Genomic DNA, 258,670 nt, shown 5'->3' on the forward strand with positions numbered 1-258,670 from the left:
GTTTTCTATGTCCTTAAGCCATAAACTGACCAAACCAGTCTTTAAAACCTTTCACACCTATCATGAGCTAAAACCTGTTCTTCTGCCCTCCCTGTAAATGACAAGCTAGTGTCATACCCCCACCCCCTTCCAATTCTGTAACCCTTCACCTTGTTTTCCTTCTTTGCCCCATGTAAGGGAGCATTATTTATCCCAGATATATCAGAAGGGCCATAATGGAGCAGCTTTACTTTGCTTGTAGTGCCGCCCAGTGTGTTTGCTTCATGATCAAGATCTTGGGAGGTCTCCAACACTTCCAGATCCTCAGCTTAACCTGAGGCAGTGTGGGGGTGGGGGTTGGTTCTGCTCCTGTGCTGCTTTACACCAGCTGCAGTCAGACATCAGGCAAGGCTGTTCCATCTGACATTTGACTACAGACACAATGGACTCTTGTCTATTTTCCCCTCATCCAATACTCATTATTATCTGTACAAAGTTTCAGCAAAAGATTCAAAGATATTTGTACGTTGGTGCCAAAAAAAGAACACTGGACTCCTCCTATCTGTTCTAAATAAATAATTGATTCTTTATGCACAGTTTCGGTATCATGGCCTGTATGTTTCCTCTGTTAAACAGAAAACATCGAAGATTCACACCTGTTGGGGTGTGCAGCAGCAGCAGCAGCACACGTGTCAGTAGGACCCTTAAAGCAGCTGCAGCAGTTGGAACAAGGGCCTCCTCTGTTCTGTGCCGTCAGACATGACTTAACTAGAGTTTACTGTCATCAGCACTTCTGTTCACTCATCCAAGTTGCACAATATGGATAGAGATGGGCAAAGGACATAAATCAATTCTGTAGCCGAGGGCGAAAGCTTTGCAGCTCAAGTCAAAGTTAAACTGAAGCTCCACAGGGATACTATGACACCCAAGTGTACAGAGGTCATCAGTGGGGGTCATTCACTAAATATTATGCGTTTCTTAAAAGTAAATTAGTTTCAGTAGCTTTGAAAACAAATTAGTTCATATTACTATTGGAAAAAAAAAAACACTCTTAAGCAATTGTCCTTTAAATTTCCATCATTCATATCTTCGCGTCCCTCGTTACTTTTAGCTGCCTCCTTAAAAGTTGCAATGTGTTCCAGATGGATTCTTGTAATCTGCAGTTAATTACAAAAAGAATCCAACATGAGAAAAACAGCTGCAGTAGCTGACACAGCAACAGACTTGGGTTTGGAGGTGTGTGACTGCAAGGGGAACTCTGTCACTGTGCAGCGCTCAGCATCCCACCATAATCTACTGCAGCCCTTTGATTAGCATTGAGGAGTAAGTGAAGAGGCAAGCAAGAGCCACCCTATTACCCAGGAGGCATTATCAAGATAAAGCATTCAGATGTGCAAGAGGAATATTGATGGGCATGGGTAAAGACCTTGCACTCCTTTGATGTCTTCACTTTAAATATGGACACAGTTTTTTTTTGGAGTCACAGGCATTGCATAACTCAAGACAAGCCAACACTTTCCCCATTTTGACCTGCTCTTTTTATTTTTATTATCATGAGGTTGTTTGGTTTTTATTCAAATGCATAGCTAATTAAACAGTTAAATTATATGGGAGGTTACATTATTCCCAAAATTGAAACAACCAAACCTTCAGAATACATTGGCAGTGACGTGTGTTGAGTTTGCACTTATTCTTTGTTACAAAGCACAGCTTGCATAACTTAAGAATATTAGCAGGGAGGTGGCTGTTTCTGAGACTGATTAAACACACATTTCATACCAAAATTGAAATCTGCAGCTTTGTTGCACACATAGACTGTAAATAGGCTGCACAGGAACAAATTGCATAGCAGAGCTGTGAGGGAGTATTCAGATGCCCTTATCACAACTTCAAAAAGTGCCCCAACAAGTTCTGGGTGGAGTGACAGATACCCTGAGGTAAAAATAAAGCCCTTTTGATTACGAGTTTTCCTTTCTAAACACAGAGGTGAATATGCTGTATCTGATACAAGAGTTAGACGGAGAGATTCTATATTGTGCTAACATCCCAAGAGAAAATTCAAGAGTCTTTGGTAAAAAAAAAAAAAACACCCAAAAAACGTGTGCATGTGTCTGTGCTCCTTTCCGTGTCCAGTCACTCCTTCAGTTTTCCCTCCAGAAAGCTCTGAATCTTTTGAATGTGCTCCTCTTGCTGACCAAGAGCCTCCAGCAAAATGCCCATGGGTGATCTCTTCAGTCCAGCTCCTTCGATCTTGTTCTCCAGTTTGTTTTTCATGTTGCGGAGGCGAAATGAAGCATGTGCAAATATCACTGAAAAGCACATGAGAAAGTGATCGTCAATGTTCGACCAAAAACAAATCTTCTTATTACTATACTTCAAAATCATTGATAAATTGCCATTAAGTCATTAAAGGTTTATAATAAGCAAATTGCTTTTTATTGTACTTTAAGATTTTGCCCTTTGGACTTTATATTCAGTGCAATAAACACTGTTGTCTAAAATCACTTTGAACTTACAAGCCAGAGGTAAAGTGATTGCAGTCATAAACACCATTACACTCCCAAGTATAGAAGTGATGATGTAGCTGGCCACCATCACAGCAATCAGAAATGCTGAGGGATTCTGCCTCTTGAAGTTGTTTATCGCAGCTCTGTTCTCTCCAGCCCACACTGATCCCACGAATATGACTGAAACCACAGTCATGGCTGTGACCATCCCCTTAGGGTTCATGAACCTGCAGGGCAGTAACACAAGAGTTAGGAGGGATCCGTTTAAACCTGCACTGAAACGCTTAAAGCACACAAGGATCTTTTAAGTATGGTCACTGGCTCCACCTAGTGGTTCAACATTTTTTTCTATAACAACATGAGACCTTTATAAGCGTCAAGGACAGGCAGAATTTAAAAAAGAGTTCTTCCCCATTATATTGATATTTAAGAACTACTTTTTAAGGAACAGGTGACACAAAACAGTTTATTCATGTTCAAAAAGATGATGTTTCCATCACTAGAACACCTCCTTACATAAATAAAATAAACCACAAAACAGACAAAGAAAAGAAACCAATATATATTTAAACGATGAGTCAATAATTACACAACAACAAGCATTATTACAATATTATCTAACCCTCCAATGTGAGGATTTGCTAATATTCTGATTTATCCAATAGGAAATTGAACATATTTATTTTTCTTTTGTTGTAATACAGTATTTGTATACATTACAAGACCAAACAATTCATCATTCATTCATTTCTTACAGGAATATAGGTCATTATGATGTATTATTATCCTAAGTAGTATGTTTGTTTGTGTCCCAACAGTTATTCACCCGAAGACATAGATTTTCTCCACATCACACTTCTGTGTCACATCTTTGTTTGACAAATCCACTAATATTGTAACTTCAAGGATGAGCATGGGCCTCTCTCACACGGCAAGTTCAGTTCATTAAGAAATGATTGTGTGTCGATATTCTACAATTTCTGAGTAAAACGTTAACCTCCTACAGTACCCATTGCGTGAATTTAGCATTATATTTGTTATGTTTTTGAAATGAAATAAGCAAACATCAAGCCCCAGGAGAGCGAAATGCCCTCCGGTGGACAAACAATGGATGGCAAAACAGTTTCTTAATTAATCTCTCTTCTTTCTCTACTGCAAATTAATAAATAAGAGACACTTCAAAAAAACATCTACCTGATATTCAAGAATGCTTTATACCTAATGTTGGGCATTAATACCACTGTAAACATTTGTCTGTTTTATTACAATGCGCAGGCTTCTGATTTGTAATGAGGTCATTTTAATCCTGAACAAAAGCTACTTCTACAGAGAACTCTATCTATGTTAACAGACAGTAAGGAAAGTTGGCTGCCTAACCAACCAGTCATGTTCTTTTTTTAAAAAACAGGTCCCTTGTATCCATACTAAAGAAAAAGTACTTTCACTTTGTCATTCCCCACTCTCCCCCTCCCCGATTTCTGACTCAATCCACTGTCCTAAATCTACATAAAAGCATAAAATACCTAAAAATAAACTTTTAACAGAAAAGGCTTGTTTTCTACAAGCTTTGTTTTCACTGATTGGAAAATCAGTCCCTAAGGTGGGAACTCGATCAGTGATTACAGTTGTTAAAAACTAACAAAACAACCTCATTTAAAAGTACATAGTTGAAAGATAAGGCTTTGTTTAGCAACAGAAATTGATTCAGAGACAAGATATCCAATACTGAAATATCTCCTGACTCAGGGGTACAGAGGGCAGTTGATGGAGCTGCTGTTATCTAAAGACGATGTTTTCTCAGTAGTAACAGCTACACATGAGGAGCCGTGATGAACACATCAGCAATAAGTCATCATTGGGCAGCTCAGTGGGCAGTCCATGGCAGGGCAGCACTATTTTTAGTTAACTGGGATTAAGATGAAACAAAGTTCCTGTTCAAGACAAGAGTTTGCCAAGGAGAGATTAAACCTTGTATGGAGTTTTCAGACAGCATGAGATGTCCCTCAAACAGTCTGTAGTAGTCTAGTCTAGATCCAAGGCCTATAGTTCAGGGTAATGGAAAAGTTGATGTTGTTTCTGACACTGTGAGATACAAAGTTCAACACTGATGCAGACGCCTTTTGCCCCCCCCCCCCCCCCCCCCCCCCCCCCTCTCAAATTCAGTCTGTTTATGAAAGTGAGCTGGAGTACAGATGTTCATAATATAAAATCAAACACATAATCTCGGGTAATATACGAAAACTATTTTTTTTTTTTACTTCAGTCATCACGTTTAGAGGGAAGGGGCTACACATTGAGAAAAGTTAACATAGAAACCCATCGCTGATTCGTTGTTAGTACAGGAAGTTTACATTTATTTAAATAATTCAAACTCCACCTGCACGAAAAGGTTCAAGACCCTACATCCTGTCTGTACCCCCTCAAGTCGCTATGTCAATTCTAAGTAGCCTTTACATCCTAATTTAACCTACAACAATGAAAAAACATCCCCAAAGGTGACACACATTTGACGTACGCTTAAAGAAACACAAAAGCACTAACTTAATTTGTTGATGCCCCATGTCAACAAACGGAACTCACCCGACGATGAGGAAAACAACGACGGCCAAAGTCAAGTAATTTGTCTGATAATAGAGCAGGTTACTGACGACTCTGTTGTTCCATCTCGCCAGATCTTTAAAATCTGGTTTAGAGAATCTTTCCGAGCCGGGGAAGAAGTCGTCCCAGGGTCTGAGCGGCGTCAGCTCTACTTTAGCCATTTGTCAACTGCTTCTGCTTTTTCTGACAGTACCGCTCTCAAACATCGGGAGGATAATCTTCTTCTAACCTGAGGTCTCGCGAGAACCTGCTGTCTCTTAATCCCCGCCCAATGACCCTGACGTAATCTCGCGTTATTGGATAGCAAGAGATGTACTTCCTGCAGCGCTTCCAAGCAGTTAAGGGTATCATGAAGCAGTAACTACGTCGTCTGCCCTTAAAATCTTCTACTGGTATTTTAGGTCAGTTCTGTGTGTTATAATGGTACGTTTATTTTGATATAATAATTCCGCGTATGCTATGGCAATGTATGACAACGCGAGAGAGCCGCACACCGCAAAGCATGGTTTCGTTCAGTGACATGTAAATGAGCTGCCTCGAAGAAGTCTGACAGTCAAAGAGGCACATGATGACTGTTTTGTTGTATTAACAGATGTGGAGCAGAATATTGAGTCCTCGTCTAATTGGTAGATCAAGTTTACATTGGAGGAGTCTGTTCACTATGAAGCTGAAGACCAGTGAGTTCCAGTCTCTGTTCAGCGACGGACTGAATGGGTTAGCAGGTGAGGAGAACTAGGTATCATGTCATGCTGTTTCATCTAACGCTACTATTTAGTTTTTGTTGCCCACAGAAATGTCATTGAACGTGGATTGTGCTGTGGAATTGAGACAGCATGATCTGTTTTTTCTTTTGTATTTTGTTTTTGTTTGTTTTTAACGCTTAGTTCAAAGCTTGCAAGTGTTTGTTTTTTTCATGGGAATGAACAATGTTGATGTTTTTATCATTCAAAAATAATCTATAAATAAATAATAATGTATCAGTAAATATCTTATTTAGTGTTTATTTGAATGAAATGAAGGTAAAAAAATAAATAAAATAAATAAGCAGTTGCCTGTGATAAATGAAGTGATTCTGTTTATGGGTTGTACGGAATAGATTTCATAAAATTACACTTTTTACAAAGTCAAAGTTGTTGTTATAGATGCCAAAATATCCTGAGCTTGAAAATGGAGGATAATGGATAAAAAAAAAAAAACTTTTATAATAACCCAGCTTAATCATCTTGTCTAATTATCTTTTACACTCTTTACTCTACATCTCTAGACTTTGACTGATGACTGTGTGAAGCAAAGATAATGACATCATCACTTTTTCAGACTTTGTCAAAGCCCCCTTTAATGGCACAGATAATACACAATCCTTTCAGGCGCAGAAGACCAAGTCAAGTGGTCTTTATATGATACAGTGGTGGAATTTATCTCTGAATATGCCTGAACATGCTCAGGGACCTAACAGCTGTCATTGTAGACATAAAGCACATCTCCTCATCTGAGCTGAAGGCAATTATAAACTATTAAAAAATCAATAGTTGATGTTAACAGACTAGTCGGCTTCTCGTCAAACTGGAAAGTGCAGTCAGAATATAAATCAAAACAAAATGAAATGGTTTGTATTAGATCACAAAAAATGAAATTATTTAGATAAACGTTTCCTATCCATCTAGATGTTTCTATTTTTAGTTTAGTGATTTTTTTTTTTTTGCTTGTTCCAGACACACTTCCTTTTAAAAAGTGACCCACTTTACATTTGTTCTTCCCAGAGGTGTTTGGGAAGCACCAGTATGAGCTAAGGATAGCTGGAGGTGCTGTACGGGACCTGCTGTCTGGGAGGCGACCGGATGATGTGGACTTTGCCACAACAGCCACTCCAGAGGAGATGAAGCAAATGTTCCATAGGGCTGGGATCAGGATGATCAACAACAAAGGAGAGAAGCATGGGACCATTACAGCAAGAGTAAGACACTGAAGTGTTCAAGCTGCCACACATATAGATTTGGCTTTTTCATAGTATTTTGGAATCCTGCTTTGAAGATACATAGATACAAAATATTATGTTCTTTACTTTTGCAGAAGAATAGCTAAACTAAATATCCAGGTGTATATGCCAATGAAGGCTTCTGAGTGAAACTAGCTCATACAGATTTTTGAAGAAATATCAATGCTTATGATTATTGTTTTGTTTCTTCAAATATTTGAATCTCACATTAATCTGGTAAAAACACATAAAGATGTTGATTTAATATGTAACCACATGTACTCAAACACGTACAAGTCATAGGATACGTAGCAGCAGGGATACAAAATGTATTACAACAGTTTTCACACCGAGCAGTTGCATCATGGTAGACTTGCTGTAAGTACTATGTGGACCATTTACTTCTTCGACAGACAATTAATCCTCTATCAGTGGGTCTCTAATCTTAATTTTAGATGTTAATGTATTAGCCTAACAAATGGATTGGTTGAAAGAATGGATTCTCTTGTAGTTTACCTGCCCAGTTACAGAATGTAAGAGTAAGTTGCATCTATTTGACAGACATTATAAGCAGGTACATAACAGCTACATGATGTTGGATTGATAAAAATTGTTGTGAAAAAAATAAAAGTTCCACTGTAAATATTGTGAGAAAGCTATAAACTGTTACAGCACTGAAAAACACTTTTTAAAACACATTTCTTTGCTTTACAGATACACAATGAGAACTTTGAGGTGACCACGTTGCGAGTGGATGTCCAGACAGATGGACGTCATGCAGAGGTGGAATTCACCACTGACTGGCAGAAGGATGCTGAGCGAAGGGACCTCACCATCAATTCCATGTTTTTAGGTATAATTGTGCTATCCTCCACTGGTTGAAGAAAAAGACGTGACTTTGCTCTTTGATTGTGTTGTGAAGTTGCTAAGTATGATGTAAATCTTGGGTTCATTTTGAGGTCGTTGTTACTCTTTTTTGACACTTTAACTTCCCATTTTTTTCCCTTCTCCCCCCCCCCCCCCCCTCCCCACCAGGTCTTGATGGCACATTATATGACTATTTTAAAGGGTATGAGGATCTGCAGAAGCGTAAAGTTAGGTTTGTTGGCAGTGCTGAACAAAGAATGCAGGAGGACTACCTGAGAATATTGCGTTATTTCAGGTGTGCTACCTTCATTTTGTTTTCAACTTGGTTTTAAAAAAAAGTTCCTTTTTTTCTTTATTGGAGATGAATGTTATTGAAACAAAGAATATACATATTTGACAAAATGACATGGCAACCCTTCTATCTCTTCCCAGGTTCTATGGCAGAGTGGCTGTGGAGCCTGATGACCATGAGCCAGAAACACTGGCTGCCATCAGGAAAAATGGCTGTGGCCTGTCGGCCATATCAGGAGAAAGAATTTGGATGGAACTAAAGAAAATGGTGGTTGGTAACCATGTTGATCATCTGTTGGAGCTGATGTACAGTCTGGAACTGGCTCAGTACTTAGGTGAGACAGATAGTGGGAATGGGCAATGACAGGATGTTAATCACAATGTCTGTAATAGTTCTACAGAGAGACTTGCCTTTTGTGGCACCGACTCAAATCATTTGATTAAACCCTACCAGGGTGATAAATGGTGACTTCAAAGCCCACATCCACATTTGTCTTTGTGGCTTTCATAGGCACAGAGCCTCTAACCCAAGCTGTGATAACCCTCATTACATCATTGTGGCACCATTAAAAACAAGTCACTCCTGGCTGAAATATAGATTTTTTTTCTCCCTTATACCTGTGTCAAGAACAAATGTTCCCACATTATGGAACATATTATCCTCCTATTGCGGCTTAGAACACTCCTGAAAGGTTTCTGTGAGGACATCTTTTCAGCAATTATTTGCAAAGTGCAGGCATCATTTAAATGCCTGCATATAATCAATATTGTCAAAGCTCAACAATTCTTGAGAATCACAATCATTTGGATCTGTTTCTGAAGGGGAAACATCTGACACCTTTTCACCTGTGTTGCTCTTTAAGCTCTGCTTTTATTCCCCACAAAACAGATATTATTTATTCAGTTTTAATAACTGACTACAGGGAGTCTACAATTCATTTAGCAGACGCTTTTGTCCAAAGAAACATATAGCAGAGAGTGAGTACAACACAAGCAAGGATCTAGAGAGGAGGAAACAACATCAGTAAGTGCAAACAAACAGCTTTAAGTCAGTTCGGACACAAGGGCTGACCGGCAGTGCACAGAGACAGAGCACTTTTTCCCCCCTTTAAATTAAAGTTAATATATCATAATCAACAACATGGATTACTGCTCCTGAGTTCTAGTCAGCATCAAAACCATCCTCAGTATCACCATCGGTCTTATCGATATCAATTCTCAATATCATGATGTGCACATGTGTTTATGAACGAGATGGTTATTTAGCTTTTTCTTAAAGATGCAGAGAGACTGCAGATCAAATGGCGTTTGGTAATTCATTCCACCACTGGGGGCAACAGAGGAGAAGAGTCTAGCTGGAGACTTAGGGCCCTATTGTGAAGGATTGCCTTTCATTTGCAGGGTGTAGTGGGCAGGAGGGAGTGTAGACCAGGACTAGAGAGTGTAGGTAAGGAGGAGACGTTTTTGTCACTGTTTGGTAATCAAGCGGCAGGGTTTAAATTGGGGAGTATGTCAAGAATAAATATTAAATAGGGAGAACAACAACCTGAACACTTCTACTTTAGTTTTTTTTTTTTTTTTTTTTTAGCATAACCCCAATTACATGGATTGTTAATGTTCGCACTAGTACCTCATTCTTGTAAAGTTTTGGTAGCTGATGTGAAATCTTATAACTGCTTCCTGTCCCTGCTGCTCCTCAGGTTTACCTCCAGATGGCAACGTTAAGGAGATGAAGCGAGTGTGGCAGAATACCAAAGAACACTCTCCTAAACCCATGACCGTCCTGGCTTCTCTCTTCCACCGCCCAGAGGAGGTGGAAAAGATGGACCTCCGACTGAAGGTATCCAGGGAGGAGAAGACTCTGGCTCTGTTCCTGGTCAAACACAGACGAGAGCTCCTCAAAAACCAAGATGAGCCACAAAGCCTCAAGCCCTACACTGACTTTATCATTGACGTGAGTTTCACAGTCCTTCAGATAGTACAATAATAACTCAGTAATAGTAATCGATAAGTTTATCAACAGTTTAAAACACAGACACATTTGTCTTCAGGTTTATCCAACATGGATATTTCTGCGTCTTCGTTAGTTAGTGAAATGAATACAATATGTTTGGGTGTCATCAATTTGCAGACTTAGAGATATGGCAGATAAAAGTGCCGATCATTTTTTCTCGAAAGCCCAAACTATCATGCTTTTCTGGAAGAACAGATTGTGAAAATTCTAATACATTTAGAAACAGCCATACTCTATACACTATGTAGAATTTGCATTTTTTTTCCCAAGTTCTAGCTGAACAGCAGGAGACCTGCATCTGCGGTAAATGGACATGATAGTGCTTTTCTAGTCTTCTCTCTACTCAAAGGGCTATTATACTGCAGGTCACACTTACCCATACACACACATTCACACACTGATGGTAGAGGTTACTATGCAAAGTGGCAATCAGAAGTAACTAATCCATTCACACACATTCATATGACGCCTATGAAGCTGCGGGAACAATTCAGGGTTTAGTGTTTTGCCTAAGGACACGTCGGACATGTAGCTGGGGATCGAACCCCTGACATATTTTAAGCTAAATCATTTAATAAGCAAAAATAACATGCAGAAAATGATGGTAGTAATTTCTTCAGATATGAGGTTTCAGTTATTTTGTCATCTAGAAATGTTTGCTTAGAGATAAGGATAACATCTTTTCTGTGAAAACTTAGTTTAGAAACTTTCTCAACCGTTTAAATGTTAATATAAATATCTCAACTTAAATAGATTGAATAAGTGATTTGAAAGGATTCAGTTGTAATTCACTCATTTACGGTAACTCTAATCTTAGAATACCACACTAAACACACATTCAATATTAACAGAAGACTGCAAGGCAGGGTGAAGGTGTGCAACAAGAAAATACATTTTTGCGACAGATTAAGGAGCATGTTTTAAATGCATTTGCTAAAAAAAAAAGAAAAATCTTTCTTCTTGCTATTACAGGTGGTGTAGTCCTACATGTATGCACCCTAGTCATAAACACAAAGGACACTTTGCTGTACCTGTATTACCAAACAGGATTTGGGGATATTTGATTCAAAATGTGGGAACCAGGCCACTGGCGATCAAATCTAGTCAAACACAGTCCTAATGCAGCACATAAACCGATCTTTCAAATGTAAAAACATTTTTTTCTGACTTTATCTTTGATTGTTGCACGTACTCTTTTCAGAGTCGGGAGCTGGATTCCAAGACCAAAGTGTGTGAGCTACTTAAGTATCAAGGTGAGGAGAAGCTTCTGGAAGAGCTGTGCAGGTGGTCCATCCCTCACTTCCCCGTCAGTGGCCATGACCTCAGAAAGATAGGTGTCACCACAGGCAAAGAGATAGGTGCCACTCTACAGAATCTCCGTGACATCTGGAAGAAAAGTCGTTATCAGATGGACAAAGATGAACTTCTCAGCTACGTGAAGACGTAGCAGAGACAAAAAGAGACTGTCGGTTTTTGCTGAGAAAAGGCCACTTCAAGTGCTGAGACATAAACAAATGAATTTCATTTTAGAATAATGACACTTTAGTTAACCATTCTTTAACTACAAAGACATCAGAAACACTATTTTATTTTAGCATCACAGCTGCTACCAAATGAGAAAATGTATTATGGACAAAAGCAGCTAAAGCCGCTACTTTTGTAATTAGAAATGAGAGCGTGTTGATGTGCAAATTGAAATCTTAACTCTCAATCCGTCAATGTTTATAATATAAAGATACATTGGAAAGCCTAAGTTTGGTTTGGGTTTCTCATCATTTCAAATGCCGCCACCGGTATGTTTTCTTTTCTTTGTGTAAAGACTGTTCAATAAAAAGTGTGGCCACACGATTGAATTGAATTTATTTATTTAATAGGGACAATGCAATTTAACATAATTTCAGTACAAAGCATTAAACTGATGTGCTGCATAAAGAGTATATTGCTAATTTCCAACTCGTGTCCCCAGTTGGGCCTTTGTGTAAACAAACAGATTAGCATGTGGATTCTTGAATGTAAACAGTATAAGCTTAAACCTAATACAGCTGTTATAATGTGATGTCTTGGGCACTGCCAGACAGGGAGTTGCTCCTCCCTCCTGATGAGATGAGATATAAAGCCTGCTGCTCCATCAGTTTCAGTTTGTGCTTGGAGACTGTCACAGGACCTGTTGCCAAGTTGATCAGTTGTCATAAGTCAAAAAGTCATATTTTTAAAGGCACTCACTTGAAATAGTTCTATAACAGCGTTCAGTTGCTCGATGATTGGGGATTTTTTTGTTTGTTTGTTTTAAGCATGGCTTTGTTCGATGTAAATATCAGTAACATTACTTTGGAGCGTACTCAGTCGGAAGACGAGCCGCGAGATGAGCGCTTAGCTTACGTGGAAATAGCTCTCCTTTCCAGTATTTTCATCACTGCAGGAATGCTGAACTTTGGGCTTCTTTTAGTCCTGTGGAAGCGGAGGAAGCAGCTCTCCAGGATGCGCGTCTTCGTTTTCCACCTGTGCGTCGCCGATCTGGTGGTGACATTCTTTCAAGTTTGTCCCCAACTCATGTGGGATATCACTGACAGGTTCGTCGGCCCAGATATATTGTGTCGCTTAGTGAAGTACCTGCAGGTTGTCGGGATGTTTGCTTCTACTTATATGATAGTGGTGATGACGATAGACCGATATCAAGCTATCTGCAACCCCATGGTGACCTTCCAGAGGCGCAGGGCTCACTGGAACGGCCCTGTGAGCGCAGCCTGGTGCGTCTCTCTCATCGGCAGCCTCCCACAGATTTTCATCTTCTCACGGGTCGAGGTGGCTCCCGGCGTGCACGACTGCTGGGCACAGTTCATAAAGCCGTGGGGACCGAGAGCCTACGTGACCTGGACGACTCTGGTGATATTCGTTCTGCCCATTCTAACGGTGGTCGTGTGCCAAGTGCGCATCTGCCGAACCTTACATTTTAACTTTCAGATGAAGACACATCGTGATGGAGAGGCGACCAGTAAGCCGCTGCATTCAAGAGCCAGCAGCGTGGCCGGAGTTTCCAAGGCGAGGGTGAAGACGGTGAGAATGACGGCGGTGATCGTGGTCGCATACATCATCTGCTGGACGCCTTTCTTCACCGTGCAGCTCTGGTCTGTTTGGGACGTCGAGGCTCCCACACAGAGTAAGAGAAGAGGGTATGGGATCTCACATCACAGAATGAATGCATAAGTTAGATTGGCTTTGTCAGAGATAAAAAAAAAAAAACATGTAAAACACATTTGTAGAATTCAAAACATTGCAGAACAGCATTAGAATATCAGAAATTGATCCTGCCTGATTTAACAGATCAAATTCTTTAAAAAGATAAGTATATTTTTTTCCCGCATTTCCTTGTCTATCTTTCCAGCTGCAACCTTCACTATCTTGATGCTGCTTGCCAGTCTGAACAGCTGTGTGAACCCCTGCATCTACCTGCTCTTCAGTGGGAAGCTTCCTAAAAGTCTGGGGGCCCTTATGTGTGCGGGTGAGCCCAATCTGAAGGACTCCATCCAGGATGAGGCCACTATGGTCAGCTCCCTTTACATCAGCCTCAGGAGCAAGACAGACAATCGATAGAATAATATCACTTTCCTAACCTCAGGTTGTTAAAATGATGTGCGAGTCCTGTGGGGCTTAAGGTCTTTGTATTGTTGAGAGACAACACTGTGGCATTACAAGGCTATTTTGACTACTTAAATTCAGAAACCACATCAAAAAATGGATCCTGTTATTTTATCAGATATACAAATGTTAAGGAAAAGCAATGTAAGGTTTGGGTCATTGGTTTATCTCATAACTTAAATTTGTGAAATAAGGGATACTTCTAGTAATGTATGTATTTTACAGTGATTTAAAAGTGGATGTGACTTATTTTGTGTAAATATGTAATACTTCACATATGTCATGTGTCAGCTGAATATGAATCCTCAGGCTAATTTAAAGACAAGTACATGCATGTTGTGTGTTTCTCAAGTATCTCAAAATATGCAGCAAAACTCTCACTTGTAAATGTCACTCGTTTACATGAAGACTTTTCCTCTCATCCCTGAAGACCTCAGATGTGCTGCCCTGCCAAATGAACTGTTGTCTTGTTTTCATACTTCCCAGCAGCAGTATTGGAAAGGGCTCGGCCACATAAATTTCAGTTTTCAGTTCATGCTGTACTTTTGAAGGCCACTCATTTTCAGCGAAGTGATGTGAGGTTGCATTATTTTTTTATTTTTAAGGGGGGAAATGATGATTTTGGTCTAAGTATTTTAAAGATGTTTCCTTTATCACAGCATGTCATCTTAAGGGCAGTTGATCAACATGAGCAAAACCTGGCATATAAGATTCATGTAAAAAATCTGAAAACTTTAAGATGACCCTCCTTTACTTCCCTTTGTTAAAGCTCTGATTATAGAAGGTGGGAAATTGATTTCTCCAAGTAGTACAAACTAATCCAATGCAAATCGTCCTACAAAGAGGGCTTTTGTTGTCATCAGAGACTGTCTGGCAGGTGGCTGGAACTCAACTTTGACCTTTAACGCTAATAGAATGACCAGCAGCCACCTATGCAGCACTTCCAGCAGCTGTACATTCAGAGAGGAAAGGGATGGGGATGTGTTTGAGAAGTCATGGCATCGTTCATCATTTAGACAGTGCACAGCATGCTCCATCTTCTCATTTATTTATTGATTTATTTTTTAAACAAAGGAATTATCAAAGTGTTACAGGTTGACATTCTGCAAAATCCTGTGTGTTAACAAGGCTATAGCACCAGTAACATGTTTACTGTTGGACTATATGACATTTGTAAAAAGTTGATCAGTTTATACACGTCCTAAAATGTTAATAAAATCCTTTTGCTGCTTTGCAGTCACATGCTCAGCGGAGTACCTTCACTTGGAATTCAAGTAACATGAAACAAAAAAATGATGTTTTTGGATTTATTATGCACATGGCACATTGGTTTTCTTGGGGTTGTTATTCATTTTTTTCATTACAATAAAGAGATATCTAAATAATTGGTATCTCTGCCAAAATAAATAAAGCCTTTTTGTAAAGGTTCCGGTTGTGATCCATTGGTGAAATATTTGAGCCTGCTAACACGGTTAACTTCAAATAAAATCACTTTGCTGTAGAAGCCTCAAACCCAAGTGGAAAAAAAGTGAATTATTGAGCCTTCAAGATGATACGTGTTCAAAGTAACAATGCTTCCTCTTGAAAGAAACCAGGCCCTTGACGTCTGAAATTGTTCTTTCCAATGGAGCCACTTGTAGAGATTGCTCACTGCATTTGAATTCACAGCTATTTCATTCCTTACATACATAATTACATAACACATGTTTACTGCTGTGGACTGAAATAAAGATGAAGGTGTTGCTGTTTTCAAAGGTTTAAACATACAGTTGTACATCACTGACAGCTTTATACGCATGAAGAGGTTATTTGTTGCATTTAAATAACCTCTTCACAACACAAGTCCTGTGAAATGGTCAAATTGTGTCACCTGCTAGATAGTTTCTGTCCTTTCGATTGATTGAGAGGATGTCTTGGTGGGTCTTCACATTTAATATAAAAACCTCTAACAGAAAAATATAGGCTATAAACCACAAATTATTATTATTTTAAAGGAATGTTTTCATTGCTCACTGTTTTTGATGTGGTCCAATACATGTATTTACATACATGCTTCCACATGTTCTTGTGTTTTGTGAGTACATGGAAATAAAATGTCTTGAATTCTGTTCTGTATAATATTTTATATTTAACATTCTCCTACTGACTACATCTTTGTAAAAAGAACTACATGTTGTAATGCCTTGGGGTACAAGCTTACTATAATTTATAAGAATAAACATTTTGATTTATCACCACCAAGACTCTGTGATAAGCGACTTCAAAGCACCGGATTCTTTATGCGCGCAGAGCTGATTACTTATAATCATTCATTCTTATTGACAGCTGCCAAATGTCATATATCTGTATTTCTTTAGGAACCTTTTATTTTATTTAATATTTTCATATTGAATCTTCTATGTGATTGTTAATGGTTTGTTTTAGTGATTTAAAAATGTTCAATCGGAATGATTCTTTTTCCCTTTTTCTTGCTGCTTTTGATGTTTAGTGTGAAGCACGTTGAATTGACTTGTTGCTGAAATGTGCTTCATAAAGAAGCTGGTCTTGACCACAATAATTATTAAAAAAAAGAGCAAAGAAAGTTGCATTAATGTCAGATAGGAATGTTTAAAATACTGTAGAGTAAAACCATTCTCATTCTGAACACCAAAATACTGAGCAAGAAGAGCAAATATTACAAACATTAAAAACATTTAATTCCAATGAAGTAATCTGATTGGACAAGAGGCATTCCAAAGTCAATATGATCTATCTCTTCAGTTAAAAATAAGTAGTGTAATCAGGTAGATTTATAAAAACACCCTGAATTTTTGACACATGTGTACAATTATTATGAAAACATGAAGACACTGTTGTAAACCACCGTACATTTACTAGAATTTGTTAAAGTGGTATCAACTGAATTTCATCAATTGATCCATCCATTATCAATACCACTGTTGTAGGCTAGTTAGGCAACACAAAGAAAGAAAATGGCTATAGGCTGTCAGAGCTCTATCTCATAGTCCTTCTCCATAAAGCTAGGCTCTACCCTCAGTCCCAGTTTTTGCCCAAACCAGGAGGCACAGCAGCCATGAACATAACTTTATTGAGCCAACAAACAATAAAAAGCGTTATGCATTGAATGTTTGCATTTAATCAAATAAATGTATTTTTTATCAATAGTGCTAACAAACAAACTCTAAGCTAAACAAATGGAGTATTTTTTAAGTTTAGTTATGTGACCACAAATGTATATAACTTAACATTTGATAATGATGTGAGTGTGGAAGTTTAAAACATGTTATATGTGGCTATAGTCATCAGAAACTCCTATCAAGTTTGATGTTTAAGGGAGGGCTGAGGCTGATCCAAGCTGTCATTGGGTAGACCCTGAGCAGAGAGACGGTCAATCACAGGCCTGACATGTATAGAGACAGACAACTGTGCACACTCACACATACAAGCATCTTCTTAATGGCCTATGATCGAGCATGTCTTTAGGCTGTGGGAGAATACCAGAGAGAACACTCAGGGACAGCGAGAACTCCACATAGAAAATACACTCCATGAACCTTCTTGCTTTGAGGAAACAGTTTCAAACCCCTGCACCACCATGCTCCGTACTAAAAAACAAGTTCAAAACAAATGACAACATGTTTTAATCAGAAGGGAAATTAATTGAACCCTGCAGCAATTTCACTATTGATTCTTTAAGGTGGGATCTTCAGATTTCTTTACAAGGACCTGGCTGGTGGCTTACTGCTGATGCAATTTTACAAATAGATGACATGTTTGAAATTCAATTACTTGACAGACTAATTGAGCCCTGTCAATACAAATTTCAACAAGAGCAATGTCCTTGACCACAATCCTTCTTCGTACATTTGAGACTGCTCCTGCTCTGTTGTGTATAGCTATGCACATGCAGATGGCTTTAGTCATATGCATGTGCCTGGCCATCGCAAAGAGGAGGAGAATGCAGACAAAAAATGGAAAGAATTTTAATTGAAATGGGGTTTGGTGGTCTGCCACGATTTCAAGGCAATGTTAGAAAATGCATAAATAACCAACACCTGTTCAGGGCAAATGCTATTTTTTTTTTTTTTTTTTTTTACACTGATCTATTCACTGGCTGTGCTGTTTTTGAAGGAGTACATTTAGCAGAGGAAAACTGGTGCTCCAACACTCTAACTGTTGGAAGACTAAATTGAAAAAGCAAACTATTACAACTCACATGAAATCAGAACATTCAAGAAAGCCATTGAGATAAATAGTAAAGGCTCTGTGTTGTGTAAACTTTCATTAGTGGAAGTTTGTGAATGGCACAATGACGAGTGAGAAATGCATTACAAACCTGGAGGACTTCCTGCTGCAGTTTTGCTGAGGAGCTTGTGAAAGGATTTTCTTTCACAGCAAGATGTTGACATTAAACAAAAGGTCAACGCCGCAATGCCTTCAATACAAACAATATACAAGTCCTGCTGTGTCCAAGTTGGATCAAGACCTACAATCACACAAAACCTCCTGACAGGACTTCAAAACAGACTTTACCTTCTATTGCCATTTAGATTAAAAAGATAGCTTTAACAAAAGCAATTTTCGAAGTTTCAAAGGAACTGCAGACCTGCACCTGTTCACCTATTACTGAAAAACATACTTCTCTTAATAAATATGATGTACTGTACTGAATAATCATGAAAAGAAAAATATATATAGGTTTACAATTGTGCATATTCAATGTCTATTTTTAGTTCCCTTTACACTGATTTAGCAACGTTTCATTGAAGTTCAGTCAAGAAGATGAAACCCATTTTATAGGCATGAATCAAATATAGTGATGCTAACTGGAGGTGGAATAGAGCTGTTTTGTTACCCCAACAGTCCATGTAACTGAGACAAAACTAGACCATCAGACGGTAAACAGTATTTCCTTGATGTATTGGTTTCTTTTGGAAGACACTCTGGGTTCTGTGTTGTGTCGTGTGCAAACTAATGTGCAAAAGTGGGATAGCAGTAGGAGATATAGGTAAGGAGGTAAACATTGACTGCAGACAAGCTGAGAGCCACATGAGCTGTAGATGAAAACCAACTTCCATCAACCTCAACGCCCTCTTCCTCTTGACTGAATCCACTTCAAGACTGGCATTAGAATACGTTGCCTCATGGCACGTTCTTCTTTCTGAAGGGTTTCATTATGTCAGACATTGCACTGAAGAACCATACATATGATTTAGTAGTTAGGTAAAGGCTCTGATCTTATCTGCACTGACCAAACATTCGCTTCATCTATTATACTATTTGAAGAAACTGACTCCAACTGTCTATTAGCTAGTAGAGTGAGGCAATATTGATGATCTTGGCAGAACACAAGAGAAAATAAATGATCAATACAAGGATGGGTTGAGGGTGTTGATGATGTTAAGAATCAGAGCTTTGGTATGGCATATCAATAAGACCGAAGTCGTGATGAATTCTAAATGAGATTAATATTCTTTCTTTAGCTTAATTTTCTCAGTTTTATCCAACATACAGTATCTGAAAGCTCTCTGGCCATACCGGGAAAAATGACAGAGTATTTTAGCATCAATCACATATGAAGTCCCTACATTCTGTCTCTGTAAATTACACATTGGCTATCGTGCACAGTGGAGAGCTACTTATCATCAAAGTGGTGAAACAGTCAGGAGTCTGCATTAAGTCATTAGTTTAAAAAAAGAACATTTTACTTGGCCTATTTTGGCTTTCTAAAGTGTATTTAGATAGTTGAATAAGGTTTACTATAAAGCCAGGTGAATCTGATAATGTTATTGTTGTTGCTGCCCAGTAACTCTAATTGGAGAAATGGTTTCCAGTTAGCATGTCCCTTCTGGAATAAATTTAAACAAACTGATGGAAGAAAGAAATGTGAGGTGTCCCCTTAATGTTTACTGTCTTAATATTTATTATCTTTTAAGTTAGTGCTGATAGCAGTTTAATTCTGACATGACCTTACATCAATTTGCAACACGCTATACTGTAGTTTACAGCACACTTAGGGGTTGTTTATACCTTTTATTAGTGATGTGGTCTGGCTGATTGGATAAGTGGAAAGCTTTCAGCACAGCTGTTCACACCTTTACAGATCGTACTTTCAAAATGAGTATCCAGTAACCACTTGTGATCGGGTTTCACTTTCCTGCTTCATACGCATATCGACATGGAGTCCAATTCAACCTCATGAGATTTTTACAAACTTTAAATGATGACAACAAACAAAAGAGAATTGAAGATGTAAAACTTTGTTTGATCATTAAGACTGATCTTTTCTCTGCAGATCAGTGGTTTATGTAATATTGACATGACACTGCATTCTGAAGTTTCTGTTTACAGTGAAAAACAAACAAATGATCAGCGCCATTGATACACAGATTCATATTGAGAAACATTGGTCTTTACCCTGCACCAGTGACAGGGCATGGCAGACAGACAGATCTGCAGTCATCTACAGTCATCTGTATCTTCACAACACTTATTTTACTGCTTGAAAACCTGCTTGTGTATCACAGCTTAACTTGTGATAAACAGCGCTCTGATCACAACTTTGACCTGCACTGTCTTGCTTTCCTCTCTCGACAGTTCAGGGAGCTCTCATTCTCTGTATTAAAGAGCCCATATTATGCCCTTTTTGGGGTTTGTATATTTAATCTATGAACCTACTTTTGTACGTTCACAATAGCTAAAGTCTGAAAAAAGTGTCTGTTTTCATGAACTGCTCCTCCTTGCTCCCTCTACGCTCTGAGTCCGTCAGCTGCACTCTGTTGAGCCCACACTGTTAGACCCCACGTGGGCCAAGTCTGCTCTGATTGGTCTGCCGATCCGCTCTGTCGTTATTGGTCAGTTGCTCAGCACACGTCTCAGAAATTTCAACATGAGCTGCTGGGCTTGCCACAACGAGCCAATGGACTTAGATCAGTGATCTCACACTGACAAGACGTCGGACTGACAAATTTTTTTCGAGGGGGGCTAAAACCGAGCGTTACATGCAGCTAATGCTACAGCTAACAGGAGGAGGTAGGAGAAGCCGCGTTTCTGCAGACTTTGAATTTTTGCACATAGATGTACCTAAACATGCACAGGACACTTGGAAAACACACTAAAGAGCAGATAAAACAAGAAAAAGCATAATATGGGACCTTTAAGTTATTATTTCTTACTTTAGGCAAGTTTTAATCAATAACTCTTTTTGAATGAGTCAACAATGATTGACAGTTTTTGTCTGTGTATTTCTTAAAGCAAATGAGAAATCTATGTGTTTGAGAGCTTAAAGGCTTGGTTTTAAAACCGGTCAAGGCTGGAGATCTACTTGCCTTTAACTTAATGTACAGATGCGCATGATGGCTGCCTCGCGTCCCTTTCTTCTGCTTGATGCAATATGTACATGTACAGCAGGGGCAGTGTAGAGTCAGAGGGGATATGGCAGAGTTGACTTAGCTGCAGTGACAAAAACTAAAGTTTTGGAGACAAACAGATAGACCAAGTCTGCAATTATCCACATCTGTACAATGTGTCATTGGTACTACAAAACAACCAACATATCAAAACTGACAACGGATAAGTTCCTTTGAAGAAGTCATAGTGGAAACCTGCAAAACTGAATGGAAACAAGTCCTGGACCAATATGTATGGAGGAAAATGCTGGAGAAACTGAGTGGGACGGTGCATAATGTCCCGGGCTGATTTGATGTTACTATTGATTATTGATGTTACCATTAGTTAGTTCTTATCTGAGAATAAACACAATAGTAATCTCCTTGAGTGTTGCCATATTTGTTGTTTACATTCCGCAAATCAGGTATTTTCTTACAGCCTGAGCTCTCCAGGGTGCCCTGTAGAGGTATCCTCCGGTAACATGTGCAGTGCATAGCCAGGTGGAAACAATTATCTGCATTTCGCACTTTGTATGTGAATGCAATGGCAAAAAGCAGGTAAATATCTGGTCTACTGCTTATCATTATACTTGATTTTAATGTACTTTATGTAATTCCATGGATATTATAGGTGATGTTGCATTGTAAAAGGGTTTTTAAAATTTAGAAGTAATACTGCCACAAGCATTACACTTTTTTTTTTTTTTAAAGACTTTATTTTTGGGCTTTTTGTGCCTCTATTGTAGAGATAGGACAGTGGAAAGAGTTGGAAATCAGGGAAAGAGAGTGGGGAATGAACTGCGGGAAAGGAGCCACAGGTCGGATTCAAACCTGGGCCGCCCACCTGGAGGACTATAGTCTCCACACACGGAGTCCGTGTGCCAACCACTGCACCACCAGCTCCCCCACCAGCATAACACTTTGTCAGGCTGCTGTCAACACTGTAATGCAAAAATGATTAAATCTAGATTTGTAGTCTTTGTCTTTTATCATTTTTGGCCACCAGCTTGTAAAATAAATTTTACATTCATCACTCGTTTAAATAATCACTTTCACTTGTGGATTCCAGTGTTGCACAAAAAGGGACATCATTATCCTCTCCTGGATGTATGTGGTTGGCATGGCTACTAAATAAAATTCTCTCCTTTGCATGTCCTGTGTGGAGAGAAAAGCAGGTTGCTGTTAATCATTACTGGACCTTAATCCATGCATGAGTGTACATCAAGTAGCATTTTGTGAGTTTTATGCACGGAAGGTGTTCTGCTGGGAGTTCATGCTGTGGCATCATATTCACACCAAACTCTGGCTGGTGGAAATGCTTTCACTCGTAAATTGCCTTAAAATAATACAACAAAATCTAAAAAATAATAAAAAAAATAAAAAAAAACATTTTCCTTATTATTTTGATTAGCTCAGAGGTAAGGAAAAATGCAGTCCAATCCAGACAGGAACTAAGATATTTCAAAGGAAAAAAAATCTCATTCATATTTTGACTTGTATTCAGAATACTATTTTGGGGACAATGTATCTGTATTTAGTACAGACTGATGTAGTGTGGATGGACAATGCACTGTGTTAAATCACTGTTAAATCACTGCAAGTTTGTCGTTTCGGTCAAGCCTGAGTAGTAGTAGTAGTAGTAGTAGTAGTTTTCAGTAACACTCTCACAAGTCATTTCTGTGAAGCAGCAGCTAGAAGAGGCAGAAAAAAGCATCTTGGCTCTGCTCTTCATCCTGTGAAAAAGAAGTAAGATGTAATAGTCAGTTCATGGAACAGCTCTCTGAATTGTCTTGTTGAAAGAGAACTACACAAACAAAGTTTTGTTTGGACAAACAAAGGAGATTAGAAATATAACATGTCAAGTTTTATGAAGGACTTACTCCCTCCAGATTTGCTTTATTATGTGGGCCACTGAAAATAGAAGGTCAAAGTAGAAGATCATGAAATTATACATACAATAGATTGTACATATTATGTCATAAGGCGTAAAAATAAACCTGATTTAATAATTTGCAGAAAACCTGCTAAGTCATATTTTTCAAGTTGCAGTCCCTTTCACCTAAAAAAAAACATTGTTCTAGGCCTATTTATCATATTATTTGCTCCTGTCTATTTTTTTTCCTTTGTAGGTGACTATACTTCATTTTATCCTATGACCAGTAGAGATGATGAATGGACTTGAGCCGGTAAAGTGCTTTTCTGGTCTTCTGACTACTAGGGCTTTTACGCTGCAGGTCACACCTACCCATTCAAACACTAATGGCAGAGACTGTTGTAGGCAATACTCTTTTTTTTTTCTTTTTTTTTTTTTTTTTTAAACAATTTTACTTACATTTTAATATGCATGATTTATTAAAATGAAATCTAGACAAAATCCACCACAACAGAATACAAATATAAGTGTATCCAATTATTGCACTTTGACAAAATACTAAGATTGGATAGCTTATCTGGAAGTCTTAAAGCATTCACATTCATTAATATAGTGGTTGGGTTGTTTGGGCATTTGGGTGGCTGGACACTTTATACATTTTTGCCTTACCTTGCTAGTTCCATTCCCAGTTTGAAAGGCATCATGCTTCTTTATGTATTGATTCAAAACCCATTGTTTCAATCTTGTTAAGTTATTGAGTGACTTTTCTCTTCTTAAATTTAGAAGTACAAGCAACCAATTTAATTGTAAAAAAAAAAAAAGGTGATAGGAAACATTGTAATATGTTGCTATCAACATATTGCAACATTCTGTGAGCTTGGTATCTCAGGATCTGCCCTCTAATGGCTTGTGTCCTTCATCTCAGGGAGATCTTTTAGAGTATCTTTGAAGAGAGAAGTGTCAAAAGCGCACAACTTATCTAAAGGGGTGCCTCAAGGGTCAGTTATCAGTCCCTTTCTTTTAATATACACCACCTTAATTGGTGCAATCATCTGTTCCCTTGGTTTCTCATACAACTGCTATGCTGAATACCCAGTTGTCAGCTGAATGAATGAATGAAGGAACGACATCTTCAACTTAACCTATCTAAGACTAAGCTCCTTGTCACTCCTCTGTTCATATCCCTCCCCTGGCTCCCAGTTGCTGCTCAAGTTTTTTTTTTTCTCAAGTGTGAGTGTGAGTGAACATTTGTCTGCTGGTAAAGGAGGATCTTTGAAATAACTGACAGTGACTAACTGAAAAACAGTGACTGACAGCCAAAGGAATTGTGTGTAATACGTCCTTTCAATCATGAAGCATAGTTGTGCTTTTCCTTAAAGTGCCCTTGCATTCCTTTCTTATGTCTATCCCATGATTCTCTGTTAGAAGGTGCAGGGACAAAAGGACAAGATAGAAGTAAGAGGAGTGATTGTAAGAGCAGCAAATTGAACGTTTGCTATGGAAATGGAACTCACCTTAATTTTCAGTCAGAAGGTTTTGTACTTTTTGTGCTGGTTTCATCTCCTGTTGTCTCCATTTTCTACCTTAAATTGTAAGTAATTTGGCTCTGTAGTTCAAAGACTATCATAAAGAGAAGAGCAGAAAATCGAACATGTTCTACTGCCACTTTGAGCCTCAGCCCAATTTAAGTGGCTTCGCTACAAACTTATGTTGTCCAAGTTTAAGACTTTTTTCTCCCCAAGGGTGGAAATCAGTTTTCAATATCGCAATCATTGGCTGTGCATTCTGATTGGAAGGCAAACTATTTCATAATTTTTATATTGTGCAACTCCTTTGAAAAATGAATTGATAAATATAATAGATATATAGATATAGTGAATATATGCAAAGATTCACAGATTAATTTTAAAGAACTAACAAAGCTGACATGTTCAATATCTGCCTGGTTCACAAAAGACTGCTAAAGAATAGAAACCAGTCAAACTCAGTTGAGGAAATCGATGGAGAGATTTTCAAGCGTGCAGTTTGCCTCCATGCCCGCAATTCTCTGCAATTGTGCAGTGAGAACAACCTCTGAAAATCAATAAAAGACACTATAACGTTGGGTGGCTGGAGAATAAAAATCCCCCCTATTCTCATTATTGTAGTAAAACTCCTCAGTTGATGACATCAAAAGATCTGAAAGATGTGAGGGTTTAATTTGCTCATAGTTCAATATTTAACCTAGAAAAGAAAACTCAGAGAAACTAAAGTTGGATATTTGAGGCAGAAGCAGTACACTGAAAATAGCAGTACCTGTTCATTTCTGTCTTAATCTTTCTGAAAGCTCTGAGAGAACATTGAGCCATTTTAAAAAATGTGTCTCCAGACATCCAAATCCAAGCGCATACTATTTCACATGCTCATGAAAGCTACAGTTCCTCAACTTAAGCACAATTTGTCTTGATTTAACAAGGGACCATTTCCACCCTTTTACATCTTAAGATGTCTCATTGTAAGGCTGGGGATAAAGAACAACATAAGTCTTGTCCAAGTTTGTGATGGTTCATAAGGAGGACAACATTTCTAAATTGGCTTTTCTGAAAATTGTTGCAAAAAATACAGTTATGTCCATAATAAAATACCTACCTACCTGTATGATCCATACAATGGATTCAAAAACAAATTGTATTGTAATAGCAGGACATCACTTGCCAGTAATACTAGTTCAAGTCTGTTCCCCTTTAAATATTGTATTCAAGAAATATGACCCGCCAAGAGTTCTCTCTTTTCTGTATTAGTCTGTATTTACTCCAATTAAAATCTTTTGTCAACACTTTGTCTTTTTTTTACCGTAAACTTCACCACATACATGCAGGATCTTGATTTCTGAGGGAAAGTTTTACACTGTACTGCACAATTGAGACCAAGTCCCAAGTCCTCCACATAACATTACACCTCCTGAGCTAGAGACTTTACTACCACTCATAAATCAGGCAATTATGTTACCTCAAAAATATACTTGCTAAACAAAAATCAAACAAACTTGGAAGAATATAGATCTAATTTCTTTTATGTATTTGAGAGATCAGGAGCTTTGCTTGGCATGTTCCACTACCATATGCTTGAAACTGAAATATCTCCACAAAGGATGCCATGACATGCCATGACATTCTATAGTCAGTCATGCCTCCAGAGAAGGATTGTCATCAAAATAACAAATGTTAAGACATTCATGATCCCACAGGATGTTTGTTAAATTAAATTGAAGATTCTCTGACTTACTTTATATCACTAAGGCATTCACATTTGGTTTTGTGAAAGTGTCTCAAACAGCTAAATGGGTTGTCATAGAATTAAGCCTGGTGATTGAAATCTAAGTGAACCCTTACTGTTTCTCATGAAGACAGTCAACAGAATGGTTTCTCCACCCTCCATGTCATTGTTCACTGTTCTCTGTAAAGTGATTAATAATCACAAGAAGGCTTGCTTTGTGCTCCCAACCTTGTACTAAGCATAGGAACTATGAAGGCTCAGGAAGCTGTGTTGTGTTCTTGTTAGAAAATACATTTATTATTTTTTTTAGTCAACATTGACATACAGTAACATTTGTGCTGTCATATTAAACCATGCACAAGTCCCAGATGTAAAGCTCTTAGTGTTGTAGTCATTCTAAATCGCAACATCTGTGTCCACAGCGTCCAGTGACCACCTGTCCAATTTGCTGAATAGCCTCTAATTGCTCAGGGGTTGGCAGACTGCATGAGGTGTACATTGTGTGCAGACACATTCTATTTCTGACCATCCTATTAACTGTTGCCACTTTTGCACATCTTTCATCCATGAAGCAACATTTCCTGAAAACATACCTGAGCGAAGTCGAGCAGTTTGAATTTGTGCTGCTATCAGGCTGCTCTGTGCAATAATGCCAGGCTCAACTCAGATCATTGTGCTTTAATAAAATTACTTAATGCTCACACTGAAAATAAAAAGCACACAGCTATTGTAATAATCCACAAGTGTTACAGGAATACTAGGTGATCAAGGTATAGCATTAACAGTTTTAATTTAAAGTAGTAGTAAAGTTGTCATAAGTAATCTTGATGTTTGGAGAAAGATATAAAAACAGAGAACATAGTATAACTGTGTGGCACCACTACATAAACAAAAAAAATAGGCAGATAATTGAAACAAATACAATCAAAACAAATACAAATATTGCTGTAGACATATAAAAGTGAGAATCTGTGCTAAAAAAATAAACTGCACAAACTTTATAAATTAAAAAAATAAAGCACTTGAAAAAATACTGTGTGATCCTGCAATGTTTAAAATCTGAGTTCATGTTCAATAATAGAACTTTTAAAACTTTATTAAGATATTTTTCTCACTTATTATAAATGCATGAAAACCATGGCATGACTTCATGTTTTTTATTGTTTTGCATTTCTTTTATCTGCAGTGATGAACAGATTGCATCCGGCTGCCTCACAATCAGGTATTGTGCATTGACTGAAGTGACCAGACCCGATAAATTGGCTTCTTCCAGAAGCAAGAGAAGAGTGCCCCCTAGGGGAAATTACTTGCCAACACCACTGCAGCAGCTCTAGTACACAGTCTGCTAAATGAAGAGCATTCATATCAAATAATTACAGTTTTAAAATATCTTTCATAAAGATGGACCTCTCATCACCCATAGTCTATGACAGGGCCAGTATCACATTAGTTGCATATAATTAAATTAATTCAACATTATTGTGTTATATGGTAATTTCCCTCTCGTCCAGAAGATGTCAGCGCTGTCAGCTTGAAATGAATAACACAAAGAACATACTGTTATAAACTTGACTTTTGGTATGGAGTGATGACCATTTAGCTACCTGTGGATAATTGATTGAAACATGGAGCTGTGAGAATGATTATATCTTATTGCTTTTGTCAATATTGTGCCAACAAAAAGGTGACAAATGGACCACTTTATTTTAACCTCAGTTTTCAAAAGTCCTTTATAGTCATACATCTATATTCAATGAATATATAATATCACTGCTCATCTTTTCAGTCAAACTCTCAGTTTTCCACTGTGATTACTGCCTAATAAAAAAGGTAACACGACAGCAATGAGAGACCAGATATCAGACTTCCTCTTTATTTTCATTATGTTTTGGGAGTTTGTCTCAGTGGGGATCAGTTGGGGGCTTGGTGAGTCCAAGCCAGATCGATCCTTCTATAACGTTGTGCTTGTTGACTATCTGTCATCAATCAGGCAGTGGCAGACAACGGCCAAGGTCAGATCCCATTTTGACTGTGCTTGTTTCAGCAATTTGTCACAATGCAGCACAACCACTGTGTCTCTATCAAATGCATATTTTTCTGTAATAAAATACTGTAGTTTATATAATAAGCAAAAATTGCCTGATGACTTGGACACTGGAATAATTCCAGGCAGTAGGTTGGACCAGGATGCAGAGGCCCTCAAAGATGAGTTGCTTGAATGGATGCAGAGGAGGAAGCTCTAGTGCAGCTGGCGGGCCGAGCTGCCACTTAGTGTACATTATTAATCCAGATTATTCACTGGGCTGCTTTCAGCCAGCCACAGATGCGTGTAAGGACACTTGTGCTGATCCTTTGCTGATTAAGTCAAATTCATGAAACAGTACATGTGATGATTCGGTTTGAAGTAGGTGGTGCAGACCATTCCTGCAGTTCTGTGTGTTTTAACCAGATTGTTGCAAAAATCAACAAATAAATACACAAGTTTAAAACACAACACACAAGTAGCAACAAATACATTTATATGAAAATGTCAGGTTTTGATGTGGAAGAGGATAGATAAATTCAAAATCCTTAGCTAAGGTAGCAGGGGCATCAATCAGTCTTTGAATCAATCAATCTTTATTTATAGCGCCAATTCATAAAAAATACTATTTCACTTTACAAAAGAGCAGGTCTAGATCATACTCTATTATTTAAAGAGACCCAACAATAATCCACCATGAGCACTCAGCAACATTTTGCAAATTTTGGCAAGGAACAACTTCCTCTTAATAGACAAAAACTCAACCAGACTCATGTTGAACAGCCAGCTGCCCAAACTGTGTTTGAGGCATTGCAAGATACATATGAGTGTCTGTGCTCCTAAACTCAAGTCTCCTCCAAGCTATCATGCAGCAAAGTGGACGGAAATAGGTGTTATGTTCTGATCAGGTTAAATCAACTAATGTTAAAATATTGGGTTTGCAGTACGATTCAACAGTGAGCTTTTAAACTGGAATACATGAAAGAATGATGAGGTGAGGTGGCTTTTACAGATGCCTAATACACCCAGTCCATTTGTATGCAATCAATTGTCCCCTTTTCCAGTCTATAACTGTAACAGACATATGATTGGCATCTTTTTTTATAATAGAAATAGGGTAAAATAAGTTTAAAATTCCTAAGATGACCAACAGTTAATTTGAATTCAGTCTCCTCTCTCCTGAAACCAACAAGCTCTGCTCTTCAACCATCTTTATTTTTATCTAAACAAATGTTGTACATATAGTTGAAATGTATTGACATCTTCACAGAGACAGAGGAAGAATACTCCAAAGATCAGAACCCAACCGGCATCAAAGTGGACCATTAGATGGCTGGTGTGGATAGAGTTGTGAATGCAGGAGGAGAGGATAGCAGAGTAGCAGAGCAGAAGAAAATGACAGATTCATGCCCCAGTCATCCTGGCAGAGGAAAGACTGATGGGTCTCTTTTACCCAGAAACCACTGCATCTATCCTTCATCTCTTTTTATACTAATTTGCAGAAAGCACATGTCTCTGTCATCAGATACTTGGTGTTTCATCACAACGAAAAGCCGAAGAAAATGTATTGCAGAAGTTTGCCCTCCTTCAGTGAGCATGACAAGCATCCCTTCATGCTGCAAAGCTGCATGAAGAAAATGATTTCCAGGATTTCCAAAGCTGTTGTGTAGCAATCTGCAGCAGAGCTCAGATTAGATTTGTTCATTCATAATCTATGATTCCCTCTCTCATTTACAGTCTCAGAAGCACACCTTTGTGCAAACATAAGCAATTATATTAGATGAGACTCTAGAGCACTTCATTCTCTTTTTATCGACGAGCCATCATAACAGTCAATTACTTGATGAGCTGAAAATCAGGTTTGTTATCTGATTTCTAATTGATAGTAAAATGTCAAAAAGTAATTGATATCTTGGGTATAATAGCACCAGTTTGAGTTAAATGTTTAAACATTTTATACGTAAAATAATTGTAATATTTTAAAAGATCTTTTGAGAAAGCAACTGGATTACTTATTACAGGGTTGCTTCTTTGATTTTCTACACTTTTGCTGTCAAAGATGTTGTCAGAGTATCTCCTTGGGATTTGGTGACTGATCTGTGACACCAACATCACTCATTCGTAACCAAGTAATTGTTTGAAGAGAGCTGCACTGACAGGCTATAGCAGTTTTCAAGCAGCACCCTTGACTTTCAATGAAACATGAGTAGAATTGGACAAAGATTGGAGCTGACAAATTGAGTGGCTGAGGGTGAAAGAACAACATTCTGTTGGGTGCTGCTGATTACATTTGTTACTGGTGCAGATGGCTACTAAATGACTTCACTGCTCCCAGTGAAGCAGTCTGACACTAATAACCGCAGATATTTAAAAGGTGATACAAAATACAAGCTATAGATAAATGATTATGTACTCAAATTGTCACGTTCAGGTAAAAAAATAAACGGGACGCAAGTACAGAAGCTAACAAAAATGATTTATTTAAAATAAAGATCAAAAGTCCACAACAAAAACTTACTATCAAAATCCAACACGAGAAAACAAGGAGCCATGAGGAAGCACAAGGAGACACTAATAAACCGACGACCGCCATAGACTGACAATTGACAATTGACATACAACAATGAACTGACACAGAGAGCAACAAACACAGAGACTAAATAGACACAGGGGTAATCAAACACAGGTGAGACTAATGACACATGTGAAGACAATGAGGGCAATCACACTGGAGGGAAACACAGAGGCAGGAATGAAGACAAGACAAGAAACATTGAGGACAACTACAAAATAAATACATGAAACACTGAAGACACTGTAGAATGAAAAAAATCAAGAAACACTAGAAAATAAAGGGAAACACCAGGGAAGAATGAGACCTAAAAGATAAAATACATCTAAACAAAACTAAAACAGACCAAATCATAACACAAATCCATCTCAGAAAGATTTGGTTTTGGTGAAGGACTTAGGGCTTTAACGCGGAGTGCCCCTACAGGCATTGAGCGCTTATGTTGCTAAGCCTGGATTTTCAGCGTTTATCTATTTGTAGTCATCTTCTGAACATGTGTTTTATGTATTTTTAGCGCGCTTGATATTAATGCAATTGTTTTGTCTATTTGCAGCTTCATTGTTTCATTTGCAGCGTGTTTCATCCGTCGCATTTGTTTGGACATTTGCATTTGTTTGAATTTACAGCGTTTCTGGAGGTGCTGTTTAGTTTTTCTTAATGGAAGTCATTTCAGCCTTCGCCAATTGCTTGCACTTGTCGACCACAAAGACTTTCAAACATACTTTAATTTGGAACAATTATACAAGGATTAAATTGCAGTAGATACAACAGTGATGTGTGGTCAACACATCATCAATGCAGTGACAGATTTGATATATATCACCTTTTCCCTGCTTTAACCTGCCTCATGTGCAAAGACAGGTCTAACCTGTTTTGTTATACTCAAAGATCCTTCTTTGGATGAGTTAAATTGGCACACATTCTGTCCTTTGGTTGATGCATGGGGGGGTTACACGCCAAATGACATGTGGAGTGAGACCACTGTGAATTATTTATGTGCTTTCTGCCCTGTGCCCTGCTCATCTCTCTAAGGTATTATGTGGGTAGCAGAGTCAGGTCAGGACATGCCTTCAAGCTTTTATTACAACCTACTGCTCCTCAAACAGCCATCAATACCAATATGAGCAATATAGGAGGATGAAGAAAATTGAAAAAATGCAAAACATTGAGAGGATTGTTTTACAAAGCTGTATCTCTGTTTTGAGTTCCAAGCAGCTGATAAACTATTTGCTTCACTGCTGTTAATGGCTATCAGTCATATTAGACATTTAGAATGAGAAATTTAATTATTTCCTTCAACAAATCCACTGCATTTCAAAGATCACTGGACAACAGTTTCCTCTGTTTGTGACATTGAAACAGATACATTGTGGAAGTAATTGGATTGTTGGATGTAGCTAAAATGGTTAGGCTGTAAGTCCTGTGGCTACGGAGCAGAGCTGGAGGACAAGTGCTGAGGGATGGAGATAAGGGACAATGACAAGAAATGATTTCTAAGGAGAAAATCATGGGAAAAAAGCACAGCATGTTTTGTTGTTCTTTTGCTGACCACTTCTAATGAATGTTTCTGTGCTAAATGTAGATGGCCCTAGTGCAGCAAGTTGCTTGGAATATTCACACAAAAATTATCATCATTATTATTTATTCACTTTTCATATAGGCTGGAAGCCACTACATATTATATGTGTCCCTTAGGTCTAATCAACCTCACATGAAATACAATTTTAATGAACTATCTATAACTAACGTATATGTCTGATACGACCCTGATGTTGTACAAAAAGTAAAGTTTAATATAGAAAACAATTAGCAAAAAAAAAGCAGGGAAAAGATGAGCTTCTCTGACGTTTTTATCGGGAAAAAGTTCTGAAAGTCAACCCGTCCAGAACCAAACACAGTTAGAAATGTATTTTGCTAAAATAATGACTAAATAAAGCTGCACACAGCTCATTTGGTACAACTCTTCTTTTCAGTGTAAACTTTAGACATGACTGCAATAGTGGCTGTCATAAATGACCTTCATTCAAAGACAGACATCTCACATGGTATTAAAGTACAATCTGTTTTGTTCACTGAATAGTGCAGAGAGCTATCAGGTCTCCTCACAACATATAAGGAATATAAAAAGACTTCATGGCACGAAAGGGTGTTGCGAAGAGTTCTGCACATTATCTTTAGATGATAAGTTTAACATAATGAGTCACACAGCAAACGAACAGAGTGTAACAACATAGCACTTCTAAATATATAGTGGTTGGTGTTTCATTTTCACTTATGTTCACATCTCTGAGAAGAAAAACTGAGTTTCTAATGTCAACGTTTGTTTTTAAAGTGACATTATCATGTTGTTTAGTAAGTTTTATTTAGCATTATTTTTCTGTTTTACTATAGGTTTTGAATTGTAGTTGTTTTTGCATGATCATATATGTCTAAAGATTTTCTTGAGTGTAACGATTTTGAACATATTTCTCTCCCAGCACCTTCCAACGATTGTGAATTCCAACATGGACCACATCCGCAAATCTATAATAATTATAATCAATTCAATGATTTCTGATAAGCTGTGAGCTTTGAAATCAAAAAGACAAAATTATTAATCATATTACCTACTAGTCAAATCAATCACATCAAATAAATCAATAATTGGAATCACTGAAAGATATTGATGAAATCGATCAATCGAGACACTTAACCCCAAGTTGCTGATGATGAGTTGAACTTGTCAGCTGACAATTAACATCATCAGGCAACAAAAATGATGATGAGTTAGCCTCTGAACCCTCGCTTTCTCTGAGTGTGGATGTAGTTTCCTGTTGAACACTGCACATGATGGCCTACTGTTATTGATGTGGAAGATTTGCGAGAAAGACAAAATATACTTTGAACACAGCCAGCGGTTGCCATCTGAAAAGGGCACAATTTTGGATTTGATGTTTGTAAGCCTGGATTTGACCAAGATTTCTGCCTTTAAAAAGGACGTTTTTTTTGCCACTGTAATGTTTGCTAAAATGTAGCTAAAGTGCTCATGATGAATTAACGCTGGCTCTTTGTAATATAGCTAGGAATAAGGTTTTTTTTTACCTGCTCTTTTGTTATATTAAATAGCAAAGAGGTCTTTTTGCCGTCTTTTTGTAACATAACTAAGAGTATGGTCTTTTTACCTGCTCTTTTGTAAAGTGTCTCGAGATAACACTTGTTATGAATTGACGCCTTACAAATAAAGATCGATTGATTTGTTTCAATGTTCGTTCTAAAGGCAAAATGGCAAACCTTGTTGATCATCAGAGGCTGATTCATAAAATGAATTGAACCTTTACCAAATGATTCAATATGACACACTAAAAAGTTACATTTGTAACAATACTTTATTTGAGTTTATATGAAAATCAAAATTGATCAATTGTTTAGGAGCCGTCTGTTTCTTTCTTGAAGGTTTTGCTTCTCCCTGATGGTGAGTGAAGAGCCTCCCAAACAACCAACACAGAAGAAGCAGATGGAAACAAACGTCCTCGGTGCTGGTCAGAGCGCTCCTCATCGCTGGGCTGCAGGCTGAAGAGGGTGGTGCTGGGGGTGGAGGTGGAGGGGCAGGAGCGGGTTCATGTTTACAGTCAGCTGGTCCAGGGACACTGAGGACTCCTGCCCTGTGAGACAGAAAAACAAATAGTGAGTAAAAGTGAACAGAACTTTTAACAGAAGATATAATGTTATATTTGCCTTCAGAGAATGGAATGATTAAGCCTATAATAAACATAATCCACATATTTAGAGTTATCTTGACCTTATCTTTACTTTATGTTGCTACTTCTACTATTGTGGTCTCAGTGAGGGGATTACTTACTTGGACAACTTAAAGAGAGGCGACCACGGCTCTCCAGCTGGTCCTGTAGTCATCCTTCTCATCTGGTCTGGGATGTAAACGTCTTCTCTTGATGTGGAGTCTTCATTCTCCTTGTCGGCATGTTGGTACTACAAAAAACATAAAGATCCAGCAGAGTTAGTCACACAGATAATCATGAAATAAATGTTAAGAAGAGCAAGAAATTCTATCAGAGTTGATTCAAATTACAACTCTTTGTAGATCATAGAGAAAGAGCCATCTGTTCCTTACAAAATAAAACAAAGTAAGCATAATTAACAGAGGCCTTACGATGATCTTTAATCAATTATAAAAAAAAAATTTAAGCTGATAAAATTCAATTCTTCTTAATGTTAAGTAATTATAACCTTACCTTTGTCTTGGACAACCACCTACACCTAGCTTAAAAAAACACGATAGTACAACAGAGTAAGTAAAATGTATAATCTTTTTGAATTATGGACGAGTGGGATGATGATTTACAGGACACATTTGTTGGTGTTTTCAAAAGTATTAACTTAACTTCATCTGCAATAACCATCTTCCCCTTATGGAGACAAACTGTACAAAAGAGTTAGTAGGAGTAATCATCTCTGAACAACTGAGTAAGTTAAATGAATATTTGAAATACACCTTCTTAATGCCATTAAGAATTGTGAACTAACCTCTGGTACAGGCACCTACAGCTTCATTAATCAAAGTAAAAAGTAAAAGTCGTATTAAAATAGCACTTTTCGCAGACATTAGCCACAAAGTGCTTTACAAAGACACAAAATACAGGAGGTAGCAGTAGCAATAATGATGCTATTATAATAAACATAATAGAAATAATAACAACAACAATAGCACATAATAAAAAAAATAAACAAAAAAAGAGTTGCCCAAAATAGAATGAACAGCATGTTCCGAGTGCATTAATTGATTATGGCAATTATCCAAACGCCTGCCTAAACAGGTGTATCTTAAGATGATTTTTAAATCAAAAACAGATTCAGCAGAGCGCAAAGACACAGGCAGATCATTCCAAAGTGTGGGAGCTACTGACTGGTAAGCTCTATCTCCACAGGTCTTTAGGTGAGTATAGGGAACAGAGAGCCGTTGTTTTGAGTTTGACCTGAGGGGCTGAGTCGACTGGTGAGGGTGAATCATTTCCCCTAAATAATCTGGAGCCTGACCGTGTACGGATCTGTAAGTTTCTGTAAGTGGATTCTGAATGTAACCGGGAGCCAGTGGAGGCAGCGAATTACTGGAGAGATGTGAGACCATTTGTTTGACTTTGTTATGAACTCTGGCAGCAGCGTTCTGTACTGATTGAAGGCGGACGTAGTGAGAGAGGTGAAGAGCGAGTTACAGTCGAATCACAAGGCAGCCAGGTGTGACTTCAAACCTGGTGCTAGAGATACCACCTGAGTGATGAGCAAACACCTCACCGTGCATACGCACAAATGTGCTTAAACTGTGCGTACGAACATTTGAAGCACAAATCTGGGATTCATCAATCTCTGCGAACAAAGTATATATATGTATGTAAAAAAATAATATGTTGAAAAGACAAACATTAAAAACGTGAATTAACTAATGCATTGACTAAATATATTAAATAACCATGAAATGTTCGCCTTATCCTTTAATCTAAAATCTTAAATCTAATCGTCGACCACTCCCACCAATAGTACCATGAAATATCACATCTGTTACTAAAACCAGCTGATTAATCTGAGAATATTTAAGAGCATGCAGGGAACATACATGATTGTGATTTATGTCTAAGAAAGTGTAAAGATCCAGCCTTGCTGAAACAAATAGCAGCTCCACCTCACCGCTCTCGTCCTGATATACCAATCAGATGTCCTTTTATGGAGAGACGGGGGGTGTGGTAGTAAGCTGATTGCAGGTTGCAGACACGCGCCTGACCATTTAGAATGATTCTGATTGACTGACATAAGCAAGCTGGTGAGAACAAAATTGGCTGGTACGCACGTGTCATGAATCCGACCGCGATTTTGCGTATGCACTTATTTTAAGCGCAGAGTAAGAACATTTCTACGCACATATTAGTGAATGAGGCCCATTGTCTTCAGAGAAATGCTCGTACAGATGAATTTATGAATGTAATCCCCAATCAGCACATAGAGAAACTCAAAGCTATAGAGACCTGCCATTCTCAGTTGCTTCCGATGATTTAATAAATGATACACCTTTCATCTAACTACTCTGCATCGTTACCTTTTAATAATAATAGCTTTGGAAAAGTTCAATCAAGAGTAAAATGTTAGGCTTATATGAAATGACAGTCCAAGCTTTATAAAATAATCCGGTAACACATCGACTGCAAGCTTCTTTAAAATGGATGCTTTGCTGTTCTTACTGGCCTAAACTCCCTTCTCTTTTAGAAATAAAGAGCGAGTGTGCTTTGCTGTTAAGTTGATGTGCATCAGGTTCAACATACTTGAAGACACTTTTTTGAGCCTCTGACAAAGTTGCATTTGCCATGCAGATTAAACATCACTTTGCCTCACATCTGACACCACTATTGATGTGACTCAAGCTTGCACTGAATTGCTGTGAATATTCTCGTCTCATCTGAAACCCTTAAACTCACAGCCTGAAATCATATTAGCTAAGCTTGGCAGAATCCCTGGTGATGATACCCCATGCAGTTAGTACACCTGCTCTGCACAGGGTAAGAGCTATTCATCACTACACACCCTCAGAAAAGTAATAAGGAAGGCAGTACTTTTGCTGTTATCTGTTTATCCTCTCAAGATTATGAGAGACATTGATGTTTAAGATGATAGGCCATCACATTGGTGGGATTGGCCCCAATGTAAGTTTTTATCAATACATGGACAAAATAGCTTGAAAAAGCTGCAATTTAAAAACAGCCAAAGCATGAAATTGCAGACTAATTTACACAAAGCCCTATGACCCAACAAAAATTATTTAATTCAAAGAAATACAAATGTATGGAATGCAAGTTTTTCTGATTTTCATCAGAAAAAGATGGATAACAAAGTTCCAATAAATGTTCAGACTATAAGACAATCATGCATTGGACTGGTTTAATAATTGTTCAAACAATACAAATACTTTTAGTTCTTCTCTGGTTTAGGAATTGTTATATTCATGGGTACCAGGCTGCCCGTCTTCTTGTAAAGGCTGGAAATATTTAAAACATTTTGATGATTGATAACAACAAGGAAACCAAATGCTGGGGATTACTTAATGAATCAATCAATGTTTATTTGTAAAGCACCAATTCATTACAAATGTTATCTCAAGACACTTTGACACTATGTCATTTTATGTTACAAAAGAAAAGGTAAAAGACTTTACTCTTCGTTATAAAAAGACCCAACATTAATCCACAATGACCACAACAATAAGCAACATGTAGCAAAGTTACAGTGGCAAGGAAAAACTTTTAACCAGCAGAAACCTTGACCAAAACCAGACTCATGATTAACAGCCATCTGCCAACCTGTGATGGGCTTGGAATATGGGATAGATGGAGATGCAGAAAAAAGGAGAAGGGTTACTGAGTTTATTCAATTTCCTGGATGACAGATTGTTGCATAGAGGCAGGTCAACAAGGCTAACGTGACCAGACATGTACCCTGTACATAGGATACATCATATATATTGATCGTCATCATTTTATATAGAAATTTTATGATTCTGTCAGCTTGAGAGATTTTCAGTGGGAAGCTTTGCCACTGTGTTGCAGCTTTGAATTTTAGGATTAACAGAAACTTGAGGATAATGACAGGTTTTTCACCCATGTTTCACTCCCACTTTTCAAAGTCTTAATTTCATGATGACACCTGTTAGACAGTTAACAGAGGTGTTATGACAGATTTCTCACAGGGCCATCAACCCAAATCTTTCTGGTGCTTAAAAAGCTTGTCTATTTTTTTGATTTAAGAGTCACTAAATCAGCTGTGTCACTGCAGTGATTTACTTTACAGAGCCATATTTGTCTATGATGTGTTGCATTTAGGGCTGCGTGGTGCTAAAAACAATGCTGCACACCTTCTGGTCAGCAAGTTGGGTCATATACAGTATCAATCTGCATGGTTTACACTGAGATCCTATCAATTACCTGAACACAAAGGACAAATACATTATTTTAATTTTGAGGGTCTTATTATAGAATGTTAAATTGGGAACAGCACTGCAACACTTTAGCCCTTCTCTTAATAACAGTGAAAAAGGCACAACACACAACTGTTCTGAAATGTCAGTACTAGTACAAAAATAGCAATATTCCTATATACATGTTAAAACCGTAGACATGCTTTAGCTGAGTAGCTCTTTGATTATCTCTTTTCAGTTTGACACTGTCATCTATTTTTGGGACGAAGTTGAATTTGCCTTTCTGCTCTCTTTCGGCTTATGTTGGTTCCATCGCTGTTTCTCCCCTTTTATGAGAACTTTCAAAGCCGTCAGTGGAAAACAAAGTGGAAGACATCATTTGAATTTCAAACACCTCGCAGAACACATTGCCTTTATTACCTGACAAAAAGTCCTCTTGACAAGAAAAGTGCCTTCAGAATGAATCATCCACTCTGAGAGAGACCTACTGGTTGCAGCTTCCTCTGTGAGTAATAAGAACAACCAGTGTTGAGAAGAGAGAGCCAGAAGTCCTACTTGGTGCTTTCACACATGCACAATATTCCTGAAAACTTCTTAAAAATTTTCGGGGTGAGCTGCATGGACGAAAGCAAACAGTCATATTTTTCATTTTAACTTTACATGGATGTTTTCCCCTGCTAGCCCATGTCAGAACACAGCAGGACATATTAAGGAAAATTCACTGTGAGCAAGCTGGGATGGTGTTTTCATCCTGACCGTAGACTAAATGCACTGGCCAGTACATTCTCCATGCAAATAATGAAATTGAATGTTCTTCACCGCTCTTTTGTTGATATTGTGAATGTTTCAAACCACACATAGAACTGATATAAAGTATTTAAATAGCCTATATTTTCAGTGCACCCTTGGGAAATGTAAAATGACCCATGAAAACATGAACTGGAACTTCTCCTGAGCCTTCAAAGGTCCTGTATGAGATATATAATAGAGCACCATTCAGGAGCAGACAGCTTCCGGCCATCATTGCTCAGAACTAATTAGCCATCACTAATGGAAATCAGCTTCCATTTTTACTCACTATGATTTACAGGACGTCCACTTCCACTGATGATGAACACATGGATGAATATTTGTTTAGCAACTACACACTTCTAAAGCAGGTGTGTTCTTTCCTTATTTTATGTTTTCATGCTGTCATAGCTGCCTCTCTTTCTCCCTTTACCATGTGTGGTTTGGGTGTTGAGTGGCAAATATTAAAATTGATAAAAAACACAATTCTAACTTTTCACCTATTGGATGTCTCTTCAAGTTCAAATGACTTTTGTTCAGAGTTTAAACCAAAAGTTCTTGAGACACTTTTTTTTGTAACTCTCTAATCACTCTCTCTTTGTCTGTGTGTGTGTGTGTGGGGAGGGGGGGATCAATCAACAGGACCAGGGGAGGGGAATGGCACAGCAGCCATCGCTCACCAACACATCCGCACTTTGCTCTAGATGTAAACCTGCAATGATGGGAGGAGTGCGTGTGACAAGGAGGAGAAGAGGAGTGATGGGGTCTCTGCATCACATCCAAGGACCTGTCAGCAAGTGTCAACCTTTTTTTCCATACTTAAATGATGTAACACCCTCCACCCTGATAGATACTCATTACACCAAGTACCGATTCTCTTCTCCACCTGCAGACCTATAATCAAAGTAAATTAAGAAGCAGTTACAGTATGATTTGATCGTTGAAATCTGATGAAATCAGACTTCTTGGTGAGATGTGTGGAGAAATGAACAGTTGCTGATAATTGAAACAACCTTATATTACTCACTCGTAGCCTTCATCATCCAGCCCTTAAACTTATAAACTAAGTTGATTCTCATTATTACACTCTCAACACCTACAACCTGGTGAGAGTATTTGAAGAATCACAAAACTGAGGACGTGAGAGAACTCCCTGTTTTACATTTCAACCAAATAGTCTGCAGTTAAGACAACATTTTTCATCCTCCACTTGTCAGCGAACTGTTGAAACAAGGGACCAACAGCTGCATAATTTTTGATACTTAAATCAGACAGCAGTCTTTGTATCATAGTGCCTCTCTGTTTATTGGACCCAGTCCATGAGCCCCAGCTGAATACTAAATGTTTATAAGAACTGGTGGCCGGCCAAAGGCCAGGAAGCAACACAAGTAGCAGCTGTGTTGTGTTCCATCAGGCCACAAAGATCCATAGAGGCACTAACAGCAATCCCAAATCTAGCAATATTACTACAGGGCACTGTGTGTTTCCCTGTACTGCCATTTCTCTTCATAATATCTACCCACAGACAGCAGAGAGTGGAAGACAGCCTGCTGCTGATTGGCTGTTGGCCCAGACAAAGAGCTACCTCTACAGGAATCAAAGACAGATCCTCTCCTCAGATCATGCCTTGCCTAAAAATAGAGTTCTAACACAAATGTAACATGTCTGAAAAAGGGCTTCATGAACTCAAAAAAATAATTCAGCCAGTGTTCACTTCAATAAAAAAACAAATTAAAAAACATTAGAATTTAAAAATACTATTGAAAATGCACCAATTTCAGAAAAGTAAAACAATACTTTTGGTAAATTGTATGGGTTTGCCAAAGATTTGTCATTTATTAAAAATCATAAAAATTCCAACTTAAAATGAGGAATCAATGACAGCTGGGTAACCATAAACCATAAACACAGACATTGGGGCTACAAACATTGTAGCCCCAAGAATAATATTGATTGCAAGCAATACAGCTAGAAGGTGGCTAAAGATAGAGGTTGATCTTCGCCTCCAGATTGGAAACTAAAAAATGTTAAAGACTGTGGAAACACTCGATTGAGTTCATATCGCCAATATAGGAACAATTTCAGATGATTGGAGTGTGCAAGACTTTACCTCTTGATCCCTGCTTCATTTTTTTTATTGGTAATTTACTTAAGAGTAAATATTGGTGTATTTATAATATCTTCATTTTAAATATTCTGGAGGTTCAGTGTATTACCTAAACTGCTAAGAAGGGTAGGGTGAAGATTCATATATGCGTTTAAGAAGGAAAATGAAATAAGGGCTATACATTCACGTGTGAATATGCTCACCATATACTGTCATTTGTTGTGAGTTGAGCATGCTGTGATTTACCTCAGTAATCAGGTATACTTTCAGGGTTAAGATTTTAATTTTGTTCTTTCACTCTTTAGTGTAAAAAAACCAGCTAGATTATGTATGAAGATACTAAACTGATATGCATGTATGTCTCTCAATATAAATAGAATTACAAAAAAAATCACATTAAAATGTTTGCAAGGTACCTTAGGTCATGCTAGGAGGTTGTAAATTTATGTTGTAGATTTTTTCATGATCGATGGCATTGTAGTTCATTCTGTAAAATTAGGCACAACAATTAAGGGTCTTTCACTCTCTGCAGTCTGTGGGCTTCATTCATCTCTGATTACCCATCTGTACTATAGTGACACCATTACTTCATATGCAAATGAATCCCTCTGTGGTGAAGAAAGGCTTGTGTAGTCTTGCATGTTCTATGCATATTTATTAATTTATGCTTATTTAAATTTGGTTGTGAATAGATACACATTGGTGTCCTTTGAAAGTAGATAATGCAAAATCAGCATTTATTTGGTAGAGAATATTCTCTGGTTGTGAGGTTGGTTTAGGTCTCCATGGATATGGAGAAGGCAGTAAATTACAGTATAGGCTGATGAAACTATGCAATACCAGTAAGCATTTTGTTGTTCAAGGTACAGAATGAAATTCTGCTTCTAAAATAAAGCTTTTTTTGCCTTCTTAAGAATATTTTTTAAATTTAAAAACTGTGCATTCTCTCTTCATCATTTCCCCCACCTTAATAGAGTTGTAACAAAACATTGAAAGCATGGTAGGTTCAGGAAAGATCAAAAGTTTCTTGAATTATGGGTGTAAAATTGAGAGATGTGCATCTAGCAGGTGGATAACTTACAGCTTCCCATTTCATTGAAAAGGAAAGCATGTGGGACATTTGCTCATCATGTCTTTCCATTTCACACAGTGTATCTCTACAACGTCTACTAATGGATGTTATTTCTTCTCATACCTTGAAAGGATTTTTGACACCTTTGTCAATCGACTGGTTGTTTCTGAGAATGAAAAATAAAGTAAAATGATAAATAACCAAAAGGTGGATGGGACTTTTGGTCAAATGTATTTTAAATAAACTTTTTGAGTTATCACTTCTGTGCAATGGTGATTTAACAATTGGCTAATCCAGTCTTTAAAAAAACACAAAACATCAGATCTTACTGTATAGGGAAAATATTGTACCACAGAGCTAGTAAAAAGCACAAAAACAGGTGTAACAAAGTTCCCTACCTCATGGTAAGAAGGAGCTACACTGAAATATGGCTTGTCAATGAGCAGAGCTTTATAGCACTTAGTGCTATAATTTATTTTATTTAATTTATTTGTAAGTTAAGTAGACGTAAGCGAGCAAGCGCACACAAACACGCACGCACGCACGCACGCACGCACGCACGCACGCACGCACGCACGCACGCACGCACGCACGCACGCACGCACGCACACACACACACACACACACACACACACACACACACACACACACACACACACACACACACACACACACACACACACACACACACACCCCAACAGTGCTGGGAGAGATTAGCACACTTAAATCAAACTACTGAGATTTTACAGGTTTGTTCATTACTGTGATTAAAGTGATTAAAGTTAAATAAAGCACTTTCCTAATGCATAATCTCTGAGCTGGATTGATCCAACAAGTATTCAAAAGACAATACTATCCTTTATTTATTCATGTATGCACATGCACACAATGCTCAGTGCCATCTCCCAGCCTGTGTTTGCTGTCTTTATAGTGCTTGCCTCAGCATCATGAGTTTTTCAAGGAGACACACTCCCACTCTCCACAGATAACTTTTCTCCTACTCTGGCTGTGAGGAAATAACTTTCTACTGCTCTGCTGCTTCACAATGGCAACACGCCCTTGTTTTTCCTGCCAACTTTGCTTCATGGACTAATAATGTGTGTTTACACATACTGGAGTTTGAGTAGAGATACTCCATCCTTGACAATGGGAATAGTTATGTTTTTTAATCTGATGTAGCTCACATGTCAGTTAATGTAACCTGCTCCACAGTGTACAACTCTAGCCGTACAACAGGATTTCTATGATATCATAGCCTATATGTTGCTGTATATCTTTGGTAAGCCCTTTCTTAGAAGTAGTCAGAGGTAGGTGATGTTGTTTTCTTAACTTCTAAACACACTTTGCTTTGACCTTGTGCAGCTCTCTAGCAGGCTGTTCCCTCAGATACTCCTGCTTTTGTCCTCTCATACAGAAACCTGCTTCATCTTCAGTATCAAATTGTCATCTTTAACAATGTGGATGTTTTAGACAACTTAGATGATTTAGACCAAACCATTTACACAAATTTAGAGAAACAATATTGTTACTGCTTGTGGTGAGCTTTTCTTTTTGGCAGTCTTTGTTTAGTATTGCCATACAACAAAGTTTTACTCTCATCATTTCCTCTTTCTCATATGATCAGCAAAAAACACCAAAACAAGATCACCAGCTCACCTCGACACAAAGACAGTAATATGAATATATGTTTTGGGGATCTCATACTTGGGCTCAGGTGAGAGGATTACAAAATCCTGTGTTACATTTAATGAATAAATGTCAAAAGAAAGTACTCTTTGTAATGTCTCTTGACATGATCTCCTACTTTTCACAGCATTTGCTTCAAAATAGGTTGTTGCTGCGTACCGCAGCTAGCAGTAGTAAATTATTCAACAGGGCTTTGTCAAGGTTCTTTAGTTGCTTTGGCGCCGACCGAAGGTCACTGAGTGCAACTGCACTGTTGAAACACAGTGCTGATATGCCTCCCCCACTACTCCCTATCACACACAACATGTATTTGCTGACAAGCAGAGGAACAGTGTTGAGTGTCAAGGTTGTGGGGAAACAAGGAGGTGTGGACCCAAGTGAAGAATAACAAAAAACTATTTATTTTCTAAACAAAAACTTACTATCAAAATCCAACACGAAAAAACAAGGAGCCACAAGGAAGCACAAGGAGACACTAGTAAACTGACGACTGACATTCGACTGACATTCGACTGACATTCGACTGACATTCGACTGACATTCGACTGACATTCGACACTGGCTACTTACAACATACAATGAACCGACAACATGAGGGAAGGAACACAGAGACTAAATAGACATGGGGTAATCAAACACAGGTGAGACTAACAAGACACAGGTGAGGACAATCAAGGCAATCAAGGCAGGGAGAAACACAAGACCAGAAACACTGAGGACAATACAAAATAAATCATGAAACATTAAAGACACACAGAACTCAAGATTTTAACACACTAGGACACAGAGCTACACGAGGATAAGAAATGACAAAATAAAACAGAAAACACTGAAGACAAAACTAGGAAACATTCACACACAAGGGAAACAAGCAACACTGGGATAAGACAAGAAACTCAAATACAAAATACAAAACCAAATCATGACAGTGAGAAGCCAATGAACCATGTTTACTAACATGGTACAGTTATTTTACAGGTTTTCAAGCAAATATGACTCTCCTAGCGCCTACAGTTTGTTGTACAGACAACATTTGGCTTAAGATGGTAACATTTTTTTATTTGTATACAAACCTGAGAAATAACTTGGATTGGATGACTTTATACAACCGGTAAAGCTGCAACACGAGACAATGATGAAACCGATAACACAACACAGTATGAATAACATCTGCAGGAATGTACACTATATGCTTCTTGCTCGGATACCATCTTTATAGCTTCATCCGTCACCTTCTGCTTGTCTCTTAACCTCGCCTAAGCTCTTAGCATCAGCCATTGTAACAAACACTACCTAGACATGCTCAATGGCTAGTGCTGTAAAGCTGTGCCCAAGAGAACCGTGGCCTGCTCCCAAACTTGTAGTGCTTTAAGCAGGTGACCAGGGTGATCTGTGGACAAGGGAGAGACCAGATTCCACCTGTTTAATGTGTTTGTACAATTAGATTGACTTTGAAACAAATGTTTTAATGTGGACAAATAAGGGAGGCTTTTATACACAAGCGAGAGAATAAATGAGTTAAAAATAGCTTTTACTACCCCAATGTAAGAAGACTATACTTCTAGAAGTGGGCCGCCCGAGTTTGAGTCAACCCTTGGCACTTTCAATCATATTTAATCAATCAATCTTTATTTATTTAGTGCCAATTCTTAACAAATGTTATCTCAAGACACACAAAAAACAGGTTGAGACTGTATCCTTTATTATTTGCTGCATGTCTCCACCCCAATTACCTATTCTAACCACTCACATATCTACAATAAAGGCCTAAAGCCCAAAAAGTAATGTTAATAAAAAAAAAATGGCTTGCTGAGTTGCTGCTGGATGGTATCCTGTAGTATTTGAATAAATGAATGAAGTAACCCAGGGTTTAGTGTTAGTATATCCATTCCTCTGCTGTGAAATCTGTTTCCACCAAAGGATCAAATAAGGGCCTAGACAGAGCCGTTAAAAGTTCATTTAAATATGGATTGCAGTCATCGTTGCAGTTTCTCGAGAACAATGTAAAGGTTAATTGTATAATAAAGTCTCTGTTGCTGCTTTTACTTTTGTCTTCATGTCAGAGCAGAATCCAAATGATCAGAAAGAATTGCAGAAAGTTAATTAGGTAAAGGCTGCTCTAATGAAGAATTATTTAAGAACTCTATTTATTATATTCTTGGTTATAGGAAGATGAATTATGTTCTGTTTAAAATGATTGTCTCCTCTCACCATATTTTTCTTTATCAAGACTCTTTCTCCATGCCTATTAAAATGCTGCCTGTTTCCAAGCCTTAGAAACAAAGGTGTCTTTGTGACATTTTCTCATGTCTCCTCCCCCTCATCCATCATATACTAACACTAATTCCATGAGACCAAGCAGGTGTCTGAGAGCAGAGCAGCATTTCTCAACTGTCTCAATACAGCCTTGAATGCTGGAGTCTCAAGGCTCAGCCAATGTTCTTAACAACAGGATAAAGCCTAAACAGGACAGCTTAGGCTGGTTCCATTCTCTTCCATTGAGTCCAAGGTCCCAGTCCTGAAGCAAGGGGTCAAGGTGATAGGCTGGCGACCCGCCTGCCTTATGCATATGGATGTCAGACGCTCCATCTGCTCCACTGCAGAATGCACAAGCACATACATCTTTCTCTGCCCTCTCTCTGCCTCAAAGGGTCGCCCTGCCAGACCTTACATAGTATGAGTTCCACATGAGTCACAATTTAATGCAAAAACCAGAAACAAAAATGCCTCAACGACCAAACCTGATTCCTACAAATTCCTACCTTGTTATATCTGTCATCTCGGAATATTAAAACAAAGACTACATCATTTGAATGATGTTCTGGTGAGATCAATCTTATCTCATATAATGGAGGCCATGGAAGAAAACAAATGTTTTTGTTTGACTTGACCTAGTCCAAAGCCCCCCTCCACCTCATGCATTTTATTATCATTTTATGTGAGCTGAGTAATCAATGTGCACAAATACTCCTTTTCAGGCTTCACTCTGACAGTAACCAGGTACTCACCCTTGGAACCTGCCTAGCACAACATCAATCAGATTTTCTTTCAACAGAGCTGCTGGATAGAAGTTGTTGGAGGTTAAGTGTCCTGTTTGATGACACCTCAACAGGTCGTTTTCGTATGAGCAGTGCAAGCTTTTACTTTTTAAAAGTACCATTATGTGAATTTCAAGGAAGCTCTTTCCAAGGAAGACCTTTAAGAACATAAACTATATGTAGTTGTTCTGTTTGAGCTCAAATTCTGTGTTAAATATTCTGAACTATGAGGCAAATTTATTTACCCTTTAACAGTGTCCTGTTTAGTGCTGTGAGGTTGTTTGTCATTTACTCTTAAATGACACAACTCAAGCATAAAAATCTAACAGGTATAAAAAACGTAAAAAATAAATAAAAATAGGGTTGAATCACACCCATAAAGAGGAGACAGGATGTTTATTAAGTTGTCAACTGCTCTGTATTAAACCAGTGTTAGCAGATCAGAAAACCGCTGCAGCAGTATAGGGAGTATGACGTTAATAGCAAGGCATTTGTTAAAAGTCTTTTGGAGTAATTTAATCAGTCATTTGTAATGAGGTGAAAAAGCCATCACATGCAAAGAGAAGGGGCTTTTGTGAGCAGTCCATATATAGTGTAAACAAGGAGCAGGTTAATGGCTTATGGGTGAGCCAGCCTCAGTTGCTCTGATCATGGTGAGATCCATGATGTTTCATTTTCAGTGGCGTCCATGCATAATCACTGTGAGCTCTGCCTTTGAACTCCTTTTGTCTCAAGAACCAATCTTGAAAAGTGTCTGTACATAACACATGATTGTTTTTTGCGTTTGCATTTTGCATGGGTTTTGCATGACTGCAAACTTTTATAAAGAAGCTAGTATAGACGAGGCTTTATGTTCTGCAAAATGTCATACATAAAAAAATGTAATTCCACAAAGGACCCTCCAAACAGATACCATAAAGAGGACATGTGAAATTAAAAATCAAATATGTAATATATTTTAAGGAAGAACCTTACAGCTTGGAAGAGTTCTTTGCAGGGAATTCCCACTTTGAAATGAACTCAGCAACACACTTTGTACAGCAACAGCTCTTGGATCGTGATATGAAAATCAAAAGTAATTCCCACCACAACGTCCAAGGAAATGGACCATCCATTCACACAGCAGTCTCACACCTAACTCTTTCCAGCAGGTGCTCAGTGATCACATGGGGATATTCACTGGTGTATCCATCCAGAGATAGGAGCTGAAGCAGACAGGCAATGCCAGCTTATCAGTTAGCTTTTGATCTGTCTTTGGGGCTCCATTTGGGAATATATGAATTTCAATGGTGTTGGATTTCTACATGCTCTACCTCTTGACTTTCCCTCCATAAATCCATCCATTTGAGTGAGCAGCTGACCTCTCTCTCTCAAGCTTTACATGCTCTGTGGGTCACAGTGTTGTGACATCCCTTGGAGAAGCTCATGTTTGGTTACTAGGCAGATGTTATTAATATTTAAAGGCAGTGTTCCTGTGCATGTTGTGGTGTAAATTCACTTCCTCAGGGGTGCAAATGCTGCTCAGTCTCATGGGATACGATAGAAGACTCCTACGGATGCAGGATTGTTCGTCTGCCATTGTCACAGACAGTTGACAGAGTACAGAGAAACCGTCTTACTTCCTGTTTGCTTATTCATATTCCAGCTCACAACCCTATACAGTACGATACTCTGCCCCCTTTGGAGGCATGTCAGGAAGATATTTTTTATATGCAATCTAAAAGTCTGAATTGTTATTTACAGGTGAGTTTGAAAGAGTTCATATGCAGGCCTTATTGCTGGGATGCGTGACTGAAGCCAAAGAGGGAAGTGACTGAGTAATGAAACACCTCGGCTATGTAGGGAGAAGGCTGCTGCACAGGAGGGGAAGGAGGTGAAAAAAAAACAGGATGAAAATAAAACAAGTGTGAAAGTGATCATACTGTCTAAAACATATGAAGCTGCCAAATCTGCCTGGCAACCACAGTTGGTTCAACAACCATTAGCTGACTTACTAATGAGCTTGGTTCCTCCCTTTGACCTTCTCACCCTCAAACTGTTATGCTGACTTCTGTGTTGCTTGTGAATATGAGGTGGTGTATTAGCTCTCTGCATGTACAGTGGGCAAAGTTCAATGTATATTATAGTATGAGCCATATCAGTCTTAAACATGTATAAAAAGAAAAAAGGGCAGAAAAAATGAGATGGGTTCTAATTTCCTGAGCATGCCCATGCCTGCACAGCATGAGTGTTGATAATTAACAGCGAAGAGATGCAAAAAAGGCAGAACAGATCATATGACCTCAAGTATTATCTGCAAATACAACAAAAGCTGGTAAAAGGAAGTTAAACCACTAAACTTTGATCAATTAGGGTTGTGCAACTCGTCCATTCATCATTCAAAAATGTAGATTGCCTGTAATGTTAGGCTTTTTTATTCGATCACTCTCCCTTTTGTTTGAATTGATTTGAAAAATCTGTTTTTTTGTTCCAATTTGGCACATCCACAGTCTACCCAAACAGCTGTTTTCAATTTTTTTGCCTGATTAGGTCTTATCCAAACTGATTGGGTATGTTTCAGTCATCTCGCTCATCCTTTTCTTGGATTTGCTTTGTACAGACATGTCAAAGAAACCTGTTATAACTGTTTGTCAGTACAGATTTCCAATCCTTGCTTCAGATGGAGAGATTTTTAAAGACATTTACTAAATCAACTGAGGTCTTTTTAAATGTAAACTGCAAGAGTTTAAATTATCAGTGCTCAAAGGAACTAAAACATGCTAAAATAAACTAAACATTCCTTTTAAGCAACCTCTGTTATAGTTTGTGAAAGATGTAGGGCCAGTTTTAGCAGTCTGTCTGTGGTTTACAATAGCACAATCTCAGGTAGGTCCATCGTATAAAAAAAAAATGACCCTTGCATCATTATGGGACTTTGCCCTCCATGGACATTTTTACTCATTTGTATTATTTTTAAAAATGAAATGTTATTTGACAAGATGAGTTTTAACATCTGTGTCACTGAGGAGAATTTAAGCAGAAAGGCAGCTACCTGAAAACTCCCTGGGACAATACTTTATTTGCTGGAAGAATAGTAATGAGAGTTTTGAGGCCAACTGCAGATTAAAAAAAAGCAGAAAAGAGAGGAAGGTAAAGAGAGGCAGCCGATAAGGAGATGGTCATCTTTAGGCAGATGTTTTATTAAAGAATGTAGCTTCAGGAACATGGTTTGATGTTCCCTTCCAATGGGGGGAAATACAAACACTTAAGTGAGAGCCAAAAAAAATAAATCTTTACTCAATTTAAAGTTTTATTAATTGGGAGCAAAATTTAGTTGACATGTGCCTTTTTTTTCTTCCGGTCCTGTCTCACACTGAGTCACACTGCCTGAAGTTTGAGAGGGTGGTGTGCTAAGACTCCAGCCTGCCAGTGAGCCAGTGAGTGAGCGAATGTTTCAGTCTGCTCCTGCTTCAATGGGCTCATGCTCAACTTTCTGTCAGTTGTCCTGACAGCCATGAGGCTCATCCGTCAAATGACCAGCATTGGGTTGGCCTTCACCCAGGTCTGGCCCTGAATCATTGTTACACCCACATCCACCTATTACATAATCCTCGCCCCCTACCTGTTCCACACAACCTTTAAAAGACTATTGCTTTTTTGTTTCTCTAAAAATAGCTTACTCTGTTTTTGCAGTGTATGCCAGGGAAACTGTCTAAATATTGGAAGTGTAACTGTATTGAAATTATACAGTCCAATCATTTTGATTTTAACATTGAATCCTCCCGGAGATTGTCTATATTTATCATCAATGTTCAATGAGAACCGTTGTAGTTAGATTTAAGCATTCGTATCACACAGACTAGTTTCCTTGATCTCCCTCCTAACTTCCGCATGAGGTGAAACTATTTTTAGACAGCAGCTGGCAGTCATTTGCACAAAAACTTTTATTCATTCCAGCTCCCGCGTGATACATTTTTTGCTGAAAACTGTGACACACACAGCACACACAAAAAAAAAATGTCTGTTGCTTCACAAAGGTTTTCTTTGAATTTGGTTATTTGATGTGAAGCTGCACATGCACAGTGTCACATCCTTTAAATAGATTACAATCCAGAATGTTTACTGCACACGTTTACAGCTGTCTCGATAGCAGCACTAAACCTGCTTCACCATATCAAACAAATTTGTCTGGCATTAAATCAGGCAGGCCATGAACTATAGAACGATCCACAGAACAATAAGATTGGACAGAAAGGGAGAAGATGGCCAGCATGTGGTTAGGAGTGCACTACCCTGATAATGACCAGTGGTAAAGAGAGATTGTGTTGTTCAATACTGAGCAGATACAGAGAACGTAATCGATAGCAAACAAACCAGACCAGTTACAGTCTTGAACAAAAACCCAACTACAACAGCCTGGATGGTAAACACACGACTACATGATCCATGATGTGGCTCACTTAGTGATAGAATCGTCGTCTCTCAACTGGAAGTATGGGGTTCGATCCCCAGCTCCTGCAGCCACATCTCTGATGTGTCCTTAGGCAAGATACTTAACCCCAAATTGCTCTCGCTGCATTGTTAGTGGTGTATGATTGTGTATGAATGGCATTAGTTAAAACTGATGGTCACTTTAAATAACATCCTTTTCAGTGTGTGAATGGGTAGGTGTAACCTGCAGTGTAAAGATCCTGTGATTCATCAGAAGACTAGAAAAGCACAATACAAGACTATTTATAATTTACATAATCCATGACAGCTGACTGAAAGATGTTCTTTTACACACACCAAAAATAAAATTGTATTGATTTTGTTGTTTTCTTCAAAAGAGACCGAGAAGACTAAGACAAAAATGTAATTGTTTTGTTTCACTTTAATAAAATGTTGTTGATTCTTATCTTATAATCATTTCAGTCTGATGCCCTCTTTCCCAAATATTATTCCTGATGCTGAAGACATATTTCCTGTGAAAAAGAAAAGCTGACGGCTGCGGTTTTAAGCAAATGTTACGCATACATGGGTGCATGGTGATATATTCTGAGTCAATTTGTTAAAGTGTAAAACACATTTGGTGGGCTATGCAGTATGTGGGATATAAAATGTAAAATACATCACATTGTGTTGTGTTCATGGCAGTGGAGAGGAACAAGTCAGCCAATGCCACAGAGTGGCTTTTTAATCTGTTTGTAAATGCTTTTTGGCTAAGCAGTACAATCATTCTTTGAAGGATCAAGTCCTTATTGGAACCAGATTCTGTAACAACAGTAGCCAGATTTTATGTTTGGCTCAACTCTATTATTGAAAAGCACACACACACACTAAAGCTGGCTTAACCGTTGCTTGCTATAAAGGCATGGTTTGGATCTACAATTCTGGCTCGATATTCATCAGTACTCTTGAGACCATTTTATTTGTAATGAAAACTGAATTTGAAGGGTTAAAGTGTGGATAAGTGACCTCTGTTTGGCTGCAGTTTCAAACTGAAAGCTCACAAAAGTAAATAAAAACATGTAGCAGTAATGGACACAAGAATGTTTTAACAGGATACATTTTAAAAACTGTTTTGTGCAGTACCAATGAGAAGAACTAAAGAGTCCTGTGACATGCATAAAAGCTTACGTTTATCTACATCTTTTACTAAAAGAAAATATACCACCATTCACAGCCGCATTCCTCTGACCAGACCAGAGCTATATGTCTTCATGGCTCTCTGTGGATGAAAACCATGAGTACTGAACAGATAAGTGCTTTTCCCCCACTTTCAGCCATCCCACACATCCTCCTCTCCACCTCACTGTGAGTGTCTTTAAAGGTACATTATCATTCATCTGGTGGACAGTCATCACTTTTTTAACATTAACCAAAATGCACTTTTATAGCTCCCTACACTGAACTGGTACATTGTATGAACCTGCATGATAAAGCCATTGGTTACTACCAAAAGCAAGTTGAAATGCTGACAGAAGCCATGAGTATATGCATGGACCCATAGATAAAATATTTGTTTTTCAAATATCTTAGATGCAATATGTGGAAAATTTGTACCTGAAATAAGTAATGCCTTGCCTTCTGCTTTAAAGATGTCTGAACAGCCCGCTCTATCGTGTTAAGGAGTGCACTGTAAGATGTTAGTGCTTGAAAGTGAAGGACACTCATGAAGCAAATTGATTCTGGAGGACAGTGCAAACACCTTAACACCAGGGCTGCTGCAAGCACATGCATGGATTCCCTTAAAATGTTGGGATTTGAGAATGACTGATAAATGTATATCAGAAAATTAAGAGCAGATAAGCTCATGTGTATGACTACACTCATTTTATTTTATTAACGGGAGGTTTGATTGAAATTGGTTCCTAGGTAGTATAAACCTCTCAGGCTGTAGACTGAAAGCCAATTATTTATTCATAGCTCATACTTAGACCCCTTAAGACCTCACTCATGCTTTGCTGCAGTTGCCATGCACTTTGAGACTTGGCAACAGGCAGGAGCAGGTAGCACGTACGACAACACAGGGCTCATATTCTCCTTGTATCGTCACAATTCAAATAATGTAAGATGTTAAAATGAAATACATTATAAACAGAACCAAAATGCTTTGAAGTCTCAGCTCTGGTTAAAGGGGAATTCCATATTCATCTGATTTTCTATTTAATCATGTGATTCCTAATTATTAGCTACTTATTCTGATTCTCAGTGTGTGTATGGGTGTGACTATGCTGCTGTTTTTGATGTCACAAGTCAACTGAATAACTGATTTTAGCATTAGCCTATTGCTGTTGTTATTGTTCCATTTCTCAACATTTTGTGTTCTCCTCTAATCAAGACGTGATATTGATTTCCTGCAAACCCCATCCAAAATGTGCACGTCAGAGCTTCAGATCAATGGATGTGCTACATGTATCTTAAAACATCTGCTTAAAACATCTGTCCAAAATGCTTTTCTTCATGCCCCAAATGTATGGTTCATCTTTTTTCATCATGTCAGCAATTATGGGGGCTTTCATACTTTTGACCATACTTTTGTCATGGTTCTTATAAATTAATTAATTCATTATTTAACAAATAGGGACTAAATACATATATTTGAAAATATTTATAAAGTAACTTCAGTTTCAGCAATTTTTTGCTAAAAAAAAAATGCATTTTGTGTTTTAGTGAATTTAGTCATAGGAGACAAAATAATTATCGTCGGTGATCTTTTAGTGACACAAAGTAACAAGTAGGTTTAAAGGATGATTGTAGAGGATTGTAAGAAGCCAAATCTTTTTTTTTCTTTTTCAACGATAATGCCATGTAGCACCCATCATCCCCCCTCACCCACCCAACCTCCTTCGCCCCATGCCCCCGCCGCCCTCTGCTGTCTTTGTTCTCATCAAAACAAGCCCGGAGCAGATGGTGCTCTGCTTTGCTTGGCCGACAGTGACAGGCAGACGCTCTCAGCCAATAGCCTGCCGGGGAATCAGCTGACTGGTCTGGACATCGCCAGGTGTTTTTTTTTTTTAATAATTTGTCTTCTCCATCCGTAGGAGGAGCAGGCGGCGGCAGCGGCAGACGAGGACTATTGCAGCGACAAAACCGGTAGGTGGTGGATGGCAGCAGGTCGGAGATCTCTCTGCAGACCACACTATGCATCTCTCAGATGAGCCTCAGGACTGATCGGATACGCAAGGGACAAATCGCTGTAAACACCCCACTTTACCCCCCCTCCCCTTGGCACCATAACATTGATCTTATTTCTTGTTGTTTATTGAAGCCGAGTCGGCAAGCTATCTGGATAAAGGACCTGTGCGCTTGGGAACATAGGACTGGAATGCCAACAAGGTGAGTCAGGATATAAATGACTGAATGTTCACTGCTGTAGCCAGTTAGATTGTTTTACGCAGCAAATTTGCTTAGGAAAATTTGTTTTCAGTGATTTGAATATTTCTCCACATTTTCTAAACACTTGTGTTTTGTTGTGTGAAAAAAACAAAACAATACATTGAAATTTGTTTTCATTCATAACATAATCCCTGCAAAGGCCATGCATTAGGATACGTGTGGATGCAGACACACTCAAGGGCATGATCGGTTTTTTTTTTTTTGGTTTTTTTTAAATGCAGTCTGGTTTGAACTATTGATCCGGAATAAGGTTTGACTTCATAAATAATTTCCCCCTTTCGGGTAATATCTGATCTAATAGCACAATCCTTTAATGTGCGCTCAATGTTACTCTTCATAAAAGTTACTTTGATCTCGTTGCGGTAGCCTGCTTGCCATGCCAGAAGGTGCAGCGTGCGCGACGTTTTGTTTGCTAAATGTGATTAGCATATTAATGTCAAAGTATGTCGCCAGATGTCTCTGTGCCTCCGTTCTTAGCAAGAAGTCGCTGTGTCTTTTTCAGGGAAAAAAGACAAGGCCCCCCTGTAGAAGATTGGGTTGGTAAGGATGGGGTTGCGTTGGCAGGGGGTGTATTGTGGTTCTTAAACGCTGCAGCTGTTGCTCTTTTGTTAGGGAGACTGCTGACTTGCATCACTCACTGAACTTTAGGCAGAGGGACACAGGCTACTGTTGAGAGGTTAAAGATGAGAACAGGATGACCCTTTTTTTTCTGTGTCTTTGCTTGTCCTGCAGAGTCCCACCTCAAAGGACTCAGTTATGACCTCTTTTAAGAGCAAAGTGCTGACAATCCTCTTTTTTTTTTTTGTGGAACTTTGGGTTAGATAAAAATGTGTGTCTTTTAGATAGGCCATTTAAGCTGTTCATACAAAAACAGCATGTTTAGTTAATTATTTAACAGCTATGTGTAACTTCTCACACACCATTTTTTTTCGTTGTTAGGAGCTGCTGCCTCAGGAAACACTTTTAGAGTGTGTCAAAGGAAGGTGCATGCGGGTGTACATGTGTTGGTAGGAGGGGGGGGGGGGGGGGGGTAGGAGACAGCAGGGCTCATGGTGGGTGGGGGTGGGGGTGGGGGGTGTCAAACCCCGTCCCACTTCCCCAATCACCACGAACATTAGCTCCCAAGGGTAAAGGCGGGGGTTGGGGAGCTATAGGTTATTGAGCTTAGCTCTATTATTCAGAAGAAGGGCTGAAGCATTAATCCTTTGTCCTTTGTGGGCTTTAGGTCTCAGACACAACAGACACAGTAACAGTCCAGCTCACCCTGCCTTCTATGATATGCAGAGACATCAAAATGTGTGCTGCCACCAGGTGCAGGAAATTTGTATGGCTGGCAGTGTGGACGTGTCAGAGACACCTGGTTTGTCGTCTTCCATGGTGTTTAAAACCAAGTCAGAAAATAAACTTCAGAAACTTCACTTTAATAATGAACAATGGGTCAACACTTTCCTTTACTTTTTTTCTCAAATATTGAGTGCAAAACTGCTGTTTACATTTGTGGTGTATTTTTTTTCAACATACTAAATCAAATCAATCCGCCCTTTTAGAACGCTTCCATCCATCCATCCAATCAGAACCTACTCTTCCTGTTTGAAGGTGAACTAGTTTGAGAGGTACAGTGATCAAGCTGCTGTTAAATCAATACCAGAAGTGTTGTTAATGACCCAGTTATTTCCAAATGTACGGAAGCCCTTACGTGAATCATCAAATGTGAAATGATCACAATCATATTGAATACTGAAATAGAGATCCAATACATCTATTACATCTTAGATGTATTTGTTGGGATATGTGTCATTAGATATGTTGCATAAATACCCAAAATACCTTAATTGTGTCTTATTCTTATCCTTATGTGTTGAAAGCTATCTTTACATTCTAAATAAAACTGGCATATTTTTCAACTTCTGCCTGTTTGAGACTCCTGCGAGGAATTAGAGTGTTACATTAAATCCTTGGAGAATTGTTACAGAGATCTTTAGAGGCAGGTGTGAGCACAAGAAATCATGACAATCAGGGAAAATTAAGGATAACAAACACCGGATTTTTCCATTATCCTTCAAGAAAAAAAAGAAGTTATAATCGCTCCATAAACAGGGTACAGGCGTTTTTAAGAAGCTGCAACATGTTTTTATTTTATTTTTAGGTCTTAAGATAGAGACAAGTGGGAAAGGATAAGGAAAGAGAAGACTCTTTCGTTCACATTAGATGCATGTCGGTTTTCTGCATAATATTCCCAATGCAATGGCCAGCGGAGTTGAATACCCTCAAGACTCTTTCCTGTGATAGAGCTCAATCAACTTGAGATCACATTCCTCTTTTCCCATTTCAGTCGTATTTCTTATTGCATCAACTCGATTCACAAGAAGATTCCCTTGAGTGTCCTCAGTTCGACTTCGACAGGAATTTCAGAATTGAGTTTTGAACTCAAAGGGTGTCAGGTTGATTTAGAAACGGACTTTATCTAGTTTTGCAGATATATGATTTTGTTAAAGGGCGTTCTAATCTACGATCACTCACATATCAAGAAAAATAAGTCTCATGGGAAAAGGAAAATGGACTTAAAAGCATTGGGGAAAAAGGTACTTCTCATCAGAGCTCATTACAGAGAAATGTCATATTCTGAGCATATAGGAGACCTGGGCAGGTGCAGTACTATCCAACTCAATAGATGAAATGGTTATTACTTTACAGCAAAGAGCAGTATTAGGATATTTTAAGTCAATATTGTAATTTTTTTTTTTTTAAATGGCAAATTAACAGAAACTCCCCCAATTATAAAGTTGGTATAACGTGACATTCCCTCAAATGAAATGACAGATATTTACTTTCACAGCATGTAGGACAATACTCAGTTTTTATTGATATTAAAGATGGAGTCAGTACCTTTTTGCTAAAAAAACAATATATAGACAACTGTGTCTCAACATGTACACAAACATTAAAAAGCTCATTCATTAAATTCCAGTTTATACCATATAGTACTGTTTAATGAACTTATTGTATCTGACCCACTTAGGTTAAAAATTGTTCTTATGACCAATATCTGACTTCAACCCTTCATTTAAGTTCAATTGTCATTTGTCTAAGATCCAGGATACCATGACAAGTTATTAGTGGTCTCTCTTCTAGATTCCCTTTGTATTTTTAACTAGCATCAGGATGCTCACCATCTGACACTTCCACCAAGACATATGCTTTAGGTCTGCAGCTGTTGGTATTTATTTGAAGTATACTTTCATAAAGTTCATAAGGGTCCAAACCTGTGGGGTTTTCTGTTTCCTGTCTTCCTGCCTTTGAGGCTGTGTTGAATTGCGTTGAGTGTTACTCTACCTGCTGTGTGTTTAAACTTGTCCTGTGGTTACAGAACTCTGACCACAATGGACCTGCATGTAAACATGTGTCAGAAAGTCCCCTACGGCTTCTAGTAGTTGTAAAAACCAACAACAGGATGTTTACACAGATTTTTAAACTGATTATTAGACAAGTTTAGAAACATCTTTATCTTAGATTCTATAAAGGGGTAGCACAAACAAAGCTGTGAGCAGATAACAAAGTGAATGTAAGATTAACACCAATTTGTGGTACAATGAAGAGCAGAAATGAAGGTTTTTATATATCCTGCTCACACAGTAGTTCCACCGTTAAAGCTTAATTTCAAACATGTCTTTGCTCAGCCTCTCTGAAAGCAGAGCATGCTCTGCCCTAGCTAAAATAATTCTCTTCAAAGCAGTTACAAAAACATTCATGTTTGAGATCCTGCCACCCTCAAGGCCACACATTCATTCACAATATTCTTAAGGATTTATATTCCTTTAACTGATTATCTATTAAACTAGACCTAACTTCATGAAACCATAGTGACATGATCATTTATGAACGGTGAGCGGCAGGAATTCATGACACATACTGCATTAGTCCTTTTTATTAAATCATCATGAGTCATGTGTTGTTTACATTAAATATTGCTATGAGAACAAATTTTAGGTTGTCTCCAAATAACAAATGTTTTGTAATGATTTTGAAATTGAGAGATTAACCCCGCTGTTCTACGCTGCATGTTTAGATTCCACTGAAATCAAGTGTTAGGTGACCTGTTTCCCTCTCAGTTAGAATCAAGTACACTGCTTCTAGCTAATCTCCAGTATAGTCCATCCACTAATCCTGACCACAAATGGACATAATATACAGTGCTATAGCTTAGAGGCTGGATACTGTTGTATCCCTGCTGCACTAGTGCTCCGCCCTGTTCCATAGAGAATACCTTGTGTAGGAGGAGCAGGGACATTCCTTGATGTTGTTGCCAGGCAGTATGCATTCAGATGACTTTGCCACCCTCCTGTTTGAAAGCCTCTTAAGTGCTGTCAATTTAAGCTGGTGTTGACTATGGTGTAAATGGAAAAGGCTGTGGTGGTACTATGGTGCTGCCGTACGTCTCTGCACTGGCTATGTGTCTCCATTAGTAAACCTCCAAGTGTACATGTTGTGTAAGAAGTGCATCAGTGATCATTTTTCTTCACACTCATTGTGAGAAGTGTTAAGTTCAACGCTTAACCCATATATTTAAAGCTAACGTTACCTAGCAACTTTAGCAAGCTAGCAAGCCAATAATTATGATATTATGTGCCATAAGTTCATGGAAGAAAGGTAAAAGCCCAAACAACATGTTGTAAAAACTATTTTCTGACATTCAAATTCTGGAGTTGATGGTGAAGAGGAGGAGGTTCGTAACGTTTGTGTCTGAGCGTTCTGAGGATGCTGGGATTAGCTTTAACATGATTCAACATTGACTAAAACTTGCTTTATTCCAAATTTCTTAAAGTTTTGTTTGTTGTCAGAAAGCAAACTGATCCGATAAATTGTGGGAATTAAAATCAGTTACTTGAGGTTGATTTAATCAGCAAGTTGAAAACTCCTAAACCCACTGTATACTGCCTCTAGTCTCACTGGGAAGAACAACCATGAATAGTCAACAATTAGTGTAAATCATTTTTAGTTTGACCTTTTCTGACTCTCCAAAAATCATATTCCTAATTTCTTATAATGTAGCAAACCTGCTTGCGTTTTGTTTGAACTCATAAGTCAAGTACTGTCGATAATACCCAGTGTCTGTGTATGTATGCAGCGTCTCTTAAAGAAAGCTATATATATATATATATATATATATATATATATAATTGTTCCCTGAGGGAAATTCTAGTTTTACACTGTGTTATTGAGAGACATGCTTCTCACACACATAGCCCTGAAAATACATAGACATGGACAGACAGGACCTGTGGACATAGATTAATGTAGGGATGTCAGAGTGGGGCTGCTACAGTACACACTGCTATGCAAGAAACGCACCAGAGCTGTTAGGGTTCAGTGCCTAGCTCAAGGGAACTTAGGTAGTACTCGGGAAGAGACCTGGCACTTCTCCAGCTACCAGACCAACCTCCATATTATGTTCTAAAAAAGATATACAGCATATCAAAGTGCTCAATGATCTTCTCATGAAGAATCTCATGAGAGAAAGCTTATTGGTGTGTTTGATAGACTAAAGCCCTCAAAGGAATTTGATCTGTTTCAAAGTAGTTCAGAGGTATACTTTGTGCATGCATTCTAATGAGCTGAACTTGCATTTCTTAAAATTGTTGATCCTGCACATAGCTTGAAGTCTCACAAGGATTAACAGCATCAGTTGTTTTTAGTGCATCTGTTGTCTTTGGTAAATGTCAAAGAAACCCTCACAAATTGTGTAATCAATTAGTTAAAGAGAGTCTAAAGTCACACTAACTGATCTTTAAATCTATGCTTTGGTACAAGTACTTTGAGCTTTCACATGTCAATGGTGACAATGCTCAGAATGTAGGGAACGTGTTTACATTGTTCAATTGAACATGATTCTTAGCTCTCCACACGGAAAAATGTGGTGATGTAAAATTTAATGAGAAACAATGAAATACTTTAAATAAATCTAAATGAAATAAATGTGTTTTTCTTGAAATTTCACACCATGCTGGCTCTTAGAACAAATGGACTTTGTAAGTGTTGTAAATCCAGGAAATGTGAGATTTTTCTGTCCTTCCAAATGTATGGACCAAGCAACTCAGTGATGACATGCTCACATTGCCACCCCGATGGCAATTATAGGATTAGATATGTCATAATTTACATGGATTTGTGGAGTGCAGAGACGGTCACTGAACAAAAACTTGAAGATTTGTTTTTTAGTGCAACATGGATAACATAAACAAATTGTATTACTTAAACTTGACCAAAGACTGTAGAATGCCTTTGCTGGAAAACTTGATGCTAGTGGGGGAAAATAATAAAAACAATATTAACAATTGTGTATCCTCTTTATCGTGTTGGGTTGACATGTTTTCTAATTAAATATGTTTGTCTTTTCTTTTTTCTTGCAGAACACTGAGGCTTCAAGATCTTGTTTAAAATTCTGCCGTATGCTTCAACTTCTGACCATTTCAGTGGACTGAAAGACATTTTCTTTGGAAAGCTGGTTGATGACTGTAACACACTCACTCCCAAAGTCCTCTGCCCCTCCTCCTGTCCCGTCTCAGTATGGCTAGATGGAGATTAGACTGCTTTCTTCTAGGCCAGGTGTTTGCTGGCCTGATACTGTTATCTGTGGGACTATCCTTTGTCCAGAGCAATGACTGTCCCCAGCTGTGTGTTTGTGAGATTCGACCATGGTTTACTCCACAGTCCACTTACAGAGAAGCCATAACAGTGGACTGTAATGACCTTCGCTTGACTCGCATCCCGGGGAACCTCTCCAGTGAAACTCAGGTTCTCCTCCTACAGAGTAACTACATTGCCAGAACTAGTGAGGAGCTGGAGCTGCTCTTCAACCTGACTGAGCTGGACTTGTCACAGAACAACTTCAGTAGTATTCGAGATGTTGGCCTTTCCAATATGACCCAGCTCACCACACTTCATCTGGAGGAGAACCAAATAACAGAAATGCCTGATTACTGTTTGCAGGACCTAAGCAACCTGCAGGAGCTTTACATAAACCACAATCAGATAAACACCATCTCCGCCAACGCCTTCTCTGGGCTCCACAACCTGCTCAGGCTTCATCTTAATTCTAACAAACTGAAGGCCATAAGCAGCGAGTGGTTTGAATCTACACCCAATCTTGAAATTCTCATGATCGGAGAGAACCCTGTTGTTGGAGTTTTGGAATTTAATTTCAAACCACTGGGCAACCTCAGAAGCCTGGTTTTGGCTGGGATGGATTTGACTGACATCCCTGGAAATGCCTTTGTAGGACTTGACAATCTTGAGAGCCTTTCTTTTTATGACAATAAGCTGGTGCAAGTTCCTCAGAGAGCCCTCCAGAAGCTGCCAAACCTGAAATTCTTGGATTTAAACAAAAATCCAGTTCACAAGATTCAAGAAGGAGATTTCAAGAACATGCTAAGACTGAAGGAACTGGGCATAAATAATATGGGAGAGCTGGTTTCTATAGACAGGTATGCACTGGACAACCTTCCTGAGCTCACAAAGCTTGAGGCCACTAACAACCCTAAATTCTCCTATATCAACCGTCAGGCTTTTCGAGACGTTCCAGCCTTGGAGAGTCTAATGCTTAACAACAATGCCCTGAATGCCCTCTATAAATCCACAGTGGACTCTCTCCCAAATTTACGTGAGATTAGCATTCATAGCAATCCCCTGCGCTGTGACTGTGTTATCCAGTGGATGAGCTCAAACAAAACCACCGTCCGTTTTATGGAACCTCTGTCCATGTTTTGTGCTATGCCTGCAGAGGTAAGGGGTATGCATGTGAGGGAGGTTCTGCAGAATCATTTAGTAAACCTGTGCCTGCCCATGATTTCTCATGATACTTTCCCAGGCCACCTCAACCTTGACATTGGCATGACGGTGGACTTGGACTGCAGAGCCGTGTCACAGCCTGAGCCTGAAATCTACTGGGTAACACCAATGGGGAACAAGGTAATGACGGACACCCTGTCTGACAAGTACAGCCTGAGCAATGAAGGGACATTGAGAATTTCTCAAATCCAAGTCGAGGAATCTGGCAGATACACCTGTGTGGCTCAAAATTCAGAGGGAGCCGATACAAGAGTGACAGCCATACGAGTTAACGGAACTCTGTTAGACAGCACTCAGCTTATGAAGATCTACATCAAACAAACAGAATCTCACTCCATATTGGTCTCCTGGAAAATAAACTCCAATGTAATGACCTCTAACCTTAAGTGGTCATCTGCCACCGTGAGAATAGACAACCCACATATTACTTACACTGCCAAAGTACCTGTGGATGTCCATGAGTACAACCTCACACATTTACAACCAGCAACTGAGTATGAGGTGTGCCTCACTGTCTCCAACATCCACCAACAAACGCAGAAGTCATGTGTGAACGTGACAACAAAGCAATCAGCCTTCACTGTAGAAATATCTGACCAAGGGACCAACACTGCTCTTGCAGCAGTCATGGCAACAATGTTTGCAATCATAAGTCTGGCCTGTCTGGGAGTGTACATTGCTAAGAGGTGGAAGAGAAAAAACTATCACCATTCTCTGAAAAAGTACATGCAGAAAACTTCATCAATACCCCTAAATGAGTTGTACCCCCCTCTTATCAATTTGTGGGAGGCTGACACTGAAAAGGAGAAAGAGTGCTCATCTGAGACCAAACCCAGTCAGGTGGACACTACACGCAGCTATTACATGTGGTGAGAGCTACTATCCAGTGGAAGACAGAGAGACTAGTTTCTTTCAGGAGCACAAATATACATTAATGCTTCTTTGTGTAAAAGTGAACTGAGTTATTTTGTCTTTCCCGTTAGAATTTTTTAATCACTTCTTTCAGACGATCTCTTTAATTTTAAATACAAACTGAGATTTATAGATCTTTGGTTTGCATACAGCTTTTTTTTTAACCTCCATTTCGAGACATGACTCAGCAACTTTGTAAAGCTTTCTTGAATTAGTATTCACTGTGCTTTATCTTTAGTACTTGTTGTGATTAACACAGCATGAGCATTGTCACTGATGTAGCATACAAGAGCAGACAAAGATGCAAAATCAAACCTTTTTTCACATTTTTGGCAGAACTGTTAGAAACTTCAATCTTTTTCTCTTGTGAGACAGTTTTACTGTTGACTGTTGTGCACTGAAATATATATACAAATTTGTCTATCAACACAAATATAAGCTAAACAAAGTATGTTTAGACTTGATATGCTGTCTACTGAATAATGTTAGCTATCCCTCTGTAATGTTGTATCAACTATTATTACATTAAGTTTTGTACATGAAATACCACTATGTTTGATTTAGACTTAAAGTTTGCAGAGCAGCTACTGTAAACCAGCAATAGAATATGAATGTTATGAACTAGGTAAGTAGATGTAAGGCTTTTGAAATTTCTTGACATTTTTTCTTTTCTTACTTTGCTACAATATGTATACAATCACTGGTTTTGTTATGGTTTACCCATTGAACATGTTTTGAGGGGCAAGTTTAATAAAATCTTCATTCCTCTTATTTTTTTAAACAATTTTGACGCCAAGAGCCATTACTATCTAAAGTACATAGATTTGTATTGTTTTCATACATTTTATACATTTGCAAGTTGGAGGTAAACTTTAAAGATTGTGACTGTTGTGCAGGGGAAATGTGCTATGACAAAATAATCATCATGTCATATACATGTCTTTAATTACATTTAATTAAAATGTGATGAGCGTAGTTATGGGTGTTATGATACAACCAGAGTGTTGAGCGAAAAGGCGAGCTGCAGACTGCAGTGTTTGCCCCTGCAAAGCGATTATCCGGGAATCATTTAAATTCTTATCCTGGTACAATATACTTACTGCACAATATGCCTTGGAACAGTTAAATCAGATCATGTTTGTGAACATAACTCTGCAGCTCCATTTTTTTTTTTTATAAAGGAAACCACATAGGGAGGATAGTGCAACTGAAGGAATGGGGAGAAGATGTAGATAATTGATAATAGTTAGTGACAGAAAGTACAGATGACAAAATTGTTTGTCACTAAGCCACAATTTTATATTCAACCAACATGTTCTTGTATTTTATACTGCACTGTGGTATGGACATCACAGCACGTTTGAGACTTTATTCATTGTGTCAATTTGAACTGTCCTGTGCTAAATGAGTAGATTTTCTTTATGGCTGCCATCATAACACGATAAAACAAAAATCATCCCTCTGTGTGTAAACAAGTGTAATCTGTTGAGTTATACTCACAGCACACTTTGCCAGGTTCATAACTCCACCACAGTGCACATCTTTATCTGGCTTTCAAGTGAATCTCCAGTGGGAGCCCAGAAGTCCTGTTAATTCATGAGGACAACTCTGGGCTTTATAGTGCAATCAAACCATTTCTGTTTGGCTGCTTGCCTGTGTAGTTTCTGACTTCAATCATTTGACATTGGATTAGCAATATGGCACAATTGTAATAACAGCTTCTCACAAGAATGTTATGATAGATAATTCAATCATATTAAAAATTAAGATATTTCTCTTTTTATACGTTTTGTATTTATTTATGAATTCCTCGTGTGGGGCATAAATGGTGAATGGACATGAGCTTGTATAACACTTTTCTAGTCTTCTGACTACTCAAATTGCTTTTCCACTGCATGTCACACCTACACACTCACACACTGATGACAAAGGTTTCTGTGAAGTGTCCATCAGACGTAACTAATCCCATTCACACACTTTCAAACACCGCAGACTAAGCAGCAGGAGCATTTCGGGGTAAAGTGTCTTGCCCAAGGAAACATCGGATATGTTGCTGCAGGAGCTGAGGATCGAACCCCCAACGTTCCTGTTGAGAGACGATGGCTCTACCAACTGAGCCACAGCCGCAAAAGTTGTACCTGTCAGCTCAAAGAAATTGAGGCATTAAATTATGAATATTGAAAAAGTCTTTAAATCATTATAAATGTGATATGAATATAAGTGAAAAGGGGGGCTAAAATGAAATTTCATTTACTCCAATGTAACACCAGTGTCAGTAACTAATTAAGCTTTGGGTGCATTTTCATTTAAAGCATGCAGATTAGGAAACTGTCTTCCACACCACTGCTATTTTTTCCTACAGTTATATGGAGATGCAACTAAAACTCAGTTAATGTCATAGACTCTCTGGGGACCGGTGTCTTTTGCTTAAAGTGATGACCAAGTAACTTTTGTCAACATGCACATTGTAACTGCTTTTTTATTTTTAAAATGCCACTGTCCTTTTGTGTGCACAGAACAAATGAACCTTTAATTAGCCTCAGAGGGTAGCCTAACAGACCTGAAATCAGCTCATTGGACAGCTATCAATGAAAGCTTTTCAAATTATTTCCTGGAGCCTGCACCATGTCCCATCCCAGTGGAATGTTTCCATGACAACCTTCCCCCTCCATCCACCAGCGAGCATTTCCAGCCAAGTGAAAGAAGTCCCTAGAGCCTGAAATATCACTGACAAGGTCAACAACCTGCAGGTGGGGAAACACTAAAAGAAATCCTGTACGCATTCAAAGGTGTTGAGGTAGAAGAGTTCCATCTTTGCACTGAAATAAAGTAAAATGGAGATTCTGAAGTTAAATATTTCAAAAAGGAGCTGAAGACAGAATAAATGAAGAACTCGAAAGAAATTCATCAACACTTATTTGCACGGATCTTATTTCAGTCAGAGGTTCATTGTTTACACATAAAGGATTGGGACAAATCTGAAAAAATGTAATATAGACAGAGGTCAGAGTGCTGTGACACAAAGCCAGTTCTTCATTTCTCTGGCTAACCTGGCTGCACACCCGGCCTGAAGCCCTAGTCACAAGTCAGGGAATCATAAATGGGTTCTCTGTTAATATCTGCTTTATGCTCGCTCTCATTAAAGGTGCATTTGACGTATTATTTGTTGCTTCTTCCACACAAAGAGGAATGAGTGGAGGCCATTTTCATTCAGGCTGTTATGAGGACCATTGAAAAATATAAGAAACTGCAGCAGATAAACAATATATTTTGCTGTAGATAAGGCAAGAGAGGAAGGCTGAGAAAAATACGATTGTTTTCACAATGTTGGACTCTGCAGTTTTCTCTGGACCACACCCTCATTGGACCCGATGATGACAACATGTCATCATTTAACTGCTGGTTATCGAGGTGGTGTCGAGCAAACGATGTGGGCTTCATAGATAACTGGAAGTCTTTCTGGGGAACTACCTGGTCTGTTAGGTAGAGACAGCATCCATCCAACTTTAGATGGTGCAGCTCTATTAACACAAACACAACTAGAAACCTCCTGCCCTTACCTGGAGCAGATACCTCCTCACACTTTGGTAGGGCAGATACAGCTCTAAAACCTGATATTTAGCTTGACTGTTTTTCTCCAATCATCAAAATGACTTCTTCGTATAAAATGTCAACCTGTCTATTCCAACCAAGAGATTGGGTCATTACATTTACTATCAATGAAGTGACTTTTCACAGCTCATGCCAGTTGTAGTTTGTTTTAACTTTGAACATTAAACTGGTTCTCAAACTTGACTTGAAAGTTGTTTGCTGTCAGACTGTGACTTTGAACTTGTCTTTATATCGTGAGCTGGTTGGGCTCCTTACCTTTGATGGTCTGATTTACAGTTTTTGATTGTAAATCAGAAATCAAACTAATATGGAAAAAGAAAAAATTTAAAAAGCAAGAAAATTGGTCTGAAACTACTGGGTCAAACAAATATTAAAGGACTTAACCTAGTTCTTGCATGCTTTTATTTGGTTTCCTCAGACACTTTGACTTTAACATTGTGCCATTAAGCCTGCATTTCAATCTTGTTTTATCTCTAAGGAAATATAATGGTAATTTAATGCTTGCTAAAACGATCCACTAACCAGATTACAGCCCCAAAACAAACTTGAAATGATGAAAAATCTCTACACTGATGGTTTCAACTCGTTTCAGACAAATAACTATGTTTTCCTGGTTCTCCCAGCACCCTATGACACCTCCCCATATCTCTCATTTTTGTTCATTTCTCCAAACACTTCTAGAATCAGAGCTGCTACTTGAGCCTCCAGCAATGGCATTCTGTGACACATTAAACAAATCACAGGCCATTTGTCACCCAAAGGTAACATTTAAGCTATACATCCATACAGATTTCAAAGATCTCAGATAAACTGATCATTGCCTACTGCAGAGTAACACATTGTTGTGAAGCAGATTACCTGCTGATGTTCCTAACACGAGGCAAGCAGAAAGACTCCAAGCAACAATCCTAACACATCTCTTGGAAAATCAATATCTGCTGAAAGTGTGCTTTGATTCTTAGGGGAGAGAGGGATATACGCAGAAAGAGAGAGGACTCTACAACAAGATCTCTACCACCCCAATAGTCAGTAGGTAAGATTGTTCATCAATAACCACAGTTAACTCAGTTTTGGGATAGAGGTGCCTGTCTCCATGAACACACAAAATGTCTGCCTGCCTGCTGTAGTCCACACTGCCTACTGGCACCAGAGCACTTTTAACCAGAGACATGTAGCTGAGTCTAACGTGTTGGCCACTGATGGTAACAGTTTTGTGTCGCGTTTTCACCTCCATGTCAGCCTCAGGGCCCATTTCTAACCGGGGTGCATAACAAGCGTCGGTGACCTTAGCTTTGCGTGCGGAACACACAGAAGCTTTGTGGCCTGGCTGCTGGCAGGGTCCTTACCCGATCCTCGTTGGTTTGGGGCAGAGATGGTGTCACCTGAAGGTTCCTAGTGTCTCGCTCCCCTTGTAGGCCGTGACTGAGGATGCTGGAAGCTACTGGTCTGTGTAGTGCATTGGTGAAACTTGGAGCTGGTACACCTCTCTGGGCATTCAGGTACTGTAGCGCCAGCCGGGCAGCTGAGAGTCCCTCGACTGGCTCGTGCTCCTTCACCCAGGTCCTCACCTCCGTCGGAAGTACCCAGAGTAGCTGCTCCAAGATGACGGCTTCCCCAATCTCCTCCTTGGTGTGCTGCTCGAGCCGGAGCAAGCATCGGTAGAGTCCCTTCAGGCGGTGGTAGGTCTCGTTGGGGCGCTCACCAGAGGGCACAGCGGTGGCAGGGAACTGCTGCCGGTACGTCTCTGCTGCCGGTACGTCTCTGGAGAGATATCAAATTTTTTTGAGCAGGGCTGCTCTCAAGTCAGTGTAACAGTGAGCCATCTCCTCATCCATCGCAGTGTAGGCCTCCAGTGCCTTACCAGTCAGCAATGGAACAAGGCGGTAGACCCACTCACTCTCAGGCCATTTCCAGGTCTTGGCTATTCGCTCAAATCTCAGCAAATAGTTCTCAATGTCTTCCCCCATCTGATATTGTGGAATTTTGGGGTCTTGGTAGGGCCTCCACTCTGGCCTCGGCTGTTCAGGTCTACTGTTGGCATCCTGAGAAGGAAAAGAAGGATCCTCAGATGCTGAATCCTGATGTCCTCGCTGGGGTGCTGGGGTCGGCAGCTCGAATCTTTGGCTGCTCACAGTGGATGTACTTCTGGCCTGTTCTGCCCCCGTGGTGCTAGAGTCTGTCGGGACTGGTGCACAGGTTGATAAGGCGGCTCGGGCCCTGGAAGAGAAGCCCTCAGGCTTTGGATCTCTAGCAACAGGCCCTGCTCTCTCCTTTGCTGTGATGCCAAAAAGTCTCTCATCATAGCCACCAGTTCTTCTCCTGCTTCACCTGCAGATGCTGGGCCTTCAGGAGCTGCTGGGACCTGCCAGGGCCTGTACTCCTCATCGTCCTCCTCTGTCGAAGTTGCCACTGTGTCCCAAGCCGGGTCTGCCTTGGCAGCTGCTTCCTCCAACTGCTCTCGCTGCTGGGACGGCAGTCCTGTGCGCTGCTTATGGGGTCAGATTAGCTTCTTGTGACTAACCATCCCACTTCTGACACCATATGTGACGGGGTCCTCTTTCCAAACACCCAAAAATCTTAAAAACACAGGCGTAGTCGAAGACTGCAATTGATGTGTTTTATTTTTAGCCGGCCTCCCAAAAGTACTATTTACGAGTGATGTTACGTTTGACACCGAGGCTTTGAAGCGTGTGTCGAGTAGGAGGGGCATTTCTAGCCGAGGCCCCGTATCGAGGCTCATGTCATTTTCAGAGAAGCGCGTCATCGATGACAAACGAGGCCTCACTTCGAGTAGAACTACGTAATTGATTTGTTTGTGTTTCGGGTTGTGGATAATAGGAAGCAAAACCCACTTGTCATGTCTCCTTGTGAGTTTGCGTTAGTTGGTTGTTGAGAGTTAGAGTTTTGGTTCTATTTTTTTCGAGAAATGGAGCCTGCGAGAAAGAGGAAAACGTCTCCTGTTTGGGAGCATTTTGAGTTATCATCTCCCAATAAGGTAAAAGCTAAAAAACGTTAAAACAAAACATTTGTTTAGTGGTTCCAGGAACCAAACCTGAGCCTCTATTTCGACTAATCGCTTCCATTAGTTGTTACTATTTCTTTCACTATCATCATTATCTGTGTTCATTATCGATGGCTTATTATTTTGATTTGAAGGTGAAGTGCTTGGTGTGCTGTAAGGATCTTTCTTTCAATCTTCCTTTTTTCCTGGACTTGTAGTTAACATAGGTCCTCAAACTTGTTGAACAATAGATTTATATATATTGTTGTTTCATAAGCTTGATAGGAAATCATAAAAAAATAAGATCACCGAATGATAATATGATTATATTAACTAAGGTATGTTATAAAGTAATATCACGTGAATCATTATTGGTTGAAGTAGTACAATTTGCTATAACATGTCAGTAATGCAATGGCATGTGATGTGATCAATAATAATTTGGCAGCTCTAAATTGTTTTGACCAGTAGGTGTCACTAGTGTACACTGTGTTAAATGAGGCCTCGAGTAATGAATCAATTTCCGATACAATTGGCTGGAAAGCCTCATTGCTTCACAAAGCCTCATTTCGCCATCACTACTATTTACACAAAAGTATTACAAAACAAAAGTCTTCCAAAAACAAAATTCCACATGAGCGAGCAAACAAAACTGCACTTCAAAAATAAAGTCTCCAACACGTTACCTCCTCTGTAACCAGGACTAGACTGCCTGAAAGCAGCAAGCAGCCATCTTTTAAAGCAAGAAGCCCCTCCCACTGGGCGTTATGAAGGACATAACATTTTTAAACAAAACACACTTTCTCATGAATGAGCGATTTTTAACCTGTTACATTTATATGGTCTACTCATCACTAAATTAAACATAAAATATATGTATATATATATATATATATATATATATATATACATATATATATATATATATATATATATGTATGAAAAGCAAAAATAGAGCTCTCAAGTCCCTTGGTCGCGCTATGAAACGGAGAGGGAAAGGAGGATTATAGGCGCGCTGGCAGAGGGAAAAGTTTGGCGTAGGCCTATGTGTGTGTGTCGGTGTGTGTCAGCGTGTGTTGGTGTGTGTGCTGACTGCAGTCAATGACGGAGCCGCTCCATCACATGCATTAACAAAATGCCCAGCCCAAATCAGACGTACAAGACACCTTTATTAATAAAAAGAGACCAAAGACCAAAAGTAGACACTTAATAATAATATTACTAATGAAATAAACCATGCTGATGTTTCTTCCAGGCTTTGGTGGCCAGCTAAAAACATTGAAATCAAACAACCTGTCCATCCTGTCATCATCTGTGTTCTAAAACATTTTAGGATATTGAGTGTACATTTCATTCATCAAAGGTGTTCTTAACTCATCATAAAAAAGGACAATTCAAAAGAAAATGAAATTCATTCTCAACTTCTCTCATCTCACATACTTCACACAACCTGTGTTCCTCTGGGATATTATTGGTTTTAAACTACCTGAATAATGAGGCAAAGATTAGAAAAAACCCCTATTGAAGTATGTAAAAATAATGTGCTTAACTGACTCAGCAGTCGTTAATCATCTGTTAAATGCACAATGAATTGTAGGACGGATTGTTCTGTTGTTTTCTCTCAGGGCCTAATTATAGAGCTTTGTTTTTTGCCTGCAGCAGACCAAGTGTGAATTAAGTCTCGCTGCTGAAACATGAGCTTGAAACGCATTTCAATCTCCTTAAACACAGCTCCTACTGTTACAGTTGTGTTGTTTTTCAAACAGGTATATGTAGTGTTAGAAGTCTCAATCAATGAGAACAGTAGTGCGTCTTTGCATAACATTTTAAGATAAAAAATCATTGCTTTTTGATTGTCGAAAACACAAGTTAAATTGCAAGTGTATCTCAAAAAGGAGACTGAGCACAAGATGTCAATGTGTTTCTTTTTTTGCTTGAAATATAGGAAGCTGGCTTGTTTGGTATACAAAATTTAAATATATTCTGCCTCTGACTTTCCTACAGGTTAGAAAAGGTCAACCATCTGTTGAACCACAAAAAAGAAAACACTATTGCCCTTGATTATTGAGTTTTCTATCTTACAGATTGTTTTATGAGGAATGGTAAATGGACTTGAGCTTGTATAACACTTTTCTAGTCTTCTGATTACTTTTTACACCACAGGTCACACCCATTCACACACCAATGGCAGAGTTTGCTATGTAAAGTGTCCATCAGAAGTATCCCATTCACACACATTCATACGCCCCCTTATGAAGCAATGGGAGCAACTTGGGGTGTTGCCCGAGGACACATCGAACATGTAGCTGCAGGAAGTTGGGATCGAACCCCTCACGTTCTGGTTGAGAGACGACTGACTCTACCAACTGAGCTGACAGCATGCAACTTCAATGATCTGGAAAAGCAAATGTAAAGATCGCAGAAGCCGATTTCAAAAGGCTTTGGTTTTGCTGAACAGGCAGTTTGAGTTAACTGGTTTGTATAATAGCCTTTCTTATTAGTTTCCATAACTTTTCAACAACCTCCTGACTTTTTTAGTGCAGCTTAAAGGTAAGACATTTAGTCTCCACCAAGTATATCCACGTTACCAAAGAAAGGAGCAAAAGAGTGTGAGAGCAAATCAGTCCCTCCTGGAGTTTGCAGGCTTTTTCTGTGATTATTATTATTGCAGCATTAGCCATTCCTTATTTTGCAGAAGCTGTTACCACTGCTGACAGTAACAGAGGACAGGGACTTGCAAATCCACATAAATAATGATGTGAACCTGTGCATTTGTTAAGAACCCCTGTGATCCATTGACATTTTGAATGGTTCAAACTCCTTTCTGACTCTGCCCCACATCAATATCAGACCTGAACTGACAGGCAAGTTGAAATGAAGCTGTTGTTCAACACTGATTAATGAAGATACCAGCCACATTGTTTATAGCAAAGTGGAAAAAGCTTGTTGTAAAGAGGTTGTCTGTGGTGACAAAATATGTTGTATCTCCAAAGAAAAGGTGTTCACTGGTTTAAATGTCCATTGAAAACACTGACCCATAAGTAGATAAAGACAAAGGATATTGATTTTATTGGAAGAATGGAGCCTCTTGATCAACTCAACATCTTTAGAGAGAACACGCTTGGCCGAAGTGAATGATGTATCCCTTTATATCACTTTTTATTGTAAAACATATCGTAGGACTTGTCTATGTAAGGAACAATGTGTAGTGGGTGGGTTAGCAGAATGGATCCCCATAAGGGTGAGCAGGCCCCCTTCCTCCTCGATATCAGGATTGATATACAGAATACTGAGTGTAAAAACTAAGTCATATGTTTGATAGTTAAACCAGCTCTCACTTATTTTCTTCAGCTAATCTAATTTCTCCCAGGACATTTTCTTTTCCCATTGTCCTGTTATTATCCATCTCTTCACCAGATGCTCTCCAAACTTCCCCTTCTTTCCTTCTCAATCCACACCCCTGCTCATTGTTATAATCAGCCTTTGAGTTCACCATTTTCTGATGAAAGACCTGTCCTAGATGGCATCAGCCTGTCATCCAGAACCACTGTTACTAATAGAACTTCTATTGTATGGTGGTCAGGAGGTGTCAGAGGAATGCATATCCAAAACACTTAGTAAAAAGCCACAACACAAATTTAAAAAAGCCACAGCAAAAGCAAACACAACAACACAAATAAGAAATAGCAACAACAAAAATTCAAAAAGTCACCACATTAATGCATGTGGGTTTTTTTTTGCATTTGTGTTGTGGTGTTTTAATTTGTGGTGTGTCCTTTTGCATTCATGTTGTGGCTTTGAGAATAGTGTTTTGGATATACATTCATCTGACACCATAAACCTCCACATAAAAACTTTTTTCACCTTCACAACATTGCAAAAGTCATGCTGTCTCAAAAAGATGCAAAAAAAACTATTAAGTGCGTTTGTTATTTTTATTTGGAACATTACAATTCCCTGTTACAGTATCAGTCTTCTCTTATAATTCTGTAAGGACTCTTCAGTTGGTATAAAAAGCTGCAGTACACCGCTGACAATAACTTGGAAAAGAGATCACAGCAGAAATGTTTTCCTGAGAAACACAGACCAGACTAACAGACATCAGTATTCTTCATACTAAATAAAGATTGTTTCAGGTGTGTAGCCAACAGTCTTGAATAGCTTTTCTCTGTAAATTTAAACCAAGCTTAATTTAATCTTCAAACTCAGAGTGAGCTAAATGTGTTGCTTGCCTCAGGACGCTGATGAGCTGCCTTGACTCCTTGCCTAAGTGTTTCACAAAATCTTATTATTGCGCCATTGTATTCACACTGTTACTACACTTGCCTATCATGAGATGAAGGCATCCTGAAGTCTTGTGGGACTACTGCTACAGGGTGTGTGAAAAAAGTTTGAATGCTGTGAGACTTATTTTGTTTGAGTAATGATATCTCTTTTTTTTTCGTTCATTCTTTCTGACCTCTTTTCTTTCACAGTCATTTCCTAATACAATGTCTGACTTAACAGGACTTCTAAAAACACTGAGGAGCAATGCATCACTGCCTGTGATAGCCTTTGACAAATTCAGCTGGGCAGTAAAAAAAAACTCACTTGAAACCACTTGGGTCAACTCATTACAATCATGCCTAGTGAAGCTGACAAAGGCAGATAAGGAAAACCTTTGAAATCTCCCTTTGTTCTCTACTGTCTGACAAGACAAGAGTGTATTTACCAGGCCATAGCACAGCTTTCATTACAAACTAGGAAAAGCATCGCAGCCAATTTGAGGCCAAGTCAGTCAGCAGCAGAGGGAGTGCTAGACTGTTGTTGATAATCTCTCCAGAGAACATACTCGATCATGCCTTTGGTTCATTAACTCTCCAACCAATTGTAGTCCAGTTTCTGCTCCTTTGTGGATGTGTGTTCTCATTTGAGCCAAAGGACTGCTGACAACAGCAACACTGAAGACCTCCAACAACAGGCTTCATCTTGAGTAAGGGCAGCTGAACAATGTCAAGTCATGATACTTTGGAAAAGTTCCATCAAACTGCAATATGAAACACACTTATTTATTCTTTTTGAGGGTAATGACTGAAAGTTACAGTCTTGGTATCACTTTAAATTAAGGTCACAATATTCACCATTAGTGTCTTATTAACATGCTAATAAGCATACTGGCTGCTTATTAGTCATTATTGAGTGCTTATTAGTACCTTATTCTATATGACCATAGGCTATAGCTAATAATCAATTAACTAAGAGTTTGCCGTCTATATTCCTTATTATTACTGCTTATTGAAAGGAAGTTAAGAAGTTGTTGAACATTTTGTGATTGCCTCTACCTTCTAGATCTTCTCTATTTAACAATGGAAGATTTTTTGAATATTGTGCTTTTATTTTATCCAGTGTCTAATATTTATGCATTCAGTCTGATATATTATGAAGTGTAACGTTACTCAAATGGACTTTTTTTTGTTTTTACATATTCTGTTATTTTAGATCATGTACTTACTGCCATGTATTATTTGTTTACCTGCCCAGGGACAACAGATGCAAATTAGCTATTAGCTAACTCTGGTACAATTACATCTAATTGTGCACTGCCCCTGTAAAAAATAATAATAAATAAAATAAATAAAATAAAATAGGAAAAAAAATGATATTCCAAAGTGTTCACAATGTTAAAGTGTTAAACGTTTTAAAGATCAATAAATTCATGTGATGCTGATGTTATCAAATAAATCAAATCAAATCAATCAGTAATCGTTTAATAATTGTGATCTCAATAACAATAGAAAATAATTGTGGGAATGATTTTTGCCATAATCGAGTAGCCCTATCCCTACAGGCTATGTACTGGCTTTTTTTTTTAATCTTTAGAGAACCTTTTGTAATTTGTCAATGAAAACCATTTTGTATTGTTTTAACACAAACATCACCAACTGCTTAAATAAGATGATGGTACAATTCAACACTAAACCAAAGAAAACATAAGCATATCAGCATTGTCAGTGCTATCTTGTCAATATGCTGATATTAAACATTAAGCAAGAATACTTCAAAAACAACAGCTGTTCATTTTCACTGTCATTAAATGTTTTTTGTTTTTTTGTGAATATCTCTTAATGTCTTCCTCTAATAAGTTATTTTGTGTTTGACATGAGCGCCCTCTGCTGGAGATCAGCTCTATGTGCTATTTATCAATATGGTATGTTTGGAAAAAACCTGGATTATTTTAATAATAACATAACGTTATTGATACAGCACAGGGGGGGAGGGGGGGGCAAGTCCATGCAGAAATTTCCAAACAGACTACTTTATATTGTGTTGTGACATAGATTTGTACTAATTCTGCTCCTGTCCACTTTGACATTCAATTTAAATCCAGTAAAATAGAGCAATAATACGATCTGTCGTTAGAGGGCGCCCGTCTGTGGAAAAAAAAACAAACACCGGAAGTTGTAGCTTCTGAGTTTCAGTTTTTCAAATCCCAGCTGGTCTGCAGAGTAGTCTACTGTAACTTACAATGTGCTGACATGAGTCTTGACATAAACTGTTTGGATTTGAGCAACGGACTCGAGGATGTTCCTGTTTCTGTCAGGAGGATTTCAGCCACAGGGACTCGTCCTGAATTTGTGGTAACGTGACGTAGCTTGTCTTTCTCACCCATAGTCTGTATGTAGCCTACATAAATTGTTTTTATCTTCCCACACATTGTAAACAAAGTAGCAAAATAGGCCCACATCTCTTCTTTATAGTGTTCTGATGTTTCTGGCGTTGCAACAGCTTCAATATTTCAGGTCTATCATATGTGTCCTCTGTCCACTGGGACTTGTTTTATTCTAGTAGATCAAATAAAAAAAGTGTTCTGCCTACAGACTATTTACAATTATCCAATTTACAAGCACACAGTACGTAGGTATGACAATTTATGATAAGAAATACTAAATACTTTATGCATAGGTCAAAATTTTGCTAAGGAAAATGTGAAAAAAAATATACAATATAAAAAAAAACTTAAGAAGAAGTTGAAACTCCTGGGGAGCAGCATTAAGTTATAAGCAGTGAACAACCTGGACTATTTAAAAATGGACTGACCACTGTGATGTCAAACATTGGTTTTATTAACTGCCTTTTTAATGTCACAAGTTGGCCGACATTTTCAAGTAGTCTTCTCATCTTTATGGCCCACTGTAGTTTCTGCGTAACTGCTTAAAACGATCATTCATACTTTGAACAAAGATATCCTTGACATCCTGAGTGATCAGATGACATTGCAACCTCAGTTTATCCTGGGTGGGTTTACACACTGTACTTAAAGGCTGTGTTTGTAATGAGATCCTTCACTTAAAGTGGACATGAAGGAGTGTAAAAGAAGTTCATAGCTCAGGCTTACTCCATGCTGAGTGACCACCTCGGGATGCTCTTATAACCATTATTTTCACATTAGGATGGAGCAACAAGAAAAAAAACCATAATTTAAATCATTGGGATTAAGAAGATTTATTCAAAAAGGAGCTAACATTCGCTGTTGATGATAAGAAAAGATGCAGATATCAATGAAGTATAGTATTGAGGTGAAACTGAGATTGTGTGATATTATAACAGCTGGAGACTAAATTGAGTTGAAGGTTACTAATGTAAAGATTGTTATCACAAACTAGTACCAGATGCTACCAGAAAACCTTTTATGGACATCAAAACAGCACAATCTGAAGCCCTGTTTTATTAAAAGCAGTCAATATTAAGAAAAAATCAACACAGTTTGACAAATTGTTAACCATTCACACCTTAAAACAAAAACAAATGAGACAAACGGTTTTCCTTTGTCGATATCTGGTCATGGCTTGGTTTCTGTGATTTCAGGACAGGACCGCCATTTATTTTTATTTCCTGTTTCAGTGTTTAAAACCTGTTTTCACAGATTGGTTTTAAATCTGTGGCAACATGTAGTTTAAGCCATGAGAGGTGTTAGCGCAGCTCTTCCACATTTTACACATAAGGCAAAATGAAGCTTAATATGTTCATATGTCATGTAAGGATCAATGAGTCAGGCAGGAGACAAACACATCCATCTTTCCAACCTGTCTGCTTCTTTATTTTTCTGGCATTAGGGACTAAACATGACATTGGCAAGGTGGTCAGTTTTAGTGTGGTACCAACAAGCCAACAACATCTTATTAAACTTGTGTTGGCGGATTTATTAGACTACGTCCAGTAAATACACCCTCTCCTTGTGATGGAAAATGTGAATTCTTGAGATATTTTGATGTTGCTGATTTTTTTTGTATCACACATAGGACATGTAAATTTTAAAAAAAGCATATTAAGTATGTCATTTTTTCCCCAAAATCAGTCTCATGCATAGCCCAACAAACATGAAGGACACTGTGTACAATAGTGCTTGAATTCCAGATACTGCTATAAAAGATTCAGTTGACATGATCTGAGATGGTGGAAAAATCTGAATAATTAAGATGCACTTTATCTGTGGTGTGAGTAAGGCCCTACCCCCAATTCACCCAGATCTGTTGGTTACTAACTTTATAAAATGAAAAACATTGTTTTAACAGCAAGATGGCAGCAAATCATAATAGTTTAGAGCCACACCACAAACTCACTACAGCACAGGGAATCAAACATGATCTGCCTCTGTTAAAAAAAAAAGATCAGTTAATGAAATTTCCACTTTTTGCTCTGGCTGTGATATAATGAAACCTAATTATCAGTCATTGTAAGTCATCATTGCTGAATGTGATGAAACATAGGTTGCATGTGGCAGTGTTGTTATATCAGAAGGTTGATAGCGTGAGGTTTTGTATTATGTAGCTGTATTGACAAACTATTAACAGTAATCGTATTCACTCCTCATTAGTTGTTCAGCCTATCACAAAACCTGTCCGCTTCCAATAGTGAATTGCTAGCTTTAAAGCCAACAGGTGTTAATGTACCTCCTACTTGGCCTTAGCTTCAGGATTTCTATATATTTATATTTATACATAATAATTTTGCATATATTGATGTTGGAAGTTTTAAGAAATAGGGCCCTACGTTTCAGTGGAGCTTGCACACAACAAGCAGCCACACCTCACAATTAACAAAACTATTAAATTGCTTCAGCTGTAATAATTTGGATATCACTTTTTTTTTTTTCCTTTTCCAGTATTCCCCAGATAATGTTCAGGGACCAGGATGCACTTTGGACCCCAGTGAAGTCTCCCTTCCAGGATGCTCCTGTCTTTCCCACTTGTGTGTTCCGGAGAGCTGCTCCTGCCTGCAGACACATGGACCAGCATATGACACTACAGGCACACTGCTGAACCTAAGCGGCTCCGACTCTGGTTACTGCTCACCAGTGTTTGAGTGTAACGCCCTTTGTACCTGCAGTGATGCATGCTCCAACCGGGTGGTTCAGAAGGGGTTAAGGCTCAGGTTAGAGGTTTACTGCACAAAGAACATGGGCTGGGGAGTACAGACACTTGAGGCGATCCCAAAAGGGACTTTTGTGTGTGAGTATGCAGGAGAGGTGATAAGCTTTGAAGAGGCCAGACGTAGACAGCTTGCTCAGAGGTCTGCAGAAAATAACTACATTATTGCAGTGAGGGAGCATGCTGGTACAGGATCCATCAGTGAGACGTTTGTGGACCCAGCAATGGTGGGAAATGTCGGTCGCTTTCTCAACCACTCCTGCCGGCCGAACCTTTTCATGCAGCCAGTGCGTGTGCACTCTGTGGTACCTAGACTGGCTCTGTTTGCAGCTCGGAACATTGATGCACAAGAGGAGCTGATGTTCGACTACTCTGGAGGATATAGTAACCAACCTCCTGCAGAGCTGCTGCCTACAAACAGTGAGAATGGATTACAGGCCAAAGGGATAGGCGGACTCCAGAGAAAACAGTGCCACTGTGGTGCCGATAACTGTGTTCAGTTTCTTCCACTGGATTTATCCATTCTCAACTGAAAGATAAGAAAATTAAATGTATTTTTCTGATTTTCAAGAGACCATTATAATTCTGAAAAATGGAAGAACATTTTTGTCAAGCCTAGTACAATTTTCACATACTGTACGTTATTTTAAAAGGTCTTCTTACATTTCTTGACAACTGAATTGTTCCCTTCACAACATCTGCTGGATTAGCCATGTCTGTGGCCATCATTGTTTCCTATTTTGTTCCCCCTTGAGGTCACCTGATCTGCAGCTGTCTCCCACTCAATGAAAGGAATACAATGAGAGTGAAATCCAAAAGCTTGGAAAAACAGTTTTTTTTCTTTACCTAACACAATTGTTGTGAATCCTGGGGAGGATTTTGCACAACGTATTTGACATACATTGTAGAAAACATCAAGCATCACGGTATGCTTGATTTGTGTAGGACACCAGATTGTATATCTCTAACTGTCATCTTGTCGTGGAACAATGGAATTCAGATTTTCACAAACACAACAATTGAGAAGCAGAAGTATCAGTTACGCTGACAGAGAGAGGAGAACTTAAAATAACAGATCTACTATTTACAGTTGGAATATTTTGCATAACCCATATCGGTCAAAATAAAACATCAGAATTCCCAGTTAAAGTTATAGCTGTAATGTGTTTACCATCAACTTGTCGTTTCTTTCCTGTCTTCATGCATCACCAAGTAGATATTCTCAGTTTCTCATGACACTCAAGCCTCAAGAGAGGTGGGACCAATTAAAAAAGGGCCAGGGGGTGTGTTTTATATAGAAACAGACTTATTCCCCTGTCAGAGGAGGGGTGAAGGTGTCCCACTTTAGTGTGACCATTTCGAAATCAGGACCTTCTCCTTTCAATCTGCCCCCTTTCTCGTCTAGACCTGCTTTCATCTTATTAATACCCACATCTGGGTTAATTAGGATGGAGACCGTTTTTCATCTAGAAATGGGACCAGCCACACAAGGGCTGAGAGAGACTAAATGGGGGTGGGGATGGAAGCCCTCTGTTGATCGGAGACCGCTGTCAGGTTGCCTAGTTTTTGTGTCACCCAGATGAAAGGCGAATGTTGTTTATTAGTAAAAGAAAAAGAAAAACGTGGCTTCATGACATGAGGTGTTTTGTCACATGGTTGTTATCTGTTCAAAAACCACATTGTGATGTTTTTTTACGATATGTTTTTGTAGAGGAAGAAGTGGCACCGTAGTTATTGGTGAGTGAATTTTGTTACATTGAGATATTATTCGCATCGCTTCATTCTGTCTCAAATACTCACCTTAGCTAACAAGAAGCTGTGTGTGTTAAACTTGCACACTTGAGCGTCGTATTGATCTTTCATATAAATTTGTGCAAAACATCTTTCAAATATTCTGCCATTATGTCAAACTTGTTTTAAACTTGCACTAAGCGCACTAAAAAAAAGCAGTTGTAAAGTCATTGCACACATAACGCAGTGGTACAATCCATATGAGTGGATTAAGTCAAATGTAGGTTTCTGATATAACTTTAGTCTAATTGTGAGAACAGAATTGCTGATTTATATTTAGGCTGAAGCATAGTTGCTAGGAAATGGTGTATTTGTAAGAAATACTGTACTGCCATGGTGAGGTTAGGGCTGGATGTTCGCTGTGTCTATGACCTTGGAGAAAACTAGGACAGGAAGGGAAAAGGACTCCATGCATTGCTCAAACCAAAGAAAAACATTGTATGGAAAGTTCTGTGCCAAGGCTTTCTTATCTCATCAGCTAAAGCACGTGTTGTCTAGTATTTCACCTCTGCAGATTGTAGAACAAATTGAATTAGAGAACGAGTTCTCTCAACTTAAGGCCAACTTTTAGTTGATAAACAAGATGCCATTGTCCTTTTAATAGAACTACTACAAGTAATAAAAAAATGCATCTCCATTGAAATGCATGACTCATGTCATTCATGAGTCAGATGTCCCTGGAATCCCTATGGCAACAGGCTATGTCTACAGGAGGTGATACGGACAGCAGTGGCTGGCTCTGAGGTGCAGGAAAGCTGTTCTTCTATCCTGCCTCATGAATGCTGGGCTGCAAATCAGTGGCTCCTTTCCAGGATAGTCACCTAGCAACCACCAGTTAATCACATGAGGTGAACTTCCCCTCCAAACCCCCTCCACACCCCCTCCCTACAAAAACAAACATATCAAGTAGTGCTTAAGATGAAGTAGCCCGGTATGATCGGGTTTTATAAATATCAAGAGGCTGTAAATATTACTCTGAAGAAAATGAATGGAGTCGCGTTTGTTTCTTACTCCAAAATACAGTGCACAAAATGTTCCCAACAAAGTCCTTAACTCAAAAACATGGAGGATAAACAATTAGCTTTTATGCTGTAACTGCAACTTTCGGCTGCTACTTTTCTTTAGCCTTCTGACACTTTTACCTAACATGTCACATTCACCCATTGTGTGTGAATGCAGAGGCTGCTACATACACAAGTGTTATTACACATGTGTCAGTCCTGCTACACTTCAGCATTTGACTGCAGGAGCTTGGGATCAAACCCCCAACCTTCTGGTAGAGAGATGGCCGACTCTAGCACTGAGCCAAAGCCAAATATAACTTGAAAGGACAAACAGAATCAATCTAAATTTGTCAGAGCCATGCATTGCATTGATACATGAACAGGACACTTTTTCAGTGTGAGTGATCAGTGAGAAACCACAACTGGCAGTCCATTTGTTCAAAAATGGAACACATCTCTGATGAGGGACCAGATGTCCTTGCCTCAAATCCTGCAGCCAAATGCATAAATAAAAGACTCAAACTATCTGATTGGCCTCATGTGCTTTTCAAATTTCAATATTCTAAGTTTAATTATACTGCATATTTGTTTCTCATTTACTTTGGTTCAATTCTCAAATAAGAATTAATTAATTATTTAAAGACATGTTTTGGTACATGTATGCTATATATTCAATGATGGTGTACACGTATATTCTATACATATCCATAACATGGGATGTTTGTGGTGTCTGAAAAATGGCAAACAAGCTGCCAGATGAACGCAATTAACAAGGAATTTTGTCGCAAATTTTATGTTTATGACTTTATGAAAGACCAAAGGTGAATTTTGAATAGGCCTACAATAATAAGCATACATACAGTATACTGATCTTTATGTTTATAGGCTACGGCTGTATTTTACAGAATTGTCTAAAGTTGAAATCTGAATCTAAAAAGCTCAGTATGATACAGTACAATGTAGCATTCAGCAGGTTGAATGTATGCAGTCAGTGTCAACAAAAATGTTGAATAAATATTTGAGAATTTTACATGACAAACTTTTTAAGGCTTGACTGACATGGTCACAAAAACATCAAAGAGATGTTCTCAACATTTTGACCAGCACAGCTCACATTATGCAACCAGAATGAAATGTTGTGGTTGAATTATGACCTTTTGCAGACATGCAGTTTTGATTTGTTGAGTTGTGACAATTGTATTGAGAGTACAGTTTTCCTGTTTTACTTGTATTGACCATCAACAGATCAAACAGCATGGGTTTAATTAATTTTTGAACCTGAACGTTATTAAGTTGCCAAGTCGCTCCACACGTTGATTTAACATCTGGCTTAAAAAGGTGAACTCTCTGTTCTTAAAACTGAAATTGAAGACGCTAGCTTACCATATTGTTCATCAACTATAGACTAGATCAGATTTTTCACTGTATCCTGATTTGCAGTGGAATTAGTGTTAGAGGAAGAAAATTGCAACAGTGCTTTTTAAATGAGGTCCTACGACGGAGTATTAGGGCCACATTAAAGAAAATAAATTCTAAAATTGCAAGATTAAAGTTGCAAATTTAAGAGATTAAATTAAATACATTTATTAAAATGAAGTCACGATATTACATTCAAAATCCTTTTATATATGGTTATAATTATTATTTTGATAGGTTGTATCAGAAGAGCAGCCACCCACCTGCACTAAAGTGATGAAAGGGTGAACCCTCAAAGCCATTTCCTCTGCCACTAAAGAGACAGTTTCCTCTAAGTCACTGTGGTTCTTTCTCGGAAAGAACTGTTGTTTTAAAGCGGGTCATTCCACAGAGAGATAATGCTCAATCTGTGTTACAGGCTACACAATAATAATAAAAAAAAGATGCTCCATGGTCCTCATATTCAAACAGGCGGCTGCTGCTTTCCTGATATTACTATAGACTAAAATAATGACTTTAATCTTGTAAATGTATGACTTTAATCACATAATCAGCAAATTATTTCCCCCTTAATTTGGCTCTAATACTTCATCGTAAGGTCCTCCCATCATGGATGTGAAGATATAATTGATCCAGGACCCCTGCAGCATGCTCAGCTGGCACTTCTGGAGCCCAAGAAGCACAAGCCACCACAGCTGCTCTCACTTACCCAGCTTTAACACACTGACTCAATCACACTGACACACCATATGAAAAAGACGTTTTTGAGAGATCATGTTTAACCTTTAGGCTCAGAGGTGGTTCAGTGGGTTTGAAAATCAATAATCTCTAAAATGTTATCAAAATATGAAGTTTCATCATTATGTTACAAAATGAAAATTTAAAAATATAATCCTAGCCCCCCAGGAGCCACACATAAAAAGATGTATTTCTTTAAAAATTGTTATTAAAATCTTAATATTAATAAAATCTTATCAGAATATGCCTACACACACACTTGTTCTTACCAAAAGACCTTTGTATAAATCCCGCCCCCCCCACCCCAAGATCTCTGACGCCCCCTAGGGGGTTGGAACTGGTGTGTTGCCTCTAGGCAACGTAACCTGTTTTAGCTTTTAAAAATGAAATGAGACGCCCATTTAATTGTTGAATGCTATCTCGGGAGAGGGGAAGTCATATAATAACCAATGATGATGCAAAAAACTGCTCACATGACCCACAGGGTTTCATTTGGCCTCCTTTTTCACTTTTTAAACACATGTGCAATATGGGTAATGTGCAATTCATGTTGTGTTGTTCTGTATTGGTATGTGCCTTTTTGTATGTGTGGATGTGGTTTTTCTGTTTTTAGTTATTGATTTGAGTTGAAGCATCTGAATGTTTGGCAGCACTTTGAGTCCAAAACAAATTTCCCCAAGGGGACAATAAAGTCTATCACATCGTATCGCATAGTATATAGGCCCACATGTCACACAGTCCCATATTTTCTCTAATTAAAAGGGCATTTTCCCCTTATTTTAGTCCAGATAATGACCTACAAAAAACCTGATTTTCCTTAATTTATAATTAAAGAAATATATATTATAAAAACTTAAAGAGACCAATGGATCATAGAATATGGCACAAAACTTCATGTTACCCTAAGGCAACATTGTACTGAAATGGAATTGCATAAGGCCATACAGAATATATAATTCACATACTTTATCTACAGTGCACATATTGCGATTTCATGCAGGAGATGAATCTGCACTTACTCTATGGCACATAAAAAATGTATAAAGCACAAGTGGCCATGCCAGTTGAGATGAGGATGAGGTGTCATATAATGGAGAGAGAGGGTAGATATGAGGATGAGATGGAAGAACAATAATGGTAGGAAATCAATGGGAAAAAGATAAGAGGTTACTGGCCTGTTTGGGTTGAAAGGTTGATTAGGCATTGTAAAAATGCAGTGCTCAGAATGGACAACCTACCTAGATTTTGTGTGTATGTGCTTGTGTATATGCGTATGTCCTTGTGCGTATATATGTACTTGATTAATGTGGACTGAGTAATGCATTAAAAACAAGATAAAAATGTTTGTTCAAATGTTGTGGTCAAAGAATAAACATTCAATAAACATTCTGCAAGAAAATATCTAATGTTTCAATTTGTCTGTTATGGTACAAAGATGCCTTGAGGCTACAGACTATAAAAAAAATAAAGACGTTTCGAAATAATGACTATACATTTTTTTTATATTGTTATAGGGTGCAATTTAAAGCAGGAAAAAAAAATCAAAAAAATGTTCCTTAATTGAAATCATAATGCCAACCATAGAGGGTTAATATTTAACACTGTCACCACGCTCCACTGCCATCACAATCTTCTCAACAAACCAAATACTAATGGCAGCCTTTTTGATGAGATCACCAATAACACAATGACACATTGTTCATGTGTTAAATTCAGGTGTAAACAGGGCCATTCTTACCTCAGATGATCCCACTGAGACTATTCTTCATTGAGCATTGCAATGGTTTTGCAAATGTGAAAGACATTCTGTGCTCATCAGGCTACGACTAATTATGTGTGAGATATCACACGAGTATTTAAAAACCCTGTTCAGCAATTTACTGACAAATAGTCAATCCCCTGTGTTTCTGTGCAAGCTAAGCTGTGACAATCCCATTACCAGTCCTGTCTGACCCTCGCATCCGACAGAGCTTCTCTCTCTCACTACATTCTAGGAATATGCAAATATGTTGTTGTTTTGTAGTACTACTTATTTGTATATTATGCACAATTTAATAAAACAAAACTTGTACTGGATCCGTTTAGGTTATAGTTTAGTGAAAGTGAGGTAGGAGTCGTCCAATCCCTAAGTGACTCGATGGATTACAGTGCAGTTAAAGCAGCTTACAGAACATGTTCTGCAGGTTAAATAGGTGAGTTCATACCGCTGCTCTCCCTGGGTTTAACTCTCCTTCAGCAAGATAAGCCCAAAAATGTGTTAATGTTACAACTGTGTGCAAGAACCCTACTCCTCTCCACATATCAATCACTGGGCAGTTTTTTTTTTCTTTCTGGCAGATGTCCATGATCTGGCTCATTCAATATGCTGTGACCAAGGGATGTGGTGAAGTGATCCCCTCCTCTGTGTGCTGCATGTATCGATGAGAGGGGACTTGTGAATGTGGTTTGGCGTTTGATCAACCATTTCTGCTTCACACCAATTGCTCTTAGAACCTGACAAAATTTGTTACTATGGTCCCCAGTCATGTAGATTTCCCTACAAGGTCCAGTTGAATCCAAATATTTTTTCATACACATGCACGTTATGGCTCAAAACTACAGGGCCTAATTACAATATCTCTGCAGCTGTTCTAATCAGATTATTTCCATTGGGAGTGTGAAGGCCATTATACCAGCATAATTGTCTTTTATTTTTAGTGAAATAGATTTCTACCTTATACTAGGTTGCGTTCCAAAACCTGTTGTTTTGCAAGACTGAATGTGGAACCTGTCATTTCAGAAATTAATTATGAATACCTCCTTAAAGTCTGTGACACATTAATTAACTATTACCTGATGTTTAAACCGTATGTTCTCCTTTCCTACTTGTTGTTCAATGATTGACTAAAGTCTGCAATAAACTAATACATTGCTTCTTCTAGAAGCAGGGTTTCTTGATGAAATCGCTCATGTCTTGTTCCTGTGTGTGATCTCAGCAAACTAAGGGATGTTAAATCTCATAAGCTTTGACAGTGCAACTGGCTCAAGTCTAAAGAGACCTGATGTCATTAACAGTCTGATAATGACATCAGGTCCCTGTCAAAGACTCAAAGAGGCCTGTGGACAGACACGGGATACTAATGTCTAAACTTACAGCTGTTTGTGAGATTATTAAAGAAGTTATATCATCATTTTGCATTGAGCTTGAAAAGTCTTGTAAGCCATTATAAATTGTTCTTGCTCCCAGTGGCATCAGTATTCACTGTTTCACTGTCAGAGATCTGGAGCAGCACATAGATGCCCCAGATTTATTTATTTTTTTGAATAAAAGCGGTGGTGCAGAAAGCGTACCTTTTCTTTCAACAAGAAAAGGGCTCATGCAGATTTTGAAGCTTCATTAAATGAATAAAGACATTCTGACCAATGATGGAAATAAGAAACTATTAGATCTGTTGTGACATTTGTGATGGACATGAGGATTAGGTTTGCAGGCATGGCCCACACAGGGGGTTAACAGAGTCTCAGACAGGAAAACTACCAGCCATTGTGCCCACACAGTGATGCCTAGAGAAGGCCTGAATCTGCACATGAGAATACTCCCTCTATCACATGCATAATAATGGATCCCACAATCTGTGCTCCCACTCAGATGTTCACTGTATTTTGTCACTCCTCTGTCTGTGGTGCACAACACACACATCGATGCTATATTCAATCATTTGCTGTGAGGTAAACAGAACCATGCCCCTGAGTAAGCTCCCCCCCCAAAAAATGAATCACCTCTCCCTCTGAACAAAGTTTTACTGTAATCCATACTGTATGCTGCAAAACAATGTGTGCTCGAATACAAAAATCTATCTATCTATCACAAACACCAACCAATTCACTCTGTCGTACAATGGTTGCCAGCCAGTCATCTGTACACTGTATCCATGACAACTGTATTCAACGTAACCTATCATCAAAGCACTGAATACTTTTTGTGGATAAAGTTCAGACACTTGACATTGTTGCATTTAGACACACAGATGTTCATAACTGACACTACTGATGATCATTCTTTAATCCATATTACAAAAACACTAGTGAGAGGGAATAGTGACGGTAAAGAAAGTGACATCACTTGAATTATAGGTCCTCTTATTCCAATTACATCACAGCAGAGCTGGATTTTTTGTTCAAACAAGGATACAGAACATTAAAACACAAATCACCATGTTGAGGTTTTTAAGACCTCAAAGTACTCTCAGATCTAAAAAAAAATGGGCAAGAGACATTTTAGTAAATCCATTTACATGACTCTTCTGGAAGAAAAGATATTCAGATAAACGTTCAAAATATTGGGTTAGTGCTGCTTTTTAATCCATGTTGCAATAAGAAATTATTACTGATAATCTGATTTTTACTGAATTTATAATGCACATTACTGGCTTCCATTGAGAAATAAGAGGTGAGTGTTTCTTCCCTTTTTTGTACAAAGAAAGAAAGACTAGACTCCCTGTGAGGTCAGTCTGATTCCATTACGTATCACTCATTTGGCAAGATATTCTTGAGTTCGGTATGTACAAAGCTTCTGTATAGTTCAGTACAAGACTCTGTTCTGATTCCACTAGCTAAAAACGTCAGTGTGCTTTTAATGGGTCACTTGCAAATAAACCAGATCACTCAGAGCTGACGACTTATATATCCAAACTGTTACAAACTTAATCGCATAGTGGTCCATGGGCAACACTGCAAGCTGCAGTCTATCTGCACTGGTATGGTGCATCACTGCAAAATCCATTCAAAATAAACTACACTTTATATCATTGGATCCTTTGTACAAAAAAAAATCATTAAAAAGGAAGAGAAAAAGAAAAAGAAAGAAAAAAAGGCATTGATCCAAAACAGAGACTCCACTTGGGTTTCCCCTTCACCGACCTTAGAGTTTGACTGTCTGTAGCCGAATCAGTGTTTCTGACAGGAGACAGCAAACACAACTGATCTCTTTATCTCAGGTCTTTTCACATTTAGACATGCACAGCATGACTCTGTCTTTGTAAGGCGGCGTGTGCTTCTGTTTCTGACATTACATACATTAAATAATGTAGACATTGACAAAAACCTCAGGTCACATGGGTTTTATCATTTAGAGCCACCATTGCAGTCCACACCATGTGGCACATATGAGTGAATTTGTTACAATTATTAGTTGATAAAACAGGCTAGTCATGATTTATCAGTGCTGTGAATTTCTATTAGTTTTCTCCCATTAAAGTATCTCATTTTCTTTTTGACAATTCTCTGTCAAATGCATTCATCACACCTTCTTAGTGTTAACATGCTCAATAGTACAGATGAAGCTGACAGGGTTTGCACATATTATTATTAAATATTCGACAGATGGAAACTTTGAAATGAGCATTAGAGCAAAGAGGAGAATCAGGGGACACATCCAATAACTGTATTTGTTAACAATAATTGTGTGTGCAAATCGTTTTGCCAATAAGTATAGGAGATCTGGTTTATGTCTGTCTGGAGGACAGATGTTGCTCAGATGTTTGTCGATCAACCAGAAGGCTGTGGGTTCGATTCCCAGCTCCTGCAGCCACATGTCGATAACCCCAAGTTAAGGGTGCATGTGGTGTGTATGCACTTCCCAGTATAAGTCAGAAGACTAAAAAAGTGCTTTACAAGCTCAAGTCCATTTCCCTATACATAAACGTGCTGTTAGACAGACTGACAGACCCTTCAATCCTGCACCTGGTAAAATAGAATAATATCAAATTCAATTAGTAATAGTAAAGAACTTGCAAAAAACACACCAATTCCAAATGATTTTATATTGTTTAATTTCACCATGCATGCTCTGATGCTACTATTAGTCTACAGAAATAAACTGAGTTGAATGTGGCTATACTGTAGTACTGTACTACCTTATCTCTTCCAGGATGATATATTCTGAAATGTTTCTAAACAAAGAAATGTAATCTATGCTAAAGCACAAAAATGGTCTTCAATTTGAGTAAGCGACTATTCCTGCTCATGACGTCAATTTAAACGCCTATAACACTACATTTCCCAGAGAGCTTTGCTCGCAGTATAAATAGTAACGAAAGGGGCGTTCCCTGCAGTGACATGTGGAGGAGGCAAGAAGCGGATTGTTGCCGAGGACGCGTTCAGCTGTCAGAGATAACGCCGATCAGCCTGCGCTCACCTGGAGTTTCACTAACATGGACTTAACCGAGGACAGCGCTGTGGAAATGATCCTGTGCTGACCCACTTCTTCACTCCTTCCTTTCTCTACCTAGCTTGGACGCCTTCTATCAAATTCTGCCAGGTAAATTCCACGTCTAGGCTTCGTGTAGTTTTCAGTCATGGCATTGTTCATTTAGCCGCTGAGCTGTAAGCATCCCTGTCAAGGAAGTAGCCCACGCGTTCATTTGTTGCTTGTTGTTTTTGCTAGAGCTCAATGATATTCAATTCAGCTAGCGAAGAAGTTTGTGGCACCACCGGTACCTCTACATAATTTTACAATGGACAGCTTAGAAGAAACTTTAAATCCGTGTGTTTGTCTCAGTTGAAAGGACTGGTTTGAATTATTTTAATTTAGGTAATTTACGCCTTACGAAAATACTCCTGTGGAAGTAGGCTTAAATCGGATATTTTAAGGAAATATCATCCTTTTTGTGCTCTCTTTCTCTCAATACCTCCTTATGCAGTGCCGTGAAAATAAGTCTATATCATATTATTACTTTTAGTTCATGCCAAAATGATGAAAAATAGAGTTTCGATGGTTAAACCGTGAACGAGCGAAACCATGTGCACAATTTGGCCACTTGAAATGCTTCTCAGAGTTTGTTTCTTTCAGCCAGACTCCAAACCTGGAAACAGACTCAAGAGTAGTGACCTACATTTAAAACATACGTGTTTTAGTGTCACACAACTAACCAAAACACAGGTCCCACAGATACATCCAATTTCTGTGCAAGAGTTTGTTTCATTGTTTTTTTCATATGGTCACAACATCTGTTGTGTTTTTTATTTTTTTTTATTTTTTAGAATAGCTGTAAAGTGATGAACTCATTTGTGGGATTTATGTTGTTCAGACCTCATGCTGTGCATCAAAAAGAACAGACCCCATACTTACCAAATGGACATACATTCAGAAAAATACAACAATTAGGTGAATATTTATGTTTTTTTATGTAATTTGTCATTTGCCCCTATAGGCTTCAACAATTCAGATGATTTGAACCTAAATGAACAGAAACTCTCTAGCACTAACAAAATCACCATCAAAATTGTATGAACTAGCACTGCTGTTAACACTTTCTATACAACTGAATCCGCTTTTGCCAATTATTATGTGCAGGAACATACAGCTGTGAACAATATTTTACTTGTATTTGTTATAGCTGTAATTTATAAATACAACTTACAGGCTTATTTTGAATGATTTTGGTGAAATTCGTAAAAATGTTTCACAGTGTCGGAAACTGATTTTGTTGTCAATGTTTTCAGGTGAAGTCAAGCCTAAGGAACCATGTCAGACAAGATGTCCAGTTTCCTCCATATTGGGGACGTTTGTTCCCTCTATGCAGAGGGTTCCACCAGTGGATTTATCAGCACCTTAGGGTAAGCCTGTTTTCACTATTATTAGTCTTTTCTTTTAACCCTTCACCATCTCCACATCCTGATATTTCATACTGCTGGATCACTAGGTGGATGGACATTGGACAGTATTGTACAAGTGTGCAGAATACTTTACTGTCACAGAGTACAAACAACAAAATAAAAATAGTAACTCATTAAAGGATCTGTATGTTTGCTGTGTTTGAGCCAACCAAACTGCTGGGCTACGTTGATGGTTGTGTGCTGGAAGGATTCATGGACTGATGTAAGGGATGGCTGGTAAAAATTAAGTGGTAACATGATCCACTGGTTAGTTGAAATTTATAGAGAAAATATATATATATATATATATATATATATATATATATATATATATATATATTTACAAATAAGCACAGTTGGAGTCATGCAGATGGGCTGGAAAAAAGGGCTAAACACATGCTCAAGTTTTTATTTAGCTGCAGAACTTGTTTGCCCTGCAGCAATTTGGTTGCCTGATTTGACAACACCTTTTGAGTCATATCATATTTAACATAGTTGTTGCATGTACATTATGTCTATCCTTACAACAACCTTTCAAGTAATTCAGTATCGTTAGAGTATTGGCCAAATGTTAAATGTTTTGGAGAATAAGGTAGTTTCATTTGAAAAGTGATGAATATTGCAATCATCATTGCTTACTTTTTAGTGTCATTGATATTTATCCTTATATTCAGAACTTGGTAACATTGTTTAGCAAATGGCTATAAAAAGTGTGTTCTAATTGTTCTATACATGTTGTGCTCGATTATTATTCTGTCCTCAATTTACTTTGTGTCTTCCTGCTACTTGCTTAGCACCATGTATTTAAACACTGGATGTATTCCCCTCCTCCTTAATTGTAGGCATCAAGTTAAAATTGCACATCATTATGTGCTATTACCAAATCTTTACAAACAATGAACAGTCACAGAAAGACCAGAAGGCTTAAAAAAGAAGTAATGATAGAGGGTGCTGTCATCGATGTCAGTTTCCCAGTCCAGTCCACCTGATGACATATCCTGCATCCAACTCCATTTTCCAGGTTCTAGGTTATGAACATTCGGTATTACTTTTTGTGAAATAGTAAAGACATTTTCATGACTTTAATGGCCATTGTAAATGGTGATACCATAAGAAAGAATGGCTTACTGATAACAACAGAACAATATACTATATACTGAGCAGATAGATTTTTTTGCAGCAGTTATTTTACCATAAAGTAGATATCTACCCAGCTCAACTGTACTCAAGACTTTCTTTGTTTCATTATTTATTTTATTTTCCTTTCTACCCTTTCCCTTAGTTGGATGAGCAAAGCATCTGTTTTGATTTGTCTTTTTGTGTGCCAACTAGGGCTGATTATTTCCAACAACCCGACAATACATTACAGATTGTAGCACAATGTAGAGGCCACTATACGATACAAACCCCACGAAACACGTTGATTTTGGATAATAACAATGTCCTACACAGAATTAACTGAAGAAAAACAGCAAAGGCATATTTAACAGGATCCTAAAACTTAAAATACTTAAAATTTAGGTCCCCATAGATCCTAGAAGAAAATATTTTGTTTATAATCCCAGAGCTATTAATAATTACAATGACAACAATCTTTATTTTTTTAACTTAAATTGCCCTCTTCGTTTTATCTCTCACTTCTTTTGGATATAATTTAATACCCTGGTTTCATTTGACTATGAGTTAGGGCTGGTTATTTCCCTCAACCTCATGATATGATACATATCACGATACAGAGGCCACGATACGATACACTACAAAAGCTGTTCTTTATTGAGGCATAAGGATCCTACAACTTAAAACAGTTCACTTCACGTCCTCAGAGATCCTAGAAATACATTATAAAAACATTTTAATCCCAGCGCTATGGCTATGATGTTATTGTAAACTGACCTCCAATTGTCTCATTGTCTCTGTCATCACAGCGTTGCAGCCATATCGGTTCAGTAACATCTGCAGCGATACAGGGAGCACATGACGATACGTTGCCATATCGATTTTTTGAGCACAGCCCTATGAATCCACTTGTATTTGCAAGAATGCTCTTTGTGCTTCACATCTGCAAACTGCTCACGCACTGCACTTTCTGTAATAAATCTACTCGTTGGGATTAAAAAGCATGACTCATACCCATTAAGCAGCTGCCTGAAGCCTCCGTGATCAACTGTACAAGTGTCATCAAAAAATGCATAAGAGTGTTTTTTTAGGAGTGTTTTTTTTTTTTTTTTTTTTTTTTTAATCTTCTGAGCCCGTTTCAAAGTTGAGGGAAATAAAAACAAAAATCCCCTCAACTGCTTAATGGGCTCTGAAGATCACAACAGCACTTTTATGCTTTATTTGTAAAGACTTTGCAAATAAAGCATAAAAGTAAAGGAAATTTTGTCTTGAAAGTGTAGTTCAGTGCTGGTTGGGATGGCACACACTGGTCCTGTGTATAGTGGGCCTGACTGTTGTTTTTCTGCGACTTGTCATGTATAGATGGAGGTTGGTTGTGTTGCCGCAGTATTTTACGCTGTTTTTGCGTAGCTTGCATATTTCATGACTCATTTTCCAGTGGGAGGTAGACAGTTTCTCATCCATGCTCGTTTGTTTTGATTTGACACCTCTGTTGCATCATGTAGTATTGTGAACTGCACCATAGGCGAAGTGTCTTTCAAAAGTGCTATCACAGCTTTGTGCCAATATGCATTCTGTAAAATCTTCATTGATGCACATATTTGCCATATTTATTTTTAAATCACAGCCCTAGTGCCAACACATAGCAGTACAATCTTCCTTGTCAATGGAAAGGACCTGAGCTGATGTACCGCTTGTCTATTGTTTTGACTATTCAAAGGGCTTTGAGTAGTCTGTCTTGCCAAATCACCCCAATTGTGTTTGACACTTACTACAGGCGGTACTGAGCCCTTCCTGCAAGCTTTCAGAATCCTTGCTCTTTCACAGTTTAGTGCTGTGCGTCACCTACCATAGCAACAAATGTGTGCACAGCTTTGAAGACAGCAACCATGACAGAGCTCATTTGTCAAATTTCCCATCTCTTATTTTCATGCCTAGTAGTCAGCCACACGCAAGCACACACGCGCACACACGCACACACACACGCGCACACACACACACGCGCACACGCACGCACGCACGCACGCACGCACACACACACACACACACACACACACACACACACAACCCCCTCCATTGTTGTTGCTATAAATAGCACGTTCGTACTAGGTGTTGCTTTCGCTGCCAGCATTCTGAATGTGACCCCTCAGAGACATCTGCAACCACCTTGAACACTACTGGATCTTTAAGCTTCAGACTGAAATGCAGATGGATCCCAGAATGCAGTATAAGGGTTTGTTTGGATAAAGAGGATCCTTTTACACATTATTTTCTTTCTTCCTCTGTCATCATAGTGGTCCTGAATTGCAGTTTACACTGCATGAGCTATAAAAAGATGGAACTGACTGGACTAGCTATAGTACTGTACAAAAGTGTTGTATTTGTGCTGCTCTACTCCTGGTTCCCCTGTTGTGTACAGATAGAATGATGAAACCATCTACAGTATCTCTTTTGCTTCACTCTAAAAATCTCTTTCCTCATCTTCTTAGTCTTTGGATAGTGTTTTCTGCTTCTCCACATGTTTAAAGCTATGATTGCATGGCCCTTTTTTGTAGTGTTTTAGACACTCTCTCACTTGGCCCTAGACAGTTTTAGACTGTCTGACTTAAGGCCAGTGTTTCCAACTCAGGTGTTGTAGAATGTTAATTTCATCCTGCTGTTTATGTTATGCTGAGTTGACACTTCTGATCTGAATACATGCACTACAGTGCATATAACAGTTTTAAATGGAAGTTCTGTTTTTAAGGTCAATTTAACACCTATTACACATCAGCTAGCAGAGTTTTTTCACATTACTATATGTTATGCCACCCATAAAACTGTGGATTAAAACAACATTGCCAGTACATTTGTCACATAGAAGCCCATGCGCAAGTGAAACAAAAAGGGGGCTGACCAATAAAACAAATGCTCCATTTATTACCTTTCAGTGTTCTGGAAAAAAATTAATTAAGCCATTAAAGGAAGAATGTGCGACTTTTTGATCCATGCTGTGGCTCATAGAGGTGGTGGAAAAAATCGATACAGCATAGTATCGCAATATTTTGTGTGGCGATATTATATCGATTGATGGCCGCCAAGTATCGATATTTTATTTTATTATCATTATTATTATTATTATTATTATTATTAATAAAAAAAATAATATATATATATATATATATATATATATATATATATTTTTTTTTTTTTTCACATATATTTTTGTTGTTGCAAGACAAGAGACAATACACTTACGATACAAGAGACAATTACAGTGAGCACAGGCCAGAAAAGGGGTATATTCATGTTTTACGTGTATGTGTGTGGGTGTGTGTGTGTGTGTGTGTGTGTAATAATGTGTTTAATAGACTCTCTGGTGAGGAGTATTAAGATTTTTAGAAAAAAAATCATGTTCAAATTTGATTAGACTGAAATACCAACCAAGTTCATGCAGCCTTTAACAGGGTTTTAGTTTTATCACAGTGTTGGTCAGTCTGTAGGCTTGACTCCCCTTGTGTAGAAATAAAAAGACTGAAGTGAGATGAATAGACTGAGAATTTTTTCTCATTTGACCTAACAGTTCTTGATTTAGTTTAGTTTTGTGGACAAAATATGCCGTTATAAAAGTTAAATCGCAATATATTGTGTCGTGTTTCTCAGCATATCGCAATAATGTTTAAAATCGCGATAATATCGTATCGTGGGGCCTCTGGTGATTCCCACCCCTCGTGTCTCATTTGGTAGAGCAAATAAGCAGTGAGGAGGCTGTTATTCTTCTTTTCTTTAGCCCTTGAATGAAACATCTTTTATACGCGAGCCAAGGCAAGGTGCAAGCCGTCCCGTCCCGTCCATGTAAATCTGATGTTAAAACGGCTTCGACAAAAACACATCCAGCGGGTACTCGCGCTTCTCAAATGTGGTTGACATTCATAACTCAGAGAGACATTTACATAAGATATACTTGATTTCTGCTATATCAATATGTACAATTTTGCATATTCTTCTTTTAACTAATATATTTGAGCACAAGTATGCTTTCTATGGAATGCTGTTTGAACTAAATCAGCAAAAATGATTTTCGCGGGCGCGCTGGTGGCGCAATGGTTAGGGGGCGCGTCCCATGTATTGAGACTCTCGTCTCGAGCGGTAGGCCCGGGTTCGCTTCCACCCGTGGCCCCCTTCCGCATGTCATTCCCCGCTCTCTCTCCCTGGTTTCCGACTCTATCCACTGTCCTCTCTCTGCATTAAAGGCACGAAAAAGCCCAAAATAAATCTTGGGAAAAAAAAGATTTTCGCTCTTCCTTTAAATCACAGAATGAACTGCTAAAGGACTGCAAGAAATGATTGACTTTATTGGATTGACAGTATGTTGCATTGGATTTTAATACCCCAGGTTAAAATAAATCATCATTTTCTTCCTATGCCATGTCAAGATACTGTGAAAAGGCCTCAGTGACTAGAGTGTGCATGCTTTTAGGGGCTATATACTGCGATGGTGTAAATTCCTTCTTTCACTTAAAATAACTTGAAAAGAACATGATAGAACCTCATTAATATATAAATGTTGATGTATGGCAAGTGAAATCTTTTAGAGGGTATTTAGATGTTTATAATGCATGTTTGATGAGTGACTGACTCTTTGTTATGATGTTTATGTTCACAGGCTTGTGGATGACCGCTGTGTGGTACAACCAGACACAGGTGACCTCAACAACCCACCCAAGAAATTCCGAGGTAAGCCTTCAAAAACACTCCTCTTCCTCTTCATAACTTAAAGTTCATGGAATTCTACATTATTGGCAGGGAAAAGGGTGGACTGTAGCCATGCTTACCTGTTTACCAGTAATGCAAATGAGTACCGTTATGTTTTGATGTGCTCACTTAAAAGAAAATGAACATTTGTTAGTTCCACATAACTGTCTGACACATCACATGTTTGATGAATAGATTTATGCACCTGTGTGGTTTTAAACCTCTGATATGTCACTACAGAAACGGTTGATCATCTGACCTTGTAAAACTAAGCAGGATTTATATTTGTTTTCTCTGGTTGTACAATATTCTTGGTTTCCTCCAGAGAAGTTGTTAGTGCAGATATCTTTAAATAGGGGTTAGCAGTCCAATGACCAAGTAACTATGAGTTACATAAAGTGAGGCCTGCTGGGCTGCCAGCTTATGATAGCTGAAAGTGTCAAGCTGAACATCACTCTGCACAGTGAGTGCAAAAAACACTCAACCTGCTCTTATCCAGTAAGCGATGTAATTTTCAAATTCTGTAAATTCGGTCGACTTTTATTTTTTATTTGGGAATCTATAGAAACCAAACAAATCAGAGTATAATGTACACTTAATGACTGCATGACTATATTCTAATTTTTTTTTGTTTATTTCAACATGGATTGACATATAAGGGGCCCATCATTTACTATCATGTACCTTTATTCTTCTACAATCTGATGGAGTCACTGGGATCATTTGGTCCCCAATTTAATAAATTCTCCAGTGTTTCCCACACATAGATGATACCTGGGCGGGCTGCCGTGCAGCATAACAAAACTCCCGTTTGAAAAAAAATACCCTCTCCACTCCTGCGGAGATCAAACGCAGCAAAATCAAGAGAACAGAGAGAGTGAGAGAGAGAGAGAGAGAGTGAGAGAACAGGCGCACTGTCTGTACATCCCTCTTGTAAATGCACCGAGGTGCTTTGCTCATATCAAAACTAAAGCTTCTCATGGCTTTGTTTTAATATTGTTAATGTACAGCTGCTTGCTGCTGATGCTGTGATGAACTCCTATAAATAACGGAATATTGAGTGGAACTTTTCAAAATGCAAGGCGATGTTTGTTGCAAAAACTAAATTAATTTAGAGGGAAAAAACACAATTGATATAAATACAAACCTAATATTAAATATACCCTAAGATAAAAGTACAAAAATATTATGTTGGCCCTTCCACCCCCCAGCTGCGAACTCCACCGCTCAGGTATCGCGTCATTCTGTGGGAAACACTGATTTTCTGAACCCGGACTCTGTAATATGGAGCTGCACATGTAGATCATACAACCTAAAGCTGGGGTAATTGGATTATGACAGCCAGAGTCAACCACGCCAGCTACCTGCCTTTACAGATTAGCATTCAAAACATTGTGTTAACCTTTACATGGATAATTTGCAGACATATGGCTTTTTCAAATATGATATGTTTGGCTTTGTTGAGAGTCTTAGTGCGGTTGTTTTTTGTTGGTTTGATTCAGCTTTCTTTATTATCATTTAAAATGTTATACAACATAGTGCAATAAATGCAATTGGAATGATCTAAATAATTAGTTTATTCTGCTTGGTGACCTGATAGCATGATAGTTTGATATTAACAGAAATTTGACTCATTGCTTTAATGACTCATTGCTGAATTAAATTATGTCAGCTGCTTCATGGTTTGCTGGTTGAAGGTTTTCACTGGTTCTACACACCTGAAGTCCACCTGGTTACAAGTTGCATGTCTCTGACACTGCACAAAACACATGATTCAAACTGACTGTCTGCATCACATTACATCTCACAGGTTTTTTCTGTTTTTCTGGTCACTCTGGTATTGCAGCTTCTTAATGTAGCAGGGTTTCTGTTCTGACAGTCTGTCAGGGTGTGCTACGCTGCATGTCAGTTAAAGATGTAAACAACAGAATTCTTCTAAAAAATTGCAGTGTGAGTTCATCCCTTCAATTACAAATCACATCTGGGTTGAGATGTCATCTGTGATCGATGATTCCCTTTACAACAGTAGACTTCTGCACAACATGTAATCCACAAAGTAGCCTTTTTGTATGAAGCTAACAAGTTGTATAAAGATTTAAATTCTCAGCCAAGAAGGCACCAACTTCAAAATGTATTTCACATTTCTACTACATATATGTAGTCAATGTCAATACAGATTCATGTTTCAACGGGTGAAGTATCCCTTTAACCTAAGCATTAAGGAATTGGCATGTTAGCTGTAATTTGAATCATGCTTTATTTTTTTCAGATTAATCTTGTTGATGAATATGTGTTCAGTGTAAAAAAAAAATCAAAAAAAAATCAATGTAAGGATTCAATATTAACGACTTGAGACCAGATGCGGCTTGTTTGTGATGTTTTTCTGAAACATTTTACATATAGAGACAGCCTTTTGTTCACCTGCCGTTTACTCATATATAAATGACTTGTATTGAAAAGTATTAACTTTGTTTTTTCTTATGGAAGGTAAAGACCATTACATAATTTATTACAGAACACTGTTGTGTAACTTCTGTTAAAAAAAACAACAGCTCATTTTGAAGACCTTAATAGATTCATAACTGGTTAGGTTGATAGCGGGAAGGGAGAGAGCTTTCATTGATTTGTAGCTACACAGACTTTTTATTTGAGAGAGAGCGGTACACTTTGCTGTTTTTGAGTTGATGTCAACAGATAAATGTATAGGCCTATGTGAGTTTACTACACAATAGAGACACTAAGACCATGCAGGGACATTCAGCTCTACCTCCTGTCTTTTCTACGTTGTTTTCTATGATTTGTTAGTCTTTAAAAATGAATTTATGCGAGGCTATGAAAATAGATGTGACTCTCTCACAAGCTGTGGCAGTAACTTTGGATGAGAAGGATGAAGGAGAGGTGGACATACATCTTTAAGAAATTGACTGACTTTTACCTGTGTGAAAGTAGAGTCCATGTCCTCAGCATGATGCAGCCCTCTCTCTGTCTCATCCATACGTACATGCATGTAGTTCTCAGCCAGTGTTTCCCAACCTTTTTCCCTTGGAGCCCCCCTACTTGTACCTTTTAGAAAAGCTGAGCCCCTCAGGAGCCACATGAAAAAAAATAATTTGTTGTCAAAAAGATCAACCAAATAAATACATAAACTATCCAAAAATCACAATAACTTCTATATTTCTATATATACACAATAACTAAATTCCCATAAAAAGACAATGTAAGAGCAGAGAGAATGACTACCAGCTCACAGAAATCTCTTTCAAAATGAGGAAGTAATGGTAACAAGTGAAGCAACTGTATGCTATTCTTACTGCAACAAACCACAGCACTCTCCTTCTGAGGTTCGGTGTCTAACTGTACATTTTTTACTAATAACAACAGCTCATAATAACATGTGTAGTCAACCTAAAAAATACTTTCCTGCAAATTCAAATTCTGCTTAAGTCCATAAAGAGTCTTTAATACTATGTAACGCTTTGTTGATAGTTACAGGCCAACACACCATCACACTACTATATTTACATGAAAGATTTTGAATGTAGTTTGGTGCCAGTAATTTGTCACTTGCCTAAAAAACCCTTTCTGGTGGTTTCTTCTTTATTGATGTCATTTTCTGTTCCTTCACTGGTTGTTGGGAGTGTTTTGACCTATTCCTTACACATACTAACAATTCACCTGTTTTTCTTCTTGATGCACATGTGTTACAGTTTTCATGTATTCAAGGTTTTTCCTTAAAGAACTTTTTTTCTTTTTTCTTACACTAACCTAAAGATGTAAGCAATAACTGTGTGTCGTTTGTTTGCCTGTATGTGTGCTGAGCAGCAGTAAGGTAACTGTGTTACAAAAACGAAACATCTTCACTTGTCAATGTCTAACTGAGCTATTCAAATCATATTCAAAACTGAGGTTTATGTCCACACACCCAAAGTAACTGCAGAGTAACCCAGTCCAAGACTACAACTGAAGCCTGTACATTCAAACGGTCTCATACAAAGCACAATTAGACCTTAACTGATTTTCAACTTATTGTAATTAAAAAATGCATGTCGACACATGTTGCTTGCTATGTCCTTGCTAAAGACTCTTTAATTCAAGGACATGTAGTTGCATGACACATGAAAAATGTGAATTTTTTTTGAGTAAGGTCGTAATTCAAAGGGTTAATATGTGTTTTTTGATTCAATTTGAAGTCCCAACTTCCTTACTCATGCCAGTGTTAAGCAGAAGCAAAGTTGACAGTACAAGGAGAACTAAGTCCTTCCATCCGTGTTGAGTATTAATAGCACACTTAAGCTATTTAAAACAATCTGTACTGCAGGGAGTAGTAAAGCAGCAGTTTAAATCCTCTCTGATACTAGTGGCAGATATACAGGAAATCTTTTGTGTGTTTGTAAGTTTATTTACTCAAATACAGTTGGATTGCGTCTTAATTGCCTAATGTATTTAGGTTCTTTTTTAAAGCTGGCAAGATCAACTGAGACCATTCTTAGAAATTACCTTTTCATATCCCTTGGTGTTAATATCGTCAATTTGCCATAGAACTTAAAACAAAGCCTGCTTTGGTGGTCACTCCTTCTCCGCTTCCTGAATAATAATAAACCTGGAACGTAAGCATACATTATTGTAACAAAGATACTGTATTTTTGCCGTACTTTGCAGCCATTTTCAAGTTGCCAGTTAGAGCATTAATTTGACTTTCCACTTTGATGATTATTTGTTTATTTTAAACCCCAATGTTCACACCAGGAGGAAAAGAGTTTATCCTCTTGAGAGCGTCGAAGGTATTCAATAAATTTCAGCTCGAATTCCCCTGACTGTGTTCTTTCTTTCTGCTACTAAAGAACATTTTAAAAAAAAATCGACCCCACTTTTATCACTCCATAGCTTACAGTTCAAGTGACAGTATAAAGCATCCAATTTGAAGAGCAGTAGATGTAGCACTGCACAATATATACACTGCAGAGTGATGCAGTACCACCCTTTAACCATCTGCTACCTGGTCTGTTACATGTGACCCTGTTTTATTGTAAGAAGACTGAACAGTTAATTGTGAAGTTTATTTAGCAGTTCACATTAACTAAGACTTATTCAAATTAGAATGAATTGATGAAGAAGAAAGAGCTCCATTTCTTTACACAGTTCAGCAGCAGCATTATGTTCTATCTTAATTGTCCCTTCAATATTTTGACATTATATTTAACTGTGTTGCATAATGTGTCTTGTTTTCTTTTTACATTTTTTGTTCATCACTCTTAAGGTTTGAACTGTAAACTCACTCTTTGCCAAATGCTTCCCAGCCCATGACTTCCACATACTTTCTGCATAACCCCAATTGCTCATTCCTGGCAGACTGAGATTCTCCTAGTGCCCCAATTCCAGTATTTGTCCTTGGCCTTGTCTCTTCCTCTTCTCTTCTTCTCTTCTCCACCCCATGATCCCACCTCCACTCCCACCCCCACTCCCCCCACTCCATGTTAATCCCAGGTGACTTGTGTGCTGGCTTTTCTAATGGATGTTTCTGTAGTGGCCATTTTTACCCCAATTACAAGAAAATAAGAAGTAGTTAAACTGTACGAGGTGATGACTATCAATCAATACATTTTTTTTTCATATCTATGTGCAGTGTAGTGTGATCTTAAGTAAATAGTATGGTTCCCTTAAAAATTTGCTTTCACTATAAACTGTGGAAGCAGACGTACACGTACACAACAAGTCAGTCATCAGTTAGTATATGAACTCCACAGCCGCCTGGAGTATTTTTAACAGGGCAAAAAACGAACAAAACAATCTGTGGGATTTACACATAGAAGTTACGAAACATCAGTATCATAACTGTGCTGCAATAATCTAAACTCTGCTTAACTGCTCGCTTGTCACATCTGATGATCGCATCATTTGCAGCATATGGAGACCTGGATCATGTATTGTTGCAGGCTGGGCACGACAATCAAGGACAGATTGTGTCCCATATTTAGTCAGGAAAGGAGCATGACGGACAGACGGATAGACCTGCATTATATCTCATCTCATTGCGAATCATCTTTATATTCAGTGAGCTGTGACACTGTAAACTCTCAACAACAGTTTGTGGACCTCAGTATTACTCATGCCATTACCCTACTCCTCCTGTATGGAGAGATAGGGACCCATTGACTTTTTCACAGCTCTTTTTGTTTTATTTTCGTGTCAAAATATGTAGACGGTGTGCCACTTCTACCAGGCAAAGTTTGTACTCGTCCTGTTTTTTGTTCATTTTTTTTGAAGGACAACTCTGATGGCTGCAGACGTGTCTCTATCTTTCTACAGATCCCAATCCTACAGAGGCACAACTAATTTACTTTACCTGCTCTTAGCATTGATGCTTTCTTCTGCCTTTTTAATATAATGTCAGCCAGCAAATAGCTTTCAGATGCCCTACAGCCACCATCTGTCAGGAATCACATACAGGCCAACACCAATATATATTTTTAAGAGCATAAAAGTCCCATGAACACTTAGATTTTAACTAAGTGACTTTTTAAATATTGGAAAATCAAGATCCATGCTGATTTCACATTGTTTAATTTTTGTAAAGATTCAGATTAAAGACGCTGCCTGCTGTTGCTGACAAAACACTTCTTTCCAAAGGTTACATTTTGAGTGCTATTTGTTAAATTGAATCTGATTTCTTGTGTTTGGGATTTGTCTGTTATTGTCTTGAATCAAAATCTTGCTGTTGTCTTTCAGTAGCATCTTTTAAGATAAGCTTAGAAGTCTTATACCATATGAGGAGGTTTAGCTCTTGACTTTTCTCTTCTTGTACCTTTCCTTTTTTTTTTTTTTTTTACCAGACTGCCTTTTCAGATTGTGTCCTATGAACAGATATTCTGCACAGAAACAGTTCTGGAAGGCAGCTAAACCTGGAGGAAACAGCACCACTGACACAGTCCTCCTCACCAAACTCCATGTAAGTGTCCTCTTCACCTTTGCTGCTGCTCTATGCATTTTGTAATAGAGAAGACAATTAGACAATTTTAGTGACTAGAAACTAAAGACTAGTTCTATATAGAATTTTGTATTTCTATTTTGAATACAATTTGAATAATAGCTAGACCTGGGATGAGTGAAAACCTTCATGGATATCATTTCTGTAGCATCATACTTTCTAGATATAGACTTTATGAAAGCCCTCTGACTTCTAATACCTGCCTGTTCTTTCCTGCTCCGGGTTTTAGCACGCTGCTGACCTAGAGAAGAAGCAGAATGAGTCTGAAAATCGCAAGCTGCTGGGGTCAGTCATCCAGTATGGAAATGTTATACAGGTGTGTTCAGTAGAGATAAGGTGCTTTGGTAGATAACCCTGCAGCACCATGTATGGCATTGTGTGCTGAATAATCTTGTCTATAGTTAAAACTTTCATCAGAGAGTTTTGAATAACAGCTTCATCAAAAAAAAAAAAGTCCTCTGTTTTAATACCTTATCTCACTTTGGTCCTTATCAGTGAATAGTTTGCACACATGTATGAGATCATGTTAAACCAAGAATGGCAAAGCATTCCTACTGTATGACGTACACAAAGAAGACAGTGCACAAAGTGTTAGATGTCCTTGTTGCAATGAACTTTCATTCTAGTTATACAATGAACAATTCTTGGTTTCTGGTTTGCAAGAACAACCGTAGAAATAGTTTAAAACATAGATATTATGTCCTTGCATTGTAACTCTATCTTTACAGCATACGTTGGATTATCTAACACATTTTGCATGAAAGCCTTAAGTGGTCTGTTCTGTAAGTCACTTGTTCCAACATTTATCATGTTGTAGGATTAGGGTTGGGCTGCTAGTTTTGTCTGATGGTACGCACACAATATGAATAGCTTGGGCGACTCCTGTTAAGTTGGTAATTACTTATTTTGTGGTCAAGAGACGGTCATTTAATTTTAGCTCGTGAAAAATATTTGAAGATAAGCGATTTCAAGGACATAAATATTTTAAGGGGCAATAAGGATACTGAAGTTACATATTTCACTGACTGTTCCCATGAGTCAAGATGTGCCAGATGTGACATATTTCCTTCGTTGTACCAGTTCTGTAATTTTTCCCACTACCTGCATTATGCCATTAAGAGAAGCCATGTGTAACACTGATTTTTGTTATGCCAACAGTTGCTGCACTTGAAAAGCAATAAATACCTGACGGTGAACAAGCGTCTACCTGCACTGTTGGAGAAAAATGCCATGAGAGTGACACTAGACTCCGCGGGAAATGAAGGTTCCTGGTTCTACATCCAGCCTTTCTACAAGCTGAGGTCCCTGGGAGACAGTGTGGGTAGAGTGGGCTGTGGGATTCAAGAGAATTATGCTCAGAAGGAGACATTTATGATGTATTTTTAAACCTTTTTAGTGTTGGGATTCAAAAGTGACTTGGACTAGCTTTAAACTGTATTTTAACCAAATTAGTCATTTTGCAGTTTGGTCGGAATTGAACATAGAAGTGCATTTTCATACACTTAAGTTTGAGTGGAATGTTTTTCTCCTTGCCCACAAAGGCTAACTGATACAGCATATGACACAACAACTTCAAACAAGACTAGTTATCTACACTCTACCTGCATTCTAGTAACAGAGAGCGTCCAATCATGTTTCAGCACCATCGTACAGGCTGCTTTATTCTTTCATTTTTCATTTATTTTGAACATATTTTAAAAGTAAAATAAAAATATACATTACAAACAAAGCAAACAACAATCAAAGCATACTTTCTGTAGTGGCTCGATTTTTTTCTTAACTAGTCTGTGTTCGAAAAGGGTGTAGGATGAAGTGAAATAAGTTATCCAGTCCTACCCCTTTTAATGGTTGCATGTCATGTTTGACACGTGAGGCTTAATGATGAAGAAGACCTTTTTTGGTGAAAACATAAAAGATGATGCTCAAATTGAATGCTCTGACTGAACAATTAGTTGTATAGCTGCACTGTAAGAGATGGAGTCACCAGCTTTTAATAAGAAAGAAAAAAAATAATTTTCAAAGGATATCTGTGCTGTTGCAGTTAGTTTTTATACTAGAAAAAAAGTCGTCTTGTAGTTGTGAATCCAATAATGTGCAATGGTTCATGTACTAACCCCAGTTGATATCTATTGTATCTTGGTCAAAGGCAGTGGAAAAAGAGGCTGTGTGAAAAAAGAAGTTTCCATTAGAGGTCTTAACACAATCTATTTTTTTAGATAAAGTTATCACTCAGTATACCTGTTGTTTGTCTTTGTATTATTTACACATTAGTTTCTTTCTTAGGTTACTGGACTTATGAGAATTCAAATCTATTATAGGTTCAAGGTTTTTAGTTTAAACCATTACTCACAAATAAGGTCATTTTCTCAGTTGCTTACTAGGTTAATCTTATGGCAGGTGTACACAGTGGAGTGAGCCAACACAAATAGGGCACACTCACACTAGGCCCTGTTGCCTAGCACGATTGCCCGCACTGCCCAGTCCCCCGCTGGCCTGCACTCATACTGCTCCAGGCCAAACCAGACCTGAGCACGGTTACCTCTGTACGTACGTCATGCATGTTGTGCACCAGCACGGCGCTCTGGGGCTTTTTTCTCCAAGTGAAGATTTGTAGTTTGCCTAATCCGATGGATATTTATATTCACTTTTTTGACTGCTTCAAGTTTTCAAGGCTTATTATGAGTCGTTTTTTTAAGAGACAGCCCTTTTACAATCCTACATTTCTCGATTATGCAAGACTGACATCAGTTATACCTCATATCCATGTTGCGTTCCGGTGCTTGCGAATCGTACATTAGCAAATGTATTGTGCCGAAGCCCACCTCTTCCAACCTGGCCAGGGCCAAGGAAGTGTACCGTGCTTGAGCATGGTACAGAGCAATCACACTAGTAAAACAAACTGGACATCGTGGGTCAAACGTGCTTGTGCACGGTATGGATTGCCTAGTTTGAGTTTGCCATAAGATAAGGATGATTGGACCAAAACACTTTTTTTCAAATCCTTGCTGCATATGCCCATACAGTTTCCTTTAGTGATGGTCTGGGTCAGAGCTCCTTTACACCTCAGTCATTCTTTGTCTGATGCGGTTCTCCTTCACACAACATGGTCCACAACTCCATCTAGTGCTTATCTGGAGACTAGCATGATGCAGTTTGAGGACATGTTACATTCACTTTGTGAGGAAAGGAAATTGCAGTGTTGAGATTGATGGCTAATACCATGGGACTTGACATACTTTTGGTTTGGAGTTAAAACAGAGTTCTCCATCGGACGCAGAGGTGTATATTTAGCACATTTCTTGTGAACGATACTGAGTAAAGGAACTAGATTCCTATTGATTTTTATTTGAGTCCCTTAAACAAATTGTCATATGAATGCATTATAAACTGTATATTTATGTTGAACCTACAGGTGGTGATTGGAGACAAAGTGGTCCTTAACCCTGTGAATGCTGGACAGCCCCTCCATGCCAGCAGCCACCAGCTAGTTGACAACCCAGGGTGCAATGAGGTGCAGAAAACGTGTTAAATATAAGACTTAATTTTCATCTCATCATAGGTTGAACCGCTTCATTTTATTACAAGACAAACATTTTTTATAGAATGACATGTTTTTTTTCTTTAAATGTGTCTGATTTGATCAAACTGTTCGTGTGTCTTTCAGGTGAATTCTGTAAATTGCAACACGAGTTGGAAAGTTGTTCTGTTTATGAAATGGAGTGACAACAAGGAAACAATACTTAAAGGGGTAGGGACCCTTTTTTGTATGTAATCATCTTATAGTGATGCATTTTCATGAATTTGAATTTTGAAACTCCTTCATTAGTCAACTTTATAGCACACATATACGATTATATTAAACAACAAGTGTGTATAGAATCAATGGCAAGATGATTCATATTGCAAGAAAATAATTGCACGTGTGTAAAATGTTGCTTTAAATCAGTTCCACATTCGACTTGCTTGTTTATGTATGTATTGTATGTGTCTGTATGTATTGGCAGGGTGATGTAGTCCGGCTGTTCCATGCAGAGCAGGAGAAGTTTCTCACTTGTGATGACCACAGGAAGAAGCAGCATGTTTTCCTTAGAACAACTGGCCGCCAGTCTGCCACTTCTGCAACCAGCAGCAAAGCACTGTGGGAAATAGAGGTTAACACAAACATGTTTTTAAAATAAGACATAATTCACTCGTGTGCTTTTCTTTAAATCATCTAGTCATTTAGCTTATTAAAGACTTTTTTATGGTTTATTTGATAGGGACAGATACAATATACATTGAAAAACTGAAAACAGCAATCCAATCCAAGTGTCATAGTGTTTATAGCGGATTCTAATTTGCAACACTTGTCTCTAGAAGGAATTTTGGGTAAATAAAAAATTAAACAGTTAAAAGGGAAAAAGAGTAAACTGGGTAAGACAGACATTTAGTTGTGATATAGCTCAAAAAATTAAACATGCGTACAAGTCTGTTGCTGAACTAACCAGGATTTGGTGGCTGTCTTAAAAGTGGTGAAGTCGTAAGTAAGCTTCAAGTGATCAGGTAGTGAGTTCCAGGATTTTTACTCCTTTCCCAGAAAAAGCTGTTTGAGCAACAGATGAATGGCAAAATCAAACTTTCAGTTTCCACTTGAAGCTGCTCTGCTGCAGCCCTGTAGTCTCCGTATGTATTTGCAGAAAGGCTGAGGAGCAAGTCTGTTTAAACATTTATAATGTCAATGGAAGGGAAACATCTTACTTTTATTTGTATTTTTTAAGTGAAATATGACATTTTATTTGTATTTTTTCCTCATCTTTTGTCACTGCCAGGTTGTGCATCATGATCCATGTAGGGGAGGTGCAGGCTACTGGAACAGCCTGTTCAGGTTTAAACACTTGGCCACTGGGTGTTACTTGGCTGCAGAGATGGGTGAGGTGTGTCAACTCCTTCTCTTTCAGCTCACTGTGTTTTAATTATGTGTCAAACATCAAACAACAAAACAGCAAATTGAGTCTATTCTCGATCACCAATAAGCTGCGTAATGTTAAAATAGTGGAGGGAATTGAAAACCTGGTGCTGTGTCCAGGATTTCAACAAAATTATATTTAGGAGGACTTTTGACATGAAAATATTTTCCCCAGGTTAATCAAGACTTTGAGGAGGAAAGTGCTGAGCAGCGCTCGTCGGTAAGACCATTTCTCTCATTCTGTGAGTGCTTAGCAACTCTACGCTAAATGCTTTACTTCTGTTGATCTAATCGGTTCAATTCTGTGCTGGATCTTTGCTCTCTGCTCCAGGTTGTGGACTTTACACCCTTTAATTTCCAGGTACTGTCCTATAATCTTAACTTGGCTGCAGCAACTTTACACAAAAACCACTGTCATGCCTGCACATGATCCTGTTACTTCCTCTGCTGGAAGGCACATGTTATCACAAATTACTTTTGAAATCTAGGTTATGTCTTCACATGTTAATGGCAACAGATTTCTGCTTTGGTCTCATTGTGGTATCATCTCAGTTGATTGAAGTTACCATTAGGTGGCAGTGTTATACAAACCATTATCAGCCTTTCATTGATGTTGTGTGACCCTGTAGTGATAATCTATTTACTGTGAAGTCCCAACAACCTGTGTTGATGACTGAAGTATATTTTACTATTTACTATTTGCAGAGCCAATCTGTAATTTTAGCTTCAGTCATGACAAGTAGATTGATGTTAAAATGTTTATACTCTCCTTATCTTGTATGAGCATAAGTAGCTCCTTGAATTGTGATTGTTAAACATACTAAACATGAACTTTGTTGCAAATGTTTAGCTCGTGCTTCAGTCCCTTTCCCTGCATGTGTTCTTGCTCTAGCTTGATGCGGATAATGAAGCTTTACGAGGTCGTCTGCGAGCACCACAGGAGAAGATCATGTACACTTTGGTGCCAGTTCCTGATGGCATGGATATTTCCTCCATCTTTGAGCTGGATCCTACTACTCTGAGAGGGGGTGACTCCATGGTACCAAGGTATAATATTGATTTTAATATAGATAGATACACTGTACCTACACACCTTCTTACAGTAGCCTTTCTCAAAGCAGAACATGACTTAAGGACATATATCTGACATCTTTACAGCTTTCTACAACAACAGAGTTGAAAATAAAAATTAATGATTAAAGATGGTGTGGGGATTGTAAAAACAATCAAGGCTGTAAAAGAGACTGATACATGATGAGACTTAAAGCCCTGTCTAGGGAAAACATATTTCAGATATGTACAAAAATTACGGAGACTCTTCTTTGAGTTTAAACATTTTAGGAGCATAACAGAAAAGACAGTACCTGATCTGGATTGGGCAGCTGTGGCTCAGTGGTAGAGTTAGACATTAGTTAAGCATAAAGTTGGGGTTTGAACCCCAGCTCATGCTCCACATTTAAATGTTTTCAAGCTGCTGAACTACGGTGGCTGGGAAGTGCAAAACAAAATAACAAAGTGTGAAACACTTTTTACAAAGCTTGATGTAAATTTACATTTTCAAAAACATTTGTTTTCGTTTTAGATAACATTTTATGTACAGGTAGCTAAAAGTAACAATTTTGTCAATATGTGATAGCTAACCTTTGGATTTTCTGTCAATCTTTTAAAATCCTCCATTTTGTTCCTTTGATTTTTGGACAATATTGTCTGCATTTCTTCTAAAATTAGAGAAGTACATCTGTCCCTGTCACTGCACGAGATGAAAACAGGCTCTTCAAGTTTCTAAAGCCTCCATTGTGTCACATCATCAGGTGTGTGCATTCATGCTACAGGTTACTACTGTTAGCACCTCCCATTGCTACCTGAAATAACCCTGTCCCTCTAACTGTAGCCAAGGGACTAATTATTAATGCCCAGGAGAACCAGTACACAAAGGTAATCCTGTTGGCTTCAGTAGGATTTCAAGAAACACCTGCCAAGAATATAGCTACAGCCTGCTATCTGTGCATGTGGCCTGACAAGCTAAACACACACACACACACACACACACACACACACACACACCTCTTGTTTCACACATGTAGAGGGTACAAAAGATGAAGTTGGCTCAGACTTTACTATGCGTACAGGTTTAGTGCTTAATGACGGGGAGTTGATACTGAGCAGGTCAATCCTGGCTAAGCTGTAAAGTCACACATGTGGCTGAGGAAGCCGTCATAAACAATCTCCTCCCTACCGTCAGAGCATTTATACCTATAGTTTAATCTTGTTGTGACAAGCATCTAATGCAATGTCCAGTAAATCCGTTCTTTATGTGCACATGATCATCCATTTTGTTGGCACTGTTTCAGAGGCGCATTCATTTATGAATGTTTCATCAACATTTATGAGGCCTTGGAAAGTTTTTGACTGTTACGTTTCTGCCTTCTTTTCATCATGTAAATGGGATATTGATAATGTTGTAATACTTTTGAAGAAGTATTTCAACATATACAATTGAGTCAAGATAAATAATTTACTAATAGATATCTTGATGAAAACCTTCAATCTGTTATGGTTGTACTTTTTTGATCCTGTCTTACTGACTTTATCTAATTCTTTCGTCATTTTCAAGCATGGCCATAAAGATTATGAGCTTGTGTGCTCAATAAATGTATCAAAATTAGGATTAGGATTTATTGTACTGGAGGACAGTGGATAAAGTAGGAATCCGAGCAAGAGAAAGGGGAATTGACATGCGGGAAAGTGGATATTATCAAGTAACCTTGATAATATACAAAAGTGTCCTTAAGAAAATCCAGTGTTATAATTCAATAGATAGTAAGCCTGTTGAATTCGTCATTCATGATTAGTATGTAAAATGCATTTCTAGTTATCTAAAAAAAAACAAAAACAACAACTCTGAAGCAGGATAATCATCAGCGGTAGATTTGGTTTGATAAGTAGCTGCTGATGAGCATTCTTGTTGGGCATGTTGTTGGGATCAAACATGTACTGTATCTTCATCCTAACTGTCAGGTATTTGGGGCACAATGACACCTTGTACCGTTCCCTGTAGCTTAATTTTTAATTTATCATCCCATCCCCCCCTGTCACTTTTAGGAGCTCCTATGTCCGGCTAAGACACCTGTGCACCAACACATGGGTGCACAGCACCAACAATCCCATTGACAAAGAGGAGGAAAAACCTGTTATGTTACGGGTGAGTAGGTTATGAGTAGGCCTGGATGTTTGGCACAGCTGATGTTATTTAAACTGAAAACTAAACACTGTAGATCTTTTCAGATTGGAACCTCTGGAGTAAAAGAAGACAAGGAAGCTTTTGCTATTGTACCAGTGCCACCAGCAGAAGTGCGGGATCTAGACTTTGCCAATGATGCAAGTAAAGTGTTGGCATCCATAGCTGGCAAACTTGAAAAGGGCACCATTACCCAAAACGAAAGGAGGTATGTAGCAAGCTATCAGACTTTAAATATCACTCTGTGAGGCATTATGTATAGTAATACTTTGTTTTAATGTAGATATTGCTCTTGGAAAGAAACCCAGACATCACTGATATAGCTGCATAAGAACCTTTCTTTAAGTTGTCTGTCATGCTCTACTGTTTGTATTTGACATCTACACTTACCTATGTATCTCTTTCAGGTTTGTGACCAAGCTCCTGGAAGATCTAGTTTTCTTTGTGGTGGACATCCCCAACAGTGGTCAGGATGTTTTGGAGATAATGGTTAACAAACCTGACCGGGAAAGACAGAAACTCATGAGAGAGCAGAACATCCTTAAGCAGGTTAGTCTGAAACCTCAGAGTCCGTTACTGCACTGATGAATTGTTATGAAAACAAGCAAAATTTCTGTGTATTCAAATGATGAATTTCCATTTCAGATTTTCAAACTTCTCCAAGCCCCTTTCACAGACAGTGGTGATGGTCCCATGCTGCGGCTGGAGGAGCTTGGAGACCAGCGCCATGCTCCTTTTAGACATATTTGCAGACTTTGCTACAGAGTTTTACGCCATTCCCAGCAGGATTACAGGAAGAACCAGGTAGGTGGGCGCAACAATTCCACCCTAAACCCTGATCCTATGTCCTTTCTTTTGCAGTAATTATTCCCTCTTTCTTGCACTTTCACAGGAATACATAGCCAAACAGTTCCGCTTCATGCAGAAGCAGATAGGATATGATGTGCTGGCTGAAGACACAATAACAGCTCTGCTTCACAACAACCGGAAGCTGCTAGAGAAACACATCACTGCTGCAGAGATAGACACATTTGTCACTCTAGTGAGGAAGAACCGGGAGCCAAGGTGAGGCTAACAGAAAGGGACTTGCCTCACATTGTTTGTTAAATTGGACAGAGAGAAAGCAGCTGGATTTGCTTGTTTTATAGCTCCTAAGAAAAGTAAATGTATGCATGTGTCTTCAAACATGAACAGAGAACTACAAGTGAAACTGTCAGCAACGTACTTGCCGATGCTTTAAGCACTGAATGATATGCACACCCAGGTTGTAGCTATACTAAGAACGTCATGTGACCTCAGATGAACCAGACTGGTCTATATATGCCTGTGTCATCAGAGGATCTGTTCCTGCTGAATCTTCTCGAGAAGACACAAGGATTCCAAGTGACTGGACACTCTGGTGGTCATCCAAGATTCATAGAATTCATAGAATTCACTGTATGACCCATACCAACATAGTCACAAGGAATCGCTAACATACAAACATCACTGCATTGAAGCTAAAGAATGAGGTAAAGTGACCCCACCCACATCGGGGAATTGGATGTTATAAACTCTTTAGGGGACTCTATAGAACCTTGTGTAGGTGCTCAGTGATGGCCAAGAGGCCACAGCACAAAATGCCTTTAGGGGCATCTCTCTAATGGGCTCACGGTGGAGAGACACCCCTCATGGAATAGCACCACTATCCAGAGGGCATAGGGTGACCAGCTGTCTGTTATGCCTAGTTGATCATGTCCACAATCCAGTGGGACAACTGCTGCTTGGACAGAGCACAATCTCTCTAAGGACCACCATGACATACAAATAATTGGTCTGATCTACGCATCGGGTCATCTCGCCCTGTATGCTCCTAAGGTATGCACCAGGCACAGCTGCACCGACTTGTTATCTTCTTCTCCCAGTGGGTGGTCAAACTGCACTAGCTGTATCGGCTGATCACGATTTGACCTTGACAGAACCTTGGGCAGAAATGCATTATTTGGCAACAAGGTGACCCCTGTGTTATCTGGGCTCCACCTCAGACATACAGGACCTACAGTCAAGGCGTGGAACTTCCCTAATTGACTGCGCCATTCCATAAGGAATGGAGGAAGGTAGTTTTTACCGATAACCACTGCAGCTCTGCCTGTAGCAGGGGTTCAACACAAACAGTGCTCTCTGGGCTCATGGTGTCAGAGGGCTGTTCACCTCTGTGTGGGTGAACCAGAGGGGGGCAATTGGTTGTCCAGCAGAAGGGGCAGGTCCCAAGCTAGCGCTCTCTGGGCTCATGGTGTCAGAGGGCTCTTCAACTCTGTGTGGGAGAACCAGAGGAGGCAGTGGGTTGTCGTCTCTAAAACAAAAAGTTCAACTTTGGCCCTGGCGAAGTGGTCCCAGAAGTTGATCATCACCTATGATTGTAGATGCCATTCCCCTGGAGAAGGGGACAGGGATTGTGCCACCTGGTTTCTCTCTTCTGGTAGGTACATTGGCCTGTGCACTGGTGCATCCAGTGAAGCCTCCTGCAGGGATGCGGAGAGGGCAAGCATAAGGTGGGACATTGAGTTCCCTATCCGTCCCATTGGAGCTGCTGCATTATAAGCCTTAAACAGGAGCTCATCTGTTAGCCTTGATTGAAGACTGGGACAATATGCATCCTGCCTCAGGGCCTTGTTGGGAGACACAATAAGAGCTGCAATGGTTGGCTTTATTGCTGGCATGTGGTCCAACCCAAACTTTGCCGCATCCTGTATAGCTACGAGGGCCTGGGCATCCGACGTAGCGTGTGAGAGGGAACTAGAATTTCTCCAGCATGCATGCAACTCTCCCAGGTTCTCTTCTGAGGGGGGCATGGTGAAGGCTGCTGGGGCACCTAAAAATGTCACTCACTCGAGGTGATTTTGGTTGAGGAGGGTCCATCTGAGATGAGCCCTACGGATAATTGCCCCTATCATCTGGAACAGGAGCCAGCCACGAGGCCTTAGAAACCATCTCATGGGAGAGGGCATCCCCCCCATACTCCCAAACTATGTGGCGGATGGAGATCAGGAGATGGAGTCGGAGTCAGCTGAGGAGGAGACAACGCCCCTAGTGAGCTCACACCAGCCAGGAGGTGTTCCACCTCAGCTTGTCAAGCAGCCCTCACTACTGTCCTAGGCATGTAGCTACAGTTTTTGCAGGGATCTTCAGACAGTCCCTCCCTCAGATGCTCAAGGCACATGCAGCGATCATGACTGTCCTCATGCTGCATAGGAGCCATACAGGCAGTACAACAGTGATTGCCCAACATAGTGGCAGCTGTCAGCACTGACTGAGGACAAAACAAGAAGCTGGGAGCAGGGAAGCATGAGCATGTCAGAAACGTACAATAGAGTTGCAACCCAGATCCAATACCAACTCCCAGGTGCTGGGAGTAGGAGCGCTCACTCTACCTTCACCATCAAAGTGCATGTACAAAACCACACAGATACAACCACAGTTGTTATTAAACATATTAAGTTGGCCTCAGTGGAAGCACTATTGACTGAATAAATCAATACAGTACATTTATGCTGGAGTGGGAGCAGAAACACTGCCTGTCCCACAAGGTTCTGTGAAAGAGCAAAGAACAAACTGGCTCTAGCAAAAACACCCTCGCCAGATAATTAAATAGCATGCATATATGTCTTTACTGATAAAGGGTTTACGGAAAGAAAAATGGTAAAACCACAGTTGACACAAACTATGGCTGTAAGCGGAAGCACTGTCCCCAAACACTAAAGCAAACAAAACAAAGCACAACTAAACTGGGAATGGGAGCGCAGACCCTGCATTCACCTTGAAGGACAGGCACAAAAGAACAGGTGGTGCTGCTGCGGAAATACCAGCTGGCTCTTGCGAAAATGCTGCCAACTACTTCGAAGAAACAAATTGAAAGTGGAAAGTCTTTCAGTTATTGTCACAAAAAAACTTAAATATGTGACAATGCTGGATGTGGGCACAGTACAGTACCTTCAGCAATCCGAAGAAAAGCTTGAAAGAGCAAGCTTGTTCCAGCCCTGGGAGGGCGACTGAAGAGAAACAACCTTGTCAAGGGTCACAGGGCTGCCAGCGTGAAGCTCAAAAGTGAATATTACTACGATAGTGCAACACATGCGAGCGCGGAGATGTAAAGGAACAGATTCTCTGATGACACCGGTATATATAGACCAGTATTGGTCATCAAAGGTCACATATGACTTGGTTGGTGTAGCCTCCAGGATATGGTATCATTCAGTGGTTAAATTACCGCCACTGGCAGTCAGGAAGGATGTTATAATACAGGTGTTAGTGGTTTTCTTGTTGTTGTATGTCCTTTACTATAATCTGTAATTGGCCATTAATATCTCTAACCTTCTCGAGGATCAATGCAAAATAAATGAAAATTGAACACTTTTGCAATCTGTACCCAGGTTTCTTGACTACCTCTCAGATCTTTGCGTGTCCATGCAAAAGTCTATCCCTGTGACACAGGAGCTTATCTGCAACGCAGTACTGGACCCTATCAATGCTGACATCCTCATTGAAACCAAGTGAGCATCTCATTTTGTTTAGTGACAATATTTGCAAAACTGCATTTAGCACTTTAAAATTATTTTGATGTCATTCGCCAGATTGGTCCTGTCGAGGTTTGAGATTGAGATGACAACAAACGGAGACAGTCCATTGGAGGCAGAGGATGAAGAGGAGGTCTGGCTGTTCTGGAAAGACAACTGTAAGGAGATTCGGAGTAAGAGTGTCCGTGAGTTGGCTCAGGATGCAAAGGAGGGCCAGAAGGATGACCAGGATGTCGTTAGCTATTACAGGTGAACTGTCTTTGAAGACACCACTTTAAAAAGCACACATATCTGTTTTGAAATTATATTCATATTCTGATCTGGAGTCTGTGTTCCTTTTTAATATTTTAAATATGTGCAATATTTCTCCAATCTGATTAGAATTATTCTGATTGGGGATATTAACTTCCTTGTTTACATGGCTGCTTAAATAAAGTGATTCGATTATGACGAGCATATGCATCAAGTATTTAATCAGAATCAAACCATTCTGTATTTTTATCTGCAGAATCCAGACATGACTTAATTAATTCCAAACTTATATATATTATTTCCTTACAGGTGTCAGCTGAACCTCTTTGCGAGGATGTGTCTGGACCGTCAGTACCTGGCCATCAACAAGATCTCAGGTCAGCTGGATGTGGATTTGATCCTGCGCTGTATGTCTGACGAGGACCTGCCTTTTGACCTGCGGGCATCTTTCTGCCGTCTGATGCTGCACATGCATGTGGACCGGGACCCTCAGGAGCAGGTCACACCTGTTAAATATGCCCGTCTATGGTCTGAGATTCCTTCAAAGATTGCCATTGATGAGTGAGTTTGTCCCATAAAAATATTTTTGTTACTTGTGCTCTCACTCTAAACATCACGCAGCATTTCTTAAATGTGATTTTCCTCTTATTATCCAGCTATGACAACGATGGAACCACGAGAGATGAGATCAAAGAGCGCTTCTGCCTCACAATGGATTTTGTCGAGAACTACTTGAGAGAGGTGGTGTCACAGAACATTCCCTTCTCTGACAAGGAGAAAAACAAGCTTACGTTTGAGGTAACGCCTCATGTTGATGGTGATAACAGACAAGAAATTGTTTGAATTAAAACTCTAAATAACGATTTTGCCTTTCTTGACTACAGGTAGTGAACCTGGCAAGGAACCTCATATACTTTGGTTTCTACAACTTTAGTGACTTGCTTCGACTGACAAAGATCTTACTGAACATTTTAGACTGTGTCCATGTCAGCACAATTTACCCCATTAACAAGATCGAAAAGGGAGAAGAAAATAAAGGTAAACTTTCAGCTGCTTAAGCTGAATAATATTTACTTTATGTTAGTACAGTGTTGAGTTAGTGTTATTGTGGTGTGAAAGTATGAAGACATGTTCACATCAATTCAATGTTTCATGGTTAATTCAATTGGCCTCTCATGTTCAACGATCTCATCAGACTATGTACTAATTTGAGTATCTATTGGTATGTTTTTTAACTGAAGCTGGCAGTAATGTGATGAAGTCCATTCATGGAGTCGGAGAGTTGATGACTCAAGTAGTGCTGCGAGGAGGTGGATTGTTGCCCACCACACCAACTCATCAGCCAGAGGGAGATGTGGTTAAAACACCAACAGAACCAGAGAGAGAGGACATCATGGTCATGGACACAAAGCTCAAGGTCATTGAGATTCTTCAGGTAGGCAATCAGGGCTATGGCAATTCCTTCATTGCAAATCTATGTTTCTTGTTTATGCTCCAACTAATAATCTTTTTCTGTAGTTCATTTTGAATGTACGGCTAGACTACAGGATCTCCTGCCTGCTTTGTATTTTCAAACGTGAGTTTGATGAGAACAACCCACAAGGCGACATCACTGCCAGTCAGAATGGATCCAATAATGTCTCAAGTCAGATGCCAGGTAATATGCCTTGTTATGATTGGATGGACATTTTATACAGCAGACATTATGTCTCACTTGTGCCTTTCCCCCTATGTCAAGGTACAATATCTGCTGTGGAAAAAAGGCCTGAAAGAACAAAATCAGTGTCTATTTTCTATTACAAAAATGATAAACACAGATCCCTTTGAAATATTGATTGTTTTTTCCTTAGGAAATCTTGACTTTGAGAACATTGAAGAACAGGCTGAGGGGATTTTTGGAGGAAGGTAATTCATAGTTTGCACGTCTTTTGTCATCTATTGTGAAGGAGGATAATGCAAGATGAATTTAGAATTGTATTAATCTATTGTCCCATTGAATTTTAGTGAGGAGAACACTCCGCTAGACCTGGATGACCATGGTGGTCGTACTTTCCTAAGAGTCCTTCTCCACTTGACTATGCATGATTACCCCCCTCTTGTGTCTGGAGCACTTCACCTGCTCTTCAGGCACTTCAGCCAGAGGCAGGAGGTTCTCATGGCCTTCAAACAAGTAGGCTTATTGCTTTTTAAACAGCTGAGATAAAAATCACTACACATGGAAAAAAGTAATACTTTGGATATTCAATTATTTCTCAGATTAAAATGAAGTGCATGCTCTTTATCAACTTTAGGTCCAGCTGCTGGTGACAAGTCAAGATGTAGATAACTATAAGCAGATCAAGTCAGATCTGGACCAACTGCGTTCTATTGTGGAGAAGTCTGAACTGTGGGTTTATAAGAGGCAGGGAGAAGATGGAGATGGAGATGGACCATCCGAGTCTGAAAACAAAAAGAAGGTACAGTGAGACACAAAATATTAATTGATTTTTTTGTAAGTTCATTGAAGACTAATATGCCTTCATAAAGATTGTATAATGCTATAAGACCTATTCGCTTCATTGCGACCTATTGTACAGGGAGACTTGCATGGTTCAGACAAGAAGAGAACAGAAAGCACCAGCAGTTACAACTACAGGGTTGTAAAAGAGGTATGCTCTTTTTATTATTATTACATTGTTCTTTTATGTTTTTGATTTGTTTCTTGTAAATAAAATCCTGCTGCATATGTGTGTTTGTGTATGCTCAGATCCTGATTCGCCTCAGCAAGCTATGTGTTCAGGAGGGGAGCTCAGGGAAGAAGAGTAAGAAACAGCAGCAGAGGCTGCTGAGGAACATGGGAGCTCACAGTGTAGTGTTGGAACTCCTTCAGATCCCCTATGAGAAGGTACAGCACTCCAATTCAATATAACATGCAGACTAGCAAGTAAACATTAAAGCTCTGAATATCATTTAAAGTTTGTCATTAATTGAAAGTGAACAAACATTGTGTGTGATTCTGTTTTATCGGCATTAGGGTGAGGATGTCCGAATGCAGGAGATCATGAAACTTGCTCATGAGTTCCTGCAGAATTTCTGTGCAGGGAACCAGCAGAATCAGGTTCTTCTCCACAAGCACATCAACCTGTTTCTAAACCCAGGGGTGAGTACTAGAATAGATGTACTTTGAGGAATTTATACATTTAAGTAAATCTATCAATTCACATGCAATTAGTAGCTGACAAAAACTGAATTTTATGTCAACTTCTCATCCAACTCTCTCAGATCCTAGAGGCAGTCACTATGCAGCACATATTCATGAACAACTTCCAGCTGTGCAGTGAGATCAATGAACGAGTTGTTCAACACTTTGTTCACTGCACTGAGAGTCATGGTCGACATGTCCAATATCTCAAGTTCCTGCAGACCATCGTAAAGGCTGAGAACAAGTTCATCAAGAAGTGTCAGGACATTGTCATGGCTGAGGTTGGTTCTATATATATTCTATATATGATATCATCTACTGCCATGGAGTTGGTGATAAAATCAAGCAGAAAGACGTTATTGGATATAAGAGAAAAAAGAAACTGATAGAATAGGCATAAGAAGTTGTATGTAGCCTATAATACTGACTGACAGGTTTAAACACTTTGGATATGAGTCTGTTCATCTATCTTCTCCACTCAGCTTGTGAACTCTGGCGAGGATGTCCTGGTCTTCTACAATGATCGGGCGTCATTCCAGACCCTAATCCAGATGATGCGTTCAGAGCGAGATCGCATGGATGAAAACAGCGCTCTCATGTACCACATCCACCTGGTGGAACTGCTTGCTGTATGCACCGAGGGGAAGAATGTCTACACTGAGATTAAATGCAACTCCCTGCTGCCCCTGGATGACATTGTACGGGTCGTGACTCATGAAGACTGTATCCCTGAGGTATAACCATGATTGTAAATATAGGAGAGGTTAGTGTGTGGCGGTGTATATGAATCAGCTCTTATATGGCACGCATTTTGTTGTATGTAAAGTTGTAGTAAAACGGTTATGATAACTGAATAGTAATTGTTCATCATTCTTAGGTGAAGTTATTTGCGGTTTGTTAGGCAGCCATTTGATTACAATTAAATAAGAATGACTTCCTAAACAGATAATGAAATTAAACTCCCTCTGGACTTTTTGATATCAGCTCTGTGTTCAGAGTGATGGGATGGCACTACCTTCAGTATATTTACATTTCTCTCACAGGCTCAAATATGTTTCATACATGTTTGTTTTTTTTCACACCCTGTCCAACTGTAAGTCCCGCTACCAAGTGAGGGAAGAGAGATGGCCCCACCCATTCAGGAGCTTTCTAGGTTTATAGTATCAGAGTTGTAAAGAGTACAACTGAAAGATAACCAGCAAACTTTCCATAAATGACAGATAACCGAACCAACATTTGAAATGCTTGAAATTGATACGCATACCTTTTTTTTTAGATGTTTATCAGCACTGATCTGCTGTTTTCACTCTCAGAGACACTAGCAGGCGAAGTAAGTTGGTAAAGGCGGGGAAATGTGGGGACAGGAAGGGAGGTTGGAGGTATGAAGGAGGTGTGTCAAAAGAGAGCATTTGTATTGGTCCGAAAAAAGTGCTCTGAAAGTCGCATAGTAAGCCTTTAAGACATAAGATAACACAAAATGAAGAACAGCAAACAACATGGTTGAGTAACACAGTAGAAGGCAGAAGTGAAACCTCCTCCCATTTTGTACAGATCAAAATCTCTCTTACATGGAATGAAACTATAATGGAAGAATACTTGACCATCAGCTTTTAAAAAAACAAAAAACGTAATATCTGGGACATGTCTGACTAAAGAATGTATTTACCTACATTAGTAAAAGCACATTAAAACACTGCACTGTGGTTTACTTTAAACAATTATAGACTTTTGCCAAATTGATGCATAGAGAAATGTTGTGGGTTAAAGACAATGTTGGTGAAGTAAGATTGTTACAGAATTGGGCTTTTTTTGTCATAATTAGGCAATTATTCATCATCTGGAGTCCAGTACTTTTTACATAAATTGTATTAAGTGAAAAAGGAATCTGTAGTTGAATGTATCTCTCTTTATGTTTTTAAATGATTTTCCTGTTTTAAACCCGCTACACAAACTTGTTTTTTTCTTGAGACTCTACAGTCTAACAACAGTTAATTGTCATATGTGATCCTGTTAAACTCTGAACATCAACCATTACAAGTAGGTCTCTGTACTAAACTACATGTCGGTGACTTTACTGCAGTGGATGGCACAATCTTCAGGTACAGCAAAGGCTAGCAGTATGAAAGTATTGCTCCAAATACGCTGTATGCGAGATGTTTGTTTGGAGAGCTAGTTGCTGTCACCCCTGTTTTTATGTTGCTTATGAGATTTGTTTCTTTTGATGCTTATAGGTGAAGATTGCCTATATCAACTTCCTGAACCACTGCTATGTTGATACAGAGGTGGAGATGAAGGAGATTTATACCTCCAACCACATGTGGAAGCTGTTTGAGAACTTTCTGGTGGACATTTGTAGGGTAAGCCACGATGTATTTGACGTCTCGAAGTGAGATTTGAGTGATATTGGATTGATGGATACATTGATCAATACAAAGATAGAGAATGATACCCTGCTTTCACTTACAGTATTTCATTGGTTTGGGTTATTATGTCAACACAGCATGAAGTGAACATATACTACCTGTCACCCTCATGCAGGAAGTGTGATCCGGTGGCCGTGCGTCATGCTAATATCTTTTCTGTCCTTCCCTAGGTGTGCAACAACACCAGTGACAGGAAGCATGCAGATACCACGCTGGAGCGTTATGTAACGGAGACAGTCATGAGCATTGTCACATGTTTTTTTAGCTCTCCATTCTCTGACCAGAGCACGAGCCTGCAGGTAATCAGGATTGAGCATTTTCAATACATATTTCAAGCAGTCTTACAATTGCAATTTAAAGTCTATAAATACTTTTTTTTCTTAAGTTTAGTTGTTCGATGAGAAACACCATAAACATATAGACAATAAAATATGGTTATTCTCTCTAAATAGATGGCACGTCATATGTATGTAAGTATTTGTAACTCCCCCCCCCCCCCACGATTGTTTCCCAACCCTTTGGTGCTTACTAGCAGTCTCTGAAAGTATCCTCACTGTGTGGGTTTACATGTTCGATAGCTTAGTCAGCAGACAGACTCTGCTGTTTCCAGATCTGTGGGTGTGTTGCACAAGATTTTGCTGGGATATGGTGCAGATAATGTATTCAAGCAGCATGGTCACTTAGACCTTAATGTAGCCATGTCCTGTCACCCTCGGTGTTCCCAATAAACCATCTGCAGTACCCTCTGTAGTTTGCCTAATTCCTGGCGCAGTACGTTTGGGGTATAGTATTATATACACTTTAAATTCTGTTCTTCTTTTATTGAGACATTTTGTTCCAAGTTGGCCCCCTGTAGTATTACCTTTTTTTTTTGTAAACCTTTACCCTTTCTGAGAACTCTGCAAGCTGAGGTCTTCCAATTAATGATGCCATCATGACCCTCTTTCTTTAACAGGCTGCCATTCTTGGAAAGATAACTGAGGTATTTATTGTACTGTGGCGAGCTGGTCTTGCTAGCAAGCTCTTTTATTACGGTGGTAGAAATCAGTTATACCCTGCAGTTAAAAACTGGATTTGTGTGATGTGTTGGAATTTCTTATGTTCATAAACAGCTGACCTATTTGAACTTAAGCTGTAGACCCTTCCATCATAAGGGCTTTAGTATCCTCACAGTGACATTTCTAGCACAAGTTGGGTTTGGAGTTCAACCTTTACAGGGGCCCCAATAGTATCTTTCGTGGTAATAAGATTCCTGCACGTTTCTCTCCTCTTTCTATCCTACACAGTCTATGTTTTCCTTTTATTGGCAATTCTCTCTTGGGTTCTTTTTATAATTTGCTTTTTGTCTGTCTTACAGACTCGTCAGCCGGTATTTGTACAACTGCTTCAGGGAGTGTTCAGGGTATACCACTGTAACTGGCTTAACCCTGTTCAGAAGGCCTCAGTGGAGGCTTGCATCAAAGTACTCTCGGACGTGGGTAAGAAACATCGGCCACACTAAATCATAATGTTATTGCAATATGAAAGGCATTGTGGCACATGATAAACGTATTAAAAAATAAACATCTACATTCTTACCTTTACACAGCTAAAAGCAGAGCCATTGCCATCCCAGTGGACTTGGACAGTCAAGTGAACAACTTATTTGTTAAGTCCAATAATGTTGTGCAGAAGAGCATCCTCAGCTGGAGACTGTCTGCAAAGCACACTTCCAGACGAGACTCTGGACTGACTACCTGCAAAGACTACAGAAACATCATTGAAAGACTACAGGTAGGTTAGATGAAATACCTTCTTAATTATCATTAGAATCAGTGCAGTGTTATTTATTTTTACTAGTTAGATAAAACATTTACATTGGTAAAATTATTGTCAGCTTATATCTTATGGCAAAGTGCTTTAGGCATCATTTTCTTTTATTACCGGTGAGGTAGTCATTAGTGAGAAGAGGCTGGTTATACACACATCATTCAGATGCAAGGAAATTCAAAAAGAGCAGCACAAAAACAATGCCAATGCCACAAAAAAAAAACCCTGCATTAAATCTTTAATTGACCATATGGTGATAATGTCTGAAACATGGGGGGGCACTGCCATATTTATAGATTTGTATATATTATCAACGAATACATATTTTTTCAAATACATTCAACTACTTATTTGAAAGATGATCGTTATAGAGTTCACCTTGGGTTGTTTTTGGATTTTAACCACACCTGCCATCAAAGTGCCTATTAGCCTATCAGTGTGAAATCTATACATAGGGTGTAGCTCCAGTTGTTCAAAGACTACCACCTGAAGAAGACCATATAGAGGGAACTTTGTGATGTAATAGTTTTCATGACATCTAGCAAGATATTCATTAGTGCCATAGTGAAAAAAGCTGGATTGGAATAATAAGGTCGCTGTGGCCCTTGAGATGCAGCATGTGGTCTACTTATTTCCAAAAATATGAAGTTCATTACAAATAAAATGTATTATTATTATTATTATTATTATTATTATTATTATTATTATCTGAAGATAGGAAGTTCCAACCCTGAATTCTCCAGTTGGCAAGTTTCTCCCAAAAGTCATTGTTGTCAGACTCATCACTGTCTAAGAATGGGTGAATGTGCACCTAGTATTAGTCTTCTTACCATGGTCATGAGTCCGTTTTCCATGAAGAAGGTGATAGTTCTTTGCTAGAACTTATACTTTAACACTTTGTAAAGTCTGGGATTGCCATAGTTCTGGAATGTAAAGTGTACATTCTTCTTTAATCAATGAGTGAATCAGAGATCTAAGATATTTGTTAGATTAGATTTTTTGATCTTCATTTCTCTGAGGTGTGTGTGTGTGTGTGTGTTTAATGTACAGTGTATATGCCCGATATACAATATCGTCATAAGATGTGTCAGTGTTGAGTCTTAGTTTAAACTTATACTCACAAAACAATAGTTAGTTTTTTTTTGTAAAAGGAGAGTTTGTCTAAGCTCTGGTAGTATGTGACTATGCTCTGTAGGACATCGTGTCAGCGCTGGAGGACCGTCTGAGGCCGCTGGTCCAAGCAGAGCTCTCAGTGCTTGTTGATGTTCTGCACCGCCCAGAGCTGCTCTTCCCTGAGAACACCGAGGCTCGCAAGAAATGTGAAAGCGGTGGATTCATATCCAAGTAAGTTGGTGAAAAAGTAGCTTGAGACAGATTGGAGGCATTGGTCTGCACTTCACTACAGCAATGTTTTGGTAGATGAGCTTTATAGATTTAGATTTTACTATGTAACTATGGACGAGTAACTATGTCCTCATTTTTCTCTCTCCACTCCTGCCCAGATTGATCAAACACACCAAGCAGTTGCTGGAGGAAAATGAGGAGCGTCTCTGCATCAAAGTACTGCAGACTCTAAGGGAAATGATGACAAAAGACCGGGGCTATGGGGAGAAGGTATGTCCCCTCTCGTTTCAGTTTTCAATCATTCGTTTTTAGTCGTGTCCAAGATATAGTGTCCCTTCCCCGCTACACCACACTTACTGGAAGACACAAGACTGAAAAAAAAGAAACATAAAAGCAGAAGCTGAACTCTGCTTGGTGCCCTCTGGAGTCTGTACAGTAGGCTAAACAGAAAAGATCCGTACAGATGTCTTTTGAAATCACTACAGCCATGACCGTTTGTGGCTTCTAAGGGCGTTGTCTAGTTTTATTGTAGGCACAGTGATTCATATTTAATGAAAATAAAGAATCTTTCCACAAGAACATTGGTAATTAGTAAGTTAAAAAAAAGTGGTAACACATATTAACATGATTAATGCTATTAACAACAAGCATGCACTCATTGTCATTCAAATATTTTACAACATTACTTGTAAACTAACAACCTGTAGTAATATCTAGTGGATTGCTTGAACTCTGTCAGATTGTTTTCACATCAACAAAGTCAACCTATAAATGAACTTTACATTTTAATACACAAAATTGAAGGCATTCTTTAAAATACAATGAAAAAGACAAGCACAAGAAGACCAAATCAAACATCATTTAAAGACATTATCGTCACTAGTAAGCATATGTCTTTAACAACTTCCAAATAATAAATCTGCGCCCAGTGTAAAAATTAAGAGCAATTCAATACTGGGAGGCAGAACAACACCCTTCACTGATCTTAAGCCTTGTTCACACTGGAAATACAAATCTGAAAAAACCCTCAAGTCACCTGGATGAGCTGCATGTGACGACGCAAAAAGTGTTTATCCTTCCAGTCCTCTAGTATTTTTTCTGCATAAGGTCCTAGTGAGCTGATGTGAGAACACAGCAGGACATAATCTGGAGAATAAATCTTGAGCAAGTAGAAGGGGTTGGGCATATTTATCCCCTGCGGTCAGTGCACGGCCGCAGACTTTATGCACGTGACAGTTGCGATCTCCGTGCACATAATAGATCTGCTGCATTATCTTTTCTGTTTGCAAGTTCGTTCTTCTTTTGTTGGTATTTTGATTCCGTCAATCTAAACAAATCATTGCTGTATGAAGACAATTATTCTTAATCTAGCGTTGTGATGTGGACTTTGTTGCCTTGTCTCCTGCTGTGAGTTGCATGTGTGAACAACAGGATCAGGAGGATTTCAGGGGCATTCCTCCTGAAATTCTCTTGACATTTTGTGAAATGTGAAAAAGGCTTTAGTGAACCATTTGTAAAACAGGGTTAGGGAAACCTCTACTTTTGCACTCTGACCAAGCATTGACTAACAAATCAAGCTCTGCTAACTCTCTGCTCCCTATACCTTTTCTCTTGCAGCTGATTGCCTTTGATGATGAGATGGATGTGGCTGAGGTTGATAATTTTTTTATTATTGAGCTGTGCATCTTTGTTGTCTCCCACTAACAGCCTAGACATGCTTGTCCTGCAAGTAGACATTTCCCAGCATCCCATTTGCACCTCTGACACGTGTCTGTAGCTCAGTTCATGCCTCTCTAATGTGTGCCTGTTTAAGAGTCTCTCCTCAGCTCATTGTGAAAATGTAGTGTAGCATGTGTAGCTCACATAATGCAAGGTGCTTGTCTGTTATGCCTGAATATAGTCATGTGCTAACTTTCTTTATAAGAATACAGTATTCAAGGACAAATATAAATCTTATTGATGAATTTAACTGATATAATCAGCATTCAACAGTAATTTGTTTAGTGAATAGGTTTTTAAGTGTGTTGTTTGTCCTTCTTAACATGCTATAATAGTCATAAACAGAAGGGTACACGTTTCCTGTGGCAGAATCTGTTTCCAGGTAAAACTATTTATCTGAAATTATGTGGGACTTTCTGGCCTGAGAAAATTCCGTAGAGGGACTTCTTTTTTTGTTTATCCCCAACTATCACGTGTTGTTCTTCGTAACTACCAGTTGGAAACCTTTCTGTTTAAACTTAATTCTCCTGTCCCCAAAGAGAGACTTATACCTTCTAAATCACACCTTCCTATCTGTCACCATAGACATGTTTTGTAAAGGCTGCGAGGTTCTTTTGATAATTATTTCTAAAATAATTATGGGAGTTGTTGTTTTTCTTAATTATATTTTGGTCACTTAATTTACATGCCTCATGGTCACTTACGATAGATGGTAACGAGAGGGCATATTCTTCTCAGCCCTTTGCCAACATTACAAGAGCAGGTGTGAGTGTATATATAGAAGGGGATACTCCATCTGACTGATATTTCATAACACAGGGGCATGAGTATCTTGTACAAATATTTGTGTGGCCATGATCTTTGGCCTTAAGGAAGTGGATGAAACAGGTTTCTTCTTTCTGTTTGTGATGAGTGGTCACAGGAATTATAGGTGTGACCACAGAGGAACCATATCTCACATGTCACTATGACTAATATCACGAGATGAGACCAATCCTACACAGATCTATTTAGAGTTTGTACGAGAATTTTTTAAGGTCACGTTTTGTTTATTCGTTGTCAATGTTTTTAAAGAACGAAGAATAAAGCTTCTAGATTGCATAATAGATTTTAAGCAATTTAAAAACCAGGGGCAAACTAGTTTTTTTTAATAGTGCTCAAAGGTCATGAACAAGTATTGTTAGTTTTTTAGTTTTTATAGTTAGTACAGCTAGTTTTCCTTGTTTTTATCTTGTTAAAACATCTTGTTATCTTGTCCTAATTGTATCTCGAGTGATTAATCACAATGACAACTTCAGAATCACGTCTGCCGATGGGAACTATGTCATGTAACATTTTCAGTGTTAGAAAGTGGCCCTCTCACTGACTTTGATTTACAAAACTATTTTTCATGTTTGCATGATTTTTGCAGTTTCAATTGAAATAATTACCTTTCTTTAACGGTATGTACACATTTTCAGAGATGGAGAATTTGTTCTTACAGAAAAGCACTAAAGTTTGGAATACAAGGCGACACTTAATCTAGAGTTTGAGGAGCACAAGGGAAGCAAATATTGATGTTGAACGGAAATGGAGCAAATGTTTGCAAGGGTCATTTCAGAGTTGCGAGGAGGAAACAGGAACTGTGTTTGACTGTTATGTCTGTCCTTTTTTCACTCCTCCCTCACTCCTTACACATTCTTCTTGTTACTGTAGCAATGGAAATCCCCAACTTCTACAAAAACAGTGCTGTTCTCTGTGAGAACAGGGCTTTGTTCCAGTGACTCCTCCCTTATGCATAAGAATGCACACATGCCTCACTCCTGCAGCACATGCTGTTTGTCACTCATTCATGCGCACACTCACATTTACAACAGCTTACAGTACTCTGACTGTTGGATGCATGTTTGTTCACAAGATTCAGATAGGAGACAGGCAGAGCAAAACCCCAACTTCCTCTCAGCAGCAGCAAGATAAACTGCCATGATAGCTGTTATGTAACCCCAGTATTTAGCCTGCTGCTGCTCTCTGACCCACACTGCACCTCCCTCCCTGCAGCTGTCAGTTTCACTGCTGTTTGACAGACCCAATCATACGTCTAGTTGTTGCATGCCCAGTCTGTGGTATTTTGTGTGTGTGTGTTTGTGAATGTGAGACTGTGCATCCAGGGAAAGTGATGAGAGAACAGAATAAAGCTCAGTGAGGCCCTCCCCCATTATTGGAGGTTATCTCACTCTTCCAGAAATAGAAACGCGATAAAATTTGAGCCAGGGGAAACAAGACATGACCAGAACTGCCTGCCTCATTGTCAGACCTGATCATGTCATTCACTCCCAAGTGTTTGTCTTTCCTTCACATGCATGTGAACTTCTTTGCTGGAGAGACCATGAGGGGTTGACGAGGTCAGGTGGAGATGTTGTCTCTGTCTTATTCCAGTGATGTAATATGCTTTGCTGAGGCTGGTGCGGAGCAGTGAGCGCGTAACCCATACATGTAGTTAGAGTTATATAAGGGTCTATTTCTATGACACTGTGGTGGTCTCTGTGTGTAGCACTGAGGGACTGTGACTTTCAAGCTCACAATATATACCTGTTGCAAGCCCCACACAGTTATACAGTCCAGTTGCCATTTGTGTGAATAGAGAGTTTACTGCTTCCTTTTTTGTTCATGTATTTCTGTGACCACTTCCCTATCAATTTTTTTTTTAATATTTAGTTTTTTCTCATTACTTTCACTTTCACAGCCATGCTTTGTCCTTCAACACTCACTGGTTTCCTGAAACTTTGCCAGTGTGCAACTCATTTAGCTGCCTCTCCCATCACTAACTATTCCAAACGGCCTCAGATAGACTCTGCTTGTCCTGGTTTATGCTTCTGCCTGCTACTGTTAGACTGAGGCACTGGCCTGTTTTTTTCTTGATCAACAGGGGGCGGTGCAGACATTCTTCAGCAACATGCAGCACTGTCCCAGTTTCCTTAACTTAATGCTGCACGATTCTTGGGCTCCAGCCAGCTCTCAGAAAGCAGTTACATAAGAGCAAGCAGTGTCTGTCTTTTTTTTTCCACATTTTCTGGAATTTTAAACACTCAACTGATGTTTGACCTTCACTGGAAATCAACAGTAAAGGTTAACCAGGGATCTCTTTCAGGAGACACTAGCAGTAGAGCAACTCTATCAAGGCAGAACAAGTCAGAGAATATGGCCATGTGAAAATTAGGTTTTATTTCAGGTGCTTAGGGTGCACGTCAGTCAACATAACACCAGATGCCAAATCTTGGAGGAACATCATGTTTTTGTAACAAAAATCTAGAAAGAAATCATACTTCATAGTCTCAGGTTTTGCACAAATGTTTTGGTATTTGTCTGAAAATGTAAATGTGTCGATATTATTACTTATTTTTTGCAGTATAAATAGTGGAACTGATTTTGAGAAATGTGGCGACAAGACATAGCGTGATGTTTGTTTTAATATGCCAGTGAATTTTAGTCACTGGTTAAAACAAGTTAAAATGTTTTAATGAAGTCAACCACATTGGCTATGGAGTTGCATAATAATGCATCACCAGTTTTCTGTGGAAATCAATTTGCTGACGTAAAAGGGGCTTGATGTAGGGAAATTCCTGTCCAGTTGCACAATTAATCAGCATAAACCTCCATGAACAAGTTACAGAGGAACACAAATGCCCATTTAAGGTTGTTTGTTATTGCGTTTGTCACATTCACTTCGATACCTTCTGCATTGCCTTTGTATTTAAGCTTTGTCAGTTTGAATGAGTAGTTTGCTCATAAATAAATGGAAATTAAATGAGTTCATGCACTCTGCGCTATCATCCAATTTTACTGTTTTATGTAATGGACAATTGTGTATTTAATGAATTGAGGGACCAAGTTGTTACATTAAATTCAGTTTTTGCCTTTGTATTGCATAAGGTCAAATGTAATTATTTAATTAACACTGACTGTCTGCTACTTTTTGGTCAATTATCTGACCATCATTCACAACAGTGACCCACAAAGTTACATCTCAATATTTATATGCTGCAGCCCTTTGCAGGAGGTGAGCAGTGAACCACAGAATACTAAACACACTTCAGTGTAACATTGCAGCCAAAGGTTTATAGTCTGCAGCCAAACTTGTAATGTCTGAAATACTCTTCTTGTAGTTTCTACTCTATTCCTTTGGTAGGTTAATGATGTTTATCAACCATGCAGTTTTATAAATGTAGCTTCATGAAATCATATATAACACAAAATTAATATATTGGAGGGAATTTTAAATAACCATGTTATGTCACAGAAGGCAACATGTTCTTGTCTTGCTCTCTTCTGTACCTGCCCCTTGGGGTTTTGTAAATGTATAATGTGCAGTTGTGCATGTGGCCTGCAGTCTAAGTAAGCAGTACAAAGTAAGATACATATAGATACATCAGTAAATAGCCGCTTTCAGGGACATGAGGTTTGTTGGGTAACACTTTTAGTGAGGGTGCTACTATTTGGAGGAAGAAGCAACATCACTTAATTTAACATCTTCTAACTTTGACTAACATCACCCTTTTATTTCCAATCAGCTGGCACCTCCACCTGAGCCTGAAGTCCCTGCTGAGGTGTGTTTAAGACCCATAATGCCTCGCCTCCCGCCCATATGTGTCACTGCTGAGCAAAGATCATCTTTCATATACTAATTACACCCCATTACACTTTTGTTCCGTTTTGAACTCCTCTTAATCTAAATAGATAAGCGTCACAACCATCAATGTTGTATTTCCTATTATAATGGACTCCCTGTGCATTTTTGACCCTTTTAAGATCTTAAATAATGGTGCATATCAGCCGTTGTTTGTGCGCCTCCTCCTTCATTGATTTTTTAACAAGTACAATTTCCTGACCTTCTTTTGGGGGGGGGGTGAGGGGTTGTCATGGGTGAGGTGCAGATTGGTGCTTACAGTGTGTGTCAGTAGCTTACGGGTACATTATGTATTATGTAACAGGGCTTTTTTTTCTCATGGCTTGTGTTTCTCCCCCTCTGGCAGCTTGTCATTGTAAATAATTTGTGCTCCTTTACCACGTTGACTGTAATAAGGGAGGCACCAAGAGGCAAAAACCTGGATATTTGAAGTTTACTATGTACAGTAGGATTCAGACTGTCATGAGTGTAGAGCTTTCTACAGGTTGAAGAAATGTATTCAGCTTTTTGAAAAAGCTCCATTACGAAATTTGATGTAGCTATAAAGTGCCTTAAAAACTGTCCTTTTTGCATGAAGCCTTTGCATGATTTCTTCTCAGCCTCACATCTTCCCTGACACAACCCCTTCCCTTTTAACTGCATGATCTCAATTGCACCCAGTTTTCTGCATGGTAGTGAAATAACTAATTTGCACTGTTAACCCCTAATTTATTTCCATTTTCTTTTCCAAATTTCCTTTCTCACTTTTTTTATCGCTTTCTGCTAACTTACCTCACCTTTAAGGAGCTTGATCCAAACCAGCCACAGAAACAACTGGATGATCAAAGGAGGGTAGGTACTGAGTTTGGTTTGCTGTGGCCTCGTCCAGACCAGCATCTTATCGATGCTTGACAACTAACTGCTGTGATGCCCTCACAGTCCCTTTGCTTTCACGGCATGCTACTCACTTTCTATCCTATCAGTTTTACAATATGTAGCATGTGAGTCCAATCTACGGATGGTCTTAAATTTGGGTTCTCATCTCTTCTTTAACGGCATGTGACATGTCAGGCCCAACGGGACCATGTAGGTGACTTTGGAACAATGATCCACACCAATATGGAAAACACTGAATATGTTAAGACTCAAGAATTGAGACTCTCAAGAGTGAGGATCCCAGAAGATGAGGGTCAAAGAAGAAGATGCGTGATTGTGCTTAAAGGAGATATTTTATAGTCTAAGAAGGAGAGGATCAGTAATTTAAAATAAATATGTATTTTCATGTTTTTTCCCAAAGGGCTTAATTTTGTCCAGGCAACTTCACTAGCATCCATTTTCACTAACAGGGCGAAGCTCTGCGGCAGATCCTGGTCAATCGATACTATGGGAACATCAAACCTGGTCAGAGGAGAGAGAGCCTCACCTCCTTCAGCAATGGTCCACTTGCTTCTGGAGCTCAGGGAAAATCTCCTACAGGTCTGTGTGTAACTAAACATCATCAGTGTCTATGGTTATGCTCATAAAGAAAAGATACTTTTGAAATGATTTACCTTAGGGAATGGAGTCATTGCTTCAGGAAGTTCTATGCATAGCGTAACTTTTATTTATTTATTATTACTTCAAATAGTTAATAGCTGCCAGCTGCATTAAAGCAGCTTGTAAGATATTTGGTTAATTATTTGGCATGAGAAAGGTTAGTTAATCTTTCTCATGCCATTCAAACTTGATATTTATTTGAAAGAATGAACAATATCCTTCTCTTCAGTGTTAATGATACACCAAAAGGAAACAAATGAACAGTGTTTAATGAAACCAAAGCTCAAAGCTCTGTGCGATAGACAAACATTGGAATAAAATTGGAATACATTTGCAAACATTTGGTCAAAATATTACATTTCAAAATGAATTCAATCAATTTATCCAAAAAGTGATTGGAGTTCATTTGATCTTGGCAAAACATGTGGATAAATCAAACCCTTTTCAGGTTGCGATTCTTTGACAGCACTGTTAAGACGTTATGCTGTCGTTGCGGCTTTTACTCACTCATTGCATCCGTAACCGAGTAATACTGGTGACACAGTGTTTGAATTCACATTGCGTTACAGGGGTGAGGAAGCACAATACGTGGGAGCTTCACACACACACACACACACACACACACACACACACACACACACACACAGGCCTCTGTTACTACCTCTGAAGTCAGATCAGGGCCGTAATGACTTCGCCCCACCATTCAACATCCGTGCATCACATATTGTAGGCGAGGCGTAAAATAGCTGAGGTATCCTGTCTCCAACTGGCTATCTATAAACGCCCATGCACAGGTTACAAAGACTTGCCATGATAACTGATGTAACGAACTATTTCCACTAAGTCACAGTAAAAACAAGAAAGCTTTCATATGGGTCTGTGTCGCCCACCTGGACCACAGTATGTTCTTCTTTAGCAGTAAACGTAACAGAATATGTGCATTTGCTTCACAATTAAACATTAACAGAAGGTCAAAGATAGGTACATAAACGGTTACTATACACTCCCTTTTCTATCCATCAATCTCTCAGTTTTGGTCAATCAAGAATCAAATTCAACAATGGAATATGATTTTTTAAAACTGACATTTCATTTATTCATTCTAGAGACTTTGTGTTTCTGGTCACAGCTATGGCTCTTCCTCCATCTCTAATGGCTAACAAAGGAGATAAATATGATTTTATTCACAGCCATGGCCTTGTACTCATTTAAGCCCTTGGACCTATGCTCTGCTACTTAACATACTGCAGGCCGTGTTGTTGCCAGGCGACCAGAGAGCCAAGCTCTGTCTAGAATGGGATGTGTTGTTGATTCAGTGGCTCACCCAGCCAGAGATGGCTCTGATGGGTGCTGTTATCTCACCACTACTTCACTGACTCATTATAGTAGACAGCAGCAGCAGCAGCAGGACTTAAAGAACCTCCAAAGATTACAGACACTTCTGACTCTGTGGCTGAATGGATATACATGACAACCATAACTTATAACATGTATCAGAAACTCCTGGACGTCCCATATCAGATTTTCTACAATTCACTTAGCAGATGCTTTTATCCAAATTTAAATATCTTGTTGTGTCTTGAAGAAATAAAGGTTTTTTTTGTTAGTGATAATAAGATACTATGAATTTTGTAACGCTTGCTATGTAAATGTAAACATGTCTACCATTGATGACAAGCTTTGTCTTTAAGAATCAATGGAGGGGAGTTTGAGGCTTTTCTTTTTTTTATTGTGCAATAACAGTTTTTAACATTTTTATATTGCACTTTTAAAAAGATGCCACCAGGGGAAATTGAGATTAGTATTTATACATTTTTCACGTAGCTTAAAATGTCATTTTTATTCCTTACAATGCTAGTTGAGTTAATTTTCCCAAAATCCCTCAATAATCAAGCCTGATAATCAGTCCAATTTAATTGTTTAAATTTTTCTATTTTTCTCAACTATTTCCCCATTTTGAATCCTGCCCCTTGGTTCAGGGTGATAACAATTCCCTAAATCTAACAATAAAACTATCACAGATTGTTCAAATGTGGCACCATAGGGTAAAATGTTCTGGATAAGATCTATCTTTCTAAAAAAAAAAAAAAAAAGAAGCCTGCTACTTAATGGAAATAGTTAAAGACTTTATTTGAATTTAATTTCACTAGCATGTTATCTTCATAGACTGTATAAAGAGTATCTATTATGTAAACTGTCTGAAACCAGAAAACAACCATGTTAACTTGTGTGCCCTTAGTGGTCAGCTCTGGGGTAGGAGGTCGAGGGGAGCTGAGTTTGGCGGAGGTTCAGTGTCACTTGGATAAAGAAGGTGCTTCTGATCTCGTCATTGACCTCATCATGAATGCTACCAGTGACCGGATCTTCCAGGAGAGCATACTGTTGGCCATTGCATTGCTGGAGGGTGGAAACACGGTCATACAGGTAAGTGGAAGTCACTGGGTTCATGTGGGCTTGGCACACACTGTGCACAGAGGGCTTGGTGGGAAGAGTAAATGAGGTACAACACTCACACGTCCAGCCTGTAATTAAATGGGACTAGTGAAACTACTCCCTTCACAGAAGCATGAGCAGAATCTCAACAAGGTGATGTTATCTTAGGGGTTTGAAGTTGTGGTGTGAATAACTTATGTTATTATCCTCCCCTGCCGTCAAAGTAGAAAAATGAAGTTACAGTGTACGACCTTACACTGGACAAGGAGAAATTCTTTATGAGCAAGAGTTCACAGTTGGCTGCAGACAGCTACCTGACATGTTTGAACTGATTGACATTTGGAGCTGTGAAAAAAGGAAAAGTGAGATTTGGGTTGCAAGCAGAGTACAGAGGGGAGTAAGAAAAGAAGAGGTCATATCTATGCAGCCAAACACGTCATCACCTCCCCACAGCCAGCTAGGGGTTGCTAAGGCAACTCTTTGCAAACCTCTCAGGTAGGAGGTCAAGAAGGGACTGTAGCTGCTGCATTATTTCAGCTTTGCTGGGTGGTGTGTGTTTCTGTGCTTGTGTATGCATGCATTTGTGTTTGCATGCTTGGACGACAATATGTGTATATGCATGTATTCTGGTTTTGTGTATGTGCGCTCTTGTGTATTGTCTCACATATGCATGATATTATTGGCATAGTGTTGAATCTGGGATTCCAATTCAGGTGGTTTTATATGGAACAATTCTTGATTTACAACCTGATACTTCGATGAAAAAGTGAAGGGGTGTATCATAACACATGACTGAATAACTAGAAAGAAAGCTAACTAAGTAAGCTAGCTGATCAGTTTCTGACTAACAAGAAAAATCCAAAGAACATTTTGAGTATTGATTTTCTTAAATTTAACCACATTAATTTCATGGGAATATCGATTGTTGTCCAAATTCTGTACAAGCAAAAAGCTCTTGTAATGAAATAGACTGTGGATTGTCTCCGGGTGCTGGGGTACAAAGTATCTTATATAAAAAAAATATATATATCATTTCATCTAGCCAATCAGAGATCAACTTAAAGGTAGCTCTAGCACGTGTATACTGTACATTGCTTGCTCGATCCACTTTCATCATTGATTAATGGTTAACAATCAAACCCCTCATATGAATCAACCTAGACCTAGTCAACCCACTAAGGCCTGACCTCCCAGAGTGTACACAAAAGCATTCACATGACTCCTGTTATATAAACTGCTGCTGCCCTTCTTCCTGGGTTAATATTGCTCATAGCCATGGGCCTCCTGACATTCCAACCTGATTCTCATCTGGGTCATGTTTTCTCCTGTAAATAGGTGGTAAAAGGCACAACGTCCCATAGGCCTCAGGTTATTCAAAAGATTGAACTTATTCTTCAGTACTACCTGAGGAAAAGCCACTCCCTTTAGCCTCTCTACAACAGATTAGCTCATCTGATTTGTGGACTTGGCTTTCTTTTCATGTGCTAAGTAACCTTTATATATTATATGAAGTAAAAGAGATGCATTGATAACAGAGAATCTACAGCTAATGTCTCAATTTCTACACTTGATTCAGTGGTGAAAAGGGCAGTTTTCCCTCTTTTTGTTTTCTGGTAGAAAAGAACCCTGAAGATAACCTAATACGCAAATCAATTTCTCTGCTAAAAACGGGATAAAAGACAAATAAAGAAGCTACTTGTTTACAGAATTTAAGTAAGTTCTCCTTCTATGGCAAAGTACAGGGACAAGTGAGCTCTGTTGGAGGATCATGCATGGGCCAGAGTGAATTCACTACTTATCAGCAGATGCACCACATTTCCCTGTCTTACATAACCGTACGTTGCCTGCCCCTTTTCAGAACAGAAGGGTTTCTGTTGTCTAAATGAAAAGCAGGACAAAAACATGACCACAGATTTTCCAAGCTGTCTGTTTGTTGTGGGGTAATCCAGGGTTGCAGCCTAGACAACAACACTTTTTTGGAAAAAACAAGTACCGGTATAATGTTTTGAGGAGCTATTCGTGGATCCTGACTGAATAAAGTGCCCCAGTGCTCTGTGCTAGGTGGACTTGAGGGACCTGGCCGATGTGTTACCAAAAAGAAATGGGTCGGGACATATTTCAACTGGATATTAAATTATTAATAGTGAAGCTCATTTAAAAGGTCACCACTGCTCCCTCCCTAGAGTTGTTTATCTGCCCCGTGCTGTTGAGATGTGCTGGCTTGACCATAGCGCAGAACAATAGCAGAGGCTATAGGTATCCCCTATGAAATAATGCACTCAGTACAGAATCATTTTAAAACACCACTACTCGCTGCATTTGCACTGTAAGGACACGGGAAGCATGTTTTGATACTCTAATAAAACCTTTTTTAGCCCCTCTCAAATAATGCTACCTGTACTGCATTGGTAGGACATCTAGATGGGTAGCACTATTCAGTAGAACACCGGCCAAAAGATCTCACCATTACGTCTTACTGTGCATAACAGTTAAAGATGATCAAAGACTTGTCTTTCCTTTTATTAAGCCCCAATAATTATATCTGTTTGGTTGATTCGTAACTTTCTTAGACTGTAGGTCCCAAACATGTTGTTCATTTCTTAAATTACTTAAAAAATGTTGTTTATTAAATATCAAGTATGATTAGTATTCCAGTAGCTTGGCTGAAAACAGTTGATAAGTTGACAGGCCACAAATAGCGTTTCAGAAACTGGCAAATGGACCTGACATGCCCACCATAGAGTCATGAGAGCCTGTGTTAGCCGTAATGGCTATTTTTGATAGATTCTGCCATATGACACTCTAGTTCTTGGGGGCGGCAGTAGCTCAGTCTGTAGGGACTTGTGTTGGGAACCGGAGGGTTGCCGGTTCAAGTTCCAGTACGGACCAAAAATACGGGAGTTGTCCTCTCGAGCACCGCCGAGGTGCCCTTGAGCAAGGCACTGAACCCCCAACCGCCTTGGTGCGCTGCCTGCGTAGCAGTGTGCAGCAGCCCCACTCTGACATCTCTCCACTAATGCATGTCCACAGGTCACTGTTTGTGCATGTTTATGATTTGGGCCTATGTGTGTGAGACGCATGTCTCTCAATAACAACAGAGTGTGAACCAAATTTCCCTCAGGGATTAATTTACCCACATAATTTTCTATAAATAATCTCAGTTTGCCTAAATTTGAATGACAATAATAACTTATTCTGGCAAACCCTTCAGGTATTTCATTGTTAAATAGCAATAAACAACTAGTGAATTACACTACACCTTTGCAAACTCATCCATAAACCCCCATCAGCACATGCACAATCACACGGACACACTCCTAGATATACTTAAGAGGCCAGAAAGCACATTCCAAAAAACAGCTTGTAGAGAAAGTGTGTATGTATGTGTGTGTATTATGTAAGAAAAGAAGTTCAGAAGCTCTGCTCCACAGCCCACCATCCAGCTACTCAACGCTGTCTTCACTGGCCTCCGATCCGTAACTGTCACAGGAGCAAACAGGTGCCACCACTCTTACTCAACAGGCTTGTTGTGGCACGCTGCTACCCTCAGCCCCTTCCAAACATGATTTACTCCCTCCAACTCTGCTCAGCTCATGTTCACTTCACAGCCACCTCTTGGAAAGCTTTAAAAAGTCTCTACAAAGTGAGTTTCCAGGCATCAGTGTCATCAACATACCATCTCTCTTTTAACTACAAAGTGGGCTGAGGATTTTAATCACGTTTATAGTTGTAGTGTTGTGCACACTTTACTTTAATCTTGCCTTGTGCAGCTATTTCATCAGAGGATTGCATCAGTTTGTTTTGTTGCACTGCAAACATTTAAGACCTAGCTTTGCTGGTTGTCTTCCCAGAGTCTTAGAACCCAACTCATGTGTTTTTTTCTTTTTAATTTGAACCTCCTATCTGGGATTTTAGCTGTATCTTCAGAGAGCGGATCTCTGTGGTGCCCGTCAGACACTGGGCGTTGAAGAGTAAGCCTCTGAGGCTCTCCAATGAGCGCAGAGATAGCTTTGTCACTCGCCAAGGTGTCAGGCTGAAGAGGCGGGAGGAGGATAAAAAGACAGAGAGAGAGAGAGCTGGTGGTTTAAACAGGCTCTTACATAACTGGCCCATGTTGCTGCCATCCGGGTGGCAGCTGACAGGGAATATACAGGAAAGTAAAAGCGTAGAATAATGAGAAAGGAGGCCCAGCTGTGCCACCATGTTGAATTTGTAGAGAAGGAGAATGAATCATGAGTCAACCTTAACCTGCTGCACTGAACATGACTGTCAGCTGCAGGATCAACACAGCTCCCAGGAGGCTTAGTGCTTCTGTAGTGTTACACGCAGAGGGCTAAGCTGCCTCCGGAGGGAAAGCTTCGGCTGAGTGGCTGACTGACCATTTGCTTTTAAAGAGTGACTCAGCATTCATTGTTGAGAATTAGGGGCTTAATATGGTACATATTTTTTTTTAAATGGTTGATTTCTTAACCTGTTTAATCTGTAGTTAATCTTTCATCAGCTGTGCTATCAAAAGGGACAGCAAGCACAAAAATCAAATTGCATCAGTTAACTGCTGAAGTATAGTATGGACCTTGAGCTGTACTCTTAGCTGCTGGCTATTGAACAATTTTTTTTTTAGTGTACTTGGCTCAGATCTGGGATGAATGCAATTGGAGAAATAAAGGACTAAATTACCTTAAGAGTTGTTCTCAAGCTTAATGAACACATCAAAGCAGTTTTGTAAAACTTTCTCAAGTCAATCATAAAGCTGGTTGCATAACTATATTGATGCTCCTACAGTATAAAGTGCTTACCATGCTTATTAAAATGTTGTGTAACCTACCTACTCTAAAGATAAAAACTTGTGTTCTATAAAATCCTTTAAACAATTATGTGATCCTAAAACAGAGTGACTATCTGAAAATGCATTTGATGCTAGTTATTCATTTTAGAAAGTTTGACAGAGCAGAACCAAACAGAGGTTTTTGTCTACTGCATACTCCAGAGATAAGTGTTGACAATTTAAATCCATTTGTATCGGTGAAGAAATTGAGTTTTTATGGTCATAGCCATGAGTTCTATTTAATGTGGTAATCTTGTAAAGCTGCTATTCTCCAGCTGTTGTCTCTGTTTGCAGAAGTCCGTCAGCTTGCATAAGTTTTCTGTTCACTCTTAATCAGATCACTATCAATGTATTACCCTATCTTGTCAACAACATGATGATAACATCTTGGAAAAACAAGCAAGACGAGCTGTTGCATAAAAGAGAGAATGAAAACAACTCTGGTTATCTAAATGCATTCAGTGTTCTGTGTCCCTTAGGACTTGAGTCAGGTGACAGTGCAAAGATTATCTCTAAATAAGTTTCTTATTTTCAAGATTTTCCAAGCAGATAATGTCCTGTCAGTCCCCTGCACAGTAACCGCATGCTATTTCTTTATTTGCATGTCTTTCCCCTCATTCAGAAACTCATGAGTTGGACTGAACCTGAAAGAAGTTACATAACACGATGTCAAAACTGCCCTCGAATGAATCGATGTGTTAAGTCCTGCTTGCATCAAACCATTCTACCTTTTTACCACTTTTGGACCCTCCCTCTCACACCACACGCTCACTTCGTGCCGCTCTGGCACTGAAAAGTAGGGCAGGATTTTCCTCTCTACCTCTTCCTCTCTCCAATGCTTACCCTCTGTGGACTGATGTAACAGTGTTAGAGCTGAGGCGCTGTGTGCCCTCACTGTAACCACTCAGCTGATTACAGGTCTTATGTAAGGAGGGATTGTCGAGAGAAAATGGGACAGAACATATGAGCTTGTTGCAGAAAAACAACAGCCCTATGCATACAGTACAAGCCTTTTTTTAACAAGACAGCCTTTTTGTAGCCCAGCTACAGGGAGTGCATTCGGTTTCTCACCTTGTCCTCACAAACCTTTTCCTCATACACCATAAAGTTTTGTTTTTGCATTGTACAGTAGACAGACTCATAAAAGCAAACACGTTTGGTCGATTGCAATTCAATTATGTTTGTAAATGTGATGTTATGACTCACCTTTGTTTGCATTGTTGCACATGCACACTGGTGTGGTAGTGTATGTACTGTAGTGTGTCCTCTGCAGTGTGTTGTTATGTCTGTACGAGTGACTTGTTTTTGGCTGCAAGATCACCCTCAATTTGGACTCAGTTTTCGCTCTTGCTTGCTTATTGTGTTAACACAGTGCATAGTCCTCAGGGTGCCAAAACCAGGGTTCAGAGAGCAGATGGTGTAAAATCAGGTGAGCATAGTGAGGCCTTGCTGCATGTTTTCCTGTCACTGAAAGGAGTCTTATGTAACTGCTTCTAACAGCACCCCTGGCTCTCAGCACTGCAAGCATAAGACAATGATAAAAAGAAAGGATAAGAAGTTACTAATACAAATGTCCTTTGCCCTTGAAGTTTTAAGAGAGCTTATTTTCTGGTCAAGGTGAATTTTGAAGAGAAATCATTCTGAAATACATTAGTTCATACTTCATAGTAACAGGAAGACACCAGAAAACGATGCGTCAACTGATCTTTTGAAGGACAGAAGTGCAAAGACACACTTCAGTGTTCCAAGAATGTGCAAACTCCATCAATTTTCCATTCTTTCTCATTTTTCTCCAGAAATCCTTCTTCCATCGCTTAACGGGGGACAACAAGTCTGAAAAATTCTTCAAGGTCTTTTATGAGCGTATGAAACTGGCTCAGCAGGAAATCAAAGCCACTGTGTCGGTTAATACGAGCGACCTGGGCAGCAAGAAGAAGGATGAGGAGCCTCTGGACAAAGACCTGCCAGCACGCAAAAAAGGTGAGAGGTCGAGAGTTGAGGTCACCAACAGGAGTCATAACATTATAAATATACCTTGATTGTCTTGTGTGAAAATTACATTTGGTCTCCAAGAATGCCACACTTTACATTTAGTTTATCGTTTTTGTTACAGTATATGTAGGTTTTGATTTGTTTTTGTTTTTAAAAGTTATGAAGTCTTATATTTCTTAAATTAAGACAGGATAATACTAAGGATAATATTTTCCTTAAAATGATGAAAACATATGAATGATGATACTAATCGGTTTTATTTGTAAGTCTAACTGTCTGTCTCTTATACCTGTGGTTAGTCAAAGATGTGCCGGTGGTGGCAGTGGTGACGGAAGAAGTAAAGGAGCAGCTAGTGGAGGCCTCTGCTGTCACCAAGAAGGCCTTCACCACCTACCGCCGCGAGGTCGAAGCCGAAGAGCATCAAGCAGCCGCTGAAGGAACTCCAGTTCCGACCGCTGATAAAGGCCAAGAGGAAGGCGAGATGAGTGTCATCATCACCATCATGCAGCCCATCCTACGCCTGATGCAGCTGCTCTGTGAGAACCACAACAGAGATCTGCAGGTCAGCCATTCCACCAACTTGTTGTCTCTTTAAGGTGACATGTTGACATTCCATGACCTGTGTTCTGAATTACTATCACCACATTTAGTTATACAGAAACGAAACAGGGTAAGAAATAGGCAACATTTGCAGAACTTCCTGATGCAGCCGTTTCTATATCTGTTGTGTCTTGGTCTGGTTTCACTATGAGGAGTGTGTTGGCGTTTAGTAATGGGTAGCACAGACAGATAACTTCCTTTTTGCACTGATTCTGTTTACACCATAAACCAGGGCCAGCCTTCATTAAATGGTAGTTGCCTCTGTGCTGAATCACTCAGTCTCATCCATTTTGACCCAGCGTAGGTGCAAGGTATTGATTAAATGCTGGCCTGGCATCACAGATGATCAATTCTTTGAGATGGTGCTGTTCCGACATAAAGTAATTTCCTGGCTGATCTTGAACAAAAAAGAAGCAGAATGAGGCCTTTAACTCTGACCTTATTCATTTCTCAGCTCAAAGAAGGAAAGTAAAAGCAGGGAAAAGAGGTTTTCGACTTCCTGTGTAGAAGCCTCGAGAAATCCTCTGGTACATGTTACAAACCAGGACAAATAACATGCTTTAACCCTTCAAGACCTTTGCTAAACATCAAGCGTGGCACTTATGTCACAATAACTAGTAGCTGAAAGATGTATTGGTGCTGAAAAAAGAGAGCCATGCCTTCAGTTAACATATGTTTTATCTTCATCCATCTCCAGAACTTTCTGCGCAATCAGAATAACAAGAACAACTATAATCTGGTGTGTGAGACACTTCAGTTCCTGGACTGTATCTGTGGCAGCACCACAGGGGGACTGGGTCTGCTGGGTCTCTACATCAATGAGAAGAACGTCGGGCTCATCAACCAGACTGTGGAGAGCCTGACTGAGTACTGCCAAGGTCCTTGTCATGAGAACCAGGTGATACATGTGCACATACAGAATGAGTGTGAAAGCTCCCGATCAAGAATTTGTTTGACAGAGTGCTTAAAATCTGCATTTTCCTTTTCCTTTCCTTTTAACTTCATGGATGGATCTTCATTTTTTATTTTATTTTATTCAATTCCTGTCTTCCTTAGCTTAAGTCAGAGTGACCTTTTCTTTTTTTCACTGTTATTTAATGACAAGTGTGTCTCTATTCATGTGGAGGTTTCAGTCGCACTATGGGAGCTATGCAGTTGCTTGTCTTTTTTCAACAGTGTCACACCACCAGCACACTCTGGGCATTTTGCCTCTGTTTGTTCTTTTGGTATGGATTAGCAGTGCTTGTTCTTCTCAAATGCTGGTGGCATCCTCTGTTCCAGCTGCTGTGGGGTCATTTCTTGGCAAGTGTAAAACATACATGACTAACAATTAACTGGAAAAATGCAATCACTGTTTGAACTGATTTTCAGTTCCCCCAAACATTGCTAGAAGAGGAGTGCTAGACTAAACAAAGACATAGGCAGACATGCTGGAGTTACTGTGCTTTGTTTTAATGGTGTTAATGTACGTCGCTTTGGAGAAAGTGAATTGTAGAATTATTATCTTTAAACAAAGATCCTGCAGGAAAAACCCCACTGTGATTAAGAATCTCCTTTACAAAAGTGTGCTGGGACCCGTTTCAGAGAGCAAGTTTTGTGCAAACACTGAGTCAGTTAACCCTGAAATGAGGGAAACTCTGGGTTTTCCGTTTCAGAAGGGGAGGTCACTTAAAACCGAGAAAGAGGGGTAACTCCAGCCTGTCCCAGAGAGAGGTAACTTTACCTCTGAGTCAGTTACTATAGTAACTGAGTCTATGAACCTAACCTGGTCGGGAGCAGGTTTTCTTCAGTGAACCCCGAGTTTCTCTCGGTCTCCACCCTCTTTCAGAGCCAGAAACGCCATTTCATTTCCTCATTCTTTCATTCAGTCCGTGTCACACCGTGTTAGTGAAGATTCACCATTTGTCTGAATAAAAATCCAGCTTGTTTTAATATGATATGTTAGGTAGGCAATGCTACAGCGAATAGAACTAACTATTATGTCGAACATGGCATGTCTTTTAGTCTAGGAGCCTCGAGACAAAGGAGCTGCATTACTGAGGTAGATATCCATTTAATTAGAGCTAATTGATAAGCTAAACAGGATAAAGGTGAGAGGACATTTAGCCTATGTGTGTGAATACAGCATTATGTTGGGGATAAAGTTAATGCACATTCAAATTGACTCTGAATGAATTTTACTTTATGAAATATATGAGCCTATTTTGTTCTTATATTTCATTTTGAGCTGTTTTAAGTTTGCTTTTCTACTACTGGATTGCATCTTAATGAAAATAAATTGTATAGGTTTAATACCATTCCACCAGTATTGACCTGCAATATTATAATTCTGATTAAATATTAAATTAATAGACTTGCTGACATGAGCTGTTTTCTCCTACACCACTTTTCTGTCCTTTGCCACTGCGCTGTCACAGTGTTACTATGTTTTCCTTCTTAAAACATGTTCATATTCGCCGTAGCCTGTGGCCACATTAAGATGTTGATATATATTTCGAGACAGTTAATGTACAAGGAACTCTTTTTTTTTCACCTGTTGCCATGGTGAATCGTAGAATCGGGGCTCCATTAATGTTGGCTTTTTATTGTCGTGGTGCACGCGCTGAACACCGACTGAGCCTACTCAGAGTTGACTTAACAAACTCAATCATCAGCTCAATCGATCAGCTGATCTGGAACCGAAAACTCAGAATTTCCCACCTGTGGGTAAATCAACTCAGAGCTCAGGGATAGACTGAAGGTTTGTTCAACCTTCTTTCAGAAACAGGCCCCTGGCCAAGCAAGCATAGGAGCCTGACTTTGAAACAGCTCTGTTACCACCTCTGCTACCAGATAAATAAAGACAATGCCCACCTTCCCACCCCTTCTGCCTCAGAGCCTTTTAAACAGAATGGTGAGGCAAAATAACACCTTAACGTTCTTGCTATGAACTTGTAAAATTGGCTATTGATAAATGGTATCAATATATTGGCTTGAAACTATTTGGCTGCTAAAACCTGTTCTTAATTCTTGGGATGTGGGACATGTTTACCAAACGTGAAGTGTAATTTGTGATTGCAAAGTCAATAGTCATGTAGTATGGCCAAAACAATGACCTGGTGCGTCAGCATATGAGCATGTGAGGACTATTGATCATTACAGGGCTCAGCTGAAGAAAAATTATCAGTTTATTAAATGTTGTTATTTTTTTCAACATGATAGGAAAGCTGTCTTAAATCCTGTAAGTGAGACACCAGATTTGTTTGACTGCCAGTTATAATTTCTCTTTGAATAATTGACTACTGGACAGATTGCATGAATACATGTCTAGCGCTGGGCGATATGACTAAAATGGGGGAAAAAAAGGATATAAAAGGTTCAGTAGACATCGATAATTCTCACAATAAATGTCAAATCATTATTTCTTTCAAATTTGAAGGCAGATTTTTTGTTTCTAAATGAAAGTTGAAGAAACCATATGTTAATTGTGATTTAGTTTTTCTTTATTGTCAAAACATGACAAACTATACTTGAACAGAGGAAGTGTTCACAAACAGAAGCACGGTGCCAGTACTGGAAATGGCTGAGAAAAGTTATATTGCGATAATTATCGTTGTTGTTCTATCACCAGGCCTATAGATCAGTGCTACATATTATTGTTACTTCTACAAATATTTTTTTCACAGAAAATGTCAAGAAAACACAAGCTGCATCAGAAAACATGAAATATTATAGTACAGTCCACGCTTATGTTGTTACTGCTTAAAACAAGAAAGCTTCCTGTCCTCCAATGTATGCTCTAGTTTACTCTAATCCAATCTGTTTCTTCAGAACTGCATTGCCACTCATGAATGCAATGGCATTGACATCATAATCGCTCTAATCCTCAATGACATCAACCCCCTTGGCAAGAAGAGGATGGATCTGGTGCTGGAACTCAAAGTGAGTAATGATTGGTTTGTTCATTGGGGTCTAGAGAGGAAACAACACTTCAAAACACTTACTATCCGTCTTTTTCAGCTTAATGTTTTGTTGTAGTTATTGTGGTAAACCATTCCAATGAAGACAACCCTTTCAAAATTATATAGTCTAAAATTACTAAGACTTTTAATATGCAAACATCAAATAGAAAATTGAAAGCAAGTTATATAATAAATACTATCATGGCAATGGTAGAATGTTGTCGTCAACTTCTGACAACATCCATTGTTAACAATGTATTCAAGAACTGCAACCGCATCCAGTTGCCTCGGGATAAAATTTCAAGTTACCATGACTTGATTGACTTTGTATTGTCCCACATATAAACAGATCTCGGAGTTTAGGAAGTTGAACTTCAAGTAGGAACATGAAACCTGAGTTAATTATATTTGTGCTTTTATCTCTGCTCTCATCTTTTTGTAGAATAACGCCTCCAAGCTTCTTCTTGCAATCATGGAAAGTCGCCATGACAGTGAAAATGCTGAGAGGATACTGTATAATATGAGGCCTAAAGAGCTGGTGCGTAACTCACCTTTCAAATCATTACACAGACTTCAGTAGATGTTATCTGATGTTTCACATTGTTTTGCAGGTGGAAGTGATCAAAAAGGCCTACATGCAGGGGGAGATAGAGGTGGAGGAGCCCCCGGAGGATGAGGATGGAGAGGAGGAACACGCTGCATCTCCACGGAATGTTGGTCATAATATCTACATCTTGGCCCATCAAGTAAGCCCCCAACTATCTATGACATCAGCGTTGAGGCAGCCACACCCTTAAACAATGCTGTAGCAAATGCACAGCCACACAATGTAGTTAAAAGCTGAACATTTTCAATGACTTATTGTTACTGTATGTGATTTCCTGAAGACATGTGATACCTACTATTCTGTTTTCACCTCCTCTTTTTCAGCCCTCAGGCTGTGTGTTGCTCAACCACGATTTAGGTTAACAACAATAGTAACAGTTATGCAACACAAATTGTCGATCTTAATGCTGCAGTCTTGTAATTGAAAAGAAAGAACAAATAGCATGTGCTCTACCCAACTGTTTATGTGTGTAATAATACTGCAAATATTTTTGCTGATAATAGAAACTGTGTTTTTCCATGATCATTTTTTATTGAATTGTTATCATGAGATGAGTTCTGTTGTAATTTCAGTTAGCCCGCCACAACAAGGAACTGCAGGCTATGTTAAAGCCCGGGGGCACCTATGGAGAGGGTGATGAGGCGCTTGAGTTCTATGCTAAACACACAGCTCAGATTGAGGTAAGTTGTTCGAATCAATAACTAACTATTATGCGCCATTTCTGATCGGCTGTTGTTGTTTTTGTATGTTTTTTTGTTAGGTTTTCCCAGCGGTGTCTGAAAACTATCTGACATCTATCATAAGACATGATTTGGCATCGCATTTTGCTTGATGCATGTGATTCTGTTTTTCTTGGCCTGCTTTTGAGTCTCGCTGTGTTTCTGAATAGAATGACAAGCCCCCTTTGGCATGTTTGCACGGTTTTCCTGTGTGCACTCGACAAGAAGAAGTTATGCAGATTGTTGAAAGCATTCTGACAAAAGTTGTTGGTTCAGTTTATCAGCTTCTTAAGAAAACAACCATTCTATTTGTATTGAGAAGTACTTTGTGTGAATGACTTGTCTGTAACACCTGCAGAGTAAAGCTTTATTCGCCACATTGAGCGAATGGACGTAATTGATGGCTGCTTCTGTTAATATGTCCAGATCGTACGGCTGGATCGCACTATGGAACAAATTGTCTTTCCCGTGCCCAACATCTGTGAGTTTCTCACCCAAGAATCCAAGCTGCGTGTTTACTACACTACAGAGCGAGATGAGCAAGGCAGTAAGATCAATGACTTCTTCCTGCGCTCTGAGGACCTTTTCAATGAAATGAACTGGCAGAAGAAGCTGCGAGGTACCCAGGAGGCTACTGGTAACACCAACACAGTTCCCTGTGCGTCTTTCTCGTAACTCTTTATCTTTTAGTTCCTGGTCTACATGTTTTCCCCTTGCATTCCTCCAGGCCACTGATGATCGCCCTGATTTAGAATTACATACTAAAGCATCTTTGGCAGCTATGCTTAATAAATGGTAATTAAAATAACATCTTTTGGGAGAAAGAACTGTGACAAAAATGACCCTAAACATCATTTTGTCAACTGGAGATCTCTTGAATAACACACCTTTGGAGTGATCAGAAGACATTATATACAATTCAATAAAGGTGAAAAGGCCTCTGCTACAAAAAAAGTGAATATTATTATCATCATTATTATCAGTGTATAGTATGTTTATAATACTTAAAGCAATGTACAACAGGCTGGGTTAAAATAAAACATGCAACAGCAAGACCAACAATAGTCAAATTGTGCTTGACACATTATTAGACAATGAACTGTAAGGGGATCATCCACTCTTTCAGGAAATTAAAAAAAAAAAAAAACCCTAAGTTACATCTGAGTAATGATAAAAAAAAATTCTGACGTCACGTTAGATTTGTATGACTATTGTTCTCGCCTGCTACTTTGCTGGGTGTTGTAGGCAAAACAATGTACAGGTCATCAAATAATTCCCCCTAAAGTTTTCTTTCAAATGCATCATTTAGCCAGCCTTAATTAGATCTCCAGTGCTTCCCCTACCACTATATTTGGCCCCCCCAGCCCCCCTCCCTGGAGGTCAAGTAAAAAAAATAAAAACATTGGGGGTTTTTTTTGTGCCTTTCATTGTAGGCTAGTGGATAGAGTCGGAAACTAGGGAAATAAGTTATTTAAGGATACCTTTCCGATAGAAAAGGACAGCTGTCATTAAAAGTAATCCATGAACACCAAGATTCCTTCAAGTGTTTGTGTCATCGTGTTGGCATGTTGGCTTGTTGGCTTGTCCCCACCCCACCAACGCTGTAATCCTAGGGGAAACACTGATCTCTCTTCTTAACTATTGCTTTTCAATTCTGTAAATGGCTTCTGTTGATGGCATTTTTGCCTTCTTGGCCAGAAAAATGCTAATCTATCTTTAATGGTCATACATATCTTCAAACTGGCTCAATACATGTGTTATTTCTGACCAATAAACACATCAATCAGATACCTTATAGCATAATGATTTCAACACCCAGTGATGTTGCAGGTTCAATGATTGAAAGGGGCAGCACTTATCTCCCCTAACTTTAAACCCTGGAGGGATGGAAGTGGAGAGAGCATGTTTACCTTGATAAGGAACTTATTGCATTACTGTATAAGTTTATAAAGATGTCATCATGAAATATGTTCTTTAATGATTTAATTCATTGTTCAATGTTCTTGCCAGGAGAGAGTGATGTCACCTCTGAATGTGATGTAATGGAAAATAAACATAAATGTCACTGTGCCAGTTGATTCACATTGCAATTTCATGTCCTTTTACTTTGGATATGAACATGCTTTCTGCATCCTGTTTGTCAATTTACATTTTGTAAGGAGATAACTGAACTGTTAGAGGTCCTTTAAGTTTTTTTACCCTAACCCTAACCCTAAGTGGAAAACAGGAAACGGAGAGAAAAAGGCAAAAGAAAGTGTTCTTGTATGGTTTGCACCATGCTATTGTCCAGTGCTACCATTAAGACTGGATTTAAGATAAAACCGTAAACTTGCCAGCATGAAGATTTGATTAACCGGCATTTCATAAGTCACATGAAAGTGCAAAAACAGTGTTATCTCTGGGGGGGAGGAAATGTGACAATGTGAAATCTGGTACCCAGTGTTTAACTTGACTAAGATGGCCAAAAAAATATTTCAAAGAGGAGGATGTGGTCATGTGATCATGATCCTTGGCTGGAATTTAGTCAGAATGTTGTTTCCATAGTACATGGTGTATTTAAGCCATTTGAGTTAGCAGCATGCATCTGCTCAAATCTATTTAATGGGCTTACAAACATTGTTTTCTGCTTGTTTGATGTAAAGCACAGGCATTCAGTGCTTCTTACATTGCTTATCCTTACTTCGAACAGTCAAGGCAGGGTAGTGGACCCAGGGTATATCCTGAATTATCAGCTGGGAGACTAAGAACAGCAAGGCAGCAATCTGTTTACAAGTAATGCAAAAATTAGGAAAGTCTGTACTTTGTCTAATTTATTTTACTTAACTTATATACAATAGTCATGCTGACCTGAGTGCTACTTACTTTTGAGCACAGTGAGTCTGTGTTGACCCCCCTGGCTGATTGTCTTCAGTTACTAAAGGGAAGTAAAATGGAAGCATGTTGTGGCCTGTCTCATGGCCAAGTCTGAAGGAAGTGGGTTTGTCTATAGCATGATAACACGTGATGGCAACTATCCCTCTCCTATCTGAATGAATAAGCACAGCTGGAAGCCACATTGTTCCGCTGAAGCTAACCACTTAAGTGACATCTGTTGCTAAAAATCCCCAACCGCAGTTCTGCTTTTCAAATGAACTGTCAGTCTCAAAATAACATTGACCATTATACTGATCTCCTGACCGTGTGTGTGTGTGTGTGTGTGTGTGTGTGTGTGTGTGTGTGTGTGTGTGTGTGTGTGTGTGTGTGTGTGTGTGTGTGTGTGTGTGTGTGTGTGTGTGTGTGTGTGTGTGTGTGTGTGTGTGTGTGTGTGTGTGTGTGTGTTCTTTCATTTGCTGTGATGTGTTTTAAGAAATGTGCAAATCAGTGGGTTTCCTGAATTTTGTAGATTTTAAAGTATTAACCTCATCAAAGTGAAAGTGCTTAGAATGAAAGATGTTTATGTCTAACAAATGTTTCATGTGTTTCATCCCAAATAGTAATGCAAAATACCTTCACTCCCCAAATTACTTTCCACTCAACATTGAAGTGATTCAAATTACTTGAACAATAAAAGTTATCTTGCTGTGGAGAATCCAAACAGAATATAGCTACGGATTTATTTTTAGTCCTGTTAAAAAAAAAAAATATTCACAAATCTTTTTGTTTGGACCACATTTAACTTCTCCGCGGTGTGAAACACTGATCACGCATTGTTTGTTCTACTTTGACAGCAAAATAAGGTGTTTTGTGAAGTTATTGAATGAACTGTTGTGTCTGGATTCTGCTACAGTGCATATAATGCTTTCTCAATATCCTAACTTTCCTTAAAACTTTGTCCTCCAGCTCAGCCTATCCTGTATTGGTGCTCCAGGAACATGTCCTTTTGGAGCAGCATTTCCTTTAACCTGGCTGTGCTCATGAACCTGCTTGTGGCCTTCTTCTACCCTCTGGAGGGTATCCATGGAGGTCAGTGTGCTATGATAATCACCTATAACACTAACCTTTTAACACTTGAAAAAGATAGATATATGTAATCTGATTGGAATCTAGTGTCTGCTGTAATTTCACTTCGAAGTGGAATTCAGTCAGAAATGAACTACCGAATTAATTCTCTTCAGATTAGTTTGAAAGCAGTGAAAATCGTACTTATATTTTGAGAGGAATTGGTCTTATGTTGGGCAACACTTGCAAGTTAGAAAAACAAATAAGAAGAAATCAACTTTCCACAGAAACTACCAGGTGTGAAAACAGGCAGAGCTCTACCATAACCACACACTTCTATGTCAGTGGCAGAAATGACACTTTACATTTTAGAACAGTTTGGGGTTTTCCATACTTGGATTAAAGGGAAAATATTTTACCATTATTTGTGTGTACTTGTTTGTTGGAGTACTTCTGCTTTTATTACAATAACTATTGTCTACATTGTCAAAAGTTAATGTCCTATTTTCAGCATTGTTTGGGTCTAAAGTATGCAGCATCTATGTCTGTGTATGTGTCTGTTAAAGGTCACATATGATAATCCTTTTCAAAAAGTTTAAATTAGTCTCAGAGGTCCCCAAAACATTTCTGGGAAGTTTTTTGCAAAGTATTTACTCTGATCCTGTATTTGATCATGCCTATAAACCCCTCTAGTTCCAGCCCTGCTCAGAACAGGCTGTTTCTAGGTCCGTAGCTTTAAATTCAAGTGAGTGACCTATAAGTAAGAAAGGAGTGAGCTTTAAAGTGCACTGTATATTGGTGGCAATCTGAAGTCTGAACATGTTAAAAGGGCTCCATGCTTAACTGTCATTGATATTAATTTAAGGATTCCTTTTCTAAACATAAAACTTAACCTTTGTCTGCTTTAAGGTAGCTTTGAAAAAAGGGGTTAGACAGTAATTTCCTACTAGAAGATGAGTTTCTTGTATACCTCTCATTGTGACTTTTGCATTCACATCCAAGCATTTGTAGTAAAACATCTATCCATAGCATTGGTTATATGCATAATTGGCGTTAGGAGTGCACGGGACTTTACAGAACACTCTGCGCTCCTGTGCTTGCGGTTTGGATGTAGCTTCACGCCTCCCTAACCAAAGTAAGTTTCACATAAGTGGAGGTGTGAAGATTGCAATCTTACCTAGACGTTTGGATCTCGAGCTGCAGTGCTGTCACAAAAGACAGAGATGGATTTGTTCTATTAGGGCCTGACCTGATTATTGCTTCCTGAGTCTGACTCTGACTCATGACTAAACATGTAATCTGATTTCTGGTCTCACGCTTCTTTTACTTGTTTGCTTCTGATAAATAGGTATGTGTCTTTGTGTGAATAAATAAATGTACACAAACATTTATGTAAACACCATTGGCTCCCCATTAGGTAAAGTAAGCAGAATTCCATACCTACAGTGGAGTTTGAGATACCATTGAAAGTGATACCTATTTAAGGATATGCAGATATCTACGACACAGCAGCAACTTAAAGCAGTACCTGTGTCTCAGGAGGTAGAGCAAGCAATATTTGGATGATCGTCAGAATAAGCCACAATATTACATCTCTGTTTAAAGCTGATCTTGACCTTGTCACAGATATGAACTTAAACTCTTTTGTGAATCGAAGTATGTAATCTGTTGATATTGTATGGAAGATTGAAAGGTCTCTGACACAGTGCTGGACACTTATTGTCTCTAGGTTGTTTATACATATTCAATAAACTGAAAATGGGAAGAAGTCACACAATTCTTAAATAGAAATATTTGTAAATCCTTTTGTAACAGAGGTAAATTAGTTCCTTTGTGGTGTCTACATATTTGACCTTTTACCCCGCACCATATTAACCCCTGGTCAGTTTGTGTCATGTGCCCTACATTTAAATATTTAAGGAAAATCTCTCTGTTGTTGAGTCACAAGGTTTGACAGATTAATTTCCAGAGAAAATACTCCTTGTAAGAGATATCTCTTTGTGATACTTATTCCTGCATGACAGGAGACTTGTTCAAACCAACGGAATGAGTGACAGAAGCACGTCTTTACCTGCAGTTTCAGTTTTCTGTTTGTCTTGCCATCTCTAATTCCTTTCTTTTTTTCTCAGTTCTCCTTGAGGGCAGTATTTGTGGGGATGTGAAAAGCCGCTGCCGTTAAGGCCTGCATTGTTCCAGCGCAGTGTTGCACAGAGAAGACACTTGTTGTTATCTGCATAAACTTTCAATTGTTCTGTGTGGGGTCAAACGGCGAGGTCCCTTTTGTGTTAACTTCCTAACAACAGTATAGAAGAGACAAAAAGAGTTTGTCAGCTAAGCTCTAGAAACTTCATGTGGTTTTCAGTGTCAAAGGTCTTCTAAGAGCTTAGGAGTTCATTCCAGGCCACTCTAATGTGGGCTTAAAACTGAGCCCATTTATCAAGTTAAAAAAACTCAGATTGATGGATATGTCGGGTTACATTGATGCATACACACCATCGGACAAACCTCGGGGGAATAAAAAATTAAGTTTAGTAAAGGGGCCCATTGCAAATCGTCTAGTGGCCTTTTGAGGCTGGCCAAAATGAGGCTCTATATTAAAATCCCAGACTTTACAGCTGGATTTAAAATGATTAAAGCCCAGTAGAAGAGCACATTTTGCTTATGAAAGTATGCATTATTAGGGATTGGGTCGTCATGACGGACAGTTGTTGCGTGTGCTGTGTTTAATTTGACTAATTTTACTCTGTTCTCCAGCTTTTTTGTTTGTTTTTATAATACCAATATGTCAGAACCAACTTGCAGGTAGCCGTGTTGTTGACACTAAGTTCACCTGCAGCCGGTCCGTTATGTTCCACACACTCTTTAACTTATTTGGTCTAATGAATTAGCAACTCTGGTCAGCTACCATCACAAATAGAATGTCATTGTGTAGGATACATGTTAAATGATTAGCTCATTCACCAGTTAATAAATTAAGTAGAGGGAGAGGCTGTATAGAATTGTGTATTAATCCCCAAGAGGAAATTCATTGTATCACTCTGTTATGGAAACATGCTACACATAAAGATAGGCCTGAAATACACTTTTGTGCATGTCCACAGTTAGCCTATTGACATACATTCATGAAAAGATGTCACAGTGAGGCAGCTTCACATGACGACCGTCCTGAGCAGTTGGAGGGTTCGGTGCTTTGCTCAAGGGCATATTGTCAGACGTGAACTGGCACCTCGCCGTCCACCAGTCCCAATTTCCCAGCTTGATCTGTACCCAGACTTGCATAGAAATTGGGACTGATTGCTGGAAAGCTTTAGTGACTAAGGGCGGCTGTGGCTCAGTTGGTAGAGTTGGTATTCTCTAAACTGGAAGGTTGGGGTTTTGATCCCCAACTCCTGCAGCCACATGTCCGAATTGTCCTTGGGCAAGGCACTTAACCCCAAGTTGCTCCTTCTGCTTTGACGGTGGCGTGTGAATGTGAATATATGATTAGTTTCTTCTGAGGGTCACTTTAAATAGCACCCACTCCCAACAGGGTGTGAATGGGTGGGTGTGACCTGGGTTGTAAAAGCACTTCTGAGTAGTCAGAAGACTAGAAAAGCACTATACAAGCTCAAATCCATTTACGATTTAACTTGCCATGGCTTTGGCATGACATGCTTGCTTTTGAAAGTTTGTCTGTAAGTTCAAACGCTTGCTTAATTTGCAGATATATGGACATCTTAAACAACATTAACTGTCCTTAAACATTATTGTATCTACTGTAACCCCTTGCTCACGCGTCTATTAGTGGTGGTTTGGGAACTTTCTCTAGTAGGGGCCATGTCTGATATAGACATAGAAAACGGCACCTTAAATTGCTCAACACTGCCTTGAATAACTCGTAACTGTACATTGCACATTTTAATGTTTTTTTAGTCATGTTAAAATAAGAGGAGGGTTTGACAAACACTAGTCTAATCCTATACGACCAAAGTGCCACAGTTGTAACCTTTGTGATCAGGCAAATCAAAGCAAACACCAGAGTTCTATAGCTCGGTCAATTTCCAACAACAATTGAAACCGAAGTGGAATTTAACTGGTTCAACGTAAAGATAGGCCCATCTATCCTCTAGAGGAGGGGAGAAAAAGAAATGACTGGTCAGGGACTATAGGTGTGTGACAAGCAAGCGGCTGTGTCTGGATTGGCTGCCAAGTCCGAGTACCCAGGCCACCTATTACGATGCAGGACCATCCCTGATGAATTTAGATGGAGCCAAGTGTATTTTTAGCCAACTGGGTTATGTAACGAGTACCTGCCATGTGATGTGTACCCAGCTAGGCAAGAAAAAGGCCTCATAGGGGGAGGGGACGAAGGTTGACGCTAAACTAGTGTTTTTGGTTCTTGACTGACCTCCTTTGCAATAATATAAATTAATGTATAAGGGTAAGACAAAGAATAAGATTAACATCAACAAGGTAATACAGCCTTTCAACTGCAAGCTGGTGGACTAGGTACTGAGCCCATGTCTGGTGAGCTGATAACGTTTTGCTGACCTACAATAATGGAGGTTAAAAACCCAACTGTAGAAACCAACACATGCTAACAAACTCATGCACACACATGAATATAGGTGAGGTGTATATTTAGGGACTACGCAGTGTTGAGTTAGCTGCCTCTCAATCTCAATGTGTGTGAAGTGGATTAGTAAATACAGATTGTTCCTTTACCTTCTGTATCATCCTCTGCCATCAGTGGATGATTGTGAGAGCAGAGGGGTGACTTAACTCTTTCCATCCTCATGCTGGAACATCTCTTAAGCCTAAACCCCGGGGACAAAAATGTGATGTTGAGAAAGAGTGTTTGTGTGTTTTTGTCCTAACTTAATCATAATGTCCCAAATCATGGCAAAAGTGTAACAAATCCTGTTCTGTACAATGTAGTCCCCCAAAGTCAGATATTTGCTTTAAACTCATAGAATAGTGAAATTCTAGAGATAAGTTTCCAGGGAAGTGTGTGGTTTACTAAACCCTTACATAGATTTTATGGCTTTTAATATTATTTGACACATATCAGTTTCTAACTAGACACAATTGACAATTTAATAATTGTTCACCAATGAAAATACAAAAAATATATATTGGTGTTGGTTTGTTTAATGCACCCAGTTCCTCTTGCAAAGCTCTCTGTTTTTGTTTCACTATTCTACCTCTGAATGCTGTGTGTACACACATTCCTTGAATACATGTTGATAAATTCAACTATTTGGAGGATTTCTGGCACCCAGCCAAGATATAAAGTTATTTGCATATGCACTTCTCTCAAATGAAATTGTCAGATTCCAAAAAAACATAATCAAAAGGTGAATAAGGACTTGTGTCCATATAGTGTTTCATTCAGAATAGCCCTTTTTTAGTCTTCCAACTACTCTCAGCTTTTTACACTATATGTCACATTTACCCTTTCACACACATTGGCACACTGATGGCAGAGGCTTCTACATAAAGCTCCAAATGTCCATCAGTACTTATCACATTCACACAACGATGGATATGCCTCGAGATCAAGTTGGGGTCAGTGTCTTTTTCTGAGGAATATGCGTCTTGTTGACATGGTGAAAACAAATTATAGTTATTATAATTATAGTCATTGCACTAAAAAAAAGGGTTGTCATCATCCTTCCCCAGGTACCCTGGAACCCCATCTGTCTGCGCTGCTGTGGATGGCCATGTTGGTGTCTCTGGCTATAGTTATAGTCTTGCCTCAGCCTCACGGCATTCGGGCACTCATTGCCTCCACCATCCTGCGCCTGATCTTCTCCGTCGGCCTGGAGCCCACTTTGCTCTTGCTGGGCGGTTTCAATGTAAGTTTGCGTCATTGTTCTGAGAGAAGCAGCACATTTCTTACGGCTCTTATGCACAGTGTCACATTTTAGATATGCTTTATTCAAAAGTAAACAGTTTACTGTGATTTACCTTTGCAAAAAACGTGCCTGCTCAATTGCTCAAATAACACAAAAAGTTTTGATTCATCAAAATCACAACGTTTCGACCAGAGGTCTTCATCAGGTAATCATTTTTAACAAAGAAGGGGGGGCTACACCCATAACATAGATTTTAACACCAATAGGCTGATTGGCACTATGATGGCAGGTGTGGTTCCCATGGTGAAACACATCTTTACTATCATCTTTCAAATAAAACAAAATGTGCAAGGTAAACTTACAATGGCTAATTATATATATATATATATATACATATATATATATCTCTATCTCATTAATAGGTAAAGAGGATAAAAGCAGAGCAGGAGAAAACATATCTGATTTGTTTATGAAAGATGTTCATAAAGTTTACATGTTTAAAACTTGTTGTGGCATTTGAGCAAGTGCACGGGCATATCTTATTCTTCAGTCTGCTGTTTTTGCACTGCCCTGTACCTACGTGATGTGCGTATAACTACCCCCATCAACACAGCAATTCTCATCAGTGTAGTTCACATAAAGTATGAAGTACTATTTTTCAAATTGACACACTGTGATAACAGTAAAGATGTTAATGTAGATGATTGTAAAACTGCAGCTCCATTGTGGGCTATGTCTGAGATATTGTGTGACCTTCAGTGCTGTTGGTCAAACACATCCACTTTATTTTCACTGGCATTGCCACTGTCACTGCAAGACATTAAAACCCTACATAAACGTACTACTACAGCAATGTGAGTCTCAGTTTGATCACTGTGTGCTCTACCATGAAATGGTTGCTCTTTTGACTTGTCATCTCTGTTATTGTCCATTTCTCTTCAGTTATGTAATAAGGTCATTTTCCTGACGAGCTTCGTTGGGAACCGTGGAACCTTCACACGTGGCTACATAGCCATGATCATGGATGTGGAGTTCCTATACCACCTGCTCTATCTGATTATCTGCAGCCTGGGGGTCTTTGTCCATGTCTTCTTTTACAGCCTGCTAGTAAGTGTGCAGAACATGTGACCCAGTCATACATATACAAATTTATACATATGTACAACAATGTTGAACATGTCATTATAAAAAAAGAAAACACCATAGTGTAAATTTGAATAATTACTTAATTTACACCAGAACACAGGATTTTAAAATGACCAAATTACTAGACAAAGTTTCCACTTATTATTGCATATTTTTCAAAAACAAAAACCTTTCTCTTTGCAGCTCTTTGATCTGGTTTACCGAGAAGAAACCTTACTCAACGTAATAAAGAGTGTAACCCGAAATGGCCGCTCCATTGTTCTGACAGCCGTGCTTGCTCTTATCCTCGTCTACCTCTTTTCTATTGTGGGTTATATCTTCTTCAAAGACGATTTCATTTTGGCTGTGGACAGGATACCCAACAAAACATTAGGTATGTTGAATTGCAGTGTCCTTCTTCTTCTCTCACTGACTGAACATATATTACTTTACTCTCCGATCCAGAGACCCAAATGCACACAGTGAATGTTAGTTAAAAGGAATATAGCAGTGATTCCAATAGTGGAGGGCCTGATAGAAAATAATGCATATTCTATGAGAGGACTTCAGGGTAAATGTACACTGTAAGGCTGAAAGGAAATCTACCTCAGACGTCACAAATTTGAAAGTTTTATGATGAAATATGACTTTTACAGGGCGGCTGTGGCTCAGTTGGTAGAGTCGGTTGTCTCTCAACTGGAAGATTGGGGGTTTGATTCTCAGCTTCTGCAGCAACATTCCTGATGTGTCCTTGGTCAAGACACTTAACCCTAAATTGCTCCTGCTGTTTCGTCAGCAACATGTATGAATGTGTAGGAATAGGATAAGTTACTTCTGATGGTCACTTTACATAGTAGCCGTGTGTGAATGTGTAAGTGTGACCTGCGGTGTGAAAGCGCTTTGAGTCGTCAGAAGACTAGAAAAGGGCTATACCAGCTCAAGTCCATTTACCATGTCCATTTTAATTGCATCCCTTTAAAAGTGGCTTGTTAGGTTACCCAGTTTGTTGTCACACTAAACTGCTATTCTGTACTTTTGCAGCCAATGTTTGAGATAATTCTGAAAATGTTGGAATTTGTTAGCAAAGGCCGAGACGGACAGTGTGTTTATTGTAGTCCACATATGTTGATGTGTGTGGTGAGGGGTGCAGGGGGGCTTGAAAATATGATTCAAGTTAAATTCACATGATTTTCTAAATGACAACACCTGCCTTGCTGTCACATATAATCTGTGTTTCTAAAGGATGTCATCATTAATTTGCATCACAAATTGTAAATTGTACAGTGGCATGAAAATGTCTTGTATTCATAATTGAATAGAGCATGGAGCCAGTATGGTGGGAGAGTTCTTCTCTGGTGGAATTTGCCAGAAAGAAAATGGGGAAAACTGTTCCACAGAGGCCATGACAGATGGTAGGTTGACAAAAGTTAAAGGTAACTTTGTGTGAAAATGCATGTATTTGTACGTTTCATTGGGATTGGGGGTTGGCCAGTGAGGTCAAGGGGTTCCTTTAAGTTGGGATCAACATGTTTTGCGTGCATGTGTCTATGGAATTTCAAGTGTTTGGGTGTGACTTTGTGCTTGTGTCTGTCTCTGTAAGTGCAAGCTTGAATATTACGGTCGTTATCGCCTCGCAGACAACTGACTCAGCCAGAAGAGATTCCTCCCACTGAGCTGTAAATCTTAGCGGCTGGTTGGTCATGGGATTAGACCTGGCTGGGCCAACTGGGGTCTTTCAGGGGCCTGGGTGAAACGTTATGGATTTAAACTCCTTGTACTCGATGTGGTTCTCAGGGGATGGAGCCAAAGACCTGATGTAGGGACCCAGGGGTGAAAGTTCAGGGATTAATCATCATTGGGTACAGGTCGAAGGGTTCACTCGAGGTGGCTCAGAGAGCCTCACACTGCAAACAACTAGTTTTTGCAAACCTACTGACCTTGATGGGAAGAAAGCTCTAATCAAAGCCAACCATGTAGAATTCCCGGACTGCTGGGTGCCTGACCTTGTCTGGTCCCCACATCGATCACCAGCAGTTGGCCTGTGATGGTAGTCTAGTTACTTTTTTTTGTGGATTGATAAGGAAATCTTAAACCTTCAAGCCCTCACAAAGTTCTAATTGCACAAATTCAATGAATTATATTAAAGTATGAAATGAGGAGTAAAATGCATTTATCATGTCATGGTGGGTTCCATTTGATTTTGGAAGTCGGAAATTAAGAGTTTGATTGCCGGTCTGATACGTCATCAGAAACACCGCCCTAATGTCGTAATTTCAACTTGGAAATTCTGACCTTCTTCGGTAGCCTGAGTTAAAATCCTTTATGGTGCGTCAACAGTAACATTTAAGCGGTAGCTATTTTGTTTATTAGCAACTTAGTCCTCTTTTTGTGTAATTAAAGTAATCACACCCATAGTATCATGTAAGTTCTCTCTGTGGACATGTTGTCATGTTATTTTTGCGCGCAAACTATCACATAGTGTGTTGTTATTGCCATGTATTAGCTAACGCAACAAAGGTACTCCCCCATGTTGCTTGTCCAACTTGTTGCAGACTCAGAAAACTGGAACTTGGTTAACTCAGGTGTGAAGTAATTCGCAGTTCCGAGGTAAATGGAACGCACCTTCATTAGTGTATTGAATCTGAGGTTTTAGATGCATCTCTTTTTGATGGACTGGTTTAAACTGGTCGTATCATTGAAGCTGCAGAGGAGACAAAGAAATGACTATGTCTGTGTGTGTTTATAGCTTCCCTTGCTGTCCAACCGTCAGCAGTGGTGATTGAGGACAAGGAGCGATCGTGTGACTCCCTGCTCATGTGCATTGTCACAGTATTGAGTCACGGCCTCAGGAGTGGAGGAGGAGTTGGGGATGTCCTGCGGAAGCCATCCAAAGAGGTACAAAGCACAGACATAAATTTGATCGAAGTAAAATTATCTTGGACATCTTGCCACTTGGGCCAATGAGATCAATAACCATCAAACATGCTTGCACAGTCGCCTGCAGGACACACACAGATTAAATTAATTTAAAAGAGTAGTGTTTCATTCAGTTAAAATGTTAAATGAGTCCAAGATTATATTAAGTTCACTCCAACGTCAAAGAGTACCTAACATACGTATGTGACCACAAAGGACAAATGGTAAGTTAAATAATTATCTCTCAAGAATGAGATGGTTTGGAAGAAATGAAGTGAACGCTACGGCATGTATCGTATGAACTACTGGAGGGTCAGAGAGGTTACACAGGGGACTTTCGTAATTCCAAACATGCCAGAAAAATAGCATTAAAGATACTAATCCAGGATGAAGACAATCTTGTTCACTACCATAATGTGTTAGAAACAAGGCTTGACCCGTAGAATGAGGGCATTACTCATTCATGATTGTATAAACTTAAATCAACATCCATGGGAATTCTCTGCATAGTACCCTGTATGCAAACAGGGTACTATGCAGAGTGACAAAAGTAAAATGAAATATTCATCGGCACCTTATTTCCTTAAAAATATACATGTATTTCCTCACTTAATTTATAATGAGACTGAACCTCTGATTTATGTGAGCAATGGAACATTTTATCTCTCAAAAGATGAACTTATAAAATAAGATCTTGATTATGTTTACAAACAAATAATTACCACTAATATTAAACTGAATATTTTGTAGGTGATGTTCCATAGTTCCCTTATCATAACAAATATCTTTTAAGAGTCTTAAGTCTTTTTAAGAGTTGTCAGCTAATGAAGGGCTTTGTTGATTGTGAATTTGATCAAAAAGGAATTGTGTGGGCATATCTGTGAACGAGATCCATTGTGTGCATAAATTAGATAAGAAGGTACAAATGACTTGTAGTTTGTATCCACATTAGATGAATGTGATGTCAGTTAGCCAATAACTAAGTACTCGCTTTATGAGACCTTTCCCGTGTGACACCGGCTGATTTTGTTTTCCGGAACATTTTCTTCTTTCTGGCTTCAACAGGAGCCCCTTTTTGCTGCCAGGGTGATATACGATCTGCTTTTCTTCTTCATGGTCATCATTATCGTCCTCAACCTCATCTTTGGTGTTATCATCGATACATTTGCCGACCTGAGGAGTGAGAAGCAGAAAAAAGAGGAAATCCTGAAGACAACGTGTTTTATTTGCGGTGAGGAAGTCATTTGTGTTGTTCTAATTAAGAATATTTCAAAATCAGTATGAAACACATTTTTATTGGACGGTCAAATTGCTGACTCGACCACATTTGTTTTACTGTAGAAGCCATTCTGCCTCTAACAGACAGCTAAAGGCTGACACTGTTTCATCAGCACATGGGGTGATTGGACTCATGACCTCTGAGTCATGTTTTCCTGTCTTTTCCCGTCATTGATGTAAAGTAGTCATACTCCCTTCTTAGAACTAAATTAAAAGGAAACGCGTTGCAGTTTGGTGCGAGTCTAAGCTGCAGTCACACTGCGGTAAAGTGTTTTTTTGTGCAGTACAATCAGCGAGTGTGATTGCAGTGGTTTGAACTGATGTGAAATTAAGAGAAATCATAAACATGGTCTATTCCAAGCCTGGTCTTGTACGTGCGTGTTAATGCAGCGTTGCAGCTGCAGATCAGGTGTCTGTGAAAAATGGGGGCTGTTTTTTTCTGGGTATTATAAACAACCGAACGCCTCTTCTTCTCAGAATGAATGGTTAGTCATGGTAGGTGCTGCTGTGGAGGAGGAGTGTTTCTCTCTTCTGCCATATGGGTCTTGACCATGTTAGACTGCACGCTCACTCACTGCACTGATGACACGGCCTCATCTACCACTTAACACTCGCTTACATGCATAACATCTGAACAGTCACTGTTCAGTTTGAGTTATTGCTGCAGCTTTGTGTTGAGAAATTGAGAAAGAAGGGTTGTTGCTCTTTCGCAAATCCAATGCAGGGAGTTGGTGTGACAAACAACTATGACCAAAACAAAAAAATCTCCCTTCTGACATTTTATCCGCCCATTACCTCGTGACCCCATTTCCTCCGTTTTTCAGTAACCCCCATATAGGTCACAAGAACAAACACGTCATTTTTCCACAAAATGTTTCTTCACTCTTCCAAGGAAATAAGATCACTGTGTTTATTTTTAGTGGGTGTGGTGTGTTTGTGTTTGTGTGCCCCTGTATATGAGGTTTTATTCTTTGATTTTTAGGTTTGGAGAGGGACAAGTTTGACAATAAGACGGTTACCTTTGAAGAACACATCAAAGTTGAACACAACATGTGGCACTACTTGTTCTTCATCGTCCTGGTGAAGGTGAAGGATTCCACTGAGTACACAGGCCCAGAGAGCTATGTGGCTGAAATGATCAGGGTAAGGATGTCGTCATACACCACTGATCTTTTTGGGTAAACTATTAAATCTAATAATAAGCTTTGTAAACCATGTATCAGCTTCAGCTATCAGCTTCTTTCCTGAGGTTAACCTGCTCTCTTCACTAACCCTTAATATAGATTATCAGTAACTTGATTACTGCGGCCTTTTATTTCTCAGCAACAGCTATCAGCGTTTCTTCATTTTGCCTCATCCGCCCTGCACTACCAGGAATGCATTATGTAATCTCTGCCTCCGTGACCTTGAATCTCACCCAAGAAAAGGAGAATTAACTTTCAGACAATGTCTGCCATTGGCATGACATGTTTTAATCCCCTGAAACAGCCATGCTGTGCTTTAATCATTAAACACACACACACACACACACACACACACACACACACACACACACACACACACACACACACACAGGTCTCACCCTGCATATCACCTCATGAAAAGCAGTTCATCAGGTTGAGGCAGAGCCTGATTACTTTTAAGCTGCAGTTTTTTTTAAATTTTAAATCAGAGGTTCTTTAAACACACAAAATTAATTGTTTCATATTATTATTGTTATTATTAAGATTTTCCATTGTTTTATTAAATAAATTATGTAGTGACGTCATGATGATAAAACATTCAAGTAGGTATTTGGGCTCAGAATTTAAATTCTAAAACATGTGTTTTGGGGCTCATTACGTTGGGGCTCGACATTATAACTGGCTCACTGGCCTGTATGCAGAATTGAATAAACTCTGGGCCAGTTGATTTCACATTCCAGTGTCTTGTTCAGGCCACTCAAAATACTGCCTTAAAAATGAAAACAGTAACACAATTAATAATTGAGGGAGATCACACTGTTAATTAGCCTACTCCTGCAGCATAAACATTTCAATCAAAAGTCATGTTCCAGGGCCAGAGTAGTTTGCAAACCACTGACCTAGAGGCTGTGATTACAATTTAAAAAATACTGGTATTTACTTTTTTTATTTTAAATGTAATGGTTGGGCCATCAAACATGTCCACCTCTACATTAGACACAGGTGCACACACACACACACACACACAAACATGAGAAATATGTTTTTGTTATTAATATTTGTATTTTTTGTGACAAATGATTCAACAAGAAGAAATGAAAATGAAAAGGGAAAGAAATGTTCTATTGTTTTGGTTTTTACATCATACTCTAAGCCTGTGAGCAATTAGAAAGTATTATAACTGCCAAAGGAAAGCCCCTTCTTCTGAAGTGGTTGCTTCCCTGACGCACTTGCACTGCTGTTATTTACTGACACAGTTTCTCATTAGATGCCCACTCGTTTGCATTTTGCCTTGATCTGCTATGCTCAGTCTTGTGAGGAACCACCTGACTTGGGATTAACCCTTATTATCTTTCCCATTAACCTTTCACCCCACTGAGCCCAAATGAGTTTGGCAAGGGTGTGTTCAGACCAGCAGTTTGTTGGGGCAGGCTCAGCAGAGAGGGAACACATGATGAGAAGGACCCCAATGACCTGTCAGCAGACCCAGTCATCCTTAACATTGCCACTAAGCTTGACACGCAAGTGCGCTCATGGCGGGGTTAAACGTCTTCCTGGCTGAGTTGTCCACAAAGCCTGCAGTGTTCTCAAAGCTTCTAAAATCAGGTCTAAATGAAAGTGCTGTAAATCGATTAAAAATGTTGTTGTGATTGATCACACTAGAGCAGGCTTTCCCAACCTTGGGGTCCCGACCCCACGTGGGGCCTCATGGAATTGAAATGGGGTCGCATGAAATTTGTATTTCTTGATCAAAAGAAAAAAGTAATATATAAAAATGTATTGAACACAGGCTTCTGTGGATCATGATAGCCAATGCCAAATCAAGAAACTTGCAGAGTCTCTATCTTTCTGTCATCCATTGTGCAGAAATGTCATACCAGCCTAAATGTGCTCTAAGACAGTGGTTCTCAACTGGACTAGCCTCAGGACCCACCACCAACTCCTTAATAAGAAATCACGTCCCAAATTTCGGATATTTTTCAACCAATGAGATTTGTTTTAACAAAACGTATAACACCAGAAAGAGATGGAACAAAACAAAAACATTTTAAAAGTGATTTTTAGGCTTTTTGACACTTTTTTTTATACAGGCACACTTTCACGACCCACTGAAAACGACTCCATGACCCACTTTTGGGTCCTGACCCACCAGTTGAGAACCACTGCTCTAAAGATGTATGTTAACTTTCAACACAGAAGAAAAAGTTTAACATGATTAAAAACAAATTAGTTTTAGCTAAAAGCTGTATGTGTTCTGTGGTCGCCTGATTTTGTGAAGTCAAAGAGGGTTCACAAGCCTTAAAGGTTTGCGAACCACTGTAGTAAAGGCTGCGATAAATCACGATTTATTACAATTAAAAAATATTGGTATTTACTTTTTATTTTAAAATACTTTAAATATGCTACATTGAAATGCAAAGAAAGCTGCAGGCAGCCTTTTGCAAAACAGTCAAAATAATTGTTTTGGGATTTTGCGGTGGTACATCACATTACAAGGTGGGCTCAGGCCCCCTTGGTTGACCCCCTGGATCCCCTACTGCCATCCAGGCAAAACAACCTGAGCCAACCAGCTCATCTTTCACACCCGTCTCATACCGAGGCATCTGTTACTTTATGAATGCAAACACAGACAACTAATGCCTGCAATTGGCACAATGTAAGCCAGATATTTCCAAACACCACACTTGTGCCACGTTCAGCCTTTCATTACTTCCTGAGAATGAAAGACAATGAACCAATTGCTTACCTTCACTGGAACAGAAGGCGCCTCTTTTTTCGACTGGCACAGATGTTCACTGTCTTCTCTAGTGTCTACATCTATGCGCTGAATGACTCGATCCGGAGATGCGACCCATGAGTTTATTGCAGAACAGCGAGGACCAATAGTGCAACAGACAGAACACATCTGTAAATCATTTAGTGAAGTTTTATGAGGTGTACAAACATAGCAAATACATTTTAATGCACGAGGAAAGCTAATTAAAGAAATTGTGAATGTGTCATATATTTAATTCAAGTGCTGAAATCTTGCTGCCGTCTCTTTCTGTGAAAACATACATATTCCTGCCACGTATTTTTAGTGCACTTATGTAGGCATATACATTCTCAATTATTATTCAGATTTTGGTATTAAACATTTTGAACATAAGTTAAGATAACAGGGAAAAATTAACTTGTTACAACAGCACAATAATTCAAATACAAACAATTAGAATTATACACATTAAAGATTCATTAATTATTCCCTTAAGTAGTATAAAATAGGGTTAATTTTTTCTATATGCTCCAATTACTTTTTCTTTCTTTTGTTCTCCATTAAAATTGTCTGCTGTATTTAAAGCTGTTATTATAGTTTCTAAGTATTTGCTTATGATTACATCAAGAACAAAATTGTAGCTCACTATTCACTCCCTCCCCCACAGTTTAGATTTTATTTGATTGCTGCATTGACATGGAAGACGCAATAGGACAGAAGGGGGTGCGGAAGTCAGACTACTCTGACAATGACTGGGACTGACGTCAATAGTGGAGGGCTCTGAGAATGAAGTGTCAAATCTGAGGTGTAAAAACATGAGTCTTGATTCATGCTTATTGTCCTCATTCTTGTTGCCTCCTAAGCGGCAGGATATCCTAGTCTTATTAAGCACAGATTTGAAACATCAGTAGCCACAAGCACTCAGAATAGTTAGAATAGTTCGTATGAGTCTTTCTCAGAATGGCAAAATGTACTTATTAATATCTATCTTTGTTTGATTAGATGTGTAATGTTTTAGGCTATTTCTTTGAAAAATATTATTTTTTTGTCTGAATGGGCTGTCAGCCCGTCTGGTGGCTTTGCAACATTAATGTGACGTTAGGTTACTGTTTAAACCACACAGCATCCTGTTTCTTACTTATGGCTATGTGGTTTTAATAATGAAAGATATACTTCCGTCATTTCCATTGAACCAGTGTGAAGTACAATCTTAAGTCGTGGCTGCACTTCTCGGTTTACTGGAAGTGCTTTCTCTTGTAAACACTAGGATGGAAAGAGAGCAGGGACGGTGGTGACAAAGTCGTCAAACAAACACATGCACTTTTGGTCTGCAGGCAAATTCCAAAATGATGATATGGCCTCTGTAATTTTAGTTTTTTACATTTTTTTTAATTAAAAAATAAATAAAAATTCAGCTCATTGGCCTAAATAAATGTAGGACACACACAAGTGACATATATAACATATATTGTTAGGTTTTGGGTACTCATTATTTATTTTTCGATCAAAGAGACTGAGATAAATTGAAATGGTAAATTGATTTGGGCTTGTATAACACTTTTCTAGTCTCCTGACTACTCAAAGCACTTTTACACCGCAGGCCATACCTACCCATTCACACCCATTCACACACTCATGGCAAAGGTTTCTATTTAAAGTGACCATCAGAAGTATCTAATCCCATAAATACACATTCACAAACCACCGAAGAAGCTGAAGGGGCAACTTGAAGCTAACCTCAAGTTAAACAGGAAACATCCGACGTGTGGCTGCAGGAGCTGGGGATCAAACCCCCAACCTTCCAGTCGAGAGATGACCAACTCTACCAACTGAGCCACAGCCACAACATTGCAATGATTAAACTGCTAATTCCTACTTAATTTAACAGAAAAATTTTGATAATCATAAACTTTTATTTATATTCATATTCTTATATTCATCATTTTTTATTATTTTGTATTTATCAAAATAAGTTTATAGTGAATGTGATACAGTGTGAGGGGGGGTGAACTAGGTAAACATAGCCTCTGTCACCTTGCATTCAGGAAGTGGAACCTGCTAACAGAAGTTGTCTCTTCCTTTCAGAATGAGTGTGTGATGTTCGTCATTTTAGTGTAGTGTGATTCCCCTTGGGCCTTCTTCTGACCCAGCAATGGTTTGTGGTTTGGTCTGCCAATACTCAACCATCTGTCTCCATATCAAACACTGAAACCTAGGGACTTTTGAGCCCAGTCTTTTAGCACAGCTCTGTTTCTAGCCAGGTACCTCAAGAGCCACACATCATCCTATCCTCTCATTCAAGCTGTAATTAGATTGATGGTTATGCAGATTGAGGCTACATGACAGAAACGTGGAAATGTAGGATGTGTATTTATGTTGCAAAAATTGAAATGGAAAAGCATTGTCATTGATCTTGCATTCCAAGAAGCCCGTTCAGACAGCATCTTGATATTATTGATTATATTATTATTATTACATCTTGATTATTTTGAGGGTTGTCAAATGATTACAAATGTTAATCCTCATTAATCGCTAAACTTTCAATAGTTAATTGTATTTAATCACATTTCATTATTTTGCATTTAAAAAAAAAAATTGTTAGGCTTTTATTATGCATTTATTTTTAACTCTCTTAAGCTGAGAGAGAGCTTTTATTTTTGAAATAAAGTCAGAACCTTGTGGTAGTTGAAAGGTTATGACATTAACTTAACCACGGAAAAGGGAGCTTGTTACGCATCAAAAACTAAATGAAAACAGCTCAAACGGTAGACAAGGTAAAAGTTTTATAATGTGTAAATTACTTTGACAGCTCAGTTGACAAGTCAGAGTTTTTTATAAAGTGAGACATTTCAAGATGCAGCAGTGTCATTCTTTTCCATCACTGTGGCTGTGTCCGAAACCACATACTACATACTGCCTACTTCATACTTGAAATATATAAACTGCATACCTGTCAGGATGTAAAGGAAACATATAACCCACAAGTAAACAAATTCAGAGTGATTACAAGAATGCAGATACAGAAAGTCCCCCCACCCCCCCACCCCGAATAACGTCATTCCGCTTTAAGAATAGTCTTCAAATCACTGCCTACAGCTACTGTAGAGACAACACAAAGCATGTGGTGAAAATCTAAACACTTCTTAAAAATGGAAAAATGTAGACATTTAAAAATAGTACCACAGGAAATGTAATGCATCTGTTTCATTATGTGCTAATAAACCTGCTACAACTATTGACATTTATTTTAACCAGGAGCACAACTTGGACTGGTTCCCACGGATGCGGGCCATGTCGTTGGTCAGTAGTGATGCTGATGGGGAGCAAAATGAGATCAGAAATCTGCAGGAGAAGCTGGAGTCCACCATGAAACTTGTGTCCAACCTGTCAGGCCAGCTGACCGAGCTGAAGGAACAGGTCGGTAAAACTTAAGGGGGGAGACACTATTCAGCGTCAGGAATACATCCTGGGGAAAACATGAAGTGTGAGAAAAAGGTTTCCAATACCTTTGTGGACAGCAGATGTTGCTCTAGCTTAGTATCCCACCCTTTACTGTAGATGCAGAGATTACTAAATGCAAAAAGTAATGAGTCAAATCAAGTTTCAACTTTCGAGAAACAACTGACGTGTTGGCAAAAACTTTTGTTTTCATCAGATAATATGTAAAACGTTTAATGGTTTATTAGTATGTAGTTGTTGTTGTTCTTGTTGTTGTTGCTGTGAGAGGAAGATTTTAAAAGACAACGGAAGTCCTTCGAAGTTGAGTAAGAAACCCCTCTGCTCATATTGGGTATAAAAGCAAACAAAGCATCAGTTGCACAATTGCTGCAACACACTGCTCTTAGTAAACAGAATTGTAAAAATGTCTTTACCCTTGAAATGAGAACTAACTGTGAGGAAGTGAATGTAACCAAGACATTTTGACCCAGACAGGGGGAAATGATTATTGTGTTGCCAAAAGCTATGAAGGGCACAGCGGTAACACTTTTTTTTTGGTACAAAATCAACATCTGCAAGGTCATATTTGAGTAACTTAAACATTAAACTAACCAAAGATTGTGCTGTCAAGTGTCATAACAATAATTGAATCTTCGATTTTCTGTAAAGATTTTCTGCATTTATTGAAAGTAAAGCACATAAAGAAAATAAAGGTGCTTAAATTGCACATTTCATTGTCATTCCAGATTAAATTTACTTTATTAGTCAAATTACTTACTTAGTAATTCTACTGCCTGTTGTGTATAAACTGTTCATATGATGGGTTTTATTGATATTTGTCCATAACGCGTTCTTCTGATCAGAGTTGTTTCTCTCGGCACAATCATTGCAAGAACACTTGTTTCAGTGTTGAGGTGAAAACCACGCTATGTTTCTTCAAGTTCATTCTTAGCAGAAAACACAATTGTATTCCTGCTTGTATAAAGGTTAAACACGCATTATGAATCATGTGCTTTGCTTGATCTCTGAAATTTCTTTTGATAGAGTTTCAGTATTAGTAGTGTGTAAAGTGTTGCTTTCGTCAGAGGACCGTGCGATGTGGATGACACAGCTGAAAGGACAAAAAGCATCCCTTTCACTTCAGCAGTGTGCAGGGTTTATGCTGCATTTGCAATTCGATATAAACCAAGTGAAAGAATTAATGAATGGATAACTTATAGTTACGAGTGGCTGGCGGTATATTCAACAGAGGAGGACGTGCATTCTGAAGAGGTACAGGTGGACTTGGTTTTTTACAAACTTGCCTTTTCTCTACAGATGACGGAGCAGAGAAAACAGAAGCAACGGATTGGCCTGTTGGGACACCCTCAGCACATGAACGTTAACCCCCAGCAGCCCGCTTAAGGTTAACTGACTGTGCCCTAAAGAAACTTCATCGGCTGCTTGTGTGTAGTCTTCACTCGGAGGTAACACACAATGTAAACTCCACTGAGTGTGAGATTAACCTCACCATAGGAAACCACTGTAACATAGGTAGGAATAATGCAATGTGTAGCTCTACCCCACGCTTGTGTTACTCAAACAGTAACACCCCCCCACCCCCCCATTTTTATTCTTTCCAGTTTAAACTGGTGCCAAATGTTTTCTACGTCATTATTGGATGGATTTCTCATCTCGCAGCCTTTACGGGTTGAACTTGAAACATGATATAGCTGACTGGACAGGGAGAAATAGACAAATTTTGTTTTTCATTTTTTATTTTACCGTTTTCTATTTCTGGCATAACAAGCAGTATTAAATGTCTTATTTTTGTATGTTGTGCAATATAATAACTTAAATATGCAACATCATTGGAGTGTGGATTTAAGTTCCATTTATTTTGTCTTATTTAAAAGTGAGCCAATGTTTCTGTTCGACCTTATTGCCACTGAATAAAATAGGAAGTAGCCAGTCGTCTTTACTTACATACAAATAGAAGTTATATCAATAAAATGACCTGCTCATTTTCTTTTGTTATTTAAAATGTGTGACATTTTCTGAGTGTCAAGTACACTAAATAGAGATAGTATATTGTGCGAAAGCAATATATACAAATAGTTTTCTTCACCTGTGAATGTTGTCATATCTCAGTGCTTACTCATTATTTGATACATTTGAATTTGGTTTTGACGGACACCAGGAGTGTTTGTCTTCTAGTTCAAAAGAACGTTATGATGTATTCAGGTCCACTCATGCTAATGCAACTAGTTCAGGAGCTGTGAAACTCCGTAAATGAATAAATACTTTGTAATATTCTGTCTGTGTCTGCAGCAAACTTGTTCCATTTGTGCCTGTGTTTGGCCGCATTTAAAGACTGATACGAGTCTGCTGCTTGTGCAGAGGCACTCGTTTTTATTGTCATGTTTACTAAAATGTATAAGTTAACTTCCATGCTATAGTTAAAGATCTTCTCTTGACTACTATGTGTACAGAAGGTTTGTTGCCTACCTTTGCTTTTGTATAGAAAATGAGAGGGAGAAAAAAACTGTCACTCATGTATGTTAAGAATAACTAATAATCTGAGTACTGTCAATTTGTATATTAAAGTAGAATTATTTATTAAATTGATGTATTTATCCTTTACTTAATTTTGTGTTTTCTTATTGTTGAGTTGATGAAACAGAATTATTTTTTTAGATTCACCACATGAAGTCAGGCACTAACATGCCTCATTGTTCAGATATGTTTAAGTCTTTGATTCTATTTTATGTTAAAACCATTAAACCTTTTTAGGGGTGCTTCAGCACCTCTTAATTTGATCTCAGCATCCCTATAATAATAATTTGATCTCAGCATCCCTATAATAATAACTATTTTATATTTAGCTCTTAATCTTTCCCTACCTTACAAATGACAGAAAAAAATAAAAAATGTTAATGATGCAAAAGGTAAGTTATTTCCTTCCTTAAGTCTGAAAATATTAAGTTATAGGCTGTTTTGCTTAACAGAAAAGTGATTTAATTTGTGAAAGTATCCAGATAATTCACTTAAGTTAGAGTAATAATTATAGTGTTAAGATGCGTGTTACATAAAAAAAAAAAACTGCATTCAAACATTGATATACTAGTAGCCCGTGATGGGATGGTATTTAAATATGGCTCAACAATGAGTAGAATTAACTTTAATGCTGAATTGCTTAAAACATAATGTACAAATAGTCATTAAATAATAGTAATACCTTTACGAAATGAATACTTCTACAAAAACAGCATATTCCATCGTAAAATATTATTGTTTTGTTGTACTAAAACTTCATTTTACTTTTATTGTTCATATAAATCTCACATTTAAAAAAATTCTTGTTCATGAAGCGAGTGGCTTAACGGGAGGATTGAACAGGAAATCTTTATGTCACGCTTTCTTTAGGAGCTGAACACCCTAAAGGTCTGATTCTGAAATCACTCCTGAACCATCACCCACTAAGCCATCAGTTCATATTTAATACATTATTTGTATCACTGGTTTTGTTCCCTTTCAGTTGAATTTCCATTTATAGTCATAAAATGTAGATTTTATATATATATACAAATTTCAGAAATCATATTTTTTTAATTCAGTGTGTATGAAGCACATTATCGTTTATAGGAATCTTAGGAGGAAAGCCTACAACTTAGGCTAAATATTCCTATTTCATGTTCAAACCAGCAAATTTCAACAGAAAAAGCAAAACGTATCAGCTGGATGTAAAATGGAATATATCCTCATTAACATTCATCATGCAGTATTTATGAAGCACTGCTCGTCTACAGATGAGCTATGTACTTGAGGATTTCTATTTAAGCTATTTTATTTTTATACTTCACTAGACTACATATAAAGAAGGAAATGGAGTGTGGAGTCTTCAACATCAATTTAACCTCAACACTGTCTAATATAATAAAACATAGATAATTATTCAATTACTAATAAATGAACCACTGACTGTGCCCGTTTTGCGCCACAAATGTTGATAAATAATAAAAAATAAAATAGATTTTTGCTTGAATATGAGAGTTAATCTTTCAATGTAAATCATATTAAGTGTGTTCAATTATTATCTTATAGCCTAGGCTATCGTTTTTTGTTTCAGAAATGCATGTCAGTAACAAACTTTAACCGTAGCCTATTTAAGACCTATAGGCATATTATTATTTTTTTAAAGCCCGATTTCACCGGCATTTTTGTTCATTGTCATTGTCTCTGTATTTTCCCACAGATACGCATTCAGGTAACTTTTATTTCCTTTAACATTTTATTGACTTTGATAATAGGATAAGTGTTGACAGACAGCCCCTTTCGTGTCCGGCCAGGCGCTCCCTTGTTTTGGGACTGTTCCTATCTTTAGGCTTTGGCTTCTTCGGGACGGCGGCGGGTGGAACCGACCTACCATTCGGGCACTCTCGGTTGATTACGCGCATGACGTCACCGGCAGGGATCTGCTCCACACTCTCTGGCCATGAGGAGCTCAACGTGACAGCTCACTGGGTACAGGCAGGTTTAATACTATCAGTACAGCAGCCGGTAGGCTATAAAAAAAAAAAACCAAACAAAACAAAACACTCCACTGCCGCGACACTCATCCTGCTGCAGGTGCACGTGCCACACAGCAATCGGGCACAGTATGAAATTACACGTTGTACATGCTGAGCGCATCACATGCCACGCTGATCATTTGCCCAGTTGGCAACAATAAAACACTGGAATGCTTTAAAAGTCATCGTGGATGCTTATTATTTGACTCATTGTCAACTAATAGCTTTTAATATCAATTAATAAGCTGTTTTCTATTGGTCTCGTCTGTAGCCTGTTTGAAGTCAGGAGCCCAAAATTAAAAATGTTACAAATCAATAAAATAAAAAAAATTAAAAAAAATACGATTTACAGGAAAACAATGAAAATATTTTCATTTTAAGGTTGTTATGTTGTTCTGTTAACCTTGACTATTAAACAATTGTTTTTTTCTAGTTTAATAATACAATATTCCCTCAAATGAAGTCTGTAGCTCAGTATTGTTTGACCGCACTTGTGTTATGTTCGTGCGTCATAATTGTTTGAGGCTTTAAGCTTGTTAGGCGGCTATGTTTTTAATGTTTTTGTTTTTTTCAAGTCTCGTGCACTGGAAGCTTCGATGTTTTCAGTCTTTATTGAATCCTTGCTTATACTCGCAGTTCACGACATGATAAGTCACCATTTCAAAAGACTTTTGGAATAAACTGTTGCTCCACTTTTTTGTCTCGTAAACAAAGTCGGATCTGCAAACACGGTTTGCCTCGAGAGCTGGAGCATGGTTGAACACGGGACTGAGTCCCAGCCTACTACAGAAATGGGTTGTACTCAGTGGCAGTGCGAGGGGAGGAGGTGTGTGTGTGCAGGGAGGGCGAGGAGTTGAAAGCGCCGTCCAACACGTGAGGCTCATGTGACGGTGTCGAGTCTGTGTCTGCTGCCGAGAGACGTGCCCGCAGTCACAGGGTTTAACACGTAGTCAAAACCCACCCAGCTCTCACACATTGAACCGCGCGTGGAGCCTCCCTAGACATACTACTGAGTCCGGACCTGCAGGGTGACAACACTGCGCCGTGCCCAACTCCAGCTCACCGCGGGAAAAAACACACACTGGATAACAGGAGATATTTCTTCACTTTATTGCCTGCCTTTGGATGTTTTTTTTCTCGTTCTGAAGAGGTTCCACAGAGACGTATTTTGAACATTCAAAAGGCTTTTTGAAGTACTTCATTCGGGTTTTACAGTTAAGCGACATGGAGAGGATTACAAGTGCGCAACCACCTCCTTGTATGCCAAAACACCCACCACTGGATATAGCTGAAATGCAAGGGTAAGATCATTTTGTTGCAGTTTTATCCTTTTTGATGTATCCTTTTTGTATAGCCTAATACATTGTTTTTACAGAATCACCGTCTGCAACTATATGAACTAATTTAACTTGTCTCCCAAGGATGTATATGTACAAATCCAGACGGGGTATGAAGCGTGTGGATGAGAGCAAGGTAAATTTAAGTTTAAAAAAAACTATAATATTACTGCATTTGTTAGATTAAACTGCTTGAATGTCACTGACAACATTTCAACTCTTTCCAGGAGACATACAAGTTACCACACCGACTGATCGAAAAGAAAAGACGAGACAGAATAAATGAATGCATCGCCCAGCTGAAAGATTTGTTGCCAGAACATCTTAAGCTTACAGTGAGTATTATCTTATACATGGGGCATACAGCCAGGGAATTTGAGCCACCACATGATTCATCTGATCAGTTTGTTTGCTCCAGCCTTTGGATTCAGTTTTAGAGTGAATAAAACACAAGTTTGGGAATTTGGGGGAGATAACAGATCTTTTTATTTATTTTTATTTTTATTATAATTTTGTAATTATATTACTTCATAGTCTTCAAACAAACAGAGTTTTAGTTTTACATTTGTTGTTCATTATTTAGTGTGTGTACGTGGATTGCATGACTTCCAGGCGTTTGAGGCTTGTCCTCTATTCAGCTGCAGAATGTGTTACATAAGAAAGATCAACATGCTTATCGAAGGTCTTCCTGTTTTAGACGCTGGGTCATTTGGAGAAAGCTGTGGTGCTGGAACTCACTCTCAAGCATGTGAAAGCCCTGAGTACCGTCCTGGAGCAGCAGCAGCAGAAAATCGTGTCACTACAGAAGGACCTGCAAATTAGTAAGTTTGAGGCCTAGATGTTGTTTAGATTTAAAAAAAAAAAAAAAAAAAAAAAAAAAAAAAGCAAAAACAATGTTGTTCTTTTAGCATCTATTAACTGGGAGCTCTGCAATCTCTTGCATCTCAGAACTATACTTTCAGTTAAATTGTGGAATACAATTTTGAAAACTTCTGGTCTCATCACTCAGGTGATCATGGAGGTGAAGAGAGCAGCGAGGAGATGTTCCGCTCCGGCTTTCACTTGTGTGCGAAAGAGGTTCTTCACTATCTGGCCGGCCAAGAAACTAGCCAGGACCTGACTCCTTCCCATGTCATCAGCCACATTCAAAAGGTGGCAGCTGAAGTCCTGCATAATCAAAGCGGCCCGAACCCGGACGATTCCATCCCACAAGCGTCAGAGAAACTGAAGAAACCTGCTGGACAGCCTCAAAGGGTGTCTGAGGTCCCTGCCAAGAACTGTGTGCCTGTCATTCAAAGGACTTATCCCCATGGGATGGGGGAGCAGAGTGGCAGTGATACGGACACTGACAGCGGCTATGGAGGAGAACGTGACAAGTGTGACCCAAAAGCTCAGTGGTCAGAGAGCCACGCGAAGGAGGGGGAGCTCAAGCAGGCTGAAAGGCAGGCTGAAAGGAGGTCCATCAAGCAGGAGGGCGACGAGCCTCTGGCCAAAAAGCTAAGGTCTGACTCTCCAGAGGATGAGATACTCCCTGGTCAGATGGTGGGAAGCCCTGGCAGTTATATGGGCCTCTCCCCCAACCAGCACCCGTTTTGTCTCCCCTTCTACCTCGTCCCCCCTACAGCTGCAACCGCTGCAGCATACCTACCAATGCTGGAGAAATGCTGGTACCCCGGGGGCATGCCGGTTATGTATCCCGGTATGAGCAGCTCAGCCGCGAGTTTGCAGACACTTCCCTCATCTCTGGTGAAGTCCCAGAGGGCAGGGTCTCCCGTGCCCCACCAGAGCCCCATGGACTCCCACTCACTTCACAAAGCTTTAAAGCATGTCTCCCCGTTGAACCTGGAACCCAAAGACTGAACAGATATGTTTCTGTTTGATACCCTTCCCTCCGAATGTAGATGTGGTTGAATGGTTGGAACACTGGGAAGAAGGTAAATGGACACAGACGCACTGGTAACCCTACAAACCACAGTCATTGTTGAGCCTATCAGAATTTTGACCCCATCAAAAAAAACTCAAATGGCTACCTTATTTCTAGGCAGGTCTTCGCACACTGAAACAGTACTTTTCTGTGCAACATGGACTAGCCATGAGAAGGCTCATAATTTCTCACAGGTCCCATGGCTCTAGAACACTGTGAAGATCAGTTTTGGTCAGTTTAAAGATGACGAGTGCTCAAGATATCCAGAGAGATAATATTTTTTGGAAGGTTTGTCTTCTCAGCACTCTGTGATGAATGTCAGAGGTCAAGTCAGAATGTAAGGCATAGATAAGCCCCCCAAAATTATTTGGACCTACTTTTTTTGCACACAGAGTATGTCATGAATGTAAAGTTTGTACAACCGCCCCTTGTAGATGCTGCTTGAAATATGATTACCTGCTGTAGATCTGTGAATGGAGGATCCACCTTCAGTCTGAGTTGCTTTTTTAACTTCAACAAACTATTGATTAAAATTTTACCAAACAAAGAATCTGGTTCACGATGACAAGCGATGTTAAAAAAAAAAAAAAAAAAAAAATACATTGCTCACTTGACCCCTAAAATACCTTGCAGCTTAATTGAACACAAGTGTGCACGATGTTCAAAAATGTCAGGGCGTTGTCATCGTACGAGGTGTGTCACACGTGTCTGTTAAAAGTGATGTGGCCATACGCGCTTTTATGATTTAATGTGTGACTCATGAATATTTGTGTATTTACATAGAGTTCCTGTTAAGTCATGTCTTGTAATTATTTTTTGTTTATACTACTTGTACATCTCTATTTTTGATACATGACCCACTGAGTGTATTTGCATCGCTACCAGGCAAGGGATGAGGTAGTTGTGTGCTGTATCTAAGAGAAAGTGTACAGCATAGTGCGTTGTGTTCAACCAGATTTGCATCTTGCCCACAATTCCCTGTCATGTTAAGGCCTGACCTTAGCTCATTCTGTTGCCTTTACTCGATTAACGCAGACACAACAATTGCAGGTTTTTAAATGTATTTTGCTTTAAAAGTTGTGTCTGTGGCAAAAAGAGTGAATGTAAAGTTCTAACTAAAGTAATAGTTTTGTATAGCAAGAGGTACTTGGGATTTTTATTTTGAAATGTAACAAAAGGATGTTTGTTGTACATATTTTGTATATAAAGTATTATTGGTATATATTAAATATTAATAAAGCATTTTTTTCCCACGTTAAATTGGTGTTTTTCTGCCGTCTTGTCGGCAGCCAACCTTACAGCTCTTCACAACAACACATCCTTACATAACACTTACATAACCTATGAAGCAGCAGAGCCTGTGTAAATCAATAGCTGCTCTTAGATTACAGGCTGTAAACATTTACAGTTCTAAAACCTTTTAAAGGTGTTAGAACTAGATGTGAGTAAGGTTTGGGTCAAAGCGTACATTTATAAATATTTTTTAACTACAACTTGTACCTTGTAATAATTGAATAAATCTTGGACAAGATTTAGTTTCTTTAATCGGTCTACTGTCATTATGACACTATAACAACTCAAAATATAATCAATTATGGTAACTGAGAACGGGGTAATATATTTATATTTATATATATATATATATATATATATATATATATATATATATATTTTTTTTTTTTTTTTCAACATAAATATAAAAGACATAGAAAGAAAATACAAATGAACAGAATTAGCCTGTGATGTGATTTTGATTCTGAATGTGGTCTAGTAAGTCTGTCCCATAGAGTTTTTTTTTTTTATGGTTTACATACTGATATTATATTCAAAGTTTGCTGAGAAGGAGCAGAAAATGTGTCTGATTACTCCACTTGTTACCACTATGGTTGGAAAAGTTACTTCAGGCAGTGGGAGGAAGATGTCATATTCTTCTACCCACCATGTCTCCCTGATACATTTTGAGATGACACCATTTGTTTGATCAATGAAGTGTTTAATTATTCTTTAAGTACGTTTCCCCCCCCCAACACCTTATTTTCAGATTTACTGTTGATAGATCTGTTGATATAAATGCAGTGCAAGCGCCACCTTGTGGAATTACTGGCTACAGCTTTCACAAAGAGGAAATTGCAGGAATCTTACCTAATCCACCGCCAGGGGTCAGATTTGGCCAGGGCTTTTCAGGACACAAAGTAAGCATTGTTAAGTTTAAACTTTTTATTTTTTAAACAACAATAGTCACCATTGACAATCAAATAGGTTTTATTTCTTTGACTATTTCAATGAGCCTGAAAAGAAACCCCCATCAGCTTTAAGAACTGATTTAGTAATTAATGTCTATATCATCTATCATGCTTATTGTTTGGGTCATTTTTCTGTTGGCTTTTCAAGACTGCTATAGTAATACCCATAGCCTTGTGAAATATATTTAAGGGTTTTTATTTTACTGTCTACAACTTTGTTGTTTCTGTTTACTCTTATCACTCATAACTCATTTCCATAGCAGGAAGTAGATTTTACTACATGATTTCTGAAAAAGTAAATCACACAACAAAAACACAGCATTAGTAGGTAGCTGCACAAAATAGAACTCTAAGAGGCCAGTTTGTTTAAAGAAATGCTCTTTCATATGTGAAAACCTCACATTATAACATTTACAAATTGTTTTTCTTCCCCAAGCGCTACACTAGAGGTAAATGTAGGTTCACAGTGTGTCATGGAAGAGGCTCTACCATCAGAAGTTAGCTTCTCATTGGCAAAGGACGTGGGCCTACATGAACCCAATCAAGGACAGTGCTGTTGGCATAACCCAACAGTTAACAGCTGCACTGGGAATTATCATCCTAACCATGATCTACAATAAACTTTATTTTGAATGAACGTTTCATCATTTCTTTCACTGATCTTTAGTATTTTCGCAGTCTTCTCTGAAGTTTTCCTCAAAGCAAACCCAAGCAAACTCATTATTGAGCTGAGGCAGGATATAGCCTCCCATGAGCTCTGGTGCCATATGTGGCTACTCCGAAGGCTACTGCAGCAAACACTGACACCAGTGTAGAAGAGGAAGCAAAAAAAAATGTCATGAGTTTAAAAAAAAAAAAAAGGCTCCAAAAGAACCACTGGCATGTGATATCACCAAAACAATGATCTTGTTTTTAGGATGCTTTCTGTACAGAGGGCATGATGGCTGACATGACTGTTCCCCTTTATGTCTTTTGTAGTTATTGCTGGTGAAAACAGCACGTCTGCTGTAAAGGCTGAAGGCTTTTAATACAAAGTGAGTTCTCATCAAAGAGATTTACCCTGCGGCCCATGACTTACTGTGATTGCACAACATCCAAAACAGATTCTTTAGACAGAGACAATGTGTTGGTGTTGGTTTTAGTTTGATTTCATGAAACCATCACGTTATGTTGTTTTATAAAGCATTATTAAGTCATGTCTGATCAACTGCTTCGATAGGTCAACAAATACAATTACATATAATACTTATCCTACAAATGGATTTACACATAGACTGTAAATACAACTTACAAGATATCAAACTAAATCACACAGCTGTACACATATTTGGTTGTCGAGAAACTGATACGAGAAGATTCATTTGTGGAAATGAGTGTTTCTACATATTTAAACATTTAGTCTTGTTATGACGTTTTTTTTTTCATTCTAGACTTCCGTTTTAGATTAGGTATAGACCTATGCTGCAGTTAGTTGGTTTTGGTCTACTCCTACTCCCCACTAAGTATCTACGTGCCATAATGATGAGACACACAATATGACATTAAGGGTATCATGTGCAAAGTTCACACCGAAGTTCCCCTTTCAGATGATAGCTCTAACTAACTTACTTTAACAGTGGTCGACACTTTAGTGTAGCTTGACCCCGTTATTATAATTATAACTATATTATTATTATTATTGTTATTATTATTATTATTATTATTATATGCTGTTGTGTGAATACTGTAAACTGTGTATTGTCTTAATATTTGCAAACTATGGTTTTGTCCAGCATTTATTCTGAAAGATACAGAGCGGAAGTCTAATTCTTGTTCTTTCCTGCAAATCGAGCTGAGTTCCGCGGAGGTTTCCACTTTCAGCCTGAGGTAGTTCACACACTGAACCGACGATGGTGACGCGAGCTGCGTTGTTGCTGCTCGGACTCGGAGTGTGCTCGTGCCGGGCAGAGATCGCTCCACCCACCCTCAACATCAGCCTGGACGATGACCCAGAGGTGCGATGGGTGCCTCTAACGGAAATCTTTGACGCAGACTTTCTCAAAAAAGCCGCCGCAGAGGTCATAGAGTAAGTGTTTTAGGCTCTTTGTCTCACGTCATGGCGTTAATAACGGTGGTTACAGTCGTTTGAAAAGTTGACCATAGTTATGCGTAGTCCAAAGTAAAGCTGAGGCTAAGTGAATTGAAAACAGGACTCAAATGGCATGATAAACTTTAAGCACTGTCTGTAGTTGTATAAACGTCACACTTTGAACTTTAGTCATTACTGGCACAGCCGCAGAGAGCTAAACAAATCTTGGTCTGTTCTGTGTGTGTTATCACATTGTTTTCCAAATGAATCAGCAGACAGACAAACACAATTTTTTTTTTTATGATGATCATGTTATTGTTGTATCAAGTGCTGACACATCACACTGACATGTTTTTGTGTAAATAACTGTTTGTCTTTGCCAGCTCCACTGTTCCAAAATGGGTGCATCAAGCAGTCAAACCCATTGTAGTGGCCTTGGACAAGTACATTCCCCAGCCTTACGCAGGGGAGATCCGCGGCCTCGCAGAACACTTTGGAGGAAGCCTTTCAGATATCATCATTCTTAACTTTGTCTATGAAGTATCAGCGTATGTATAAACTATTAAATGATGTATGATGCAGAAACACAGGGTGTCAAACAATGATGAATGTGAAACCCTGTTTATACAGGCAAACAAACATTATGTGTTTGTAGATTTTGCACCAGCATCATAGCCCAGGATAAAAAGGGACACCTGTACCATGGCAGGAACCTTGACTATCCACATTCGGGTCTTTTGAGGAATCTGACAGTCAACCTAGTTTTCCTCAAAAATGGAGAGGTACAGTTACAGAAACTACTGTCAAAAAACGAGAAACATCTGCCACGATTTATACAGACAGATCCATTAGTTTAATATGAACAGATACTAAAAGAGTTGTCACATTATGAAAAAAGTAGCTATGCAATTGATAACTGTTTGTTGACATGACTCATTCAGGTGGCCTACCGTGGAACTTCATTTGCGGGCTATATTGGCCTGTGGACAGGACAGAGTCCTAACAAGTTTACTGTGTCTGGTGACCAGCGAGGTAAGACCACACTTCCTCTCAGCACTCGTTTATTCAAATACATTTACAAGTCAGATGTTAAAGATTCTTTTGGTTTTATGTTTTTTTTTGTCGTCGTCGTCATCATCAGGCAGTGAACACTGGTGGAACTGGTGGAAGAATTTGGTGTCTGCTTTCCTCTTTCGGAGATCCCCAGTTAGCTGGCTAGTTAGGCAGGTGAGGTGGTTTGCAGAAGTCAGTTTACTGTGGAGGATTACTGAATGAAGAAATGAAACTTTGAATGATTAAGTGTTACTTTTATAGACACTGGAGGAAGCAGAGGACTTTCAGGATGCGGTCATGCGTCTTTCCAAAATCCCCATCATCACTGGGGTGTATTACATTGTGGGTGGTGTGCGAGCAGGGGAAGGGGCGGTCATTACTCGAGACCGGACCGGCCCAGCTGATATCTGGCCCCTGGATCCTGTTAATGGAGAGTAAGAGGCGAAATACAGTATTGGAGAAAAATCTGGTGTATCTGGGTGTGTTTTACATTACTTTAATCAAGCATACAATTGTGCCTCCCTTTTTTACTGTAAGATGGTACAGAGTGGAGACAAACTTTGACCACTGGCGCCCCCCACCTGCCAGAGATCATCGAAGGTGAGTTATCTCACACGATGGATACTTAAGCAATATTACAGCTGTCACAATTATTAAATATCTTTGGTTTTATTTCATAGAGAAGCAGCAAACATAGCACTAAATGCTACTGGCCAAGACCACATCAACATAGAGACACTTTATCAGGCAAGTGTCGACTAATGGATCAATATTTCAGGGGAATGTGATAACAAAAGAAAATGTTTACTGGACATTTTATATTCACAGACAATGAAAGGATGTGTAACAGATTCTTTCCCTGCAGGTTTTGTCTCTGTTTCCAGTGTGTAACGGGTAAGTAGCACGTTATTTAAGTCATGACACATGACTGTTAATGTCGCTGAGATGGGGCAGTTTAGTGCATACCAGTTTCTATTCCATTTGCCCCACCTCAGCAATAATGTCAATGAGCCTTTGTTTTACACCATACCTCAGCACATAGCAAGTAGCATATAGGGAAGCTTTGGCAGATTTTCAGTTGAAGCATCCTTGTGTTTAACATATGGAGTGCATGCTGTACAGGCACCTTGTTTAAATAAATTGGATGTAAATAAATAATATCCTGCTATGTTCTTCTTGCAGAATTACAGTTTACACAACAACAATGAGTGCAGCTTCTGACACATACAGTACACTTGTCAGGCCAAAGGTAATTCATTGCAACTTAAACTGATATTTGTTTGTAGTACTCTAGTTTTCCACCTGAATCATTTTGTTTTCAAATATATTATTATTAGTAATGAAGTGGTGATAACAGAAAATAGGAGACCCTAATACATCCTTTTTTTACTATCATTCAAGGGCTGCAGACCGACCTGAAAGACACAGAGCAGTCCACACACAGACTGATGCTGCAGTGGCCTTCTGTTTCAGAACTTTAAATTATTTACTTATCTGCAGGTTTCATGATAATGTGGAGATTGTAGGACAAATGGATAAGAGAGGGAATTTTGATTTCAACATTTTTCGGATGACAGTGCTCCTCGATATCTAATAAAAAAAATGTTGACATTTTTGTCATATTGATCTGGGTCCGTGTACGAAGTGTAATTCATTTGCAGTAGTTCATGTTGTGAAATAAAACATGCCAGTTTAAGGGGTATTGCCTAATTTCCTTGTCCGACTTGGCGAATGCGAATATATGTTGACGCACGTTAAGTTTGCAGGTGAGGTACTTGTGGTTTAAAGTAGGTTTACACTTTTTTATACAGGGGGGAAGTTTTAACGTTGTTCAAGCCGTTTGGTGAAGAATATTCACTGAAATTATCAGTTTGAACAGCACTGAAATACATCGCTCTGCTGCATTATGTAATCTTGTTTAATTTGAACCTCGTCTACTAAGTGGAAATGACTTGTTGCAACAGTTTTTCTGTCTTTCGTATATGCTAATTCCTTCATTTGATGTGGCTGAAAGCCTGCACAATATGCTGCAGTCTGTATCACTGACCCGTGACCTACATCAACCCACACAACCCTTAAACTGGCATGTTTCATTGTACAACATGAACTACTGCAAGTTAATTATAGCCTACTTCATACACGCCCATGAATTGAGAAACTATTTAAAAATGTTAAACACAGAACAACTTCAATATGCTGAGGGAGAATGAGGCGCCTTGAATTGAATTAACTGAAGTATCATTACTAATCATTACCAGTTAATCAATACTTAACTTCACTTTCAAGAGTTTGACAAGGCCAGGCACAATAGGAAATGTAAAAGTGCATACAAATGTGAAAGGACTCCTGTACAAAGTGCTTTATCTTTTTAAATGCAATGGATAAAGAAGTTAAAGAAGTACAGGGGAGCCATCTTAACATTTTTTTTTCATTGAGACTGTATGGAATTCTTAACTTGACATACTATAGTCCTGTAATAACACAGACATTTTTAACTAAAACGCTTATAACAATAAATGCATCCACAATAAAAGTACCCTTTTTTTAAATGCATTATTAATAAAATAAAGAAGTAATCAGAAGGTTTCATCGCTGCACTCTCTCTTATTTAACCTGCTGCTGAGGTCGAGTATCGTTGACCTGACTACTGTTAGTACCTAGAAACCAATTCTGTATTTGATTTTAATTTGAAATCATTAAAAAGTCATTTCACAGCCAGTATTGTGAAAACCATGAATATGAGTTAAGGGTTGATCCTGTGCATTTAAAGTACTGTTTCTTCCTTTTTTTCAATCAATTTGAATAAATGGCTCAAGAGGGACTGCGTGCAGCTAAATAGGGCAGGACTAGTTACAAAAACTACAAATTGTCAAATTAGCACATTTTAAAACCCATTACACATATTCATAATACCAGTCAGTCTGCATTTCTAGAAATAAAACAGGCAAAACAAATTTTCCAGATGTTGCTGTAGAGGTTCTCTGATGAAGTAAGTCATGATTTTCTATTATTATTATTTTTTTTATTTTTTTTATGTTTTTAATATTGCAACGATATTGCCTTGTTGGGTACAGAAATGCTCTATAGGCACTTGGAAATGTATAGATAACATCTTAGGGAAAGTTTGCAGGGAGAATATTTACACAACATCCATGTTTTTCTTAATGAATATTAATTTTCTAATAGAAATTTTTGAACATTTCAGTTTGACATCAGGATTTCATAGCGTTTCACTGCAAAGAATACCTGTTCTGCATGTGGTCTTGTATAAGACAAAAGGTAATACATAGTATAAATGGACCACTCCCACCACACCACTTTCACCACTCTTGGTATCCCCCTCCCCAGCCATTGAGAGTCAATTTCTACATTATATTACATCAAACAAAGCATTTAAAGCCCAGAGAGGGTGAAATATATACGATGTAAGAAAGAAATGAAGTCCTACTTCAGAGGATCAAATTTAGTAAATTGTCTAATATATAAATGTCCGGTCGAAACTAAACATATCAAAAGATAATACACATCAACAAATGAGTTATAGTTGAGCCAAAGACATTTGATTGTATATTTTATTTTCTATAGGCTATATTTTCCAATGTAGCCTAATCTAATGGGTCCATGTAATTGATTACCGACCATTTAAGCTGTATTTAAAAGTTAAAACACGTTTCATCACTCGCTGTGTTTTTCATGACTATTGCAGATAATTATACCACTCTAAAGCATAAAAACTAGTTCCCTGACCGGGAATCGAACCCGGGCCGCGGCGGTGAGAGCGCCGAATCCTAACCACTAGACCACCAGGGACTTTGCGTTGACGGCTTCAGATTCTAGAGTTTACCAGTGTTGATATATATATATGTATGTATACTGTATATATTTCCTTCCTCAACATAATCATCTCCTTTTCCTCTTTAAACTGTGAGTATAATGTATATAGTCTATCGTAAATTGTGATATGTTTCCCATTTTAAAGCACATTTTTCGCAGGTGCTGTATACAGGAAATATACCGTTTGTGTGTTTACGAACAAGTGTTGTATTTAATAGTTAATAGTATTTAAGTCTATTTTTTTCATGTAGACGTGGGCCTACATGAACCCAATCAAGGACAGTGCTGTTGGCATAACCCAACAGTTAACAGCTGCACTGGGAATTATCATCCTAACCATGATCTACAATAAACTTTATTTTGAATGAACGTTTCATCATTTCTTTCACTGATCTTTAGTATTTTCGCAGTCTTCTCTGAAGTTTTCCTCAAAGCAAACCCAAGCAAACTCATTATTGAGCTGAGGCAGGATATAGCCTCCCGTGAACTCTGGTGCCATATGTGGCTACTCCAGCAGGCTACTGCAGCAAACACTGACACCAGTGTAGAAGAGGAAGCAAAAAAAAAATGTCATGAGTTTAAAAAAAAAAAAAAAAAAGGCTCCAAAAGAACCACTGGCATGTGATATCACCAAAACAATGATCTTGTTTTTAGGATGCTTTCTGTACAGAGGGCATGATGGCTGACATGACTGTTCCCCTTTATGGCTTTTGTAGTTATTGCTGGTGAAAACAGCACGTCTGCTGTGAAGGCTGAAGGCTTTTAATACTAAGTGAGTTCTCATCAAAGAGATTTACCCTGCGGCCCATGACTTACTGTGATTGCACAACATCCAAAACAGATTCTTTAGACAGAGACAATGTGTTGGTGTTGGTTTTAGTTTGATTTCATGAAACCATCACGTTATGTTGTTTTATAAAGCATTATTAAGTCATGTCTGATCAACTGCTTCAATACAATTACATATAATACTTATCCTACAAATGAATTTACACATAGACTGTAAATACAACTTACAAGATATCAAACTAAATCACACAGCTGTACACATATTTGGTTGTCGAGAAACTGATACAAGAAGATTCATTTGTGGAAATGAGTGTTTCTACATATTTAAACATTTGGTCTTGTTATGACATTTTTTTTTTCATTCTAGACTTCCGTTTTAGATTAGGTATAGACCTATGCTGCAGTTAGTTGGTTTTGGTCTACTCCTACTCCCCACTAAGTATCTACGTGCCATCATGATGAGACACACAATATGACATTAAGGGTATCATGTGCAAAGTTCAAACCACACCGAAGTTCCCCTTTCAGATGATAGCTCTAACTAACTTACTTTAACAGTGGTCGACACTTTAGTGTAGCTTGACCCTGTTATTATAATTATAACTATATTATTATTATTATTATTATTATTATTATTATTATTATTATTATTATTATTATTATAATATGCTGTTGTGTGAATACTGTAAACTGTGTATTGTCTTAATATTTGCAAACTATGGTTTTGTCCAGCATTTATTCTGAAAGATACAGAGCGGAAGTCTAATTCTTGTTCTTTCCTGCAAATCGAGCTGAGTTCCGCGGAGGTTTCCACTTTCAGCCTGAGGTAGTTCACACACTGAACCGACGATGGTGACGCGAGCTGCGTTGTTGCTGCTCGGACTCGGAGTGTGCTCGTGCCGGGCAGAGATCGCTCCACCCACCCTCAACATCAGCCTGGACGATGACCCAGAGGTGCGATGGGTGCCTCTAACGGAAATCTTTGATGCAGACTTTCTCAAAAAAGCCGCCGCAGAGGTCATAGAGTAAGTGTTTTAGGCTCTTTGTCTCACGTCATGGCGTTAATAATAGTGGTTACAGTCATTTGAAAAGTTGACCATAGTTATGCGTAGTCCAAAGTAAAGCTGAGGCTAAGTGAATTGAAAACAGGACTCAAATGGCATGATAAACTTTAAGCACTGTCTGTACTTGTGTAAACGTCACACTTTGAACTTTAGTCATTACTGGCACAGCCGCAGAGAGCTAAACAAATCTTGGTCTGTTCTGTGTGTGTTATCACATTGTTTTCCAAATGAATCAGCAGACAGACAAACACAATTTTTTTTATGATGATCATGTTATTGTTGTATCAAGTGCTGACACATCACACTGACATGTTTTTGTGTAAATAACTGTTTGTCTTTGCCAGCTCCACTGTTCCAAAATGGGTGCATCAAGCAGTCAAACCCATTGTAGTGGCCTTGGACAAGTACATTCCCCAGCCTTACGCAGGGGAGATCCGCGGCCTCGCAGAACACTTTGGAGGAAGCCTTTCAGATATCATCATTCTTAACTTTGCCTATGAAGTATCAGCGTATGTATAAACTATTAAATGATGCAGAAACACAGGGTGTCAAACAATGATGAATGTGAAACCCTGTTTATACAGGCAAACAAACATTATGTGTTTGTAGATTTTGCACCAGCATCATAGCCCAGGATAAAAAGGGACACCTGTACCATGGCAGGAACCTTGACTATCCACATTCGGTTTTGAGGAATCTGACAGTCAACCTAGTTTTCCTCAAAAATGGAGAGGTACAGTTACAGAAACTACTCTCAAAAAACGAGAAACATCTGCCACGATTTATACAGACAGATCCATTAGTTTAATATGAACAGATACTAAAAGAGTTGTCACATTATGAAAAAAGTAGCTATGCAATTGATAACTGTTTGTTGACATGACTCATTCAGGTGGCCTACCGTGGAACTTCATTTGCGGGCTATATTGGCCTGTGGACAGGACAGAGTCCTAACAAGTTTACTGTGTCTGGTGACCAGCGAGGTAAGACCACACTTCCTCTCAGCACTCGTTTATTCAAATACATTTACAAGTCAGATGTTAAAGATTCTTTTGGTTTTATGTTTTTTTTTGTCGTCGTCGTCATCATCAGGCAGTGAACACTGGTGGAACTGGTGGAAGAATTTGGTGTCTGCTTTCCTCTTTCGGAGATCCCCAGTTAGCTGGCTAGTTAGGCAGGTGAGGTGGTTTGCAGAAGTCAGTTTACTGTGGAGGATTACTGAATGAAGAAATGAAACTTTGAATGATTAAGTGTTACTTTTATAGACACTGGAGGAAGCAGAGGACTTTCAGGATGCGGTCATGCGTCTTTCCAAAATCCCCATCATCACTGGGGTGTATTACATTGTGGGTGGTGTGCGAGCAGGGGAAGGGGCGGTCATTACTCGAGACCGGACCGGCCCAGCTGATATCTGGCCCCTGGATCCTGTTAATGGAGAGTAAGAGGCGAAATACAGTATTGGAGAAAAATCTGGTGTATCTGGGTGTGTTTTACATTACTTTAATCAAGCATACAATTGTGCCTCCCTTTTTTACTGTAAGATGGTACAGAGTGGAGACAAACTTTGACCACTGGCGCCCCCCACCTGCCAGAGATCATCGAAGGTGAGTTATCTCACACGATGGATACTTAAGCAATATTACAGCTGTCACAATTATTAAATATCTTTGGTTTTATTTCATAGAGAAGCAGCAAACATAGCACTAAATGCTACTGGCCAAGACCACATCAACATAGAGACACTTTATCAGGCAAGTGTCGACTAATGGATCAATATTTCAGGGGAATGTGATAACAAAAGAAAATGTTTACTGGACATTTTATATTCACAGACAATGAAAGGATGTGTAACAGATTCTTTCCCTGCAGGTTTTGTCTCTGTTTCCAGTGTGTAACGGGTAAGTAGCACGTTATTTAAGTCATGACACATGACTGTTAATGTCGCTGAGATGGGGCAGTTTAGTGCATACCAGTTTCTATTCCATTTGCCCCACCTCAGCAATAATGTCAATGAGCCTTTGTTTTACACCATACCTCAGCACATAGCAAGTAGCATATAGGGAAGCTTTGGCAGATTTTCAGTTGAAGCATCCTTGTGTTTAACATATGGAGTGCATGCTGTACAGGCACCTTGTTTAAATAAATTGGATGTAAATAAATAATATCCTGCTATGTTCTTCTTGCAGAATTACAGTTTACACAACAACAATGAGTGCAGCTTCTGACACATACAGTACACTTGTCAGGCCAAAGGTAATTCATTGCAACTTAAACTGATATTTGTTTGTAGTACTCTAGTTTTCCACCTGAATCATTTTGTTTTCAAATATATTATTATTAGTAATGAAGTGGTGATAACAGAAAATAGGAGACCCTAATACATCCTTTTTTTACTATCATTCAAGGGCTGCAGACCGACCTGAAAGACACAGAGCAGTCCACACACAGACTGATGCTGCAGTGGCCTTCTGTTTCAGAACTTTAAATTATTTACTTATCTGCAGGTTTCATGATAATGTGGAGATTGTAGGACAAATGGATAAGAGAGGGAATTTTGATTTCAACATTTTTCGGATGACAGTGCTCCTCGATATCTAATAAAAAAAATGTTGACATTTTTGTCATATTGATCTGGGTCCGTGTACGAAGTATAATTCATTTGCAGTAGTTCATGTTGTGAAATAAAACATGCCAGTTTAAGGGGTATTGCCTAATTTCCTTGTCCGACTTGGCGAATGCGAATATATGTTGACGCACGTTAAGTTTGCAGGTGAGGTACTTGTGGTTTAAAGTAGGTTTACACTTTTTTATACAGGGGGAAGTTTTAACGTTGTTCAAGCCGTTTGGTGAAGAATATTCACTGAAATTATCAGTTTGAACAGCACTGAAATACATCGCTCTGCTGCATTATGTAATCTTGTTTAATTTGAACCTCGTCTACTAAGTGGAAATGACTTGTTGCAACAGTTTTTCTGTCTTTCGTCTATGCTAATTCCTTCATTTGATGTGGCTGAAAGCCTGCACAATATGCTGCAGTCTCTATCACTGACCCGTGACCTACATCAACCCACACAACCCTTAAACTGGCATGTTTCATTGTACAACATGAACTACTGCAAGTTAATTATAGCCTACTTCATACACGCCCATGAATTGAGAAACTATTTAAAAATGTTAAACACAGAACAACTTCAATATGCTGAGGGAGAATGAGGCGCCTTGAATTGAATTAACTGAAGTATCATTACTAATCATTACCAGTTAATCAATACTTAACTTCACTTTTAAGAGTTTGACAAGGCCAGGCACAATAGGAAATGTAAAAGTGCATACAAATGTGAAAGGACTCCTGTACAAAGTGCTTTATCTTTTTAAATGCAATGGATAAAGAAGTTAAAGAAGTACAGGGGAGCCATCTTAACATTTTTTTTTCATTGAGACTGTATGGAATTCTTAACTTGACATACTATAGTCCTGTAATAACACAGACATTTTTAACTAAAACGCTTATAACAATAAATGCATCCACAATAAAAGTACCCTTTTTTTAAATGCATTATTAATAAAATAAAGAAGTAATCAGAAGGTTTCATCGCTGCACTCTCTCTTATTTAACCTGCTGCTGAGGTCGAGTATCGTTGACCTGACTACTGTTAGTACCTAGAAACCAATTCTGTATTTGATTTTAATTTGAAATCATTAATAGCATGTTAGCTAGCTGCAGCCAAAGTCATTTCACAGCCAGTATTGTGAAAACCATGAATATGAGTTAAGGGTTGATCCTGTGCATTTAAAGTACTGTTTCTTCCTTTTTTTCAATCAATTTGAATAAATGGCTCAAGAGGGACTGCGTGCAGCTAAATAGGGCAGGACTAGTTACAAAAACTACAAATTGTCAAATTAGCACATTTTAAAACCCATTACACATATTCATAATACCAGTCAGTCTGCATTTCTAGAAATAAAACAGGCAAAACAAATTTTCCAGATGTTGCTGTAGAGGTTCTCTGATGAAGTAAGTCATGATTTTCTATTATTATTATTATTATTATTTTTTTTTAAATGTTTTTAATATTGCAACGATATTGCCTTGTTGGGTACAGAAATGCTCTATAGGCACTTGGAAATGTATAGATAACATCTTAGGGAAAGTTTGCAGGGAGAATATTTACACAACATCCATGTTTTTCTTAATGAATATTAATTTTCTAATAGAAATTTTTGAACATTTCAGTTTGACATCAGGATTTCATAGCGTTTCACTGCAAAGAATACCTGTTCTGCATGTGGTCTTGTATAAGACAAAAGGTAATACATAGTATAAATGGACCACTCCCACCACACCACTTTCACCACTCTTGGTATCCCCCTCCCCAGCCATTGAGAGTCAATTTCTACATTATATTACATCAAACAAAGCATTTAAAGCCCAGAGAGGGTGAAATATATACGATGTAAGAAAGACTTGAAGTCCTACTTCAGAGGATCAAATTTAGTAAATTGTCTAATATATAAATGTCCGGTCGAAACTAAACATATCAAAAGATAATACACATCAACAAATGAGTTATAGTTGATCCAAAGACATTTGATTGTATATTTTATTTTCTATAGGCTATATTTTCCAATGTAGCCTAATCTAATGGGTCCATGTAATTGATTACCGACCATTTAAGCTGTATTTAAAAGTTAAAACACGTTTCATCACTCGCTGTGATTTTTATGACTATTGCAGATAATTATACCACTCTAAAGCATAAAAACTAGTTCCCTGACCGGGAATCGAACCCGGGCCGCGGCGGTGAGAGCGCCGAATCCTAACCACTAGACCACCAGGGACTATGCGACGATTTCGCCAAATTCAAAATTACTAAATGTACTACAGCCTTTACCAGAGTTGATATATATATATATATATATATATGTATATATATATGTATGTATACTGTATATATTTCCTTCCTCAACATAATCATCTCCTTTTCCTCTTTAAACTGTGAGTATAATGTATATAGTCTATCGTAAATTGTGATATGTTTCCCATTTTAAAGCACATTTTTCGCAGGTGCTGTATACAGGAAATATACCGTTTGTGTGTTTACGAACAAGTGTTGTATTTAATAGTTAATAGTATTTAAGTCTATTTTTAGGCAGTACTCTCTAGCGCTAGCCAGCAGTGATGGTAAGTTACAGCCATAGACTTATTAAGACTAAAAATGTTAACCTCAAATGCTTTCAGTCGGCGAGATCCCGATATGCGCATGCACGTTTTTTGGTGAGCGCGCAGGACCAGCAACACTTGTCAGTAGATCACATGATATTACAAAGCAGCTGGCTACTTCCTGTGTAGCCTGCACAACAATTCACATCTAGGCTGCAGCAGACAGTGCGACTACTACGGTGTCATCCAAGATGCTGGCCCTCATAAATAGGCTTTTGGACTGGTTCAGGTCCCTCTTCTGGAAAGAGGAGATGGAACTAACTCTGGTGGGACTGCAGTATTCCGGAAAAACCACATTCGTCAACGTGATTGCTGTAAGTAGCTAGAAAGCACTGTCAATGTGGGCCCAGGCTACTACCTGGGAAATGTTTTGGACGAAGGTTTTCCTTGAATGCATAACAAATTAAAATTCATCACCACAAACACTTGTATGTTTACATTTCAGAGCTGAGGAACATGCCTACTTGCTGCTGTTGCTCTGAAATAGAAATCTAATGTGGCACCAGTGCTGAGTTGTTGTTTAGCAAGCTAGAATGACGAAGTTCTTGGTATGACTGTGCGCCTACTCATGAAAGCAGTCATGTGAACGGACTTGTCATTGCTTTGTAATAGCTACTGGTGTGTCAACATCAAGGCTCTGTTGTCAACACAGACGACTTGTTAACTTTGTAAAGAATTTGTCTTGACGTCGTCATCTAGCTATGGTGATCTTATCCAGACCAGGCCTGAAGCCACTCTGTCCAAAGGCTGTAGGCTATTTATATTAATTATGAGAATTGCTCGTGGTATTGTTAGATCTGGAAAAATACTATATTTGTTTTTTGTTTTTATTTATATATAATATATATTTTAATAATTGTCCTCTTTTTTTTAATTTTGTTGGCTTGTTAAGTATTCCACAGCAATTCATGGGTCCGATGTTGGGGTTTCTGAAGTTCAGTTTTGTTTATGTCTGTGTTTCTGTTGATAGACTAGTTCATGAAGTATGTAACCTGATTGTAAACTCACAGTACTATACGCTGCCCTGTTGCTACATTAACCACATTGACTCTCTTTCCTGTAGTGATCATAGCAGGTGATCTGTACTAAGTTTAAAAAAAAAAAAAAAAAAAAAAACCTGCTTCCTCCTTAACAGTCATTTCAGACTGGACCCAGAAATGTTACAACATACACAGCAAAGGGCTTTAAAAAAGCCAACATAAAGCTCCACCATATTTTCTTATAGGTTCTCAGGGGGTGTATGTCAAGGTCCTACACAGTGCATTTCAAAGGTTTACATTGCCTTTAAAGGTTGTTCAGGATTATGTTGCACTTACAGCTTTTGCAATGTTCAGGTTACTAAGCACTGCTTGACTGCAGAAAGAGCAATTGGTGATCAATGTCGCTGATGCATAGATGGCATCATCCAAACATGACTCAAGGATTTAGGGGAGTATCATTCAGTTCGAGGCTCCAAACAACTAGAAATGCTGGGCAATTCAATCATTTCTTATTTCATTAACACTGAACCCAAGCACTCAAATAACTCTCATCTCTTTTCACGTGACTTCTGAATCAGATGAATCCACGTCTGCTTGAACGTATGTAGACTGATTAATACACTGCAAAAACAGCCCTACTAGAATACTAGAGGGAAGCAAAATATCTTAAATCTTAAATATAGTAAAATGTGCCAATCGTACAAATCTGCCAATGGGCTGAGCAAAATGAGCTTTGCTATAATTCTTCCAACTATTTAAAAGTATAGCCACCAGAAGATGGTCATACACCAGCCTACACAAATATGTAAAAATTTAAGGAGGTTATCCAGTATTCAGTAAGTAGTGAATTATATCTATAAAATGTATATTAGAGTTAGGGGGGAAAAAAAACTATTTTTCCATAGCATAGTATTGCAATATTTTGCATGGCGATATATTATCCCATGACCGCCAAGTATCAATATTTTATATATATAAAAACTGAACTGCCCAGCATTTCTAGTTTTAACAAGTTGCTTTGTTAAAAATGACTGCCATGATTATACAGTCATCCATACATGTTTGTGTTTAGTTCAATTAGACTGAAATACTGACTTGTGTAGAAATAAAAAGACTAAATGAGTAGACTGAGAATTTTTTCTTATTTGACAAGACATTTCTCGATTTAGTTTCATTTTGCGGACATAATATTCAATTAAAAAAGTTAAATAGCTATATATTTTATCGCAATTCTCAGCATATCCCAAAATGTTTATATATATATATATATATTAGGAGTGGGAATCACCAGAAGATGCAGGTATTAACAACAAACAGAGTGCCAATACACAGAATGTATACATTTAATGGCACTTTGTATACTATTCAACATAAAATGGAACATCTTATACAAATGTTGATTGTAATGTCTGTTAACTATATAACATGCAACATTCACCAACTTGAGACTCTTTTGTTTGTATTTGTGTCTTTCAGTCAGGCCAGTTCAGTGAAGACATGATCCCCACTGTGGGTTTCAACATGAGGAAGGTCTCTAAAGGCAATGTGACAATAAAGGTAAATGCAATGAATATGACACAGGTACATTGTCTCACTGTCTGCCTGTAGCTGTTTGTTCTGGACTTTCATTCTCATGCTCCTTAATTCATGACTGTTCTGTGCTTTTTTTTTTTTTAACTGAAGATATGGGACATAGGTGGACAGCCCCGCTTCAGAAGCATGTGGGAGCGCTACTGTAGAGGGGTCAATGCTATCGTGTAAGTTTTTTACCACATTACATTCAGTTGCCTTTAAGATGCACAATTAACTTCCTGAGGTTGTTTATTTATCAATTAGAAATCATATGTATGAAACCAATTCAATCCACTTTCAATGTGCTCATGTTTGCTTAAGTGTCTCTCCACATAGTCACATCGTTACATATACGTAATAGTTTTCCAAAGGTCTTCATTTAAGTTTAGTGGAACAGGTATTTTAGTGCTACCAGATTGTAAAATGAGTTTTTTTTGCCCATCTTTGCAGTTACATGGTGGATGCTGCAGACAGAGAGAAGATAGAAGCTTCCAGAAATGAACTGCACAACCTTCTAGACAAACCCCAGCTACAAGGAATTCCTGTGAGAGCCCAATTGTGATCTTCGGGCCAAAAGCTCATGATCTTGCTGTTTTCATCCGGTTCATCACATTGATTTCTGGAGCTCTTGTGACTCTGGTCACAAGCATTAATTAAACTAACAATTAGTGATCCCTGTAGCTTATGAGTATCAGATGCTCAGGCTTGATGACATTACAAGAAGTGCTTATTGAGTCTGAAGTCACAACTTTTTCAATACATCTTCAATATAGTCGCTTGCAGGATAATGTAGCTGTACAAGTTTTCCATGCTGAATCGAAAGCCTGCTGTGAGACACAAGACTGTTCATTTTGTCCCAAAAGAAGGGTGAACATAAAAAGAAAAGCACATGAACAAGATAAATCATTTAAGTTGTCTTATTGATCAGTGTGATATATTGCTGTGTTTGGTATCAGCTCTTTGTCTTTTTATTCATCTTTCAGGTTCTAGTACTGGGCAACAAACGAGACTTACCCAACGCACTCGATGAGAAGCAGCTCATTGAAAAAATGTGAGGCACCAGGAAATATTGTGTTTCTGTTCATAATCCTGAAAACAAACACCTGAACTTACCTCCAACTTATGGAATCCAATAGTCAAAAGAAGTGTTTGATAAATCAGTGTTTGGAGTCTTTTCCTGAGCTTACTGATCATCAAACAAATGTGTTTGGACCAAGATGCTCCAATTTGATTTCTGTACAGCTGTTTTTTCGAATGTGTCGGGTACAAATTTAACACAATAGAAGTATTGGACTTGACATAATAACTGGACCGGAGTATTATTATTTTTTATTTTTGTGTGCTTTTACAACTAATACTGATTTCTTTTTTCCCCCCCTTTGTATTCCCTCTCCCTTCTCAGGAATCTGTCTGCCATTCAGGACCGAGAGATCTGCTGCTACTCTGTCTCCTGCAAAGAGAAAGACAACATAGGTAAGGAAAAGATCTGAGTTGAAAACATGTGTTTAATTATAGTCACTCAGGCTTTCTGGGGTCATACAAATGTGGAAACTGTCCCCCCCCCCCCCCCCCCCCCTTTTTCAGATATCACACTGCAGTGGCTCATCCAGCATTCAAAGTCACGGAGAAGCTGAACGTGAAGTCCTCTCAGTTGCAGCTCCGGCCTCAGCCCCCTAATGGTCATGGGTCCTCGACAGCCATCCCTTTCACTGCCTCTGTGAAGTAATCCAGCTCTCTGCTCACTACCGCCACAACCTGCACCACCTGCACCACCCAGTACACTACCATAGATGTGTAGCCCCTGTACAGCACTACCGCCATCCCAACTATCTGAATACCTTGAAAAGTTGTTTCAGTACTGTGCTTGAAGGTGGATCGTCCATACCCATCAAGCCTTATTGCGCGTCATTGCGGACATGCTATCAGTCTGTGTGTATCAAGGATTTTTTTATTTTTTATTATCGCACATTTTCCTTTCTACACAAGAATCTAAAAATGTTGCAGGGCACAGTTCCTTGACTACACTAGGATAAAGCTCCTCTAAACCCATGTTTAAACTTCTATTCTTGCCTGTCAACACTCGATGTTGTCATGGCAACATTGTGATTGTAGTTTTTAATCATGACTTGCCAAATGATGATGGTTGCTAATGCTAATGCCTTCGATTCCTGAAAAAACTCTTAGATGATAAATGTAGCTCGTGTTTTATTTGCCGGTGTATGAAAGTATCTATTTGAGTTAGTGACTTAAATTCAAGTTTACATAAAGCATTAGGATAAATAGAAGGTCAGGCAGAGTGGTTGTGGTGTCTGAGGTCAAATCCAAAGTAATGCAGCAGAGTTCCAAGTGCCTTTGGCTAAGTGAGTGTTCCAATCAGTTATTGTCCAACACAACTTCAATCCCACTATCATGAATCAACTCTTGTTACAGACACAGCATCAATCACTTTATTACATTTAAAACCACCCGCTGGACAATCTGCTTTTATGATTTGTAACTTGTAAATGCATTATGATGTCTGTAAAAAGACTGCTGTGTACTAACAATGAAAATGAGGAATGAAGTAATGGATGATAGGGATAGAAGGTGAAGGAGAAAGTGTTACATTTTGTTTGGTCGAAGGGTCATTTGAATGCTGTGTCACTTGTAGCCTGTGACTTTTTTTTTATGTAGCTTGTAATGTGGGCTAACTTTTGCTTGCAGTTCTCAGGTCGTTAGAGGATCTTTTAAAAAAATAATGCCTGAACACATTTGGGTGTGCCCTAGTACTTGTTTTTTAATCTCTATGTTGTTTGGGTTGCCCATAAGAATGCCATTGTTAGTCATGATGACTGCGCTTCAAAGTGCTGGATACTTAATGTCCTCCATGCCTTGCCACACCCATGTCTGTATCCGAATGTGGTTTTCAAGCAGCTCTAGCAGTCGAGGGACAACACTGATTCCTCTAGGGAACGACATATTGATTGACACATCTCTTTTCAGCAACTCACCAATGATTTCTCACAGGTTTGAACACTGTTTAGTAATCTGCAACTTGCTTGGCCAGTGCATCTTACTTAATTTAATTTCTTTCTCCATGTTTGAGTATTGCTGGATCAGGGCTACGATACTGTATGAAGGCCTATATAGCTTATACACTTTACTGTAATGTCTATACAAATCCACCACATGCCCTCCGTTATCTCACACGTTCTCTGTCTGTTGGTGAGCGTCGTTATCTTAAATGTGGATTTTGGGACCACAGCAACAGCAGTGCTCTAAGGTTTTGGTAACTGTGTGGGGAAATTTGGTGAAAGCTTTGTTACCTGTGTAATAATATAGCCTATTTGCAACTTGTATGTGCATGTGCTGAACTTATTCACATTCAATTGCAGACTTTGTAAATAAGAAGTTAGCATTTTTATTCCAACAATTGCTCCCGTAAATGTCATGTATACTTCCCCTGTGATTGCTAATAAATTTGTTTTATTTTTAAGGATTTCACGGGGTGCTTCGAGATTCATTGGAAAGTCAATTTAGTTTGTCACCACCAGGTGGCAGCAAAGGACTTTGAACGTAATAGGCAAATTCATATTCATGAACCTGCTTTTTATGTTGTGGTGATGGCAAACAGTTGAAGTTTAAAGAGATTTAGAATCACACTGATTTTAACAGTGGGTTAACTATTAACTAACAATTTTGTTACCGTTTGTAGTCTGTATAAAACCTCCCAGCACCTTCATTCTCAGAGGAGTTCATAACTCTTCTGGTTGCTCGCCTGAACCTGCATTTATCATTCTCTCCATATACAGCGTTAACTCTGTGCTACCTTTTCTGTGACATGATATGCCTGTTTTTTCTATTAACATAGTTTACATGGTTGATTACTGCCCCTCTGTGTTTCTTGGCTAAAAAAAGCATGTATACATAGAAATGTAACGCTCTGCTCAATGTGGAGACAAGCTGAGGGAACATTGTCGCAAACCAGGGGGCTATAAACCCACGATCCATGTTCTCACAGCTGGAGCTGCACAAAGTCAGAGAGCAGGCCATGTGCTGTTTAAGGAGGAAAACCCTAATTAATCTCATTTCTTAAATACAACTTTTAATGAACAGCTGCTAGAATTTATTGTGTGCCAGGGCAGGCATAAGAGGGTGTGGACAGATAGATGTTATACGACAAATTCCATAGGTCAATCAGTTGGGACCTGTATATGTGTGTGTGTGTGTGCGTGTGTTCACATGTGTGTGCATGCTTGCGTGTACCAATCTATGGTTACAAATCTATTGCAGGGATTTATATGTGGAGGTCATATAGAAGATTGGTAAATGGTAAATTGACTTGAGCTTGTATAACACTTTTCTAGTCTTCTGACTACTCAAAGCACTTTTAGACTGCATGTCACACCTACACATTCAGTGTCATTCACACACTGATGGCAGAGGTTGCTATGTAGTGAGACCATCAGAAATAACTAATCCCATTCACAAGAATTCATATGCTGCCGACAAAGCAGCAGGAGTAATTCGGGGTTAAGTGTCTTGCCTAAGGACACACCGGAGATGTTGCTGCAGGAGCTGGGGATCAAACCCTTGACCTTCCGGTTGAGAGGCGATGACTCTACCAACTGAGCCCCAGCCGCCGCCTGTAGAACCAAATACATGACATACAGTGAATATAGTGATACTACATTACAAATAGGCTCATTATGCAATACAACATGTTTTGTACCTACCACCTGTCACATCTGTGCTCTTTGCTTTTAAGTGAAAAACTCACTACTCAGTTATATGAATGGTTACTAATCACCAGAGTTACAAAATCTACACTAGTATTCCTCCAGACATGATTTATTGGTTCATAGAATTCCCGTGATTACCCTGAGCTGTTGGATGTTTAAATTAGGATGACAAAACTCATGCTCGTTGTGATATAAACGGGAACACAACTTCAGATGTGTAGCACTTGGAAAAAGTTGCTGCTTGATCATTCAATTATGGTCTGAATAATGTGTTCTCTGTCTAATGTGTAGACTCCAGATTGAAGCTGCTTGCGCTCACATTGCCTGGGTCACTTACTGACAATAATGACACCAACTTTCAGTGGCCACTTTTAGTGATTTGGAGGCAAAGACTAAGATGAGATGTTTAATATATTATAAACGCACACATAACCACAGTTCCAGTCATTAACTCGAGAGGGGCACCAGCATAACTCAAAGGCATTAAAGGCTTTGATCACTTTGTTATTAGTTCTGTAACAACTATTATTTTTGCTAGCCATATTACAAAAAAAAGTAATCCGCTAAATAATGTATTTGAAATTTCTATGGCCTGGAAATCTTCTGTACTACACTTTGCATGGCTATGAAGACATTTTTAGGCTTTTTGAGCGGCTTGAACCTGGGCGAAGGGGTTTCCTTCTTAGAGGTTTTGATACTTTTTATGCACTCTGGCTCCTTATTTACATTCAAGAACACATCTTCATCATTAAAAACACTTTGAGATTTGTACCTCAAATTCACAACTGCTATCAATAAATATTTAATGAGGGGTTGGAGAATATGTTCAGTGCATTTCTGAAAACTTAAGCTTATTGCAATATTACTACTGTAACATTTTCAGATAGCAAACAGTGCAGTAGGTGTAATACCTGCACTGTTTACCTCTTATCTGCTGCTCTCACGCTCCATCACCTGCTGGTGTTTCTCTCTCTGCTGTCTTCTCGCTGTTTTTCAGACAGACAGTAAAGGCACGCGAACTAAACAAAAGCACCTGTGATAATGAAGTAAAACGTACAGAATCTTATAAGTCGACATTTTTGGAGAAATTGCTTCAGAGTCTAATTTCCTTCCCTTAGACTCCTATTATCATGACTAGAAGAGACTGAGTTGTGTTTTTTTTTTTTCTCACAAAGACTGAACACTTCGTCATGTCACTTCTCCTGTTGTCATTTGTGTCCAGAAGCCTACCAAGTGTCAGGGGTTAAGCTGTGTTAGAGAGAGAGAGAGAGAGAGAGAATCTGGTAGTAGATTTACATTTTACTATATATTAACAGCTACAAAAAAAAATTCAGCTCACGCCAGCACTCCCTAGGAGTGTGGTGTCCTGAGGGACCGTATTGCCGATGTATTGAGGAAATTTCCTATCTTTGCCTAATGATAAAACCGCCTATACTTACTTTATGCAGCCTCTGATCTCCAATGACAGAGAATCTTGTAATATGGGTTTACTGGATGTACATGTTTAATTTTGCATGCAAACTGGACTCATCCACCCCTAATGACACTGAGTCGTCCCCATTTCCTGGTTCCTTATAAACATTACTTATCTTTTAGACTGGCGTGTTATAATATTTAGTCAACCTCAGCATTCAGACTTTAAGGTCTTGATACACAACTTTAGCAGTGCACCCGTGGAGCTTTTCATTAAATCTCCAAGCTGTAAACATGTGCCTCAAAAGGTGAAGGTCACTTCATGTCAGATTTACAGCCTCTGTGTCTGTGAGACTTTTGAACAGGAGCATATTAAATCTAAAATTCAGCAGAGAGTTATAAAGCAGATGCAACATGACTTGGTGGAATCATAAATGAAGCATGGGTGTAGTGACTGTTTCTGCTATAGATTTTGCTTATAGTGTTTCAATAACAGTCATTCATATTTAAGACGTCATTCCACCTGGAGCCGCGCACACAGTGAGGGACGTGCAGAGGATTTTAGAGGGGCAGGGGCACAAATTCACAAAAGATCATTAGTCCAATGTAGTTAACTATATTTAATGTCATAATACAACACAAAAACAAAGTTCTGATCATATGATGTGATAAAGATCTAGATTACTACAATGTGCTGATGAGGGGTTTTCAGGTCTGAGAACAGAGCAGGGGGTCTGGGGGTTTCTTACCCAGTATCTTTTTATTTAAAGCTCTATTCTGATTTTATTATATTCACTCTGGGCACTCTAAAAACCTCAAGTTTACATTCATACTGATATCATTGAACAATTATTGTAAATTTGAAAATTCTGTGCATTTTGGTTCACATTATTATTTTTCATTATTATAATTATTAGTAATGACAATAATTTTGTGGCTGAACTGGGCCACTGACTTTTACAGGGGTGCCTGGAAGTGTTAATTCTATGCGTACAAACCCAAATGGTAAGTGGAGATAGAAAGGGTAAAAACATGCTATTCATATTTAATTTCAAAGCTTACAGTAAAGTATTGAATAAATGTTACATAAACATCTATAATTGTTTTTTTTAACCATAAAGAGTAAAAGCAATAATCAAATAATGTTTGCTTAATTCTTTAGGTATTGAAAAAGTGTATGTCTGAAGTCATAATTTAAAGTACTACCAAAAAGCAACAGGCTGTATTGAGATGAGAAGAAAGCTTGTGGTAACAGCCCAAAAAGTTGATTTAAACACTAGTCCAGGTAACCCTAACCCTTGTCTTCAGATGAGCTAACTCTGGAGTAATTTGTCCCAAGATCTTAAAGCTTGTTTTATAAACTGTCAGTAAATTGTTCCAGAGTTGTAAAACTATATTTTAGGGGTTAGAGGTTTGGAAACCTCAGCATTAGCAAACATCAGCAAACACTTCATTGAAGTTTCTGTGTCGACCATAATTTGACAGTATACAATGTGTGGAATTTCACAAAATTCATACATAGCTGCATGGCACGTATTAACATCCTTAACTGTTCTACACCCTGTTAAAGACAGATGGTTACATGCATAAAACACCTTGTTACGACCCAAACTGGACCCTGTAGACAAACACATTCCTCAACTTAGCCGGTTCACCATGGCCATGTTTTAACGTTCATTAGTGCAGACACACTCATGACGTGTTTAATTCTGTCTTAGCTGTCTTAAAACCATCTGATTGGATAATGTGTTTTTTTGTATTGTGACGATTACGTTCTAAACATGCATGGATTTTTTTAAAGACAGTGATCAATTCAATTGTCACTTGGCAGATCATTTTTAGAAATAGCATGCCTCTGTGGGTTGTGATGAAGGTTTGTTAGCTGGTCCACATATTTGTTTTTCTACTGAGGATTTGTCTATCCACCCCAACGCTCATTCATTGCCTTCTTTCATTCAGACAATTAACTGACAGATGTTTTCCCCATGGACAGGAATCGATTTTGTTCCATTTTTTAATATTTGAAAGCACTTTATATGTGGTTTCTTTTTACACTCAGATTTTGGACTGATAGATTAAGTGTCTAACAGTAAACATAAGGCCCTATATGTTGAGTCAAAGGATTAAGTATTTGCAATTAATCACAGAAATTCAACAGCTAATCACAATTAGTCACATTTTTAATCTTTTTTTCCTAAAGACAGTAAGGAAGCTGTGGAAGACTGAAGGTAACAACACTAAAGCCTGCCTCACACTGACGAAAATCCTTCCCAATTTTGATTTCGGGCAACATCACACACATGAGGAGAATCCTAACAGATATTCCTCTCCATAATCTCAAACATGCTCACACTAAAAGAAATGAAAATGATGGCACATCACAGACTACAGGATTTCATTATGATTATCGTGCCTGACGGAGGAACGCACCACCTCCCGCGACCTCATGTAAACAATGGTGCCTACAGTTCAATTTGAGGTTTTAATGCTTTGTGCAGAGAGGAAAACACATTAAAAAAAAACAACTTTGGGGAAAAATAAAGTCTGGGAAGAAGCGGACATCATGGATTGTATATTCTTCAGTGAGAGCTGGAGGTATGATTGTAACTGTCATATGCATATATGTTAGATGGATGTCATAAATTCAGGACCAACTTGTTGATTTGTGGCAACAAAACAAATGTTTATACAACGTGTCCTGTAAAACAAACCACAATCCAAATGACAAAATGTTTACCCTGATAGATGTACCAGCTAGCAGCTAGCCACATTTAGCTTGACCATCATGTTTGTTTACTCTCAAGACGCATTTGACCGCGCACGATTACAAATTTTGATAGTCGAGACTCTGGTTGTTGGTGAATGAATCAATTAGTGTGTGGTGTGCAGAGTTGGCCGTCTCGTTGCTCTCCACACTTTAAGAACTGAACTGTTAAATCTGTCATGATTTGTCGTCATGTGTGGCCTGTCTCACGTCTCACTGTGCCAGACCTTAACCACGGGTCACGGATCGAAAAGTAAATGAAGACAGCTGAAGGTAATGTTAAAAAAGTGAAATGTTTGAAGTCACAAGTTGGATGTTACTTTTGACTTCTCAACTGAACCATCTCGGAGTTCTTTTAGGTGAAATTAGCAACTCAAATGCACATTGATGTTGTTCATTTCTATCACTTATGGCACACTAGGCCCAGTTGCCCCATACTTTGCCAAAGCATGATTGTCCTCCCACCCCAGTCCCTGGCTGCACTGCACTTGCATTGCTCCAGGCGCAACCAGGTTTGAGTGCAGTTACCTTAATAGTAGATAGTGGCTGATTTTCCCAAAGACACCTGAATTTTTGTGGGTTTTATCTGGCTGACTCTGAATATTCATGACTGCCCAAATTTAGAGTTAACACTTGACCTCTGCATTGCATCAACCCTTTTCCCACTATTGTTCAAAATGATTATTGAGAGGAACGGTTGCAGCTATTAGGCTAGATGTCTTGTCAATGTTGTGTATAAGATAAGATAATATACAACTTTATTGATCCCCAGAGGGGAAATTTGGTCATTTCAGCAGCACAAAGACAGAAGAAGAAGGTCATACAAAATAAAAATACAAACAGAATAGATAAGATAAATATGAATACAATAAAAATAATGTTTGTGTCAGGACAGATCCCACTGCTGTTGTACAGTCTGATGGTGGTGGGCACAAAGGAGCACTCCGTTTTGCACCTAGGAAGAATGAGGCGTTGGCTGAAAGAGCTGCCACAGCTTATCATTTTGTCCCTCATCCTCCTCTCAGCCACTGTCTCCAGAGTGTCCAGATCTAGTCCAACTACAGAGCGAGCCATCCTGACCAGCTTCTTGATGCCACGCCACCAGCACACCACTGCAAAGACGAGTGAGCTGGCCACTGCGGACTGGCAGAAGATCTTCAGGAGCCTTCAGGAGTATATATGCTTGTGCTTGTGCATTAGCAAAGTGTACCATGCAGAAGCCCAACTTTTACAACGGTGCCAGGGTCAAGGAAGTGCACAGTACAGAGTACTCACACTAGTCAAACAAACTGGACTTTAGTGGTCAAATGTGTTTGGGCACAGTACGGATGGCCTAGTTTGAGTACGCCCTTAGCTTAACAGGGAGACACTGCTGTCAGTGTGGTAAGTTAGCTACGTTTGGCTTAGCGGGACAAAATAGCATCCGATCAATATGATTCTAATAAAATGAATAGATTGATTTCTCACCTTAATCGCATTGTAGTAAACATGTAACGCTGGCAGCCCTAATTGGGAGTATTGTTTTTTGATCAACTGATCAAGTCGCTTATCCGCATATGGTCGAAAACTCCTCAAAATTATCCATTTTTAAAGTATTTATGTTTGAAAACTAAGGTTTTCAGTAGTTTTTGCTTTAGTCCAAGGTGCTGCTGGCAATCAGAGAAAAACACTATTACAGCATCAAACGAGAAAGTCATATTTTTATTTGACGTAAACCAAGACTTTCTCTTTCATTTGGTGATTGTGGGAGTGCAAAAGAGCTGCTGAGAACCCTAAATGCAATAAATCCATTTCCACTCAGTGTGAGTAATCTGTCAGGTCCTTTCTGTTATCCCGTGTCCTCTCAGATAGCCAGCTCTCCCGTGAACGCTTTCATACTCTCACCTCTGTGCCTCAGCTTCAACACTCTCCCCTCCTCAGATTCCATTAAAAAGCAAAACTTCAGCTCCTGGGGCTCTGATCAAATAGGACTGCTAATGCGTTTTCCCTGCGTTTTGATTTTTTTCCTATGTACCTCATATTTACATATAAATTGAGTATTTATCATTCTGCATTTTAAGGATGATTCACTGTAGTTCACTATATTAAACCATGTTGGATTTATGTATTTTTAATGAAAAGTTGATGTAGGGAGTGTAATTCTTTGAACAAGGGAGTATACTTGGTATGTGGGATGAATACTAATGCAGGGACTGTAAACAGAACTTAAGCTCTTATATCATATGGTGTAGTTTGGTCAGAATTTACATTTTCTTCTAGTTTCCTTGGCACTTCTTTGAACAGTAGACACAAATGAAAATTAAGCATAAAAAGAGCAGATGTGAATAAGGTAGCATATTATCAGCAGCACACGAGTCATACAAGCTGGAGCATGTTAACTATGATTCATATTCCCCGAGGTCACCAGCAATCTCTCCTCTGTTGGGATGCCAACCTTATTATGAGTTCAAATCAGTTATTACCAATACAAATGTTTAAAGACACTTTGACATGTTTCAGAACCACTATTTAAATAATTATCATGACTATTAATTATAAAGCTAAAGCCAGTAGGTTTTAGCCTATCTTAGAATAAAGGTTGGAATTATGGGGAAACCATTGTCATGACTCCATCTATAGTTAAAAAAAATTAGGTCTCAAGCTCTCAAAACTTAAGTCCATCACTGCAGCTGGCCAAAAAAAAGTTTCACTTTTTTGATGAAATGTCAAATAAAGCTAAATTAATCTTAGGACTAAAGTAGTGACAATATGAATAGTGCCCCTGATAGTTTGGTTTAGAAGGTGAGGTTGGAGATGTGGCTATCCTGTGACCTAAAGGGTTTTTCATGACAAAATGTGTCAAAAAGTGACTTCAATGAGAATACATAGAGAAAAGAGATTTTTTCTGACCAATATTCTCCAACTACTGATTATCAGCACAGCTGTGATGAAGTCATATTTTATAGAGAGCAGCACAACATTGAAAGTGATAGTGAAATTTCTCTTATAGAACAGTAATAAATACTGCATATAATAGTAAAAGCATTACGTCATCTGTCTTTACATTTATCACGAAAGCAATGAAATTTAAAATACAGACAGGAAGTCTTTATTTTGCACATTTATGCTATTTTTAATTTCTCATACCATTTTGCATTGGCTCTAGCAAAACAAGCTCACTCAATGTCCTGTCTTCATCAGCTGCTTTCATCAACTACAGTATGGCTGATGTTATTTAAATATGGCTTTTCTCTGCCTCCAGTAAATTAATAGCATTGTTTTGTGTAACCCTCCAACTCCTCATCACCATCCAGTTATCTTCATGGTGTAATATGTTAACTGCATGATGTACAGTGTCAGTAAAACAATAGAGCACTGTGTCATCAGCATAGAGATGTACATGACACTTGTACAAAAAGTGATAATATTGTAAACCTAGATAGTAAAGAAACCCAGACATTAAACTGAACCTTGTGGAACACCTTTTGTACAGTTTGAAAATTAGAAAAGTAAATCAGCAATTAAACTCATTGCTGTCTCTTCGACAGAAAAACTCATTTCATACAAAGTAAGTTAGCCTCTTCAAAAGCGGGTAATGATCCACAGTACCAAATGCTTTTGGTAAGTTGACAAAAAGTGCTACACAATGTTGCGATTTATCCAGCAGTAATAGTACTGTGACCAGCTCTAAAACCTGACTAGTAAGGATGTAAGGATGTTAGCTTTGGATAGAAAGTATATTCAGTGACTGACTTCATTTACTTGTCTTTCCTGTTTGAAATAAAAGTTTGTTAAAAGTTGCCATGGTCTGTGTGATTGTAATGTACCAGTTTAAGTAACACCCCCTTTATTGAGAATTACCCAGGATGTGTGCATTTTAGTTTAGCTCATTGGAGAGTTTCTTGACTTGTCACCACACTCACCATGCAGCTGCAAGTGCAACACAAGCTCTACATGTAAAAGCCAATTGCAGAGCTTATTAATAATCAGAGAAATACATTGCTTTGGTTTTTAATAATTTGATGTCCTTATTTTTTCTATTATTTTTATTTAACACCTGTTATCCTTTAATCAGTCTTTAGAACTGAGCTCAACTCACTATAGATTGATTACTCATTAACATACTGCACCCCAGGAGGTCTTTAAACCATACAAGACAATTGTGAAAAAGAGGGAAAAATAACATGCCGAAAGAATGTGTCTTTTCTGATAAATGTTGTCCAAATCCCTACAAAGGATGTCCTCACTGCGTGCTTGCAGCCTTCCTGGCTGGAGGCTTGAGGAATCTGCCACCCTTTGTTTTCATGCAGCATCAGGTATGAGTGTGTTCAGGGGACTTTGCAGGCGCTGTGTGAGTCCTTTATCCCCTAGTCTTCGCTTCAGGTTGACAATGGCAGACACCCTGTGGGCTGTGAAAGGGGAGGCTGACAGGACAAATGGTTCTCTGCAGGCTGGAATGCTGGAAAAAAAGATTAACAATAGGGTAAAAAAAATAATGTAATGCCAACAGTGTTGCATGCTAAAGGCTTAAATTTTAATGGCATGTTGCGTATGTAGGGTTCTGGTATTTGATTTCCAAACTATGGTTAAGGTTTTGTTTTGCAGTATAGACATTTCAAAAAACGTCATGTATTTTTCTCTGAGTGATGAACCTGACTGCCAGAAAGGGTTAAGCATCCGTTAGCACTTCTCCTCTTAATAAGGCCTCAATGAGACTTTGGAATCAGTTCAATGGGATTGACAGATGGTCCCACGGGCCAGATGGACTGGAAATCTAGTGACAGCTGGATTCCGACCAGGTAACTTGCCTTTGATACTCGCAGAACTTTCCTCTGCAGGAAGCTGACCTTGGCAGACAACATAAGGCCAATCAGGTGGAAGAAAAGCTTTACCTTTGGTCTGATCCCCTGCCAGGACACCTCCTGCGCCTTTCCCAGAGTCAGAGCAGACACAAGGTGATCATACTTTCATCCTTGCTGTGCATCACACTGCATGTGCAGCAATGCTGGAGGTATAGCAAAGATCCAGATGGGAGGTGATTTGTGAAGGGACTTCCAGTATGTGATGTTATCTGGAGAGGCAGGCTGGGATCTGCTGCTCTTCCTCTGGCTTAATCCTTTTGACTACATTTGTTTGATTTTTTTTCTCTGTTATTTCAATACATGATTGGAAGCTCTGAGCAACTCTTGGGGAACATAATTTACTATTGCTCACACAGGGGAAGCAGTTCTATTTCCCTGTGGGTTTGTAGACTACCCCGTTTTTGGTGATGAGTTTTGGCTGTGGCCTGTGACCTTCCTCTGTCACAGAAAAGGGAAAGATAGCACTTTGACATCTTTACAGTCTTAATACAATCTCTAATCAGCAATGAGAAGCCTGCAGAAAGAAACGCAGAACTGTGCAACATATGGGAGAAAATGATTACTAATGCAAGCTGACTTCTTTTTTCATACATGTAAATATGTTTTTCACACTGTATTCTGTGTGTGAGTTTAAAAAAAATGTCCACCATAATTTACTGACTTGCCTGCAATTATTTTCTGTTTTTCTTTAGCGTGTTGTTTTTGAGACAGGTTGGCTGTGGCTCAGTGGTATAGTTGGTCCTCTCTCAATGGTGTAGTCGGTCATCTCGCCAACGGAAGGTTGGGGGTTCGATCCCCAGCTCCTGTCGCCACATGTCCGATCCAAGACACTCAACCCCAATTTGCTTCTGACTATAAATGTTTATGAATGTGATTAGTTAACTTTACATAGAAGCTTCTGTCATCAGTGTGTGAATGAGTGTGAATGGGTAGGTGTGACCTGCGGTGTAATAACGCTTTTGAGTAGACTTCAAAGGTTCTATACAAGCTGAAGTGCATTTACCATTTACATTTCCAAAGAAAACTTTCCAGTCATTAATGTTTTCCATGTTTTGTGTGAGGGATTGCCAGCCCAACTGCCTGTATGTGTTGTGGTTGTAGAGGGCTTCAACATGATATGACCAATAAAAAGCCTATTAATACTCAGGAAAAGAGATGAGGAATGGATGCCTCAGCTAAAGAGAAAGAATGGCATTCTTTAATGTACCTAGCATGTCCTTTACACTCACTCTATTGCAGAGATAAAAGCATTTCTTAGAGCATGATTAAAGGTTGCTCATAGAACAACATAGGAGCACATCATATACTGAGTCTTTCTGTGAAGAAGCATGACAAAGCAGGACTGGAATGCTATTGTTTTGCTGGAATGCTGTTTCCTTGCTTTTGGCATTTGACTCTGAAATGAGGACAGATTTCTATTTTTGGTAGAGTATGACACCAGGTTATTATGCCAGGCTATAAGTAAAATCCCCCTGTGAATCTGACAATTAGGTTGTGGTACACAGTAATCTGGTGTCATATCAAATGCAAGGCATAGACTCAGTAAATGAACAATGAATATTTTAATGGGTATGATTATGATTTGAATCATACACCTGGTCTTCCTAACCCAACAAACACCTTATAGAACTATTGGACAGACACATTATTGCTCTCCACCACTGTCATCAACTTAATAAAAGAGGAAGAATAGTTTTCTGTTTATTTCAGAACCAATGCTAGGCTGCATTGTTGTTGGCCCTTATGTGGTCCAACAGCTTGATAAGAAAAATTTGATTTTTCCTTCAGTTTGATTTTGTCTGTATATCATTATCTAGCATGAATGGAGAAATATTAAAGAACATGTTACCAGCTGATCTAATTCTCATATGCCATGTGAATGATGGTTGAGTGATGTGGGTGATGTTTTTTGAATGTTGAACTTCTCCTTTAAATTGTTGAAATAAGTGCAAAAACAGGGTAATATCATTTTTCAACAGCAGCCAAAATGACATACACCAGATTTTACCATTGAAACAGCCACACACAAGGGTCTTTACCTTATCGGAAACATTAAACAACTGAACACTGATGGAAACAGTCAGCTCATTTATTGGAATGGTTATATCTGACTAAAGGAAAAATATATACAGTATATATAAATGAAAAGCCAACAAACAAAATGTGTTACAATTCGTTTGCTGTGGAGTGTCTATTTTTTTTTCATGCAAATCAATTACCTGCTTGGAAAATATTACAAAATATCTTCCAACAGAATCAAACCATATTAAGATGAGTCCTAAACCAATGCAGACCTGCGCCTTCCTGTCACATGCATCTCCAGGAGGCAAATCATGAGCAAACATGAGAACGAAATGATTGTTTGTTCACGCGAAATTGGTCGTATTTTCATTGGAGCCATACACAGACTTGTTCCTGGCTTGAGACCACGATACAAAGGAACACGGGTGTACACGGAGCAGAAAGCTTGAGAGGTTGTCGACAGAGGAGGAAGTGAAACGGCTTTTCCAGGGGAAGATGTTTGTAATGAATAATTACTTTCACAGTTCTGTGTACTCACAGCTTGGCAATTTATAATGTCCAGGTAGGATTTTTTTTGTGCATCAAGTTCCGTGGCTTTAATCCTAAATCATATGCCCATTTTATTCTGAAATTTCTAACATGTTGTATCCACACATCTAAGCAGCCTGGTATTTTCTTTATTGCTGCTTGAAACTGGCTTTGTTTGCCTTTGCACAGGCTTGACATGTGGAATGTGTTGTGTGACATTTTCAGTTTTTCATGGCTTATTGCTTCCTCATTATAGCGAAGCCTTTCTAGTGTTGTCCCGCTGTCTGCAGCCGCGGTGGTCTCGTCAATGGAAACTTGTTGTGTCCCCGCCATTGTCAACCAACATCTACACCCTTTCATTCAGTGATGTGGCATCTCTACCTCTTAACAGGCTACGCATCACCCACTCCCTCTAATCTCTATGCATGATTCCTCCAGAGAGGGTTCACAGTCATCTTTGTCTTCCCATTGCTACCTCTTGAGAGCAGGAGGCTCTGTGCATTCCAGCGGCGGCTGGTCATTGAGTTGTTTCCATTGAGGCGGGAGAGCTGGGGTCCAGCTCCCTGTCTCCGGACTGATGGATGGCCTGTCCGACTTTATCTAAGCAGGACGGACGCTGCGTTGGCTGGGGCCCAGAGATTGTCACTCCTGACTGCTTTATCAGGGCCTGACTTACAGAGCTGTCACCCTCTTAGAGCAAGGTTCCCAGGCACCTCATCCAGGCATCCCCCCTCCTTTCTGTCATGCTGCCATCCAGGGACCTTGGCCTGTCTGCCTGACTGGTCTGACGCCTGCCTCCTATCCACCCATGGGTAGATACATTAACAAACTTGTCTTGATTTATCAGCTCCACCCATGATTGTTAGGCTGCCTGTTGTAAGAGCATCTCCTTTGCCAAGTAGCATTAACTCCAGATGAGGCATGGATAATTGCTATTTTAGATCTAGACGGGCATTAGGTGTAGAAAAATTGTGCGTTTTGTGCAATATCAAAAGATATCTACTATTGTAATTTTCTTGTTTATCACTTTGAAATGAAACTACTGACTTGTTTCTTTATCTAATATTCACACGCACACACAAAAAACGTAATGGAAAAAAACATCCTCTAAAAGGCTCAGCCCATGTTTGGGCTTGCCATGAAACTACAGTGAAGTTCCTTCCTTATTTTCACTTTGATGAGCCATTGGAGAGCTTGGTAGAAAGCCAAGTGAAGCCAGGGGCCTCTTGCACGTTGTGGTGTTTTGTTTCAAACAGATCAGCTTTTGTTCAACTGTCAGAAAAGAAGCCATTTTTAGTGAGTCAGTGTGTTCAGTAACCACAAACAAAGTGTGCTACTTTTTGTTTTATCTTTGCAGAGGTTATAAAGACGCTGTAGACCTGTTTCATACTGTTTCCTTGGGTATAATCAATCATGATCTGATAGGATTTTCAATGGCTCCTTGTAGTCTGTATTACACCTTTTGTGTTCTTGCTTTCAGAATCTTGGACGTGTTAAGTGCAGCGAGGTGGAAAGGCTGCATAAAAGTGCAACCTATGGGACTTTTTTTATCATAAATTTGAAAGAGCTAACATCAAAATGGTATGTAGGATGTGTCAGTGGTTTAATGACCAGATGGAGGTTATCATCTCTACAACTCACCTCTAACTTATCTCTCAGTTGAGAAGGTATGGCAGCCTGCAGTTATGTTATGTGTCTCCTAGAGGTAGACCCAGTGTGGCACTTTCATTTAATGTAAAGAACATTAAAAAAAATGTTTCATGGATGTTTTGTTATGGTATTTGTTGGGAACTTAACCTCGAATGAATTTATCAAACATGATTAATCCTCTGACTCTGACCCTCGCCAACATCATCTGATCAAAATGTAATCTGTCCAGCACTTTGGAGAACATTTACATCACCAATGACATTCCCATCCTACCATCAGCCTAGGCTTTTCTTTGGGATTATGTTAGCATGCTCACATTTGCAAATAAGGTGACCATTGCCACTATTATGTATGGCTGTTCACCACAATTATTTAGCTCAAGACTCTCTTGTAGTTTCAGTTTACTCTACAGTGCACTGTATACACCTTCCACTGTCACTTTTAGGCAGATAAAGTTCTGTTGGTAGTATGTAAAAAATTTTTCAAACACTTTCATAACATTATGTAGTATTTTGAAAATGTGAAAACTAAAGTTAATTACATTTCGTATGTATGCAGTACAGAGTAGATGTGTTTGTTCTTGTTTAAATCTTAACATGCTGAGATAAAATAAACAGTTAGTCACACAGCTTTGTCATTTGGCAGTAGCTCAGGGATCATCAGTACACAGCATAATTGCTGATTGGACCATCAAATCTGAGACAACAGGGACTTGTTAAGACCACTCAGCAATTTGCATCCAGATGTCAGCTCACCAGAGAGTAAAGAATCACTTTCCCAAGAGGCTGCCATGATGACAGTGATAATGCAAGGCTGTATGAGAGAAGTAGTGCATCATAAAGTTTCAATGCAATGGCAAAGCTATATTTCTACTACAGATTTGAGTTTAGTAAAAGCAGTTCTATTTCCCTCTACTGGAATTCTGCTTTTGGACCGTGTTAGTATCGGTTTGTTGATCATGTGTTCTCAATTCATAGTCAAAGTAACAAATTGGTTAATCTGAGAAATAATTTCTTGCAGGTGAAATGTCTTGAGGAAATATTAAATCAAAAATACAAAGATGAATTCTCATATCCAGTCCTGTTTGACTAAGTTGGTCACACTGGCCACAAAACCATTATAGATACACTAAGACTTTTCTATGTAAGACACAACACTAGATTGCACACTGACAACAGCCACTCTGACATAACTCTGCTAATAATACTGCAGTGGGGCTGAGAATGGGCCATGAAATGAGGGCAGTGTGTCAGCCAGAGTCATTCCAGGAAATCTGGAGTCTTTCCTGCAGCCCCCTCCCTAGCCCTGCTTTCTATCCATCTGAAATCATATGCTTTAATGTGTAATCTCATAAGGGCCGAGATTTACCTGTAATTGTTGCTCTATTTTTTTAATGACAGTGGGTATTGTTTTAGATGATGGCATTTGTTTTGATAAAATACGTATTTGTTAAACTCACAAAATATACTCTGTTGATCTTAGATATCTCTCTCTCTCTTGTGGGCCACTATTGCTTTTAAATTTGATGGCTACAGGCTACTTTCTCAATAAGCTGCTGAGTCAATGACACCCCTGGGTGCACTGGAAATATTAGCTTTGGGAACTCAAGACCATATGTAAACAGTAATAAAGGGAAAAAAAATGTAAAATTATTAAAAATCTTGTAAGAATGTACCCTGTCTCAATGTTTTTTTAAGTTGCACTAAAGCACAGAAGTGCTTTTCTTTACAATGTTAGCATGCTAACATCGCTTACATGTTGACCTCATTCAGCATCTTAGTTTAGTTTTTTTTAGCATGCTAACCTTAGAGTTCAAAACGTATTGCTGAAGACTGTTTGGGATACCATTAGTTTTTCTTGGTTTTGGTCATTACTCAAAGTAAAGGGACAAGACACATTTGACCTGATGATGGTGCCAAGAGTCAGAGGATAACAAAAATGTCTTTGCTAAACTTCATTCATCCTCAAAGAGAGCCATCCTAAGAGTCTGCTAGAAAGGCAAAAAAAAATTGGTCCGAGTTTCACTGTAAAATACACCTGAGCAATGTTTCTTGATCAAGAAAGGCCATTTTTCTGCATAGAATATATGAAGCACTTGGCATCCTAATCCAAGCCATCTTACATGTGGTGATATGTAAGTCGACAGCCCATATAAATAAATCAAATCTTCACTTGTGACATTTCCAAAGATTGTCTATTTGTGAACTTCTCCTTTGCAGTCTTTCCTGTCAAATTCTAACCTTCCTTTGAAACCTCCTCCTCAGCGGTAAGGAAGTGTGGACAACAGGAACGCAAGGAATAAGAAAGAGAAATCCTGCCTGAATACTATGCTCTTTTAAAAAGTGTCTCTAGATAACACTTGTTATGAATTGGCACTAAAAAAAATAATGATTGATTGATTGATTGATTGATTGATTAAATAAATAAATCCAAGATGACTTTGTGATTTGAAAGTAACAGAGTACTGCTGAGCTGAAATGTTACTTGATGAATTGGAAAGGAAACTGTTCCTTTAATATTTCACATAATGAAAGCCCTATGATGAAGGACATACAGGTACATCTACCACCCTGAGATGCTGAATTTATTTGGCTGAAATATCAAAGCCACGCAGGGAAAGTTGTTTTATTTACCTTCTCTTTCTAAGATTGAGTTTCTAAATCATTGCAATACTTGTTTGATGTTACGAAAAGGCATAAAACTTGCAAAAAGTTTTATATATATATATATATATATATATATATATATATATATATATATATATATATACAGAAATTGTCATGAATCCTGGATACTAGTTTGATGCTGCAACTAGACCCTGATAGAACACTTACTTTGACAATAGATTCATTTTCAAATATATTTCTAAGACAGAAATCTGGAAGTCAATCCCCTCATTACTGATGACTTCCACATGTTAGAGCCAGAAACATTGGGCACTTTATTGTATTTTATTTAATTTGTCTATATGTGGCTGTGAATTGTTCAAAGTATTCATGTCCTTGTCCGATACTTTTTAAAAGATGTGTTTTGCTTGAAGCTTTTTTGCTTTCATTAAGTTCACAGAGGCATGATATTGATCTCCATTTATATGAAAGTCAATGAGGCAAGATGAAATCATAAATTTTGATTGCATCCAGTAACAAAATGAGTGTGAAAGAAAAAACAAAACAAGAGCTGCAGGCCAATTAACTCTGTTAGCTCTGAGAGAGACATCAAACCCCTACACCAGACTGAAAAAACTTTCTCAAAATCAACAATCTCAGAGGGAGTTTGACTTCACTCTTTTTTAGAAAGGCATAACCTTCTGGTATATTTAGTTAGGACATGCTTGATATCTGCTATACTAATGTGAAAATGTTGCATAATATACCGTTAAGTGGTAGGAGATACACCCTCTTTAATGAGAGATTCCTCTCAGCAGCATCTTCATGCCGAGGCTGTGTGTCTGTCCACAGCTTCAACCTGTGTGACCTGGCAGAGCGCCCGGGCAGACAGTGCCACCCTCTGCCAAGGTGACCTGTCACCACAGGCTTTTACACTGCCCTGCAGTGGGGTTTGAGTTGCCCAGGGGAGCTGTAAAAGTGTTAACGCCATGCTCACTCTGAGGGCTGATATTAGGGAAAGGCCCTGTTACAGGAATAGCCACCTGTTCCTTTTTGGTCTGGGATGACTGCCGCCACTGTCCCCAAGGACCCCCACTCCCACCACAACCACCACAGCTACACACTGAGAGGAATGTCAGAGCAAAACAAACACTTCCCTGTGGTCTGCAGAAGATCTCAATGTGAAGATTGTCACTTCAAGTAAGAATTTAAGTGAAATTAGTCAAGCTGCCCACAGAAATCATTAAGCATTTGCATTAATTACTCAAAAAGCAACCACTCATTCTAAATCAATACTTACATTATTATTAGAATGAGTCAAACTAAACATGTTCAAAGCTATTTCAAAAATTGGGAAGGCTGTTTTTTTTAAACCTTTGAAACCCAAATATCAAACATGTGCTAAATGGACGAAACAGTATGATATAGCATATCCTGCTGAGCAGCTTACAACAGCATCTTAGCAGGGAAATAGATTGTTCTTGCTTTTTGCTGTGGATGACAGAAGTTTACAATCCAGCAATCCAAGCCAACATCACCAGAATAGGATTGTTTGCCAAACAATGGTTAACCTAAGAGCTTTTCCAATTGAAATATTAATACTGGAAACATATTGTGTGGCAATACAAATTAATACAGTAATAAACAGCCAAACTTCAAACTGGGTAATATTACAATTAACAAAAAAAGTGACAGTCTTATAGGAAATACACTTTTACCTCATTGTTTCCATTGAATTTCTGTGGTAAAACGTTGGCATTATCATCAGGGATCATTGAAACTTTAAAGTTCAATGTCAGAACAGAAAACTGGATCGAACAGTTCTCCTGGGATTTGGCATCTTTCTTGACAAAATACTGTCATACTGACTACTTTTGAACTACCGTCCACAAGAAGCAGATACAGATTAAGCATAACCAAAGTGGAATAGCTGTGTATCTGTGGCTGTAAGAGACCTGAGTGGCACCATCCCCCCACCGTCTCCACGCTCACATAAACACACAAACTTGCTCATCATGTTTCATGTGGACAGCTGCGACAACATACAGATGTTGGCAGAACCTCTCGCCACTGAATTAAGAAGTTAATTGTTTCCATTACCTTTTCAAAATAAAGATTGTGAGCTGTGTTTATTTTATGCATGATGGCTGATTATAAGAGCGGCAGCGAGGAATGTCTGTTTAGATGTATGACTTCAGCCTGAAGCAGGATTTCCTGAGTGTTCCTGTTATTTATTATCTCAGTCGCTCAATTGTTTTGTTCAACTGTTTGTCAAATTAAATTAAGGTTCTATGAATCGGTTAGGCTGTTTTTTTTATTATAGTATAAAGTCATCTTTGAGTCTAATGAATAAACCTACATTTATTAGTATTTTCAATCTTCTATTATTCGTCAGTTTTAACCTCTCTGTCACCATTAATGTGTCCACACGAGGTCTTCCTAAAAAAATGTAATCCAGTCATTTATCCTTTGATTAGTAATTTCTTCAAAAACACTCCAACTTTCTAAAAGTCAGTGCTGAGAATTTGCTGGCTTTAAAGTTGCACCCTTTGATTCTGTTCTTTGGTTTCTGAATAAATCAAATGGATTTCAGGGTTAGGGTGTGAGCAGAAGACTGCAGTCCATTTTAGATCCCAGGGTCTGGAGCCAATGTCATCTTCATTGCAGCTGTTGGTGGAGGCCGTCCTTTATAGCCTATTACCTCATCATAACCGGGTTATGAAAATATCAATCTTCATGCCTGTATGTGAAAACAGACGGGGGCGACTTACTCAGTGCTGAGTTAAAAGTAATGATGGATCCTCGTGGTACCACCAACTCAATGTGTCATTTAAAAGGGTTAGGCACCTTACACACAGTAAAGTACAGCAGTCAGTATGTATTTTGTTTACCTCCTGTGTTGCAGTTTGTTTGTCATGTTTCAAATTAACAAGCTAAAACACTTAACAGCACAAGCAATCCCTTTTTTTTATTATTATCATTCTGCTTGAACATCATACAAAAAAATCTATCAGGCTGAACTCATAAATTGAGAATATGATTTTCCATATGAATATGCCCATTTTCTTTTCTCACTCTCATTTTCCTTGTTCAATGTTGCACATGATGCCAATGTCCACTACATTAGTTTACACAAGCAAAAAGTGTAGAGAGGAGAGTCTAAAAGGAAGTCCTGGTCGCTCTGTTTGCAGAGATGTTAAAACAGAGCATTTTTTTTTTCTTTACAAAGAAATATCTTCCAGGTTTTCCAGCAGCTGTTGAGGGTAATTATGGCTCCTGCAATGTCAGAGTAAGATGGAAACAGAAAGAAGTTAATGGCCCCAGGAGTCATGTTTAGAAAAGTGTAATGCGTTACTATGTGCCTCATTAAGAACTAGAAGTAGCATCCATTAGTTAAAGTGCCTTGTGATAGTACCTCACTGCCTTCCTCCATACTGTACCTGTTCTTTACACTTTACTCTAAAACAAACCATTCCAATCTTTATACTCAATCCTGGCCTCGAAAAATTATGAATGTCAGATTACAGACCTTTAGTCAGCATATTCAGTTCTGGAAGACATTCAAAACATTTTTTTGAAAGAGACTTTTTTTTTCCGCTCAAGGTGAGGTCTCATACTTCAATAAAACTCTGGGTTAAGTGTCAAACCTCTAATGCCCCGTCAGCAGCAACAACATAAACAAAATGAACAGGCACGTGGCTTGAAGCACAGTCAAGCATAAATAAGACACAGGTTGTGATCTGGGGGCCCTGAGGTCTGTTGGCCCGTGGGAGTGAATGTGCGCTGGTTGAGAGGTGAGTTATAGAGGTCAGAAGGTGCTGTGGCTGCACGAGCTAACAACTTGTGTGTGCTAACCAGCCAGTTAAACGATTTCTCTTACTTTTAATTATTTTCTTATGTCAGGAGCACAGAAAGAGCTCCTGAGCCCCTGTCTATTCGTATGTAAAACAAACACACTCTACATGAAACTTTAAATATATATACACAGTAATTAAAGTTATGCAGTTGGGTAAACCTTACAGATATATGTGTGTGTGTGTGTATGCACGTGTGTATTTTAAGCTTGGTTATATCTCTGGTTCATGCAACTAATAAAACCTCTTTTTGAATGAAATATGACATTCCAGCCATTTCAGTTGTCGCTGAAAGACAGGATGAAAAACGGAGAACTGATTACACTCTCTTACTGGTATGTGGCTTGATGTGCATCCATCAACAGCCATGCCATTGAGAGTAGCATTTCTTGCTAACAGTCTTTGCGACTGGCTTTGTGTGGGCCTTTTTATGCCAGTGGAAATTACCAACAACTGCACGAGCAGTAACTGTAGCGTTGCTGGGGTACAGTATTAATGTTTATTTTTCACAGCTTTTTTTGTTTTTAGAAAATACATTTTTGGGCTTTTTTGCATTTGGTAGGGAGTGGGGAATGACATGTGGGAAAGCAGCCAAAAGTTGGATTTGAACTTGGGCCGCTGGTTTGGAGAACTATAGCTTGTGTCTTAAGCAGCTAACATGACATTATTCAGCTTTGCAGTATCCTCATATGAGTACATACAAAGATTATGCAGTCAGTGAAGGAGCTCTGGGACATTTGAGCATAATGTCTGTACTTCTGTTGTCAGATTGTGGTTTCACGATGACTTCTTTGTACCCCCACAAATGTGACAGTGTGCACATTATGTCACTGACCACATACTGTAAAAGCTAACCATGATGACATACTGTACTGTGATTACATCATGGTGGCGTCTTGTACAGGATGTAAACACAAGTATAAAAACTTTGAAATAAAATAATTTGGAGTTAATTCCAAATTAAACTTTTTTTTGTGTAAGAGGTAAAATAAAAAAGACAATCTCTTTCTGCATCTCTTTAAAAAAAAAAAAAAAAATAGATCCAGCATCTCACGGAGCTATCCTATCATGAGCATGTCTGATGCCTTCACTCAAAAATGTTTGTTTGTCTCATGATTGTCTCATGAGACAAACAAACATGATAAAAAAATGTTCAAATGATCTCATCGCAGTCGAAAGTGATTCGACCTCTGAGCTTTGTTTAATGTAGCCCTGCAGACAGAAGGGTTACATGATGTCAATCTTAGCGTGCATCTTGATTGCAAAGAGGGGGAATCGCAGTCTTTCATCTTGTTGTTGATTGTTATAAAGCTGGCACTGATGTCTGTAAGATCAGCACCGTCTCTGTGGTCGTATGATGGTTCTGTCCTGTCTGCTTTTAAGCATTTCGTGTTTGTCTGTTTATCTCTATCTTAATCTGTCTGTCTGTTCATATCATTCAGTCGAGTGTTTTACATGACAACATCTGGATCGGAGACCCTCACAACAGCTGATTACATGTGTCACCACTTTAGAGTACACAAAGAGTAAAGTCACAATAGTCAAACAAAAACAACTGGAAAAGTGCAGTGTCTGAGGAATGATGCATGACCAAAGAGCCTCATGCTATTAGGGAATGCCTTTAGTTTTGCTACTGTGTTTTTCTTCATAAACCCATGTTGCTGTCTATAAAGCCATGCTTGTTTAATGAATGAAAAACATATCGTAAAACTTTCAACTTCACACTGTCCGATTTTGAGAATCAAAAGTCGATGATGTCAAACTTGTATTTTAAAGTTTAACAGACGCTGTTTCATCACTTTCCATCTTAAATCATGTTGTGTAATTAAATGAAACCCTTGAGTTGAAAGAACACATATTTTATCCTCAAACCCAGGGGTGTGTGAGTGAGAAGTGTTCCCTGGAATGGATGAAAGATTTCCTAAAGTTCTCAAACGCCAACTTTTAGAAACACAGCTGGACTTATTGGTGTGTGAAATGTCATTTTGTGTGTCCCCTGTAACCTGTGATTACATATTCCAGAGTGAGGCACTGAGCAGGACCTGTTTTCATAGAGGAGGGGCACAGCAAATTTGCTTTATTAAGCTTCAAAGTTAGAGGAGAAGAGGGATTGTATTTCCCTCATTCTGGGGGACCAGTGCCAGGCATGACTAACTCTGGGTCATTTAAAGAGCTTGCTCTGTGTGAGCACACAGTATACACACGTACAGTACACATGCACAAACTTGCACATATGCTCAATTTATGCCTTGAGCCACATTATAGCATTATTTTCCTTCTCAAACACTTTGCACGCACAACCCAAGCACTTGTCTTCTCTTTGAAAGCCTAATTAGGGTTGTCTAAAAACCATAGTCTTAAAGGGAGTTTTCAAATCTTTGATACATAACAAAAGTCACTATGACCTTTTCAAACTGAAAAGCTATTTCAGCCACACCTATACTTGAAAAGAAGCCAGCTTTCTCCTCCCATTTTTTGAAACAAATAAAAGATACTTTAATTTAAATGTCGTTAAATGATAAAAGTGAAGAAAAAAAAACAGGTCCTGCCATTCATAAAGGATGGGTTTTTTTCTTTCGAAAGTAACTAATTCTCTGATTTTTTTGATTTTTTTCAACTCAAAGACGCTGAGGGAATATTGTGGTGAAAAAATATCATATTGTAGAAATTAAACCAGTACAGGAAATGATGTGCTTTGCACTCCTACCAGCCCCCTTCTGGCTAGCAAATAGGGTAAATATGATTGACAGGATAGAGTAATACCATTCCCTCTGCCTCTCAGACTTCTCTTTGTCAGGCTGGATGGTTTTCTGCACATTTTATTTTTAAATAAGCGTACAGCAGATCTCCTACGTTGGGTCCTTTACTCCCCTTATGGTGTATATGATTATCATTTGTTTATCATGATTGGCTCATTATTTATATGATTAGCCTATTGTGTTTTTTCGTAATCTCATTCTCATCATGTGTTATATAGTTAAAAAATAAGCATTTAATTGAATTCCCACGTGGCAGATTTGTATTTCACTGGGCAGTATGAATATCAGTATCATTAGTTTAGCAAAAACTAAATTAGCAAACAGCGATGTGAAAAACACCACAAAGGCCTCCATAGGAACGTTGACATTTATGCTTTCATTGGGTGTTGTTACTGATCTAAAGTGGCAGCCAGCAGAAATGCCAAACACAAGGCATTATAATGAATTGGGTTTTTGGAAAACTCTTGCAGTCTACTGAAGAGAGTCAGGGGCAACTGAAAAAAGCAGAAGCATATTTAGAAGAAGTAAGCTTTATTGTTTTGCAAGTTAGTGTTTGGTGGTTTTCTGACAGTTTCTTAACTAATGGTTGCAGTAAGTCAACTTCTGTGTCTGATATAACTATTTTACGAACACCCTGCCAATCGTTCTAGTTTGAAATGCCATTTAGGGCGAATCAGTGTAAACTTATTGGTTTTTAGAAGCCTGCAGACACATTTTTTTCAAGATGTGTAAATCTGTGTTGAGTCGGTGTCAAGCTTTGATCTTAACTTGAAAAAAGCAGAAACAACAGGCCTCCAAGAACAACGCAACACCCAATTTACAAAAGACTCGCTTAGCATCACGCATTGAGAACCAATGGCATAAAGGAAAGTAGAAACCACATTTGCCAATATTGTTCATCTTTTGCTACCATGTTTAAATGGTTGAAATGTAATGCACATTTACAATCAGATTGACCTTGCTGTACAAAAATTACATCAAGATCAAATACTTTTTTTTTTTAGCAAACCAGGTGTCTTTGTAACCTTCTATCGCTGTCAAATTCTTGCTCATCTTTCCTGTTCAGCACTTCAGCTATCTGTCCTTGTTCAATTTTCATCCCAAATGTCATTTTGTTTCCTCGCCTTACGTTGTCCTACCTGCAGATGTCAGGTGCAGGAGGTTTAAGGGCTCCACACTCTGTAACCTGCTGACACTAATCTACACTGAAAGTCCCCAGCCGCTACAAGACCCAACAGCTAGCTGCAAAAAGCTTTTCAGGTCCCTCTGTACAGCCATTTATTTCTAACTGAGTGGGCCTACACAGGGCTGTACTGTAGCTTACATGTCTGTGACCTGGAGGAAATTCTCACAGTTATTGAGGACTTTGGAAACTATGGATGTTTTATCCTGCAGATTACTTTTTAAAATACTATTATAAAAAGGTTTGCATAAAGTAGATGTGAACTCATATTGGAAGTGACATGCATAGAAAAATTATGCATGCAACAACATAGCTTAATTTGAGACATAAACATAACTTTAGATAATATCTGCTTCTGACATGATGCAAACTTCTGCAGACAGTATTGCATAACTGCTGAGCAACATTCAACAGGGGTCAAAGGGCAAAAGCAAGTTATGTTTACACTTGGGAGAGCCGGCAGCATGTTATGAAAAGCTCTCACTTTAAACTTCGAAGAACACTTCAGAAACTTCCATGAGTGTTGTAAATATTTCAGTGTGCACAAGTGGTGCTCACAAGCATCAGGGGAAGAGTCAACACTGATGAAAGAGCAGAAAATACTCTTGTCCATCAAAGTCATGAATCATCACTGTGTGAAAAGATTTAGTGTCTCTGTTTACAAAAACCTTTTAAGACCATTATAATAATTGGAGGCTGCAAAAATTCCTTTTTATCATCACTTAATCCAACAACATGTAAAATGGGGGAAAAAATGACATCTTAGAATCCTTAACTAATCAGGCTCACAGCATGGCCAAAACCCCCCAAAACAATATATGTTGCTACACATATGAGAGGGTGACATAAAGAGAGCAGCTACAGATACATGAATGCTTCTTTTTACATTTGTGATTTAAATCATTCCAATTAAATAATGGTGTTCATCTGAGTACTGAAAAAGTCATGGATTGGTGTTAACATGCAAGGCATATTTAATTAAGGAAGCTGTGTAATCTGTGTTAAAGAGATGGACACTTGGAAGTTTAATAATATTTTTTTCTAAAATTACTTATTTCAGTATTCAAGCATAAACATGCTTATTAACACATCGCTATATGTAATGCTAATAATATGAGATTAAAACAGGCTACAATGTACCTTAAAAAGTTATTGTCAATGCTGTTACTGTTTTTTTTTCTGCTCTTAATATATATGTTTGTTTTTTTTGAAAGCTTGTACCAGACACTTTTTGTACCAAAAAATATGTGTTTGAATTGGAAGAAATCTATTGATTTATAAAAACGAAATCATACCATGAAAATGTCACAACAAAGCTGGTAATGTTGTGGGTGGTGAAGCATTTATCTATAGGCTCAGCCACTATTGCAGTCTAATTTGCAGCTCAATCAGGTCGTTCAGAGGTATAGCCATGTATGTACCACCCCCCCCCCCCCCCCACTAATAACTAAATGCGCCGCCTCTGTTCAGACAAACAAGCATTCCTGGTAATTGTAAATGACAGACAAATAACCAGGTTGATGTAACAATTCAAGCCTTGCATAGAATGTCCCCCTAAAGCTGTTTAAGGCCTGGCTCTGGTCCACCTAGCTCCTTAGCACATGTGGCCTCCAGATGTGACTCCTGGGATGGATGCAGTCAGGCACGTGCATAACACTGTGAAGAAAGGCCCTTAGCAGATGCAGAGGTTTAAACACTTCCGTAGTCACATTGGTCAAGAGACCATTCAGTATAAAAGAGAAGTAATACCTCATCCAATGATAAATGTGATGTAATCTCATGGATGACAACTAACCCTTGAACATACACAATATGCATCAACATGTCCGATATGTAATCTTCTTGGCCTATGAGCTAATCTATAGGATAATGATCAAAGGCTTCAAACATTCTGTGGCCATAGCTTTTCACTTACAGTGACTTTTTAAATGAACAGTCCTCTATACAAAAGATGAATAATCTTTAGGAGTGGAGAAAGATCAGTCTTTATATTATAATAGCAGAAAACTGTCTGATTCATGAGAAGCATAAACTGATATTTGTCGGTTATAAGCTTAATTCCTTTCCAATAATCATTTAAAAAGTTTGGATGAAAACAATCTTTTTAGATTTGTGAGGCATTAGGACTTAACACACTTAACCAACATTTTACTGATCAATAGAAACTAATGTAAAATGTTGTTTAATTAGCAAACAATGCATAAAAAGTGTAGATGCACCATAAAAGCTGGGACATCAACCACAGTTTTCTTTAACTAAGCTGGACAACATATTTTCTGCATTCCCCCCTATTACTCCTCCCCCCTTCTTTCCTGTTTTCTTTGACTACTACTGTATTAACAAATGTAGGAAAATAAGCAATGAACGAAAAGTCCTCTATCTATGCAACACCAAGACCTTCCGAAAAGGCACACCATAAATGTTTTTTGCGTTAGTGCACAGTGCTGACAGTGCCTGTGATATGTACTCAAGGTTAGCTTTTTGGTAGATTATTGGCCTCAAAAGGAACAAAGCATTGTCCCGTCCAAATGCTTCCTGGCTTTATATAAATCACTAGAGCCAAAACCACTTTACTGGAAAATTACAGGTTTCGATTGAGGTTGCAGGATATACTTGAAAATATATTATATTATTATATATACTATATTAGATATGTACATTTTTACCAAACAAATTGGTTAAAAAAAATAACAAGAGAGCGGGGAGCATAGGAAATGAGAAGTTAGGTGAGAAAGTTGGAACAGAAATAACAATCAAGTGATTTGAAAGGCTACATTAGAGAGATGTTTTTGTCAAGCACCCATCTTTGACTGTTAATTCTTTTTCGGCTAAATTGAAAGATGTTGCCTCCACAAAAAACAACAACTTTTCAATACTGGGAGAACAACAAGCAATGGCCCTTTTTCTCTCATGCAGACTTCAGAATTTGGACCACTGGGCAGTATTCTCAAGTTAGTGTCAGCAGCTCAGTTTGATCATTTCATGCAGTTTTTTTGCAAACCCTCTAAAAGAATCCTCACCACGTGGATGCATGCGTATTTGACAGAAAAGATACCTCTGATCTTGACAGAAATCCCCAGAGAACAGGTTTTCATCTCTTTTCCTGATAAATCTCTAAGCAAAAACAAGAGGTTCTGATATTCTTCAAAGGAGGCTGAGAAAAATCTATAACCCGTCTGGGTGGAGTCTTTCATCAATATCACATGAGGATCTCACACTTCTCTCATTTGAAGCTGGCAACAAGGTTTTGTTTTTCTTCTGCAGTTCTGACCACAGAAGGTTGGCTTTTTGTTTGGAGCTGTGGGAATGTGGCTGTAGAAGATCTAGGGTGGACTCTGAAGACAAAGTAGGTCTTGACAGGTCGAAGGCCTGGCACAATGAAGGGATTGTAGCCCACTGTTGCTGATGTTTTAATTGGCTGAGACTGGATGGCAGCAGAAGAGGCAGTTTCTGTTGTGGACCAGGTATATGATGTATGGAAGCGTTGGATAGATGTATGGATGGAAGGACAGAGCAAAAACAAACAGAGACCAAATCATTCTCAACACACCAAATCTGGCAAGATAATCATTAGAACCATCAAAAATCTGGTCTTTGCATAAGATTGTCGAAAGTATGGCAAACGTTTAATAAATACTGTACCTGTCTATACCTTACCATCCAACACCTTCTGAGCAACATTATCTTTAGAGTCATGTTTCTGTCATATTCTCATATTAGTTTACTTTCAAGTGCTGCGTTGCTTCCTAAAAAAATCCAGAATGATAGTTCTCTCCTTTAAGGTACGTAAAGCTCCACGTTTATGAATACCGGAAAAAGCCAGAAGTAAAAAAAAGAGGAAAAAGAAGTTGTTAGAGCTTAAAACAAAAACGCTGAGCTGGCAGTTGCGGAACATTTGTACCTAGAGACTCAAGTGGTGATTAAATGTTTTATTTTTACAAAGCCCCTTGAATATGCATATTATTTGTCATAATTTATATTTAACAATCTTAATACTTAATAAATATTAATTTAAAGGAAGAATGTGCAACATTTTATACATCAAGTCACATGAAATCAAGTCATGACTGTCTACAATGAGTGAGAAGTGTGAGTGAGTCCCACCAGCTGTGCTGTTGTAGGAGCTGTGTTTACATCATGTCAACATGGACGGGACGGCCTTGAGTGTAAAGCTGTTTTAGTCAAAGACAAGAGAAAAGAAGAATAACACAGCCTCACTGCTTATTTGGATGTGTGTTTAGATCACGTTCATTCCGTGTATATTTATGTGCAATATGAAGCTATGAGTTAACCAAAGTGTGCTAACATTAGCCTGCTAACACAACAACGCAGGCCACACGTTATTGCAGCTCGAGCAAAGGACAAGTTTGTCCCCCGCTTGCGCTTAATGGTGTTTAATTACAGAGCTGTTTAATTCATAACTCCTTCGTGTGAACGCGATTGGAGAGGTGTTTGAGGTGTGCCGTTGGAGGAGAGCGGATGCTTCAGAAAAGCGGAGGTCTCCAAACACCATTTTGTTTTGGTTAAGTGCTGGTGCTCAAGGGCGACATCTCCTGGATCAAAAAGTCACACATACTCCCTTTAACTTAACTGTGTTTGTGAAGTGTCCAAGTAATTGGATACAATTTTGATGGATTTAAAAAGTTGCTTTTGGAACTTTCATGCTAATGCAGCCCCTTTGATTTTTTCTACTTTATTATATAATAAAATGGATTAAACTGCCTTTGAAGAAATAAGCTAATTGAAATAACATTCTTTTTAAGACCCGATGTAGTGGTCTTTTAACTACTACTTTGAATGGCAAGATCATTACAAGCACAATGAATAAATGGCATTATGCCTGCGTCCACATTTAACATATCTCGCATTCATAGGTACTCAGATTTACACCTAAAACCTAATGGATATGGTAAATGTCTTTCATATAATTTCCAATGAACTTATTGTTATCCTACATCACCTGTCTGACTTTGCTGTCTCCCTCCAACCTTTCAGCCCTCCAGAGGTCGTGTGTTATCTCTCTGCTCAGACTTGGAAGCACTACTCATCAACTGCAGCCACACCTGTGTGTCTGTCAGTGTTCTGACCTCCGTGCAGCCCCTCAGGTAAAAACACAAAGACATCCACTGTATGACCCAGAACACAGGACAGATAAGTTTATTCATCTCTGCTCACTCTGCACTTTTTTTCTCTTTCTGTTTTTTCTTTGACACTACCCAAGGACGGTCATTATAAGGTTCTGAATGAACTGCTGAAAATCACAACAAATCTGTCATTACAAGAATCAACTGTCCAGTAGACTAGTTTAGGTCCTACAGGAAAAACATTCTGGTTGGTTGACCTAAAACTGTTCTTGTTCAGGGTGATAGTGGGAATAGAAATCCTTGAGCCTTACAAAGCTAAGCCAGGAAGAGTAGCGGAAAGACATCTTATTTTAGATTTGCACTGTTATGGTGAACACTCGCATTGTACGAGATCCTTAAGTCTTAATGCTTCAGAACACTTCCTGGTATAATCTTTACGCTCCAGTATGCACTTTGTCATCTTGCAGATTAAGCATGGAAAGAATAGCAGCACCTGGCCTCTCATCCCGTACTGTATCGCTTGCCTGGTAGACATTTTTTTCCCCTTGCTTCAGAGGAGGTACAGATCAGAGATCATCAGTCCAGTTCTGGATGAACACAGCTTGGTATGTGCAGAATTTCTACATGTCTTGTCTGTCTTGACCTTTCTCTCAGTCTCATCAGGCGCCTTTCAGCCTGAGACCAGGAGGCAGTAGGGGACTGGCAGCTCACCCTGGAGGAAATGAAAGAGGCAAAGGTACAAGTCCCCACTGACCTCTCTCCCTTTACATTGTCACTCAGAATGACCTCAGAGAACCTGCCTACAACTTGTATGTCTGTCAAAGGGGCCCCCTCTGCATGGTTTAAATACTTAACAGTCACTCATTTAAAAAGCCTATAGCACACTGTGGTGCTTTCAGAAGACCTGGATGGGAGGAAAGAGTCTGCTGTCTATCAAAATGAATATTTCCTTTCTTAGTTTGACACATGACAAAGTAACACCTGTGTGATACAGAGCAGACTCCACAGCTTTTCAAAACTACAACTATAGAGGCTGTTTGGATTTAATAGCTGTATACAAACCCAACAAGTTCAGGATATTGTAACGTTTGCTTTAGTCACATGATACATGTTGGCCCAAATGCTAATGTGTGGCTTTAAATTAATAGTTATTTTTAAGCGTCACAACATCTGAGGTCAACCAGTTTAGCCAGTGGAATTCATTGATGTGCATGCTCTTAACCAGCTCCACTGGACTCTTGTGTGCAAATTGTATGGGCTCATAAAGTGGGAGCTTGGGAAGATCAAGGACACCTTCTTTTCATCTGTGCCCAGAGGGCATCAAATGCTTAACTGACTTAATTGTTAAATGCAGAATACAGTTGTTTGCAACAATGTTTTCAGATAATGAGATGCGGTTTGGTCATTTGCTTAGTCCTCTTCCTCTTCCTTTCACACTTGCACAAAACTCTTGAAAAACTCCTGAAATTTTCTAGGTGAGCTGCATGTGTGAACACAAAATGTCAAATTTATCACTCAGCCTTTAGACAGAGTTTGTCCTGCAAGCCCCCCGAGTAGAATTTCCTTATGAAGTCCAGATCACCAGTATGTTTATCTGTACTCTTTTGTTTATACTGTGATTCTTTTAAACTACACATAACATTGATATTTGTATTGCACTTTTATTGATTTTATTTTCTGTGGTAGCTTAAACTCATTTTGTTTAACTCGTTGTCATTTATGTATGTTTTCTTGGCATCATTGTAAATGAGGGTCGCCCTCAATAATCTCTCCGAGAACTTAAATAAAGGTTGATGATGATGATATAAAGGCAGATATTCTCATTAGCGTCATATAACAGACTCTGTTGCTTCCTGTGCCACTTCCGCTTTGTTCTTTTTACGTCCTGTCTTTCCTCAGGAAACCGACGCCCATCTGACAAGGATTGTACCTCTATTAGGTGCATGGGTGAACAACCAGATCAGGAGGATTTCAGGGGCAGTCTTCCTGAAAATCTCTGGAATTTTTCAGGATAGCAAAACAGCTTAAGTTAGGGTCTGTGGCCTCGAATGGCTTCCCTTAGTGGTGACTGTGGCTGTTTAAAATTTCTACATATGCTTCAAATTTGTTTTTAGTCAAGGAAATATCTCCAAGGAATGTGAGAATCCTGTCCTGCCCTTACCATCTGCTCTAGACCTGGAATTATACGAAAGACAATTTAATTAGTTTGTTCTCTGTTGTTGTTGACGAAGCTAGTTTGAGAAGTCCCACCCTTTATACTCTTATTGGCTATGAGGGAAAAGTGACATTGAAGTGCACAATGTTCCAACAGTTGAACTACTTTAGTAATTCAGATTTTGCACAACTGTGACTGTGAAAGTGTTTTCAGCCCGTTGTTTGCGAACTGTCTGCATGAGGAGTATTGTGTATGTGTATTCAACTGTGACCATTATATCTATGATTTGTTGCTAGAAGACTTGATTGGAAGGAGTCATTTTTTGTACTAGTTATTGTGTTAATTTTCATATGTTAAACATCATGGGAAAAAACCTTGAAGATGAGAAATGGCACAGCTTGACAAACAACCCCAGCTTGGTTTGTTTAGCTAGAGCAGCTGGCCTGTGAACTTATTAAAAACAAGATAAAGAAGCCAATAATATTACATTTAACCATCCTAAAGGGACATCTTCCTGTTAGTTAAAGGGGACATCGGATTTAAGACACTGAGTATTTTATAGAAAAAGTTTAGCTGATAATTTGCTTACCTATGAAGTAACTTTAAGTCTGCTTACAACTGTTGCTGGAAAGACTATTTCATATAGTTCAGCTGACAAACACACTATTCCATCTTTTCATTAAATTTTTCTCTTACGCTGTTCTAAAAATGACACAATTATAAAATGATTTTGAATTACTTTTTTTTACAACAATCTCATGTACAAAGTTGGAGCTTTACAGGGTTTGTGGAATGGATTTATCAAACACTCTGTTACAGTTAAGAGTCACACTGCAGAGCAAAAACCTTTATTGCCGGTATCGTAAGTCTTGACTCTGATAAAGAAGGATTTATTTGCATTCTGCATGAGTAACATCGTGAGTCAGGTAAAGTATACAATGACTCTTATTTGGTGCCATATGGTCAAGGTGGGGCAACGAAGGGATAAATGGAGCCAATGAGCTTGCTGGGTGAGTCCCTGAGTAAACATGGAGTCATTAGCCACTTCCTCTTATATGTCTCCTTTGCTTGCCAATGGCCACTTGACCCTCATAAAAGTGATGAAAAGTGTTTCTTGAGATGCTTACTTTTGTTCACATTTAAAACCAAGCACAGTTGGACTTTTACCTTTTTTGAGCACCTTTTACTGTTGGCTCTCACCAGATTGACATATAATAACTTTTTCAAACTGAAATTACCTGTCTCTCAGTGTCTCCTTGAATCAGGATTTAAAAGCTCTCCTGCTGTCTTAGAGTCATGAATGGGTTTTAAGACGTCTCAGCGCAGAGCGGCCTGTCGCTCAGTAAACACATGACATTGGTTAAAGCACAGCCAGCATAGTTTCATGGGGTTCACTGTAATGCTACACCACAAGTTGGAGGGCATTAACTCTGCTTGTGTGACTTTAATGGAAACAAGGGAAAGCAAAACCTCCATGCAAGAGGCCTCAGTTCTCCAGTGTGTTAGCTAACAGGTCTGTTCAAACATTTTCCTTCCTTCCTCGCAAAAGACTTACATTTCCTCTAAGTGACTGCTAACAATGAATTTTATATAGTTGTCAGGCAATTGTTTCTTACATTCAGTTGCCTCATGTTTCATGCCTTAAAGACTGCCATGTAGAATAAAGACATGGTTTATGTAAACATAATATTAGGAAGGGTGTAAAAATACTTTGGACAGGCTGTATGACCTATTTAATCGAAAGAAATGACACTTGAGCCTCGATCCCTCACTTACCGTACAGCTCCACTGCTTCAAGCGAGGACGCTAGGGATTGTGCTGGAGCACTCAACTCGCCGCTTGATGGGCGGATACCCACTGTGGGCTTGTTCTGATTTTCTCCTGGACCTCTCCCACTGTTGATAGCCAAGTTTTTCACTGTAGGTTACGCACTAGGTGAAATAACCTCAATGCACCTTATTTCATAAACGCACGGCTAGTCCAGGCATTTGCATAGAATAGAGCTCTGGCCTAATTGTTGTTGCAAGTATGCGGGAGCCCTTCTCGAGCCTTGCCGCAACGATCCCAATATGCACTGCACGACTGCCTCTCCGGCTCTCCACAGAAAATGAATAGAAAGCGTTGATACTCTATTCCTCGTAAGAACCAGTACGGTACAGGTACGGTTACTCTTGCTATGCCCGTCCAACTTTTTCTTTGCATACAGCACATAGTTAAAAATTATATGCTGTCTTCACACATGCACTCTTAAAAGATTCTAGAAATTTTCAGACAGTCTGCCCATGAAATCTTCCTGAGTCGCTCGTCACTCACAGCTGTAAGGGGAGGGTGGCTCTCAGTAGGGCCATGACATAAAAAGAACGCAACAGAGTCTGATGCTTTTTTTTTTCATACTGTAGTATATGTTACTTATAATTGTATGTTTTCACAATATAAAAAAGAGAGTGTAGAAGAAAATACAAGCAAAACTGAAAAATGTGTGAAGCAGTTTCATTACTTGATTGAAGATTGCATTGGCTGTGACATAAACATCCTTAACCCCTCCGAAAAGACTTTTTCCAAAATGTGATCTGGGGCGCTAATCAGTAACACTAGAGGAAGGAAGAGTAGCAATTTTTGGGCTGTGAGTCTGTTTTTACAGCAGAGATAGAAGTTAAACATCTCAGAGAAGGACCGAAATTTAACAGCAGCCTCTCAGTGGCGCAAACACTGATTTTTTTTTTAACTAAGAAAGGTGCTGTATTTGGCCTAAGCAGGAACAGTTTGGTGGATTAACTGATTCACATTTATTGAAAATACAATCAAAAGTCATTCCCTAATTTGAATTGAACTTGCTTTGGCATGGGGCCAGCATGGTGGCAGACAGCCTGCAACATCTACACCTTAATTGCCATCCATCACTTTAACGATGGAGTAACTTTACACTAAACAGCTAACCTAATAAAGCATTCCCACCCTTACCTGTTCCAGTAAGCTAGCAATGGTAGGAGGGCTCATTATGGCTCACATGGGGCACAGTGTCATACCACAACTCATAAAAAACATGCTCACAGCAGCTGTGGGGGCTGTGCAGCTCACTTACACAGGCATTATTTATGCTGGGGTGTGCATGGGGTAGTAAGAGCAGTTTGGTGCCCTGTCTGTCACGCTGCTGGAGGGGTCCAACCCGGGCTCCATTTTATAAGCCCTTCGGTGCCAGGGGCCCTGACTCTCTCAGGCGTGGGAAAAGAGGTTAACCATCAGGTTATGTGGAGGTTTTTTATGGTGCATTGTCCAAAGCCAGAGTGGAGGAGCCCCAGAGACCATGACCTTGTTACTCCCATATAAACTTTAAATGGCCACCTCAACATATTGCTCACAACCACAAACTGACATCTTCCCACTCCACTGTTAATTATATCATGAGCAAATTTAGTAATTTATGTGATTTGGCAGTAGGGTCTTGTTGCTCATCTCTCTCTCTCTCGTATCAAATGTATTCAGGCAGGATGTACGGGTGTTTGTGGAATGAGTAATGCATCATTGGGCTTCACAAGTCCTCGTCTCAGGTCCATTCCAATGTTGAATCATCCTGCCCCGTGTGAATGATGCAGCACTGACCAAAATTCTTGCATGTCAACCTCATATCTATATTTCAGTACAACAGTAATGACTAATTCAGCATGATTAACATGAGTTTATTTTGTTTTTGATAGTTTTGTTTGAAGCTACACAGAGCAGGTTATGAAAGGTACATTTGTACATACAGTACTGGGCAGCCCATCAAATACGACTAAGTATTTCTAAGTTATCTAACCCTCTGTTGTTTGACAGTCCTGTGTGAAAGTTCAATTCTTAAAATTACAAATTAAAATGCATCATCAACTGGAGTCCTGACACAAGGATTAACTCAAATCCTACCTCTAGGAATGTAGTACATGGATTCATATATGTTGAGACATTTAATTTGCATGATTTTTTAAAATGCCATTTTAATTTAATTTAAATTATTAAAAAAACTTGAGGGAAATTGAGTATCTCTCACCATTTTGCGTAACTAAGTTTGTAGGATGCAAAATGTTAACTCTTGTAAGCAGCGATATATCAAAGAACATTTCATTGAAGGAAGGACAGAATATCGTGTTTTTTCAGCTCATGTGTCCCATGTGTTCACTCCATCAAAGCTTAACATTTGACTTGGCTTTCCTGTGCTAATGGAAGTGCACACATACAGGGAAATTCACAGGGTGGAGCATGAAAACGTCTTTAGCAGTGTGTTAATGCACCTGTCGGGGGGAACACTACCATTTGTGTGCGTGCTGTCAGTGTGTGCATGTGTTCAATGATAGAATATTCTAAATGCACAGGTTGGAGACCGATGGATGACTGATGTTGGAAGACATTTGTTCCAGGATTTAGATGTTTTTGCACCTGCTTCAAGCATTGCTAGAACTACTTTCTTGCAGTGTGAAACAATATTTTATCATAAAAGTAATCATCAGTAGTTATAGATCGATCGTCTATATTCAGATGCATGTCACATGTTCTCTGTCATTCAACCAAACAATTTTACATAAACAAACACATTTCCCTATTAAATGATGTTGTAAAGAATTACAACATTGTTTTGTCTAGTTGTCATAAACACACTTCATTTGCTAAAGTGCAGGACATTGCTTTTGTTTCTGTGTGTGTTGCACAACAACTTTGTAATCCTGCCAACTTCCACTTATCTACTCCCTACATGAACAATCAAGGGTATCCCCAGAGCTTTTAATTCATCTGTGTTGCATCATGAGATACATATGGGACCAGTTGTTTGTGGCATTTGAAGCCTCCCAGTGAGTGGATGGAACCTGAGACCATGTACGTTCCCATGAGTTCATGATGTGCTTCGTCTCTCTTGCTCCACCACGCTGCTGAGCTCAAAGCGCAGCAGCAGATGTTATTGAGTGCACATTTGTAAATATTTACCCTACTGGAGCCGATGGAACTGAGGGAGGTGTGCAGTCAGCAGGGATGCTGACAGAACTGCAGATATTGGCCTTTTAATATGCCTGTGTTTTCAATCTCAGAGGTTGTATTGAAAAGGCCCTGCAGCAATAGAAAATTTCAGTTGCACAGAGGCTGATATTAGCTCAGCTGTAAAAGTGGTATTATTATCCTCTGAACTGTTGCCCATAGCAAGAGGTACTTAAGTGAGGGAGTAATAAATTCAAGCTAAGTACTTTCATATTACCCCCTGCAATGATTTCACATTACTGTGTTCCCTACTGAGCTTTAAGTGGTTGAGGTAAACTGACAAATACTCTATCAAATTAAGCTGATAAGGCTCATTTGATTCACTAATGTTAGTTTACAACTGTTCTTTCAAATGAATGGAAAAAAAAGCTCAAGGCAGCTTATAAAAAAACGTATTTAACCTACCCCAAGAGAGCTCCCAAGAAGCATGGGGTTTAAGAAGAAGGAAAAGAAAGGGGAAAAAAAGGGGGAAACTTCATGTTAGTCAGATATGAATCCTGACCTATTGCCAAGTGATGTTTCCCAGGAGAGAGGGGTCAAATGTGCTTTGCTGCTCACGCCCCACTGCCTTATAATGATGAAAATACAGGCATGCTGCGCGGCTCACTGCCTGGCGGCATGCCATAACCACAGTTAATTGGTCGTTACTAGATTAATCAGCAAAAGAGAAATCTTTCACTCGAGGCAGGTTTTCTAATTGAAGCCATTTAGTTGCGTTATAAATATCAATAGATATTTTTTGGTACAAAATTATTCCTTCTATGTCTTTTAAGCATTTGTATACAAAAACATTGGACTAACGTGTGTGTGTTGTTTCTCAGAAGAGTGTCCTGCATGCCTCCGACATGTTCCAAGCATTACTGAAGTGCCTACATGGTGTCAGACAGCATCTTGCATGTTGCGTCCATGTAGCTAACAGAATTCCTTTGCTTGCCAAGATGAAACACCAGAGGGGAATTAAAGCATTAATAATACATTATTTGAATGATTATACAAGCATAGAAGATTAAGCAGTGCAGTGATCTACCATGTTTCAATAACAGCCAGTCTATGTGGGTACAGCATGCCTCATTAGCACCATTCCCACAGCTGGATGTGGGCTAACCAGATAGCAGACATTCACTCTCTAATTAGCTCCTCTGGAACCCTGCATTCCCCTACTGGAGCTCAGCACCCGGCTTCACTATCAGGGCCCGTGCTTTGCCTTGCCATGCAGGGGGTGTGAGATATTGATTGTGCTTCTTTAATGATAAATTCCCTTTGTGCTGCGGAAGCCAGATAGTGAGGTCTGTAGAACTGGGCAGATCGTTTCTCTGTGAAATGGATTCGGCAAATTAAAAAATACAGGGACTATCCTTGGAGTTCTGAATCAGGGGAATCTGAGGCTTCTCTCTGGTGTCTGGAATCAGCCTTGAGCCTTGCAGCCAAGCAACTAAATGGAACCGGGTCAATAGTTTGCTTTTGCATAGCAGGCAGAAAATTCACATTCATTTTCATACAAGCATATACAGTACAGTGCCTTTGTGCCTTGTATTCTTGTTAGTGACAGGGGACTATGCTAGTTAGGACCTTTTGTTGGCAGGTCAGACATGACAGGAGCTGTCATGTCTGAGAGAGGGGTGATAGAAAGTAGAATGAAGGGGTTAAGAGGGCACAGTGAGGGTCAGAAATTTGTGAACAACTCAGGGTGAGCAACCCTATCAGATGGGGTGTAGGATGTCTCCACACAACATGCCAGCGTTTATTTAGCACCAGGCAACAAGTTGTAGGGAAACCCAATCTCCTTGCTGGCAGCAGGCTGCTTCTCCTTCAGATCTTCATGGCATCTCATCTGCATGAAGTCCCCCGTTAGGTGATGTAGGAAGCCTCTTATAGCCCACCACTCCAGTTCTTCTACCTCGATCAAGTTGCCTCTTGTGTTACATGGGATATTCCTTACTCTTTCAATGATGGCCCAAGGGCAGATGCAAAGCTCTGTGTGTAGGGCTCTATTTGTACGGTGGCCCTGAAGTGCAAAACACAACAACAAATAAGAAAACACAACGACAAATCACAGAACACATCAACAAAGAAGAAAACACAGCAACAAATCAAAAAAGACAACCACAAATTACAAAACACAACGACAAATCACAAAACACAACCATGTTGCTTTTCCAACTTGCAACTGGAACGCATTTAACTCGGGTCTGACGTCATTCCCAGATCTGACTTCCGAGTTAAATGGAACACGGCAGGAGTCCTAGATGTATCGCCGCGTTCCATTTACCTTGGAACTCGGAATTTCCAAATTCCGACTTCCGAGGTACATTGAACGCGGCAAAATCTTGGAACTCGGAATTTCCGACTTACGAGTTTCAAGGTAAATAAACTTGGCATAACCTTGGAACTTCTGACTTGGAATGCAAGATGTTCGACTTCAGTGTGTTCATGTGATTTCATTTCAGAAAGTCGGGATGTTTTTACAACAGCACAAAAATGCTATCAAGAAGATCAATGAAAAGTTACTGTTTAAAGTGAATTACTCAGAATTTCTGACTTCCGTGTTCCGAGGTCGGAACTGAGAAGTTGGAACTCTGAATTTTTCAACTTATGACTTCCGAGTTCCGAGGTCTGAAGTTGGAAGTCGGAATTTCCGAATTCTGAGGTAAATGGAAAACGGCATAACCACCAAATTTTTTGGGGGAGAAAACCTAGGAACTCGGAATTTCCGACTTCCGAGGTAATTAAACGCAGAATAACCTCGGGAATTGGAATTTCCGACTTCCGACTTCTGAGATACCTGGGAAGTCGGAACTCAGAATTTCCGAGTTCCGAGTTCCGAGGTCAGAAGTCGGAATTTGGAACTTGGAATTTCCAACTTGTCCGGATGTCAGAAGTCGAAAATTCAGAGTTCCAACTTCCCAGGTATCTCGGACTTTGGATGTCGGAAATTCCAAGTTTTGCACGACTTGATGTTTTGTTAATGATAAAGTACTTTTTGTTGTAAAAACATAACGACTTTCCTAACTGAAATCATGTGAATACAATACACATTTGAAGTTGTTAACGTCTGTAAGACGATATCAAATGTCTATCTTAGTTGGAGCACTGTTTGAACTCCGACTTACTAGTTCCGAGTTCCTAGTTCCAACTTCCGACTTCCAACTTCCGAGTTCCAACTTCCGACTTCCGACTTCCGAGTTCTGACCTAATAGTTCCGAGTTCCGAGTTCCGAGTTCCGAGAAAAAGAACATGAAAGGAGACCCTAAGAGAGACAGCTAGGAACAGAAAATTATGTTTAGATAGGGAAGTTGTATAGTTGAAGACACAGAATAACTATAGCAGTGTATCGCCGGGGCTATGCCCCACTTTCTATTGTACGCAAACACGACTTTATAACATGTATGTTAAAGTGTTGCAAAGAGATGAGTAGCGAGTTCAACCCAGACACCGGGGATGGCGAAAGCATGAAGTGTCAGGCTGGTAAAGCGGGTGCAGAAGGATAAGTTGCAGCTCGAGCTCATAGCCCCAGAGCTAGCACTAACTCCAGGCACCCCGGGGCTACAGCCACGGACCCACACTCGGCTCTCGTCCCCAATGTCAAAATCCCGGTCGGACTCGCTTTGATCTCTGCGTTTCAGTAACATTGAAGTTATCCTATGTCTTTCAACGATACAACTTCCCTATCTAAACATAACTTTCTGATCCCAGCTGTCTCTCTTACTCTATCCCGTAGGCTAAATAAACAGTTCCACAGCGCCCCTACAGGCCTGGAGCATTTCCGTTTAAGGCTGAACCTATTTGCAGTGCGTTTGTTTCTTTTGCAGGGCGTTTGTGTCTTTGCAGCGCGTTTCAGCCTTTGCATTTGTTGTGGTAGTTTGCATTTGCTTTTGAATGTTCAGCATTGCTGCGCGTTTTTCTATATGTATGTCGTTTCATCAGTTGCTGAGTGTTTGATCCCTACTGGCCACCGTATATTTGTGTATGTGTGTGTATATGTGTGTGTTTGATCAGCAGCTTCTTTCCAAGTATGCTTGTGTTAATACTACAAAGAAAGGGAATCCTTTAGTAAACCTTGTAAACCCTGATTCTGGACCATGTTAAGAATATACAACCAGATTGTACTCATGTAACTATAGGGTTAACACTTTGGCAGAACAGATGATGTACTGATCATTGACCTGGGGAATAGTGTTCAAATGATCTGATGTTGGACGTTGACTACTTCACTGCAAACTTTATATTAAAAAAAGCTACATAAATCAACAAGTTAAATGAAGAAAGCTGCATACGTAAATATTGATTTCCATCAAAATGAATTATGAAGTGAAAACATAGTGTGTTAACCAGCTATAATTACTTTGACATAAATGACCTTTCCACACCTCTCATCTTATTGGCATGCTAGCATTGATTGGGAATTTTCTGTGTGGTATTTGAACGCATTACTGTAGCATGTTGTTGTTTGAGGTAACATGTCGGTCACATGAAGCGTCGGGTCTGGTCTGTTTGATTAATGATGGGAAAGGTCAGCCACACAAGCTCCCTGGCTCTCCATTTCCAGACAACTACCAGAGGTGTGGGGTTCGCTGCTTTCAATCAGTGCTGGATTTATCAGGACTGTGTTATCACTGCTGCATGTTACAAGTCTCAAGACCAATGATGTGGCTGTAAGTGGTAACCCTAAATGGACTTTCAAAATGAAATCTGATGACTAGACTCAAACTTGGGAGACCTGGTATTATTTTAAAACTGTCAAGTCTAGATAATTTTTGATTTACTACATTGTGTTTTAGAAACAACTCTTTAAAATGTAGAAATGACACAGACACAAATTGGTGTCTGATTAAAAAAAACAACAACATGGGAGGTTTCATCTATCTGTGAGATATTTGAACAATCACATCACAATTCTATTATCAAGCAAGGCAATGGCAGCAAAAACAACAAGGGCCATGACTCAAAACATTCCTTAACTTTTAAGCAAAATCAATTTTAATAGTTAAATAAAGCTCTTAAGACTAAATGCCTGCAAACCTTATCACGGTCTATCTAGCATCACCAGTACCAGTACATGTTTTTGTTGCTTTTTGAAAATGTTCTTATGCAGACACTTGTTCAGGGTAAAGGTAAACATAACTGCTAAACATGTACAGCCTATGTCACAGGTATGTTTACAATAATAGATGTATAATTCACCAAAAGTCCATCCTTTAGTTCATGTCTACATTTTGATATATCTTGTTCATGTATAAATGTTTTTCTATGACTGAAAATAACACTGCTCCAGTTGAAAAGAGAGCTTGGGTCCTCTTCTTTTCTTTTTCTACACAACACCAAGCCGGGAGATTATTGTAGCACACACAGAGTGTCAGGTAAGACCGGCTTCATATATGCTGTCTTTGTTAGTATAATAACAATAATAATAATAAGTCTTATTGCCAATGTAATATAGCTGGAAGCACTACCAAATAAAGGCTCACACAGCAGCTAGCACAGTTGTAGACTATTTAGACGCATTAACAATATCCAAAACGTTCACCTATCTGACAGCCATGCCCAATTTACTATGTAAAAGGCAAGCTATTTAAGAGAGAAGCCTGCAAATTAAGTTCTAGCTCTTGTTCTAACTCTGCCTTAAATATTGGTAAGTACTCTGGGTGTTTTTAAATGCAAACTAAAGACCTGCCTTTTTAATCTGGCTTTTAATTAGGAGTTATTGTATTTCGTTTTATTTCATGTCAGTACTAAAATGTAAATTCTTTATATTAGACATTGTTTGTGTTTTAATCCTGTTCTTTTGAGAAGCACTTTGGACTGCATGTTTTTATGTATGAAAGGTGCCTATATAAATAAAGCTGAGTTTAGTTGAGTTGAGTACAAGGCAATTGAGAATTCAAACAATTTTGTTGTGTCTAAACTAACCGGGCACCTGGAGAGCTGAGACCTCTGCAGAGCAGAAGTTTAAAGTTGTTTTTCTCTGAAGGGTGACACCTCATCAACAGATGGTTATGAAGCACACATTTTCAATAAAGGCCCACATATGAATTCTATTTTCACCTGGTATTCTTTTAAGCGACAAGCCATTTGCGGATTTTGAGTGGAGACCTGATACTGAAAAGATCTGTGAAAAATCAAGTGCAAACAGTTGTCAGATGAGAAGCAGATGTACAGAAACAAAACAAAAAGTAAGCTGTGCAGATGATGTACAATGTGGAAAACACCTTGTGGTCATATTGCCCTTGTGACTGACTTACAGTCAGAGCTTCTCTGGGAGATAACTGAGAGGCTGTGAGGTTCTTAGAGGCCTGCAGACTGTGTGTAAGCGGTCTGGTCAGACAGGCTCCATGTACCAGTGATAAAAGAGTAAAACCATCCAAACAAAAGAACATATGAGATGACATCTCTATCTGTGAGGACCTCAGCATTCCTAAATGATAAGGCGAGGTCCCATTTGTCTGTATCAGTGTCTTGCAGACTGTGGTCAACTCCACAACAAAAGCCAAGTCAGTCACAGCTGAATTCACAAAATAATCTCAAGCAGTTGAAACCATCCAAAATTACAAAATCAAATTAGTTAAAAAAAAATAGTAAATGACCATATTCATTTTATAATCAAGCCAGTTTACAATGTAATTTCCTGAATATAATAATGTCATGAAAATAAATGATTAAAGCTTGTGTTTAAAGTATTGCTGTTCCCCGTATTCCTTGGCAGAAAGCTATTGAAAGCTGCAGCACTTGGTGGGTAGCCACAGCCCTCCAGCAATCATGGAGATCTAAGTCAAATACCCCTATTCCCCACCATGGCACAACAAAGGTTTTCCCAGCAGCCACTTGGTATTCCGTGCGGAGAACTTGCGTGAAAATGCCTCGTCCCACAGCAGGGTGAAGCCTTCCCTCTTTTATATCAGCCGTTGTTTTACATACTATGTCTGTCTTTTGTTTTGAAGTCCAGAGATAGATTAGGTTCTGTCAGGAACAATGCAGGTAATCCTCAAAGCAAATCAGGTAATTACGGGGATTACAAGATAAGATCAATTCATGAAAGTGGTGATTTAATGCCAGTTATCGCTCGGGATATACCAGAAGGCCCCTGAGATAAGCAGGTAATTAACAGGGCATGATGTGTGTAAACACCAATAGGGCACATGGGAAACACGCTCAGATAGAGCTGTGATTTATTCATATACTCGTATCCCAGTGTTTGACATAGAGCACCCTTAAGACAATGAATAGGGCCTATATAATGACTTTTACCAGATGTACAAACATTATGATTTGGTAAACAAGCTATTGGTCAGGTTCATAGACTGTCAGGATAGATCATTTTTTAATGTGTTGATTCATTAATGTGCCGTTTTAATTAGCATATTTCACTTCATTTTATAAGACTCTTGTCAGTCAGAGTCAGTGCTAATGTTAGCTTAATAAGCAAGATATAACTGATGATAAACTTCTAGTTAAATTTGAGAAATGATAGACAAAAAAGAGCACGCAGTGCACACTTTCTATAGTACCCGAGTGTCCTCAGCAGATGGAGTCTGCTCTGACCTGCCTTGTATAGTGTGTTGATGTTGTCAGTCCAGCTTCTTGTTCAGGTGAACATCAAGGTACTTATAAGATTACAGCCAGGTACTTTAAACCTTTTAGTCCAGTATCTCAATGTCTATCCCCTGGATGTTTACTGGTTTTAGGCGAGTGGATCTTATATCATATTTTGAATGCCCTAATATTTCCCTCACTATAATCATACAGTTGTTAAAAAAAGACAATTTATCAAGTAGACTTTTTGGAGAATTGTCAATTCTTAATGCTGTTTTCTGGAAATGAAGATCTGTTTTACTGATGATACAAGGCATCTAAACTAAGTCTTTAAAAAATATAGAGAGAAATGGATGTGGTAAGGGTTAACTTTATGTAAAGGTTTAACTAAATTTACATCCCGATTCTGTTGCATTCCCCAGGAATTAAACCCATGAGGTCTCCTGGCCTTGAACGCTGTATTGAAAACAGAAATCCATAGGTCATATATTCTAGGAATCCCTGTATCACAAGAGCACCAACTGGTTTGAATAAAGTTCATAATGAGGCCAAATTCTTTCAGTAAATATGGAGACTTGGTTCTATCACTGTTAACATTAACATTTCAGAACCAGACAAGTTTTACCTTAGTACATTTTTTTTGTTGCATGGAAATATACAACACAGCCCTGTTTTGTACTTCTTTCCCTTAAAAAAACACATTGTGTTGAAGTTCAGTGGTTGGGGTTATTTTATTTCCTCCTGCTTTTACAGAAGTTACGTCTTTTAAGGTGAAGCAAACTAAACACTGACATTTTGGTGATCAAGCAAATTTGCCTCCCACCCTTCTCTATTTCAATGAAATGACTAGATTAAGGGCATTTTGTTCCTTCAGTGGCCACACACAATTACATAATTGTAAACAGAAACAAATGAATGATTTTCAATGAAGAACAGGATTACACATTACCTATCGAAAGTGTGGGATTGGCTATAGTTTTGATTTTTTGTCATAGGGAACTGATATTGACATGTTTAAACAAGCTCTACTGTCAAAAATATCAGCACCAACAGCCTGTGAGGCCACAAAAATAAAACCGCTTGAGGACAATGAACCTATATAAAGATCATTATAAATAAACTTGCGTGCCTGACATTAAGTTGTTTTGCCTTCAGAGCATGCATGACTGATAAGAAAGGAGAGATGACAGCAGTGATAGAAAGACCTGTACTCCAAATTTAGAGTTCAACAACTCCAACTGTGCTTTAGGCTGATCTGGTGAGACTGGGAGCATTTGTTCACTCTTTTCTATCAGCTGGCTTTTTTAAAATTTCAAATAGGAAAATCTCAACTGGAGTCTCAATTTGAGCTTTGACTGTAAATTAACAGTTTTCAAGTCACCTCCTTTTTTTTTAACATAATGTAACTGAGTCAGTTAGACTGAATGGGAGGAGTGTTTACAATCATGGGTGTTATATTTTTTGCCCCCTGGGGTCTATATAAAGCCGAGGAACAGTGCAAAGTAGGAATGTTCCTTGGGACTAATTACCCTTTCAATTAAACAGGGATTTAAAATCAGACTAAACTCAACTATTCTAAAGGGAAAAAACACACAGAAAACAGTCAACATTTAGAACAATTTATTTCAAATATACTAATCCAGATTGCTTGTTGCCTATTTGAATGCTATTTGAAACAATTCATCATATTCCTCAATAACGAAATTGATGGCTATTTTAAATGCTCCTGAAATGTGTGGCTCTTTGCTATGTACAATACTCAGTGGGTGCACAATGTCAAATTAGTTTCTCTATGGTTGACGTTAGCAGGTTAACGTCCACATGCACATGCTGAACTGGATTACGCATCGATCTAGTCCGGTGTTTATAAGTCAGTTTACCTGTGCTGCTATGATGAGATGGGAGTGCTGTTTATATTCTGCGAATGGAATCTTAGCATAGATTGAACGCAACCAATACGATCTCTGTGCACATAATTTAACAGCTGCATTATGTTTTCTGTTCGTCGTAAACAGTCCTTCTGAAATTATCTAGATATTTGTGAAAACATATACATAGCACATGTGAAAACAGCTAAATGGACATGGTAAATGGAGTTGAGCTTACATAGCGCTTTTCTAGTCTTCTGACTACTCAAAGCGCTTTTACACTTCAGGTCACACCTACACAATCACACACTGATTGGCAGAGGTTGTTATGTAGGGAGACCATCAGAAGTAACTAATCACATTCGAACACATTCATACGCTGCCGACGAAGCAGCAGGAGCAATTCAGTTTTAAGTGTCTTGCCCAAGGAAACATCAGACCTGTTGCTGCAGGAGCTGGGGATCCAACACTCAACATTTCAATTGAGAGATGACGACGATACCAACTGAGCCACAGCTACCCTCTAAAGAGAATACTTCAAGCAAACCAATCAAGGTTTAGTGCTTTTCACAATCCAAAAGCATGCCACACCCACTCTCACCCTCTGCAAACACACATTTCATGTTAGCAAGAGCAATAAAACAACGCAATTATGTACCATATAACATATTTCACCATCATTCTGAGGCTAGCATTAAAGACTAACTGGTTGTCAAATGACTAAAACTGTAATTAGTCAGTCATCAGTTATTTAGAAGTGCAGTTTTTTGTCATCCCCCTTTTTTTTGGTTTTATTCAAATGTATGTTTTGCTTGTTTAACATTCATCTCTGGCTGCTGTCACATGCTTAATGACACCATGTTTTTGTATAAAAGACAATGCATTGCATTTAAATGTTGCTGTGCCAGTGGGTCCATGCCACCGGAACAGGAGTAAATGCAAAGACTTTTTAACTTGTTCAAGTTCCCACAATGCCTATGGTAACAGCATACACTTTGGGCAATACTGCAACTCCTTGTTTGTTTTTTGCCTTCAAAATATCCTCTCAGCATTGACTATATAGGTGAGCATAATGTTATCATAATAGAAATAATGGTCAAAAAATTGGGCCCATGCCATTTCTCATTTTGTTTGTTTTGTTTTGTCCCTCATCTGCTTTTTGTATTATATTCATGATTGTTGAGACAGCTATTTTGTCTCTTGTATTCCTATGTTCTTTTTAATCTTCAATGTAAAGCACATTGAGCTTACCTGTAATTAAATGGGCTTCATAAATAAACTTCTATTCTATTAAATAAAAGTTTCAAGTTGACTTAAATCAAAGTTTGCCTTTAATTTGTCGATGGGGTTTTAGAAAGAACCAGAGCCTACGGGGCATTACATTCTACATTATATTCTATATGTCCTAGACAAACTTGCCCACCTCAGTTTAAGTTTGTCCTGGGAATGGAATTTACTTATCCATGATTGAAATATGCATTATTAAGTAGAACACCTTGTAAGTAGTCTTTGCAAATACTTCCAAAGCGGCATTGATGGCTTGTTTAGCTTTCCGGAAAAAGTGAAGGATTTAGTTCCCTCAAGAAATATGAAAAGGTCTTTGTGTGCATTTGTGATTTCTGCTTGTGTGTGTGTGAATGTGTCTGATTGAATGAGAGTGTATTAACCAGACCCTTGGGCTTGACAAGTCTCCTTTGGAGGCTGACTGCAAAAGCAGAGGGGTGGGAAAACAGCGACCAAGACCTGTCACAGTGCATTCAACAGCTACCAGCTTACACTCAAATCAGCCCAACTCTGCTCCACATATACTGAGTTAACTACTGCCGACTACATTTAAAGGTCAAAGTCCTAAAACAAGGTATCAGCTTCACTGCAATGATGAACACAAAATAATGCCTCCAACTTTTCTTGAAATGTAACACACACAAAGCTTCACCAGCTGACACACGGAAAAGGACTTCATGGTAATTCCCTAATTCAAGTTGGATGTGGCGCCAAACTCATCTAAATGCCGGGTCAGGCTTCCACCATCAGGGCTTTTTTTTCCACCCGTCCCTTCATCGTGACCTGGCATTTTCCCAGAGCTCACTTCTTTAAATCTTTTCATGAGCCTCCGCTGGCATGAAGCAATGGGACGCCTGCTCCAGATCACACAATGTTGCCTGCCGTGCAAAGTGTTCATTTATAGGTTTTGGGGCCCCTTATGTTGTCATTTACCTTCTTCTCCGAATCATACTGTGTTGTTTTGCCTGCGGTAGTGCTTGCTACATCTGTTTCTGATTCCTCGCGGCAGAGCAGGAAAAGATTGCTTTGCTATCAGTTAAGATTTAGAGGGAAAGGGTAATTGAGATATGGGGATTTGGGTATCATATTACTCCTGTAAAAGCATTTATTTCAAGAAAGAGTAATGGCATGCTTTAACTCGTTTTTTCCCTATTTTGATGTAGGAATGGTGTTTGTAAAACGTTTTATTTTTTTCACATTTGATGTTCTCTACAATCACCTTTACCCTATTAGTGCCTCTCTAGCTATAAATGACTTCACTGACATTTTAAGAATCGGTGATAATGTTGCTAGTAGGATGGAAAGAGAGTTTATCACATTACATTTATATTAGTTTTATGGCCAATTAAGGTCAGGAGAAGAAGCTGTTATCGTAACCTTGATGTAATACCACCTCAAAAAATATGCTTTATGAAATCCATCAGCAAACCACTTCCTCTTTACACAATCAGCCACTAAAAGTATAAATATGTAAGTATTCACCTCCTATTAGCTCTATTTTGGTCTCTGTTTACTTCTGGAGGACAAAAACCTGCTGTTCAGACACTCCATTCTCCAACAGGCACACGCTTCTTCAGAACATAAATACATGGGCAGAACATATATTCCTCCACAAGACATTGACCTTTACTGTTTTTATTTTTTACAGTGAGTGAATATCTTTCAACATTCCTTTGTTATTTGAATGTCAATAGTTCTAAAAATATTTAAAAATAACTCATTTAGACAGAAAGTGATGGTCTATAGGGCAGGAGGAAATCAAGTTACCTGTGCTGGTTGTAATGAAGGAACATATCATCACATACAACAGAGCTTTTGTAATGAGACACATAAAAGCACAATCTTGTGCAAAGTTTTTAAAACCCTTCTGTAGCACACATGGTATCCCTGTCTGTCATGCAGACACACATGGTAGCGTCTTTTTTCTGCTTGTCTAACGTGAAGATTATATCTGTTTGGGTAGTTCAAGGAAAAGACAATGGTTTGAGCAAAGTTTTCGTGGTACGTTACAACAACTATGCAAACGTTTGGAAGTCAAAGGGGACTCAGTCTTCGGGAATATCTTGTGTTTGAGTCATTCATTTAGCATCACCCTCCACCTCAAACAGAATATACTTGTCTTTCTACATTGTCTATTTTCCTCTGGTGCTATTTCACAGGTTTAAAACAAAGGAATCTGAAATATCTTTGAGCAAAAAATGTTAATAAGTGCATCAATGTTTGACTCTCAGGACAGTGACAAAGCATCAGTATTGAACTCCTGGAGATTGAGAGATAGCTGGAATATATTTGGATTTCACTTCAGAGACAACACATAGTGAGATTAAATAATCTTAAAGAACCTTTCATGAGACATAATAAGTGTCACAAGCTCTTAAGGTCTTAACCTAATATTGAGTTTTATGCTCTTTTAGCTATAAATATAATAAAGCCTAATGGAGATCTTCCTCTCATGTGACCTAGTTCTACATGCTCTCATCCCGTCTTTTCATTTCTCTTTTGAAATGACTTATGGACTCACAAATTTGAGTTGGCAGAAATGATGGAGGTCAGGGATTCTTGCAACAATCAGCATGTGGGTAACTGGGAAGAAAATGAGGTCTTTCTGTGAAAACTCTGTTATGCATCAGCCAAAGTGATGGTGAACTGTTGCCATATACTGAAACAAGCTCCTCCCTAAACTGTAACAGTTTGATCTGAGTCAGCTTTTCAGCCCTTCAACTTTAACTAAACACTTAGCTGTGAACAACCATGAGCTAATCTCTTGTTTTAAATTTAACAGGGACACATGCAGTGAACATTGCTTAATATATTAAATAAAAGTAGATGCCATGCATGCATACAATTTTCTTTTTTAGCCTTGGCTAATTTGTAACCCCTCTCCCTGACTTTTAGAATTGAAATGGAATTATAAGACTCAAAGAAATACAGAAACAGTGATGCTATACAAATACAGACATTATAAACTCAATACAAACAAGAGACTAAATAAGACAAAACAGTAAAATGATTATCTAAGAGGAAACGGTCAATGCTCACAAACTTGCTTCAGTTTCAGCCACTGTTTTACTTTTGTCTTAAAAACCTTGAAATCTGTCAATGTCATATTTTTATTTATTTAATTAATACTTTAATTATTTGCTATCAACTAAACCATGCTATAAGCTTCACTACTTCCACTGAACTAATTATCTGCAATACCATATAAACTGCGAAACCACATAGCTGCTTATCATTTTTATTCAACAGTTGTTTCCCAGCCACAACATGCAACATCAGCATGCAACATCAGGGTTCAGGGTAAGGTCACTACAAATTACAAGAAATTTCTGCGCATTTTATTACAAAATGACAGCTGGTGTTTTAAGTCAGGACTGTGAATTATAGCTGTGTATCTCAAAGAGGAGAGAGGCATTCCTGTAAGAGGTATACTGTATAATCTTTGATGGTTTAAAGATGGTGATGGTTTATGTGATGAACGCTTTCTTATTCCGCCCAGAAATAAGGGTGAGTGAGGGGATTCAATAGATCAGTGTTAGTTGGTACACTTTGCCAAACAAGTACATTTAGATGACATCAGCTTGTTCATTTTAATGATCCTCTAATCCCCTCTGCTTTGAACGAGGCTCATGCTAAGCCTGAAGGTAATGGGCTGTCGTAAGCGAGAGTAGACAAGGTTTGGACTTGTTCCGATAATCAACCAGCTGATGTAGAGGTGAAAATCTGGGAGGGAGATGCAGGAGTTTCTGTTCAACTCCCATCAAGGTCTGCAGATTTTTCCCTGCAATGAGGGCAAAGAGGACATAGAATGCTGAAATGAATACGGAGTCTTCTATAATCAACAAAAGTGAACAAGACAATCAGCATAAAGACTGAATATTTTCTATATTATTTTGAGTGAAGGATGCCATGTAGGTGTCAGACAAGCTGATATAAACAGCAGAAACAGCCTTTGTTTCTATTTTCCACAACTAAAATGTACAGTTAATATACATTTGAAATTAAAAAGAAAGACAAATGAGGTTTTTTATCAGAAAACACGACTTACACAAGTAAAGGACAAGATCAGCAAAGAGATAAACTGTATTGTTTTTGTCCACCAGGGGTGGCACTGGTGATTTCCTCATATGAGCTTTAACAATTCCATTACATTTAAAATCCTGCGGAGTAAAGAACATCCTGCTGATCTATTTATCAATATTAAGGCAAATTTTGAAATAACTTATTTCGATGAGAAACAAGTACATGAATGTTTCATAATTTTATCTTTCTCGTTGGATTGAAGAAAATGTAATACACTGTTACTTGTGGTAAGGTCACACGTGCCTTCATTATTTCTTTAAGCCTGGATTCAGTAGAGGAGTCTATAAAGTGCAAAAAGATTTAACTTTTTAAGTAGTTATAAAAGTATATAAATAGGACAAAAGTAGAGACAACACTGGTCACAGGGGAGGATGGTTTTCTCAAGGTCTTTAGAGTGTAAATCTTCATGTTTGCTATCTGATGAAACCATATCATAAAGTTGAAGCAGATGACATACTTACTCTCACTGTGATAAACAAACAAGCATGAATATATTTGTGTTTTTCATTTTGTCCAATTGCACCTCTGTTGCATATGAGTGCTTGGAGATAGAGCTACAGGAGTGGCTCATATTCATAAAGCTTTATTTTTTTTACATTTTTACAAGGAGGCCACAGGTTTCATCAAAGAAAACTGCTTGACTTTGTTGTGCAAAATGACAAATGTGCATCATATTGCAAAATAATAGCAATGTCTAACACACCAACAAAAACTTTACTTGTGTGTGATAGAAAGCATTATCCTTGTTGCTTTATTATAAAGCCTTGCATATGTGCATAAAAAAAAAACTAAAATAGAGGGATGCAGGCCAAGTGAGTGATACTACTACCTTTAATAAATCAATAGAAACTTTACTTTAATACAACACAAAGATATATTATAAAGATTATAAAGAAATGTCATGCAGTTTCTGTGGCTTCTGCAGAAGGGAAGTTGTAGTTTTTCAAAAAAAAAGCATGGAAGCTGACTCTTTTGTTTGAAATGAAAAAGCTTTGAACAATTGGCTCACTTTCCAATAAACCTGATTACAGAAACAATTGACATCTCTCTGTTTTTTTGTGGTAAAAATAAGATGTTCGAAGTAAATCTCTATTTCTTTTAAGGTTTGTGTGCTGTGCGTACAGTTAGATATACCCCCCTTTACCAACTCTTACACAGTCTCTTCAACCTCCAGAAGTGATGAAAAATGTTGTGTTGACTGAAGAGCCAGAAAAGCACAAAAAGTCCAGTGAAATTTGGAATTTGACCTCTTGGAGGTGATCACCTCCGATTATATCATAACACCTGTATTCATCTTCAGAGTGAATATGTGAGGGCTTCACTCTTTTGAAGTGTGAAGGGTAGAGCCTGTTAGTCTTTGCAGGTCAAAGTAATTACAGAGCAGTCTGAAAGCAGAGGCCAGAGGGGTCAGAGATAAAGGCCTGTTCTGGCCTATAGATTACTACCTGCTAATGCCTCACTAGGCTCCAGAGGTTACTCCTGTTACTCTTCATACTGAAAACATGTTTCTGTGTCGTTTTAAATATGTTATCACAATGTGTCTTCCTTTGACATTAAATGAAGGCTGTTCTGTTCTTTTGCGAATCTCAATCATTTTGTCTGCTTTGAAAGCTATAAAACATCGACAGAGAACAAAGATTATGGAGTTATTTATGTTAAGTTGATTAATAAAAATAATACAAAAGTCAGTGTATATCAGATATTCAGTTTGGAGTGGTTGCAAAAAAACATGCAATTTAATGATACTTACACACTAGGTCTGACAGAAATTGATGGTCACTTGTCAAATTTAATTAATCAATTATTGCATCAATCTTTTTTGTGCAGACTTTCAAAGGGTGTTCAAAATACTTTAACTTACTGTAAATAAACTGTATTAGAATTTTTTAACCAGGAATAAAAAAAATCCATAAATTAGATTTGCTGATAATGTACATTCATGAAAGTGCAGAACACATAGATATAGAAAGAGTGGTGAAGTTTGTTGGAAAACTATGACACTAACTAAGACAGCATTTCTTTCAGCTTGACAGTTGTACAAACCAAGCTGCAACCTATGGTCTTGAAAAATGAAGCCAATGCAGTGTACAAAATCCTGCAGTTAATCCACCCAGCCTGGTACAAAAAAACAAATAGGTCTGATTAGTTATTGTCATCATAGGCACACACTGTACTTTTTTTTTTTAAACAGCTCTGTTTTGATTTCATGAACGGTATGTGTTATCCATAGTTAGGTGCGTATAGTTTACATGTTTGACAGGCGGGAGCGATGTAACGGTTCGTCAAGATATTTAAAACCCGCCTCAGCTCCAGCTCTCAGCCTGTCCTAAAATTGACTGATAGTTAAGTTGAGACAGGATTTCCTGCATGGCGGCCTCCTGAGCCCCCTGCAGTAACCGATTGCTGACGTCACTCAGGAACCGCAAATTCATATTTAAAGTCAATGGTAAGAACACATAGTTGATCAAAGGAAATGCAATAACCCTGTCTAGAAGTAACAAAATCGTAGACCCCTTTCCTGCAGCTACTACAGACAGGATTTGACTGATTTTTGCAGTGTTACATATGTGGAAAGACAGCCCTGCTGTGATGTGTGACAGAGCTGCTGCTGGTCCACAGCTGTCTCCTGGCTTTAAGACTCGAAGATAAAACGCTGTAACATTTGTGCCAACCATGAGGTCAGTGTGTGGGAAAGCAAGCCCGTCAGGGTGTGAATGTGTGTGATAGGTCATAACCCTGCTCTGCCCCAGATACCATGAATAGTCCTTATGACAAGCAGCATTTTGGCACATTCATAAATCATTGTTAAATCAATACTGTGCTTTTTGTTGTTTTTACCTTTTTTGAGGGGGGGGGCATATAGTGTTTACTTTGGATTATTTTTGTCTTGGCCAAAATGTTTCTATTGGCCATTACTCTCATACAGAACCCAAAAAGGTAGAAAGCAAGCTTTTCTTTTTAATTGTGATCCCACTATTGGGCCGCCAGGTGACATGTGTCACCACTGCAGAGGAGATATTATATAGCCTCCATCTCTTTATCTACAGCTCTCTTTAAGGCTGAGACACACAAAGAAAGAGCTGGTCTGGGCCTGAGATGAAAGGGGATGTCAGTCAGCATCCACCACAAGGCTGTCCACCTGCATCAAATACCACACAACCACCATAGCTAATGAGATACCTGACTGGATTAGTAGAGATATGTGGAATACAGTATTTCATAGGGTCACTGCTGGTTGGCTGGCTTTCAGCCTAGCTGTGGTAGAGAGCGGAGGCAAGGCATGGATGAAGCACAATGAGGTGATTATCTGTCACTCTGTGATGCTGCCAAATACCAGCAATGCCATGTTGATTGAGTTGCTATCAAATGCCAGGATCTGGGGCTCTGGGGAACAGGTGGTAAATGCTTATCAGAGTCTCAAGAGACCCATCCCAGGTCTCCCTGTGTGCAGATGTTTATCTCATGTAATATGTAACTACTCTGCTTTATTCTTAAAAGGACTTTTTTAGTAGTAAACTTAAAATAAATTAACTGTCAACACATTTTGTATGACTCAAGGCAGCCTTATTCTGCCATATTTATCTTTGTGAGTCCATATTTTCTTAAATTAAGAAAAACAGTTCAACAAATTATTATTTATTTTTTTCAAAAGATTTTTATCCAATATTGTCTCCTTGAAAGTTCTGGTCTAGTTTTTAACAGTCCCGTGTGAACAGTATAGACACACCAAAATGCCTTAATTTTGCAAGAGATGAGAAACTCAGGCTGCAGACTGGAACATGAGCCGGTGGTACAAAACAGGGAA

The 258,670-nt window shown here is 38.7% G+C and overlaps 10 protein-coding genes, 2 long non-coding RNA genes and 2 other non-coding genes across 20 annotated transcripts; 9 read left to right on the top strand and 5 right to left on the bottom strand.

The window, feature by feature from the left end:
• Positions 1-1,500: 1,500 nt before the first annotated feature.
• arl6ip5a (ADP-ribosylation factor-like 6 interacting protein 5a) lies at positions 1,501-5,307 on the bottom strand. The gene is made up of 3 exons (XM_020633796.3): positions 5,067-5,307; positions 2,496-2,713; positions 1,501-2,288 (listed from the first exon to the last, which is right to left on the bottom strand). Exons 1-3 carry the CDS (start codon positions 5,243-5,245, stop codon positions 2,113-2,115), a joined length of 573 nt encoding a protein of 190 aa, XP_020489452.1. The 5' UTR covers positions 5,246-5,307; the 3' UTR covers positions 1,501-2,112.
• A 68-nt stretch (positions 5,308-5,375) lies between these two features.
• On the top strand, positions 5,376-12,079 carry trnt1 (tRNA nucleotidyl transferase, CCA-adding, 1). Of its 4 annotated transcripts, none has more exons than XM_065954980.1 (8): positions 5,376-5,485; positions 5,677-5,806; positions 6,845-7,038; positions 7,774-7,912; positions 8,095-8,221; positions 8,359-8,552; positions 9,918-10,171; positions 11,433-12,079. In XM_065954980.1, exons 2-8 carry the CDS (start codon positions 5,677-5,679, stop codon positions 11,676-11,678), a joined length of 1,284 nt encoding a protein of 427 aa, XP_065811052.1. In that variant the 5' UTR covers positions 5,376-5,485; the 3' UTR covers positions 11,679-12,079. The 4 variants fall into 4 exon arrangements, with proteins under 4 accessions (XP_065811052.1, XP_020489532.2, XP_065811051.1 ...); XM_020633876.3 differs by having other exon boundaries at positions 5,398-5,507; XM_065954979.1 differs by having other exon boundaries at positions 5,398-5,806.
• A 116-nt stretch (positions 12,080-12,195) lies between these two features.
• On the top strand, positions 12,196-16,309 carry avpr2b.1 (arginine vasopressin receptor 2b, tandem duplicate, 1). 2 transcript variants are annotated; one of them, XM_020633877.3, is made up of 2 exons: positions 12,196-13,388; positions 13,614-16,309. In XM_020633877.3, exons 1-2 carry the CDS (start codon positions 12,524-12,526, stop codon positions 13,820-13,822), a joined length of 1,074 nt encoding a protein of 357 aa, XP_020489533.1. In that variant the 5' UTR covers positions 12,196-12,523; the 3' UTR covers positions 13,823-16,309. The 2 variants fall into 2 exon arrangements, with proteins under 2 accessions (XP_020489533.1, XP_029133174.1); XM_029277341.2 differs by having other exon boundaries at positions 12,205-13,401.
• Positions 16,310-34,324: 18,015 nt separating this feature from the next.
• LOC136179243 (uncharacterized) lies at positions 34,325-37,139 on the bottom strand. The gene is made up of 3 exons (XR_010666431.1): positions 36,584-37,139; positions 34,817-34,944; positions 34,325-34,619 (listed from the first exon to the last, which is right to left on the bottom strand). It is a non-coding gene; the product is annotated as an uncharacterized lncRNA (long non-coding RNA).
• Positions 37,140-55,034: 17,895 nt separating this feature from the next.
• lrrn1 (leucine rich repeat neuronal 1) lies at positions 55,035-66,021 on the top strand. Its single transcript, XM_020633853.3, has 2 exons — positions 55,035-55,421; positions 61,889-66,021. Exon 2 carries the CDS (start codon positions 62,046-62,048, stop codon positions 64,197-64,199), a length of 2,154 nt encoding a protein of 717 aa, XP_020489509.1. The 5' UTR covers positions 55,035-55,421; positions 61,889-62,045; the 3' UTR covers positions 64,200-66,021.
• An 11,268-nt stretch (positions 66,022-77,289) lies between these two features.
• On the top strand, positions 77,290-81,431 carry setmar (SET domain and mariner transposase fusion gene). Its single transcript, XM_020633872.3, has 2 exons — positions 77,290-77,468; positions 79,994-81,431. Exons 1-2 carry the CDS (start codon positions 77,367-77,369, stop codon positions 80,789-80,791), a joined length of 900 nt encoding a protein of 299 aa, XP_020489528.1. The 5' UTR covers positions 77,290-77,366; the 3' UTR covers positions 80,792-81,431.
• A 9,931-nt stretch (positions 81,432-91,362) lies between these two features.
• itpr1b (inositol 1,4,5-trisphosphate receptor, type 1b) lies at positions 91,363-175,509 on the top strand. Of its 3 annotated transcripts, XM_065954984.1 has the most exons (64): positions 91,363-91,505; positions 92,690-92,803; positions 98,604-98,674; positions 105,523-105,638; positions 105,907-105,993; positions 106,836-106,994; positions 109,090-109,188; positions 109,342-109,425; positions 109,682-109,828; positions 110,486-110,590; positions 110,798-110,842; positions 110,954-110,983; positions 111,515-111,669; positions 113,725-113,824; positions 113,908-114,068; positions 114,268-114,409; positions 114,506-114,664; positions 114,753-114,925; positions 118,270-118,389; positions 118,471-118,662; positions 118,975-119,226; positions 119,322-119,463; positions 119,550-119,703; positions 119,907-120,100; positions 120,184-120,322; positions 120,516-120,570; positions 120,670-120,835; positions 120,957-121,121; positions 121,242-121,313; positions 121,412-121,549; positions 121,679-121,804; positions 121,927-122,127; positions 122,329-122,580; positions 124,078-124,203; positions 124,440-124,568; positions 124,722-124,739; positions 125,225-125,251; positions 125,627-125,747; positions 125,858-126,042; positions 127,274-127,422; positions 127,581-127,692; positions 129,040-129,075; positions 133,689-133,724; positions 134,588-134,635; positions 135,130-135,259; positions 137,559-137,743; positions 144,374-144,557; positions 144,869-145,131; positions 145,867-146,067; positions 148,980-149,090; positions 149,553-149,648; positions 149,722-149,856; positions 150,290-150,397; positions 150,863-151,094; positions 154,256-154,378; positions 160,016-160,191; positions 161,134-161,298; positions 161,521-161,710; positions 162,636-162,728; positions 164,063-164,211; positions 165,298-165,463; positions 166,493-166,653; positions 172,705-172,866; positions 174,205-175,509. In XM_065954984.1, exons 2-64 carry the CDS (start codon positions 92,712-92,714, stop codon positions 174,289-174,291), a joined length of 8,397 nt encoding a protein of 2,798 aa, XP_065811056.1. In that variant the 5' UTR covers positions 91,363-91,505; positions 92,690-92,711; the 3' UTR covers positions 174,292-175,509. The 3 variants fall into 3 exon arrangements, with proteins under 3 accessions (XP_065811056.1, XP_020489455.1, XP_065811055.1); XM_020633799.3 differs by lacking the exons at positions 124,722-124,739; positions 125,225-125,251; XM_065954983.1 differs by lacking the exons at positions 124,722-124,739; positions 125,225-125,251; positions 133,689-133,724.
• LOC114920290 (uncharacterized) lies at positions 109,675-117,973 on the bottom strand. Its single transcript, XR_010666430.1, has 3 exons — positions 117,830-117,973; positions 114,251-114,359; positions 109,675-109,813 (listed from the first exon to the last, which is right to left on the bottom strand). It is a non-coding gene; the product is annotated as an uncharacterized lncRNA (long non-coding RNA).
• Positions 175,510-178,300: 2,791 nt separating the features above from the next.
• Positions 178,301-181,958, top strand: bhlhe40 (basic helix-loop-helix family, member e40). Its single transcript, XM_020633797.3, has 5 exons — positions 178,301-178,738; positions 178,859-178,910; positions 179,002-179,109; positions 179,472-179,595; positions 179,784-181,958. The coding sequence occupies exons 1-5, from the start codon at positions 178,662-178,664 to the stop codon at positions 180,632-180,634; spliced, it is 1,212 nt and encodes a 403-aa protein (XP_020489453.1). The 5' UTR covers positions 178,301-178,661; the 3' UTR covers positions 180,635-181,958.
• A 2,818-nt stretch (positions 181,959-184,776) lies between these two features.
• LOC109983880 (N-acylethanolamine-hydrolyzing acid amidase) lies at positions 184,777-188,649 on the top strand. The gene is made up of 11 exons (XM_020633798.3): positions 184,777-185,006; positions 185,393-185,557; positions 185,665-185,791; positions 185,951-186,041; positions 186,151-186,236; positions 186,324-186,496; positions 186,600-186,662; positions 186,743-186,809; positions 186,928-186,956; positions 187,245-187,311; positions 187,464-188,649. Exons 1-11 carry the CDS (start codon positions 184,831-184,833, stop codon positions 187,479-187,481), a joined length of 1,062 nt encoding a protein of 353 aa, XP_020489454.2. The 5' UTR covers positions 184,777-184,830; the 3' UTR covers positions 187,482-188,649.
• Positions 188,650-189,800: 1,151 nt separating this feature from the next.
• On the bottom strand, positions 189,801-189,872 carry trnae-cuc (transfer RNA glutamic acid (anticodon CUC)). Its single transcript has one exon. It is a non-coding gene; the product is annotated as a tRNA-Glu (tRNA).
• Positions 189,873-191,481: 1,609 nt separating this feature from the next.
• On the top strand, positions 191,482-195,339 carry LOC136179244 (N-acylethanolamine-hydrolyzing acid amidase-like). Its single transcript, XM_065954985.1, has 11 exons — positions 191,482-191,710; positions 192,094-192,258; positions 192,359-192,482; positions 192,642-192,732; positions 192,842-192,927; positions 193,015-193,187; positions 193,291-193,353; positions 193,434-193,500; positions 193,619-193,647; positions 193,936-194,002; positions 194,155-195,339. The coding sequence occupies exons 1-11, from the start codon at positions 191,535-191,537 to the stop codon at positions 194,170-194,172; spliced, it is 1,059 nt and encodes a 352-aa protein (XP_065811057.1). The 5' UTR covers positions 191,482-191,534; the 3' UTR covers positions 194,173-195,339.
• Positions 195,340-196,516: 1,177 nt separating this feature from the next.
• On the bottom strand, positions 196,517-196,588 carry trnae-cuc (transfer RNA glutamic acid (anticodon CUC)). Its single transcript has one exon. It is a non-coding gene; the product is annotated as a tRNA-Glu (tRNA).
• Positions 196,589-197,053: 465 nt separating this feature from the next.
• arl8bb (ADP-ribosylation factor-like 8Bb) lies at positions 197,054-203,000 on the top strand. The gene is made up of 7 exons (XM_065954986.1): positions 197,054-197,284; positions 199,427-199,507; positions 199,634-199,707; positions 199,973-200,066; positions 200,506-200,573; positions 200,925-200,995; positions 201,107-203,000. The coding sequence occupies exons 1-7, from the start codon at positions 197,162-197,164 to the stop codon at positions 201,154-201,156; spliced, it is 561 nt and encodes a 186-aa protein (XP_065811058.1). The 5' UTR covers positions 197,054-197,161; the 3' UTR covers positions 201,157-203,000.
• Positions 203,001-258,670: the final 55,670 nt, after the last annotated feature.

This window comes from Labrus bergylta, chromosome 5 (assembly GCF_963930695.1).
Source record: "Labrus bergylta chromosome 5, fLabBer1.1, whole genome shotgun sequence".
NCBI lineage: Eukaryota > Metazoa > Chordata > Actinopteri > Labriformes > Labridae > Labrus > Labrus bergylta.

Coding starts and splice junctions, on each gene's coding strand:
- avpr2b.1 (XM_020633877.3), top strand. CDS start 12,524: ATGGCTTTGTTCGATGTAAATATCAGTAACATTACTTTGGAGCGTACT. Junction 13,389..13,613: donor CGTCGAGGCTCCCACACAGA/GTAAGAGAAGAG, acceptor CTATCTTTCCAG/CTGCAACCTTCACTATCTTG.
- itpr1b (XM_065954984.1), top strand. CDS start 92,712: ATGTCAGACAAGATGTCCAGTTTCCTCCATATTGGGGACGTTTGTTCC. Junction 119,227..119,321: donor TCAAAGATTGCCATTGATGA/GTGAGTTTGTCC, acceptor CTTATTATCCAG/CTATGACAACGATGGAACCA. Junction 162,729..164,062: donor CACAGAGGCCATGACAGATG/GTAGGTTGACAA, acceptor GTGTGTTTATAG/CTTCCCTTGCTGTCCAACCG.
- arl8bb (XM_065954986.1), top strand. CDS start 197,162: ATGCTGGCCCTCATAAATAGGCTTTTGGACTGGTTCAGGTCCCTCTTC. Junction 199,708..199,972: donor AGAGGGGTCAATGCTATCGT/GTAAGTTTTTTA, acceptor CCATCTTTGCAG/TTACATGGTGGATGCTGCAG. Junction 200,574..200,924: donor AAGCAGCTCATTGAAAAAAT/GTGAGGCACCAG, acceptor CTCCCTTCTCAG/GAATCTGTCTGCCATTCAGG.
- LOC136179244 (XM_065954985.1), top strand. CDS start 191,535: ATGGTGACGCGAGCTGCGTTGTTGCTGCTCGGACTCGGAGTGTGCTCG. Junction 192,928..193,014: donor TTAGCTGGCTAGTTAGGCAG/GTGAGGTGGTTT, acceptor TTACTTTTATAG/ACACTGGAGGAAGCAGAGGA. Junction 193,501..193,618: donor ACATAGAGACACTTTATCAG/GCAAGTGTCGAC, acceptor CTTTCCCTGCAG/GTTTTGTCTCTGTTTCCAGT.
- lrrn1 (XM_020633853.3), top strand. CDS start 62,046: ATGGCTAGATGGAGATTAGACTGCTTTCTTCTAGGCCAGGTGTTTGCT.
- bhlhe40 (XM_020633797.3), top strand. CDS start 178,662: ATGGAGAGGATTACAAGTGCGCAACCACCTCCTTGTATGCCAAAACAC. Junction 178,911..179,001: donor AGCGTGTGGATGAGAGCAAG/GTAAATTTAAGT, acceptor AACTCTTTCCAG/GAGACATACAAGTTACCACA. Junction 179,596..179,783: donor ACAGAAGGACCTGCAAATTA/GTAAGTTTGAGG, acceptor CTCATCACTCAG/GTGATCATGGAGGTGAAGAG.
- setmar (XM_020633872.3), top strand. CDS start 77,367: ATGAGTCTTGACATAAACTGTTTGGATTTGAGCAACGGACTCGAGGAT. Junction 77,469..79,993: donor GGACTCGTCCTGAATTTGTG/GTAACGTGACGT, acceptor TTCCTTTTCCAG/TATTCCCCAGATAATGTTCA.
- arl6ip5a (XM_020633796.3), bottom strand. CDS start 5,245: ATGGCTAAAGTAGAGCTGACGCCGCTCAGACCCTGGGACGACTTCTTC. Junction 2,714..5,066: donor GTTGTTTTCCTCATCGTCGG/GTGAGTTCCGTT, acceptor ACTGCCCTGCAG/GTTCATGAACCCTAAGGGGA. Junction 2,289..2,495: donor AATCACTTTACCTCTGGCTT/GTAAGTTCAAAG, acceptor TGTGCTTTTCAG/TGATATTTGCACATGCTTCA.
- LOC109983880 (XM_020633798.3), top strand. CDS start 184,831: ATGGTGACGCGAGCTGCGTTGTTGCTGCTCGGACTCGGAGTGTGCTCG. Junction 185,792..185,950: donor TTTTCCTCAAAAATGGAGAG/GTACAGTTACAG, acceptor TGACTCATTCAG/GTGGCCTACCGTGGAACTTC. Junction 186,237..186,323: donor TTAGCTGGCTAGTTAGGCAG/GTGAGGTGGTTT, acceptor TTACTTTTATAG/ACACTGGAGGAAGCAGAGGA.
- trnt1 (XM_020633876.3), top strand. Junction 8,553..9,917: donor GGAACTGGCTCAGTACTTAG/GTGAGACAGATA, acceptor GCTGCTCCTCAG/GTTTACCTCCAGATGGCAAC. Junction 10,172..11,432: donor ACACTGACTTTATCATTGAC/GTGAGTTTCACA, acceptor TACTCTTTTCAG/AGTCGGGAGCTGGATTCCAA.